The 288,358-nt window shown below is 39.7% G+C and overlaps 6 protein-coding genes across 14 annotated transcripts; 2 read left to right on the forward strand and 4 right to left on the reverse strand.

The window, feature by feature from the left end:
* The first annotated feature begins 1,673 nt into the window (after nucleotides 1-1,673).
* On the forward strand, nucleotides 1,674-65,608 carry SCOC (short coiled-coil protein). Of its 3 annotated transcripts, none has more exons than XM_033134549.1 (5): nucleotides 1,674-2,077; nucleotides 33,274-33,372; nucleotides 61,871-61,942; nucleotides 62,306-62,389; nucleotides 63,830-65,608. In XM_033134549.1, exons 2-5 carry the CDS (start codon nucleotides 33,303-33,305, stop codon nucleotides 63,970-63,972), a joined length of 369 nt encoding a protein of 122 aa, XP_032990440.1. In that variant the 5' UTR covers nucleotides 1,674-2,077; nucleotides 33,274-33,302; the 3' UTR covers nucleotides 63,973-65,608. The 3 variants fall into 3 exon arrangements, with proteins under 3 accessions (XP_032990440.1, XP_032990441.1, XP_032990439.1); XM_033134550.1 differs by lacking the exon at nucleotides 1,674-2,077 and adding an exon at nucleotides 33,121-33,137; XM_033134548.1 differs by lacking the exons at nucleotides 1,674-2,077; nucleotides 33,274-33,372 and adding an exon at nucleotides 59,909-60,089.
* Nucleotides 65,609-65,730: 122 nt separating this feature from the next.
* On the reverse strand, nucleotides 65,731-110,913 carry CLGN (calmegin). Of its 3 annotated transcripts, none has more exons than XM_033134547.1 (15): nucleotides 110,781-110,913; nucleotides 99,577-99,729; nucleotides 91,597-91,670; nucleotides 90,865-90,923; nucleotides 87,263-87,404; nucleotides 83,793-83,874; nucleotides 82,128-82,320; nucleotides 79,022-79,211; nucleotides 74,983-75,096; nucleotides 74,708-74,858; nucleotides 73,233-73,448; nucleotides 72,346-72,471; nucleotides 71,974-72,133; nucleotides 70,928-71,022; nucleotides 65,731-68,264 (listed from the first exon to the last, which is right to left on the reverse strand). In XM_033134547.1, the coding sequence occupies exons 2-15, from the start codon at nucleotides 99,718-99,720 to the stop codon at nucleotides 68,184-68,186; spliced, it is 1,827 nt and encodes a 608-aa protein (XP_032990438.1). In that variant the 5' UTR covers nucleotides 99,721-99,729; nucleotides 110,781-110,913; the 3' UTR covers nucleotides 65,731-68,183. The 3 variants fall into 3 exon arrangements, with proteins under 3 accessions (XP_032990438.1, XP_032990437.1, XP_032990436.1); XM_033134546.1 differs by lacking the exon at nucleotides 110,781-110,913 and adding an exon at nucleotides 110,632-110,748 and having other exon boundaries at nucleotides 70,928-71,025; XM_033134545.1 differs by having other exon boundaries at nucleotides 67,751-68,264; nucleotides 70,928-71,025.
* Nucleotides 110,914-114,397: 3,484 nt separating this feature from the next.
* Nucleotides 114,398-153,957, reverse strand: MGAT4D (MGAT4 family member D). The gene is made up of 12 exons (XM_033134592.1): nucleotides 153,819-153,957; nucleotides 137,875-138,033; nucleotides 135,298-135,435; nucleotides 130,981-131,114; nucleotides 128,044-128,090; nucleotides 127,032-127,145; nucleotides 125,196-125,271; nucleotides 123,744-123,858; nucleotides 120,720-120,850; nucleotides 118,789-118,896; nucleotides 117,892-118,034; nucleotides 114,398-115,058 (listed from the first exon to the last, which is right to left on the reverse strand). Exons 2-11 carry the CDS (start codon nucleotides 137,936-137,938, stop codon nucleotides 117,960-117,962), a joined length of 1,002 nt encoding a protein of 333 aa, XP_032990483.1. The 5' UTR covers nucleotides 137,939-138,033; nucleotides 153,819-153,957; the 3' UTR covers nucleotides 114,398-115,058; nucleotides 117,892-117,959.
* Nucleotides 153,958-154,110: 153 nt separating this feature from the next.
* ELMOD2 (ELMO domain containing 2) lies at nucleotides 154,111-173,804 on the forward strand. Of its 4 annotated transcripts, XR_004425638.1 has the most exons (11): nucleotides 154,111-154,238; nucleotides 155,364-155,511; nucleotides 157,427-157,455; nucleotides 159,711-159,805; nucleotides 161,151-161,280; nucleotides 162,520-162,653; nucleotides 165,795-165,863; nucleotides 166,674-166,807; nucleotides 170,243-171,864; nucleotides 172,214-172,271; nucleotides 173,181-173,804. XR_004425638.1 is itself a non-coding variant. In XM_033134885.1 (9 exons), exons 2-9 carry the CDS (start codon nucleotides 155,370-155,372, stop codon nucleotides 170,386-170,388), a joined length of 879 nt encoding a protein of 292 aa, XP_032990776.1. In that variant the 5' UTR covers nucleotides 154,173-154,304; nucleotides 155,364-155,369. The 4 variants fall into 4 exon arrangements, 2 of the variants coding, with proteins under 2 accessions (XP_032990777.1, XP_032990776.1); XR_004425637.1 differs by having other exon boundaries at nucleotides 170,243-172,271; XM_033134885.1 differs by lacking the exons at nucleotides 172,214-172,271; nucleotides 173,181-173,804 and having other exon boundaries at nucleotides 154,173-154,304; nucleotides 170,243-170,388.
* A 702-nt stretch (nucleotides 173,805-174,506) lies between these two features.
* Nucleotides 174,507-180,165, reverse strand: UCP1 (uncoupling protein 1). The gene is made up of 6 exons (XM_033134538.1): nucleotides 179,784-180,165; nucleotides 178,938-179,136; nucleotides 178,309-178,503; nucleotides 178,108-178,209; nucleotides 177,227-177,407; nucleotides 174,507-175,112 (listed from the first exon to the last, which is right to left on the reverse strand). The coding sequence occupies exons 1-6, from the start codon at nucleotides 179,910-179,912 to the stop codon at nucleotides 174,998-175,000; spliced, it is 921 nt and encodes a 306-aa protein (XP_032990429.1). The 5' UTR covers nucleotides 179,913-180,165; the 3' UTR covers nucleotides 174,507-174,997.
* Nucleotides 180,166-191,771: 11,606 nt separating this feature from the next.
* TBC1D9 (TBC1 domain family member 9) lies at nucleotides 191,772-277,277 on the reverse strand. 2 transcript variants are annotated; one of them, XM_033134448.1, is made up of 21 exons: nucleotides 275,382-277,275; nucleotides 239,275-239,385; nucleotides 229,210-229,328; nucleotides 224,546-224,774; nucleotides 223,845-224,106; nucleotides 221,872-222,079; nucleotides 216,872-217,078; nucleotides 215,812-215,982; nucleotides 215,071-215,221; nucleotides 211,979-212,193; nucleotides 209,975-210,092; nucleotides 208,461-208,746; nucleotides 208,047-208,176; nucleotides 203,839-203,937; nucleotides 203,595-203,663; nucleotides 199,627-199,867; nucleotides 197,244-197,309; nucleotides 196,355-196,441; nucleotides 194,217-194,291; nucleotides 194,022-194,125; nucleotides 191,772-193,137 (listed from the first exon to the last, which is right to left on the reverse strand). In XM_033134448.1, exons 1-21 carry the CDS (start codon nucleotides 275,509-275,511, stop codon nucleotides 192,415-192,417), a joined length of 3,801 nt encoding a protein of 1,266 aa, XP_032990339.1. In that variant the 5' UTR covers nucleotides 275,512-277,275; the 3' UTR covers nucleotides 191,772-192,414. The 2 variants fall into 2 exon arrangements, with proteins under 2 accessions (XP_032990339.1, XP_032990340.1); XM_033134449.1 differs by lacking the exon at nucleotides 216,872-217,078 and having other exon boundaries at nucleotides 275,382-277,277.
* Nucleotides 277,278-288,358: the final 11,081 nt, after the last annotated feature.

The following is a 288,358-nucleotide window of genomic DNA, read 5'->3' on the forward strand; positions in this document are numbered from 1 at the left end:
GCACAGTTAGGAAGCATATCTGCTGTCAAGAAACTGTGCAATTAATTTCAAAGTAAAAAAATAATTGGATTATCTGTATCATGGCTTTCTTCATTAGTGCAGATAATTGGGAGATTTTAGTAGTATATTTCCTTCCTTCTTGAAGAAAATGCTTATAATGAAATAATGACAATCCCTCCCCTTTAGGTTTACACTGGGTGGGAGCTTGTAGGAGCTTATAGAAATCTGGTACCTTCGGTTGGCAGGTAAAGGGTAAAGTACTAGGACAAAGTAATCTTGGTGGCCTGGACCATGGCAAAATAAAAATTACAAAAGCCCTAACTATCACCGCACACAACCACCCCATGTGAATATGACATCTGCCACATACTGCCACACCGGGGTTGAAGCCACACAGACACACGCTCTCCAGAAGGAGTCAGTGGTCAGAGGCAGGCTGGCCAAGTGGGATCTGGCAATGGAGTAACGGAATAAATCCAGGCAGGAAGGGTCCTCAGGGCAAGGGCTGAGAGTCAGCATGAACAGTGGGGAGAGAAGGGGACACCCAGGAGGGGGAGACACTGCTCTGTCCTCATGTCATGCAGCCCGCTGGCTGGGCTTGGCTCAAAGTGCGCGCACAAGACCACCTGCAGGAAAATCACCTGAGGTGCTTATAAGATGCACATTCCTGGCTCCCCGCCACAGACCTATTTAATCAGCATCTTTGGGATCCAGGCCCAGGAATATGGATTTTTAACAAGCTCCCCAGGTGATTCTTATACAATGAAAATTTCAGACTCACTGCTCGGTGTACATTTTGCAAACTCAGGAGTTCCACCTGCCTTGGTGTGAATCAGTATCTGACTATGGCAGGCCCATCACGGGGCGGGGTGGAGGGCTGGGGGGGGCAGTGGTCTTCACAACCCCCACTGGCATCCATAGTCACCAGGATCAAATCCAAAATGGGTTTAATAAGCATGTTCTTTTTGAGAAATACTGTTCAGAGCTCCCAAACCAGCAATGGACAATCTCTTAAGGCAAAAAGGCTGAAAATAAGCAACAATTTATTTTCTCAGAACTGGAAAGGGTGGAGTGACTGTCTTTTCTAGCTGGATGTACTGAATTAGAACCATGCAAAACAAATACAGTTCCCCTGGGGCCTCGTGCAGGATTTATTTCCAGATTTAATGAATGGCCACGTGCTTGGGTTAGTGGAAAATAACCCAGAGACTGGCTCATCCCCGAAGTGCAGTGGAAAAGCCTCTCTCGCCGACGCTGCAGAAGGACGCTGACCCATTTCCACGTCCCAATCTCCAGGCAAAGCAGGTGACATGGTGGGTGGAATGCAGGTCGCCTGCTGTGCATCTGAGAACAGTTCCTCGCCATCCTATGAAATGTCTATTGATCTGAGCATGTAACTTATGTCAGCCCTGACTGTCTGAAGGGAGGCTGCTCCATATCACAAGGTCATGATGAAAAGAAAACCCCAATAATTCACTATCCTTGCACACAAAGGACTGAGCATTGTTTTTCTTCCTTCTTAATAATGTCTTTCTGTGGCTCTCTCCCTGTCACTGGCCTAGCTGTGGGACTTAGGTCTTATATTTGCTTTCGTTTACCTGTTTCTCCCCGGCTTAACTTTTCAGATTCATGTCACAGCAAACACCTGCTTTATATGCTGTCTCTGCTGCAGCCTCATCGATGGTGCAAAAGGCTGATTTAACTCCTCGAGAAAAAGCCACTGCTCCCCAAGCCCTGGGACTTTTCTGAATCCTCTTTGCTGCCTGTCAGGATCACCACCTCTGTACTGAAGAACTGTTTATCGGTGCTTAATTGATTTAATGGGCACCTGCCTTGCACGGGGTCCTGTTGGGCTTAATGAATCCCCAAGTTTGTCAGGTTCTGTGGACGCACAGAGGGAAGGAGGTGTGGTGACGGTACATGGCCGCTGCTGTCAGGAGCCGCCGTTGTGACGACGACGCAGCACTTAGAGATGAAACACACAACGTGCAGACACCGTGAGGAGAAGCAGGGGAGCTGTGGAGACCACGGAGCTGGCTCTGTCCTCACGGCTGATGCTCTTACCCCAAACTACCAGGTAGGCAAAGCTTGTGTGCAGAGGTACCCCTCTCCTCTCTTTCGCATTATTTTGTCCCTTGATTCATTCCTTCTCTGCTGTCCTCCCACGCCCTCCTTTCTCTCCATCCCTCACTCTGGTTCTCCCTCCTCCTCTTATCTAGGAAACATTCCTGGCTTGTACCCTGCTGTCAGAAAAGCAAAGGACAAACTGGTTCACTTTAAGGAATAAGTGACTAATAAGGTTAACATCCCTCAATAGCATGTGTATTTTAAGAGGAAAATCTTAAATCATGGGGAAAAAAGCATTACAATGGTGGAAATTCACACAGTAGCACAGAAAGGAGGAGAAAGAGGGGTTTTCATTGTTCCTGAAATTTTATTTACATACTATTGCCTTTTATTTAAAGTCAATAAAACCCCTGTTTCTTGCATCGCATATAAGACGTATCACTTCCTTTCCACATATTCAGGTACATCTGAAATATACCTCTTTGTCTTTTTCCTTTTTAAGCCTTCATTCCTCTGGGGTTGCAGAAATTTAATTTCGATTAATTTAACTTCGCCCCTCCCACCTTTCCGCGGGTTGCACCTACATTTTGGAGGCTTACACGGTGCCAGGTATTGGGAAGGGACATCTGGTCCTCAGGATCATTCGCCATCCATGCTGGCCTCCCCCGAGGTGGCCACCGTGCCATCTGGTCTTCAGTTATTGGTGCCCCAGGTGGCTGCTGACTCACCCTTGTTCCTGACCACGAGACACATCCAGCTCTCCCTCACCTACTTCCAGGACTTCCTGGCCATATAGATATTAACTGTTTCTGCCACACAGTCTGAGCCTCGGAAAGCTCCCAGAGGCTGTCCACAATCTCCCCCCATTCCTTGGCCGCTCACATGACGCCCACACCATGTTGGGGCATGAGAAAAACAGCATTATTTTGTGGGATCGTGTTGCTTCCTGGGCTCTAGCTGGGAATCTGGATGCGCGCCCCTTCCATCTCTCGGCAGGGCCAACCAAGGCGAGTAAGGAGGGCATCTGCCTTTCCTCCCCAATCCAGCACCCAGCTGACCTGAAAGGGGGTGCAGGAATGTTTCTTATGGACCCACCAGCCTCTGAGTTCTGGGGGCTTTCTTCCACCTCCCTTCCTCCCAAGGCTAGCCAGTCACTCCTCTTTTTTCTAATTTCTGGGGTTATCCTTTCCTTGAGGCCACAAATGCAAAATGACTGAATAGCGGGATGATCCAAGAGATTCAAGAAAAGGGTGGACAAAGATTGATTTGATTTTAAATTATCCATCAAACTGTAAAATACTGTGCTAGCCATTGTGAGAGTTATAAAGTATTGTAAAGCATAGGCCTCATCTGCAAGAAACTTACACACATAAAGGTAATGCTAAATACCAACTCAGGAGTCATATGAATTTATAAGAAAAAAAGAAGTCAGTTCATAATGGCCCCCAAAGATTTTTTTTCTTTTTTCATTTTTCCCTTTCAAGGAATTAGGACTCTTCAGCTACCAGTAATTTCTTAAAGTTGGAAGCTAAATGGCATACTGGTCATACTCTATATCAACAAATATTACTATAGCTCAAATGCATGATTAAACAAAAAATATCAAAGCTTTGCCATGGAATTTACTTACTTTGAGCAGTATTGGAAACAAGTGAATTCTAAGGCTAAAGGATTTGAACACCCCTGCCCCCCTTAGAACTGTAATGTCATTTGCCTTTTTTAGATCTACAAGGTTGGAGACTATTTCTACTTAAAAAAAAAAAAAAAGAGAGAGAGAGTAGCAACCACACTGTATTGGGACTTGTGTGGGAGGAGATGGTTGTATTAGTCAGGCTAAGTAAAGCCAGCTGCTACAACAACCCCAGAGTCTCCATGCCTTAACACAACGAAGGTTATTTTTCACTCACTTCACCGTCCGTTGCTCCTCATGGTCATCTGGGGACCTCGCCTCTGCCATTAATGTACGGCTCCCCCGGCCACCCTGGGTGACACTGAGCCCACTCACGGGGGCGAGAGAGCATGTAGGGTCGTTTATGGACCTGCCTTGGAGGCACATCACTTCTTGTCATCTTTCACTGTCCAGAACTCAGTCACATGGCTCCATCTAATTGAAGAGGCTGGGAAATGTCATCTAGCAGTGGGTCCAGGAGAAAAAGGCAACGCATTTGGTGAGCACATCACAGCTTCACTGCCGTATTTGTGAGCAACGTTTTCTGACGGCATAAAGCACCCAGTGACTAAAGCTTTTAACAAAGACCCAGAGTTGTTTCAGACACAAAGAGCGCTGGAATGTCAGAGAGACACGATCCTCCCGTCTGACTTCCCTTCCTTCCTCCTGCCCCCTCCTTCCTCATCTCAGTGTGCTCTCCTTGGGAGGATGGATAGGCACAGCCTGTATCTGCATACTCGCTGGCACCATACCGGTTTCTTTAGAAAGCAGAGGCAATAGCAGTGAGAGCCGGGCTCCTCCTCCAGGTGCTCACAGCGCCCAGGCCCAGCTCCGAAAGCGTAGCACTTGAGTATCAGCACTAATGAATGCCAGCTTCACCACTGGATGTTGGCAGAGGCTCAGAGCAGCGCTGGAGAGAAAGCCGGGTAGCTCTGATGGGTATATGGGCTGGGCGAGGAACAAAGACGTGCTGAGCGTGTGGATGGAGGACTGTCTGTGCCGGGAGGGCTCTAATGGAAGGTATTTTGGTCTCTCTCGTGCTGTTCAAACCACGTCCAGGCCCCTGTAAAGCACTTACTTTGTTGATTGAAAGGGAATCGTTTTGAGGCAGAAAATGTCAACAGTGCTAGTGGGAATTCTGCTTTTGCTCTTTAGCGTCTAAATGGCTTTAAGGAAATGGATTCACTTGGTGTTTTCAGATGAAATAGCCTTCACTTCCTGTCCTCGAACAGCTCGTGTGTACAGGCAAGGCAGCCTTCTTCTGGAACAAGCCACCACCTCAGGGCAGAGGGCTGGCACCTCCTTAATGGTGCTGACATTTTTATCAATGGCTCAAGCTTAAGGAGCTGGTTGGTTTAGGCAGACATCTTCTTCCATTACACATGCCTCAAAAAGCTGAGGCCTGAGGAAGGGACATTAGTACAATAAGCCAAGATCACAGAAAAGCAGCAACGATACTTCTGTTATGGTCCAGGGAGAAAGGCAGTTGTCACCCAAGAGTGACATTGGGGACGGAGAATGATGGAGAACTAATCTGGGCTTTTCAGATGGGGGCGTAGGTGAAACTATAGATGAGGAGGAATGTATCTGGTCAGGGATGTACAGTAGAAAGAACCCTGTTGTTCTTTTCTTTTCACTTCTAGTAAGTTCTAAGATAGGAAGGTATTGAATTTTCCTTCCTAGGGCCTTCCAGCTAAAAATTAATCCATCTTCCGTTCATCTCTGTGGATTCAGGGGTGGGGGGTGGAGTGTATAAAATTCGAAAGTATCTTCCCTCTGACATTTCTATACACATAGGCTTCACAAATATTCAAACCAACCAACTCTTTAGTCCTACCTACAGTCTCATAACTCTTTTAATTATCAGAGAGGATCAAGCTGTTATCACAGATTTCCTCAGAGATGGCAGTTGTGCCAGATGTTGGTTTCAGAGAGACTCTCTCTCTGTGCCTCCTAGAACTCTGTCACCATTTTCTGCTGGTCGAAGTTTGGAGTCCTGAGATCTTTCTTCTGGTAAGATCTTTGCCCAATCCTGCCTAGCTTAGAAAATCAAATGAGAGCCTGGGTCTCAGTTGTGAAGTTACAGTTATAGTTGAATTTACACACACACACACACACACACACACACACACACACAAGCACACACTTTCCCATACACTGTCAACCTGCAGGGAATGACATAATCACTCTTTTTCTGAGGATTTATATTTCTAAAAAGAAGCCTAATTGCTAAAAGCACACAGAACATGCTTTTGATTTCTCAAGTAAGTGGTTTAGATCAGCTATTTTTTTAGATTACAGAACTATGAGACATGGGCATTGCATTTCCTGCCCGCAGAGGGTCAGTGGGGTCTTCATCATTTCATTTTTTTTCCATTTTTTTCATATACTCATCAATAATGTATTTTGAAGACTACTATGGACCAGGGGATAAGTTATACAGGAAAGGAGAATCTTGTTGCCAAAAAGTATTGAAGAGATACACTGCTTTGGGTTTCTTGTCTTTAAAGAATAGAAGGAATTGAAAGACTAGTAAATTTGATGTTTGGCATGGCACTGAACCAATGTCAGACCATGAAGAGTTAGTTGCCTATCCAAAGGCTTTCATTTTCCCATTCATATGTCAAATGCACTAAAAATAAGCCAGATACTATTTCTAGCTCTGAAGTCATCCTAACAGTGTCTCCAGAATGGATAGTCCTCAATGACAATCAGGGGATCTGCTAAGATTAGCAGGGGAAATAAATCAGCTAAGTGATGCTTATGTCATTCACAAGAGACCCAAGTGAATATCTAGAGACGTTATCCAGGTAGGTGTTCCCATCTATGTTGGAAGTCAGTAATGAAAGTAGATTGCAGACGCGGTTACCCAGTAGAACATTTAAATGTGTCCTTATTTGACTGCAATCACACAGCCAAATATATTCAAGGGCGGTTTCCTTTATAAGAAAAAAGTGAATGAAATGCTCAAAGATGACATTAGCTCAATTTTATGTTTGAAAACTTAATTGCACCTAAGTGAGAAAACACAAAATTAAAGTTCTCAATGCAACAATGCCTAGTGACAGGGGGAGAGTTTGCCACCCATGTTGGAACTCACTGTGATGTGGGTACTGAAACCTAGACTAGGAAAGTGCCTGCAAATCCACTCCTGCCGCTTCCTAGACCTTTCCTTAGAGATTAGGCAAAGAGCCCTTATCTTGAAAGTTACACCAGGAATGCATTTTGGATTGCACCCGTTGAAGACCTTGGCAGAAAAGAAATGACCATTTACTGAATGTCCAACCACTGGCTTGGTACTTGTACAAATTTTAGGGAGAAATAACTTTGTCCTCTACGCCTTGTCTACCAAGATCACCCCATGGATTCGGAAAGCTGAAACAAAGCCTGTGTGTGCGTGGGAGTGAGACCTCAAGTCCTGTGGCCCTGCCACCAACCTTGCTGGGTTATTAGAGCACATGAATGACTAGAGAAGCCACTGGCTGACTGGTGACTCTCCGTACTTTTCAGGGCTTGTGGTTGTGATGACGAGCTGTTTCTTTCCTTTAGAAACTTCTGGAGCTTTGGGAATGTGTAGTATACTTTATCCACACCCAAACCAGCCCAGAAGAGCCCAGATTCCTCTCTTCTTTCTATTGGATTGCCTCCTGAGTTCCTGAATTCAGAGCTATGGGAATAATACCAGGAGCTCTTACTGTCTTTGTGAAATACCTAGGAGAATCAGGAAAGGGGAAACTTGGTCCAGTAAAACAATCTGGAGACCTTTCACCTAGAATTTCTCTGATGGGGCGTAATCCCTTCCCACTCTTCTCTGCAGCACACATTAGGAGTATATTCGATAAAGAAAAACATTGCCTGTGCCACGTCCACAGCCTGCTTGTAGACCTATTCATTCCATCATTTATTCAACAAATTCTAATTGTCAGTCTACCATAGTGTTGTATTAGTCTCTTTGGGACATTCAAAGATGATTAAGACATGGCCCATCCCTGAAAGGAACTAATTGCGTAGTTTGTAAAATGACACCTGTACCAAACCCATAACATCAGCTATGCTGATGAGTGCTGTGAGAAAACCCAAGTTCCATGGCGGAGAGGAAGTCTAAGAAAGGCGGTGACATGTGAGCTGGGCTTTGTAAGGGAAGAGTATGGCACTGCAGCATGGCAAACCACAGGATGTTGGATGACAGTAGAAAAAGAGGGAAAACGGGGATTTTTCTGTGTGTGTGTGTGTGTGTGTGTGTGTGTGTGTGTGTGTGTGTGTGTGTTGGAGGGAAAGGGCAATGAGGCTGCAGGTAAGAGGTAGGGGAAAGTTATGGAGATAACACCCCTGATTCTGGATGTGTTGAATTTGAAATTCCAGTTGGAGATCCCAGTGGAGCTTTCCAGCAGGCAAAAGAGAGCAGAGTCCTGAGAAAGTTTAAACTTGGGATCATATGTCTGCACAGAGGCCTGTTGAGAGATTGGAGGTTGCCTAGGAACTGGAGCTAAGTGTTACAGTGAAACAATTAGCACTCTAAGCAACAGATACTAATGTCTTCATTACTTGCAGGCCCGTCATATACCAACACACAGGGAGAAATTCAGTGTGTTCCCTGCAGAGCTTCTGGGAAAACTCAGAAACATAGGGCACTCTTGGATAGATTAGAGCAGTAGGGTTGGTCTTCGGTAAATGAATAATATTGGGAGCATTTTGGCATTTCTCCATGAATAAAAGCTGATCTGTCCCTTTAAGTTAAAAAAAAAAAATGCTGTACTTTCCTCCTCACCCGGAATCATTTTGAGGTTGGTGTCAAGAGTAACCCTTTTGTGTTCTTGCATCTGGTGGGCCCCGTCTTCTCAGAATGATGTAGACACGCGTTCTACCCTTCTGTGCTCTGTCCTCGCTGTACTATTATAAGCATTATTGATCACACAATCCATTAGGGCACCATTCACCATAAATAATTTATCTCTTCAGGCATGAGCTTGTCTCTGCCACAGATGCCATCAGCAAGAACCCCCTTCAGGAGGTTTGGGCTGGAAGACAAACAACTGCATTGCGAATGTAGTTTAAACACACAAGGCCCAAGGAGACATAAAAATAATGACTGAGCAAACCTCACGCCTGGAGACCGCGTTCTCCTGGGGAGGGTCTTTTACACCCAGAACAGATCTGAAGTGTGTCAGACCAGCCTTGCTCCCACAGAAAGCATGCTGTCCTGACAAACAGATATAAGCCTATCTTCTTAGCTGAGGGAATTTGTTTAGGCAGCATATCAATATTTGTTGAACACACTAGAGCAATGCTAAATGTTATAATAGCAGGGGTGGGGGCTGGAGCTGAGGGAAGGGTAGGAACAGGCGGCAAAAGAAATAGTGGACATGGTCTCACACCTCTATCGACTCGAAACTTCTGTTGGTCAAATAGGAAAGCACATGTAATGAAAACTATAGGCTCTCTGGCAAAAAGAAACAGAAGAGAGCAAGAGCATGAAAGCTCAGGTTGCATCTATCACTTGCTGAAGGACAGACATGTGACAGTACAGAGCACTCAGATTTCAGGCTCTAAGCAGGAGGGCAAAGGAGGAAGAGTCATCTAGACAGAGAGGTGAGCAGGAGAGCTGCTGTTCCAGGGGAGGCAAGTGATACGTGCAAGTCTGCAGTCGGGAGCTTGTGCATCATGGGTGCCAACAAAGATTTCAGCTGGTATAAAGCCTGAGAGGCACAAGTCAGGATGGCAGCAGGTAGCTGCGGGGCTATGGCTTTCCCACACCACACTAGAGTCAGAGGGGTCTTTTGTAGGGTAGACAAGACCAGGGGGAAAATTCCTCACCTTTTCTTCCCCTTGAGTCCTTTTTTCTTGAACTCTCTAGAACTTCCTTGCTAGGGTAGGTCTTGCAGGGGGAAAAAATCATTCATCTCTCTTACGATATGTTTATATGCTAACCTGAATAAGTCAGGGTGGAGATAAGGAACAGAGCCTAAGTCAGGTAGTTCACTAAGGAGAATTCTTAGAGGAACTCACTACAAAGAGGTCGGAAGCGCTGAAGCACCAACAGGAGACGCGGAGGCAGAGATTCATAACAGCTAGAGCAGGAGACACTACGGGACAAGAGCCTGGACCCTGGGAGGACACCGACGCCATGGCTGAGCTGCCTGGCAGGGCTGGGACCACAGAGACAACACGGGCACAGTAAGAGATGTCACGAGACTGAGAGGGGTGGAAATACGCCCCCTCCTCCCCTTCCCCTGCCCTCTGGCTTCCTGCTAGGGCCTCCCCGTGGCCTAACCTAACTGGAAGCTAGTCGGTAAGGAAACCTAAGAAATGTTTGTACATTGTAGGTATCAGGAGAGGAAGGGTGGGGAATGGTCGCCATTTCCTTGTATCGTATTCGCAGATGACTCTCAAAGAAAAGCAAAGCCTGTCTCTTGTAAATTGATTTATAATGGAATTAGGCATCAAGTAAGGCAATATTTGGAGGCACGATTTTCGTAGTGACTGCAATTAACACTACTCAGTCCACTGCCTGTCCTACTGTCAAGTGGCTGACATCAGAATTGTGGCGTAGGTGGGGAGCTGCCTGGTCTCTCTTGAGGAGTCTGAGATTCCTTCCACCATAATGCCTAAGGTTAGCTCTGGAGAAGAAGCAGCAACCACCTGTCTGACTCAGGAATGAAGGTGCTGCAGGCTCAGTGAAAGCTGAGCAGGAGCTGATCAAAGCCCACAGTTTCTGCTTCTCTGACTCAATCCCAGAGGCAAAGCCCTCTGCTGTTGTTTCGGGGCCCCTCTTGATCTTCAGGGAGCTCGCAAACCCCAAAGGAGAATTCTAGACCTGTCTGAGTCTCTTAGGCCTGATCGGAGTAACACATTAAACCAAGGGGACCCATGCCAAAGCATCCAAGGCCTGCTGGATACCTGACACTGGGTCTCCCACAGACATCCTGTCCCCAAGGAGATGCTACTTGGTAACCGTTTGGGGTTATATGCCTTTCCGTTAAATAGTTCAAAACTATTTCAAATGACAGTCATGACTAGGGACGCTAATAAGAGGAAAGAAGACTGTTTTTTTATCCCAGGAAGTTACTATTGATGTGTACCACATTGACTTAATATAATATAGTTCACTTAATCAGGATTGATCGACCTCAGGGCAGGTGGCCTTATAGAGACATGGTCCCTGACCTTATGCCAATTTAGGCAGGGTCAAGAAGAAGGTGTCTGATATTTGCTGGTGGCAGGGGATTACTACAAGCCCAGGACTGCGTCAGCAGAGCATTGATTTTAGAGAGTGGGATATGATCACTCTGTCTGGTGCTATTGCTGCAATTTGCTGGTTCTTAAACAGACCTTGACAAAATAGGCTTGTTGTTCAGCCAGGCTGCTAATTGTGCTGGTAATTAAAAATTGGCAGTACTGAGCTTGGCGCATGTTCCCTACCTTGAAACCTTCCAAATCAGCGTTTGCGTTCACAATGAGCAAAACACCTGCTCTGTTTCCCCTACTCCTTTTCTAGGACTTTCAAATGCCACTTAGCTGATGCTTTCACAGAGCCTGGAAGGATTTCTGGTATTTCATTCAGAAAGATCGCATGTGCCCTGCAGTAAGCAGGGCTATATATAGCCAGGGCCGACCAGAGGGCGACCTCTGAGAAAGCTCCAAGGAGCCCAGGGTGTGACTGCACTCACAGCCTCATCTCGCTCTCCTGCCAGGCTTCTCTGATGACACCACATTCTGTTCAGATTTTCTGGCTCTGGGAACCTCAGTGTTAATTCCTGGAGGCTGAGGGCCACGTGGCAGTCTACAGCTTGCAGGCTTGTTTGTGCGTACACGCTCATGCATGCACATCCACTCAGAGTTAATGCGTCATCCTTCTATATTTATCCAGCTGCTGTTTCAGTCGCTCTGAGAAGTGTCTGTAGAAAAACAAAGCTGCCTCTTCCTGCTATGCAAGCTGTCTGAGCTCAAGAGACAAGCTCTACTGTCTCAGCCTGTGTGTAAACGTGTAGGGGCCATGGTTCCCAGAGTGCTTGGGTCACTGAGGAGACACCCGCTCCTGCCCCCACTTAGCACACAGCTTCAGGCTGAGGAGCATGCAGCTTTCCTGCTCTGGCTGCGGCTCCACTGTCCTTGCTCACTCCCACTTAGGTCTGATTGCAAGGGGCACGATATGAGTGGGGTGAACATCTGGGTGTGAAAGGGGAGCTGGCCAGATCTCTGCGGCAGGACAAACTGGCACCAATAGCTGCAGTGTGGAATGAGGACCTGGAAAGGTGTCACAGGTTGTTAGAGCTAAAAGGGATCATTGATGGCATCTTCCCAAGACTGTTGTTTTACAGGTGAGGAAACTAAAGAACATACATCCTTCAGGAACCTCTGCCCCACGTGCAGCAGCTCTGTGTCCCTGTTACATAAGGAAGAACTCATCGCCGAAGAAGCTACCAGGAGCTCCGAGCATTCGAGATTGCAGACAGTGTCTAGCATTTGAGGGTGTCTTCCTTCTCCCTCCCTTCTGGAGTTCCAGCCGTGAACTATATGATAGGAACTTTCACCCTTTTAAAAGCACTGGGCAGTAGCCGCAGCCCGTTTCTCCCCATGTCTGCTCTGCCCGCAGGGCCACGCAGTCCCTTCTGTGCTTGGTGGAGTTGGAAGGACTGAGCGTGAGAAACTCAGCCTTTCCCCCTCTTTCTTTTTGGATCCCCCTGTCTGAGGATGGGGAGAGGTGTTGTGCTCACCTCCTGCCTCTGGGGTGGCAATCACAAGGGGGTCAGAGGTCATCTGCTGTAGGGCCAGGTCTGAAGAACTAGCTCTCACTTTGTTCCAGTGAAGGGACGCAGTAGGTACAGTGCATGCAGCTGTGTTGCTCAGTATGTACAGCATATGTGTGTGTACATGTATGTATGTCTGCAGAGCCCGCCTTCCCTTAGGTGAGGTGTACAAAGTGTAGATGTAGGGAGAAGCCACAGAGAGTCTGGCTGTGGCCACAATGAAGCCTTACTCTTCAATCCAGCTTTGTCATCAATAAAACACGTTTTACAAATCTCCATTTGTCTGATTTCTGAGACTATTTCTCAGTAGCACTTGTGCAACTATAATATCGGCATTCAATTCAATTAAACTACCTATTCTATAAATACCCGGAGGGAGGGAGCAAGTTAACTCATTCCCATATGAGTAAGTGAATCTATATCACGCAATTAACATTTCTCAACCATCCACCACGAGCGGGTTGAAAGCCAAGAGAAACAGTAGGGCCAATATATCATGGGTGAGGCTGGAGACCCCACGCTCCATGATCCAATTTACAGCGGATTTTATCTCAGCACTGGACAGACTATGAAACTTCCCCTCTCCTCCCAGTGAACCTGGGCCCGTGTTGTAGGCAGCACAGTGGGTGAAGGGGTAACTCAGGGTTGGGGTGTGAGTTCCGCCTTTCTCCAGCCTAACCATAGGACAGTGGGCTGCTCTTTTTTCCTTAGATTCCTTGTCAGGAAATTGGGACAATATCTCTCATCACTGTGGGAATGAGGGAATTGTGTAAAGATCTTAGAAAATGTCTGGCTAATAGTAATCCCTCAATAAATGTTAGTGATTATTATTGGTAGTAATAAAATATTTTTCTGTCACCAAAAGTATCCCATGAGGATGGATCTTTAGAATATGTCAATGAGAAAATGTGCTTTGCTTTTAAAATAATTTTGTTTGGCAAATATTTTAGGAGGAATACTGTAAGTGAGAAACAGCTATATAGCTTTCTAGCACATATGAATTGGAATTTACTTGTTAAAAAATAGAAATGCCATTTTTATTGCTTTCCACGCCCACACCATCTCAAAGAACATTTCTTAGCTGCTTTTGCCCAAAGACATATGTCATACCTACAATCTAGTGACAACTGACTCCTGAAAGTCTTGATGTGGATTCCTAAGTGGGGGCATTTCTAATTTTGAAATGAACTGTGTGGTTCAAAAGCTCCATGCTTTCCAACAAGTAGATGATTGATGAGACTTTCTCGTTCACTGATCAAGCTTGGTAAAAAGGAAAAACAAGAACTAAAAATACCCTTTATGTTTGAACTAGGGGCACTGCAAGGAAAGGGAGATCAGATTTACATATGTGATTCACATAATTATATATTTAATTGGTAGTTTGGAGTAAAATTATCCTTAAATCTAGGGATTTTTATTGTCTCATCTCATAAGTTTGCAGTTATTTCTACAAAGAGCAGAATGCTTCCTTGATTTTTTTTTTTTTTTAAATTCAAGGTACCATCTAGTAGTTTTGCAACCTGTAGAACTACCAAGAAAGCAACTCATTTGAAGGTCACATCAGCTTGCACGTGAATTTTCTGTAAAGTTGAGGTGACGTTTTGTATGTTAACTACAAGTACAGGTGACATAATAAATGATGGTCATTTGCGTAGTGTTCCTATCCTCCAGTTGGAATGTCCAGGTGAAGGGTTCCTTAGAATACCTCTCACCAAGTCAGTCCTCCATCTTTTCATGCCAGAGGGTCTTCATGTCATTTTATAATATACATTTGTCCTCAATTGTTCCATTTCCATTTGAACAAATAAACTAACAGCCACTAACTCAAAGTTTATCTTGGAAGCAAAAAGTTATCAAACTGGAAATGTAAAATTTAAACTTAGGAGATGAGCAAGTGTGGAGAGTAATAAGAACAGAAAATTCATCTCTTTTATTGCAAATCTTCCATCTGCACCTAAGAGATAAGAGTCTCAGATCCAAGGATCTAAGCTACTATCCTGGGGCAGGCGGCCATTAAATTCAAGACTCTCTTAACTAATTTACAAAGCAAAGCCCAGGATAAAGGCAGTAAGTCATCATTTCATAAAGGAGTTGGGTCCCATTCTTTCTGTCCTTTTGGGATTCCAGCACTTCCCATGAGTGAGGAGAACTCAGCCCCATAACAGGAGCTCTACACACTGGAGAACAAAGTATCCCCGAGTGATTCTCCCTTACGTATGAATTTCAAGGAGATAGAGAAGAAGAGCAGAGGATGCAGAAGTTGACAGAGAAGCTGGCCAGGTGTTTGGTGGAGATACTAGTGTCCAGAGCAATGAAAGGTTGGTCTCGGAGGGCCATGAGATGACCAGGGCGATAGAGCTGCCCCTCCAATTCTCTAGGAGCCATGGCTCTGCGGCTGCTGTGATGGTTCCCTGCCATTTTTTTCCTTTCTGTCTATTCTTACAATAACTCACTACTGCCAAATGGGTCTGAGTCCCTTGAACCCAAGAGAATCAAACAAAGGATCATACTTTCTATCTAGAATGAGAGGGCTAGATGGCAATTCAGTGTCCCCATAATGTTAGGACTCTTATGTAAAGAACCTAGTTCTTTGACCCCAACCAATCCTCTGAAAAGAATGTCATATTCTCTCTTCTCCATGAGTGAAATAATAAAATTGCAAATCTCTATTCTTCCACAGATGTCAACAGACGTAACTTTCCTGGGGGGAAATGACTTTTGAGTCATGGTACAAAGTAGTAGACCGTAGCTTAAACATTTAAAAGGGAAGAGTACAGCTAACAATATCTCGCACTAGTTGTGTAGCTGCACAGGTTCTGCACTCCGTTCCCTAGTCTAATCCTCACAGCAGCCCTTCGAGATGGGTGTTATCTTAGCCCCTTTTTAAATATTTTAGTGACTAACCAGAAGCCACACAACTACTAAGTGGGACTCAAACTCAGTTTTAACTCCAGAGCTCGAGCTCCTAAGCAGTGTATTATAATAGGAGCAAATTCTTAAAACACACGTCACGCAGTCTCTGGATGGGACATTTTCTGTTCCCAGACATGTCTTCCATTAGCAGGTCCAAGCAGCAGCCCACCTACAGCCTCTTTGGGCAGCAACAGGCCCCCTCAGTGAGTCACCGGTGACACTCACACTGCCCGGAGGGACCACAGTGTTTCCTGGGCTCCAATAAATCACCAAGGATAAAGGTTATCCTCTCTGAGCTCTTTGAACACATCAACCTAGACTTTTTACAAGTCTCTACCTGGTTCTTACTTTTTGCTTCAATTTCCAAGAGATTTCTGGCTTCGGGCCTTTTTCCCCCAGGGGAGAGAAGAAATGCTATAACATGATTTTATTAGATAAGAGAAATAGGTTTAACATGCACAGCAGCTTTAAGATATCAGGTTGCTGTGAACTTATGTGGTGGTGAGACATTTACAAAGATAACAATAAAAGTTCCACAACCAGGTCTCTAACTGTGTTCCCACAATGGCATTGGACAGATGCTCTGGAAAATGCCATTCAAGATGTGTCATCCCCCCAATGCTTATTCCCCGTCAGTTCAGTTGCAGTCTCATTGTCAGAAACACAAACACCACACAGGTCGGCTATGTAATGTCAGGGACCTCTCATCAATACACCAGCACCAGGGCCTCAGCCGAAAGAACTGAATGGGAGCACTGTGGTAACTCTCTCGGTTGTTCACTTTGGGGACATTTTCATTCAGATGCATATGTGTGTTTCACAGGATCCTTCTTACAACATCAGGGGGAGGCCGTGTCAGAAGGACAGCTTCCCAAGTCAGTAACCACTCCCAAGGAGGAAATCCAGGATTGTTTTTTTTCTCTCCTAGCTTCAGATTCACAAATACACTTATTCTTTAGTTGTTTGTAATGCAAATAACAGTAATCATTTCAGAGTGTCCCAACAAAAACCTAGCACATAGACCAGGAGAGGAGAACAGGGGTTCTCAGGGAAGGGGTGGGCAGAGGGAGCTAGTGTGGGGGAGGCAGTTTTCAGAATCACCTAGATGACTCATTCAAAGTGTTGTTCCCCTGCTGTCTCTCCCACTCCACCCCAGGAGGAATCATTACCATTGCGAGCACACTGAACCCCTTAGACGCATCGGAGGGAGAAGAAATCTGGAGTCACCTGAATCCAAAACATTTTCGACAAAGCAGAATGATAACTACTGGGTCCCTGGGAAGGGGATCCTTTAGTAGCAGGTATGATTCTCAGCCCACAAATTAAGGTGTGCAAGCAATATTACATCTCTATTTTCTAGAAATCTACTATGTTGGCCTCCGTGTCCCAATCTCTCGAGGCTCCCGAGAAAATATAACCTCTGTCATTGTTGGGGCCTCCCTTCTCTCCCTCAAACTCATGTCAGGTGCCCCGTATATTCTGCAGTGTGAAGGCCCCTGTAAATGGGAAGAACTCTGGTATTTGTCATCTGTCCCACAGGTTTCCACTAACACTTCCATTGTCCTTGGTCCTAAGGGCTTTTCAGGACTGATGACACTTTATGTTTCCAAGTCACACCTAAGATGGGAATCGTTTGTATGGTGGCTTCGGGATCCTCTGCCTGGCTAGTGCACGCAGCACTTCCTCTATGGTTCCTGCGGTTTCCTTTTTGCTCTATTCCTAAAAGCTTCCCTTAAGAGTTTAGTCCTGGTGCAGGGACTTTTTTCTACTCTGGGAAAGGCTCTTTTTCCTTCTATAATCCTGTTTACTTCTTATAAACCCTTATGCTTTGCTTTCTCTGCAAACCTTCTAAGTTTCTCTATGGGCTCAGGCTTCTGGACACAAAACCCAGAAATTCTTGGAAGTTACTTCTTTCTATCCTACCACATACCTCTCTTCCTTGAGGCTATGAAACACAGAATCAGCTCCAAGTCTGAACAAGAGAAATATACAGAAGATAGATAGATAGGTAGATAGATAGATAGATAGATAGATAGATAGATAGATAGATAGATAGATGATAGATAAATTAATGACCCAAAATACTATGCCATCACATTTTTATACCTTCTTCATTGGTGATTCCCAGGTCTCATTTTCAAATATACCTAGAAAGATGTTTATGGACTGCTGCAAAAGTCCTCCAAAACTTTCAAAATCAAGTTAACGCTGATGAAATTTAAATTTTAAAACATAAATAATAGTTGTGGTTAAAGGTCAGAGAATTAAGAGCTGATAAAAGCGTTGTCCCCACCCTCACCATAAGAAACAAAGCTGGATAAACTTCAAATTATCAACTTTTCTTGAACCTGCCAGAGAACTAATATTGCAGGCAAACAACTAACCTTAAACCAAGAGAAAGACAAAGGCCTGCAGGGAGAAACAGATTCCAGCATTTGCTTACCTGAGACAGATGGTGTTGAATCCCATAAAAGCTGGTACGAAGATTAAACTAAAAATGTTTAAAGAATTGCTAAAGGACAAGTGTGGGCTAGCATGAGAGCGTGAAGTCCCGGGGGGCCTGCAGACAGAGGGGGGTTCACGCCCGCTGGTAGGTTTTTCTTCTGAGCTCCTCACTGGGTGCTCACTGGGGCAGGAGAATTGCAGCCACTGCCTACTCATCCTGATACATCTCCTTTATCTCTCCTAGCCAACGAAGCCTAAGTCTACCGAGGGAAGGGGACCAAAACTACCCTGAGGGAGCGGGTGGAAACCCACTGCTCTCTGAGAGACGAATGGGGTGGGGTGGGGAGCGCTCCCACAAAAATACTTGCCAGGTCCAGCACTACAGCTGGAGAAAGGGCAGGAACACTTGAGACCCAGGTTTCCAGTGTCTAAGGCCGAGGCTTCATGAGGAAAAAGAGATCAACCCTCCTCCATCCTCTACCACCATGCTGACAGGATTGCAGTGGAATACAGCTGAGAGAAACAAGATACAGACTCTCTCTCATAAGACCCAAATGAAGACCCCAAACCAAGAGGGGAGACAAAAACAAGTGTCACTAGAGGAATTGGAAGCCGCTGGAGCACTGAGGGTAACCATAGCAACAACAAACTCCCAGTCCAATTCCTGACTAGATTAACACAAACTCTCACATTAAAGACCTACAGAAGGAAAGGGATACTCATCTCTAAGTATAAAAAATACTCACTTAGCATCTATTATCCTGTACAATATGTTCACATTTCAATAACAACAAAATTACATGACATACAAAAAGGCAAGAAAAAACAGTCTAGAAAAACAAAGCAATCTTCAAAACTAGATTCAGATATATGTTGGATTTATCACACAGGGAACTTAAAATTACTATGATTAGCATGTGAAAAGATCTAATGGAAAAAGTAGGGAAAATGCAAAATCAGATAATTTCAGTAGAGAAATAGAAACAGTAAGAGAATCAAATGAAAATACTAGAAATCCAAAACTCAGAAAAGATATGAGGAATTATCTTTGACAGAATCATCAGTAAACTTGAAGAGTCAAGGAAAGAATCAATGAAGTTGAATAGAGGTCTAAAAAATTTACCCAAACTGAAACACAAGGAGAAAAAAGGAGTGAGAAAGAAATAGAATGAAGTGTCCAAGAGCTGTGGGACAATATCAAAAAGTCTAACACATACACAATTTAGACTCTCAGGGAAAAAAAAAGAGAAGAAATATACAGGAAATAATGGCTGAGAATTTTTTAAATTAGTGGCAAAGACCAAACCATAGATCCAAGAAGCACAGAGAACACCAAGAAGAATTGAAAAACAAAAATAAAACAAAAAGTAAAACACCAAGACATGCCAAAGACAAAGAGGAAATCTTGAAGGAAACCAGAGGAGAAAACACACTACCTACAGAGGAACAAGGATAAGAATTACAGCAGATTTCTTGTGAGAAACTGTAAAATAGAATGATATTGTCAAAGTGCTAAAAGGGGAAAATGTCAGTCCTGAACTCTACATCCAGAAAAATGTCCTTCTAAAGTATAGAAACAATAAACACTCTCTCAGACAAACAAAAATCTAGGGATCTCCCTACAAGCAGGTATACCTTTTAAGAAATGTTAAAGGAAGTTCTTCAAGGTAGAAGAATATGATATGTGCTAGAAAATTGGATCTACACCAAGAAATGAAGAGTGTCAGAAATGAAATAAATGAATGGCTTATAAAGTCATTTTTGTCTTATTTTAAATTGCTTTAAAAAATAACTTTAAAGCAACAATATTAACGTATTGTGTGTTCATAGTATATATAAAAGTGAAATGTATGAGAACTACGGCACATGAGAGGGAGAGAAGAATGGGAATATAATGTTATAAGGTTCTTGAATTATATGCATACTACTATATTTGAAAGTAGATTCAGATTTTTTTTAAAATGCATATTGTAAACCCTAGGGCAACCATTAAAAAAGTTTTTAAAATATTGAATTAAACCCAGAGAAGGCAGAAAAGGAGGTAAAAAGAAATAAGTAACAATGAAAACAAATTAAAAACAGCTAGTAAAACGGTAGATTTTAATCCAACTATATCAATAATGATCTTTAATGTGAACGGTCTAAATACATCAGTTAAAAGACAAAGGATCAGAATTGACTTTAAAAAAAAAAAAGGAAAGGACTCAAGTGTATTCAATCTATGAGAAACGCACTTTAAATATAAAGGCATATTTAGGTTAAAAATAAAATGATGGAGAAAGATATATCATGTATACTCTAACAAAGTATTTACGTTAATTTTAGACAAAGTAGACTTCAAAACAGGAAGTATTAGCAGAGATAAAGAGGATATTATGTTATGAAGAAAAACCAATTCTCCAAGAAAATACAACAATCTTAAATGTGTATGTACCCAACAACAAGCTTCAAAATACACGAGGCAAAAACTGGTAGTTACAGGCGAAATTGACAAACCTACAATTTTAGACGAAGACTTCAACGCTCCTCTCTCAGAAACTGAAGAACAAGGAGCAGAAGACTCAGTAAGGACGGAGATGACCAGAACAACTCCATCGACCACTTGTCCCATCTGACATTTCTAGAGCACTGACTCTAACAGCTGCAAAACACCCATTCTTCTCAAGTGCATAGGGAACATTCTCAGCCATAAAAAACCTTAAGGAAGAATAGAAAATATGCGAATATTTTCTCAAACCATATGGAATTCAACTAGAAACAAATCACAGAAAGATATTTATTTGATAAATATCCAAATATGTGGAAATTAAGCAAGACGCGTCTAAATCCATAAGTCAAAAAAATCCAGGGAAAAATATTTTGAACTAAATGAAAATAAAAATACAACATATTAAAAATGCATAGGAAGCAGCTCAAGCATCTTTAGATGGAAATTTGTAGCCTTAAATTCTTTATTAGAAAAGAGCTATAGAAAGACCTGAATTTAGTAACCTATTTTTCCACCTTAAGTAATTAAAGGGGAGTAAGTTAAGTCTAAAGCAAGCAGATGAAAGGAAATAATATAGAACAGAAATCAATGAAATTGAAAAAAAATACATTAAATCAATTAAACCAAAAGCTGATTCTTTGACTAAGTCTTAAAATTGATAAGCCTCTGGTCAGGCTGATCAAGAAAAAGAGAAAGACACAACTTTACCAATATCAGGAATGAAAGAGGGAATATCATGGCTAACCTCATTAAAGCATAATAAGGGGACACGATAAACAACTCTATGTTCATAAAGTCATCAACTTAGATACAATGGACCAATTCTCTGAAAAGCTCAAACCACTAAAACTTACTCAAGAAGAAATGCTCAACTTGAATAGTCCTATATCTATAAAAGAAATTAAAATTGTATTCTGAAAACTTCCAAAGAGAAAATCCAGATGGTTTCATTAGTGAATTCCACAAAATGTGTAAGGAAGAGATAACATCAATTATACACAATATCTTCCAGAATATAGAAGAGAAGGGAATATTTCCCAATTCATTTTCTGAAATCAGTATTACCCTTAAGCCCAAACCAGACTATATACTGCAAAGAAAAGATAACTGTAGACCAAGATACCACATAAATACCCTGTTTCCCCGAAAATGAGACCTAGCCGGACAATCAGCTCTAATGCATCTTTTGGAGCAAAAATTAATATAAGACCCCGTATTATATTATATTATATTATACCCGGTATTATATTATATTATATTATATCATATTACATTATATTGTATTATATTATATAAGACCCGGTCTTATATTATAATAAAATAAGACCGGGTCTTATATTAATTTTTGCTCCAAAAGATGCATTGGAGCTGATGGTCCAGCTGCTGATGGTCCAGCTAGGTCTTATTTTCGGAGAAACATGGTATAAAAACAAAAATTCTCAACAAATATTAGCAAATTGAATCTAGCAATATATAAAAAGGAAACTACATGGCCATGAATAAATAAATGAATGAATATGGGACTAAATAAATAAAATAAATACATGACCATAAATAAATTGGTATTTATCCTAGTAATTCGAGGCTGATTCAAATTTTTTTAAATCAAACAATTTAATTCCCCATATTAACCGCCTGAAAAAGAAAAGTTACTCAAATTGGATTATAAACCTAAATGTAAAATGTACAACTATAAAACGTCTAAAAGAAAACATAGCAGAAAGTATGCGTACCCTTGGGTTGGGTAATGAGTTTTTAGATACCACATCAATCCATAAAAGAAAAAAATTGATGATCTTGGATTTTATTAAAACTTAAATCTTTTCTCTGCCGAAGATATAGTTAAGGAAATGAAAAGACAAGGCACAGTCTAGGAAAAAATATTTACAAACAACATATCTGACAAAAACTTGTATCCAGAATTGGTAACATCTTAAAAATGAACAATCAGAAAAGAAACAACCCAATTCTTAAAATGGGAAAAAGATCTAGACAGATATTTCACCAAAGAAGATATCAGTGGCAAATAAACATATAAGAGATGCTCCACATCATTTGTTACCAGGAAGATGCAAATGAAAACCATAATATGATAGCACTGCACATTTACTCGAATTGCTAAAATTAAAAAAAAACTGACAGCACCAAATTCTGGTGAGGATGAAGAGCAAACAGGAACTTTAATTCATTGTGGTTGCGAGCACAAAATAGTACAACCACGTTGAAAGACAGGTGGGTCATTTCTTATAAAGTTAAATATATGCTTACAACATGACCCAGAAATCACACCCCCAGGTATTTCAACTGAAAACGAGTTGAAGCTTATGTTTACACAAAAACTTACATAAGAATATGTGTAACAATTTTATGCGTAGTCATCCCAAATCGGAAACAACCAGGATGTCCTTTCCTTCAACAGAGTAATGGATAAATGAACTTGACATATCCATACAATGGACTCTTATTCAGCAATAAACATGAATGAGCTATTGATTCACACACAATAACACAGATGAATCTTAAATGAATTTTATAAATGGAAAAAGTCAGACCAAAAAGGCTACATATTGCATAATTCCATCTTTATAAAATTATTGAAAAGGCACATCAGTAGGGATAGAAAACAGGTAAGTGGTCGCCAGGGGTTGGGGAAGAGGAGAGGTTTTCTACATAGGGGCTGCACTGGGTAATTTTTTAGGGTGACGGAATGTTCTATATGGTACTGGGGTGGCGAATACATGACTCTCTACATTTGTTACACTCCGTAAAACTGTGCACTACAAAGAATGCCCTTTATTGTACGCACATTGAAAAAAATATTAACCAGGATGCCGGGGAGATCCCAATAGGAAATGCAGAATAAAACGATTTGCTAAGTAGCAAGTTTGAAAGAGTGTCAAAGAGTGGAGAAAATAAACAGCAATAGTTGTAATGTCATGATTTCAAAAAAGTTGATGTATAACTTCTTTGTTCACTGTGACACATGAATGCTGTGTTAATGTGAGCTCCTGCAGAGCATGGCCTGTGTTTGTCTCCCTCTGTAGGCCTGAGGGTTATAGTACAATGTTTCTCAATGTTTCCCCCTTTTAAGGAGGAAAATTTCTTATGGGCTGTCAACTCACAATGTTGGTATTTTTAATCATCTTGTTTTAAGAGTATGTATAAACTTATACTATATGTACTTTTATGCTGACAGTTCTTGACAGCTATGAAGCCATAACAAAATGAACAAGTAGCAAGGAGACTAGAACCCCAGTAAAGCTCTATGTAATACCATTCAATTGATGGAAGCAAAGCACCTCTCACAATGTGGTTGGGTCTTTTGAGGTGGGCATGTCTGACTGCTCTTGGAACTAAGTGTCCCTGCCATTATTGTCTCTTCAAACAATTGCACAAACGTCACTTTTACAGCATACCGTGGTGTCACAGAAGATGGCCTGCAGAGAATGGCAATCACTTCCCACAGTCACACCATCCTAACGACTACTAGACCCTATATAATGATCCCAGGGCCATCGGCACCCAGCCGGTGATAAGTCACATTTAAGTTAAACTTGGTCGTTGTCCTCTGAGGAGCGTAAGGGTGAAGACATCACAATGCTGCAGACGGGCAGAATTCATCTTGAGAGGAGGCTTTGCTATGTTTGTCCCAAATCCGCCTGCTTTAGAAAATTCTGACAAGCGGAAGAGGCAAACGCCACCCTCACGTGGGATTTCAAAATCTTGCACCATTACACTGATCTGTTTTGAACTTCTTGAAACTCCCTGAGGTTACAGTAATGCTTTCTACTGTGATTCCAAGACTGAAAAAAAAAATCACTTATAGGTAGGTAGCACCCATAACTCATTAAATAGAAATTTTTAAATACATTGTTTGACACTTGATCCTGTTGATTACCTGTGATTTGGAGAAATTTGTGCCATAACAATGAATAGTCAAGCGCTAATTCTGGAGTAATGCTTGCTGTTTTACAATGGTGCAGCCAGTTTTTGCTTGAGTCTGTAAGACAGCAAGTTGGGGGCTGGACTCAAGCTGTATCAGAAGAAGATGCTGCTTTGCATATTTTTCTGTAGTGCCTAGTGTGGCTTCTGGTTGGGCAGCTCAACAGACAAGACAGTCACAGATCTCCCTGCACTGCACCTCCAATGCCAGCGCCTCGCTTGAGAAACAGTGGTGAGGAAGTGGGTACATATGTGGGTGGAGCCAAATCCTGGCAGCCACAGTCACCAGCTATTTTGTCCTTGGGCAAATCACCAGTGTCTCTGTGCTTTCATTTCCTCACCAGTAAAGGAAGGTAACAGTGACGAGGGTCAAATGAGGACATGCAGGGAACATCCTAACAGAAATACTAGCACATGCTCTGTAAATGTTAACTGTTATTATTGGCACACTTAACACACAGGATTGGAATCACCCATTTCCCCTCTTTCCTTTAAACACAACTGGCCTATGAGTTTTTGGAGGGCAGGGAAGATCAGTTCTTCTCCTCTGTACCCATAGTCCTGAGCATGCAACATTCAGTCAAGGTGCTTTGAACTGAAGAGAGGGAATAGAATTGGAAAATTGTTCAAGAGAGGGCAAAGAGATTGCACCCAAGCAAAAGGACGAAAATGAGTTATTTTCACTTGGGAGGGGAGGAAAGTTCATATCCGTGTGCCACCTTAGAGTCAGCCCCTGTAACCAACATATTTTCATCTCAGTGCAAGAAACCAATCATCTCTCATAGTTACTTTGAGTGACTGCTGGTGGCGATTCTGTAACTACAGGTTGTTTTCTCTGTTGCAAAATAAACCTGAATGCTAATAAGCAGACCAATTTTTAAAAAGCCTTACCTAAGGTAGATACTGGAAATGTTTTTGCTCTGGGTTTTGGATATATATCATACATCGATAAACTTACAACGTGCACACTCTATAGTGTGATACCTCAAAACAATAGCGATTCAATCTGACGCCTGTTCACAGGATGACCACTGCTGCTACCTTGACAGTGCTTTCCTTGGTACTATCCAACGTACTGCTCCCAAAGGCGTCTCGGGACACTTCCTGCTATTCACTTTGAATAGGCAAAGTCCTCAAGACTTCAAAATACTGAAGCTTCTTGTTCAAGAGCACCCAAAATTAATGTTCACACAATTTGTCCACCAGAGGGAGCCAACACAGCCAGAATAATCGGAATAGACTGACCTTAGCAAGCCACCAGTCAAGCTTTTCAGACAGGGAGGCAGACGTTCCACACAAGCAGCTATCAGTTTCTTGCTTCCTAGGAGAACATGTGAAAATATAGCAAAGGCATGTTTAATTCATGACTTTATTCTTCTCTTCCACAGTAGACATGTTTTCATAATAAGAGGCCACTGACTTTGGGGGCATTAACACTAGAGTAAGGACATGGGCATACAAAAAAAGCTAGTTCACCTCTGAAAACCACTTCACAGATTAGGAAGAATTTTCAGGTGGAGAAGCGAGTGCTGGCAATTTTTCTCCTTAATGCAAGAATTTAATTTATAAATACAGTTTATTGGAGAAGAAGAAAATAGTTTCCACTGGACTGAGGCAGCGCCACCATTCCCATGTACGCAAATTAGAAAAAGGCACACCTGTCTGTCAGGTCTGGGGCATGGCTTGGCGTGCATAGCATGGGATGGATTTCAGGCCCCTCTTCCCCCTACCAGGCAGCTCTGTGCAGGGACAACCACACATCTCTATGTGGCAGCCCCCAGTCCGGGCAGAGGTGGCTCCCAAGGGATGCTCGGAGGTGTTTGTAATCCTCCCTCTCCCCCGTTCTCTGATAAAGACAATCATATTTTCTTAATCCAAGACAAGTTGCCCGCCTGCCCCCTTCCAATCAGAATCCAATCAGACCTTAAGTTTCTCCCATAGCAAAATTCTGGGTCCACCACCGAGCTGTGGAAAGGAGCATTTTCCATCCTGTTCTCTGCTTCCAATCTACCCAGCTGGAAAGGCCTTGCTCATATTTTCCAAGGTCCCGATTTTCTTTATAATTTCCATTTCCTGATCACTCCCCAGCTCCTGATTTTTGTAACCATGAGTGTTTCTCATTGGCTAAAAATTTTTGCAGTGGGAAATGGTAACCAGATATTTATTTAAACGTCTTATATATGACTCTTTCTCAGTCCTTACCTTATTTGACGACACCAGCACTTAACCCTTTTGATCACTTGGTCTTGGAAACAGTTTCTTCATTTGGCTTCTAGGACTGCTCCTTATCAGTCTCCTGAATTGATTCCTCCTTATGTTCCTGATTTCTAAGTGTGGACATTCAAGAGCCACCCTCTCCTGTGCTCTGTCTACACCCTTGCGTAGGTGTTTTCACCTGCCCATGGCTTTTACACGGTATCATAGACAACTCTCAAGTTTCATTGTTATAAAAATGCCTAGTCATAGCAAGTGTTCAATAAATAATTGTTGAATGAATGTTGAACGAATCTATGCAGTTCATATACTGACTAAAAGTTAAACATACATAAAATAAAACAGGTTAAAATTTGCCTTCAATATTCCCGTGTTGCCCAAGCAGAACTGGGCATCTTGAAAGGCATGTAAAGAAATACAGTATTTACCCTTGAAGCACAATGAAATCACGTAATATGTGATGAATATTGGCGTATAATCTGCCATCTTTGTGCTCAGCGAGCAGAGTGACTCAAGGTAATTGGGCAAAACAGGAGCTACTAACTAATCTTACTTCACTCCCACTGGCCTTGGGTTAAACCACAGAACATTATGTTTACTACATGCTTGTTTGTTTTTACCATTCTTATCATATTCTATTACTAATCGGCCTTTGTATACATGTTACATGCCCATTTAAATGAGTATATTCTGAATGACATGGGTCACTACTGTACATGCTGATTAATTCAAGCTGATGTCTTACGAAGGAATATCCATCAGTGAAGAGCTGTGTTTCTTTTGATCACCCTGTTGCCAAAGCTAATTGTTTATGTAGAGACTCCTTGATGTGAGCTGTTAGCATGTCAAAGTATATTTACTGAAATTGAATACGTGACTTAAATGACATCTAATTTAACTATACTTCTGAAAACCAAAAGATAAATTCGTGTAAAATGGTATAATTAAGAAAAAATGTTTACTTAAAAAAACCACACAACTAGCTAACCTGGTTAGTAGCCTAAAGAGCACAAATCTAAAATTTCCTAATAGTTCATTTCTTACATAGTTTACTATTTGATCTCTACCTTTAAAATGAACACATAAAAGTAAAAATATAGCCGGCCCAGTGGCTCAGGAGGCTGGAGCTCCGTGCTCCTAACTCCGAAGGCTGCCAGTTTGATTCCCACACGGGCCAGTGGGCTCTCAACCACAAGGTTGCCAGTTCAACTCCTCGAGTCCCGCAAGGGATGGTGGGCTCTGCCCCCTGCAACTAAGATTGAACACGGCACTTGAGCTGAGCTGCCGCTGAGCTCCCGGATGGCTCAGTCGGTTGGAGCGCATCCTCTCAACCACAAGGTTGCCGGTTGGACTCCCGTAAGGGATGGTGGGCTGTGCCCCCTGCAACTAGCAACGGCAACTGGACCTGGACCTGGAGCTGAGCTGCGCCCTCCACAACTAAGACTGAAAGGACAACAACTTGATTAGAAAAAAAAAAAGTCCTGGAAGTACACACTGTTCCCCAATAAAGTCCTGTTCCCCTTCCCCAATAAAATCTTTAAAAAAAAAAAAGTAAAAACACAATATTAATGAGCCTCTGTATTACAGAGGCCATGCCTCAGGGCGGTTAGAAGGTGGGCTTTGGGCCTAGACTGCTGATATGAATCCTGGATCTGCCACCTCCTGGCTGTAGGTGTTGGGAAAGCTATTTTGTCCACATATTTCTGTTTCTTTATAGGATTGTTGTGAGGAATAATGAGATGGTTATAGCTAAGACACTTAGAATAGTGCTGAGCATAGAATAATAACTCAGTAAGTACTAGCTATTACTATTAGCTACATACAATGAAAATAAAGTACTGCTATCACACCGCATCCCCTTTTGTTGCTAACAGGCTGGATTAATCCAATTTGCACAAATTTGTCAACAATATCCAAATAGTTTCATGTAAAATTACTCCTAAAGAAAGAGAACCTATTATACAGCAGAGGAATGCTTAGCACCTTCTTTAGAGACACTCGTTTCTCTCCAGGAATCTACTGATTACATAAACTTCAGATGTCATAACTGGTACTCAGAGCCCTTAGAGATGTTTCCTGGGTTATTGCTTAAAAAGAGCTCTGAGGGAGCCCACAGCAAACACTGGCTCCAAAGTGTTTCATTATTAATATTGATATTTTGAGAACATGACAAAGGAATTATGAGAAAATCCTGATTAGTTCACTAATTCTCTGCATTTTATACTTTCTTCGGCTCCATAACCGCCAACACTCATTAGTACGCTCACATGTGTGCGCACACACACGTTTATAACTCACATTACCCATTTAAAAAAAATGAGATGGCTTCTTATATAAATATATTAACCTTAGTGTTCATGTTTTGAATCCTGTTTTAGGAAAGATTATATTATAATAAAGATTGGTATCCTTACCTTAACCTCATTTCTAGACTTATTAATTGTATGAGATACAGTAGGTATGATACAAGGTCCATTCCAGCCTTATTAATTCTATGATACATGGTAGACTAGCCTTATGTTGAATTTGAAATTGTAGAATATGTTAAGATTTAGGGTACTTAATTCAATTCATTCACTTACATTACGGAAAGACGGGCAAACCATGGATAATTTTTTTTTCCTAGGTGGATTTTCTTAATCTTTTTTTTTAATTGAAGTGAAATTCATATAACATTCAACGAACCATTATAAAGTATACAATTCAGTGGCATTTAGTATAATCCCAATGTGGTTAAACCACCACCTCTCTCTAGGTTAAAACTTTTCATCATCCCAGAAAAACACCCGATACACTCTTAGTAATCACTCCACATTCCGTCCTCCTCCAACCCCGTTTTCTGCCTCTCTGCTCCTGTCTATTCTGGATTTATCACATAAAAGGGTCATATAAAATGTGCCTTTCGTGTCTAGTTTCTTTTACTTAAGGAAGTTTTCAAGCTTCATCTAAGTTGTCGCACGTATCAGTACTTTGTTCCTGTTTATTGTTGAACAATATCCCATTATATTTATATTTTTATTAAACAATCTGTTTATTCATTCAGCTATTGAAGCATTTGGGCTGTTTCCACCTTTTGGATTTTATGAACGATGGTGCTATACCCATTCGTAAACAAGTTTCTGTGTGGGCATATGTTTTCACTTCTCTTGGGTATATACCTAGAAGTGGAATTGCTGGGTCATATAGTAACTTTATGTTTAACTTGAGGAACTGCCAAAATGTTTTCCACAGTGGCTGCATCATTGTACAGTGCCACCAGCAATGGACAAAGGTTCCTATTTCTCCACATCCTTGCCAACACTGGTTTTACATTTTTGTTGTTATCGGTATTAAAGCCAGCATTGTGGTATCTCAATGTGGTTTTGATTTGCATTTTCTTAATGATCAGTGATACTGAATGTCTTTTCATGTGCTTTTTGGCCACTTGTGTATCTTCTTTGGAGAAATGTCTCTTCACATTCTTTGCCCATTTAAAGAATTGGGTTATTTGTCTTTTTGTTGCTGAATTGTAGGAGTTCTTTATATATTTTTATCAGATATGTGATTTGCAAATATTTTCTCCCATTCTGTACGTTGCCCTTTCTCATTCTTATAATGTCCTTTGATGCACAAATGGTTTTAAATTTTATAAAGTCCAATTTATCTATTCTTTCTTTTGTTGCGCATGCTTTTGGTGTTAAATCTAAGAATCCATCGCCAAATTCATGCCAATCCTCAAATTCACATGGAATTGCAAGGGACCCCAAATAGTCAAAACATTGTTTAAAAAAGACAAAGTTGGAGTACTCACACTTCCTGATTTCAAAAATTATCACAAAGCTATAGTAATCAAAACAGTGTGATACTGACATAAGGACAGACATATAGAAAAATGGAATAGAACTGATTCTAGAAATAAACCCGACATCTATGTTTTTCATGAGGATGCTAAGACCATTCAATGAGGGAAATAATTTTCTCTTCAACAAATGGTGTTGGGACAACTGGATATCGAAATGCAAAAGAATGGAGCCACAGCCCTACCTCACTCCATATACAAAATGAACTCAAAATGAATCAACAATCTAAATACACGACCTAAAACAATAAAACTATTAGAAGAAAACATAGGTGGAAATATTCACCATGGATAATTTAAACCCACAGAGAATTCTCCACTCCAGTGCAAAGTGGACATCTTTGTCCATCGTAACTTTTGCCCAAGGCTCGGGATGGTAGCAGTGCTGATTGACTTGAGTTTTATCTTTCATTCCCCTATCCGTTAGGATAGATACTTCATGAGCATTGTCCTGAAGGTCATCAGAAAGAAGGCAGAGAATCAAGAGCCTAGGCTAATCCTAACAAAAAATACAATTGGCCGTGAGAAATAAAAGGAAAACCCAAGCATACAATTTAAACTTAAACCAAAGGCACCATTTGGTTTCTAAATTCTTTTTCCAGGTTGATTAGTTCTTCTCTTCCACCCCCTCCATTACCCAATAATTTTTTTACGAGTAGTTAATATAGTGGTTAAGGGCACAGACCCTGGCTCCAGAGGGCCTGGATTCCAACCCGATAGTAAGCTTGACCACTGACTTAGCTGCTTGTGTTTGACTGAATCTCTCTCTATGCCTCAGCTCCCTCATATCCTGCATGAGAATATCAGTGCCTACCTCATGGGGTTGTTGCCTAGCACATAGTAAGGACTTCTTAAGTGTGTGCTATTGTTGCTAGGACAGATGGATTAGGCCAGAGGAGTACTTCTATGCCTCCTGAAGTACTGGTGCATGATTATTGAGCTGCTAGAAAAAGCTCATATGGTGGCCGTGATCATGAGTCTCGTAGGCCTCCGACTACGGGGAGTGCAATTGATCAAGGGCCCCAGCTGCTGTGCTCTGACGTCCATCACCCCATTTGCAGATGCCGCACTTCCCACCAGCGGCTCCCAGCCAGTAGCCAAGTGTTGCAGGGATCTAAGGGAGGCCATTCCCGGGAGGCACAGGACTCCTCTATGGTCAACTTCCGCTCCGCACTCTTTGACGACCTTGCCGAAACTTCCTCGGTCTGAAGGACAAGCTAGACCTTCCAGCCTGCTGTGTCTTTGCTCTGGGCCAGTCTTGCATCATGGTCTGATGGCTCTATCAGCTTTCCCTGGCTCCCTCCGTTTTCTCTCACCCTTCTAATCCCTTCTTGGTACTTGAATCTCAGTGGACTTGAAACAACACAGTCTGTCATTCAAAGCTTTCTCAGATATGGCCTTAACCTATATTCTACCTTATTTCCTACCTCATTTACATCTATCTTCCACTCTTAATAACCCTTTACCGACAACTGTTGAGCTGGCACTAACGCTGTATCCTGTCTAGATGCCAAACCTTGCCCTCAGTGTAATGACAAATGTGCCTAATGCTTTCCCAACTCTGAGCCTTTGTCCATGCCCCCTCACTGAGAAAGCACTCACCACCTGGCCATTTATACCTATTGGATTCCATTTGTCATTGATCATGCATCTCAAATGTCACCTTCTCTAAGCCTTTCAAGACCTGCCATCCAAGTATACTCTTTCCCTTCTATAAACCTCCAGGACTTTTGCCTTTGAGCTTTTTTATAACCTTATTAACTATTTCTTATAACCTATTACCTTTTATAACCTTATTAACTATTTCTTATATAACCTTATTAATTATTTCTTGTAACCTATTACCAGTAACTATTTCTTACCTTGAACCCTCCAAAGTCCCCAGCTTGTATAAACTAGGCACCCCAAATTTGTAGAATGTAATTAAAAAATTAGAGGAATTCTATTCTAGTGAATTTTTTAACTTTCAGGATTTCCAACAGCTCACATCCACTTGACTTGATATAGCAGCAGTGAACTCAAATCCATAAAAAAAAAAAAAAAATCCCTATGTATCAAAACACTTAGGGCAGAAGACAGCATGTAGTAACTCAATTTTAGCATCTGCTTAAAACTCTTCATCAAATGTGGCTGATTTTTTTCCCCAAAAGATGACATGAAATTCTCCAATGGTTTTGGGTTTGTTTATTATATATGAATGTAGACTAGGGGACTAAGAAAAAAGAGTTGTAAAAGAATATAGCCCTTGCCCCAAAGTCTGGCAAGGTCAACATTCCTCCCCTTGGGCTCCTCCAGAAATAGAGAAGGGAGGTCCTGTTATTTAGTGAACTTTCACAGGGTAAGGACTATAGACGGTAACGTGAGAGGGGACTGATGAGCTCAACACATAGAGGATCTTATTTCCTCACATATGCCTACTCACCTGTGGTCATTACTGAGGTTGACATGTATCAAGTGCGTATTATTCACTTTTAATCCTTACACAGACCTATTCTTGTATAGGACAGGACATTGAGGCTCTGTAAACAAGTCATGTTGTTAGGTCTCTGGCCAAAATCCTTGAAAAGTTTATTGTAGATGTCTAAACGATACTCTAATCGTATACAATTCAATTTCTACCCCCAACCTTACCCCAGTGCTTTTTTGGCAAAGTTCTTGGAAAATCCAGCCCAAGAAAATTGTCATTACATTGAAGGCAAGGTTTGGCATCTAGCCAGGATACAGCATTAGTGCCAGCTCAACAGCTGTAGGTAAAGGGTTACGACTCCTTCACTCCGGTCTCTAACCACTTCTGGTTAAGAACATAACACTCAGGTAAGAACTTCTCAGGTGGAAAGCAGGAAGAGGATGGCTAGTGCAAGGATCAGATAGCACCTCCTTGGACGCTCATCTATTAATGATTTAACAAGGGCGATCACATGGGACAACTGTCATTTTTCTCTGCCCTCAGTTTTCTAACAGACCTGAAAAGTGAACAAGATGGACGGGTCCAGCAAAGAGGAAGAGGAGGACAGCACGTTCACCAACATTTCTCTTGCAGATGACACAGGTAAGGGAGAACCTGATGAATTCCAAAACATGCAATTCAGCAACTGCAGTTTTTAAAGCAGCTTTTAAAAACTATTAATATAACTTTCATTATTTTTCTTCTGATGGTAAAACACACTCATTGTAGAAATCTTGAAAAACTATAGCTACAAAAGTAAGACAAAAAGTTGTTATTTAAGAGCTATTTTTCTCTTTCCTTTTCAACTAAGTGGTTATTTTAAAAGTGCCTGTGGTTGTGTTACATGCACTCTCAAAAATACATCGACAAATAAAAATATAAAATGTCCATTTCCTAAAAGCTCAGGAAACATGACTTCAAAGTTGTTACTAAAACAACTTGTGATATTTTGTTCAACCATATTCTGTTCAATTGTAGTCAACTTCTCTATTTTGTAAAATAATTTTATCTTTTCTGAAAAATGAACTAGAGTATGTTGCAATTCACTTTAAGAATTATTTCAGAAAAATGTCTGGTTGTACCATGCTGACCAAAGGATAACTACCCTGGAGAAAACAACAATGCTAAATTTGTACAATGTTAACTAGAAACACTTCAAAACTATAAGCACCCATGTCTTGGGCTGTGTGTGTGTGTGGTTGGTGTTTTTGTATCCAAGTTCCTTTTGCACAATCCTAATAAGAAGCCAGCAAGACTGCAGCTAAGCAATGGGGTTACTGATTTTGATTAACAGAGAGCAGAGCATGAATATTTAACATCAACAGCTCTTTCATTCAGCCACGCTTCTCCGCTTTCTCCCTAAATGCTCAGATTCAAAAAGCCTCTTTCTAAAGTGTGGGCAGACAATTAGCACAAACTGCCAGCCAGCCGGAGCTAAGCTTCCTCTCCTGGCACCGCATAAACAGGCTGGAGGCTTTGGAAATGAAAGAGGAAGGAGCATTTTCAGCCTTTTTGAAGAAGGAAAGGTCCAAGGTTCTGGGGCTAAGGTTGGAGCTATGGCACACAGTTGGCCTTAACATGCTCCCACCAGGGTGTTTTAGAAAATGACAGAGTTGCAGAAGGCAGCGAAGGAAGGAAACAAAGACGAAGGGAAACCTGTTTCTTAGCATCTAAGAGGCACGATGAGCGGGGTGCGTGGGGAGCCCTGGGTGCTGTGGGCCGGTGCAGTTCACACGGAATGTTTGCTTGCTCCGAATTCTCCCCAGCCCAGGATTCTTTCTCCATTGCAACGTGGGCTGGGTCCGAAACCCGGCCCATCGGTGGTGAGGCTGGGCAAGGAGCCTTTCTGAAATCACTCTCTCCTCCTGCCCTTGGGTGCTGCCTCCTCCCTGCCGTCTATCTTGTCTACCCTGCCGTCTACCCTGCCGTATGTCTCATCTTCTGCCACCCTCACACTTCCAGTGCAGACAAAAGAGGAGGGCAGCGGACTTGAAGTCAGGTGTCCAGTCCACTGCGGGCAGTGGTTTTGAGAGGGGCTCCATCGGAGATGCTTGCTAACGGAGACAGAGGTGGTGGGCAGGAGGACTGGGTAATGGGGAAGGAGGTCCTCCCCGGGTTGGTGGTGAGCCTGGTGGCAGCCGAGGGAGGGCTCCAGGTCTGCTCCCACTCTCCAATCCTCGTCCTTGGTGAGACGAGGCACAGAATCTTAGGGCACAAAAGGCCTTCCTGGGACAATCAGGCATGGTGGCAGCGGTGGGGGGATGGGCTGGTCCTAATGTGTGCTGTGTCAGTATTCCGAGATGGCGACTAGAAACTGTTCATACGCTGGTAACAAAAAGGAACAGCAACATCCTGGCTTTGGGCTTTCGGAGACAACTGTAGCAATTTGATGCAAGTGGTTCTTGGTTTTTGATAAATTAAAATAGGAAAACAAATTATTAGGATATAAAGGCAGCTTGTTTAGCAGACATCGTGGAGTCTATGCAAGAGTAAAGCATTAAAGGGTATGACTTATATTATTAAAAAGTTTAGTCCAATTTCTTACTTTTCTTTTTATAATATATAATGTACTTGTATATAATATATTACTATATAATGTATATTTTTTATATATATCATATATAAATATACACGTATATGAAAAGGAGGCTCAGAGAGGTTAAGTGACTTATACAAGTCACGTATATAAGTCACTTGTATGCACAGGCTAGCTGCGTGTTGTACTGGAAACTGCTACATATGGAGGCCATAGGAAAGGAGATGTTATTTTTCCTGCTGGGTGGACTGTCGAGCCTCAATCAGTCTGGTGCCGATTCCCAGCGTGGCTGCTCCAGACGGCCACTCTCTCCTCCCACTGCCACCGCCACCCACCATCACGACAGGGTTTCTTCACTCGTTCAGAGGATGGCATGAGAAAGGAGAAACTATTTGCTCACTCTGGAAAAAAGGTTTGATGGGGAAGAAGACTGAAGGCATCCGTTAAACTTTGGTTTATCTTTGGGTTTAATTTCTTGAGGTAACCTTACTTCCTGTTAGTGTGGCGGCGCGAGAACTGGCAGTGACAGCAGTTACTCAAATCACAAACCAGTCGTGCTCCCTAAAATCATTTGTAGGTTAGTTGTATGAATTTCAGACCACACATCTCCATAGACACAAGGTTATAAGTGACAGGATTCTAGACCAGACTTGAGGCCATGGTTCCCAAACTGTGTGCCAAGGGGCCCCAGGGAACGGCCGCCAACCCCCGGGGCCCCATGGTGTGTGTCCACCTCAATCAGACACTGTGAGAACAACCAGCCAGAAGTTGTGCACAATTTCACGTTAGCCTGAGTGACATTTCTTGAAGTGACATCTCTTTCGATGCTGGCTTTTCTGTGGTTGCTGTGATAAAAGCAAGTTCTGTGTAAAAATCAACGTAGGACAGACGGACAGGTAAAGAGGGTGTCAGTTTGAGAAGGCTGGAGACGTTGTGAACTGCCCAAGAGGAGCACATAGCCCATAAGTAAGTGTGTTTATTTAAGAATGAAATAAAAAAGAAACGGAAATTTCCTTCAGTTTACGTGTATTTTTTCAAACGGTTACTAAGTTTTAAGGCTATAACTTATTATGATATTTGGACCTGGATACTTATTTCAGAGACCTGTTTGGTATTCCTCTTGGCCTAGGAGTGCTGTGAAAAAATTACTTAGGATTTAAGGGTCCTGTGAAACAAGGTCATTGGGAACCTCGGGTCTAAGCCATGCTGTCACCGGACTGGCCTCCCTTCGGGGTGGGAGACATACAGGGCAGAACACACACTTGATAATATTGATCGCGCCTTCCTTCCTGTGTTTCTGCTCCCCTGGCGTAGATGCTACCTCACTTCTCAGGGCCTCCTTTAACCTGCCTCTCATCACTCTCAGACTCTTTGGGGAACCCCTTTCAAGTGTTTCCCTAAGATTCTGCCCTTGGCCTACTTTTCTTCTCTCTCTAGGCACTCTCTGGATGAACTCATCCAGTCCTAGTTGCATTCTCACTGTCCTTGCTATTAACCAGGGAGTAAAGCAGAGGCTGCAAATTCAAACACCTTTAGGGCCAGGCTATGCATTTTGTGGGATGGAGGCCATGGTATATCATTTCCTTCGATTTCCAAAATAAACTATTGAAATTTCCATTCTTTTCTCAGCTTATTGGGTTTTTATCATGCATCTTTTTTTTTCAGTTTTCTTAAAAATTTTTCTTTTAATGTGGTAAGAACACTTAACATGAGATCTACCCTCTTCACAGATTTTAAGTGTACAATACACTGTTGGTAACTACAGTCACAGTGTTAGCCATCCGATCTCTGGATCTCACTCATTTCACATACCTGACATTGTATACCTGTTGATTAGCCACTCCCCCTTCCTCTCCCTCCCCCCAGCCTTTGCAACCATCATTCACTCTTTGCTTCTGTGAGTCTGAGTATTTTAGATACCGCCTATAAGTGGAATCACACAATATTTGTCCTCTGGGGCTGGCTTATTTCACTTAGTCTAATGTCCTCAAGGATCATCCATGTTGTGGCGTCTTGCAGGATATCTTTCTTTTTTAAAGCTGAATAATATTCTGTTGTGTGTATATACCACATTTTTGTTTATCCATTTATGTATCGATAGGCATTTAGGTTGTGTTCACATCTTAGCTATTGTGAATAGTGCAGTGATGAACATGAGAACGCGAATATCTCTTTAAGATCTTGATTTCAATTCTTTTGGATAAATATCCAGAAGTGGGACTGTGGAATCATTGGGTAGTTCTATTTGTAACTTTTTGAGGAACCGCTATACTAGTTTCCATAGCAGCTAGACCATTTTACACTCCCACCAATAGTGTAAAAGCGTTCCAATTTCTCCACATCCTCACTAGCACATGTTGTCTTTGTTTTTTGATAGCCATCCTAACAGGTGTTAGGTGACATCTTAGTATGGTTTTGATTTGCATTTCTCTGATGATTAGTTACCATTGAGCATCTTTTCATATATCTGTTGGCTATTTGTATGTCTTCTTTACAGAAATGTTTATTCAAGTCTTTGCCCATTTTTAATTGGGCTTTTGGTGCTTTTGTTATTGAGTTGTAGGAGTTCCCTATATGGTTTGGAAATTAATTCCTTGTCAGATATATGATTTGCAAATAATTTCTCCCATTCTGTGGGTTGCCTTTTTGCTATATTGATTGCTTGTTTTAATATGAAGAAGCTTTTTAGTTTGATGTAGTCTCACTTGCTTATTTTTGCTTTTGTTGCCTGTGCTTTGGTGTTGTATCCATAAAATTATTGCCAACACCAATGTCATGAAGCTTTTCCTCTATATTTTCTTCTAGGAGTTTTACAACTTCTGGTCTTATATTTAAGTCTTTAATCCATTTTGAGGTGTTTTGTGTGTGTGTGTGTGTGTGTGTGTGTGTGTGGTATAAGATAAGTGTCCAATCTTATTCTTTTGCATGTGGACATTCAGTTTTCCCAGCACTGTTTATTGAAGAAACTATCCTTTCCCAACTGTATATTCTTGTCTCCCTTGTTGAAGATCAGTTGACCATATACGTGGGGATTTCTTTCTGGGCTCTCTATTCTGTTCCATTGGTGTATATGTCTGTCTTTAAGCCAGTACCACACTGTTTTACCATATTTTCCTGAAAATAAGACCTAGTCGGGCCATCAGCTCTATTGCATCTTTTGGAGCAAAAATTAATATAAGACCCAGTCTTATTTTAATATAAATGTAATATATTCTATTATATTGTAAAGACCTGGTTTTACATTAAAATAAGACCTGGTCTTTAATATAGTATAATATAATACTGGGTCTTATACTAATGTTTGCTCCAAAAGACGCATTAGAGCTGATGGTCCAGCTATGTCTTATTTTCGGGGAAACATGGTAATTACTCTAGCTTTGTAACATATTTTTATTACACTGAACTCAGGAAGTGTGATGCTTCTAGCTTTGGTCTTCATTTTCCTCTCAAGATTGTTTTGGCTATTTGGAGTCTTTTGTAGTTTCATATGAATTTTAAAATTGTTTTCTATTTCTGTAAAAAATGGGATTCTGATAGGATTGCACTGAATCTATAGATTGCTTTAGGTAGTATGGACATTTCAACAATATTAAACACTTGCACACTGAAAGCTACACAACATTGATGAAAGAAATTAAAGAAGATACATACAAGTGGAAAGTCATCACGCATCCTTTAGATATACCAGAAATTGCTCTTAGTATGGTTTATTTCACAATGGTGTCTCAAGTTTAATTCTTTCAACAAGGATATGCTTTGTTTGCATATCAAATATATGGGAACTTCTTTCATTTCTCATGACCAGACCATTTTCCTTGAAACACACAGTCCTTTGCACTTGATTTCATTTTCTAATTTTGATTGAGATAAGGGAACAAGAAAAGGTTACTTTTCTCTTAACTCTACTGTAAGAAAAGCAATAGAGCAATTGTTATGGCAACAGTGCCGAGCCTCGGGGCCAGGGGTCTGGCCAGGTGAGGACTCAGGTTCCCTGGAGAGCACGTGCCCTCCTCAGAGAGCAGAGCTGCTTCCCACTTGTAGCTGACTATTGCCATGGAAGACTGGAAATGCAAATTAGCAGAATTTTCAAGAGACATTAGAAATACAGAATTAAAGAAAAAAAAAAGAAATACAGAATTTTTTGGTGCAACTTCCTGACTTTTCCATGTTTTTCACCTAATTCTATTTTAAAAACAGTATCACAAGATACTGTTTTTAAGGTCCAAACAAAACACACCTGCAGGACAGATATGACTGCAGAAGAAGCTATTTTCAGACTTCTGTTCTTTAATCGTTATCACTTGTATTTATCTCCCTTCTGAGTTTCTGATTCGTAATCCAGCTGCTAGACATCTAGATATGTCCCAAGTGTCAAATGAACGCATCTTCCTCACTCCTACCCCCAAATCTGCTCCCACTCCGGATTCATGATTTTAATGAATGGTCCCGCCATCCACCCTGTTCCTTAAGCTAGAAATTCATATGCACGTCATTGTCCCATTCTCATCTCCCACAATCCAATCAATCAATCACTGATTTCTGTTGACTTGACCTTGAAAAACATTTCTCATCCAGATAAACCTAGCCTTCTCTATCCCTCCCACCACTTCCCTGATTAAGGCCCTCATTATCTCCCACATAAACCATGGCATCCACCGCCCAACTGTCTTCCTATTTCAAGTCTCATCCTTTCACATCTCTTTTCCACACTGACCATATCACTCCCTCTTTGCAGAGAAAAATCAATGCCTCTCATCCCCTGCTGGATAAAGTCCAAGACACTTAGCATGACATGTATTTAAAGTCTCCCTCTTCCTGGCTCTATGTATCTCTTTAGTGTCATTTCCTGCCACACAGTTTGGGCTTAGCTGGAAACACTGAATGCTCCATGCACATGCTGTCTATTTCATGCCTCTGATTTTATTCATGCCGCTCTCTTTGCCTGGAATAATACCACTCACCCTTCTCTTGCCTGGCTAATTCCTACTCTACTTTCAAGAAGTCACTCAGGCATCACCTCCTCCAGGAAGCCTTCCTTGACCTTCGTGATTTCCTTTCTCCTTCCAGAAAACCCCAAGCTTATTTCTACCTATGTTTTTCTCACAGCATATTGTGCTTGATGGGTATGTTTCCCACCCACCAGACTGTGAGCTGCTATTGGACAAAGCCCAAGTTTTACAGTGCCTGTTACATCTAGCACAGTGTCTGGCACATAACAGACACTCAATACATTTTTGCCAGACAGTTCTGACTGAGTTTATGTGTATATTGGGGTGAGAGCCAGATAGGCAGACCATCCCCTAACTGAGAATTGACTCCTATGGTCAGCTGTCCTAAATTATTTCTACATTTAAGAGTTTCTTTCCTATCGCCACTTCTTGTTCAGTTTACTTGTGCTTTCAGAAAACATTTTTTGAGCACCTAGTATCACATGCCAGGTAGTAGACTGGACTCAGCCATTTGAAGACTTGACAGCATACTGTGGCAGGAAGGGCTTGAACTTTGGAAGCAGAAATGTCTGATTTTGAGCCTGTTAGACTTTGAGCAAGTTATTTAACATCCTTAAGCTTAAGTTTCCTCAGTTGCAAAATGATCTAAAACTATGTCTCAGAATTGTTTGGAAGATTAAATGAAATAACAAAGGAAACTTCTTCAACTCTCCTGGCATACAGTACGTGTTCAGTACATTTTAGTTCCTCCTCGCCCACTTCTAGGAGCTGACACACAAGTTGCTTTAAAGGCTCCAACATTAGTTCACATCAGTTGTAGCAACGGTGTCCTGCGGACACTCGCTGCTCTGTGAGGCAGGACTGCTGGTGGGTCCTCCTGATGGGGGCGCTTGCGGGAAAGTGAGGTGATGTGAAGAAACGCTTTACACAAGAGCATGACTCTTTTCTGATAAAAATAATACAACTCCACTTTTTCCTCTTCATCTCGGCCCTCACCCCTTCCCCACCGATGTTCTTCCCGTTGCTGTTCTCCTTGATGCCTCAGCCTCCTTCCTGACTCTACTCTCTAAAACCTCTCCTGAATAATATTCAAAGCTACTTCTGCAACTGCTTTTGGCCTCAGCCAATTGGCCCTCATTGTAAGGTTGCCATAAGCTTCCCAGAGAAGTGGCACAATTGTCATGTGCTTTTATTTGGTTCTGCTTCCTACCACTATACAGAAAACGTGACAATACCCCCTCACGCCCTGCTGTAAGAAGCCTGAGTTTGAAAAGCTTTCAGAAGGGCCATCTGCCATCCCCTCAGCCAAGCAGAAGATCAGACAGGAGGCCTTGCATTAGTTAGCACTCCAAGTAAAAGGTATCAAGGGTCTGTATTCCCTTTCATCTCACCCTCCATTATAATCCAGCTAAAGAAGGAAATAGACTTGTGGCTACCCAGCTGGGAGACACACGGAGCCTTAGCATGAGTCTCAGCCGCAAAAAGGGAGTAGGCCTCTCTCTCTGACGGTGAGTGGAGCCAGTGTTTGCAGCCAGCACCCAGCTCCCTAGTGTCCGCTGCACTGCTGTGAATGGCTTTGCCAGGTGACACTGGACCTCTTGCGAGGATGCTGTGCAGAGGCGTGTCCCCGAGTGGAGGCATTCGTAACTAAGTTACAAGGAAGAGGCAAGTGTCTGCCTGGTGTGCTGGTCCAGAGTGGTGAAGCTCTCCCTCCGTCATCTCAGTTTACGCCCTCCAATGAATGTGGCCATGAATATTGATTTAAGAGTATTCAAACATCCTTTCAGATGTCAAAAAAAGATCACCTCAAGTATGGTAGAAATTTCTTTCTTAGTGGATTTGAACAAGTACAGTCATTGCGCCAACAATGGCAGAAAGTTTCAGCAAATCTGAATTGGCATTTGGGATTCACATAAGTACAGATAATGACCTCGGCTGGGTGAAATATCTGTCCTGTAAGCAGAAGACAGTATAAGCAGTGGCATTAAGAATACCTCTCTTGGCCCAGCCAAATGCCTGAGAGATTTAACGTAAGAGATTCAATATGAAAAAAGGAGATGAACTCTGCTTCTCGGTAGTTTCTGAGAGTGGGATGGCTCTAGGGTCACCAATGTATTACTAGAAATTATAAGTGTTCTTTCTGTGAGAAAAAAAATCTTCAATCAGAGGAAATCCACTTAACTGAAATAAATGATCTAGCATAATGCAAAAACTAGTTTTAATAAACAAGCTTAAGAAATGGAGTGGTAGGGCAGTATCTAAATGTTTTTAGTAATTTAGAGTGTTCTCTAATTTTCTCATCAAAGGATAAGTATTAATATTTTGACTCTTCCTTTAAAAGACAAACCATCTATCAGTTGCCGTATATCAGCAATGTGTTTATGTGTTTTTTCTTCTTTGTTAGATTAGTCCTCCCCCCCACAAAACAGTGAGTGAGAATTTTCTATGTTAAATGTATTATATAAAATCATCATAATTGTGCTAATTTCTTACTCAGGAGAAAAATCCAGAGGAGATCAAAAAATCAGGGGTGAATTTTATTTTCTGGAGCTCACGAGCCAAGGAGATACTGGCCTTCCCCGGTCCTATTGAGAAGGGAGTCAGGTGGCTATTTTCCAACACGGGATCTTCATTTTACAAAGGCCCCCACTGGCTCGGGTCAGCGTTGGACACATCTCCCCTCACAGACCTCCTGCCTGCCTGACTCGTTGGGAATTTGAGAGTTAGAGCCTTTCCTTAGAAACCCTTAGGGTTCCCTTGAGGACCCCTTTAAAGTTTCTCTTTGAGCCTTCAAAGAGAATCTGGAGTGGAGAAGAAGGAGGAGAGCGCTAAAAGAACAGGACAGACTGGATGAACCAGCTTCAGCTGTGCTCATCAATGGTAGGAACAAAAACCGAAAATGATCCAAAAGCTACGAGTGACCCTACTGGAAATGCTACGTGCTCCAATCATAGAACTGGAGTTACTGCAAAAACTGTTTCAAATAGACATGTTTTGCTTTCACAGATACTTGAGCGTTCATTTTCAATCCTCAGCATTGGAAATGGAAGGGACTCAGCGACAGTCTACATGCATGGTCCCGAAGAACAGCGTCTTTCTTGCCACTTTTCTGTTAGAGTGACCTGGGTCTCCCCTCCACCAGCCTTCCCAGGATGCACACAGCCAAGAGCCGCCTCCTTTCAGCCCTTACCGGCTTTCTTCCCCCATTTAATCAGTGTTCCCTTGTTTCTCCTCACACAAGTTTCATTGTCAGCTTAATGACTTTGGCTCAGAGTATGTAGCTATGCGCAGATGTGGTTCTCTCGTTGCTGGTAGCAGGACGTTAGTAAAAGCTGTTGGAAAAAGCTTGCATTTGAAAACACATTCTTCTTTTCTTATCCCTCAGAAACTTCACTACCTTTTTCCAGCAGACAAAAGACTATTATTATTTGTTCACGCATGTGACTATTTTGCTTTCATTTTCATTCTTGGTGGCAAGGTTAGTGCATTTTTCTAAGGTCACAATAACTATTTAGAAAACTTCATTTATAAAAATATTTAGAAGACTTTCTTCAACAATGTTTCTTATCCTTTTTTAAAATTTAAAAGTTTAAAATGGCTTCAGTTTTATGATATTACGAGGTCAATTAAGTTCACAAACTCATCCTAGAAAAAGTACTACATACCTCACTGCTGAATATCACTATGGTCACCTTCAAAGTACTCCCCTTGGGAAGTTATGCACTGACGCCAGCGCCTAGTCCACCCTTCAAAGCAATTTTGGAACTCTTTTTCTGGAATGGGCATCAGAGCTGTTGTTGTATTACCCTGATGACCTGAGGGTCATCAAAATGTCTTCCTTTCAATATTTCCTTTATATTCGGGTAAAGAAAGAAGTCATTGGGGGCCAGATCAGGTGAGTAGTGAGGGTGTTCCAAGACAGTTATTTGTTTACCGGCTAAAAACTCCCTCACAGACAGTGCTGTGTGAGCTGGTACAGTGTCGTGATGCAAGAACCATGAATTGTTGGCAAAAAGTTCAGGTTGTCTAACTTTTTCATGCAGCCTTTTCAGCACTTCCAAATAGTCAACTTGGTTAACTGTTTGTCCAATTGGTACAAATTCATAATGAATAACCCCCCTAATATCAAAAACGGTTAGCAACATCATTGCAACAAGTTTGTGAATTTAATTGTCAGACCTTGTAAATGTTCACGGTGGATTCCTGTCCCTTCTGCTTTAAAATAGTATAACAACAGAATTTCTTGTTAGTGAGATGTAATTGATGTATGATCCGAGAGACCCAGGCACAACTGACAGTGACTCTTCGCCCCGAAACACCAAATTTCTCAGGCAATGCCTCTCTCTGAAATATTTAGTGATCGTCGAGCACATAATTGCCCAGGCAGAGCCTATATTGCAAGGAATTTCTTAAAGAACAGGTTTTGGGGAATGTTTTTACTAACACAAACAGTAAGTCCTTTATTGGTCCATTTTGTAAATTGGGACATTACCCTTTTTCCACAATATGTAATTATTTGACTGTGAAAGGCATTGGCAAATTCATAGCTCACTGATCACTTTTTAAAATCAAATTCATAGCAAACTGATCACTTTTTAATTTTTTAAAAGCAAACTGTGTGTGTAATATGTCTTTCATGTTCTAATGATTACATCTTCAAGCGTTTGGGGTTTTTTTTAAAACATTTTTTTGGAAGGCAGAGAAACTAAAGCAAGTGTTGGAGAAAGATAATCAGCTGCCACTCTAGTTTTCCTGTAGGTTTTCAACTCTGGTGATGATTAGAAAATCAGTTGGTTTCTTTAGAAATCCTAATGAACTCTTGGGATACTTGATACTATCTAAAACATAACCCATCACTCATCACAAAACTAAGAGAATCACAAAATTAAATATTTGGGGTAAGCCCACATTTTACTAACTAGCCATGCGTCTCTTAGATGAACAATGAAAACAACAAACATTGATTGAGAACTTATTACATAGCAGGCACCATGCGGAGAGCTTCACATACATTATCTCATTTGATCCTCACAAGTATCATGTGATAAATATTATCCCTGTTTTTCAGATTGAAAATGGGGGCTCAGAAAGAGTTAGTTACTTGTACAAAGCAGAGCTGGGTTTCCAGCCCAGGTCTCAGGGACGTCAAAGCCTTTGTCAAATGACAATGCATCAGGGTAGAAATTACTAGATAGATAGCAGAACTGCATTACACTGACAAGGTACAAGCAATAAGGTGCCTGCATTGCAGGTATTGAATAATGAAATATGGTCCCCTAGTTATGTTATGAGGTCAGTGTTTCAAAAATGTAATCATAGAATCAGAGGGCAAGGAAAGCCCCAGAGGCTCCCTGACAGTATTGGAATATGTTCAGACAAGAAAGGTAGAATATAAAGTTGTATCTCTGATGTGATTACAACCATGTGAAAGTTATTTATGTATATGGACTAGGATGGGAAGAGAACTTGGAAATGCCTTAGTTAATTAATAAATTACTTTTAGTGTGAAGGGATAACAGATTATTACATTTTCATGTTATATTAGTACTATAATTGTTTTCTTAAAAAATAAGATTAACATTAAAGTTTTTCTAAGATGTAGAAGTAAGCTATTAATCCTGACACCAGTGCTGGTTTCGAGAGGCATGTGAAAATTCCGGTGCTAGCATTAGGGACATCTATCAAAACATCACTACTGCCCTTTGCAGTTTCAGTGATGCATGCAAAAAATTGTCTTGGAAAAATGAAACGTAGAAAGTGGCAAATTTAGTTATAAAACACACAGGCTCAGAGGGTGGGCAGCGAGGGACATGGGACATAAATTGTAGAGGCCACACTTCAGCACAGTCACGTCTTATTTGCTTTACTTTTGTTTTTATTTCAAAACAATCTCAACTACCCCCAATCGGCCAGTCTGCCAAGCAGGATTGTTTTTTCCCTGAGCAATTGGAGAGTAAGTTGTCAAACCAATACCTCATCACCCGGGGACCTCAGTGCCTATTTCCTGCAAACAAGGACTTTCTCCCTCACAATCGCATGGAACCAACAAAACCAGGACAGTGACAGCCATACATGACTCCCGCCTAGTCTTCCAAGTGCACGGACGTTTCACCGGTTGCCTTGACAATGTCCATGACAGCAAAAGCATCCGGTTTGAAGCCACACACTGCATTTACCCATCATGTCGCTTTAGCCTCTTTTGATCCAGAATAATTCCTTAATTGACGCTTATGACCTTGATACTCTAAAGATTATAGGGTAGTTATTTTGTAAAATGTTTCTTAATATTAATAAGTTGACAAGACGATCGCAGAAATGATGCTGTGTTCTCACTGCACCCTGCCAGTGTGGTATGTAGTTTCTACTTACCCCTTCTGAGAGAGATTAACTTTTGGTGCCTTGATTATGGGGGTGTCTTACTCCATTTTCTCTTAATAAATAGCAAGCATTTGGGGGGAGAGATATTTTAAGACTATGTAAATATTCCATCTCAATGCTACCTAAGGAAAAAGCACACTCCATAAGTGAATAATAAACAAAGGAAATACTAGCCTTAGCAGCAATATTTGTATATGAACAGTTCATAAGACTTGTCAGCAATGATTTTTAACTATCCAGTAATATTCAAGTTATAAGTGCTTCAACCTGAACTTATCTGAGCCAAAGACTTCCTTTCCATGTACTTAAAATAATGAGACTAAAACTTTTCCAAAAAAATATTCAACTCAGGTGAGTGACATTAATACTTTCTCTCTAAACTCATAAGACGACAATACAATAGGCAGAGTAGGCGGTGGCTGGAGCAGAGAAGCAAAAAGTGCAAAGGTCCGGCCATGAGATCAAGAGAGAAGAAAAGGGGGGCCGGGGGCAACACCCATGTGAGAGAGGAGGTGGGGGGGTGGAGGGGAGGGAGGAGGGAGGCACAGCAGGGAGAAAGAAGCCACAGAAGGCCATCAAGAGAGGAGGAAAGGGCCGGCCCAGTGGCTCAGGCGGTTAGAGCTCTGTACTCCTAACTCCGAAGGCTGCCGGTTCGATTCCCACATGGGCCAGTGGGCTCTCAACCACAAGGTTGCCAGTTCAATTCCGAGTCTCGCAAGGGATGGTGGGCAGCGCCCCCTGTAACTAGCAACAGCAACTGGATCTGGAGCTGAGCTGCACCCTCCACAACTAAGACTGAAAGGACAACATCTTGACTTGGAAAAACAGGCCTGGAAGTACACACTGTTCCCCAATAAAGTCCTGTTCCCCTTCCCCAATAAAATCTTAAAAAAAAAAAAAAAAGAGAGAGAGAGGAGGAAAGACATGGGAAAGACAAAACAGAATGGTCCAAACGATTTGTGGAGGAAATGGGGGAAAAGGGAGAGAACGCAATGGCGTCCCGCACAGTGAATTAAAGCTGCTCCTACGACTCTACCTCTCGAGAATGTTGAACATGAGACCCAACGGGCTGGTGTCTTACTTTAAACGAGGAGGAAGCGTGATGAGAAACAGTACAGAAATGCCAAGAACAGCTCTGTTCTGTACCCCATCTTGTCAAGCTGTCATCGCTGATACGTAGACGTTCCCGTCCTATTCCTAATGTGAGCCCTGAGTTTGAGAGCTCTGGGAAAACACCAACGTCCGGTGTAGTAACAGCCCCGTCTTCTGAGAGAAATGAGAGGTCCAACCTTGGCAAGGCCCGCTAGGTGGTCACAGGAGCACATGCCGTCTGCACCGGCCTTCCGCGAGCATCCGGCGGGCCTCCACTGCCAGCGGAGCCCCGCTTCCAGCGCCAAGCAGACAGGCCGGCCTTACAGCCTGAACCAAGCGCCTGGTACACAGCAGGCTTTCATGAAATATGTGTTACATATTTGAACGAGTCAAGGAATATGTTTCCTTGTTGGCCATCCTTCCCTATCTCACTTGTGGAGAGTAATTTACAAGTGAAGTCAGTGTAAGTGAGAATTTTAATGACACAAGGCAGTAGAAATAGAATCTCTACACACTTGATTAAAATACTACATAGAAAAGATTTTGTGATCCTATGTGACTCTTCCTCTTCTCCTTCTCTAAGGATATAAAGAAGATTATAACCCACTCAATAAATTAGGAAACCATGAGTCTATTCTGAAATAAACAAAGTTTAATGTGAAATAGAATATTTACAATCTCAAAACATCTCCCCACCCAAAGACCTGCTAATTAAGAGAAAATGGAGTAAGACACCCCCATAATCAAGGCACCAAAGTTAACCTCACTTGGAAGGGATAAGTAGAAACTACATACCACTGGCAGGATGCAATGAGAAGAACACAGCATCACTTCTGTGACAGTCTTGTCAACTTCCTAATATTAAGAAACATCGTACAAAATAGCTATCCTATAATCTTTAAAGTATCAAGGTCGTAAACGTCAAGTAAGGATTGAGGAATTGTTCAGGATCGAAGGAGGCTAAAGCGACATGATGGGTAAATGCAGTGTGTGGCTCCAAACCGGATGCTTTTGCTGTCATGGACATTGTCAAGGCGACCGGTGAAACGTCCGTGCACTTGGAAGACTAGGCGGGAGTCATGTATGGCTGTCACTGTCCTGGTTTTGTTGGTTCCATGCGATTGTGAGGGAGAAAGTCCTTGTTTGCAGGAAATAGGCACTGAGGTCCCCGGGGTGATGAGGCATTGCTTTGACAACTTACTCTCCAATTGCTCAGGGAAAAAACAATCCTGCTTGGCAGACTGGCCGATTGGGGGTAGTTGAGATTGTTTTGAAATAAAAACAAAAGTAAAGCAAATAAGACGTGACTGTGCTGAAGTGTGGCCTCTACAATTTATGTCCCATGTCCCTTGCTCTCCACCCTCGGAGCCTGTGTGTTTTATAACTAAATTTGCTACTTTCTACATTTCATTTTTCCAAGACAATTTTTTGCATGCATCACTGAAACTGCAAAGGGCAGTAGTGATGTTTTGATAGATGTCCCTAATCCTAGCACCGGAATTTTCGCATGCCTCTCGAAACCAGCACTGGTGTCAGGATTAATAGCTTACTTCCACATATTAGAAAACTTATTTTGAATCAATTTCCCCACTAGAGGTCACCAGTGTACCATCTCAGAGAGAAAACATAAATATTATGGTCACCAGCAGTTCCCTAACTATGGCCCTTAAATGGCATTCAGGGTGTCTGTTAATTGATTCTGAATATCTTCTGACAGTTGTCGGAGACATATGTTATGATGGGGTGACATCAGTCGTCACTCTAGGTGATGTGCTATGTGTGTCTAATGCTCTGTAAGTGTGAAGAGCCACGACTGAAACCGTAAGGAAAATTACTTCTCACAGAGATGTGATGAGGGGCCATAAGATAATTTGATAGAAAGTAATGTGAGCTCTGAAGTGACGGTAGCACAGACATGTCTGCTTTTTATGAGACAGAAAAAGTCAGGCCCCCGAGCAGAACATTTCCTTCATTCAACCAATATTTATGGACACACATGTGCTTGGCAAGGAGGCTACATTATGGAAGATCAGTCGGTGCCTTCAGGGACAGGAGGTCTCCATTCAGATACGATCAGTGCTTACAGACCACCATGCCAGGCAACTTTCCCTCAGATTTTCTTCTGTCACCTTCCCAACACACATTTAGGACAAGCAGCATCAGTCCCGTATTTGTAGATAGTCACTTGCAACCCAGCAAGGGCCAGTGCTTTTTGAGTTGATGACAATTTTCTGAGGTGACGTTAAGAGTAGACTGTATACCTTTTACATCAAATCCCAAACTGAAGCATAGAGGTGCTTGCACAAAAATGTTAAAATGCCGAGCTGGGTTGTGGCCAAATGATGCTTGCTAGAAAAAAATGTTAAAATTTATTTGAACGTAAAAGCCTTGGATGGGAGAAACAATGTTCTCAGTGCAATTAATGTCCTGAAACGTGAAGAGCCACAGAGCGCTCCTCTGAAGAAACTTGTGTGGATGAGAAGGGTGGACTGCACAATACCTCTGAAGGCCGTTACCAATTTTCTCCCCAAATGAAGGCTGCATGATATTTTCTTATAATTTGCTTCACGTAGCAGAGAAAGAAAACCTGCTTCAAACTCCAGAACTCACAATTCCACCATCAAGGACGAGCAGCAAGAGTTCTAGGCTTCTACCGTAACTCGAGGAGCTATTTCTTCTGCAGCTTTAAGGGGGCTTGAACTGATTTCAATGGGTGTTGTCAGCCTTTAGACCAGACACGCAGGCCGTTTGTGAGCAGGACACAGGCAGAGCCCCAACCCCTTAGGAGCAAGGCTTTCTCTTATTTTCTGGTGTCACTAGAGAAGAAAGGGAGCCCAGCCAAGTCTCTGCTTCAAGCTGGGGAAGCCTTTATCTGCTTTTGCTGGGATGAGGGTGTCTAACTATCTTGGCAAGGATTAATTGTAACCATTTGTTTTCCAACAAGCCACAAACAGGTGTGTGCTTCTTTCTGATCTTTGCAAAGTTTGGTGAAATAGTGAAAAAGAAAGGGTAGGGGAGAGCTACAAAATATGACTTGATTTATTTTAAAAATACTATTATTATCGTGCTATTGACTTCCGATGCTTCTTCTATTACCAACTACTGTAGTCAGTCCTCTTCCTTTTTTATTTATAGGCATCCCAACACTTTATGAGACATTTTGCAGTATTTCCCTTGAGATGATTGTATAAGGAAAGAGGAAGAAAACTAGGACTTTGTCACATAACTAAAGAGTATTGGAGTTAGAGGTTTTGAGGCGAGGCCATCCGCCCTGGGCCCTGAGTGTCGCTGGATGCTTTTGCTGCCATGCCAAGAGCACAAGGCCCTCTCTGACCTTTACCTGGGCCATTTCTCAGGGTGTGTTTGCAGAGAGCCACCCCAAAGCATGAGGGATTGCCTCCCCCTGGCTGAACATAGAACTTGCTTCCACTTGCTGTAAAAGTTTCCCTGAGCTCAGCGTCCCTCTCCTGTTCCATAACCCACTGCGTGTGCAGGCACCTATCTGGGGCGCTGGCTCTCTACCATGGGACTTGGGGAACAGAAGCAAAGCCACATAAAGTAATGTTGCTGGTAAGCAGTGAGTAACAGAGTCCTTAGAATGACCAGGAATCTCTTCCTCTTCCGGCATCCATGAAATGGCAGCAGGCTAACTTATTAGCTTGTATGTCATGCGAAATCTCAGATCCTGGCACAGCCTGACAGAACTCCCTCAAGTTGATTATTTTTAGTGTAAACGGTTACCTGAGAAACAGAAAACTAGGAGGATTATGCTTGTGTATTGAAAGTAAGAAAATCTATTAGCAGCCTAGCATTTTAGAGCCTTGCTAGCAACTCATGTGTATTCTTTTATAAAACACTAGTTATCACTGTAGCTCTGACTCCTATGCCCTTCAAAGAATCACTTTGTCTTATTAAAACAGAATCCCCTTTATGCTTCCAGAGCCCAATGATTAATCTTGATTTTAAAGCAGATTATTTTATAATAATTTAGTGGAACATGTACCCCGCTGAAATGATTGATAATGGTAGGTTCATGTACAGAGAATCACAGAAACCTCAAATCATAAAAAGCTAGAATAGAGTGGTTCTAAGATACCAGGAAAGCTTTCAGAACCTATGGCAGGTACGTTGCTAAGGATACAACGGTCAGACACAACCAAAGCATCAAAGGTTCACTTCTAAATATGGGGAACAATCCACTATCACTCACTGGTAGTGTTATTTGATTAATCCCTCAATGTTATTTTATTCAGTATTAGAAAAGCAGAATTAACTCTATTCTAATGCCTCATTTGAGGAAACGTGTCTATAGTAAAGTTACCTCCTCCACAGGCTTATGGTCAATTTCAAACATTTGGAAATTCTGTAGTATCTACAGCTCATAATAAACACTAAAATAAACTTTCTAACTAATAAATATATGAAGAATTGAATGAGCAAATATTGGTTGAGCCAGAACTGGAACGCAGGTTTGCTCTTCTTCAAACCAATGCCTGTTGCACTTTTGATAGATCAGGGTTTTCCAAAACAGTCATTTGCATACCAGCATTACAGTTTTGGCATAGTAAATTAATCATTTAATTAACATCATTTTTGAACTTGGCTTTGTTCTAGGCAACCACATCTGCAAAGTGAGGCTTGGTTGTATTATTCATATTTTTCAATTACAATACAATAGGTAACTATTTTAAAAAGCTCATCTTATACAACCAGGGGCATAAGAACCAATCTTAGGGAAACACTGATAAGACTTTGTCTACAGGAAAAATAAGCATCAAGACTGCATAATCATTCCTAATTATTTTCTTTTTTTTCATAAAGTTCAAAGCTTGATTCCATGGAGACCCCAATGTCCTTCTAAATCTCATTTGAGAAACTCTAAAAATATACCAGTAATTTCTTTTTCTCTATTGAAAAAATGAAAGAAAATAACTCTGATCAAATTAGCTAACTATCGGTTATTATCAGGAAATTATACTCTTGAGAAAAGTATACATGAACAATTTCATTTACCAAATAGTATGGTATACTATTAAGTCTAGTTTTGAAACCAAGTTTCAGCAAGTAGAAAATATTCTTTACTCACCAAATTTGGGACAACACTCATTCTCCAACGAATTCAGTAACCTTTCAAGGGAAAAAAATAAGTAAAAAGGAAAATGAGAGTTCTTATTTAGGAATGAGATGAAACACATTTTGCAAATCAATGAGCTTAAAGTATCAGAGAACACACCTGGTTACACTTGAAATTTATCAAAATGCCTCCATTTAGCATATTTCACATTAAAATATCTACCGTATGTTTAGAACCCTTTAATTACTTAAGACAAATGAGAAGTTTTCATGTGCATGATGAGAGTATGTCAGACTGGAACATCAAAATGATCTTAGAAGTTCTCTATTTTATTATTTATCATTTCTTCCTCACATACTTCATAGCCTTGTAACAATAGTTTTCAATTTGGAGTTTCCCATTCTCTATGAAGAATATTTTAACTTTATGCCATTATTAAGATGGTTTATGATATTAATATGTGCATATCCCAGATCACATGAATGTTCATTTTATAATCAAATATTTCTATTCAATTTCAGTAGTTTCTATTTGTACTTGCATATTTTCCGTATTCAGAGGAAAACTTGTGGCTACTTTTAAACCATTTTTTAACTGAAAAATATAATGCAAATATGGAATGCTGTATAAAGTAAATAGATAGTTTAAAGAATGTTCACTTCATGACTGGTTGGCCAAAATTTCAGCTCCCTTTTTAAATTCACTTGGGTGTACTTATATTTTTTGGTCACATTTTTGTTATTTCAATGATTATTTTTTCTATTCAAGGGCACATCTTAATTATCAGCAACTGTTTTATCCATTTTGCAACATTTTGTGAATGTTATATTGCTCTCTAACATGATTGTCATTTTCTATGTTATCTTTTTTTGGACAGTTTGTCTTAGACTTCCTTCAAAGTTTAAATTATCTAGCAAGATACATGTTTGGTTCTGGGATTTTTAAAAATCCCAGAATATTATGAAATAACCATATTCTACTTTATGGCAATCATTTTCTTCCATCTTTTAGATGGTTTTATCATCCAAAATAAGCCATAGGATTTTTATCTGTTTTTCTTTCCATTCTTTTTTCCCCTAGTGCAAATTATTTTCTTTTTGTTAAAGGGACTTTGTGCGTGTGTGTGTTTGACTTTGTTTGTTTGTTTGTTGTTTTGTTCCATAGCCAGATTCTGCTACTTTAATCCAGGAGGTAGATTTAACATATATCTCTGTCCTCTGTATTTTGTGTTACACTGCTACTTTTAGGGCTTGATCAGATCATGTTGCAATTTTCTTTCTTGCCTTTTTTTTTTTTTTTTGGCAAGACATTTCAAAGGTGGTGGTGCATTCTTCCATCAGAAAATAAACACAGTCTGGCAGGTTCCCTTTGTGATAGTAGTAATGTCGGTGCTCAGTGTTTCCATCAGCTTCTCAAAAAGTCTTTCCCATGATACCTCACTCCCAGAGCCTTTTAGACATTATTTTCCTAATCATCCCCTCCCCTTATGTTATCTTTTCCCAAACTTGGAAAGCCATTATTTCTTCAAATATATAGCAGTACCATGCAATCTTTCCTTTGGGGAGTCTGATGACACAAATGCTACATCTTTTTGTTATCTCTCAGTCCTGAGCTTTTGGGGTTGTTGTTTTTTTTCCTCAACCATTTCTTCTGCTGTTGATCAGACTGGATGATTTCTACTGAGGTATCTTCACGTTTGCTCTTTCCTCTTTAATCGGCAACCTGCCATTGAGTCTTTGAAGACAGTTTTTAATTTCAATTATTTTATTTTGCAGACATAAAATTTCCATTTGGTTTTATTTATAGATTCTATTATTGCTTATACTTTCAATTATAACTTCGATTTCAGGATTTTTTTGTGATTGCTTTTTCAAGTATTTTTAAATAGCTGCTTAAAAATCTTTTGCTGATAATTTCAACATTTGTGCCATCTTAGTGTTGGTGTCTGTTGATTGTTATTCTCATGTGAATTGAGATTTTTTATGGTTCTTCATAAACTGAATAATTGTGGATTGGATCCCAGACATTTTGACTATTACACTATGAGCCCCTGGGTCTTATTTAAGTCATACGGAGAATGCTGATATTTTTGTCTTAGTAGGAACTTGAATTGGTTAGGTTGAGGCTTCCAGTTCCAACCCATCTTCTTTCAGCTGTGGTTCCAAAGTCATTTCAATTTGGAAAGTCTTTGCAGCCCTTTATTTTTACTTAATTCTAACAATCCTAATAACAATTCAGTACAGTAGGCATTATGATACTCATTTTACAAATAAAAAGATAGGTTTCAATTCAGCCTATCACTATTGGACAAGGCACTCTTTGAACCTTGATTTCCTCATCTGTAAAATGGGATTAATACCTAGATGATTGGGTTGTTTCATGACTGAGTAAAATAACACATGTAACATACCTAGCATATTTCAAACCCTAAAGAAATCCTGGATAATCTTCTCATTAAAATAATCGGTTTTATTGAAGAAAAGTAATATATAATGCAATACACACATTGTAAGTTACAGGAGATGACTTTTGACAATTGTATACACTGTGTAACTACCACTCCAATTAAGCTATTATAGAACACTAGAAAGTTCCCTCATACCTGTACAGTCAACCCCTCCACTTGTCTCCAACCCCAGGCAATCACTGACCTAACTTCCATTACCTAACTTCCTATCTTCCAAAATAGATAAGTTTTGTTTGCTCTAGAACTTTAAACTAATAAAATCATAAAGTCTATACATTTTCTGTCTGGCTAGTTTCATTCAGCATAATTCAGATTCACCCACATCAGCAGTTTGTTCCCTTTTATTGCCGACTAATATTCCATTATTTTACTGGGATGTTTTTCTGTTATTGACTGAAAGAGTTCTGAGATATCCTTAATTCAAGTCCTTTATCAGATGATGTATTGTGACTATTTTCCCCCAGTCTATAAATTATATTTTCATTTTCTCAATGGTTTCTTTCAAAGAGCAGAAATTTTTAATTTTTATAAAGTTTAAGTAATCATTTTTTCTTTTACAGTATTGCTTGTTTGTGACCTTTCTCAAAAAATTTTGCAGTCTCCAAGAGGACAATGATTTCCTTCTCTGTCTTCTAGAAGATTTATAGTTTTAGCTTTTATGTTTCAGTCTATGATCCATTTTGAATTAATACTTTTGTGTATGCTATAAGGTAGGTGTTGAATTTCATGTTCCCCTTACTGATTTCCAGTTGTTCCAGCCCCTTTCTCATAGAATTACCTTGGTACCACTGTGAAAGTCAATTGATCATAGGTATTATGTGTGGGTTTATTCCTAGATTCTATTCTGTTTCATTTATCTGTGTGTCTATCTTTTTACTGATGCTCCATTTATTTTATTGCTTTAGTTTTATAATAAAACTTGAAATAATGTAGTATAAGTCCTCTAACTTTGTGCTTCTTTTACAAAATTGTTTTGGTTATTCTAGGTCATTTGTTTTTCCACATGAATTTTAGAATCAGCTTTAGACCATAATTACTAAGAGAAGTGAAACTCATGGGACCAGAACCACAATTGTCGAGGCTCTCTGTTGAGAGGCAATTTTTATATTGTATTGTATCCTAATAATTTGTTAAGGACTTCTGGGTCTATGTTCAATTTTACATCTTCTAAAGCTTTGTCTGATTTTTGCATAAAGGTAATGCTGTTCTCATAAAATGAGTTGGAGAGTGTTCTTTCCTATTTTACTTTCTGGAAGAGTTTGTATTGAATTGGTATAATTTCTCAAAATATTTGGAAGAATTTACCAGTAAATTCACTGGTATCTGGAGTATTCTTTGTGGGAAGGTTAACTTAATGACATTAAAAATATAGATACAGAGCTATTCATATCATGTTATTCTTGAGTGAGCTTTAGTATTTTTTCCTTTCAAGAGATTTGTCCATTTCATCTAAATTATCAAATTTATTGGCATAAGATTGTTCATAATATTCCCTTATTAGCTTTGTAATGTTTATAAGTTCTATAGTGATAGATCATTCTTGCTATCTGTAATTTATGTGTCTCCTCCCCTTGTTTTCTAGATAAGACTGCCTAGAGCTTTTACTTTTACTGTTCCTTTAAAAGAATCACTTTTTGGTTTCATTGTTTTCTATTTTATAGTTTTTCAATATGGTTGGGTTTTGCTCTATATCATTTTCTTCCCTCGCCTTGCTTTGAGTTTAATTTACTCTTCTTTTTCTCAATTTTTAAAGTGAACACTTAGAGTCTTGATTTGAAACTTTCCTTGTTTTCTCATATAAACATTTTATGGTAAAAAAAAAATTCTCTAAGCACTGCTTTAGTTGCATCTCACAAACTTTGACATGTTTACATTTTAATTTAAAAGTATTTTCTAATTTCTCTTATGACTTCCCCTGTGACCCATAGTTTCTTTAGAAGTGCATAGTTTAGTTTCCAATTTTTTCACACATATCTGTTATTGGTTTCTAGTTTAATACCTTTGTGAGCAAATATTTTATATGACTTTAATCATTTTAAATTTGTTGAGGATTGTTTTATGATACATTTTGGTCCATTTTGTTGAATATTTCTTGTGCATCTGAAAAGGTGTGTTCTCTAGTTATTGGGTGAAATGTTTTATAAATGTCAATTAGGACAAATTAGTTGATGAGATTGTTCAGGTCTTTTTTATCAATAGTTCCCAAATTTGCCTGCACTCTGTTGAAATGACCTTCATATCTTCCAAAAATGTTAACACCTGTAGCCCAACCCGAGGGGTTGTGATTTAATAAGCCTGGGGTGTAGCCTGTTCTTTGGAATTAAGAGATTCCCAGGTGATTCTAAGGCGAAGCCAAGTTTGGGACCTGGGTTCTGTATCCTTACTGATTTTATGTATACTTGTTTTACAAATTACAGAGAAGGGGTTGATGAACTCTCCAACTACAGCTGTGGGATAGTTTCTTTTGCAGTTCTATCAGTTTGTGTTTTTTTTTTAATTAGGATTTTGTATCTTCTGAATCAACTGACCTTTTTATCTTGTTTTAGTATGAATTTCCCTGATTACTAGGCAAGGTAAACATTAGTAAAAATCTTTCTGGCATTCAGTTTTCCTCTCCTGTCAGTTGCCTATTTGTATTATTTGAATATTTTTTAATCTCAAATTGTCAGAATTCTTTATATTTTCAGAGCTTTACTATATTCTCCCAGACTGTGGCTTGTCTTTAACTCGATTAAAATGTCTTCTTTTCTGTTTTCAAAATTTTTAGCTCTGCTGATTATAAAACAATCAAAATTTAAAATATTTTCCTTAACGAACAGCGCTGTTTAGTCTGGTTTAAAAAACTCTTCTGTATGGTGATGTCATAAAGATAATTGTTTTCTAAAAGTTTAGAGTGTTGTTTTCACATTTTACATTTACTTCACTTGGAATTTACTTTTATTTGTAGTGTGGCTGGATCTAATTTCACATTTTTTATACAAATAGCCAGTTTAACTAGAACCACCATAATGTTTCTTTTTCATTGCCAATTAACAAAGATATTGTACCATTTACACTCCCAACAGTAAAGGTCTTTCCCATAACCTCACCAACACCTGTTTCTTATCAGACACCTTTATTCTATACAACTTCCAGGTACAGGGACTCCACTAATTTTCTTTTTGTCTATTCTTATGTCAATACCACCTTTTAAAAAATTGCTTTTAAAACAATTACCATATGATCCAATAATTTCACTTCTGGATATATACCCCAAAGAATTGAAGGCAGGCTCTCAAAGAGATATTTGCACACACCATGTTCATAGCAGTATTTATAGCAGTTAAAAGGTGGAAGGAACCCAAGTGTGCACCGATGGATAAATGGATAAACAAAATATAATGAAATATTGTTCAGGTTTAAAAAGGAAAGAAATTTTGATACATGCTATAACATGGATGAACCTTGAAGATGTTATGCTCAGTGAAATAAGTGAGTCACAAAGAGACAAACACTGTTTGATTCCACTTACATGAGGAACCTAAAACAGTCATATTCATAGAAACAAAAGAATGGCAGTTGCCAGGTGCTGGGGGGACAGCTAAATGAGGAATTGTTGTTTACTGGGTATAGAGTTTATGTTTTGCAAGATGAAAAGAATGCTGGCGATTGGTTGAAGAACAATAAACATACTTAACACGACCGAAATGTACACTTTTTAACATATTTTATATAGTCCTTAAAAGGATTAAGTCCACATGTCAGCAAACTGTGCCAGAAGTAAAAAGTCAAGAAACAGGTTGACATAAGACTCACCTCTACAACTCAGAAAAATGTGCCAAAGCCAAAACAGTGAGGTATTTACTACCATGTACTCAACATATATTAAAAACAAGCAGGATCTGCTTTATGTCAAGTGCTGGATATCTACGAACGGTATCAAGCCAAAATTACATCACATCGTAAAGGCTGGCACATAATAGCATTTCACATTGCGTGTTATGATCTTTGTTTACTCTTAAACTTCAGTTTCTGTGTGTTGCTGTGAAGATCAACATGGAATAAGGTGAGAGAAAGCGCTATAAACCAACGTACTAAGGTATCAAGGCATTTTCTCAACTCTAAAATATTATGAAGTGGCCAGGTGCATTATATATTTTATAATAGTTTGGGGAGGATGCAGAGAGGAACGATTGACTAATCCACTAGAGATACACTTATGAGCTTTCCGACTTGGGGAATTTAAAATATTTTTATTTGCAAGTAAATATATATATATGCAAGTCTGCTTTTACAATTGAGGAACCACGGTATTGCATTGGTTTTCTTTATCTGTTATAGCCACAAACGCCCTTTCCTTAAATGTCAATGATTTCTCTCTCGCCCAGTGTTTGTTTTTACCAACCTTCTTTCTGACAGCGGTCAGAAATTTCCATACTGGATTTCTGACCTCAACTTTCAGGCTCCTACCGAGCGAGACTGAAGAGATGCTTAACTTTGACTGACTTTCTCACTCTTAACTTCGCTTTTGTGCTGTCATTGGCTGTTACTCTTTCCGGACCCGCCCACAACTACCTCAATCCTGATTGGATGCCAATGTCCTTTTGTGGCAAAAGGTGGATCCCGGAGCTTTGAGAAAGGATGATTGGGGCGTTGGGCAGCTAATGCGCAGGCGTGCCTTCTTGAGTGGGGATTGGCGGGCGATGGGGCAGGACGAGGCGGGACTCCCGTGTGGGCGCACGCTCTGTGAGCGGAGAGGGAGGAGCTGCCGATGTCAGTTGGGCCAAGTGTTTGGGCGTGAGGCTTCTTCCTCATCCTTCCTCCTCCCGGCGTCTCCAACTGCAGGTGAGGGCAGTCGTGGGCAGCGGAGTTCCCGGGCGACTAGAATTGCTGCCTCGGTACCGCCGGGAGCCTCCCCCGAGGGCGGGGCGGGCTGGACGCGCGGCTCGGCGCCCCGGGGCCCCGGGGACAGCATCCTCGGGCGTGGGCGTTTGGTGGGCGCCTGAGGCCTGGCTCCCTGCAGGGCCCCTGCGCAACCTCTTTTTCTCATCTTCTCTCGTTTTGGGCCCAGAGATTCCTTTGGGGCGGGGCGGCCCGCCGTTCCTGACGCCGACATCCTGCTGCCTTCTCCCCGCCGCTCCTGAGTCGTAGGTTGTTGTCCAGACCCCCTCCGTCCCCCGCCCGCCCTGAGATGGGCCTGCGGGAGAGGCGTTTGGGTGCGATGGGGCCTGGCACGCCTACACCTGGCCGTGGCTGCTCTGCCGAGAGCCGGGGAGGTGGGGGGAAAGGACGCCGAGGCGGGGAGGGTGGCGAGGGAGCGGTAAGGTCAGGGCTGGCGACATCTTTCCAGGCGCTTAGAGCAGCTCCCGGGTTAGTTTCTTCAGGGGCTTCTCTCAAGGGTCCTACTGAACAAGTTGTGGGGTTAGGATTGGAAAGGAGAAAGAGGATCCATTCCTGAAAGGCAGGACCTGTGTTGTACAGTGTACCGATTCCAGTACTATGACGTAATAATATTAAAAGACATACTATGTTATGTACCCAACACCGTGTCTGCCTGGGGATCCACAGCTCCGCCAGTATATTCTGTGCGGGTACTCGTCGATGAGGCTCAGTATAGCTAGCTAGTTAACTCCCGTTCAGATCCTCGTTTGGCTAACCAGTGACTTAATTTGTGCATTTATGTAACCAGAAGTCAACACTTGAACGGACGCGAACAGTTGATGCAGCTTGAAGAGAATGAAATTTATCTTCAGTTGTTTAGTTAGAAGAAATATCAAAGGAATTTGACATCGAGTTGTAAGATGTTTGGCAAACTTAGGTGAGGGCCATATTAAAGTTTCTTCCGTTGCATAATGAAAAAAGGACTTTATAGTTAGACCTAAGGTACAGGATTTGATAGGTAGACCTAAGTTAGACCTTGGTACGGACATTGGCTGTGAAATGTAAGGCAAGATACATGGCCTTTCTCAGCTAATAGTGTTCACATCTGTAAATTGCAATGTCCTTCTGTTGATTTGATAAACTAATATGTAAAGCATTTAGTATATTAATATACAATGAGATTATTTTAGTTTTCCATAACTTTGCTAGCATTGATCTTCTAAAAAATAATTTAATAAACATGCAGTGGTATTTCATTATGTATTTCTTTGATTACCAAGAAATTCAACATTTTCTCTTGTTCACTTAAAACTTCTCTTTGTAAACTATTTGTACATATCCTTTGCTTACTTACCCGTTGTTTATTTTATCTTTAGAAATAGGGTTTTCAGGCAGGAATTCCCGCCCGTTCTCAGGAATTTTCATCTCTTTCCCTTTCCCGAATCCCGAGATACAAACTGTTTTCTGTTCTCTACGATGAATCGTTTCCACAAAGTGATGGCCGATACTACCAACCATCTGGGTTCAAGGAGCCGATTTTCCTGATTTCCCAACCAACTTTTCTCGGGATTCAGGAACAGAAAAGCGAAAAAATTTCCTGAGAACAGGTGGGAATTCCGCCTGGAAACGCTAGAAACAGTAATGTGTATGAAAGGGCACTACTGGATCACATCACTTTCTTTTGAAAAAACAAGCTTATGTTTTATTTGTGTGTGTGTCTGTGTTTCTACCTTTTTCTTATGCAGATCAGTCATCAAGGATTTTGTATCCAAGATCCCAAAGTTTGCTATCCAAGATGATGAATGCTGATATGGATGGTATGTCCTTTATTTTCCTTTTTTTGTATGTTCCTTGTTTTGTGGATGCTTTTGCTTTATTAAGTAATGGAAAGAACAGCCTATTTAGAGGCTGGGATTTGGCTAATTACTTATTTATGTCCCTTCTAGTTCTGAAAAGGATTTAAGGCAGCTTCTGTTCCTTAACTGTGAGATGTTGGCAAAACACTTTATCTTCATCTTGGTGCCCTTATCTGCAATGTGGGGATAAAACTTTTTACTTCACAGGGCTCTTTTATAAGTCAAGTAAGATAATGAATATAAAACATTTTGCAGATCTTTAAGTGCTACACTACACTAATGGTACCTAATGTTAATAAATAAATTTGAACCTTTTTATTACAGCAGTTGATGCTGAAAATCAGGTGGAACTGGAGGAAAAAACACGACTTATTAATCAAGTGTTGGAGCTCCAACACACACTTGAAGGTTAGCTTGCATTTTGTAGTTTACTTGAATAACATCAATTAATTGAAATTGTAATCCTTTGTGTTGCTAAATTTTGTTAGTGTGCACAATTTAAAAAAGTATAAATTTCAAATCCATTTCAATAATTTTTTTCCCCCTCCTGCCTGTAGCTATGGCTGGTGATTTTAAAGAAGAGATGTGCTTCAATAAGAAAGTCCAATAGTGTTCTTAAGCTTTCCTCCTTAAGGTCTAATATAATGCTAGTTAGTACATGAGAGCCCATTTTAAGCCCCCACATTGTGTTAAGTCTACTTAAACTAAAAACAATGAATTAGCCTCAGAGATTTAAAGGGAATTGATATTTTTTTCATTTTCTAAATGTCTTGCAGAAAATTCATACTAACACTGAAACATCTTTCGGTTTTTAATGAAATTAAGGTGTTTTTTTTGTTTTTCAAACCAGAAGGAGCAAATCATGTCACTCCAGTGGCTTCCCATTTCACGGTTAATAGAAGCCAGGTTACTCTCTGGAAATGGACTCCCTTTTGCCTTTCAGAGCCACACCTGTGCCTCCTCCATTCTCCTTCAGATGCGCTGACCCCCTTACTGCTCTTTCAGCAGGCTTCTGCACAGGGTCTTAGCTGCTGTTTCCCTGTGCTTGAATCTTTTTCCCTTAGTTATTTGCATATCTGTATGCTCTTTCCCTCACTTCCGCTAGGTTTCTGGTCAGATTCCCTTTATCAAAATATCCCTGACTATATAAAAGGGCAACTACCCTTTTGCTTCCTATGACCCCTACCCTTCTTTCTTTTTCTCCCGACCCCCACTTGGAGCCTTCTAAATGCACATGTGGCCACATGCACAATAGCATTTAAGTTCTGTGGGGGCAGGAACCTTTTTGTTTTGTTCCTATTGCCTCTAGAATAGTGCCTGGCTCTAGAAGGCACCCAGTACATAGTTGTTAAATGAATGAGTAATGTTTTATTTGATATCAAGAATTGCATCTTTTGAATTTCTTGCTAATGTAAAAATACAAAATGTCCAATTGCTTGGAAACCGACTTTCTATATCCAGTATGTGGATTCAGTTATGTTCACTTACCACATTTTCTTAAACATTTTTGGTGAAGACATTATGGTTTTATGTTGATAAACATGAACCCAAATTTACATTTCAAAAATAAAGTCCATAGTGTGTTAAATAACCGTTTAAAAACTTACTCCATATAAATGCTGTTTATAAAGAATACCATTTAGTCTAATGTGAAATCTCTTTTTAGGAATTTTGGCTATTGATTTGCACTGAGTTTACTTTGTTTACCTTAATTTCTAAAGTAATCTAAATTTAAAAATAAAAAAAAAATTAAGGATTGTCCTCTCAAGAATGAATCTTAAGCATTTTATAATGTGGAATCATTGCCATCATTGTATTGATAATGGGCTTTTTTAATTTTTAATATAGATCTCTCTGCAAGAGTAGATGCAGTTAAGGAAGAAAATCTGAAGCTAAAATCAGAAAATCAAGTTCTTGGACAATATATAGAAAACCTCATGTCAGCTTCTAGTGTTTTTCAAACAACTGACACAAAAAGCAAAAGAAAGTAAGGGGTTGATATCCCTTCTGTTTTATGGAATTGCTGCTGATCTTTTTTGTTTAAAACTTGGATAGATTCCAGAAGTTATAGTACTTTTATTTGTGGCTTCATTGAATATTTATGAAGATAATGTCAGATCTAGGCAAAATTAAGAGCATAACAGAAGACGTCCATGAGTTTGTGTATTATGTTAGCCTATAAAAATGTGAAAATGTATTGTAGAGACTTTATAATTAGAAATGCATATATTTATGAAACTTGATAATGTTTTATCAAATTTGCTTTGATTTATAAGTTTAGCACTGTCTTTTATTATCGGCATAGTAGGAGATACAAGAAAATAACCACCATGTTGTGAAAAAGTGACCAAAATCATGTACTGAATCCCCAGTTTTGTGTGTCCTCTTGTCTGCCATCTTGTGCCTCTTCACCATTTGCTTCTTTCCCATTTTCCTGCCCCTGAAGGAGAAAACTGGTTTCACATGTGTAATAGCAATTTCAGTAGTTAATCATCTGTGAGAGTAACCTGAACTCTAATTGTTCAAACTTAACCAAAAGAAGATACTTTCTCGGTTAGGACTTATTTGCTATACAGTTATGCACCCACATAGTGACGTCTCAGTCAACGCCAGATTGCAGATACGACGGGTGGTAGCTGGTATGGCCTCGGTGTGCAGTAAACTGTACCACTAGGTTTGGGAAGTGCACTCTGTGATGTTAGCAGAACAGATGCCCCATGACCTTTCTCAGAATGTATTCCTGCCGTTACGTGGTGCCTAACTGTATTTAGTAATAAGATAGGATTGTTGGTTTCTCTTGAATCAATTGAAAACAGAGGCTATAAAAATAAAGACTCTTTCCTTGAAACTGAATCGTCAAATTGGAAAAATTTGTTGAAAACTTTCTTTTACGTAAAATAACTTGGTATCTGAAAAGACCTCTGGTTTTGTGGATGTTTGACAGAGAACATTTTGAGGAAAAGTAGAATTAGGATGTAAGAAGTACTTGGTAAACACTAGTAACCAACTGGGGACGTTTTGACTCCAGATCTGTGTCATCTCTGGCACAGAATTGATCTTTGGAAAACATATGAAAGTGGATTAAGTTTAACCTCACATAAACCATATCTAGAAGAGAAAAGTTACAAAGACTTTGGTCTTAAAGTATATTTATAGTACCCAGAAGATCAATTTTTGCAAAATCCCTTGTGTATTAGTATCAGAATCATGAATAAAATGGGAGAGTTTTACATGTATACTAATTGATAATATTCTCAGTATTTTATCTTACTTCTCCCAGAATTTTCTATTAACCTACTTGATTTGCAGAGTTTTAGTCATTCTTCAAGCTTTTAAAAATTTAGTTTGTAGATTCCATTTGCTAAGGAAATTGTCAAAAGTGATGTTAAAATGTTAAATAGAAAAAGAGTCACTATATAGCTTACAGTTACTAGATTAGGCCTCCTTTTAATCATGGAATAATCTGATGTTTGTATTGGTGTACGATTCAATGAATGACTTTAACTGTATGAGTATATAATAGTCATACTGCAAAACATTTTGCATCCTTTTTGTGACCTAATTTACAAACATTTAAAATTGTGTTGCAGTTTTGCTTTGCTGTTTAATAAAAAGCTGTTTCAGAGACTGTGTCGTGCCTAATTGCCTAAGTAATCAGTATATAGTAGTACAGTGGTATATCCAGGGTTGTTCAAAGCCACAAGAGAAGTAGCACAACTTATTTAAGTACCAGTTACTGGATGTTTAGGGGAATAATGTTTTTATTAAAAGAAATGTTACAGGATATTATCCATTAATTTGAAAAATAAAAGCAAGGAATTCAAAGAAGGATCCACGATCGCCAGGGTGCTTGTATTTTTTAGGTTTGGCTAATCTCCTGTAACAAGAGGTGGTGAAGAGTGATCAGTGGTAGGAAATGATATAGAAGTTTCTCTCCCAACTAACTGGGAGCACTGCAGGGTAGCCGACTGTGTCCCACATAATCACTCAGAAACTTGAAGATGGTATTTTCAGCCACAGCTTCCAAGTCACACTAATTATCACCTTTCTAATTTGCAGAAAAAGTGTAGAGGACACAGATGCAAAGTTTTCAAAAAAGCTACTAATTCTAGTAATATGTCTTCCTAGAGAAATAATCAATGGAAGCAAAGCTATATAAAAAAATATTCAAAACAAAGGAAGCTACCTTAGCCTGGTCAAGTTAAAAAAGTCTAAAAAGGCCAACTGAAAAAGCAAAATGCATTTATTTTTCTCCTTTATTAAAGGATAAAATTACAGTCATTAAAAAAAACAAAGTCAGATTAAGGTGGTAAAAGGAAAAAGCCATCTTGTTATTAAGGAAGACTGTTTTGTCTGCTGCGTGGATCTAGTATACGTATTAGGAGTTTAAGTTCTGGTTAAACCTATCGGCCACGATGCGTCCACAGAGGGCACACTCACAGGAAGCAGCAGTAGCTGAGGAAACTGGTTGCTCAGATCTTAACACTGCAAGCTCCTGGAGTTTAACCAAACATTAAAGTTAAAATGAATCTGCAACCGAGAAAGTAAAAAAAGCTGTAATCTTTGGAAAAATGTTCACATACAAGCTACCTATCAGGCAAGTTTTCCATAAAATTAAAGGATATACTCTTGAAATAGTTTACTTTCAGAAACATTCTCATCTAGAATAATTTAAAAAATGGTAATAATTCAATATGTCTGGTTCAATTAGACATCCCAAATACAAAGCAAGAAAGGGAGTCCTTGCAAGATGTGTTAGGTTCAGTTAGTATTAAATAAATACAAAGATGGTTAACTAGTAAGATTGGCACCACCAATTTATGAAAGTTCAGACCACCACCACAATGGAATAAAGACCTTATTTTCATCTTTAATTCACTCTCTGAAATAAGGAGTGAACAGTATTACTGGCTATGTTTGGCTTCCTTTAGTAAGAGGAGAAGCTAGAGGCTATTTTCCTCACAGGTACACTCTGCATGCACTATGGAGGAGGGGCTGTATGGGAACTTCGCTGGCGCCTGCCCAAAGGGGGCTGTATATATTCATGAAAGAATCCAAAATATTACCCAACTAGTATAAAGTTCTCTAGATAGTATTAGTTTTGTGGTCTCAAAGATTTAGGTCACCTTCCAAAGGATGACCTGTTATCCAAACATAAAAACTTAAAATATTTTAAATGGAACAACACAGCTCCATTATAATGTCCTGTGATTTTTGGTAACGACTACACTTTAAAAATAGGAGCAATCGTAATAGTTGCTGCTATCTACCTTACAGGCAGCTTGGAAGCTAGATGGGAGAATAGACTTAGAACAGATTTGAATTTGTCAGGAAAAGAAGACAAAAATACAAAGCATGATGATTGGTATCTATCAGCCATTAGAATCTCTTAATGATCAGATAAAATAGTTTAAAGCCCTCCCCAACAATAATTTACTTATTAAAGAGGGTATAAATTAAAGAAAAATATTTATATTTTCAAGAGCAATGTATACATAAGCAATGTGACTATGGGAAAGCATTCTGGCATAAAACAACTAAAAAATCTTGTTTTGATGCACCTATTTTTATTCAAATGTAATATATGCTGCACTAGTACCCAGTGATTCTGTGAATGACCTCATAGACGTTTCTGTTGTGTTGACTTGTGTGTCAACAAGCACCTCTTTTAAAGGATTCTGTAATTTAAGTGAACCGACCAGAATAATAATTTGACACAAACTAGGTAAATGTGGGTCATATACAACACTTTCAATTGTTGATACAGTTAAACAACCATACAGAAGCTTTATTGCATTTAGCTCTGTACAACAGAAAACACTCATCATAGAACTACCAATTATGTTGTAGTTTAGCTGTTTAAGAGGAAATTTCAATAACTGATGTTTCCAATGGCAAGGAAGCTGCTGCTTATTATTTTGCTCTGTACAAACCAAAACTATCTCCAAACTAGTAAAACTGTAACTTCTAATGATATTAATCTCTTAAATCTGATATGTAATGTGCCACTTTTATTCTAAATTCAAAGACCAGGTAACTTCCAAGTTTTTTCTTTCCTGAAAAGACTAAAATAGATGTCTGAAGAATAACATTGCTAAGATACTAGAAACAGGATGTGCAGACTGATTCCAGTTCAGTTCTGGCACACTGATTGTAGAATGCCAAATTTCTCTCTTGGGAATTAAAAATACTTAAATATAGGTTACTCCTTCCGTACTCGTCTTTTGCGTACTGACTTCACTGGCCCATCTCCAGATCCTGTGCTCTCATCTGCTTCCTTCATCTGGTAAAAAGAATTATGAAAATGTTTATTTTCACACAATGTGTAAACTAGTAGATAGTAATAATATATTTCTTATTCTCTAAAATACATGTTCTAACAATCAAATGCTATCTTCTATATGTTCCTTTACTTCATGCAGCTGATTAAAAACGTATTTAAATTGATGTGTTTTAATTTGTTCACCTTTTAGCATGATTACAATTTTTAGAATACTTATCAACATGCATCTGACAAGGAATACTGCTAACAATTCACGATTTTATTTTATGATTTAGAACTTTATCTCAATGTCATAGTTAATGAAAGGTAATACGGCATTTTCATTGTGGGATATTAAGCACTATTCATCACAATATTTCTGTAAGTAATGAATTGCTGTGCTGGTTTTACAGAGGCTTTTTCAGAATTTCTGCACATAGTACTTTGAGAAAAATTAGGAGAGAGCAAAGGGAACATCAAATTTATCGTCTGGGTTTTTTCTTTAATTTTTATCCTTCCAGAATAAACATTTATGCATAAATTAAACTTGTGTAACAATATAAAATAGTGAAGGTATTATACAAGAGTTATAATTATTTCTCAAGGTTATACTATACAAAAATTGGTTTATTTTAGCTCACTGACAAACATGTAAGTAAACTAAAAGACTGGAAGCTGGAAATAAGATATTTTTAAAGGTACACAAAATATTTTGTGAAGCAAAATGTAACTAGAATATATATTCAAATGAGTGACTGCAAGTACTATTATTTAGGGAATGACAGCTGAAACAATGACAGTTTAAAATGCTGTTCTGGAAGAAATTATCTTTACCCAGCTCCCTCAAAATACGAATATTCATACGAGATAATGATTCCCCCAAAACCCTTTAAAAACTCGCAAGGCAGTTAAGACCGGTAATCAGGTATACGTATTGAATAAGCTTTAGAAAACAAACAATAAAACAAGTTCATTTGGGAGATTTCTTCAAATAGAAAAATTAGAAAGTTTATTTCCTCACATAGAAACCGGCCAGGCAAAACTACTGTTACTCAATCTAACACTACAAGGTGTGATCAAACAATGTGGTAAATGTTTAAAAAAATATTTGTTACAGTAAAAGACACATTGCCATTAATCCCCCTCAAAATACGCCCCCCCTTGCTTCGAACACACTTATCCCCCCATTCTTGCCACTTTCTGAAGCAGTTCTGTAAGTCTTTTGTGTTTTTAGTTGTGCTGTCGTGGCTGCGTAGATGTCTTGAGTCATTTTGACTTTGGGGAAGAGCCAGAAGTCACACGGTGCCAGATCCAGTGAATAAGGTGGATGAGGATACATCATAATGTTTTTATTTGACAGAAATAGCCGCATACCAGAAGTGATGTGTGACGCGGAATGTATCATGATAGAGGATGATTTATGGCACACTTTAAAACACACCTTTGCTCAACTGTAACTCATACCCGACTGACTGCACCAAACAAGTTGAAACTTGTCACACACTGTTACTAAGGTTCCACATGCCACTTCCTGTATTGAAGATCCCTGCCTTTCCGTTGGATGGCACTCGACAGCAGCATTCACCGTATTTTGTGATCACAAAGGCTCCATGTTACACATCATTTCTGGTATATGGCAATTTCTATCAAATAAAAACATTATGGTGTGTTCTCATCCACCTTATTCGTTGGATCTGGTACCGTGTGACTTCTGGCTCTTCCCCAAAGTCAAAATGACCATGAAAGGTAAATGTTTGACTCGATTCCGGACATCCAGGCAGCCACGACAGCACAACTAAAGACAATCATGAAAGAGGACTTCCAGGACTGCTTCAGAAAGTGGAAAGAACAATGCGATAAATGTGTTTGAAGCGAGGGGGAGTATTTTGAGGGGGATTAATGGCAATGTGTCGTTTACTGTAATAATTTTTTTATTTAAATGTTCAGTATTTTTTTATCACACCTCATAGTAATGAGAATGGTGACTCTGGAGTAAGAATGTGCAGATCTTCAAAGGCTAGAGAAGAATTAGAGAAAACAGGGTTGGTATATGCTGGATTAAAAAAAGAAAAAGTTCTGGTTCTGATTTACACCCCAGATGGTTTCTGGTTCCATAATAACTGACTAAAAGAAGGCATTGTGGGAAGTTCTATTACACAGCAGGATGTAAAAAGAGGTAGACTATCAAGTTAATGGGAAAACTAGTTTATTAACGATTTGAGAAAAAACACTGTATCATGCACCAACTACCAAGTGAGTGAAACATTTCATATGTGGGACGTAAATTATTGAGACAATGAGTTTGTTTTTACAGTGGCTATAAAGAAAATCATCTTGTAATAAACAGAATTACCTTTTAAATATTCAAATGGTCTGTTTATTATACCTTCCAATATAATACTTTAATGGTAATGTCAATTTTTTATAGATGCACCTCTCTATATTTTGTAAACCATGGGCTTACTTTATACTGCTTTTATTAGGCATTAAGATGATATAAATTATAGTATTTTCCTGCCTTTTTCATAGGTACATTTTAAAACAATAGAGAGGCTCTTCTAAAAGCTGAGAGAACTATGGCAAAAATCCTTTATAAAACAGATTACTGTTATTACTGAAATAATGTTTTATGGATAATGATTATATATAGAAACTAGTTTATTTTCTGTTAAAGAGTTGCTTACCTCATCCTCTGATCCAGACTTATTTGATTTATTACCTTCTTCCTGTCCTTCTATGATTTCAATTTCTTCTTCACTCTTTTCCTGAGATTCACCTTCTTCTAGAACACAGATTTTATTAAAGGCAAAGACTTGATGAATTAGAATTTTGTTACTGAAAAGTATTAAATACAATAGGAGGATGTTTTTAAATTGCAATATTTAAAAGCAATTTCTTCCATTAGAAAAATTTTAAAAATTCCAAAAATGCTCATTATTTTACTGCATTTTATAAATAAATCAACATATTCGAGGAAAAGGACAGGTTTAAAGAATTCTTAAGCATTCAGTCTGTATGTAATATGAGAACCAAAGAACATATATGTGTGTGTGTTTTTTTTGAGATTATGGTTTTTAAGTCAACTGTTTCATTAACTACTAAGTTAAAAACAGTTCTCAAGACATAATTTACGTTGTACAGGACTCAGTCTGGAACTTGGCTTGGGATAACTGGCAAATTCAGTAGTTTCATTTCTACCTTGATGTGTATAACGTCTCAATGGTTCTTTAGTTCTGACATCTTTAGGAGTTTAGTGCAGGGTAGGAAGGGTTCATGTGATTCAGCAATCCTTTAAGGAGATTAAATTATTTGATATAATAAACTATCTGATAAGCAATAGCCATTGGAAGAGTGTGTATTGATTTTCTTGCTGTAGTCACCTGCCTTACACCTATTACTCATGCAGAGGCCATGGTCTAGACCTCCCATCTCATCTGCATTCTCGGAGGCAAGAAAAGTCCTTATGAAAAGCTACAGCATATGGGGTTCATAGATGCTAGGTCTTAAGCAACTGAACAATATTTAAATCTTTTTCTTCCTAGAAGACAAAAACTGAATCGGATGATGGCTGCTCAGGCAGGGACGACTACTCTGCCAAAGTCACACATTCTTGGGGATTCAGGTGGTATAAACTGGATAATAAGTGCAACAGGTAGTGCTCACCAGACAATCCTCTTTTTTTATGAGCTTTGCCCAGGGTCCCCATTATAAATCACTATCACTGTCTTACCTTTTTCAAGAATTTCACCATCACTTTGCTGTTTTTCCTCTACCAAGTCCAGTGGTTTCTCCAGGGCTGCTTTCTCTTCTTTCACTTCTTGTTCTAGTGCTCCCTTTGTTTGTGGTTTACATATGTCCATTTCTTTATAATCTGCATGTTCATATTTTTTCTGTGGTAGTTTAACATAAACTATTTTACTAAAAGCAAAGCACGGTTTTTAAAAAATTTTTTTTTTTTGCAATAACTGACATCATACACAATCAGTAAAAAAATTATACAAAATTTAGTTTATTACTTTTAAGAACTACTTGGTCAATTCATAGAACTCTTAAACATTTACAGTATTTTTTTTTTAAGTTGAAGGAAATTCATTTTCTTTACCTTTACTTTTCTTGGCCAACAAAATGAAATAATTAATGCTATTGGAAGCCCCGCTGTCAAAAGATAAATGAACCAAAGCCATGGGCGCTCTTCAGCAGTTGTTATTAACTGTTTAAATATACCAAGCTATAGAAAAAACAAGCATAAAAATATAATTCAGATTTTAAAAAACTTCATTAGGAAATACAGCCTACCAAAAAAAGAAAAACAACAACAAAAAAAAACAACCTTATTTTACCTACACATTTGATATTACAGTGATGAACTTGTTAAGTAAAAAAATATTTTATTTTCCTATCTTATACTTTGCAAAGTTTAAAGTTTTTAATTATTAGCATGTTTCACTGTTGGAGACTTTGTAGTGGAAGATTTATTACTACATAGGTGGAAACCGCTAACCTACCAACAAAATGATAATTTTCTGTTTTGGTAATTTCAGGATAGAATTACTCTTTATCGTTGTATTATCTGGCTTATTTATCAGTATACCCTCTTATAACTCATTCTGTACTTTTAAAAGACTTATTAATAAAATCAACCTGAAAATTTAGGCCTTGAATTGACACAGTGACACAGACCTGTAGACAAAGACTACAAATATAAATATTAAGTAGTCTCATTTCTATAAACAGCAAATAGGCATTAAATTCCATTAAGACTATCCTAATTTAATTAATGAAATAAGACATACATATATATAGTTCATTATATAGTTTATAATGAAGTTTACCGTAATATAGTAAAGCTAAATATTCTGTCTACATACATTTATTTAAGTACATTTCTTTAGCATTTAGTAATTATTGCATATTTATTTACCTTTTAGAGGACAATGCATACCTGTAACCAGGACCAAGTCCTATTACTACTGTATGGCCAGTGCCTACCTCATTAGCATTTGCGATCATTATTTTCACTCCCCAACCATCTGTAGCCCAGCGATCTGCTACTTCCTTTTCCGAACAGATAATAAAATTATCAAAGTAGATATCAGAGGTCATAGACCAAAGCTCTAAACCAAGAGCACGGAAAGAAGTCAAAAGAAATGGATGATCATCTTCAAAATAATATGGATTAGGAATTTTTCGAGGACTCCAAATTCCCTGGAAGAAAAATAATTTGAAGACATTTTCAAATAAAATAATTTCATTATAAATGTTACTGAAGAAGTAGTTCTGTTGAAAGAAATTAGCTATACTAACTGGAGAAAAAAGACAGCTTTAACTGATACCAATTCATTAGTAATTCACTGGAAATAAAATCTTGTTTCTTCTTATTCTGTACACAATGTTCCTACGAATAATACTGACTTTAAACTTCACCAAAAAAAGGCAAAATGAAAAACCAACGCGCAGAGAGTCCTAGTAATTAGATTTCATAAGTGGTACTATTTTAGACAAGTTTTTTACATGTAGCCAAGTTACTTAAGGCAAGATGTTATTAAAATTGCCCAAAACAGAGAGCTCACTGTCACTGTAGACAATCGTGAGGCGCTCCTTTTTACATACACCCATGACAAGCATCACTCATCAATCATGGTTGAACCTCAGAACAATCATTCAACATAAAAATCTGAAATGATTAAACTCAATCAAATAAATTCAACAGTATGGTCACTCACTGACTCACTCTGCCATCATATATACCTATTCTGTGCCAGGCACTAAGCCAGGTGCTATGGATACAGTGACAGACATGGTTCCTGTATTACGGAGTTTAAAGTCTAAATAAAGAGACAGACATTAAAGAAAAAAGTTACCAAAATAAACATTTTGTGATAAATGCTATGAAGAAAAACTACAGTGAGCAATTAGAATGTGTAACTGTGTATATATAATAAATCAGGAAATGTCAATGAATAATTAGAAAGATAAAACTGTGGAGTTAAATGCATAACAGGGACTTCTGCAAAAAGCTAGGTACCCTCAAGGGATACCTGATTCATATGAGGAAAAAAAATCCAAATTTCAATAACACCAGAAAGTAAGCAGCACATTAATTAAACACAAGCACTCATTACTAAAATGTACAATGTGAGTCCTCTTGATCAGAACTTGTTTTTATATATAATTCTAAAATAGAACTTTCTTCTTAAGTGATCAGCAATTGATTATTAGGGAAAGATATAGTATGAAGTGACTGATCTCCAGTTCTTAAATTTATTTCCCCAGAAAATTAAAGAATGCTTTACTTTTTAAATATATATTAGTTGGAGTCTATCTTCTTTGACTTCTTACGATAGCTGAGGCACACTGTTACAAGCCAATTTTCTAAAGTTAACATAACATTATCAGTAACTAGATATGTAACAAATAGCACAACATTTTTGACTCTACAATGGGATTGGAACAGTGGTTATTACCTGGTAATTAGGATTATCTATCATTGGAGGTCTCCACACTCCCTTGTATTTTGGGTTATTTATCATGGGAGGCTTCCACTCACCACACCCTATCCGACATGCTGGATTAGAAATACGAGGTGCCTCCCATTCTCCATCCATGTCTTCATTCCTTAGGATATCAGAACAAAACAAACACAATAACCTCAAGTCTCTCCTGTCACTCATATACACTAGTAACAAAAAAGCAAGTAAGAAACATATGAAATTGACACCTGAAGATGGAGAATGCTTACCAGTCATCAGGTTTCTCAGCATTAGGATCTGGAATAAATTTTGGTTCAGCATCAAGCCAGCCATCAGGTTTAACAGCACTTAAATCTTCTATTTGGGCAGGTTCACTTTCATCCCTGTAAACACAGTATTTTGTTAATTATTAATTATTCAAAAAGTTTAAAAATGCACGTTACAAAATTCAGAAGGTACCAAAAGGTATTTCCTACCCTTGTCTTTGAGCCCACCACCTCCCCATCTTTCATCCACCTACATCTTTTACTAATTTGCCATTTTTTTTTGCATATAGTCCTGTTGTCCTCTGTGCATACATGCACGTATGTATATATTCTTTTTTACACAAATGATAGCATTCTATACATAGTATGTTAAATGTTGCTTTTGTTACTTAAAAACTCATTCATTCATCAACAAATACATATTGGATGTTAACTATGTATCAAGACTGTTCTAAGAGCAGACTTTTATATACATATGTATCTGCTTCATTCTTCTTAACAGTTGCATAGTTTTCTATTTTGTGGATAATAATTTATTTAGCCTATCTTCTCTTGAGAAACATTTGGTGTTTCCAAGAAATTACTGTTACAAATAATGTTGCAATGAATATCCTGGAATACAGTATAAACTAATAAGAAATTGGCCTTCTGTCAGCTATATAAATTTAAAATATTTTTCTAGTTTCTCATGTATTCTTATTTTAGTTTATGGTGGGTTTTTTGTTTTTGTTTTTGCCACATACAAATCATTTATTTTCATGCAGTTAAAATTTGTTAATATTTTTTTTTATGATTTTTCAACTTTCTGTCATATTTGGAAAGGTTGTCCCTACTCTTTTAAATTTTAACTCTTTATTTAATTTTAGTAATTTTTATTTTCATTTAGAAAATAACACAGTAAATTCTAAAGTACATAAACAATCATAGTATGTACTGAATAGAATTACTAATATAATTTTTATCTTTATAGACAAGTAGAAATTTTAAACAAGAGGCTATGCTATGACTTTCCAAACAAAACTTAAGTAACAAAATAAACTGAAACAATCAACTCTCTCTATATAAAGACTTGTACTTGCCTGATATCAATGCTATCTTGAGTCTCTGAGGGCTCAGAGTAACCAGAATTTAAAATTTAAGTGAGCGTTTTGTTTAGCAATTTATATAACAAATTCTGACACACACAACCAATCAGAATGAGGTTTCTATATGCAGTTTCTTCTATTTAAGGGCAAACTTTTTTCCCAGCCTTACTCTTGATGGGTAAACAAATGTGAAGCAATGTTAGAAAACCCACATGGAGGGATAGAGTCCTACTTTTCTCTGATAGTACAAATTCATACAGAAATGCACTAATAAGTGATTTTTTTATTGTTTCAAAAACCATACTATTCTTCCTACTTGTACAAGTTACTTCCCTATTATACTATATGCCTAAAAACAAAGACATTTTCATTATTAATCAGTTTCTGTCTTTATAAGAGAGTTAACAAGTTAACACTTTTGGTTCCAGGAGCAACACTGTATGTTCTGAATAGGCAGTAACCCCAATGTTTACAAATAAACAAGAACTTGAAGAAACAGGAATAGACACTTTCCAAAATGAAGCACAGAGAGAAAAGTTGGTTCAAAAAAAATGAACAGCTTTTCAGTGACTGTGGGACAATATAAAGCAGTCTAACATATAGTAAGTGGTGCTCCCAAAAAAGAGACGGGGAGGCACATATAAATATTAAAAGAAATAATGGCCTAACGTTACCCAAATTTGATACAAACTATAAACCCACATTCCCAAAACCTCAGAGAACCCAAAGCAAGGTAAACACACAAATAAAAACTACCCTCAGGCACAACAATATCAAACTGTTGGAAACTGGTTATAATAAAACAAATCTTAATACCAAACAGAAAAAAAATGACATGTTAGGTAAAGAAGAACAAGGATGCGAATAGGAAATAACAACTGACTTCTCATCAGAAACAATGCAAGCCCCAAAATAACTACCAACCTTAATCCAATACAAAAATATCCTTCAAAAATGAAAGCAAATTAAGAAATCTGCAGACAAATAAAAGTTGAGAGAGTTCAATGAAAGCAGATTACGCACTACAATATGTTAAGAGAAGTTTCTTAGGCAGAAGGAAAACAACAGAAAGTTGTGTCTACACTAAAGACGAATACCAGAAACGGTAAATATGTGAGTAAATAAATGGACTTCTCCCCTCAAAATTGACTGCTGAAAAGACACTGACTGAAAAATATGTGTGGCCTTCACAGTATATATAAAAGTAAATGTATGATAAAACCACAAAAGATGGAAGGGGCAAAATGTTAACTTACACATGAAGTGGTATAATATTATTTGAAAGCAGGCTGAAATAAGTTAAAGATGCATACTGTAAACCCTCGAGCAGCCACTAAAATAAACCACAGTGGAAGCTAATAAGCCAACAGAGAAGAAAAAAATAGAAGACTAAATTAAAATAAAATAACTCAATCCAAAAGAGGTCAGAAAAAATGTTTTCATAAAGGACCACAGAATGTATGGGACAAACAGAAAACAACAGTAACATGGTGGGTTTACATCTAACCATATCAACAATGACAATCTCAAAAAGCGTTATTCTAAGTGAAAAAAAGCCAGAAACAAAAGCTAGATACTGTATGATTCCATTTTATATGACATTCTAAAAAAGACAAAATCAGTTGAGTAGTGCCAGGGATTTAGGGTGATTACAAAAGGATATGAGGGACCTTTTTGGATGATGTAAATATTCTATATCATGATTGTGATGATGGTTACATCATTAGATGTAACAGTTATAAAACTGTACATGTAAAATAAATGAATTTAACTGTATGAAATTATACTTCAATACATCGGACAGAAAAAAATGAAATTATAATCCAGCAAACATACAAGGACAATACTTGTTGACCAAGTAGATTAAGTCTAAGTAAGGTTAACCAAGTAAGGTTAAGTCCAACATTAGAAAATCAATCAATACAATTCATCATACTATGAAAATAAAGGAGAAAGGAGAAAACCGATATGGTCATCTCAATAGATGCACAAAAAGCATTTTACAAAATCCAACGCCCAATCATGAAAATAAAAGACTCTTAGTAAACTAAGAATAGAACTTCTTAAACTCGTACTTAGTCTTCACACCATTCAGCTAGCTGCTCCCAGATCCCCAACTCTCAGGCACTGGATGACTTAATGTTTCTTGTCTTCAGCTGCTAAATTTTTAGGTAATTTGTTATACATCAATAAATAACTAATACAATGGGTTAAATACAAAAAGACAGATAATCTACTTAGCGAAACCATAATTGTTACCCCATCAGCAGGGAAAAAAATAAGGTTCTTAGGAATGAAGATAACAAGATCTTTACGGGGAACTTACAAAACATACTGGAGGGACAAAGAATACCTCTGTAAATGGAGAGACATACAGGTATCTCTCAACATATGAACTCAAGCTATGGGAACTCAGGAAGAGAATACATTTCTTTTAGGAAAAGTATTCATAATCCTGTAGAATGAAAATGACACAAATACTCAGCTAGCAAAACATTCATGGTTAAGTAAACTGCTATGAGTGAATCCTACATAGTTTTAATGAGATGTGAAGATATTCCTATTTTAAGGCCAACTGGTCATTTACAGAAAAGACCGCAACATTATAAAATATACACACACATACACAATAAAGGTCAAACTAAGAATTCAAATTAAAGCGTTGGTGTTTTAGAATCATGGAATTCACCCCTCAGCAACAGCACTGAAAGCATAAAAAACAAAAATACATTGCAAAGACAACAAAAGTAAAATATCAAATTAAAATGAAAATTAAGATAATTAAAAGGCAGAGAAGTGCAAAATCCAGTTTAGAAAAGTATTTCACCCAAAATAATCAAAATAAGTAGTTTTGATATTCAAAGAATACGCTTCATTAGCTGTGAATTTCACTTATACGTTATGTGTCATTACTTAATGATGCCAAGTAATGCTTTACTACTGAATTCTTTGCCTACCAGTCTTCTGGTTTGATGGCAGAAGGATCAGGGATCTTTGCTCTCTCATCCCAGTCGTCAGGCTTCTCATCAGTGGGATCTTCAATTTCTTTGAGGGGATTGATTGGAGGAACCACATCCTCTAGTAGGCTTCCTTTGTTTACAACTATTTGATCAATTAGTACTTCAAATGTGTCATCTGGATTCATCACTAAAGACCAAGTTAAATATATTAGACTTATCATATTGATAAGACTTTAAAAAAATAATCCTCTAAATAATAAAACTACCCTAAATTTAATGGGTAAAATTTTCTCTCAACTACAAATACAGCAGTTGCTAATGTAATAAATCAAAATATGCTGAAATCACTAGATTTATTGCTTTCTAAAATCAAAGATAAAATTTTGTTTTAATTAATAATTTAATAAAATGCTCCATTACATCTCAAATAAAAATTGCACAATAGCTAGCTCACTTTAGGACTCACACAACCAGTCAGCTTCACTCCTTTATAGTTGCAAACTACAACCCAATCTTTTTCAGTATTTTTAAATAATTTTTTGAAATGACCTCAAACTTAAAAAGCTGCAAGTACACTACAGAAACGCTTTATTTTTTCCTGAATCATTGAGAGTAAGTTACTGACCTCATAGACATCATCTCTGAATGTTTTAATGTATATTTCCTATAAACAAGGACATTTTCCTGCGTAACCCCAATCTAGGCACCCAGATCAGGAAATTAACATCAATATATTACTATCATTTCCTAGAAATCCTTCAAGTTCATTGGCATTTCAAATTCAATGATTCATACATACACTATGTGAAATATCTTAAGGACAACTAAAATTATTCAAGTTATACTTATTAGTATTTCTGAGGTAAATTCTACCTCTCTAAAAGTCCCCATGCCAAAAATTTCATAAAGGACTATCTTATCCTTTGTAATGACAAGACAGAAGCTCTCTCCTCCTCCTGTAAACATGGGAGGTGGTCACTGGGTAAAATCTGTATCTTTGGAAAGAATGATAGATGCAAATAGCTGCCTAACATTTGTTTTCAATAAGCTATAGAAGTAGGAGCTGCCAACAAATGTCAGAATCATTCTGACACATCTCGTTAAGCAGACTACCACTTGGTAAAGAAATAGTTCCAAACTAATAAAAATCCCAGAGGTTTCAGTCACAACAAGCCAAATTATATCAAAATCAAATACTGCAATTTATATACAAACTCACATAATTAATTCAATATTTTCTCCCTTCTCTTTTTTCTCTAGAATCTTTTTTACTATTAACAGCTGGGATTATAACACAATATTATAGCAACAAAGGAAAAAAGTCAAGCTTGAAGCAGAACTAAGAGTAAGACTTGAAATGCAAAAAAGTAGTAGATCCTTTTTAATTCAAAAATATGTGTTTATCAAGAAAAATCTTGAAAAGTATGTTTTCTGAATAAATTTTGCAACTGAAATTGATTTTTTAAAATTACAGTTAAAACAAAAAGTACATGACAAATATGCATATGTGAAAAACATCTTTGTCCAAAATTTTGGGACAAAGAAATTTCCATTTAGAAAACGTATTAAGTATTTTAAATGAATCTACAAAAAAAGGCATTGATACTTACTTTGTAAGGTTCTTAGAACTAGAATAATGTTATAAAAATATAACAGTATCAAAGTTTTTTTAAAAAGAAAAAAAGTCAATAATCTTAGCACCACAAAGTTTTTATGTATAGGAGTAAGAAAAGCAAATGTTTAAGAGTCAGACTTGAATTTCAATTCTAGTCCTATCAGTTACTATTGCTTCCTAGAGCAACTTACTCTACTTATGGCAAAATAGGGAGACACTGCTCACGTGCCTAGCATACAACACATTACATATCAGATGATTAGTGAAAATTTGGTCTTTCTTTCTGTGCTTGCATAACTTGCCTAAATGGCCATCATGATGTGCCTCCAATTTCAATCTCGTTTTCTTTCCCCATTTTAATATTATAAGCATTTCTTCTGCGTTGCTAAATATTTCATAGGTATCATTTTGTATTGTATAGAAAACTCCTACTATCACATTTGGGCTGCTTCCAATTTACAGTATGTTTTCACACACAGGTCCTTTTCTTTGGAAAAATTTCTGAAAGTGGAATTGTGGTTTCAAAGAACGATTTTTAATACATTGGTAACTCCTCTATTTATGGCCTTTAATATATACTACCAAATTGCTTCTGACCAGGTTTGTACAGCCTGATTAATTTGTTCTGTTCTAATTATAATTTCTCATTATTTCTACAGTTTATGTTATCCAAAACGTCCAGTACTATTTTCCAATTTCACATAAGGCCTTTGATATCAATGCTGACATTACAAATAAAATTGGTCATTGTCTTGGCAGACAAAATGAGTATTTCTGCAACTGCAGTCTTTGGAAAGAAAACTGAAATACTTTAGTCTTGGATGGAGCTGTCCTGTTAGGTGCTGACATGCTGTGATTTTATGTAATCCTGGAAAGAGCACCGCTCTACAACCATATGTGCTTGGGAAGAGAAACAATCCCTGACAAGGTTCCTCCCCCTCAAATTCTATGCAAACCTGTGTACATAAAGTAAAGCTACGTGTGTTAATGGAGGATCAATGCTTTCCCTTTCCAAGTTTAAATACGGGCCACAACCACAAGGTAGGCCCTCACGACAAGAACAACTGCCCAGAAAGCTTCAGCGTGTTAGCTTGGCTTCACTGACTTCCTCCTCTTTAACCTTCTTTCCAGTTTTCTGTTCTTACAGCCCCACTAATGTCACACTGCCTAAAATGTCCTTCCCCCTCTCCTATCTTCCACATTCTATCCCCACTTCAAGACTAGCTCAAATATAAGCTCCTTCACTAGGTTTTCTGAGTCTCCAAACTGGAAATGATACTGCTTTTGAACTCTTAACTGTACCTCGTCTTTACCTCTCAAATGGCACTTTACTTTCTGCCTGCACTAGAATTTTGTCTGTCTTATTTTCCTAAAAAGATAAGCTCCTTAAGGATAGTATCCATGTTTGTTTCTCCCAAAGCACTTACCATGAAAACGACAGTGGTCAGCAAATATTTTGGAATGAATGAATGAATGAAAAGGACATACCAAGGGTATAAAGGTGAGTCTTCCTGTCTGTAAAGAACGGTTTAAGGTCTACATCTGGAGGTTTGGCGTGTTTCTCTTCAAAAACTCCAGTTTTGGGATGTTTATGTCTGATGATGAAGTGAAGCTTATAATCTTCTCCACATTTATCTGGTCCAAACATAATGGTATAGGATGTTTTATCATGAAAGTTTTCCTTCAAAGAAAGATGAGTTTTGGGATCAGTCCATTTAAGTATTTAATGAATTTCTCTCTTCTATCCAATTGGGTAGAATCTACAAACGTGTATTAAATGCTAATTCCTCAAAGAATTATTTGACATAATTGACAATAAAGGATGTGGAAAAATGACAAGTTTTATTTCAAAATCTATTATTTTTAAAAAGCACACAGTAATTCTTACTTGAAGATGTAGGAGGGAAGTGTAAACCACCCTAGCAACATCATAATAAGCTTTTTAATTATGTGAATCTGTATTATTAATATTTTATTAAGAAAATTGAGCATAGAGAAAAGCACACTTATGACCTTAAGACTATAATGAGTATTCATTACTGTTATTCAGGAATATACTAGAAAATGACCCTCCTGAGCACAGAGTAAAGAGAGATTCGGACACAAAAACAGACACAGAGACTGTTTTTACTACTTTTTTACTCCCAGCAATTTCTCTTTATTTGGCATGGCCTACTGGGTAAGGGTACAGGATCTGGAGTCAGATACTGGGGTTCAAATCCTACCACTGCCTACCACTTATATTATCTGTATGTGTCCCTGAGCAAATTTATTAACCTCTCTGTAGTTTTGTTTCATCACCTCTGAGTATAGAGATAATAATAGTACCTACCTTATAAGGTTTCTCTGAGGATTAACAGAGTTAATCAGATAAAGCGCTTAGAAAAATACTTGGCATTACATTTTATTATTGTCCTTTATCTTCAGGTGATCATCACCTTATCATACCTAAAACAAGGGCTTCCAAATATACAAATAGCCTCCCCTTTACCTGATTTTAACAATGGTACATGAATGGTACTTTAATCCACATTTCACAGCCTATGCACAGCCATGTATTCTGACAAGTATCTCACTGATGTCTCATTTATCTTACTTCTGTCGTACTTGTATGCAAAAACCCTGACATAGCCTTCCTCCTGTAGGAGAATGCTCTAAGAAATGTCTCCAACCTTTAAATGGTCCTAACACAACCTGCTTCATTATGAAAACATTTTTAGTTATTTTTGTGGGCCGCCAACTCCTGAACTGGCACACCTTTTTTAAATTTGGTTCTTTGGCCATTTCATTTTACTGCTTTGCACTGTTATGTTGTTTCTCTGAACAAATTTATGTTATGACTCTTATTTTGTAAAGAAAATAACTCTAAGCTGATCTTTCAATGACATTTATAAGCACGATGTTATTTTTTGTTTATAGACATCGGGAAATTTATTACGTTGCTGAAGATTACAAAGCTGGATGCCGTCAAGTAACACAGTTGTATATGAAACTTGAAGGCACACTGTAAAAGTCACATGAACTCATATTGGATAAAGATTTTCAAAGTTCTTTTCGATTTCAGTTGAAAAATAAAATTTTCAGTTTTATCAACTACTCCTTAGAATACTTATTAACTTTAATAAGGTTTTCTTAAACATTAAAATATCATACCAGATCCAAATCATCAGTGTCTGCTAGGAGTTTAATGTATGCACCTCCACAATCAATACCATCTTGAAAATTTACTTCATATCTAAATGAAGGGAAAAAGAATCATACTGCTGATAAATAAAAATTACTAATTGCTCTTTAAAATCTAATGTATTATTCTCATTCATTTAAACATAAATGTTTTACATTGCCAGAAATCCCATATTAAGCATATCTACAACCTATAGGAAATAAACAGAAATGCTTTTTCTATGCACATCCTTAAAATACTAAAAGTAGAATGATTATCATCAACTATAAAAAAGCCAACTAATTTTTGAAATAATATTTTTCCATCAGAACTGGTGAAATAAGTATAAAATACTTTGACTAAAAATATAATAGGAAACTTAAAATTCAGATAAGGTATATAGACTATACATATTTCTTTATATACTAAAAAACAGACTATGAGGCCCATAGCTACAGCAATAGGCTAATGATCTCAAAAATTGCTAATGATCTCAGAAATCCAGATCACTACTAATTTGTCTTTTAGTTCAACTATACCTAATCATGTTAAATAAATTGTACATTTAACACTTTCAGCAAAGAGACTTTATAATCTCAATCAAGAGTCTGGAGTATTTCAGACCTTAACAGCCAGGAGATATGGGAAATATAACAGCTAAAAGAGTAATCTGACTTTAGAGTCTTTTCATGGATTTACAACACTGAGTAATTCTCAGGGGGGGGAAAAACAACTTTTTTAAGGAAATAGTCTTGTGTAGGCAATAATATACAGATTTACCAGACAGTATTTAGAAGAGATTTTTGGTGAATTGATGAATTACACATGACAAAGATCAATGAGGAAATGACTATCAGTGAAGAAGAGTGGAAACCAAAAACTTTACCATTTGGTTTAATGAATTAAAAGATGAAAACTAGAGAAGCAATAAGAACTAGTGATCATTTTAATGAAGAAGTATTGTTTAAAATGTTTCTGAAAAACTTTGTAAAGTAAAAACTTTGTAAAGTGATAAGTAAAAAACAAAAAAGCATACAATACTTCAACAGTTTGAACCCAATTAGCGTATATATTTTGTATGAAAAGAACAAGAAATATAGTAAAATTCTAAGTGATAATCTCTGAGTTGCCAAATTATGTTGCGTCCTCCATTACTTCTTACTCTGCTTTATTTCTCAAGATCTCTACAATAGTGGTGACAAACATGTACTTTGGAGTCAGAAAGACCTGAGATTTATTCTTGATTCTGCCACTCTAACAACACCAAGGGTAAAGGCAAGTTATTTAAGCTCTAAGTCTCTATTTGCTTATCTATTATATGGGGACACTGCCCCTACCTACACCTCCAAGGATCGTTCTGATGATTAAAGGATATCATGTACAGTGATGGGCAAATAAATGCTCAAAAACGTTTTGAAAGATTTTGTATTGTTTTCATTTTTTAAATAAAGAACAGTTTATTTTCCCTAAAGCCTTATAAATAAATGGTGTACAAAGTGAATTACAGGTACATATTCACAATGTTAGGTAAAATAAAATAAAAAGAGATAGCTTTGTTATAGGTCATCTAAGGACAAAGGGTTCTATGAAAAGTTAAGAAAAGAGCAATTTGTAAATTGTCTGTATAACTAAACATAGCTTTGTTGTCCTATTATGTCTGGACTCAATCACTGCGTATATTTCTTACACAGAAATCTTTCAGTTTTCAAATCATTAACTTGTGCCTAGTATAAATAATTCACAATGACTCAAAGATCAGTGAAATGTGTATCATATAGCTTGCCTGCTGCTAATCTTTAGTCTCAGAAAAAATGACAATGTATGCAGAGTATATGTTAACACTATTTTCTTTCGAGTATCATTTCCCAAACTGTTCCATGACATAGTAATTGCTCTTGGGGAAAAAAATTCTGTGGTCAAATATTTTTAGGAAACACAGTATTAAAGCTACAAACCAATTTTTATATGTAGAACTTCTCAAAGTCTTTAATGGGCAGATAAGTTTCCTTATCTCTCAGGTTAGGATGGATATTCTTAATTTCTAAAACTTATATAACCACATAATGCATACTAACATGTATACAATCTGGGAAAAGCAGCTTTAGAGAAACGTTATGTCATAAATCCATAGTATTGATAGTAGTTAATATAATTCTTCATTTTACTTATCCCATTTCATTTCATAATTAAGACAAACATTCACTCTCCTTTTTCACTTTGCTTCTAATTTTGCAAGCTATCTTTTGCTTACTTGCTTAGCAATAATTTATACTTTCTTAAAATACTAAATTTTATTCATTTTACTCTGGAGAAGTTAAACTTTATATTATTTTACTTTATCCTTTCATTTATGCCACAAAGGGTCAAAATAGCAAGTGATATTATATTCACTTAAGTTTCAACAGAATAAGTTACTTTCAAATTTTCAAGACAAAAGAAAAACCAAATCCTCAATCGTGATAATATCAAGTTCAAGTATTAGTCTCAAAAAGTACTTGTAACAATATTTTTGTTTAAACAGTTGTATACTCTTTGATAATATAATATTTTAAGTTTATTCAAATGACAATGGAACTAAATCAAAGCATCACAACTGCAAAATTAGGCCAATTAACACCAAATGCCATTATTTTTAAAAATTTCTAAAATGCAAAAGGGCATTTTAGTTATATACCACATTGGAATATGTTTAACATGTTAACAAAACACTGAAGTAGTTCTAAAGTGATATAGTTCATAATTAATATTTCCTTATGTTGTAATTAACTTTGGACAGCCAAATATTCTGACATAAGGTAGAAAGTAACATTTATATATTTCCTTTTCTTTGTTTCTAACTTCAATTTTATTGGTTTTTGTAATTGTAGTTCCATAAATCTATTTTGGTTTTCTACCAGTAGAGGTGAAAAAGCTTGAGGAATTTATACCTGATTTTATGACAGTAAACATACATACAAGCATCGTAAGATTAGCTTAGGTCACATTGCAGGGGAGGGGAGGGTTATCTGTGAAAACACATGTCCTTTCAAAGGGCCCACGCTTGATGAAGGCACTGATCTATATATGCATTTCCTTTTAAAAATAAATTTGCTGCCTTTGCATCTTATCATTGGTTTAATAGCAATACTTATGGTTCCATTATGAATATACTGAAGTTAATATCTTAATAGCAAGTAATTTTAAGAAAAGACTTAAAAGTGGTCATTTTAGATGCATTATATAGTTTATGGTGGCAAACTTTTACATATTACAGCATATATTATATTTAAATTAACCTGCTTTTCACTCAAAACCTTTGGGTGTTTGTGTGCATACACGCATTGTGTGGTTAAGTGAAACTGAGAAGGAAACACTGGATTTCTATGTCAATATTTTACCCACTATAGCTATATTCAGAAGCCAATTTATATAAAACTAATGTAAATTTCAGAATATATTCAAAAAACACAATAAAACTTACTGAACTATCAAAGGTCTGTCAGCAAAAATGAAGGGTTTTGCTAACACGGTAGATATTGCATGATGCTTTGCTCTAGATTTCAATACAAGTCCTCTGTCACCAGGCGCTCGGTTTTCTTTCAATTCTTCTATTTCCCATCTTCCTAAAATATAAAGCAAAGCAAATTAAACTACAACCAAAACACTGACTAAAGAACTATTTATCAGCAGTAGTGACCAAAAAGATATTTCCATGAAGGCTGATTTGGGAAAAATAAAAGTTTAAATCAGGAAATGAAATCTGCAACTGTATATACGCCTGCTCTTTTTTCTCTTACCAGAGAGTGGTTTCATTTTCTTAGCAAAAATTGTGGAAACTAATAAAATAACAAACACTACAATCTGATTAAAGCACTTCTAAAGCTGGCTTAGTTTGGATTTCTCTAACTTTTTAATCAATGAAATCACAATATATGCTCGTCTCTAGGGTCTATCAACATTTTATTTTTAAAATGAGATATTGTTAAATTACCTATGAGACAAAGAGCACCCTTAACACAAAATGTGCAGTTTGCAGTTTGTTTTCAAATACCTGGTATTCATTAGCTATTTTGCAGGATTACTGTGGGGATTTAACTTTAAAACTTGTGAGGGGAGCAGGGCTCTAGAAGACGGCAAATGGGGTCTAATATATGGTGATGGAAAGAGAACTGACTCTGGGTGGTGAACACACAATGTGAGATATGGATGATGTATTACAGAATTGTACACCTGAAATCTATGTAACTTTACTAACAATTGTCACCCCGATAAACTTTGATTTAAAGGAAAAAAGAGAAAAAGAAAATCGTGTGCCCCATGAACATAAACTGCACTCACCCTTCCCAAGTAAAGCCAATCAGTTCCCAGAACTGTCCGCCAAGAGTAGCAAGCTTGGGAGAGGCAGGAGGCCGTAACAGGGCGAAACGGAGTCAGGCCCTTTCTGGGGTGGAATTTCCCATGTTTTGGATCAGGAAGCCCCTGAAATTAGACCATGATCTGCATACAATGCATGTGGGCTACCTATAGCCTAAAAGTTCTGCATTGGTTTTTTTCTTCCTTTCCTCTTATTTGGAATAGAAAATAAGCAATTTTATATTAATTTGTATAAAATGTTCTAGTTTTGAAAACTATAGGTATTGCCTGTTCCAAAAAACTCAATTTAGCAAAAATTGGCTATTTTCAAGTATTGTGCCAATGTAAAATATTAACAAGCACTTTTGAATCACTAATGTTTTTTATAACTTTTTTTCTTTCTAAAAAAATAAAAGTGCAAGAACCTTAACAGTCTTATAAATCAGAGGGGTATTTTTTGGTCTATCATTGTGCAGACTTTATTGGGCTTTTAAAAATGCATTTTTAAAAGTTTTCAGGTTTCTTTTTCCTTTTCCCCTTCTAATTTCATTATGCTATACTTTTCTAAAAAAGATGAGTTTATTTGATGTTTCTCTCTCACACTGATGATAAATTGCATTATTATCATTATTAACCTGTGGTTTGACCAAACAAAAAAGGTCTTTTTTTAAGAAGTAACAACTTCATCTTTAGGATTTTCAGGACATTTATAGTAAAGAATTTTTAAAACTATGTTGCCTTGTTTGTAATTTTGCAATACATATCAGCTATGAAAAAAGTACCACCTAGCACTTTAATTTTAGAAAATTTGTGACACGGTAATTATTCCTCAAGGACAAGAGGTTTTTCCCAACTTCAATAACTTCCTATTAACTGATCATTTACCCAAATTTGGGCAATACCAGGTAACATAAATTCCGATGTAAATAAAATTTCAAAAAACAATTTATATGATCTAATAAGACATCCTGAAAGTCGGTCACTTAAAGAACTGATATTAATAAAACATATTAGTGCTTTTATTAATAACTTACACTGAAAAATTTAGGTAAGTTACTCCCAATGCAAACCCTGTACCCCAGCACATAACGATTCATGCAGATTTGCTTAGTCCTGAAAAGATGGGAATGAGTCTTACTGAAATGACGTCTGACAGAAGCCGCCATTAACTACTGTCAATACTAAATATTCCTGCATAGAGATCTGGTCCTGGTCTCAACTCCCACCATGTAAACCACACTGCCAATGCTAGGACATCCAGGAGCTGGAACTTGAAGGAACTTTCTGCTTTTCAAATTTGCTTCCAAAAAACTGTAAAAAGCCAGCCAGAAACAACACTAAATCGAATATGCCAGAATATTATATTCGTGAATATTTGTTTAATAAGACTACAGACTAAACCTGGGTGCTAAGAAGTTTGTTTTTTGCTTGCTTGTTTGAGTTTTAATTTTAAGCTGAAGAAAAAACTCACTTAAACACTGAAAGGCATTTTTGTCCAGCAACAAATAGAAACTTGAACTCACTCATAAGATAGACCACATTTTAATTTTAGGGAAACTCCATCAACACATTCTTTTAACATGCAAATGTGAAGCAAATATCTACCCAATGTTCTTAAAAAAAATGTAAAGTAACCTAAACATAAACGTTTTAAGCCCAGCGTGCTGTGTGATAATGTGTATTTCTGAGGGTATATTTACAGCAGCACCATATCCCTGCAGACTTGCAGTTGCTTTGGGGAAATGACTCTTTTCTCTAATGGATTTAGAGTGAATACAGTCCTGCTTGTTCTGTGCATATGGCAGAGTTCTTTTTGGATTATATGAATACATATACAAGAACACAGGATTTGCTGAGATGGAGAAGAGGACACTGCAAAGGAAGACACGCAGGTGTAACCTGTATCTCACACTAAAACAAACTACGAAAAGGAAGTAGACGGCTGACATCCTACACATACTGTTATCTGTTCTGTTGCTGTTCTCATGTAACTGCCTGTTGGGGTCTGAGTGTGAGGTCCCAGCTTTATGGGTATGAGGTCATCTGAGAGAGGAAATTCCCACTATCGGTCACTTTGAGAAGAGGCTGATCTTGCTTTAGAATATAACAATTGACGAAGCTGGTTTTAGACTAGAAGGAAGAAGAAATTCTTTTGTCATACTCCAGGAAAGTCCTGTTGGAGAAGAAATGACGACTCTGGCATATAGGACATTTCTTTCTACAGCTAAGCCTGGATATAATTCTGTCAGAGATCCTATGATAATGAAGACATATTTTGTAGCCCTTATAAATTATCCTGTTTTGTACTTGCTAGGAGAATATTGCCATAAGCTATAACTTGATCTAGGTGTGCCAATGCTTGAGATGAAACAGCAGAGACAAGCATAGGCTGGGAAATACTGCTTTGGGAAATGCAACAACTAACTGCAGTGGAGTGAAAATTCAACTCTTGACAGTTAGAAAACTGGATGATGGCTTAAGAATGGATTACTCAGGGACTTCCAGAAATAGACAAGATAAAAGACTGAACATTCCACTGTAAGGCAGGATGGGGCCTCAAGCCGTGTGTGTGTGTGTGTGTGTGTGTGTGTGTGTGTGTGTGTACTTACACACACACATATATATATACACATAGTATATACATACATATGTTTAATAGAAATATCATCGCAAAAGCTAGTGAACTTTGGGTCATATTGGTTATATTGAATATTTAAATAAATATTTTACCATCATATATAGAAATCTCCACGTTTGTATCATCTTTCTTTGCTTTTGATAAGACCCACCTATAAAGGTGAAAGCAAATGTATATTATTAAAAATAAAACCAGCAATTTATAGATATAATGCATATTAGAAACAACAACAAAAAAAGATTACCCAATAGCCACTTCACATTAAAAAATAAATACTAAATAAGGACACCTATACATAATTCTGTAAGGCTATACAGTTAAATCCAATTTGGAATCTGCAATTTAGTAGCTATATGATCATAGGTAAAATACACTAAGCCTCAGTTTCCTCACCTATAAAATGAGGTAAAGATAGTATTAATACTTCCCTGATAGGTAGATTACTTAGGATAGTGTCTGGCATATAACAATCAATAAGTAATAACTTTTATTGTTTTACCATTATTTAGAATGGAACACTACCTTGAATTTGTCATGTGAAATTAGATTATTAACATCTGTCCTAAGGGATGAAGAAATGTTATAAATTTCACTTTGCATTCATACTTAATTTGTTTATTTTCTTTATAAAAATGCATAACTATTCAAATTAATCATTTCTATCAGCAACAAAAATGTGTTAAGGTACTAGTTTACACTGTCAAATAAAGCACTTTAACAGTTTTTACAGTTCCACAGTAGAGGCAATTTTTACAGGCCAATAACCAATAACTTCAAAAAAGCTAATCAAATCAAGAGAAACATTCTCTTGAATGAATACTCACCCAGCCAACTTTCCACTATCAAAAGTTTCTGTAAAATATACTTCTCCTACAGGTTGAGGTGTCTTATATTTAATCTAGAAGATAATTTTAAAAAATCTAAAGTTATTCATCTTCACAAATATTTTAATTAAATAATCCCACTAGCTAAGAACTGAATATGTATGTAATGGATATATAGGTAATATAGATATAAGGTAATATGGTCTCTGACCTCAAAACTTTGTATCCTAGCGGTGATAAGATACAAGAGAATATAAGAAGATAATGGAAAAAATATACTGTATGTGCAAACAGAAGATACACTGATTCCTTTTAACACAGAAGGAATGGAAAGAAGTCATTAGAGACCTAATGATTCAGTTAACATGGCCTTAAAAGGATTATAACAGGTGACAATATTTGGGGATAAAAAAAATCATTAGAAGCAAAAGAAATAGCATGATCAAAACATATAAGATGAAAAACTAAGTGAGCATGTAGGCTAGTTCAAAATGAATGATGAATGATTAAATTTTGCCTAAGGTAACAGATCAATATGGGACCTTTCTGAACCAGCCTTTGTGATTTTATTTGTATGATTAATTATGAGATTTCTTCCCTCAGCCTTTAGAGAAAAGGATGCAGAAGTACTTCTGCTATTTTCACTGTCCCTACTGTGGGGAGCCATGATTTCTTGATGCTTTGGAACTTTGAGAACTGGCTCAGTTTATGATTAACTTGTTTCTGCTCCTGAGGCATTGTCTTGCCTGCACCTGGAGGGTGCTTGCACACTGCTGAGGTATGTAGTGGGAACGGCCAGTTTCTCGGACACAGATCACTGATGGCTATCAGGATAATGGATAGACTCTGTCATGGGATAATTGCTTTTGGGGAGTTCTTTAGTGATTTTGTAAGTTTCTGGGTAGAAGTTAAAAATTTACTTTCTGTGAGGTAATGCACACTCGTGATTGTTAAACTGCACGTACTCAAAGGGTATATAAACGGTGGTAGTAAATAAAGACGGTGCTTCAGGATCACTGAAGACCGGCCGCATCATCATTTGTGTGAGTGTCTCTTTTTCATGCCCACTCCCCTTGTCAGGTACTGATCGATTTGTGACGGCTGGCTCGTCACACTTGGCGCCCGAACAGGGACCTGAATATAGGGGTAACAGTGAGGAACACCGCGTGGCTAGGGCCCGGCTCATACTGAGGAGCTTATTTCATTGGATGCGCGGTGAGTGAGACACGGTCCCCTCGGTCGAATGAGTGTGTGAGTGAATGGTAGCTCCACGACTTCGTGTTACGGAGCTTGTTTGGGCCCTAATCTGAGGTTCCGGTTCTGTCATATGGCATAACAGCGATTGGGATTCGTCCCACCAGTTCGGGGGTTTATACCGAAACACCTTTTGTTAAGACAGATTTGGTCCGGAGAGGGGCACGGCCAGACGGGCATCTGATTGATTTCTTTGTGTGAAAGAAGGGCCGAGTTTGGGAAAAGGAAATGGGTCACGCTAGCAGCAAGGACCTATATGTCAGAGGACTTAAGAGATTACTCGCCGCCCGTGGCAGCAGGGTGAGCAGAGAACAATTAGATAAATTTTTAGAATTTGTGAGAGAAGTTTGCCCGTGGTTTCCAGATGAAGGTACTGTCAGCCTGGAAACCTGGGAAAAGGTTGGGGAAAGACTACAAGATTATTATACTGTCCATGGACCGCAGCGGGTCCCGGTGGAAACATTTGGATTGTGGACATTAATCAGAGATTGTTTAGATCTCAAAAGGGAAGGATGTAAGCTCGAAAAAGTAAAACAGGCAGGGAATGAAGAAATGCTTCCTTTCGCCGCTTCACTGGAAGAGCTAGGAGAAAGGGAGGGGGCTGATTACGCCCAGAAAACTCTTTTATCTGCCGCCTCTCCGGAGGAGAAAGAGGAGGGGGAGAGAGTCAGATATGCAGAGGGACTTGCTAAGCATAATAAAGAGCCTGTTAGTCAGAAACCTCCAGATAAACACTGGGAAGATTTAAACCCTCAAGATCAGAAAGATTTAATAGTGGCTGCAGCTCCTAAAAGCAGGCGGTTTGTAAATCCTATATTTACACTTACAGACCAGATAAAGATGATTCAGGGACAATTAGTCGAGCTCAAAGTTGCTGTGGGTAAAAAAAATTGTCCTCTGGGTCCCCAGATTTTTTTAAGAGATCAGTGGGATCCTCGGGGTAAAGACCCCCCCGCCAGGATATGTTAAACCAGGATCAGACTCATTTGTACGCTCTCCTCTTCAATTAGCTTGTGAGGAGGCCCATAAGCAGGGGGAATCTACAGGACATTTTGGCGTATATCCTCTTTTTGAAAGAACTGATCAGGCAGGAAATCAAGTCAGGAAATGGAGACCTTTTCAGTGGAAACAAGTAAAAGAGTTGAAAGAAGCTTGCACACAGTACGGTCCTATTGCCCCTTTTACAATGGCAATTTTAGGTACTCTGACTAGTGAAGCATTGGTGGCTCAGTGGTAAAATTCTCGCCTGCCATGCGGGAGGCCTGGGTTTGATTCCCAGCCTTCCCGTTAACTTTTTAGTACAAAAACAGCTTGATAAAGGCCATATAATTGAATCTACTTCACCCTAGAATTCGCCCATTTTTGTAATTAAAAAAAAAAATCAAAAAGATTGTAAAAAAATTGCTTTTAGTGTTCTTAGTTCAAATTTCCAAGAGCCCTCAAGGCATGGCAAATAGCCCCACCTTGTGTCAGAAGTTTGTTAGTAAAGCAATTAATAACACCAAAAAACAGTTTCCTTCTGTTTACATCATTCATTATATGGATAACATTTTGTTGGCCTGTAAGAAGGAAGGGGGGGGGTGTTGTTAGCTTGCTTTGTAAATATGAAAGAGAACCCTCAGGCCTCGGGTCTTATTATTGCACCTGAAAAAGTACAGAGAAGTGAGCTTTATTCTTATTTGGGATTTCAGTTGTTTGCTCAATATTTTGCTCCACAAAAAATAGAGCTTAGAAATGATCATCTTAAATCTCTTAATGATTTTCAAAAACTGTTGGGAGACATTAAATTGGCTGCGCCCTTCTTTGGGTTTAACTACTGGAGATCTAAAACCACTGTTTGAGATTCTAAAAGGGGACTCTGATCCAACTTCCCCTAGGTCTCTTACTGAGCCTGCAAGAGAAGCTCTCTCTAAGGTTGAGAAAGCTATTCAGCAACAGCATGTCTCTTTCTTAGATTACTCTAAGCCTTTGCATGCCTATATTTTAGAGACCAAACACACACCTACAGCGGTGTTATGGCAAGAAGGGCCACTTAGATGGATACATCTTCATGTAACAGCTCAAAGGAATCTCACTCCATATCATGAATTTGTGGCCAGCTTAATTCAAGAAAGCCGTTTGGAAGCTCGAAAATATTATGGGAAAGAGCCAGATTTGATTGTTGTTCCTTTTACAAAAACACAGATTCAAGGCTTGATGCAGTTTACAGACAGTTTTCCCATCGCCTTGGCTCATTTTGCAGGAACTTTAGATAATCATTATCCTAAGCATAAATTGCTTCAGTTTTTCAACATCATGATCCAATTTTTCCTTCAATTGTGTCACATGCTCCTCTTCCTGCGGTACCAAATGTCTTTACTGATGGATCTAACAATGGTGTCGCTGTTTATGCACTCAATAAACAAATTAAAAAGATCCAGACACCTCCAGCTTCAGCTCAAATAGTTGAGCTTCGAGCAGTTCATATGGTGTTGCTTGATTTTGCTTCCCAGTCTTTTAATTTATTCTCTGACAGCCATTATGTGGTTCGTGCAGTCAAAAATTTAGAAACAGTACCGTTTATTAATACCAGTAATCCTGTTATTCAGGATTTATTTCTTCAGATACAACAAGCCATTCAGCTGCGCTGTAAAAAATTTTATATTGGCCATATTAGAGCTCACTCTAGTCTTCCAGGCCCTTTAGCAGCAGGCAATCAAATTGCAGATTCTGCCACGCAGCTTATTGCCTTAACTCAAATAGAAAAAGCACAAAAGGCTCATAGCCTCCACCATCAAAACAGCCAGAGCCTAAGATTACAGTATAAGATCCCCAGAGAAGCAGCACGCCAGATTGTAAAGCAATGTCCTGACTGTTCACATTTACAGCCTGTGCCTCATTATGGAGTTAACCCTCGGGGCTTGCGTCCCAATGATCTGTGGCAGACGGATGTGACTCATATACCTGAATTTGGGAAATTAAAATACGTCCATGTCTCTATAGACACGTTCTCTGGCTTTGTAATTACTTCTGGTCAATCAGGAGAAGCTACGTCTCATGTTATCAGACACTGTCTTGCTGCTTTTGCCATGATTGGCACTCCTAAAAAACTTAAAACAGATAATGGCTCCGGCTACACCAGCAAGAAATTTGCTTTATTTTGCCAGCAATTTTCAATTAATCATGTTACTGGCATTCCTTACAATCCCCAAGGACAAGGGATTGTTGAACGCACTCATGGCACATTAAAAGTCATTTTACAAAAAATAAAAAAGGGGGAGTTATAGCCCCTGACGCCCCATAATTACCTGTCTCATTCTCTCTTTATTCAACATTTTTTGACCTTGGATGCCCATGGTAAGAGTGCTGCAGAGCGCTTTTGGCATCCTTCTACTGCCACTCAGGCTTTGGTCAAATGGAAAGACTCACTTACAGGCTCTTGGCAAGGCCCAGATCCAGTCCTCATATGGGGCCGAGGGCATGTTTGTGTTTTTCCACAGGATGCAGAAGGCCCTCGGTGGCTGCCAGAACGATTGGTGCGACATGTGGACCCTCTATTTGCTGATGACATTGATGACCCTCAGCAATGCAGAAGAAGACCAGACGTATTGGTATGTACCTGATCCACCAATCCTCCACCCTGCTGTATGGGAAGGTCCTGAGATTCCAGTTTATGTCAATGATACTCACGCCCTAGAATTGCCTTCTGATGGACACATGAAACAACATTTGGAAAGTTTTGTAAATCAGGCACTCCCTGCAGTCAGGTGACTGATTTACAAGACGGAACTAGAGACTGGTCTAAAAAACTGTTAATGTATCTGCTTGTGTTCCTTCTCCTTATGCCTTGTTGATTGGAAATATTAATGTGTATTTTGTAGGAAATCAATTTCATGCATCTTGTAATAATTGTTCTTTAACAAATTGTATTTTGTGGGTGCCGTTAGGAACTCAAGTTATGGTACTTAAGCAACCTTCTTTTGTTATGCTTCCTGTTAATATCGCTGGACCCTGGTATGCAGAAAGAAGTTTACAGATTTTTAAAGAGATTGAGTATGCTTTGAGTAGACAAAAACGATTCATTGGGCTCTTAATAGCAGGAATTATGGCATTGGTTACTATCATTGCCACTGCTGCTACTGCAGCTGTAGCCCTATCTCAAACCATTCAAAATGCTCATTATGTTAATACTCTTACTAAAAATGTTACTTTGGCTTTAGGGACTCAAGAAGATATTGATGTAAAGTTGGAACAAAAGGTCAATGCCCTCTATGATACGGTTCAGTATATGGGAGATGTAATTCAAGGTATGAAAGTTAAATCTCATTTGGAGTGCCATCCGGAATATCATTGGATTTGTGTCACTTCTAAAAAGTATAATCAAAGTCAGTATGATTGGAATCGGGTCCGTTTGCATCTTCAAGGGATTTGGCATAATGCTAATGTATTTCTAGATATGCTCCGGCTTCATGAGGAGATCAAAAATATGAAGGAAGCTGAGCCCTTGAAATTTGATGCTGCCCAAACTGCTTCTGAATTTGTTGATGTTCTCAGAAATGTTATGCCTTCTGTGCCCGGTCTCCTTCATTCTGTTTTAGTATTTCTTACATTGGGCATCTGTGTCTGTGTGATTCTGTGCCTGCTCCCTATCCTCATTAGAGCCTTCATCAATAGAATGTTGGATTTGCGTGCTGACATTCATCACCTGGAACTTAAGACAAAGCCTTAAACCCTTCTCCCCCTTGAGCTTTGAAGGGACGGGTTAGCCAAAGACGGGTAAGTCCTGAGGAGCCTTTCAACACCTAAGACAGGGCTTGTATTATACAATACAGGCGCCAGAGACGGGCAAGTTGATAAGGACATCCTGTGACGCCTAAGACAGGCGCCGTCGCCTTGCTTTTTCTGCTGTTTAGATTTTGCTTCAATCAAATAAAAAAGGGGGAGATGTGGGGAGCCATGATTTCTTGATGCTTTGGAACTTTGAGAACTGGCTCAGTTTATGATTAACTTGTTTCTGCTCCTGAGGCATTGTCTTGCCTGCACCTGGAGGGTGCTTGCACACTGCTGAGGTATGTGGTGGGAACGGCCAGTTTCTCGGACACAGATCACTGATGGCTATCAGGATAATGGATAGACTCTGTCATGGGATAATTGCTTTTGGGGAGTTCTTTAGTGATTTTGTAAGTTTCTGGGTAGAAGTTAAAAATTTACTTTCTGTGAGATAATATACACTCGTGATTGTTAAACTGCACGTACTCAAAGGGTATATAAACGGTGGTAGTAAATAAAGACGGTGCTTCAGGATCACTGAAGACCGGCCGCATCATCATTTGTGTGAGTGTCTCTTTTTCATTCCCACTCCCCTTGTCAGGTACTGATCGATTTGTGACGGCTGGCTCGTCACACCCTACCCTGCCCTGATAGTACAACATTTCCTGTCTGTTAAAGGGAGGAAAATCAGTAATTAAACAAAATTTCATATAATTATTGACAGGGTCAAGATTCTCCTACTAAAATTGCCAATCTCCTATGAAGTTTACTGAATTATACCTTTACTGTTCTCTACATTTTTATGGATTGACAAAGTGGAAAATGGCATTAGTGTCACAAGAGGTTTCCGTCTTCTGTCCAATCACAATTTAAATCACCAGCAGTTTGTTTTGCCCTTTATTTATACTTTATCGTACTTTACCATATCCAGATTACTCATGCTCTAAAATCAAAAGGGTGAAAAATCAAAATTGTTCTTTCCTATTTCCTATATCATCTTTTGAAATGATCACCAAATTGAGTTGAGTGGTAGGTGTCTGCCAGGACATTTGAAACATTAACCTCCAAACATCCCTGTAGTACTTGTATCTAACTCAGTCATCAGCACTTTGGTCACTTACTTTCTGTGGTTCACAGAACCAGGCTTTAAAAGAATGTGCTTGTGGAGCTTAAATTTTAACAGGAGAATGAATATTAACCTTAAATAGCTGAACACTTGCATTTGCAAATAAAAAAAATCTCTAAAAGAAAGTGAGGCAAAGAATCCAAAACATCTATATATTATTCTCCTTGGCCGTTTAAGCAGTAGCTAGCACAATACAATTAATGCTTTCCCACCATCAACAATATTTCTGAAAAAAAATTCTGATTGTCCTAATTTTAAATAAGAGTATTCCACAGTAAGAACGCTTTTATGGATTATCAAGATGTACAAAACTCTCTGTAGTTTCTCAGACTCCTGTTAGTCACAACCTCATAACACATCTTAATGCTGAGACAGAAACAGAATTGAGCTTTTACTAACTGCCTACTTCATCAACATTTCCCTTCCTAATTCATCCTCCTACTTAGCACTGTCTTCCCTCAAAGAAATAGTTACTTTACTTCTAGGAGAACTGCAAATTATGCTACCTTTCCTTCTTTCTGAGGAGAGCTGGCAGTGTCAGAAATAAGACTGAAAACCCTTCTCTTAGCTAGAAGAACTTAGTCCTCTTCAGCCAGTGATGAACTCCTATTTTGACAGTAAAAACCTTCTCTGTATTTATTTGGTAATAAAGCCATGCTAAGTATCATGCACAAATTTCTGTAGTGCATGGGCATTCTAAAACACAAGTAACAACTGGTTGGCAAAAAGCAGTGCTTTTCTATTTACTTAGGAAATGAAGACTATTAGGACTGAAATAAATCTTAAGAGATGAGTCACTCCTATGTATCATGTAAAGGGATAATTTACAACCCATTTCTCAATAACCTTACCTCTGAGGAGAGTTCACCTTCATTAGTATCAATGTCTTCTGAATTTTCACCCAATTCTTCCACCTCAACACCATCATCCATAAATTCTGCATTAACTGAGACGAATAGAAGACCCAAACATAGCCAATAGCCTTGGAAATACATATTGATTATCTGTGAATTAAAAGTTATCAGTGAAAATAAAGTTGTGAAAAATGTGTAAGTATACTTACAAAGAAATAATTTCTCCTTAATACCTCCAGTATTCCAGGGTGGCTTTTAAAACAAATCATTAAGAAAATAAATTATGCTTTGAACAACTGAAAATACAAACTTTAAATCTCACAGGACAAAGAGCGATTGCACGAAAACTAAAGATACAGAAAACAGTGATTACAAAAATAATATGCAGACCCCATTAAAGGAAAGAAAAAAGGATGATTCCTAAATGTTTGCTTAAGTTACTTTTTTACTACAATGTTGCTTAAGTATATATAAACACGCAATTGGAAATTTTATAATTGTAAAATAAAAATGCACTTTACATAAACTTTAAAAAAAACTTTAAAAAATTTTATCAAAATTTAATGTAATAGTCTTTTGCTGAAATCAAATAACAGCTTAAAAACCAAACAAATATCAGGCTTACTGCAACCAGGTTGGCTGCTATGATAAAGTTCTTTTGCATTTATCATTCCTACAATACTGTGACAACTCAATTATCTAACCATTTCTCTATTCAAACACTGCAAAACAATGCTGTTCCTCACAGCATTAATTGAGAGGAGAAGCAGCCAAACACAATTTGGTTGAGTCTTGGTAGAAATACATGATTTATATAATTATGTCCTTCTTTATTCCCATTAGTATGTTAAAATTCAAGTTTTATTTCTTGGTGCCAATGGAACCAAGTAAATGTGGATACCAAAATAGTGTGGCAGTCTTCAGTTATAATGTGATCAGTCATCCAGATGAATCAGAATATAGTTCTATTACTTTTTTTTCAAAGTTACCATCAATATGAAATTTTTTAAAAAAGTAATTCTTAGAGGGTGGCAGGTTAGCTCAGTTGGTTAGAGCGCGGCACTCTTTTAATATTATTATTATTAATTATTATTATTATTAAAGTGCAGTGCTGTTAACAGCAAGGTTGCTAGTTTGATCCCCACATTGAAACTACTACTTGCCTTGGAGCTGATGGGTCCTGGAAAAACACACTTAAATAAAGTGTTTAAAAGAAAAAAAAGTAATTCTTAGAGAGAACTCTTAAATCCTCCAGAACATACCTATAGTTCTGCTTTAGAAACATGGGATTCACAAAATAGCATTCTACACTCACCAGAATGGCTCTAACCAAAAAGAAGACTACAACAAGTGTTGGGAGGGTGTGGAGAAATTGGAACCTTCATACACTGCTGGTGGGAACGTGAAACAACGCAACAGCTTTGGAAAATAGTATGGCAGTTCTTCAAAAGTTAAAACTAGTTACCATATGACCCAGCAATTCTACTACTTGGTGTCTACCCAAAAGAAATGAAAACAGATGTCCACACAAAAACGTGAATATAAATGAAAGAAATATTTTTCTCAATAACCAAAAGCCAACCCAAATGTCTATGAACTGATGCATGGATAAACAAGATGTAAAATACCCATACAATGCAGTATCACTTAGCAATACGGCAGAATGGAGGTACTGATACAGTGTTACCAGTTAGATGCATCGTCATAAACATGGCACTGAGGGAAACAAGCCAGTAATAAAGACCACATATTGTATGATCCCATTTAAAAGAAACAGGGAAAGCCATAGAAATGGAATAGATTAGTGATTGGTTAGGGAAAAGACTGGGAACAAAGGGGTTTTTTATGGGGGGGGTGATGAAAACGTTCTAAAATTGGAATATGGTAATGGCTGCATAATCTGTAAGTATATTAAAATTCACTGACATTAATTAGGTGAACTTGAAGGTGTGCAAATAATGCTGCAGTAAAGCTCTTTCTAAAAAAGAAACATCAGATTATAAAAATCTTTTCTCCCCCATGCAGTTAGCTCAACTGATTAGAACCTTTTTTAATGAGACCAAAACTTTACGTGATATGTGGGCCTTGGTTTCTTCAAAGTTCACCAGCTACAACTCTAAAGTTGAAAAGCATGAAAATGCATGTTTTTTGAAAATCAACGCCCATCTACATAATATGAACATTCTATATTAAGAGGTATGTTAATGCCACTATTTTTATGGACAAAGACAACACAAAAAAATGGCGCATGCTGTCATTTATTATAAGAGTTTGAGCTCTTTGAACCATAAAAAAGGTGTGGCTGGCACAGGAAATAACTAAAAGAGAGTACGGTGACTCAATACCAACAGGGAGAGTTTTGTTTTGTCTTTTTCCCTTATAGGCACAGGAATGAATACATCTGAAAATCGCTTATTGTTAATACCCTTAAGAAACTTCATTGTTCTAAAAATTTAAGAGCCTTCCATGATTAATGTAGTAAAAGGTGTTTTGCCTGACTATCAATAACATTTGTAAAATAGAAATGCATGAAATAGTAGTAGTAATAATGAACTCTAATAATGCACATCACTTTATAGACTCATATCTTCTCCTTCCAAATGAACACACACTTTAGTTTCTTAATTAAGCTGTTAAAAAAAATATGTTCTTAGTGCTTTGTTTGAGCTCTGGTGTACTGGGTGTCGGGGAAGAATTAAGGGGGAGCCAAGTAGGCAAGGCTCTCTGAACCCTACTCCAGGTAATGTAATCTTTGCAGCCCAGGAAATGAATACGATAGGTATTATTACTTCCAATCTACAAGCTGAAATCAGAAAGATTTACAAACTTGGTCAAATTCACATCATTAGAAATGTGAAACAAGATTAGAATCCAGAAACTTTACATCAATATACCATGCTACCTCGTATACTGATAAAGCAATGGAAAGAAATCACAAAATGGTAACAGCATATATTTTCAAACCTCTTGAAAATTTAGATTATTATAAACCTTTCCAAAATTTAGATTAGTAGTAGTATGACGCTCTGAAGATATTTACCCAGAAATGGCCATATCTACCTTACTATACAAATGACATGCTTAAAAATAAACTGCCAGGGGTCACAAATCATTCTGCAGACAATGCCGTTCTACAGGATAATAGTCACCATTAAGAAAAATGATATAGCCCAAGGTTATTGTTGCTATTTATTCCTTTTTTTAAAAAATTAGAAATATAGACCTAATGGTTTCTGCTTAAATCTTCAGTGTTCTATCATTATTCGATGAAGTACCAGCTAACAGTGCAGAATAACATCATGAAGTTCATAGTATTACTTGAAAGGTTATCACATTATGGTGCCAACATGTCATCAAACTACAAACAAAACTGTGAGGTTTCTCATACATCATTTCTTAAAGGAAGAAGGAAGGTACTACCTGGCCTGCACTAGAGCTTTGAAGTAACTAATTTGTGCAGTTTAAAAAATTGCTTTTAATTGTGGAAGGATACACATAACATAAAAGTTACCATTTAAACCTATTTTAACTATTCAGTTCAGCAGTGTTAAGTACATTCACACTGTTATACAACCATCTCCAGAACTCTTTCCATCTTGCAAAACTAAAATTATACTTATTAAACAACAACTCCCTCACTTCCACCTCTCAAAGCCCCTGGCAACCACCATTCCTTTTACTTATAACACGGTTTGGGGTCATTTTTGGTGGAATCTTTGGGTTTTTCTACATATAAGATGATGTTATCTGTGACTAGAGATCATTTTACTTCTTCCTTTTCAATTTGGATGTATTTTATTTCTTTTTCTTGCCTAATTGCTCTGGCTGGGACTTCCAGTTACAGGTACCCCCCACTTTCCAAAAGTGGGTGATACTCTTCGCTTTATGCCATTTTGACTTGCAAAAGTTTTCATGGGAACAATCTACTTTTGGATAGTGGGGAAGACCTCTATTATGTTGAACAGAAGTGACAAAAGCATGCACCCTTGTTTCCTTACCAGATCCTAGAGGAAAAGCTTTTAGTCTTTCACCATTGTGTATGGTGTTAGCTGTTGGCTTTTCATACATGGCCCTTATTATACTGAGACAGTTTCTATCGTGTCAAATGCTGTTTCTGCATCAACTGAGAAAATTGTGGGGTTTTTGCCTCCATTCTCGTAATGTGATGTGTTATACTGATTGATTTTTGTATGTTGAACCATCCTTGCATTCAAGGAATAAATCCCAATTGATCATGGGGTATAACCCTTTTAACTGTTAAGGATTTTTGCAACACTATTCATTACGGAGATTGGTCTGTAGTTTCCCTGTAGTGTTTTTGTCTGGCTTTTGTTTCAGGGTAATACTGCCTTCATAGAATGAGTTTGAAAGTATTCCCTCCTCCTTAAATTTTTGGAAGAGTTTGAGAAATATTGTTATTAATACTTCTTCGAATTAATTGGTATTAGTTTTTCCTTCTGCTCTTGTTAGGTGGAGTGCTCTATATACGTCTATTAGGTCAAAATGGTCTATAATATTGTTTCAAGTCCTCTCTTTCCATATTGATCTATATGGTTTTCCTAAGTTATGTAGTTTTAGTTCAGCAAGAATTGTTTATATGTTATAAGGTATAACATTTAGTGTTGATGCTGCCCCCTTCCCTCCTTACAAATCTATAAAAGATAGTAAGCCCAAGGTTCTGCGCTTTTTATGTATTCCTTACTCCATACAGGTTGCTGAAATCACCAAATATCATTTGTGCCTTCATGTTACATCCATTTGCATGTATCTCTGACCTCATGTATGGTCTCTGCACTGCTTCTGGGCTGATCTAATAACAAGTTGAAGTTTAAGTAACTTTGTCCAAGTATGAGATACCATTCTCCCCAACCTTTGAAACCAAGACCAAGCAGCCTGATTTACCTCAAAAAATTTCACCAACATCATTTAAAAGCCCTCCTGAATCACCACTGCCAGCCCCAAATCATAAATTATAAAGTGCACTTCATTTATTGGTATTGAAGTAAAGCTCAAGTCCACATCAAAGGTAGCTAGAGCACTAAAAGAAGGAAAAAACACAATCATAGGACACCCAATATTTATTGTAAAGTATGGGAGAGATTGCTAGCTGATCACCATGCTATTTTTTCGTTTTCCAGGGGACATAACTGATTATATTTTCCTTGGAGTTAGGTGTGACTCAGGTGAAGAGGAGTTAAGTAAGACCCAGGAAAGCTAACAATGCAGTTCTAGTCGGAGTCTGAAGGCCTGAGAGCCAGGAGAGCCAGTGGTATAAATTCCAGTCCGAAAGCCAGCAGGTTCAAGACCCAGGAAGAGCCAATGTTTGAGTTCGAGTCCAAAGGCAGAAAAAGACTGAAGTCCCAGCTAAACAGTCAGGCAGGAGGAGAACTCTCTTCCTCACTGGAGGATCAGACTTTTTGTTCTATTCAGGCCTTCAACTGATTGGATGAGACCCACCTACACTGGGGAGGGCAATCTGCTTTACTCAGTCTGCCAGTCAAATATTAATCTCATCCCCAAACACCCTCCCATAATACCGAGAATAATGTTTGACCAAACAGCTGGACACCCTGTGGTTCATTTGACACATACAATTAATTTCCCATCACAGCCCCCCACTCCTCAGGAGTACCAGCAACCAGAAACTACGGTAGGCCTCTGAGGGCTTTTCAATTTTCTATTTGAAAACTATCTTAACTAATGCATACTGGTGACTAAAGCTGGGTATCCTTTTCTAAATCAGAAGGACCTAAAAACTATGAAAATACCTCAAGAAACACAGCAAAAAACTTGAACCCTAACAGCAGAAATAATAATTGAAAATACAATATTCTGGCAATTTGGGCAACAAAGCACCACAAAGCATTCCGAGGAGCCTGAATCTAATCCTATAAAAGTGATAAACTACTGAAAGTCTGAGATTAATGAAATGATCAGAACTGAAATCCTGAATATGGGAATATGGGGAAAAATTATTGGGTTGTACTAATTACAGAAAGAATAAACCAAATCTAAACTGGGTTTTAAAACTATAGGTACACACTAATGTTAAAACTGACTAAATAGCATAATTTTCAAAATGTTTACATAAACATCATAATGATACATTTACTTATTTATTTAGAATTTATACTATCTCTACATGGTACCAAAATAATAGCATGGGGGCAACTTACAAAACAGAAAACAGACATAACTATAAGCTCACCAAGGGCTGGAATTCTCTGTCATTTATATATTCATAGTGCCCCAAAGAGTGCTAGTACATGATAAATAGGAACAGATATATGTTTACAAGATAAATGAATAAATGCATAAATGACAGGAAAAGATTACAGGGAGGAGGGAAATACATGTTACTAAGCAACCAACTAGGTAGCAGCATGGCAACAATAAATTTTGCAAAAGGGTTTCTAGGCAATTGGGGGAAAACCAGAAATAAAATGAAGGAGTATTCATTATCTATAAAAGTCGACAAGCTCCATGGAGAAAAAAAAATCCTTTTCTAGAATTTAACGCCTAGGAGAATTTATGGACTGAATCCCTACAGCATAGATGTCTTTAACTATGGTTTTATGAGAGAGAAATAGTTATGTCAATGCTTCTAACATTGGCCTTCCAAAGTTTGTTAGAACACTGTTAAAACAACACAGGAAAAGCATCTCTACAGAAAAATAAGATAATGATCTAGAAAGTTTGCAATTTTATCATCTAGTTTAATATGGGGAAATCAGTAATTTTTCAATTTTACTCTGCATCTATGAAAAAATATCTCTTATTGTGAGTTATTTCAGAATATTGTTATTAGCATGCTGCATTTGAACAACTCAACTCATAATTGCTTTACTAAAAAGATAGTAAACAGAAAAATTAAAAAAAAAAGTTTTGTGTGACTACAACACAAAAATAAAAGTGGACATATTTTTACCAAAATTAGAAGGTATTCTTGTAGTTATCTGCGTATATAGCACATAGAAAACTCGCTTTGAAGAATCACAAACGAAGTAGAGAGGCAGGTGACAGTGGCCTCGTAGGCAGGCAGCCTTCTTCTAAAGACGCTGCAAGACTCGATTTGAAATACAGCTGTTTTGTCACAGAAGAAACTAGCATGCTTCCGAATAAGCTGCATCAGGGGTTTATTCATTTCTGGATGGCTAGAAATTCAGGGGAGGCCAGCTAGTAAGTAATAAAACTCATCATTCACGCATTCATGTAACAAATATTTATGATTGTCGATTATGTGCCAGGCGTTATGTCAGACACTGAATTTACAGTAATTAGCAGAACATACTGGGCTCCTGATCTCAAAGAGCTTATAGTCTAGGATGGAAAGCAGAGGTTACAGAAATAACCCAGGTATAACATGTAACTATAATAACTGACGGAGAGGTAAAGAAGTTACTGAGTTGGTAACTGGGGAAGTGAATTTACACCGTGGGGGATGAATCAGAGAAAGCCCCCCTGAGAAAGTTACATTTAAAGTGAGATGCGTAGATTGAAAGGATTGATTTTCCTAGGCCAAGCAAAAGAAGCCGCATGTGATAAAGGAGCTAAAAGGGGAAAAGTAAAGCAAGAAGGAAGGGTAAGTGCTGTTTTGGGGTGCTTACTGTGTTTCAAGCATATTAATCCAATATTTACTGAACTACGGTGGAGGTATTAATATCCCATTATACATAAGGAAAGTTAGGCTCAGGGAGATTGATAAGTAACTTACCCAAGAATACAGAATGTTATTAAATAGAAGAAGACTCAAAGTTAGGTCTCACTACAAGCTCTGCATTCTTTTCAGTAAGGCTCTAAAGTTAAAAGGTTTAATAATTTAATCCTCACTATGTGGCATTAAAGTTCTAGGCTTATAAAATACAATACAAGGTTAAATTTTCTTATGTTCCATCTTTTAGACAGACATTCCAGTTTCTGTGGGTTTTATATTTTAAAACCCATTTTTTTTATGTGTATCCAAGTTATATTTTATGTGCATATATTTAGTTAGTTAAATGGCCTTTAAAATCTTTCCAGCTTAAGGCTACATAAAAATATAAAAATTAACAATTTCACGGTATTACTTTATATTTCTATGACACTAAAATTTTACAGTGTTGACACAAATTTCAGGATATTTAAGATACTTGCATTTCCTAACTAAAAAGCTTCAGGATAAACAGTAAGGCTTACTATTGGAACTATAATTATCACATGCTACATAATATAAATGTCTAGGTACTCCTTTCCTTAACAAAAACTTCTAGAAAGAATGTCATTAACTGTTAATACTTCTAACTTCCCACAGTGGACAGAACAATGATGTCCATACCCTAATCCTTGGGGCTTTGCAGATGGAATTAAGGTTGCTACTTAGCTGACTCTAAAATAGGGAGAGTAGCCTAGAGTATCCAGACTGGCCCAATATATTCACATGGGCCCTTAACAATAGAAGAGGGAGTCAATGAGTGATGGACAGAAGAAATTGGAAGAGAGGGACTCCATCCACCATAGGGACCTTGAAGATGGGTAAGGGGGTCATGAGCCAAGGAACGTGGGTGGTCTCTAGAAGCTGAAAACAGCCTTCAGCTGATAGTCAACAAGGAAACAGGAATTTCAGTCTACAACCACAAGAAACTGAATTCTGACACCAACCCGAATGAGCAAAGTGGAGTCTCCCCAGAGCTTCTAGTAAGAAATGATGCCCTGTTGACACCTTGATATTAGCTCAGTGTGACCTGTATCAGACTTCTGACCCATAAAACTGTGAGAAAATAAGTTTGTGGTCATTATAATGGCAGTAGTGAAAAACTAACACTTTTATTATTCCTGCATTCCTTACTCCTAGCTTCTCTGAAACTGCTCCTATTGACCGAGTCTGAATTAAGTGCACGAGCATTTTTCTGCCCTATTGCCTACAGCTGACTGCCTTGGAGTCCTCTTCTCCCTTGGTTTCTAGGGTACCATTTCTGATTCTTGATTCTCTTCCTTTTCTCTGTCTCCTTCATGGGCACTTTCTCTAATCTTCTGTAAATATTACTGTTCCTTAGGGTTCTGTTTCCAGGCTTTTCTTACATTACGTATACTCTTGGCTGCTATCTATAAAAGGACTCCCAAATCTTATTCACAGCTCAGAGATCACCTCACTTTTTAGTTTCAAATCACCATGCATCTTCAAGGATGTCCCAAAGCCTCCATTAATTTGAACTTGGTCTTTCCTTCCAAGCCTGTTTTTGTATCTCCGTAATTCCCTTCTCCCATTAACTGCACCTCCAGTCAACCATTATCTTAAGACTATTCTTTCTTACTGATCCCCTGTGTCATTTGGTAATTAAATGCATTTGGGTATTCCTTAAATGTCTCTTTCTATCCCCACGCCACACCCTTAATTTAGGGACCCATCCTTTCTGAAAAGGGTTTAGTAAACTCCCACTTTGCCTCTTCAATTCCAGTCTTGCCAATCTCCAAATCTGTCCTCCACCTTCTCTCTAGCATGAGTTTTGCAAAAAATACAAGTCTTACTTCACTACCTGTTTACAAAAATGTTTAATAGTTCTCTGTAACTCTCAGCATAAATTCTACCCCTTTAAGACTCATTTCTTTCACTCTCTTCAATAGTGATCTATTTCACACATTCATGCTTTTCTATATGCTATTTCTTATAACTGATATGCCTTTCTAATGGCTGACTGGGGACTACCCTTATGTCTCAAAAACTGTGTTTGAAAATTATTATTATTTAAAGTTTTAGTTGTCATGCAACTTCAGGAACTAAACTACAGAATGATATGGTAGAAAATACACAGAACTTGGCACTATGGCATCAAATTTCTAGTTCTATTTTTAAAAAGGTTTAAGGGGTTAAAACTACTCTTGGCCTGTTTCATCATTTGTCAAGTGAAAGGGTTAAACTAGATGATTTAATGGGCCACTAAAGTTGGCATTTCTAGCTTTCTATTTAAGAGCACTGAAACTTATTAGGCACTGAAAATAAGCAGTAAGGCTAATTTACAGCACTGTTCAATTTCTACCGATCCATCTATGTACATCACTCACACACTATAATTAACTTTATCTGCTAAAGAATATAGAATACCTTGTTCTAAGGATTTAGGAATGAGGTCTAAATGTGACTGGAAGATTGAACCAATTCCATGTGAAGGCAAAACTGTAAACTGAAAAGAGGTCAAACTTACAATCACCAAACCAGGGAGGACTACCCAGAATGATGCAACGACGTAGGGTGATGTAAAAATTTTAAAGCAAGCAAAAATCTTACGCTTAGATCGGGTTTTGATGGCTTTTTCGCATCAAAAAGTTGCAATAAAAATTAACTCTCTTCTGAGACCTCTCCCCATGGCCATTCGAGTTACCTTCCCTCCCCCGTTTCTCAGCTTTGTTGCCATTTGCTTTTAAATCCCAAACAAATGACTGTTGCTTGGGGAGATGCTATAAACAAAATCAGCTCCAGTGTCTGATCACAAACAGGCTTTCGGCGATAATGAGTCTTGAGTAATTAGGGCTTCGCTGGGATTTAACCCAACCCTCTCCCTCCGTCCCTAGGGGCGCATGCCGGGCTCCAGGCATCCCATGTGCAGAGTGGACATGAGTCACAGGTCACCACCGCTGTCAGGGTTGGGTCCCTTCGCCCTTACAGAGGCGGGGAATGTGTAAACAGCCTATTTGGTTTTGGGGAGACGTAGCTGGAGGGATGAGCGGCGTCGCGACGATGCACCCCCAACCCGCTCTACCCCGGTGCCTCCGGAGCGCGCACCGGGGCGCGAGCGTGGAACGGGGCAGAAATGGTAACCGCTGGATAACGGACTCGGCTCCCGCAGGCCTCTTACGCGCTCAGGGGCAGCCGGGGCTCGGGAGGGGACCTGGCCCTTCCGAGCCCCAGGGCGGCAGGTGGACACAGGTGGACACAGGTGTTCCGCAGGACCCAACGGACACGACGCGGCACCAACTCCCGCCGCGGAGGGCTGGCCTTCCTACTCCCGAGGTCGGGAGAGCCCCCCCAGAACTCGCCCGCGGAACCTCCATCCCCGAACTCAACATCCGCCCCCTCACCTGGCCCCAACCTGTTCAGCCTGGCGAGTCGCCAAAGAAAGGGGTGCGGCCCAGGGACCCCCGCCGTGGGGGAAGGCGCAATGACTCCCGATTCCTCACCCCAGGCCGAGCGCAAAGGGCAGCCGGAAAGTGGCCTACTGCCCACGCACCTGTCTGGCGGGCCTGTTTTCGGCAGTGGCAGCTCAGATGTCCCAGTCGCTGCCACTTAGTCCCCGCGTCTCCACCAGACCAATCCCGCCCGCGGCCGCCCAGCAGCGACTGCTCACTGCGCGTGCGCGTGCGGCCGGGGCGGGGAGGAGGCTGCGCCCGAGGCGCGAGCCGCGCGCACCTGCACCGAGGGGCTCAACGGCCGCGGGGGCGCGCGGCTCGGCGACCCGGCGGTGCAGCCGCTGGGCCCGCTTTGGCGCTCGCGCCGCGCCGTCGGTCGGCCCTGGTATAGTGGACCCGGCTCCAGGCTTGGCGGGGAGTCCTCGTTATTCGTCCTAGGGCTTTTCTTCCCGCCCAGCGCCAGCCCGCTCTGCAAACAGTGGGGTTCTGCCTCCTGTTGCACACACGGTACTGAATTTTATGTAAATCACGTTTTTGAAAAGCGTCCAGGCTTTTTCCTAGAGTTCTATGTGTTACTAAGAGAACTCTCAGCAGCGAAGTGAGCAGCGAAGTTTCCTGTTTCGTTGGGTGTGTGGGATGCAGATGTTTTCAATGTTAACGTAATAAATACTTTATTTCTTTCCAAAATGCTATTAAGAATTGCTAATATTTATTGTGCTCACTGTGTTCTTAGGGGTTTTGCAGTCATTATTTCATTTAACCACAACAGTCCAGGTAAAGAAACTGAAGATAATTACTTGCCAGAGACTTTGACTAGTAAATGTGGAAATAATAGGTTCAGATCCAAGCCTGTCTCTTTCAGCACCTGTAGTTTAAACCAACACACTAAAATTAAACATATAGCGTAAATGTACTATTGAATCACAAGCTTTTTTTTTAGATGTTAGATCATACAGATTTTACAACTTTTATGGCAAATCTTGACTTTGAATTTGGTATAATCACGATTCAATTTTATTGGAATAAAATATTTGACTTGTGATACTACCTATTACAGAGTCTCAGACTAAGATTGATGGTGATCCATGTACAACATATAATTATTGACTAGACGTCAAGATCACTGAACATTTTCCACACTACATCAGTAATAGGGCCACCATCTCTAGACTTTTGACGCTGTCACCATCTGGAATGTTCATTGGTTAAAAAAAGGACAAATTTTATCTGAGGTACTTTGTAACATTATGCTCTTCATTCTTTCTTCATTCCTTCCAACTTTTATTATTCCACATAATTCTGTGGCCCATAACCAATACACTTTGACTTGCTGGAAAGAATTTCTGAAGGATCCTTCCAAAGTTTGTAATGAAGCTGAAAACTAAAAATTCTTGCCTTGTTCCTGACCTAATGTAAATGCCTCTAGTGTGTTCCCATCAAATTAGAACCATTTTTAGGATTGAGGTATGTATGTTTTATCTATGATTGCCAGATCTAGCAAATTAAATCACAGGACACCCAATGAGATTCTAATTTCATGTAATTTTTTAGTACATACATTTTTCATATGTGTATTTTTCTGGCAATCTTAAGTTTGTCATGTTAAGGAATTATCCACTCATTGCAATTTTTAATGTTTTCATAGAAAATAGGTGTTGAATTTTTTTTCCAAAGGCTTTTTCAGCATCTGTGAAGGTAATCCTATGATTTTTTTTCCCTTAGACCTATTAGTATTGTATGTTCTATTAACAAATTTCCTAACAGAATCCTAACCTGATTCTTGCACCTCTGGCATAAAAACCAGGTTATGGTGTGTTTTTTTCTTACTGTGGCTTGGGAGTTTTACTAATATTGCATTTAGGATTTTTACATGAATCATCATAAATTGTATAGGTCTGTGGTTTTCTTTTTTGTGCTATCATTATCAGGATTAGGTATTCATGTTATACTTATACCATTATCAGAAATATTGGGACTACCTGGTTTCTAAAATTTAGCTGAATTTCCTTGTGCAATCATCTAGGCCTGGTGCCTCTATGTGCTTTATTTTTCAAAAACTTTATTTCTTCTATGAATATTGATTCGTTTAAGCTTTCTGTCTCTCACATCAATTTTGGTAAACTGTATTTTCCTAAGAAATCACTCATTTTATCTGGTTTTTAAAAAGAAAACAAATTTCAGCAAAACAAAAACCTATCAGCTCATATAAACTTCCTCATAATTCATTGCCTTTGACTGGCTATTAATATCAACACAGCATTTTAAAATGTATGCCAAGGTAATTAAAGAAAAAAAACCATAAGAAGATGGTTTCTATGGGAAAATGCCTGCCCAGATTTAGCTCCCCACTATTTGTTCATAATTGTTGTAATTTTGCCAGAGGGTGGATGGTCCATACAAGACTACACAACAAACCCCAAGACATTTTTACACACCTTTGTCACTAGAAGGTATCTCTTTCCCCACTACCCATGAGCGTAGCCCCATTTACTATTACTACTACTACTAATAGTATTACCAGATTACTATTTACTACAGTAGTAAATAGTGCAGATGTTGGTGGCTTATCTGAATACTTGAGAGACAGAGTTTTCACTTATTTCTTAATGTTTGCAGAGCTTCTATTCACTTGAAAAACAGACTTTAAGAAAAAAAGATTTCAGTAAATCTGGTTGGAATGTGGTTTTTACAAACTTACCTGCTGTATTGAGTCAGAGGCTTAAATACATCATTTGCCTTCATATGTATGTTTAAAGAAAAGTGAATTTTAATAAGCAAAATCTCAACATTTCAGTAACATTCAGTCGGACAGCGAGCGTCCTTTCATACTGTTCCAGTTTATGGTCCCAACCCTTCAGGTATTTGTTTGATTCTTGGATGGTGGGCTAAAAAAAGTCCAAGTAAGCACCTTTTCACGGAATGTTGCCATCTTATTGAAAAATGCTGTACCTGGACTTACTTTTAAGTTTTCATATTCGCCTGGAATTTACTCATATTAGACTTGAATGAGTAAATTTAATTTTAAAAGTTCAAAATTTAAGTCAAATTAAAAATGTTTGTAACATACATATAATGTCTTTTTTTCTTCTTACCCCCACTAGCTTTACTGGGATATATAATAGTTGACATATAGCTTCTTTTCCTCTAAAAGCAGGGAATAAAATGGAACACATGAATAGTTCACCTTTCATATACTCTTTATATAATATATTGGTATGTGATACAGTTCATACTGAGGTAAATGTGTGAATTTTTGGTACTCAAAGATTACACAGCAATAGGAATTAAGATTTTTCATCCTTGATAAAGGATAAGAAAGAGGAAATACCTCTTATTATTTCTCAAAATAAATAAACTAAAACTCAATAGAATAACTAACAAAAAGAAAGATCTTAATAGACTTCTATAAGAAACAAATGGATCAGGCAGATAAAAATCAGTAGTGATTTAAAAGACTTGAATGAGTAAATTTAAAAGCCTGATATAAGACAGCCCTGCACCCAATAAATAGGAATATTTTAAGGAGACATTTTTAAATCATAAAACTAACATTTATGAAAACAAAGGAATGTAATATATTTTAAGGGAAGAATACAGAGACTACATATTCTTTTCAAATTCACATGAAACATAAGAATTCATAACAATTCTCAGATTTTATTACACAAAGTTCTCTAACAAAAATGTAATTGAGCAATCAACAATAAAATATGGCAAAACTAATATATTAAAAAAAAAACAACAACCCAGACACACTACAAATAACCCATGAGTTAAGAAGGTAATAATGAGAGAAAGTACGAAATCTTTAGAACTGAATGACTATCAGAGCACACACACATCAAGATGTTTGGTAATCAGCTCAAATGGCATTTAAGGGTAAGGTTATAGTTTTAAATGCATTTATTTAAAAGACAAAAAGATATTATGGCACTGCCAGATGCAGGCTTTTTGAACTTGTGCTTTCTATTTCTTTAGATGTCTTAACAAAATGGATAAGTGCATACACTAATTCACAAATAACCTGTCCATGACAATATCAAGTTTCTGAACGTTTAGCTATTTATTGAGATTATACGATAACATCACTATCCAACTCAACAAAATAATTTCTCAATTTTTAAAAACTTCCCTATCTTTACTGCTTTTATATTAAATTATAGTAGCAAGGATACAAACATCATAAACAAACATTTTCTCTTGACATAAGTGGTATTTTAATGCTTTGAAGTCCACTAGTTTGTTCATTGTTTTCTCCTATTTATGTAACTATATATTTTCATTACTACAATTTCTGAAAGATGCCCGGTTATCTGAGTTTCCAAGGTTTCCTTGTTATGACCATTAGCTTCATATTTTCTAAAATAGAAATAATAAATCTGTAAAATATAGAAATAAAATATTAATTCATGAGGATGATATGATATGAAGATAACGTTATCGGCAAAAGATATAATTCTTAGGATGTATGAGACAATGTCAGTTTTAATATAATCATGGTGTAAAATTATTAAAAGTGGATTTCCACCACTGGGATGAAATCTGTATCATTGGATTGTCATTGCCAATAAACTTGTAGATAAGATACAAATATTTTTAAGCATTCATTTTATTTTATTTTTTATAATTTAAAATACAAGTACATAGAGGAAAGATTTAGGGTAACAACATGAAAACACAAAAATCTTTTAACAATTGTATATATATATATATATATATATATATATGAAAATTAAAGTCTAAATATAAAATAGAGACTAGAGAAATTATGCTGTGAATATAAGATAATATGGGTACTATATTTCATATAAAATTAGTTTTGAATTTTTTGTTAATCAAAGGGAGAAAACAAAAATACAACGGGCCAAGGGAATCATGACAATTCTTTGGCAAAATAATATTGTTTTCTGACTCCAAATTCTAAGAGAAAATTGTGACATATATCTTTACATAAAAGAGACATAAAACTTTAAATAACAGTTTTGAAGAAAATGCAAACATTCCGTATTATCACTCTTTAATAAAAGTTAAGGACATAAATAATTTTCAGTTAAAGCATTTTGATGGGAAGTAGCCTTCTCTTCCCTCCAATTAGGCTTATCATATTTAGGAGCAACAACAAAACAAATGGGTCACACACATAAGTAAAAGTCATTATTTAACTGTAATTCAAAGTTAATTGGGCGTCTTTTATTTTATCAGGCAACCTTAACTCCAACATATGGAAACACTCTGCACTATGCCCAGTGCACAGTAAACGGAAAATGACTTTTCATGTAGGATGAAGCATGAAAAAATTATACAAACACACACCATTTTCTTGCTTATGAACTAATGGAATTTCATTATATTTTGAGTTTCCAGAAATTATTAATACTGAAAATTTTATTGTTTCAAAAAGAATTTTTTTGTTTATTATAGACATAGAATATGAAATGACAAAGAACATTTAAATTGAAAACACAGGCAAACTTTTAAAATTTTAGAAACAGGAAATTTATCACTAAGATGAATTTTTGTTTTGTTAGTTATTTTTGCACTATAAGCTAGAGGAATAGAGATAAGCTAATTTTTTCCTACTTAATAAACTATAATTTATCTGACATTAAAAAAATTTTATGAGAACTGTTATAATTTAATTGGCTAAGGAACAAATTTTACATAGAGATTTTTTTAAAAAAGACTTAAAGGAATGAATATTAAGGAAAAGAGGATGACGGTAATCGGGTTAAAGAAAAGAAGATGACATTAATCTCTCTGGTGTCATAAATCTTACTTTACTTAATAAAATTAAAAGTTTAAAAAAATAGAAACAAAGCATCCAAACTCTTGTTTCAAGGTGGCGGACGGCTAGACCTCATTGAAATGACAGTAAATGAATAATAAAAACTCAAAACAATGTAAAGAATGGAGGCGGGCTGTCAGCCTAGGAGACATTTTTATGTGTGATACAGGCCTAATGGAAGAAGGGGGACTGACAGAGTGGAGCTGAGGAATCCGTGACGTGACCTAGACATGTGGGATGAGGGACTGCAATGGAGACGGCAGATTTTACGGAAAATGGGAGCTAAACTGGGACTAATCCTGGAGAAGGAAATAAGAGTCTGTGTCAGGAGCACCCCCAACCCACACCGGAGCAGCCACGACATTATGGCCCACGCAACACACACACAGTCTTCTCAAAGTAAAGCTGAATGAGCCATCTGGCTATACCTAGAGCATCCCAGTGCCCAGAACGAAGTTCTCCATTCTGCCATGCATATTGGTGCCCCTTCTCTCAAACCACTAGGGAAGAACACACACACACAAAGCACAAAACAATTGCAACCTAGCCACCCACATACTCTAAAACATAGTTTGCAAACCAAGAATTTCTATCCCTGTACCCAAACCTCCCAGGAAACCATCCTCATTCCTTACATTTTTATAAAGAAATAGGAGGGTAAGCACAGTGCCGGGGACAGGAGAGGGGAGAAAATGTACCCAGATCGCCACCACTCAAAATTGACCAACATTCGCATTTTGTATAAGCTCATTAAAATTCAACGGACAACCATGAATCACTAAATATTTAAGAAAGCACGTAACACGACAAAGATAAAAATAAACAAGCAGACATTGTTAAGAAAATGAAAGGGCCAGCCATAGCTGAGACCTGTGGCCAGGCTATATATAGGAATATCACAATTCAAATAAAAAAGGCAAACAATCCAATTTTTAAAGTGGACAAATATTTGAATTGACACGTTTCATAAACATATATACTTCATTATATTTATATATACATATATGTGTGTGAATATACACACACACGTCTGTGCTCAACATCATTGGTCATTAAAGAAATGCAAATTAAAATCATAATGAGATACCAGGATCTGCCTTTTCTAGAATTTAAAATGTCATACAAATAGAACCATACAGTATGTAGTCTTTTGCATTTGGCTTTTTTTCTTTATTATAATATGTTAGAGATTCATCAATATTATTATATCTATTGATAAGAATGAGGCTTCAAACTCAGATCTATTATCTCTAAATTCATTGTACATCTACAGCACATGATAAAAGGGAAATGGAAATACTGATTGATTCTTCTTAGACAGAAAGTTATATGTATAAAACTAAAAACTACACAGAACATAAGGATATAAAATAAGATTAACCAATATCTGATGATTTTCTATATATTTATATCAATTTTATACTTACCCCTTTATTGTTGAATGCTTAACTTTTAAAAAATATAATATCCACTATGAAGAAAGTTGAGAAATAATCTAATCCTTGTTATGCCATTTTTTTCCCAAAGAACGATTCTGATCATTTTTAAAGATTTTAGAATTATGAATATCCTGTTAGAAATTGTAAAAATAATTTAAATATAAATCACATTTGACATATCATTAGCTTGTTATTTATTTCTATTTTATGTGGTATGGAGTATATAAAGGAAAAAAGCTAAGATTATAACATCAAAAAATGAGTGGTTAGATGTATTTCTTATCTTTAGATGTTCTACTTAATCTGTTGTGAATTTACAAAGGTAAGGTTAAAATATCTTATCTGGCAAAAAATATATAATAGAAGAAAAGAATCCCATTAAAATAGCACCAACAAATAGAATGGTATAGGTCAATTTCTTTCTGCATCATCTGCAGGTGTTTCATGTATTTTGATGGTGTTACTTTTTGCGTAAAGACTTATAACAGTTAAATTTTCATTATTCCATACACTTGACTTGTTCACACTATGTTCCAGGCACTGTTCCAGAGAGTCAGTACAATAAATACACAGAAGTAGAGAAGAAAAATTGGAAAGAAGGCAGGTCATAAATAATGGGTGAAATGATAGGAGGATGCAGATGTGCATTTCTCTTATTTCAGTTGGCAAAGGATTAAAGCAGTTTATGTAGGTTTTTTCTAACAATGACATAACTTGGGTCTTGGAAAGATGATTAGTCTTCACAACATACAGTTCTGGCATAAGATGGACTGTGTTTAAACAACCATATCTTGCGGTCTCTCCCATGTTTCTACCACTCCTTTTCTAAATAATATAAGTTCATGAAACATTGCTTATTACTCAAATTACATTTCAAAATCTTACTTTGTAGTACTGTTCTGTTATCGGAAATGATGATTGTATATCCACATGCTGGAAAAGAGAAGGTTTATATTTAACACGAATTTGCTTATTTCGCTCTGCACACTTCTCCTGGGGAAAAAGTAAGAGAAACAACAATCTTCGGTTAAAACCCAAATGCTCTTTTTTATTGTATTTACTGAGCAAAAATTTTTTTTATCATGTTAGTCTTTGCCAGCGTTCTATATTAACATTTTCAAATTTAAACAAAACATTTAATCCTTAGCTTTTTCTTCATAATAATAATAGAACAAGAGTTGAGATACAAAATTACAGTAGTCCCCCTGTCTGCACGAGCTATGTTCCAAGACCCTCCATGGATGCCAAAAACAGTGGATGGTACTGAATCCTATACATACTATGTTTTTTTTTCCTATACATGCATACCTATGATAAAGTTGAATTCATAAAGTAGACACAGTAAGAGATTAACAACAATAACTATAATAGAACAATTACAATAATATACTGTAGTCAAAGTTATTTGAACGTGGCAGTATTAAGTAAAATAAGGATTACTTGAACACAAGCACTAGGCTAGTGACAGTTGGTCTGGTAACCAAGAGGGCTACTAAGTGACCAATGGGTGGGTAGCGTATACAGTGGGGAGATGCTGGACAAAGGGATGATTCACGTCCTTCATCCTGTCCTGGGTGGGATGAAGTCGCAAGACATGAGATTTCATCACACTACTCAGAATGGCGCATAACTTAAAACTTATGAATTGTTTATTTTTGGAATTTTCCATCTAATATGTTTACACTGCTGTTGATCTCTGATTACTGAAACCGGAAAAATCAAAACTACAGATAAGGGGGGACTACTGCATAATTTCCCTCTCCTTCCTCTCTATTCCAATAAAATAAATGAAGTTTTTATAGTATTTTCCCATTTATCCATTTCTCTCAGACACATTATTCCTTCTCTTTCCAAATTCATTAATTCCTATACTAAACTATACCCTCCTCAATTTCTTCTTATATAGTAAAAAGTACGTGATTAAAACAAAGAGCCAATATTATACTTAATGGAAAAAGATTTAGATAATCTCCTTAAAAATAAAGATAAGATGATCTATGACAAAACTCCTGTTAAAAACAAGCATTTGAAATTATATGATCACCATCTGAAAATTATTTTATAAACTGTATTCAAAGAAAATTCATTAAAATACATCTCAAATTTATATACGTAATTTTAAAAATAGCAGGCTAATTTAAATGCATTTCTACTTAGTACAGACATGTAGACTAACCTATTTCTCTTTTCAGTTCTGTCATCTTTTGCTTCATGTATTTTGAGGTTCTCTTGTTAGGTACGTACACTTTTAGGATTGTTATAGCATCTTGGTGATCTGACCTTTTATCAGTATATAGTATCTTTCTTGATTCTTGGTCAACTTTTTTTTTCTGCTCTTAAGTCTATTTTGATATTAATATAGCTACTACAGATTTCCTTTGATTAGTATCTGAATGGCATACCTTTTTCCATCTTTTACTTTTAACCTATCCATAGCAATATATTTGAACTGAATATAGGCAGCAAGTAATTGCATAGTGTTTTTTAATCCATTCTGATGAACTGTCTCTTAATTGGTGTTTTTTGGCCACTTATAGTTGATGTAAATACTGATATGTTTGGATTTGTATCTACCATTTTATTGTTTCTTATTTGTTTTTTTTCACTGATTTGTGCCCTATTGTTTCCAATTTTCCCTGAAACTTTGGCTTCTCATTACTTCATTTAGTAGGTTTAAGTGTCAGTAAAAATTTAGGATATGGGAAGTTTAAAAATTGATACACTCATCAGTTCGGTAAACAAATTGTAGGTAATTACATTGGACAGAGAGTATTTTCCTAAAATATTGGCTATTTACAAAGTAAAGAAATATTTACAAGAGTTTCTCCTGGGTTACACATCTTTACCCGAAAAAAGTCCTCCAAGAGCAAGTCTATGGGTTTATCTTTGTAGAACGTTAAAAAAAAACGTACGAAGTCAGTTAAGTCTTCAGATTTAAATAGCTTTCCTATGGAGAAAAAGTACACAAATCAAATAACTTTTGAGCATTTATACTATAAATCATAACATAAACCTTATATATATATATAGTTGTTCATTCCACTAGCATGAGAGAAGAGCCAAAAATTATTAAAAATTAAATATATCCTATTCTTTAGAAATAAAGTTTAAAGCATTCATGAAGTTGGAGGATAATAAAGCAAAACAAAATATCTGCTTAAGTATTAATGATTATCACTTCTGGCGGGGGTTGAGTATGAAGCAGGTTTAAAATAGTGAATACTCTCAGGAAATCAATGTTGATAACTAATAAGAATCAATTACCTAAATCAAGTGAAAGATATGTAAATAAAAAGGAAACTATAGGAGCTATTAGGTTGGTGCAAAAGTAATTGCGATTTTTGCAATTATTTTTAATTATTTTTAAACAGCAATTACTTTTGTACCAACCTAATATAATATTTTACTTAATTTTCCAGAAACTGTGATTTGTAACCTGACTTTTGTAGAACTTTATAAATCTATATTGGGTATTTAATTTCGATTAAAATACAGTATTATTTCAATATTTGAGCATTATTTTATTAGAATGTTATTCTTTTATATTTCTGATTCTTAAAGATTTGCTATATTTTAAAGTATAACTTTATTACATCTAATTATTTTTTGTTAATATATTGCATCTTTAGTTTTAAAATGAAGTTGAAAATATAAGATTCAGGTATTCACTTTAAAATAGTGTAAAATACATCTAACCATTTAATAAGAATGATAGTAGGATGTAAGCATGCTTCATTTTTTTCAGTAGCACCTGAGTCTAAATGGGTCACTTAATACAATGTATAATTGCATTTGAATTCTTTGGCACCCATTTATATAGTAAGCAATTCAACGATAGAAATAGTTGATTTAACATTTATGGTTTCCTTATCTGCTGTCTGCGTGATGTAAAATTCTACTTAAAAAGTTCATATTTAAAAGAAAGAAAGAAAGAGCTCATATTTTTGGTAAATATTGAATAACACAACTGTTATTATGTTCAATATACACTATGGTCAGACTGTGAAAATTCTCTTATCCTTCTTGTACCTGACTTTGCCAAGAAAGATAAAAATAATTTAAAATTCTCAAAGTAATATAACAACAAAATTATTTCCTCTCCAAGCTTCTCATCAGGTGTTACTATTATATTACCTCTAATTTTTCTTCTTATTTCAACCAAAGCTGAACAAATAACTTCAGCGCCTTAAAAATGGATTCCACACCACTTTACAGAAAGTTTGGGAAAGAAAGTAGTCAAGTAAGTACATAAAAAATACATGTATTTTACTAGCAACCAGAAAAATGCTTTACATTCCTTCCAATGGCAAAAACAAAAGACAAAAAAAAAGACAAAAAAAAACTTAATGGATAAAACCAAATGTTAACAGGCATACAGGGAAGCAGGAACTCACACACAGTGCTTATGGGAGTATAAACAGCACAGCCGTCCCGCAGCAGAAACTGTACAGCCATTCTGCAGCAGACACCCAGCTATATTTGCCCTCAGAGATCCTGCTCTAGGGGACACATATATCACCTCATGTTTTTGTGGCGGCAGTTTGTTGCAAGCCATCAAGGTCCACCACTCTGGGAATAAATGAGTCAAATGGATTGCTTCGTAGCGCTAAGAAACAATGAACTAAATGAACACAAAGCAACATGCTGACAGTTTTAAAATCTAGTTTAGAGGACAAAAATGTAAGGAACAGGAATAGGTTTATCACATCACCATTAATGTAACTTTTAAATAGATACAAACATAATAAGCACCAAATATTTTACATGGATATATGTGTATTTATATGTATATACTTTAAATGTATTAGAGTGAAAACCTATTGGGGGTGTGGGCAGGAAGTGGTAGTAGGCATTGGGCATAAAGCAAAAGAATAAAACAAGAGAGGGCATGAAACAAGGAGGACCTAAACTATGAAAAGAATGTGGTTAATTCAACTTGCTGCCTTGCGAATCAAATAAAAGAAAATAGGATAGAGGAAAGGGAGGAAAGAGTGGAACGGGAAAAAAGGAAAGTCTATAGAAGAATTATAAAAATAAAAATCTCACCACGAGCACAATTTTAGGAACTTTTCTGTGGTGGGTATAATTCATATATTTTTATATTCTTTTATAGTATGTCAGCTTTGGAATACTGGAAATGGCAGGAACTTCAGAGTACAATAGTCCTAAGTTAAAATTTTTTTCTCTACCACTATTTTCCTTTGAGTTTCAGTATTTTTCTATGTAAAATAGAAGTACATCTTAGTCACTGAGCTAACGTGTGGGCCAGACTCATAGCAAGTATTTAACAAGGGGTGGCTATGTTATGTTTTTACAACATATGTGTATATATGTTAGTCTGCTTATTTATATTGTCTGTCTAGAAAGAAAATTTGGTTTAAAAATACATTTTCTGCAATTCAGATCCTTGAGTCTGATTTTACTACTAAACAGTATCTTTATAGAAACCATAACGTATCTTTCAGTTTGTAACAAACTCTTTGGTAAGTTCTTAAGAATGTTAAAGATTACTGTGTTGGGCCAGCTCAGTGGCTCAGGCAGTTGGAGCTCCATGCTCCTAACTCCGAAGGCTGCTGGTTCTATTCCCACATGGGCCAGTGGGCTCTCAACCACAAGGTTGCCGGTTTGACTCCCGCAAGGGATGGTGCAACTAGCAATGGCAACTGGACCTGGAGATGAGCTGCGCCCTCCACAACTAAGACTGAAAGGACAACAACTTGACTGGAAAAAAATCCTGGAAGTACACACTGTTCCCCAATAAAGTCCTATTCCGTTCCGCCCCCCCAAAAAAGATTACTGTGTTAAAAAGCTTGACCACACAAAATAGATCCATTGCTTACCTATGAATCCAAGAATTGAAAATTCAATATAAAACCAATCATTTGAAGTGATATTATGTACAAAATCTGAGATTTTTGTAAAGTACATCTTTTTAGCTATGATATCATCTTGTAGCTGGGAAAAAACAACAACAACAACAAAAAAGCATCAATATCTTTTACGCTTCCACTGAGTAGGTTATATTAGCTTGAAAATTGAAAATACTTTCAATAGACTACACTGAAAAATGTTTTTATAATAAGTTCATTTTTAATTCAGTTCACTGAGGGTATTTACTGTTAGTCAATTTTCATTTTCTGATTCTAAGGACAGGGATTATGTTTCTTTCCTAAACATTAATATGTAACGTTCAAGCTAAATCCTGTTTGGAAGGGTCTATTTATCTGAATCCATTTTTTATCCTTGCAAATACGTCCGTTTCTAGTTTACGACTGACTGGCTCCTTGCTGAGATGATAGGTTCCATATTCTATCATAACATAATTAGTATTTAGGAAAAAAACATATATTGCGGGTGACAAAGAGATAACAAGAGAGGACTGGCACTCTCATCCACCACGAACTGGTGAGAATGATGGTGCCAGTGACTCCCCAAATAGTTCTCCATAACAGAGCGGGGAATGGGAACCTAGAATTTTCTTTTTCAGTTTAATATATATTGTGCATAACCTATAGACTAAGAAGGCCCCCTAAATGATTCGGAAGAATGGGGAAGTTCTCGGGCATATTACCAGACATAAAATAGAATTGCATTGTTTCAAGCTGGGAAGCGTACATTGGCTGGATCTCATGTTTCAATTACATCATCACCAGCTAGGAATCGAAAGGGATTTTATTTTTTTCCAGTAAAAGAAGACCTTGCTTCAAGCCTTTTTCTAACTTCCTCTCTCTATCTCCAACGATATTCTTCACTCTTCTCACAACTGCACATTGTCTTATGCAGTGAGATATATACTTACTATTGAGAAATACAACATTGTTATTTAACAATATCCAGGAATTTAGGGGTACAAACTATGTATAATTGATTTATTTCACAAATACAGTATTGGCACTGGAGAACTGTGCTACTCATAAAATGTGAAGTAATGAAGGGTAGCAGTAATGAGCATATACACTGCCGGACATATAATAAGTGCTCACATTATGTCTGCTTAACCTAATAAACTTATGGGCAGAGAAATGGAGGGAGCACAATTTCCTTTCTTTTTTTTTTTTTGATTTGAGAAGTTCCTTTCAGTTTACTTCAGGAAACCACAATTTCCTCTGTTAATAGTGACCCCGGCAAGAAAACTAATAATCAATTTTAAGCTTCCTTTTGGCGTTCTAATATAATGAGTACTTTCTGAGTTTGAAATAAGGTGGAGGAATACAATGAGGAAGGGAGGAATCAAAAGAGATCAGGAGAACACACTACCTCCACCTTAAATTATATTTATACCGAGGTCATACCTGTAAATAATACATGGCCTTGGGTTGGGCATACAGCATCAAAAAACAAAAATCCAATACTTGTTTGATTCGCCACCTAAAGATAAGTAATAAAACCTGTTAGTATTTGTCATTATTATTTAACTTTTATTTATAAGCACACTTCAGTAATTAAAAACATAAACCGTTTTTATATTTTGCTAATATAGAGTACTATCTACATTAAGTAAAATTGAAGATGTTACATTAAAAAGTTATACTCAAAAGCTTCCCATCTTTATTCAGTGGACAGTGTCTGAAGTTGCTAAACTAGGATAAGCATAATCTATTTATGTTACATTAGGGTTAGTTAAATTTTGATTTCTAGAATAAAGTTAATTTTCTTTCTTACCTTAGGTCTCGTTCAAACAAAAATATAAAGAAACATGATTCTCATTTAATACTAACTAGGCCAAGTCCTGAAGATACAAAGAGCAATACACAAAGCAGTTCTTGCCCTTCTGGGTCTCACAATCTAACATAAAAGATGCAAAAATAATAAAAATACAACAAGTAGGTAAATGCTATTTAAAGATATTGACAGTGGTGACCTACAGTGGGATGGGGAAGGTGTAGCAGAAGGGGGTAGGGCGTCCAGTGGAGAGGAACAGTGCTGCAAAGCCTGGAAGGAACGGGAGGAACGTGTGAAAGAGCAGCCACCTTAGATTTAGGGCAGAGACAGCTGATGGGAAAGAAGCGGATGATGGGAGAGCCCATCATCAGCCAACCATGAAGGCTGGCAGAGACCAGAACATAAAGGATCTTTTGTGACATGCGGGAAACTGGCTCTGATCTGATAGGATAGGATTCTTCTGCCCACAGTGTGGAGAATGAAGTGGAGGCGAGGCGAGGCTAGGCTAGGATTAGGGAAAGCAAATAGATCTGGAATGGCCTGAACCAAGTACAAGGCAGAGACATGGGGATGAGAGGGACGATGCGGAGAGATTAAAAAAGAGAAATGATAAAGACACAAAGGGCAGAACGAAAAACAAGGATCTAGAGTGACTCCCAGCGCTACGACTCTAAAAACTGGACACAATGTGGGTCATTAATTAAAAGCAAAACAAAACCCTTACACGGTTTCCAGATTTGGACATACCATGTATTATATTAAAACAAAACTGAGTTAATAAGTTTCCTGGGATAAGACCCTTTTCTAAATTCTGACATGACTTTTGCGCTATTAAATTTTGAGGAACCAAATTATTATATTTCTTGTAATACCTACCACATTTATAACCAAATAATAATCCTTCATATATGGAGAACTTTTAATTTTTCAAAATTCTGTCATAAATCCTATCATATTTCATTCTCACAATGACCTTTCCAGATATGTAATGTAGATTTTATTATATACCCTGGAAAGCTGAGGAAGCTAAGATAAAGAAGAAAAAAAAACAGCTAAACTACCTGCCTAGGATGATCAGGAAGTAGAAAACCTGGGACTAGAGTCCAGGTGTAATGGTTTATAACCCGAGGCTTTTTTCCCCTTTATTACGCTTTTGCTAATTATTGTCTGTAAACGTGAACGTAAATAATCAGGGGTGTGCTGGTGGTAAATGTTTAACAATTGTCTCTCTGTGGGGAAGAGAGGTTGAGCTCTGATTTGTAGCTTTGGTCCATTTCTCTGGTGTAAATGCTCCTGATTTCACGGTACTGACTGATGTCATTGAGCAGAGAGTTGGACAGTGATGCACACAGTCAGCCCTTGCAAGCCAACGGCAGCTGGCTGTGTTTGCAATAGAGTCTATTAGACGCCAACATTTCATCAAATAAAGCTAGTTATTTAAGGATACACTTCTCTAAATATCATACCTCTCTAATTTTTGTGAGTCCTCAGTTGATTGCTTGACATGTGACATGTCTGGATAAAAAAAGGCAGGTATTGAAATGACCTCTAAGGATCCAGAATTCAGTTGCCTTTTGAATCTATAAATAGAAGTCCATGGAGGTTTGCAATTGAATAGTTGATTTACCAAAATAACATACTTAAAAAAATTTCCTTATGCACGTCCATATAATGTTTTGGTTTTAATTATTTCACATGTGGATACATATCAACATCACAGAACGAATACTTTTTAGCCAAAGCATTTCTTTTACAAATCAGAGACAGACATATCAAAAAATTGAAATACACAAATGCCATATTCTGGGTTGTACTTATATTTCCAAAAGTTTAGCATGCTCCCTTTTTGGTCTTTCTGCCTTCTCAAGCAACTCTTCTTGCCAGGCATTCCCTTTTTCCTTTTGTCTGCCTGAAGAATGTCTATTTAAAAACACCTTGAGACTTAGCTCAGTTGTTACTTGCTCAAGGAAGTCCTTTTTGGTATCTTCAGGTAGAGTGAAATACTTCTTACTCTATATGTTCCAATATTTTGCCAGTTGTATCGCCCACTCGTACATAAAGATTTGGAAGGCTAGGTCCATTACACAGCATCTTGCTTGATGAATAACTTCCAATAAATATTTGTTCATCAGTATGTCCCACATACAGCAGGAAAGATTATAAGCAGAAGCAGTGAAAGTAACTTGAAACAGTAAGGGACAACAATATTTTAAAGATAAGCTAGTAGGCTTCTCACAGAGGCAATGGATTTCAGAGAATAGATATTGCAACAATAACATGAAAAATATGGATTTTAATAGGTAAATAACTTAAAAATTGGGGAAAATTATAAGCTAGACTTCATCACAGCTCAGAGAACACGGCAGGTACTTTCTGCACAGCTTTACATTAAAAAGCATATGATCACTAATAAAATAATTGGACAGAAAAAATAGAAAAATGAAATAGCCATTTAAAAATTTACCCAACAGTACTTACGTTTTTGTAATCATGTCAACAACAGATTTTAAATAATCTTCAGTATTCTAAAAAAGAGAAAAACATTTTACTAAGTATGCCTCATAGTTTTATTAATACATGTTTGCTATGTGTAAGTCTTTGATGTGTGGAATGTCATTACGTCCTATTCATCTCTAGTGTTTTTACTTTCTATAGAATTTAAAATAGCCCTCTGTCTAAAAGATCTGACCTGTATACTGAAAATGTTTCATTCTCCTTTTGTCACAAAATGAAATATCACTACACATTATTTATACTTAAAAATTAGTATTAAAAAACTATGCATCTAAAGTAGTTTTGCCTTAAAAATGGAATGGCTTATTTCTAAGAACTTCTCTTTATCTTCATTTTATGAGCATTATATGACAATAAGCTTACTTTGAAATTATTCCACATTTTTCCAGACAGTATCACTCAGCTTAATTCCCAAATTTTCTTCCACCAACAAGCTTTGTGTACCTACTCTTCATTGAACATTATGCTAGATTAGATGACAGACTCATTTGTAAATAGCTTTTGGTGGTTTATTCTCTCAGATGCTTTTGTTGTTGTTGTTTTTTACATAACCAATGGCATTTACAAGATGTAGCCTCAGGGTCCACAAATATTCCCAATATAAAATTCTCAAAATATTTTGAATAATGACAATTCTAGTGTCAAATCTGAGTATTCTGAAAGGCAGGTTGTTTGTTAAAAGTATGAGTAATGATGCAGATAAATCTATTAACAGTACTTAAGTTCTTAAGATAGCCATAAATTGAATCACCAGCTATTTGTTACACACTGAAACATATATTTTCAACATAGTAGTAAAGTTACACTTCTTAAGCATTCTATATTCTATTTTAAAATTTGTCCCCCAGTATTTTATTATTGGTCTATACATTTTAGGCAGATCTGCATTGTGTCAACAGAATAAAGAAATAAAGATTGAAATATGTAACACAGAAACAAGTGACAAAACATTTTGGAGATAATGTATATGCTTCCAATATTAGAAAGCAAATTTGGAGAGAAGGATTGTTAATCTTTTATTTATATTTTCCTATTAGTTCTCCTACTGCTTGTTTAGAGGGTTTTTTTTCCTGCATTCAAAGACATGTTATAGAAAATTCAAACAATTGAGAAGAGAATAAGAAAAGGACAACAAAGGTCCTTCTAACTCTCAACATCCAAGATCTATATTCTGGAGACTATCATTCCAAGGTTTGCTCATTCTCTTTTCTTCCCTATATGTTTCACCTGTCTGTACTATCCTTTTTTCCTCCTTCCTTCTTTTCTATCACATTTTATACAGCTAATATTATGTTAAACATGCTTTACAACTTTGTTCACTAAACAATATGATATGGACATTGTTTTATATCAGTGAATATGATATTCATTCTTTTAGTGGTTACAGATTGCTGCAATGCTGACATAAGTATTTAATCAGTCTCTTATTGATATTTTGGTTGTTTCAAATATTAGCTTTTATAGCACTGAAAATTCTTAAAATAATTACTTATTGAACATTTACTACGTCACACATCATTCTAAATACTTTAAATATATTAGGTAATATAATTGCCAAAATAACGCTATAATAAAAGTATTAGCATCATTGCTATTTTACAGATAAGTGAAGCATAGAGAAGAAACTTGTTCCAGTTCACAAGCCAGGAGGTGGATCGCCATTTGAACCTTGGCGATCTAGATCCAGGGTCTGTGTTCTCAACTACCTTACTATTCTGCCCTATTTTTATTATTTTGAAATTTTTGCCTCATTATCTCCTTAGGATAACTTCCCAGAACTGAGATTTCTGAGATAAAGAATATACGCGTACACATTTTAAATCTGACAAATGTTGCCAAATTCCCCTTTGCAAGGCCTTATGGTGTTGATATTTATACAGCATTTTATAGTTGTATATGGCACTAGAGGCAAGGCAGAAACTTTGGGGGCCATTAGAGAGACATAGGTTTGAATCTGATATATGAATTACTGGGCAAGTCCTTTCATTAAGCTCCAGTTTCTTCACCTGTAAAATCAGATATTATAGTACGGCCTACTTTACAGGATGTAATGCAGGTTATAAATAATGTACATAAAATTTGTCCACAGTCCTTCAGATACAGGAAGAAGTCCCCTCAATTAATAGTCCTTACTGTTACATAATGCAAATTACCTTTTTTTATTTTATAAAATTCACTGGGGTAACATTGGTTAATAAAATTATATAGGTTTCAAGTGTACAATTTTATAATACATCATCTGTATATTGTATTGTAAGTTCACCACAGTCAAATCTCCTTCTGTTATCATATATTTGACCCCCTTTACTTTTTTCTACGCCTCCCACCCTCTTTTCCCTCTGGTAACCACTATACTGTTGTCTGTGTCTATGAGTTTTTGTTTGTCTTGTTCATTTGCTGCTTTCCATTTTATATCCCACATATGACTGAAATCATCTGGTTCTCGACTTTTCCTGGCTGACTTATTTTGCTTAGCATGATGTCTCAAGATCCATTCATGTTGTCACAAATTATCTTGATTCATATACCAACCGTTTATTGGGTTGGGTGAGCGGGTTTTATTACTATAGCATTAATTTTAATGTCCTGTTTATAAATATAATTTCTGTACCATAGAGTATGCAGGGCTCCTCGCAACATATTTCACAATACAGTCTTATTTGCCCACATGGAACCATGATATTTAAACAAACCTTTTAGACTGATGTATTTAATTCCTTCCCAGTGGTGTTAAACAAGCATGAAATACATTGCTTCCTATCCAAAAAAAGGCATCTGTGAATTACTTTTGTAACTTAAGAGAAAAATTTCAAATGATACAGTGATTACCACAGAGGGAGGGTAGTTGGAGACTGCAGGCTGGGAGTAAGGAGAGCTATTCTCCTTATCGTTCATACGTACGTCTGCAATGGAGACAATCACCACAGCGTCCTTCACCTCCGAAGGAGTCATCCTGGAGACCAGAGAGGTCAGCGCGTGCTTCAGGTAACTATGATTTCCTCTCTTAACACTGGAAATACCCAGCGCAAAAGAAACTGCAGACACAGGAGCATGGAATAACCATTTCAAACCGTGGAGAAAAACATAACTGAGCATTCATGTCTACGCTTATTTCTATGTTCGGGTGAATTGCATGGTCATGAAAAGAGTGTTTGAAACTGTAGCACAGAAGTAATCCCAACTACTCTTCATTTTTATCCCGCATTTCATTTTCTGCTTGAGGCAGTGGCAACTTGCAGAGGATCATTAGAAAATGCATTAAATCGACACCAAGATGGTCTCAGGGTGGAGGATTTCAGTGTAGTGGAAAAGAAAACTAACTACTCTCCATTTATTATAGTGTTCATCTCACTGAGTATGCAACGTCACACATTGGCTGATTCTCTTCCTAAGGAGACGCTGGAACCCAAAATAGGAAATATACTATGAAATATTTTCATCTATGAACAAAATGCGTGAAGTAATTTCCAAATGATGTGATGGAATGAATCTATGTCCTTAAGTGACTTGTATGGCCAATGACGACGGAGGCACAGGGAGGACAGACCCCCCCGTCACCCTAAATAGGCATTAAGGTTCTGTCAGGGACGTCTGCCCAAAGTCAATGTTGATCACACCAGTACCTGCTTTTTGAGGTTGGGCAAGATACACGGCCTCTCCAGCCTCAATTTCCCCACCTTTAAGATGGGGATAAGGACTCCCAGAATGGCTAAGTGAGGGACTCGGAAAATCCTCTCCCTAAAGTGCAGTAGTAAGATTGTCAAAAACAATCAGGGCCCTGGTATACGACAGAGAAGCATTTATTGAAGAAAGCTTGAACTTCGATGAGAATAGTAAGAATCGGTGTTTCCCTGATTACTAGTGAGTTTGAACATATGTTCATGTTTATTGGCCTTTGGATATTCCTATTTAAGTTCTTGCCCATTTCTCTATTGAGTTGTCTGCATTTTTCTTGTGGATTTATTGATGCCCTTTATAGATTCTGAATATGAGCCCTTGGTCAGTTATGTGTGTTACAAATGTCATCTCCCACTCTGGGTTCCCTTTTCAGTGTTTTACCTCTTGAGGAACAGAAATTCTTAATTTTAATACAGCATCATTTATCAATCATTTCCTTTATAGTTTGTGCTTTTTGATTGCTGTTAAGAAATCTTTGCTTATCTTCAGGTCATAAAGATTGTCTCCTGAATATCTTCTAGATGGTTTATGTTTGCCTTTCGTATTTAAATCCATAATGCACCTGGAAGTGATTTTTATGGATGGGGTAAGGCAGGAATCAGGTTTTGAGCTGCAGGAGCCACCCTAAATGCAATCCCTGAGATGGCTTCCCATGTCTTAGGATAAGGGATACAGTTACAAACGGTTAGAAGGCTCTTAGGGTTAGGGACCAATCTGCCTCTTCTGTTTCAATGACCTTTTTTCGCAACCAGTCTTACTGAATGCCTTTCCGCTTCTCAGATTGATCAAAATAGCATGGTCCCATCTGCAGGCCTTTGCACATGCCATTCCTTTTTGCCTAAAACACTCTTCTCCTGGTTCCTTGTGCTAATTCTACTCATTCTTCCTAAATTAGGTTGGGTGCATAGCTCTGCATTCTTACCTCGTCTCTCATAGTACTTCTCCCCCTTGTTGTTACCCATTTGTCTTCCGAGCTAGAATATAAGCTTGGTGAGGGCAGACATTGCTTCTTGCGTGCTCACTATTATAAGACCAGCACGATATAGTGACTGGCACACAGCAGTGTCAATAAATTCAGGGTGAATAAATAAATGGCCAATCCCCTTTATTATTTGGCCTCTGCCCCATGTTTTATTGGCTATAGTCACAAGCCACACTTTTTCCCCAGGCCCTCTCATTAGACCTTTCACATTTCTTTTCCTCTACCTGGACGGCCACCTTCTACTTTTCCACTATCCACCACCTACCTTTCCCCTATTGAGCCTATTCCAATTCTTTTTACCCTTCACATCTCAGCTTAAATGTCACTTCCTGCAGAAAGTTTTCCCCAATTCCCTGAGTACGTGTTACTTGTCCCACCTGTGTTTCCCTATCACAGCACCGGTCACTTTGTGTTGCAACTGCTTTCTCATCTGTCTCTGTGAGGAAGAGGTCCCTGTCTTGTTTCCCACTGTATCACCGCGGCCTGGCCCACGATAGCAGCTCGTTAAATCAGAGGGCAGGGAAGACATCACAAAGAAGCTGTCAGCTAAGCTGAAAAGCCGTATTCGATGAGGCACTTACATGACAGGTTAATCGTGGGCTGACAGGAGGTGGTGTGTTCCTCACAAGCAGCGAACAGCACGCGCTGATCACTTTTCCTACTTGTGGGACCAGAAGTAGTTGGGGTTGCTGGGAAGGTGCGAAGGGGCAGAAATGGAGAGACTTGAAAGCGATGGCCTGTTGTGCATATACCCTGTCAAGGAGCCCACTTCCTCCTATTTGCAAGGAGGACCTGCCGAAGGACTCCAGGCAGGAGTTGAGCGGGATGAGCTATGCATTCTAGTAGGTACTGCTGAGCAAAGTGTGAAGAATGGACTGACTTTAGTAACATCAAAGCCATAGAAAAATTACAAGTCTATTTCAATAGACCGCGCAAGAAATGAGGGGCTCAATAAAAAATAGTTATGGCGGGGCTGTGGAGAGCAGATATTATTTAAGATGTAATCACAATATAAAGGAGACGGAGGACGGATTCCTCCATGGGCCACCCTCCCTACAGGCCTCAGTACTTTTACAAATGTTTTCTGTGTTAGATCTTTTTGTTACCAGGAACAAAATCTCCCTTTAAATCACCTCTGGTAATGAAGGTTTATAGGCAAACTGGTCCTCCCAAGAACCTAAGAAAAGCCATAAGAGGATCAATACATAACACAGCATGGTTGGAAATCAGGAAGTAGCTGGGGAATTGGAAGGTTATTCAGGTGGTAACGCAGCTCTGGTAACTGCGTTATCTCAACACCCCGTTCCCAACAGCTCTCCCCACTTCCTTTCATCCTACATCTCGGGTTTCTGCTTATCTTTGCTCTTGTTTATCCAAGGCTGTGCTTACTATAGTTGCTATGTATTGGGGCTTTTTCTGTGTCTTTCGACTCCTCCTCCAGCAGACGCTGGCTTTGTCTGCCATGCACTTTCTCACACATTCACACCCGTGTGTATGCATGTGTATGTGTGTATTTATATGCCACAATCAAAATACTCCCGAGGGAATCGGGCACGTTAAACATGTTTACAAGTGTGATCTCTGAAAGTTCCTTAATCTCTCTACACCCCAATTTTCTCAGGTGTAAAATAGAGACGGTCAGAGGCTCTGCTGCTCTGGGTTGCCAGGGGTAAATGAGTTCATGAAAGCAAACTTATAACACAGCGTATGAAACACGGTGAGAGCTCAGTTGATGCTAGTATCTTCTGGTACCCCAATCCCACACAACAGGCTGGTCAGAGGCATGACCACCGCCACTGATGCCCAAGGAATGGCCTAGAGCAGAGGTCGGCAACCTTTTTCTATACATGTCCAGACAGTAAACATTTTTGACTCTCAGGCCACATTGTGTCTGTTGCAACTACCCAACTCTGCATTGAAGTATGAAAGCAGCCACAGGCAGTAAGTAAGGATGAGCAACAAAACTGTAGTTAAAAACAGGCAGATTCAGCCTTGGGCTGGAGTTTGCTGACCCCTGGCCCAGAGGGACTCACTCATTGGAATGAAGAGGTTTGAGAGAAAGGCAAGCTTCTGCGAGATGGCCTAATATCCCTGCTTGTTACTCAAATGCTTTTTCTCTTCTATACCTGATGAGCTCGGACTCATTCTTTAAGTCTTATCTCAAATTTCAGTTCTTCTGTAAACCTTTTGCTGACCTCTGTCCCCAGAAAGATAGGGAAACAGGGAGATAACCAGGTGAGAATACATTTACCAAAACCAATGGAGGAAACAGTTACCACGTACTTAGCAGACCCTTAACATACGTTTGACTTACACGGACTTATTTTCAAAGCATCTGTATTAAAATTGAATTTGAATTCAAGCCTCCAAATAGTTACTGAACTATATTTTCTCACAGACAATATACTTATTTCTGGTAATCCAAATGAATGCCAGAGAGGCTGGTGGTCTAAATATCAAACCGAGTATCATATTTAATGGATTGCATTTTAAAACTTAAAAGTATGTCCCAAAGATCAAAATATCTGTATTTGATTTTCCAATTCTAATTTTCTTACCGCCTGTTTTCTCTTTGCCGATGATTACATCAGGATAAATTCTGCCTACATTCCTTAGATGAGGGAAAAAGAACTTTAAGACTTCAAATGTATTAGATACTGTTTCATTCTCATCCAACGTATTCACTTTCTTCTCAACTGATAGAGAAAAAAATAAGGCTTCTTAGTTCATGACTATAGGGATTTTTCTCCCTGCAATTTTTTTTAATGAGGGTTAATTTATTAATTCGTAGATTAATTTAGTATTTATATGTAAGAGTAATACTATTAAATGTAAATTATCAAAATCATAAGGCTATAAAATATAACTCAAAGATCATTGATTCATATTTATTTAAAAAGTAATACAGCAAGTCCTCAAATAACATCATTTCGTGCAACATCCTTTCGTGAACGTTGATGATATGCCATAGGAATTTAACTCTTGTTTCTATCAATTAGCAAAAGGTAGAATTGTTCTCCTTACATATCATTTTGCTTCAAGTTGCAGAACCTATCAATGATGTTAAGTGCGGACTTCCTGTATTGAAGTCTAGCACTATGAGCTACACAATCAGAGGGAAATAAAAGTCAGTTTCAAACAAAGGACGTATAACTGAAACATGCTGTAATTGATCTGATTTGCTACTTTAATTAATATGGCATCATTATAGTTTGTAGCCTTATGATTTTATTTTATAGCCTCCTCAATATGTAATGACTCCATTTGTACTATTCATTTGAATTTGCCTTTACAATTTCGGAAAAGCAGAACCAAGTTGGAGGACTCACACTACCCAATTTTAATTTGTAATACATAACATAGTAACCGAGATAGTGTGGTATTACGGAAAAAAAACAGATATATAGACCAATGAATGGAACAGAATAGAGAACCCAGAAATAGATCCACACAAATATGGTCAATTGATTTTTGAAAAGGGTGCAAAGGCAATTCAATGCAGAAAGGACAGCCTTTTTGAGAAATGGTGCAAGAACACTTGGACATCCACAGGAAAAAGATTGAACCTTGCTTTATACTTCACACCATTTATAAAAACCAAATCAAAAGTTTCATAGACCTAAAATGTAAAACATAAAACTATAAAATTAAAAAAAACACACACACATAAAAGAAAATCCTCATGACTTTGAGCTAAGAGTTCTTAGATAGAACATCAAAAGCAAAATACATAAAAAGAAAAATCGATAAATTGGACTTCATCAAAATTAAAAATGTTTGCTTTTGGAATGATACCATAAGGAGAATGAAAAGGCAAGCCACAGGCTGGGAGGAAATATTTCTAAATCACATATCCATCTGATATGCATCCAGGATATATACAGAACTCTCAAAACTCAACAAGAAAACAAACCATCCAATTAAAAAAATGTGCAAAAGATTTAAACAGACTTTCACAAAAAAGATCTACGGATGGCTAATAAGCACATAAAAATATCCAACACCATGACACTAGAGAAAAGCAACTTAAAACTATGGGATACCATAGCATTAGAACGGCTATAATAAGTGGGAATGACTGGAACTCTCATACAACTGCTGCAGGGAATGCAAAATGGTACAGCCACTCTGGAAAACAGTTTGGCAGTTTCCTATAAAGTCAAACATACACTTTCCATATACCCATCAATCTTAGATATTTCTCCTAAAGAAGTGAAAATTCTCTTCAAATGAAAAACCTGTACACAAGTGCTTATAGCAACAGGTATGTGTAATCAACAGAAAAACTGAAAACAATCCAGATGTCCCTCAACTGGTGAAACAAACTATCCATGGTACATCCACACAATGGAATGCTATTCAGCAATGAAAAGGCAACCGAAGACTGGCCCCAGGATCACTTGAATGAATCTATGCTATGTGAAAGAAGCCAATTTCACAGGGTTACACACTGTGTGATTCCATTTGTGTGGCATTCGGGAAAATGGAAAACTATCGGAGCTGAGAACTGATCAGGGTTACAAAGGGTTAAAAGGGGGGTAGAGTTTGATACAAAGGGGAAGCACGAGGCAGGACTTTTGATCCTGGAGAAAAGGAGAGGCACAGAAGGTTGGTATACAAGACAGTGTCGCCTTCACTTTGGCCACTGTGAGGATAGATGCGTGAGGACTGGAGAGAGAGAGAGAAAAGAGGGGTATGTTAGGGGTCAGTGAGATGACGCATGAAGGTAGCCTGACTAGGGCAGCAGAGACGGTGACGGAACAATATGGACAGCTTTGTGGGCGACATAGGATTGTGAGTCATCAGGATTGCTTACCGACTGACAGGGAAGTATGCAGGAGGGAGAGGTGGGAGTCAGAGATGGCCACACTCAGCTTTCTGGCTGTGTCTATTGATGGATTGTGGAGAGAGCTGCAATTTACAGAGAGAAAACACAGGAAGACCATTTTCCAGATAGAGGAGAGAGTAAGTGTATGTCTCTTACGTGATTTTTCCATGTCTTACAATAAAAGAACGAGTATTGACTTAGTTATACTTACGGGGGAGAAATTCCCTAAAACCAGAAAGCATAAAATCCAAATTTCCAAACATAAAACAAACAAACCACCATACACACAAACAAAAGCAACACAAACCTAAGTTTACTGATAGATGTTCTCTCTGTCTAATATCATTCTTCATTCTGTTCAAGGCTTTCATCAGCTCATGGCGATTTCTTACAGATTTGTTTTTTAAACGTAGAATATTTCCCTTAAACTCCAAAATATGGTTTCTACAATTGATTAATTGATTACCTGCAAAGAAAACATATATGTATATGTTTATACATGTAGCAATGGTATTACACAATCTTCTATTATAATAATAATGTAAAACATATGCTTCAATATTGCTATATATCTATGGATATATGGATATACAGTGCTATATACCTATGGTATATGTAGTGATTGATATATATACCAAAGACTGGAAAAAAGAACAAAATGTTAAATATAGTAATATCTGGAAGGTGGGATTATCAGTAGTTTTTGCTTTATTACTTTGTACTATTCTATGTTTTCAAAATTTTGTTTTATGCATGTCTTAGATTTGAAATTAGAGGAAGAAACAATTGAGCCAAAATGGAAGTGCCCAACAATGGAAATATGCTAAATAAATTACAGAATATCCTTCTGAGAGTTCTGGTCGCTCTGGTGTTAAATCACATATAACTGAAGCCCATGTTCGCCACTTAATACTTGTATGACTTGGGCAAGCTGTTTAATTTTTGTTAGCCTCTGTTCCTCCACATGTAAATGGATCTGTAAGAATCCCTGCCCCAGAGTTCTTGTGAAGATGTAATTCAATAAGGCATGCAAAGCACATAAAAAAATATTATGTATCAGTGGACTACTCTTTATTTATGTATCAATGGAATACTATACAGGTACAAAAACCACCTTGCAGAAGAGTATTTAATGTTGTAAACGCAATTGTTTTTTAAAAAACAAAATTATGTATAATTTCCTTTTTGCATATATATACATATATATATAGTAAAAAAGAGTAAGTTTATATTTTGTTACTATATAATCTTGGTTTGTTGGATCACTTTTTATTTCCTAGTTTTACAGGGTTTTTTGTTTTATTTCTAAAATCCACATTGCATTGCTTCTATAATCAGAAACACTAGCAAAGAAAAAAAGTAAACACCTTTTATTCGTCAAGTACTCTGGGTCAATGGAAATACAAAAATAAAAAAGATGTGGTTAGTTTTTGCCTCCGGGAAGTTTACAGGCTAATCAGTAGAACTAACTTAACTGATAATTTAAATCTATGTGATATTTCTGATGTTATAGTTTCCCTTTTTCTTGGCTTTTACCTAATGAAGCCCCCATATAGTAACACCAGCCCCAAACAGGGCCTCCCTGTCAATGTGGTCCGGAAGAGTCAGGTCTACCAAGCTCACCATTTGGGTTTCTCTCTCTGTCTTTTGAGAGACGTAATGAGCTACTGGGAGAAAGTCCCAGTGGTCACTTTAAAATACCCTTCCTAGGAAAGCGAATGAAAGCCCAGAAGAACAAGTTTTCAAGCCCTGGCATGTAATGATAATAGTAGCCACAGAGGACAGAATCTAAAGAGCTTGGGAGGGGAGAAGAGAGGAAATCAGAGAAGGATTCTGGAGGATGTGACGCCTAAATGTACTCGATGGAGTGCGAGTTATTAGGCTGTCAAGGGAAGCAAGGAAAGGCATTCTAGGTGGAGCACAGGGTGAGAAAGACAGAGGCACTCAACATGTGGGCTCTCCAGAACGAGAAGCTGTTCATTATTTCAGGGCCAGCATGGGGAAAATCCATAGTGAGGTTCAAAGAGGCACCTGTTTAAGCTCCCCTTTTGATAAGCTATGCTAAGGAGCTTGAACGTTTTTCTATAGACCAACCAGTGTTTCTTAAACCTTTCTTCTAAAACACCTCTAATGGCTGTGAATTTGAACAAAAGGGGTGCAGGTGGAGGCATACTTTGAAATAGCCCAACACACGGAATTTCTGTGAAGTTTCTTTAACAATGTATGCAAATTGTATAGCCCATTCCACAGTATATATTTGTTTTAATATAAAGATAATGGAGTCACACTCTCCTCCCAGCTCCACTTTTTTTTTCCAGGTCACTTTATATATCTTGGAAGACCCTTATAGACTATCATGGGAACAACTATTTCAATTGAGAACTAAAGCTGAAGACTATTAGGTGCAACACGTGTTTTAGAAAGATCGTTCTCATGGTCATATAGAAGGCGGTTTCAGGAAGGCAAAACTAAAGCCAGAGAAACCACCAGTTGGGAAACTATAGTGCTAACAGCTTCATGGGTGAGATGCTAAAGGAGTAAACCAGGGTAGAAAGGGATAGGAAATAGGGGCTGAAGATGAGAAATACCTGAGAGATTTTATCAGAAAGCCTTAGTAACTGAGTGAGAGAGCGGAGAAGAACCCCTGCTGGGTTTCCAACATCACTCCTAGATTCTTAGCCCAGGTACTCAGTCTGGATTGGGAAAAACGGAAAAAGGAGCAGAGCCAGAGGTCACTGTGGTGCTTAGGAGGCTTCCAAACACGAGGCAAACGTTTGGCCTTTTGAAGTTCAAGGGAGCGATTAGGGCTGCTATCGAGAGCAAAAGTCTTGAGATGCACTTACAAAATGGAGCAAGAAAATGTCGTGATAAAATAACTGTCCCAGCAGTTTACTTCATGCCTGCCGTGGCTCACACTAGCCTTAGCTTAGGGCAGAGGGTTCAGTCTTTGAAATCCACCAGGTAATTTTGATTAAATTGCCATCATTGAATGAATGGACTTGTCAGCATAGGAACTGAGTTGAGTGATTCTAAAACTGAGTCATGCTTAATCAAAAGAATTGCCACTAGCCCAGACAAATCCTGAATATGCTATCGTGGCTACTACTTGAGGATGCTCACAAATTTTACACGGGGATGTGGTTTAACCAGTACAACCTGATGTGACTGGGGTTCCCCAGGTAATACTCTCTTTGCAAAATGGATCGCGTGCTTGCAGTTGACGTGTCGTGGGTGATGCAACATATCTGGGCTTCCACAGTGTAAGTCAGTCCTTAAGGGATCAATTTGGTAAACGTGACAAGAAAGTGTTTTCTCTAGAGGAAGTCGTATTTGCAGAAACCACCGTACAGAAATGTTAAAGGACATGATCTCGAGTCTTAGATCTGATTCTTGTACATTCTTACTTGATAAATTCAATTCTTCGATATTCTACTTAAAATATTTACATTACTTGCAGATTCACTCAGGTATTTTGTGAGGATGAAATGTTATCAAATTATTATTATTTTTGTTTGTTTGTTTTTGTTTTTAATTTATTGGGGTGACAATTGTTAGTAAAATTACATAGATTTCAGGTGTACAATTCTGTATCACATCATCTATAAATTACATTGTGTGCTCACCACCCAGAGTCAGTTCTCCTTCCATCACCATATATATGATCCCCCTTTGTTATCAAATTATTTTGTGCAGGTTTCAAATAAACAATAATTTGATGTTTTGAGTCAATTGTAGTGAAATTGTGAAAACAAACATCAGTCCGTGTGTTCAATGGACCAATGTGACTTCCACCCATAAACAAGGGACCAGATGAGGTCCTGAGCACCAGAGACCTTTGCTGCTCACAGCCAGGGGCTGATGTACTGCCCTCCAGGAGAAATAAAATGCAATCCACGTTTGTAAACGTAAATCTTCTAGCAGCCACATTAAAAAAGGTAAAAAGAAATAAGTGAACGTAATGGCAAGTAATGTACTCGTATTTAATCCAAATATATCTAAAATATTTTTTCAACATGCAATCAACATAAAAAGTAATTAATAGAATAATTGACGTTCCTTGTTTTTGTACTATGTATTCCAAATTCTGTATGTATTTACAGTACATCTTAATTCAGATGCTAAATGTTAAAGGTTACAGTGAAATGTAGTCTTACCAAAACAATAAAATTTTACTTAATGGAGAAATATTTTGCACTGCCTTGTTTTTAAATGTAAATTATTTATGACTTACGATTAAATGAAAAATTCAGTTCGTTGGTTAGACTAACTACATTTCCAGTGCTCAGAGCCACCTGACCAGGGACGGCCACACCACAGGGACAGTGGACAGCGCAGGTCTGGCACGTGAGCTTGTTAGAAATGCACTGTGTCAGGCCTCACCCCGACCTATCCAGTCAGGATCTGCGTTTTAATAAGAGCCCAAGGTGATTAGCACACAAGTTAAAATTTGAGGAGCCTGTTAGACTCCTTGAATTGTTTTACCTTTCTTATTTTTAATTTTTATTAAATCTACTGGGGTTAGATTGGCTACTAAATGTCTATTGGTTAGACATTGGCTACTAAAATTATACAGGTTCCAAGTGTACAATTCTATCATACATCATCTGTATATCACATTGTGTGTTCATCACCCAGAGTCAGTTCCTGTTCTATCTTTCTTTTCATTGACTTTCCTGAGAGTTCAGGTCTTTACTGCCTCTAGCTGCATTATTATTATAATTGCTTCTTAATTGGTCTCTCACCAGCAATCTTCTGGAAACTGCTCAAAAACTGTACAATGTTCCCTGAATGCTTATTGAATAAAATCCAAACGACTTGCCTTAGTGTATAAGGTCCCATACGATACAGCCATGTCCTAAATTTTCCACCTTATTTCATTCACTAAACACCTCCAGTAAGGAGAAGCATGCTGACATAGTCATTCTTTCTCCCATTTCATACTCACCATGTGCCACTCACTCACTGTACTACGTGACAGGTAAACAAACATGGATGAAGTCAGGTTCCTGATTTAAATTAACTGACAATCAGGCTGCAAAGGATGGGAGAAAGGAACATATATTTAAACAACTAAGTATAATGGAATTGACAAAATGGAATTATCCTCAAAGTGACACAAGCAAAAGGAGGCAGGCATGATAACTAGTCCAATAGCCCTTGGGTCCTGGACTCTGCAGACTTAGAGCTACGCCTGGGAGCTGCTCTCCTCGCTGGTTGTGCTCCATGGTTTAGTCTAGGCATATTCCTGCAAGGTCGTATACCTTGGTGATTCTCTCCACCAAGGAAAGAAAGAGAGAACCAAAAAAATTCACTCATAAAGTGAGTGAATGAGCCCTCTTTCCGGAGCTGGGGAACATTTCTACCCTGAAAATTGCTGAAGTGCTGGACCTACAAAGCATCTCATGCTGCCAGATGAAAGGGGGCAGGAGAGAGGGAGAAAAATTGCTAAGCTAAAAGAAAATCTTCAAGGTAGCCTGCAGGCACGCAGGTAGGAGTGCAAAGATGCACGAGTTTGCTGTGGCTCAAATGAATAGTGTATAAATACCCAGAAGTGGAATTGCTGGAGCATATGGTAGTTCTATTTTTAAGTTTTCAAGGACCCTCCATACTGTTTTTCATAGTGGCTGCACAACTTACATTCCCACCAACAGTACACAAGGGTCTGGTCTTTTGGATAATAGCCATCTACCAGGTGTGAGGTGATAACCTCACTGTGGTTTTGATTTACATTTCCCTGATGATTAGTGATGTTGAGTATCTTTTCATGCAGATGGCTTCCTATCTCACTCAGAATGAAAATCGTAGTTCTTACTGTTGTCTCCATGCTCTCAGCCCTCTGCAACTCTCCTCCTTGTTTTCTATCTTTGGCCTCCTGGCTGTTCCTTAAACACGGCGAGCTGATTCCACCACAGGGCCTTTGCCCATGCTTTTGTCATTGCCAGGAAAACTCTTCCCCCAGATATCCACACAAAACGCTTTCTTACTTCACTCCGGAATCTGCTCAGACATGACCTTCTCAGAGAATTCTTCTCTGACAACCCTATCTAAAACGGTGCTTTCTCCTCCCTGCCCCTGCCAACACCTGACATCATACAGCAATTACGTCACTCATGTTTGTTGTTACTTTCCCCCAACCAGAATGTAAGCTCCATGAAAGTGAGAGCTTTTAAAAATTCTGTTCACCTAGCTTCTACAACATGAATGGGTACTTAGTAAATGCATTTGTTCACACATTCATTCACCCATTCATTCATTCAACAAATATTTAGCATATCTATTACATGCCAGGCATTTTTCCAGATGCTGGGGACAGAGCAGTGAACCAAATAGGCAAAAACAGGAAAAAAAAAAAAAAGTTCCTCTTCTCATGAAACTTACGTATTTGAATAAATTAATGAATTATCAATGCTATCAGCTTATAGAAAGGAACAAAATGGTTATCCACACATAAAACTCATTTTTAAAAGGAGAAATAATAAAGCACTAGGTGGTGTCTCTCTTTCTAAAAAATATTCCCAAATTTTCATTGATAAGAATTACAACCAAAAATCAAACATTTCAAATATTACAACTGTCTTTGGTGTTTTATAAAAATCACTACTTCCAAAACTAAATGAAGCCTCTGTCTTCTTTTGTTGATGTAAGAATATCTCATTATAGTACTGGGGGTTGATTTTCTAATTATTTTAGAGCTAAGTTCCATAGAAATACATACATAGAAAATGAAAAACCTGTTTTAAATGCTCTTTTCAGAGTAGTGCATTTTCAAGGACAATATCTCATTTTCTGAACTTGAACTTATGAATAATTGGAATGTAAACACTTTGAAGAACCAAATGTGTTTTTTTCTGGTCGTAACTAGAAAACACACCAAAAATGATTGTATGTATCTCAAAATCTACAGTTTTATTTTAAGAATATTAACTATTAAAATTCCTTCTGAGGTTCCCAATCTAAATTGCCTTCCAAAATTACTATTAAAAAGCTTACATTTTGCTTTCTAATTATGAGTAATGGCTTCTTTTTTTTTTGATTATGAAAGTGCTCATTGTTTATTGTTCTAAAGTAAATAAAAACATTTGGATGATGTTCTTTAGAGAAAATGAAGAGGGAAAGTGTATGTAATGATTAAAGATTAGTAGTCTAAATCAGGTAAATCAATATACATTTTTAATCTTTGAAACAAATGGGGTGTTGGTGTTGTGTGTATATGACAAAATTTAGTATTAATTAGAGGACTAAAGCATGACTTTAATATTAATTAGCGGACATAAACATTAATTAGAGGACTAAAGCCACTTCTAAATTTGATCCTCAATATGACTACCAAAATTATTCTGTGTGCACCCTGAGTCAAAAACGAGTTTAAGAACGAGAATGAAAATTTAACCTAAAACAACCTAAGGACAATCTTGGAAGCCTGGCTTAATATATTTATTGAATTCCTAAGTCTTAAGTTCAAAAGTCAACTATATGAACGCTAAAATGTTACACCATGAACTAGAGTTGAAAGATAAAATATAGGAAATCTATTTAAATTTGAATTACAGGTAGACAATTTTTTAGTATAAATATATCCCATGCAATTCTTATACTAAAAACTTATTCATTGTTGATTTGAAATTCAAATTTAACTGGGCAACCTCTATTTGCTAAATTGGCAACCCTCTAGACGGCAATAAATTAAAACCTCGGTGTGTTTCAAAGCGGTCACGCAAGCCACATGGTCCATTGTGAGCAAGTCCATATGCTAAGCCAGGACTCTCGGTTGTCGATTATGTCTCTCCATCATCTCATCCCTTTTTCAGCTTCGCAAAAAAAAAAAAAAAAAAAAAAAAAAAACCCACTTGCTTGTGGAACCCTGAAGCGTGGCTCGGTAATACAACGCAAAGAGAGACGCTGGCTGCGTGAGAGTTCTTGGACTCAGACATTCACGGTTCTGGAAACAACGGGGTGGAGGGTGGGGTGAGGGAAGCTGGGCACAGGTGGGCCCCTTGAACCTTTGGAGGGAAACGGCGCACGCAGAGGCCGGGTAGAGCCGGGAGGCCCCACAGGCCGACCCATTAGTGCGCGCACCTGGAGGGGTCAAGGCGGCCAGGTGGGTCAGGGCGCCCGTTACAGCTCAACCGCCAGCCGGACAAGGGGTGTGTGTGGGGGGGGGGGAGGGATACATCTGTAAAGCCCCTAATACGAGACCAGGCGACCAGCCAGGTTCCCACGTCGCCCCTCTTCTCTCTGACCCGGCCCCCCAGCAATCCCGGAGCCCCGAAACTGGGAAGGCCGGAAAGTCAGCAGAAGCAGCCCTCGCCGCTTACTGGTTTGAGTCATCCTGGAGATGCAGAAGCAGGAGAAACTGAAGAGCACGAAGGCGACAAGCGCGATCAGCAAGTTCACGGGTGTGGCCTTCATGGAGCAGGGCCAGGGGACAACCGGGGGCAGCTGGGCAGCACGGCGGGGGACGCGACCGGCAGCGCCCACGCCGCCCGTCGAGGATGAGCGCGCACAGCGCCTGTGCCGCAGGACACGTGCCCCCGGGGGCACACCCTTCCCACGGGGTCGCTGGGACCCCTGCACACCCACCTCTTGAGAGCTCCCTTCCCTGAGAGGACCTCTGAACCCTTTCCTCTTAGAGTGTATGGCTCAGCACTTAGAATCCAGCACAAAGACACCTCCAAAATCAGTATTTCATTGTTCTCTCACTTGAACTCCAGCTTCACATTTTCAGCTGCCTGTAAGAGTCAAAAAGCACTTTGCTCTTACATCTAAATGTTTCTGAAATCAGCATGTTTTCCAATCAATTTTTGCGTTTCATAGAAATATGTTAACTTCTTTTGTCTTTTTTCCAAAGAAAAGAAAAACCAAAAATCTGCTAGTCAGTCAGTGGTTGGTCTACACATACACATATCAGAACACATATTTATTGAGCACGTACTCTGTGCCAGTCACTGAACTAGGTGCTGGAGATACAAACAGTCACCTGCTAGTTCTTGGCTCCACCTTTTTATTCATGCTCAGACATGGACCGTGCCCCACACATACTCATATTCTTATTAAAAGTATCCAAGACTCAGCTGAAATGCCACTTCCCCCATGAAGCCTTCAGTGATCACCTATGTATAATCCCTTGTAACACTTAGGTCCTCTCTCAGGGCACTGAAGCTACATCATATTTAATTGTTATGCACATAGTTTATTTTCCTCTGCCATGTTATGAGAAGAGAAAGATCATGTCTTACATAATGTTTGTGTCATATTCCCCACTGTGCATTCCAGGGTGTGTTGCAGATCAAAGGTGTTGACTGAAACACATGCCTGGTACAACTGAGCTATAGCCACCACCAACCACCTGCAGTCAACACCTACTACCATTTAAGCCAACAGACAGCACTCCAGGAACTCCGGTAGATAAAGAATGCAGTAGCACTCACAAAGACCTTTAGACATCCCTTTTGTGATTTGTTTTTAAGTGTCACATTTAGATCATGGGAAGTAGAGATTGCAAGTCTAAAGATAAATCTTTGCTAAAATAATAGGAATAGGAAGAATAACCTCTGCGGGTATCAGCATTACAGCCCTCAAGGCTTCTTTAGTTACCCTCAGACTAAACACTGGTCTCACGACTATTAGCACAAAAAGTAAACAGTGGGGATATATATACACACACACACATATATATATATATATATATTTATTTCCCTGAAAGTGAAAATAATCTGAAAGATAATAATGACTCCTTATAAAATGTCAGTTGTCTTGTCCCCTATTTCTGTCCCAAGTTACTTAGAAATAAATCATGTGTACCCAGGGTGAATGCCATCTGTTCGGCTCGGTACTGCAATGGGCTTTTATGGACCATCTACGACAGCCGTTCTTAAACTTGAGCACGCACAAGAACCATCTGGAAACCTTGTTAGACCCAGATTGCTGGGCCCACCTCAGAGTTTCTGATTCTGTCGGTTAAGGTTGGGACCCCAGACTTTGAATTTCTCACACGTCCCAGATGATTCTCCACTTTGAGAATCACTACATAAGAGCGCTCCACAGACTCATAGGCTAGACTCAGAAATGCATAGGCTACCTAGCTCATTCTCTTTGCTCAAACCTTCCCAAGACACCTATTTAATAAAGATGCCACGTCCTCTTCCACCAGTTAGGGGGATTCCATTATGTCCCTTGGCCATTATATTCTAAAAGTTAACAATAGGTACAAAAATCTGTCTCTTACATCCTGGAATGTATCAAGACTAGCCTGATTAGCAGGAAAAGAGTTATCAAGCATTTGGGATTGTCCCTTGAGTTGAAAGGCCCAGCTGCAGAAAAAATGGAGAATGCCCCATCCAGCAATCCAACAATGAGCTAAACAGGAACAGGAACATGGTACAGACAAGTAGTGAGCATTAGAGAGTCCAGCATGGGTCAATAAGGACTGAGGTGGTCCCTTGTTGTTTTTGTCCTTCCCATGGTAATAGCACTTCAGTTTTCCTTAGGGAAACTGTGGTACTTAGCCAACAATTCTTTCACCTATGCCTGCTGCTCCTCACATGCAAAGTGGAGTCTGGGGGCCTGGCCCACCTTATAACTCGTTCTCATCATTCAACATTAGCAGAAAGACTGTTCTGGGAGTCCTGAACCAGGCTGTGAGAGGACTGGCAACGTTTGCCTTCTCCTTCTTGGAGCACAACAGGCATACTATAAGGAAGCTCAATCCAAATTACTGAATGCTTAGAAGCTACGTGGAGAGGAACACGAGGATGCGAGGCCATCTTGGACGGTCCCGCAATAGCCAAACTCCAGCTGAATGCAGCTGCATCGGGACCCCACACAAAACCAGAGAAACTGCTCAGCTGGAGCCAGCCAACCCACAGAATCACAAGTAACAAATTATGGTTTTAAGCCACAATCTCAGGAGTGATTTTTTTCCTTGCCCGCAACCAAAACCTTTTAAAAACTGTTCCCCCTTTATTGTGCCTCATGTTTGAACAGCCTTCTGTATCTTTACACTGTATTTGCAATAATGTTTCAATTACCAGTCCTAGTATCAATTAATTTGTAGATGGTATGGAATACAATAATATGTCCATGTCATGTCGGGATTTTTCTGAGCCTATTCCTGCACACTGGAGTGTAGAATGCATCTTTGGTCCAGAGAGATGTATGACAAAAAACCAAACAGCCCTTGGCAGGGTTTGGGCTTTAGCCCAAGAGAGAATACATTTCAAACTCACATGAATCCTCTAGGGCTGCAGATAGTAACCCAGTACAGTAGTTCCCTGGCTTATATGCTGGATTCCTGTGCCCAGATGTTTCCGAATGCCATTTTTAAATGGCTACTTTTTTGTTGCTAGCACCATTCAACAATCTCTTACCACATTAGTGGTTTAGGTAAGAGACGATAGTGGGCAGAATAATTACTTATTATTTATTGGCTTTGGCACATGGCTTTGGCACCACTGTACCCACTGAAATGACCCAGGTCGCTACTTCAAGGGAGTGACAGGGCATCAGCTGGACAGTCCATTCCCCTTCTTGAACCAACTCAATCCTCGCTGTGGGCATCTCTGTGACCCACTATGATCCCCCTCAACTGCATCCGCTACATGAGAGGGGTGTGTGTGTATCCTTAATGTTCACTCACCAAGATTCTCCTAGAAGTTACTGCCTACGACTCCTTAAATGTCCAAACATTGCCCTGAGGTAAAGAATTAAGTTCCTCCCCCACCATCACGTTTACTGCTCTCAACTCGGCTCGGGATGAACTTATCTTTGCATTATTTGATTGGGTTTTTACTTTCTGTAGAGCAAAGAGTAGCTGACTTTGATATTGGAGTTTCTTCTCTACAGGACCTCTCATGAATAAATCAATTTTAGTGGAAAGAGAGTCATGAGGTTTAGACCCTTCAGCGATTGAAGTGGATTGTGAATTAGTCCTAAAGCAGAGATGCTACCTGCTCAGGTGTGTGTTATAACACCTCAGACACCTTTCATGACATGAATTCCATTTTGAGAATTTTGTTGTGCAGCTTCTTCTCTATCACAATCTCATTCTAATATCGTCCCTATCGTATCATAGGTAGTTAGGATCTTAATATAACTTGCTGCTCTAAAATTACCACAATTGCTTTCTTGGAGCCAAACAGCCTGCAGGCAAACTGGGTCTCTAAGCACCATCAGGAACTTTGTGAGTCCCAAAATCCCAGTGGTCGCCACAAGATGGCAGTATTATGTTTCATTCTAAGCCTCGAATTTGCATGTATTCTGGTGTCAGAAACGTCTAAAATTCTGTGAATGTGTTTGAACCGTAGGGTCTTAGCAGCATACTTGGGCCACTGAGCATTATGTATTTTTCATTGTTTGCCAAACAGTCCTTCAAGGTGTTGCTGTGCCTCCCTTTTATTGGCATGGTCCTGGTGGAGAGTAACTTATTATTTACCATTTATAGAATACCTCTCGTGACCTGAAGTTATTTTAGAAATTTAATTGATTGCGCTAAGTTCTGAATCTTAGCTGGAGTCATTAACCATTCGGCTAGTCATATGTGCCACTTCAGCTCTCAAGTCTGAGTTTCTCCCTCCCAGGGAGCAATGATCACAGTGTCATCAATATAATGAATTAACTTAATTTTGATGGGGATCATATCTAAATCTGATCTCACCAAATTGTGAAAGTGAGTCGGAGAGGTCCGAGATCTCTTTGGGGAAGGACCACAAATGTATAATACATCCCTTCTCATGTACAAGCAAACTGTGCTTGGCTTCTCTCTGAGAGTGAGATCAAGAAGACAGCATTAGCCGAATCTGTCACACAAAATCATCCGAGTCACAGTTAGCTCGACTAACCTCTTACACACTTTTCACAATGTCTGGAACAACAGACACTTGTTTAAACCATGGAAACTACCTTGTTTAAAGCATGACCGTTAACAGCTCTTTCCAAGAGCCTTCTCTTTTTCTCCTGGGCCACAAAGAGTAACAGAAAGCACCGGTGGAGATCAGCACTCCTGCTCTCGTTTCCTAATGAAAGATGAGATTTCCTGTGTCCTGGCAGAACCTGACAGTGTCTCATATTTACTACAAAGGGAGGTTTGAATGACTCATTTTACATGTTCAATTAAAACTACATGAAGGGTGGACATCTCTGCTTCTTAAAGACGTTCGGCTTTAAGCTGGTAGTAACAAGGATCTTCGTCACATCCACTTTCATTACATATTCAGGTACAGGCAAGAACTAGATCTTTCTTTCTTATTTTTCCATGTTCAGCTTCATGGGGATTCTGGTGCAACCTACCATCACATTTTCATATGCCCCAAACTTTTATTTTGATACTTCAGTATTACCTATCATACCCCTGCTGGTATTATACCACATTTCACATCATCACTCAATAATCCCAAAAAGGTTTCCACCATCTTCTGCCACTCCACACTGACTGTATCACACAATCTTGGACCTCCTACCTGGAGTCAAAGGAAGATTTCATGACCCTCCAGTTGATCATCCTTTTCTCCCACAACATTAGTAGCTGAGTTAAATCCTTACCCTGTGCCTAACACACCTTATCTCCCTTCAGCATCGTCAGCTTTGAACTCATCCAGGCTGGGATGACTGGGACAGATCTGATAGGTGAACCTGGGTGAGGTGGATGCAGTGGCTAGAATAGGCTTCCCTCCTCTCAACTATAACGTGCCACCAAACCCTTTGCAGGAGTCCTGTCACGTTTCCTGCTTCTTTATTCCCCTTTAGCTCCTGTCTTTTAAAAAAAAAAAACACAACAAAACAATCATGTAAATAGTTCTACCTGATTCAGCATTTATTTCCTTTGCTCTGGTTACCACTTCCACCCCAGCCCACAGCTTAATTCTGAATAGCTTAAACTTCCTTTTCACTGGCAAAGCCCACTACTAGTAGCTGTGAGAACAAATCTACCTTGGCATTCTGTCTGTTTCCTTGTTCTCTTCATGTGGGGAGCCCATACAGGAGGGCTCCCCCCTAATCACAGTGTCTAACATAGTTTCAGGGAAGTGCAACACAACTAATCATGAAACCAATCAGGGTTGCCACTGTCCTTAACATTTTTAATGCTTCCGCAGAGGTAATCCATTTCACTGTGAGTGAAAGCTTTACTTCTCAGTCTAAATTCACTGCATTCCAGACTTCACTGCATTCCAGCAGTGTTATTTATCATGGGTCCTATATGGATCAACAGCTGAACACTGCAACAAGTTGTTACTTAAGACATAGCAAACAACTCTTTCCACTAAGCAGTTCTTAAAATCAACAGTGCCTCAGTTGTTTGCTCTGAGAATTCAAGAAAGCAGAGACCAAACTTCAAAGATATAACCAAACTTCATTATACTATATAGCCTTTGTTTGCCTTGTAGGTGTATTTGACAAGGCCACGTAAAATCAAACCACTTAGTTCAGACCTAAGTAGGTCTCACCCTCCCCTTGAAGCCAGAATTCTAATCTTAGGATTTAACCGCCATTTAGCCAGCTACGTGAAAGAAGAAAACCAGAGTATAAGACAGAAAGAAAGTCAATCTTCCCTGATGGACAGATGTGGTTTGATATACCAGGGGTGCCAAAAAATGTATACACATGACTTGTATTCATCTTTTGTTATCGGTATATATTGACTATTACAATTTTAATACAGTTTTCTCCTTTCTTAAAATGTGTGTACTTTTTTTTTTTGGTACCCTCTGTATTTGTCAGTTACATGAAAAGGATTAGTGGGAAAGAGAAGAGGCAGTCACAAGCACACGACATTTTGATGTACAGGGACCCTGTTTTCAATCAGTGCAGTTCAGTCCACTTGTCAGGTTCTGACCAAACAGGTTAGCATTCTCTTCTCTTGGAGAAAAACATGGATAGAAGTGGACCAACAGCATGGAGACAAGGAGAAGAGCTCCTCTCTGCACTCGCCACTCCCAGGATAGCACACTGAAAAGGGAAAAGGATTCTACCCCTGTATACAGGCTTATCTCACTTTCTATTTTATGAAGGTCTTGTGTAATAAACGCAGAAACCTCCTGAAATAGAAGTTAGTTTCTACTTCTTATTTTGCCAAAGTGGCTGTGTACTTCGGCTTTCTGAAACTTTTCATGTACCATAAAAATAGGCAATGAGATGATCTTTAAGTTCCTTTTAAGATGTAAGATTCTACGACTTTATTATTGTACATCCATATTTCATTACCAGGTTGATTCTCTGTTGCTTCTGTGAGGCAGGGATGATGGCTTATGCACCCTTCCCATGTCTGGCGTTTCACAATTAGTACCTTTTAAAAATAAACGTTGGTTGAAATGTGGGAAAGTGTGTATTGCAGTTTCAATTTGTGTTAACAAGGGGATGGAGGGAACACACACACACATACACTTACATAGAACATTCCTGAAGGTATAAACCAGAAACGAATGCTGGCTGTTTCCGGGCAAGGGGGCTGAGGGACCAGGATTCTGAGGGTGGTGAGGGGAAGTTGTTTTTCAGTGTAAGTTGTCCTTTGTATGTATATCCTGCTTTTCCCTTGCTCTTTCTCCGCCAGCCACACTGGCCTTGCTATTCCTCCAATTTACAAAGCACGCTCCTGATTCAAGGCCCTTGCCCTTGCCATTCCAGTGCCTGGAATACTCTTCCTCCACACAGATTTAACATTCACTCCCTTCCTTCATCTTGGACAATGCTTAAATGTCACCTTAACACAGGGGCTCCCCTGACTATGCTGTATGTAAAAACTCCCCCTCCCTATCTCTCTTTAGTACCACCTGGCGTACTAAATATTTGTTTGTTTACTGCCTGGTGCATAATAGACAATCAACAAATACTTCAATTAACGAATATACTGTTGGAGGTTCGAGTTTTAAAAAATTATGTACATAAATTACTTTTCCAAGAAAAACAACCAGTTAAGGAATAAATGTTTGGTAATTAACTGTTTGATGTTTATTATTATAGAACGAAGTCCAAACTTCTTTTTTCAACGTATAGCGCTTTCCTTATCTGCCACTTAGTAGCCACGAGCAAGTCATTACACTGAATTCCGTGTCCTCATCCATAAAGTGGAACTATTAATAATTACAGTTGACCCTTGAACAAGGCGGGGGTTAGGGGCCAACCCTCTCCCATTAGCAAAAACGCGTATAATTTATGTCGACTCTCCGCATGTGCCAATTCCCAACCACGAATGGAAAACACACAGAATTGAGACAAATGCAGGTGAAAGCTCTTTTGTAACCTTGGCGCTATGATAGTTACCAAAGTCACACTGCTTCTTCCGCGCTCACGTATAGAAGCAGTAAGTACACGGTTACCACTTGTCCAAGCGACCAGCGGGTGTACGGCGAGCGAAGTCTCCACAGCAGCGCCAGAAAAGACCAATCTTTGGCGCAGGGCGTGCCTCCAGTAGCCGTTGCCAGGGAAACCGCTGGGCGTCCCTAGAATCCGAGCACGCGCACCAAGGCAACTCGGCTCGACCTCCTTGCTGCGTTAGCAATTGGTGGAGCGCGGACCAATCGAAGGAGGCCGGAGGCGTTCCTGCGGGCTCACTCCCTCACTTCCGGGTCTCGGTGCTTGCTGGGAGCGCTCTACAAGTAGCGTAATTTCCGTTGCCGGCTGTTTGCAGTTGGGGAAACCGAGACGGACTCCAGCTCCCCATGGTTCTTCTGCTCCTGTCAGGTGGCTGCTGTTTCTTTTCCTCTCGCCCGGAGCTGCTTCCGTGCGGGTGCGCCGAGGACTCGCGGGGTGCGCGAACCCCGCAGTGCCCCTCGGCAAATCCACGGGGCGCCTGGGCCGGCGGGGCTTTGTGCAAGCCGTTCCCTCCCACTCGCGGCAGCGCGCGAGCTCGGCTCCGCTGGGCTTCGGAAGGGGGACTGACCGCAGCGACTCCCCGAGGTCTGGGGAGCACAGACGCTGCGAGGCTTGTGTTCCCTCCGCTTGGCAGTTCTTTTGTCATGAGCGCGGACTAGATGGGTTCATTTTAAAGTTACAGTTCAGCCCATGTCAGATGTATATGTTTTCTGCACTGACCTGCGGGGATTTCGAATTTGATAGTCCCTAAGGATCAAGTCTAGAGATGATGTCTCCGTGGGCCCGTTTCAGGGAGGAAGGAGAGGAGCATTTTGTTTGTTTTTAATTCCTCACTTGCGTTGCCCCCACCACGCTTCATTTTGGAGCTGAAGATTTTTCTTATGACATAAAGATTCAGTTTTATTGAGGATGTAGTTTATTGCTCTTAGTTTTTCTGTCCTTCACCTTTAGAATGGAAAATCAAAAATTAGCCAGGATGTGATCTACAGAGTGTTCAATTCGTATACTTCAGTTTGTAAGCCATATGTAGTGTTTCTATTTGATGGCATCACCTGACTGTGGAATAGATGTCACTGGAATTATTCATAGGGACTAAGAAGAGTTTATACCTTGTAATAATTCTTATATATGGTATATTAGATTTAATTGTTGCTTAGTTGGGTTCTTTTTGTTTGTGAACTGTTGAGTTCCAATTTTCAAAGAGTGAGAAATTAAAATAAGGAACTGAGAGCTTGAATCTAAGTAGTTATGATTTTTACAGTTATTTTTTTAAAAGTGATAAATTGACCATTTGACCAGACATCATTTAATTAATCTAAATGGTATATATTATACCGGTCATTGTTTTCTTACATTCCTAAACACTGCTACAAAATAGACACAGTGGGATAACATAAGACATATTAATTTGAGATTTGATGAGTTGGGTAAAGTAATTTTTTTTCCATCTTAATATCCACTTTAAGGTCATTAAACATATATTTCCTTCTCCAGGAAAAAATGTTCATTTCTTTGTGGGAGTTCTTCTATGGGCACTTTTTTCGATTTTGGATGAAATGGCTCTTACGGCAGATGACTGGAAAGTGTGAATTGCAGCGAATATTTGATACCTATGTAGGTGCACAAAGGACACACAGGATAGGTAATGTTATTCAAAAAAGAATATTAAAAACTAATAAAATTTTAATTGTGAATGAATATTTTTTCTCAATACGCATAGTGACAGATGCACTCATTGTGTATCCTGATCAACTCCCTTAAATTCATTTTCATCACGTCTGATATCTAGCTTTGAATCCTTCCAGCTCTAAAACTCTATGATTTTATAGAAAAAGGGATTATTATTTAGTTCCTCATTGTGCAAACAATGATCTTCTCTGGCTCCTGAAATTCATCAGTTTTCCCTTAGATTATACCTGCAATTTATATTCTAGAGAAGAATCTCTACTGTGAGCCCTTTGAAATTTTCACTCAAGTGATGGGATAGAGTGATTGGATCTAGATCCATTTTTATACTGAGCATCCTTCATCAATTTTTTAATCCCTTATGCAATTCATGAAAGGACAGCAATAGGTATCCAGTGCTCACTAGGAAAGAATATTAGACTCAAAATCTGCATTGTCCAATACTCTAGCCAGAAGCCACATGTGGCTATTGAGCACTTGAAAGGTGATTGGTATAAATTGAGATGTGAGGAAGTATAAAATATACACTGGGTTTCAAAGACTATATGAGCAAAGAGTGTAAAAAAAAATCTCATTAGCAATTGTTTGTATTCATTATATGTTCAAAAATATTTTGGATATATTGGGTTAAAATATTCAAATCAATTTTGTTTCTTTTAATATGGTTACTGGAAAATTTAAAGTACACGTGGCTCACATTTTGGCTTGCATTATATTTCTGTTGAATAATATTACTCTGCTACCTTCTGAAATTCATCAACTTCTAATACATAATTGAAAATATTGCTTTAAATTAGCATACAGATGAGTGAGAAATGTGGCAGAGGTCATTCTCTCTTTAGGGCCATGATTAGGAAGACCAGGGATCAGCTGCAGTATATGATCACTGTGTTAAATGGAAAATCATGACTTAATCAGACCCTCTTTTGTGTTGAACAAGTGTGCTTCAACTAAGAAATCTACCCCTGTGCGATTTGGGGAGTGGGTGTTGGTATCCAAGGCAACATGGGAAGGGTGATGGAATGAAAGAGCAAGCCTCAGGGCAGCTGGATGACTGAAGGTTAATTACTTCCTAGTTTTCTCACAACTTTGTGGCTGACTTAAATTATTGCCTACTCTTTTGATTTGCCCTTTTGACTGCTCTGAGAAGAACAAAGTATCTCTTGATAAGAAATCTTGGCAGTATTGGTTGGCAGTATTGGCAGTATTGGGTTTATAATGTCGGGGGAAGAACATACGTTTAAAGCCTTACTTTGTGACGAAAGCATTTTTCTCGAAATTTTCAAATTGCTGAGAAAAAGACTATAAGTAAATATACCAAATTTTTTTTTTTAAATAAACCAGTAAAAATGTTCTAGTCATTCTTGAAACAAGAAAAGACTGGAGAAGCTCTTTTGCTGTATGTCTGGTTAGAGGAAGGTTGGGCAAATAATCTAGTCTTTTCATTTTTGCCCCCGTGTTGTATGATGGCTAACAAATGAAAAATATGTAGTAGAGAACACTCTCACTGTAGTCTTAAGATGAGTTTCTGGGACCCGAGCTAGTCTGAGGCAGCCATGGGTGAATTTGCAGTGGTTGGTAGACACGTGGGGATCTGCACAGAAACAGGTGACTTTGGGGAAGTTAGGTGACTTCATCTCTTTGCTCTGGTATATTGTGTTGGGTTGAGGATTTTGGAATCACATCGAGTTCTCTGTACTGTAAGGATGAAATTTTAAGGTGTTTGCTATATTAGAGTCATATAGAAATTATATCTCCTAGAACTACTAAAGTAATTTATCACTGGCTTGATATTTATACTCTTTGTTTATGGAGTAATACACAAACAACATTTAAGTGATAACTTTCTTTTTTTTCTTTTTCCATTTCAGAACATTCCTTGACATACTCCAAGAGTAAGGTAAGTTCCTATCATGGTGATAATTCTAGAAAACTTAACGAGGAGGTACTTTTTCTTTAAAAGAATGCCTCAATTTTAGAATTAATTACTAATATCTTACTGGAAGAGTCTTTGCTGTAAAGAGTACTTACTGTAAAGAGTGAAATTTTCGCACTTTAGAAGTAATATTCCATTTTTAAAATATTTTATCTGTGTGTGTGCGTGCGCTACTCATGCTTAAAGAAGTATTTGAATACTTTGTTCTGTTCTGAGATTTTGCTTGTTTATTTTGCCTCAAGACTTGATAGCTTTGGAGAAAGCAGGGTCTTGGGGGAAAACCTTCTTTTAGACTGTGTCCTTAGCTAGGTTTTCATGTGAGAGGAAAGCAAGCAATTTTGGATAGTTATAGACTACCCTGGGTCATGTACCTTTTGATCCAAAGTAAGTTATAGCTCATACTATATTAGTGAGCTTTTGCTGTGTAACAAACTTGTAAAATCCCAGGGGCATATAACAGTATGTTATTTGTTGCTCATGTGTCTGTGGGCCGGCTGGAGAGACTTCTTCAAACTGGTGTCACTTTCAGGCCTGTTCCAATTGTCTTATTCTGGGATCCGCATTGGAACAGTAGTGAGTACCTGGGGAATGTTCTTGTCACAGTGGATCATTGAAGCCCTGACTACACAGATGTATTCTGTTTCCTGGTGACGTATCCATTACTATTCCATTGGCTGAAGTAAGTTATGTGGTCAAGCCCAAGTCAAGGTGGAGAAATACGGTGTAAGGCCATGGTAAACAGATGGGTATATAATTCTGTTACAGGGGAGTGAAAAATTGGGACCAATGATTCAGTCTACTGTGTTCTGTACTTCCCTAGTAGTTCAGATTTTTTCTATATTGATATGTGGAGTGGCATAGATAGACCATGGGTCATTTAGATCATTGTTTGAAATTCCATTGTAGGGCACAGCCAGCATTAAACAGAAATGACAAAAGGAATAGAAAATAATTAAAGAATATTGGTCATAATAAGGTTACATATTGTTTTATGACATTTTAATTTTAGTTATGTGTGTATGCGCATCTGTATATATTTTAGATATCCATATATATGTTATGTATGTATGTACTTGGTCATGATGGATAATGTGAGTCAAAAATATAGGATCAAAAAATGTTGTCTTGCTACTATCTAGTGTTATTGATATGAGTTACTGATTCATACCAAAAACAAAATGGACCTTGTTGAATATTGCAAGCATATCAGTTACGTTCTGGAGAATGACCTATTAAAAAAATGAAACATTCACACTGTGAATATACTAACACAAATGTATATATTTTTGTCAATTATCTCTTATGGGCAGGATGTGAAAATAGATACAAATAGAATCTGTCCTGAAAGAATTTTCCACTTAATATATAATAAAGTTGTAAGAGTCATAGAAAGATTACAGATAAACAATTATAGGGATTCCAAGAGAGGACATGTTACTTCAACTTGAATGGAACCAGGGAAAGCTTCCTGGACCTGGTATGTGAGCTAACTTAAAAATGGGAAGGACTGATAAATTTAGAGATTGAGGAAAGGAGCATTTCAGATGAAAGCGCACGATAAGCAGAGAAAGGATGGGAGCGTTTTGCCTGGAGTATAAGGGATACCAGAGTGGATTTTGATGGTACCTTACAGAGGGACAAGAGTTAAAGAAACTCGAAGGGTAAGGAAGACCTGAACTTGCTTGGTTGTTAAAAGGAAGGACCCAGTGGACATTTGTAGGCCAAATTATTTAGAAATCTGTTTCATATGCATGGAAAAAAGACTGGAAGATTATATGCTAATCTGTTACGAGTGGCTGTTACTGGAGGTGAGATTTCAAGATTGTTTAAGTTCTCCTTTGTGCTCATCTGCATTTAAAATTTGACTTGTACATAAAAATATTTGTACCTACATCTTTATTATGTAATTTTTGAATTTTATAAAAAGTGCTTGCTTCATAAGCACACTGTGCTCGTAGCGCCTTTGCCAAGAACTCATCAGCTGACAGCCTGTTGATTCTCAGTCAAGGAAACCTTTATTGGAAGCAGCATGCTGCTTCTCTTTTAATTAATTCAATAATTAACTGATTGAATTTAGCCCTAGTGGAAATTTGAAACAAATTTGGTTTCATTTTGCATTTTAATATCTGCATTGTAGAGTTGACTAAATACCTCAAAACGTACTATTCTTTTTCAGCTATAAAGGATTTTTCTCAATCAGCTTTTTGTCACATCAATAGGTTTTACAGAAAGCGACACTTGCTCAGAGTGAAGTGGACAAATGTGTAGAACATATAATGAAGGAAAAGAATATTAACCCTGAGAAGGATGTCAGGTACGCTGTTTTTCCAGCATTCTCTTTTGTTCTGCACCCACATCCTGTGAATTGTAGAGATCACACGCAGTTGTAAAACATCAGAGGTGAAGGCATTGTGGAGAGCATCTGTTCCCACCCTTTCACTTCAGTACGTGAGGAATTGCGGTCCCGAGAGGTGAATGATGGGAGCAGAACTAAAACCTGTCTCTCTTGGTTCCCAGTCCAGTACTATTGCCAGTTTGCCATGGGCCTTCTTTAAGGTAACTTACCATCACTTTCCCAAAGTTAAATAACTTCAGCTACTATGTCCTTGTCCTTCAAAATTGAGTTTCTCTGTCCTCCAGGAAGGTCCCCCTGGCTCCTCCAGTCTAAGTGAGGTGACCTTGCTCTGGCCTCTCACAGAGCTCTCTGTCATAGCATAACCCGTTGTGTTGTAATCATTGATGGACTCTTGCTTTTCCCCTAATAAATGCTAAGTTCCGTAAGAGAAGGACGAGTCTTATTCCATTTTTGTGTTCCCAGCACTAGTACATTGACTTAGTATTTAGCAATTTTTTTCTTTATTCAGCATTTTCTATGTACATATAGGGGAAGGGGCAATTTGTTTTGGCTGGGACAGGGAAGGGTCCAGGAGAGAACTGTGGGGCTGGTTCCACAGAAGAGGTGACATTTGAGCTGGACCTTTTTGAACGGGTAGGGGAGGACATGCCATGCAGAGGAAGAGTGCCAACAAGGCACAAAGTACCTGCGTGTCTGGGAATGAAAGGGAGGCCTTTGCAGCTGGGCGTTGAGAACCCGCAGAGCGGGGCTCGGAGAAGTGAGTGGAGATACACGCCGAGCGTGCATGCTGCACTGAGGGCTACAGCTGTCCTCTGGGTTCTTGTGTGTGGGGGCTTTTTTGTTTTTTGTTGTTTTTTTTTAGCAAACAAGATGTATTGTGGATGGAGAGAGGATGGTCGGAACTCGGAGGTTCGAGCTTGGGGAACAAATGATTAGTGATGTCATTAATTGATTTAGAGATTTACGTACTTGGAAAATGAGGTCTGTTGGCGATATCTGGCAATAAAGATTTGGGAATGTATGAAATTGCCTAGAAACAACATGAAGAGCAGGACAATTCCTTGCAATTACAAAGTTTGCTGTTCCTACCATGTCTCGTATTCTTTCTATGCCTTGTTTTATCGTATCCTACACGATACTTTGTACAATGTTTGGTGTTTAAGGAGGCTGTTGATGCCTAGTGTATTAAACTGAAAGCTAGGAAATGGTTTCTAAATAGACACATGAACCAAAAACCACGGAAGGCATTACTTTACTGTGATATGAAGGCATGACTTTTTAAAAATAATTTTATCATTTTTAGTTTTAAAATCTGCATGAAGGCATGCTTACTGCAGATATCTGGTTATAAACAGCTCTATTTGGATGTAGAAAGTGTGAGGAAAAGGCCATATGATTCTGATAACCTGCAACATGAACAGCTGCTTCTCAAGGTAAGTTTTGTTTTCTGCGTTTAGCGTTACTGAACATTGAAAAATAAATCAGACTTCTGCTGGTAACGTCCGTGTGCAAACCCTCGAGACTAATACAGCCCCCCAGTTTCTTTGCCCCTTAGAGAATTTTATTATGTTGGTGAAAGATTTTTAGTTAACTCTTTAATAATTTTCTGATAAGTGTAAATAACTCAATTTTATTTTAATGCTCTTAATTCCGAAATACATTATAAACGTATAAGGGAGATCTGTTAGTAATAAAAGAATGGACCAGGTAAAACCAGTCTAATTACTGGATTTAGCTTCAGGGCCAGAGTCCTGACCCTGTTTGAAAACAAGATCACAAGTCTTCACATTTTATTTTAGGTAACAGGATCCTCCTTTTATTAGGAGTCCTTTACTCCACAATGCCTGAAATGGTAGTGAAATGGGGAAAAAAAAATGCAGATATTCCTGTTTTGTAAATTTTTATAAACTTAGACCAGTTTTGTAAATCTGTTTTGCTTGATGACTTGTGTCCAATTTAGAAAATGATTAATTTTTTTAAACTTTATTTTGCATTGATTGATTTGTTGCTTGCTATCTAATACTTGATAGCTGTCTTACATTATCTTAGGATAGCTGTCTCTTGTTTGATCTCAGTCTTAAGGAATATAGTTACTTAAAACAAAGTCATCTTATTTTTTTATTTTAAAACTGAAAATTTGTAAAATGGTTATCATATGGGTTGGAATACTATCAGTATTATTTCTTCATGATCCCCTCCCTAACTCAGGCCTGTTTTCCTTCTGATTAGGGACTAATCATCCTTTCATAAAATAGAGCCTACTTAAGTATATATTGTCAGAGGCAAGGGCCAAGTGCGTGACAAGTTCTGAAGGAAGCACTTTGCCAATTACCGGTTCTGGTGTGTGCATACAGTATATATATATGTACATATACATATATACGCTCATATACATACATGGACACATGTAAATAAAGGCATCTCGTTATTTTAGATTTCTGTGTATTTGTTACCGTTTCAAAATGTATTCTTTGTATCAGTCTTCTAAATTGGAATAAGTATACGACTTCTTTTAGGGATCACTAAACAGAGTCTTTGTTGAACCTATGATTTGTCTACAAAAGTTAATTGAAAGCATTCAACTTACTAGTTACGTCAGCTATGAGAAGGAAAATGTGTTTGTAAATTAGGAACATCACTATTATTTGTAATATGGAAGCCTGTTTGTACAGCTTTGGGATCTTCTAATGCCCACAAGAAAGTTGAAGGCTAGAATCTCCAAGCAGTGGGCTGACATTGGTTTCCAGGGCGATGATCCTAAAACAGACTTCAGAGGCATGGGCATACTTGGATTAATCAACCTTGTGTAAGTGAAAATAAACTTTTTTCTCTAAATGAAATTACATGTACTCCCAATCTAATTTCATACTATTTCTGAATTTTAATAGCTGCAGTGCTAAAAGTATTTACTAATGTGTTGGCAACAATATAAAGACATTGGAAATATACCTGTTGTGTGTATGTGTGTGTGATTTCTTTACTTACCAATACTTTTCCTCTTTCTCTTCCTGGCCTCCCTTCTGATACCTCTTTGGAATTATTTGCACTCTTTTCTTATTCTTTTTTTCCTCTTGCCTCTTCTCTCTTGGCTCTCTGATTCCATTTTGGGAAATGTAACCAGATAAGATAATAATGAAGTCTCTTCACACTTTTTCTTTGCCATATGTGCAAGCAATCTCAATCCCTGACTTCAGAACCTGTCTGGACTCTCTCTCCTTTTTTTCTTTAATACTTATTCTTGGGCACATGTATGAAATTGCGAAATATGGAACTAAGATCAGAATTGAGAGCCTAAATTATTCTAGAAAATAAACTGGAAGATTACTTTCCTCCTATAAGCATAATCAAATGATGAATGACAGTCTAGTGTTTGGGTCTATGCTTGAATTGTGATTTATAGGCTACAGTCTATAAAATACCTGGGAAACCTAACCATTAAAAAAGTGTGGATAGTCACTGTGAAAAAGATCAGTCCTGAAATTGAACTAAATGATGTTAATATTGAGAAAAAAATATCTAAGTCAATATGGACAAAGCTATTTTGGGGGAAAATAGAAGACACGGGTTGTTTCAATATGTACAGTTTTTCTCCAGTTACCGAAATACTTAATTTTCTGTAATACCTACATTTAATGAATATGAAAGTTCCCTATAATTTTACCTCTCAGAGATAAGCAAACCACAGTAGTCTTAAAAATAATAATAAGCACAAAAAATGAAATTGCCAGTTCCCACTTTGATAAACAGAAATTTCTATTTGGAACTTAAGTAGAATATACTTTGTTTCCACTTGGAAAAATTATAAAATATTTTAAAATTTATTCATAACACATGATTTACTTGTTTCTATCCTTTAAAGACCATGTTTCTTTGGTACTTGTAAGCTACACAGATATTTGAACCGACTCACTCTCAATTAGATACACACTATTCTGGTGTTAACTTTTTCTGAATAACCTTGCTTCTGGTTCTTTTCCTCAGAAATCAAGCTTTTTCAGCATTTGCCAGAAGAGAATTTAATTTATCTTAAAATTTAAATGATTTAATAAGTTTGATTCAAGACTAGGGATTCTGATAGACCTTTAAATGATTTACAGATATTTTAGTCTATTTAGAGCTAGTATCTACTAATATGAAAAAAGATTCACATAGACATATTAATAATTATTTGATTGCCGATGATGTACTAGAAGTGATTAAAAACAAAATTAGCTCTAATTCCTCTATAATCATGTTTGTTGTCCTGTGTATGGAGCTATGACACTTCAGGATCAAAATAAACATACTCGCACAGTCAAGAAGCAGGCAAGCTGTTCAAATACCCTTATGTAATTTAAAAAACAATTTCTTGGACTTTGTCACTTAATCTCTTAAAATATTTTGTTGCTTTGAAGGATAGCTGACAGTTTGATAGATAATGTTTAGGTAAGTGAATGCCGAGGTAGGTACAGAAGAAGAAAGGATATTGTACAGAAAATAAATTTAGAGACTGAACAAATCTGAGTAGATGGGGAAATAGAAGCAGAAAAGTAGAATATACAAGTTAAGGCCAAAAATGTGTGTAGGAAGGGGGAGAGAGAAAGGAGGAAGGAAGGAACTCAAGGCAATATATTGTGAGGAATAGTTTTCCTTATTTGCATAGGTGTTACATTTCTTAGATACTGTTAAGATAGTTGACTAAATCAGGTCAGCAAGGAAATTAAAAGTTGTTCTGTGTTACAGATTGAATATTTTAAGAGTAGTTTGAAACACTAATTACAATTGAAACTGTGTTACATTATTGTAACACTAATGTAACACTAAATTATATTAGGAGTATTATGTTAAAAAATGAAATATAAATACTAAAGGCACGTTAGAACCAACTAAGGGATACATTAGAAAAATTAGAGTATTTAGGGAAAGCAGTGCATCAAAACAGGACTTTTTCCTATTTTGGGTTTTATAGATCTCTGAGAATCTGTTGAAAGCTTTGTATAGTCTCTCCCAGAAAATGTATACACATAAACATTTTGCATAATTTTTGGTGGTCAATGGATCCCCCTTCATTCATGGACTTCTAAGTTAACAACCCCTATTGTAATGGGTTGAATCAGAGCCAGTGAAGAAAAATGGAAGTCTATAGTGTGAATCTATAGAAGAAAAAATAGGTGAAGATTTGATTAGAAATTTGCGTGCTTTATGAAAATTTCAGTGATTGTGCCTTCTAAAATTTAAATAAGCCATGTAAATCCAGTTTTTATTCTATTTCTTATCCTCACATAAACATCGAGTCAGACATCATATATATATATATATATATACATGTATATATATGATTCCTAGTGCATTATGAGGTGACCCAACAGATTTGATCTCTTTCTTCAAGAACTCAAAGAGGTTGCATGAGTACAAGCCAGTAGAATGTATGAGCCTACAGATAGATAGCTTTATCATGTACTTCTGTATTAATGCCAGTATTTAGTTATACCACTGATCAAGGAGGGTTTTTTAGCGCAGAATGAAGGTTATTGACTTTCTTCTGATTGCCCTGAAAATGGCCTTAAACAACACACACTTAAGCTGTGATCGAAGGAATACGCCTAGGTGAAAGGAAGAGTATCCCAACAGGTACATATTGGCTATTGTACAGAAAGCTTAGAACAAACAAATAAACAGAAAGAACTCTAGATTACTTTTTTAAGGTAGGTAGAAAGTCTTGTTAAATCATTTATTTGTTGAAATACTTTGAAGTCTTGATAAGGGCTCCTGTGCTAGATAGGCTTGATAGCTCAGAATTAAATTTTGATCAGAAGCATTTCTGAGTCACTGAAACTATTTGTGTTGGAGATCAAGATTTACGTGGCAGTACTAGGAGTGTCATTTTGACAGGAGCTTTTAAAATCGCTCTGGATATCTTCAATTTGAATGACATGTTAATTTCATTATTTTTCTTAAACTTTTTAAGGTATTTCAGTGAAAATTATACCAGTGAAGCTCATCAGATTCTTTCCCGTTCAAATCATCCAAAATTAGGGTAAGCTGGATGTATGAAAGAAACTGTAAGCTCTTGAATTTAAGTTGATTAAATGATCTGCATTTGAAAGTATTTCAGGGTATTTTTAAAATGAGATTATTTTAATGAATAAGAGCTTATAAAGGATATTACATGATGCATTATTTTTAAGGCTAAACGATCATAAACCAATTTTGTATGTATTCCAGCGTATTTTTATTACAAGATATAGTTTATAAAATGGAGATAATAAGGACCTTTATAAAAATTTATTGAGAAACAGATTTGCAAATAGGAATAGGGAATAACTTTGAAATAGGAATAGGAAAATGAGAAATAGCTTTGAAAATTGTGAAGTGAAATGCAAATTGAGGTCATATTAGCTTTGTCATTATTATTTTATTTTTATATTCCAATGATACCTGTCTTTGAAAAAACATCATAGCTGTAATCTTAAAAGTAAATACCCTCAGAATGGAAGAGAAAAATGTTACATAGCCCAGTATTTTTTAGAAATCAATGAGAATGTATGCAGTACTCCTTTTAATTTTTTTGTAAGGATTTTGGTTTTAGGCGTTCATGTGCCCAGAGCTTTATTTTTATTTCCTAGATTTTATTTCTTAGATTATGTCCAGAAAATCAAATAGCTTCTAAAGAACAATTTTTTAAATCTATTCTGGTTTATTTTTTTTAATATGTAGAGATTATAATAAAATCAATACTGTGTTAAAAGTGGATCAAAGTAACTTTTTTCTAATTCTTTGCATAATTTTAAATTTATTTTATGAGCTATTCGGCTAGCTGATATAACTGATAATGTTTCTGACTTAGGTATTCTTATGCAATAGTTGGAATCAATCTGACAGAGATGGCTTACAGCTTGCTGAAGAGTGAAGCTTTGAAATTTCATCTCTACAACTTTGTTCCCGGTGTACCAACAATGGAACACTTTCATCAGTTTTATTGTAGGTATTAAAAGGAGATAAAACTAGATGTTTCTAAGAGAATTTTTAGATCACTAGGAAGGTGTTATATATAATACCTCTATCAAGCATATGACTTAGTGGTTATCATTTTATTATTTAGGATCTTAGGAAAAATGGAAGATAATGGAAGATAGGTTCCCAAGAGTATTTTGTACTTCAGTTTTTATGTTTGTATTTAAAGACTCAATGATGCAGTTTCTTCATATGTATACAAATTGAGTATTCATGCAGTTTTTCTGTAGGGATCCATTTTCCAGTCAACTATAAAATGAATTTTCCTTTTTGAGTACTAGATAATGAATGCTGTTGAGTCAAGGACAGATTATTTTGTTAACTCTTGTAAGGAAATTTAATTTCAAGGACCTTTTCACCCCTCGCTCATTTTAAGGCCAGGCTCTTTCTCGTCTTAGATTGGGGCTACTTACTAACTTTCTAAAGCAGCCATTACTACCACTGTTCCATGTGGTGTTATATTTGAACCCTGAAGGTTTAATTGAATGAGCCTATCTTCTGAAGATACTGCTCAGAAGTAAGAAATTCAAATCTAGCTTAGCTTTTATACTCTACTTTTCTTGATCTTTTGGTGTCTTTAGAATGTCATTTGCATGTTGGCAGGATACAAGAAACTATTTAGATAATAAATGGCCAAATCATAACTTCTTCAACTCCACGGTTGAAAGTGTCGTTAGGGTCTCTTTCCCACAACCTCCGATAATCATTCATTCCAGGTTTGCGTGCTTCCTAAATTTCTCCTGTATTTGTCTACTTTTTCCCATCCGCATTGTAACGTCACAGCCTCAGGCTTTTATTGCTAATTTACTGTAATCGCTTTTTTACCAGTCTTTTATGATAACCTTCTTCCAGTTCTTCCCTACACTGAGTGTATAGTTATTTAAAATGGAAACCTAGTCATCCTACTCCACTGCCTAAAATTCTTCAAAAGGTCCCACGACAAGGCCTTGTGTAATCCAGACCTTCACAACCTCTCTGGACTCACCTTTTGCCACACACCACCTCCCCACAGTGTAAACTTTAGGCACACTGGTCTTCTTTTAGTTGTGCCAGTATATCATGCTCTCTCGTGACTCTGGACCTTTCACCCAGCCTGGAGCACTGTTCCTGCCCGCTCCGTTCTCTCCAGGTGATGCCTACTCATCTTTCAAATCTCAGTTTAGACGTGACCTCTGGGAAGTCTTATCAGAGACCTTGTTCTTTCAGTTATCCAGTTTTCTCTCCATTATTCATCTGTCCTTCTCTACTGGAATATTCCTGTCAGACTACAAACGTGCTTCTCTGTCTCCCACTGCGTCATTCACTTGCTGTGTGGCAGCTGCTGTTGTAGGAACTGGGGATAAGTCTGCATTTAGGAAGCTTTTATTTTCAAAAACCAAACTTTACCTTAGTGTAGCGTCCACCTTCAGATACCACTATATTTATCTGCTCCCCTTCAGCATAAATCTTTTAAATGCTGTTTTCATTTTCTCACCTTCAGTTTTTTGGGTTTTTTTAAACTTGTTTCTCTCCTCACTACTCTGCTGAAACTGTTTTTTTAAAGACACCAACAGTCTTGTTTGTGGCTGAATGAGATTGTCACATTTTTTTCCTTGACGTTCCTTGATCCTTTTAGCAGCACTAGGCATAAATGGCCGTGCTTTTCTTCTTGAAACATTATCTGGGCCTTTCTGATGCCACACTATTTTTGGCTTTTCTCCTGTCCCCCTGGCTTTTCCATAGACTTTAGTGCTGACTGCTCATCTGCTACCTTACTAAATGTAGGGGCACCTCTGAGCCCAGCCCGGGGCCCTCTTCTCTCGTTAGCCTTCATCCTGTCCCTCCATCATCTGATCCAGTTTCCTGTTTGACATACCATCTGTGTACTAAGCATGCCAAAATGTGTACCTTCAGCCCACCCTCTCTCTAGCCTAGCGTCTGTATATTTAGATTATTTTTTTATAGATAAGGAAAAAGGAGCTTATGGCGATGGTTACACAAAGTAGGAGTCAGTGCCACATGTTTTTAGATGGAAGGCCGGGTTTTTCAGGTCCCTAGGGGTACAGTTGATTCTGGGTGGGCTGAAGATCCTAGCCGGTGTGAGATGCTGTCCGTTACCGTTCCCAGGTTGGCACTGGTGGTGTGCTTCATACCCTCCGGCCCTTCCTGACTTTCCTGGAGATTGTCTGCATGCCTTGTCTGCTCCTAGATACAAATAACAAAACTGGGTCAATATCGCCCCAGCCTGTCTATCCCTTAGTGTAGACCGTGAGACGGTGTGTTTGTACTGTGAGCGGACAAGGGCCCCTTGCCCTCACCCCGCCGGGGCTCCGACTCAGCCAGGCGCCTTTTGTAGGGGTTAGGCATTTCGAACAGATTGGCATCCAAATCTGCATCTTCCTCCTTCCACTTCTTTTCTTTCCTTTTGTTGCTGGGGAACTGTCCTACACACACGAGTCTTGCTTGATTTCCTCTCCTAACTCTCTCAGTGACTTTAAATGTAGGGCCTAAACTCCGGGAACTTTGCTACCTGCCTCTGATGTTTGCTTTCTCTGTGAAATTTGTGCTTGTTTAATGCTGCCCATTGAACATCAAACAAATATAAAAAGAAACAACCAAAAAACTCCCCCCAGTAAGCATTTCCTCATATTGAAATAAATCCAGGAGTGTGATCGGTAGGAAAGCAGTGCAGAATGACCTCTGGCCAGTATTTTCCCCTGGAGACTGGCGACGTGAGTGTCTCTGGCTGCTGTGGGCCTCACTGCCACAGGGCCAGCATCTTGGTGGCTCTTGTCTGGGAAGCTGAGGTGGGACAGGCGTGACCGGCTGAATCCAAATAGGATGTAGCAGTGATTTTACATTCGCATTTTCTGCTGGAAATATATCTGCTTTCATTAAATACTTTTAACATTTTCAGGGTTAATTTGGCTACTCTAATGAGGATATTGAAAAACAAAAATGTTAAGCCTATTTAGAGCTTATGTATTCTTTTTCAAAAGAGAAGGTGCTGATAGTTCATTGAAAAAAGTAGAAATATCTCTGAGAATTAGAAATCAATTAGGAAACAGCTTCCCTGTGCAACATTTTCTAGTTACTTTCATTATTGTGTTGCAGGGTCTCTGGGGATAACTTTTCCTGTTCTCAGGGTTATCTTTTGATAGTACTGTATCTCTTAAGTTCGAGGGATTTGTTTTTTGAGACAAATAGTAAATGTACACTGAATGTTTTTTTGAAATTGTGTTTATTTTGAACATACAAAAATATTTCTTATACAGTGCCTCGGGTTTCTAGTAGTTTAAGATGATTTTTGATTAGTGTACCCTAATATGGAATTTAAAGGATGGGTACATACTTTTAAAATGGGATGGTTTGGATGTGATATCATTATTGAGCACTATATGTTTTATTTTTCTTTAACTGCAGGTTATCTTGTCTATGAATTTGACAAGTTTTGGTTTGAAGAAAAACCAGAAAGCATTATGTATTTCAACATATATAGAGAGAAGTTTCATGAAAAGATCAAAGGACTCTTACTGGATTGTAATGTATCACTTACTTTAAAAATGTGAATCATCCCTAGTACCTTCTATTTCTACAACATTTTGCACACACAGCAGAATTTATATGTTGTAATAGAAATTTCTGATCAATTATACTGCTTATATATAATTTCCTACAAAAATATTTCAGAAATTCTATTTAAGAAAGCTAGTGGACAATCAGTGTATGTTTACAGTTATTTATACACTGTCCTCCAAAGGTAACTTATCCTTCCAAAGATCCCCCTGCGGAGTCATGTGAACTACAGTTCGGAAGTTGGGGCTTAGCCCAGTTAGTATAAAAGTACAAATCAGGTATTTGTATTAAATGGGTTGATTAAAATGTGTAAAAATCAGTTTTTACTTTTACGTGTTGTAGCTCTCAACTTGGTATCTTTGCAAAACTCTTAGGGTTTTTTGTTTTTGAGTCTGGAAATGATTGTTCTTTATTTCCTTTCCCTTATTTTATTTGTAGGTTAATTAACAGGGAGAGTAGTTCTTCACGGTTTTCTTTGTTTGCAATCACATGTCAGTGTTGCTTCATTAGTAGCAACGAGAGCATAGGTGTGTCAGACAGAATGGAGGATCGTGGCCTTTTTGATTTATCTGAATATTGAGCACAGATAATGAGAGGAGGACAGTAATGGAGACCTGCTTTTTGTGTTTTTAAATCCACACTTTAAAATATCACAGTGTTATTTTAAAGCTTAAAGGCATTTTCTTATGTTCAGTATTTGCTTTTTGTCACTTGTAGAAAAGAACCTTAGTTAGTGGTTGGTGTGAGAGCCTGTTAAGGGACTTCTCTCCCTGCATGTGTTTATGAAAAGAGATGTATTTGCTAAGAAAATCTTGATTGTATTCAAAGGACAGTTGCTGTTTCAATAAAGCTGTCTTTGAACATAAGCATGAGAAAAACTTAAAGTTTTTTAAAAATCTCAGTTAAGCATCGTTGGCTTATTTTACTTCCTGTTAACTCTTGGCTTCTCTTTGCTTTGACTCCATGGTGTTTCTAGATAATGATGTATGGATTTGGTAGGTGTTCTTTGAGTTAACAATCTGTGGGATCCTGAAGTAGCCCGAGGATGATGATTGTGCATTTTGTCTAGCTTTATTCTCCTAAGATCTCAGGAGGGCAGCAAGTGTGTCAAGGATTGCATAGTGATGCAACTCTAATGGGAACGATTTCTTCTTCGTGTGTTTTAGACACTTGTACTCAGCAAAACTAAGAGTTTGAAGATAGGTTCATCTGATGACTAAGTTCTTAAATCCTACAGAAACCAGCCTGTTAAAGACAAAATGTAATCTAAAACATGGTGGTAGCTGGTACATCTTGCAACATGGTATATATCAAGTGTTGAAGCACTGGCTCTTATATCAAGACCTGAGACTTTCAAGTATTTGTTCATTTCTATTGACAGAGCTCTCCAAACTTGCCAAAGAGAAGAGTGGTAAAAAATTTCCGATTGGAAAATACAGATGCAGTGTTGTACAGCACATACATGAAAGGTGCATGCATTAAAATTATGATTTTTCTCAATCAGATAAAACTATTTTTAAAATTGTGTTCATTTGATTATAATAGTAGTAGTTTAGCTATCCAGTGTTAGAGGAATTTCAAAATTGGTTTCTTGTAAGAGAGGTCTCAACCTTGGGAGTATCTTAACTTGATTTTTTAAATGTTTTCAGTGCTTTATCATCCAGCTAGTGTTCTATGAGATGTAGCAAAATACTGATAAGGATCAAGTGTTAACCATTAAGTTCATTTTATCAAGGTGTTTACTATTACATGGAAAGCAATTCTGTTAGTCTTTTCATTTTCATGCTGAAAATACTTTATATTTTAATCTTTCAACAGCTGAGATCTTGAACTGATTTAAACCTTTGTCCGTATGCTTAATAGAAGAATGATTCAGGTATGGAAGGGGAAACTTTTTAAGTAATTAACTCTTTCACTTTCTAGGGAGAAAAGAAACTTTTCAGTAATATTTTTAAAATATCATTAGAAAGTTTGCTCAATAATATGTTCTTTAAATCCACCTCTGTTTGTGCAATATAGATATTGCCTGTTTTTCTTTAAAATAATCAGTAACCATTTCAAATAGTTCTATAGTGAATTGGTCTAAAATCTATCAACAGATTCTAAGGTTTGATAGTCTGGTTTGATAGGTGTCACCGGTTGTAACTTAGAATGTAACATGAGCCTTCTGACTTTTATGTGATAGTGACATAGATGAAAAGAAAGATAGAATGATTGTGTCTGCCTTCCTACTTTTCCTTGCTTTCAACATATGTATGTTAGAATTTTATGTAGTCTTAAAATCCATATTTAGAATCTTACCTGTTTCTATAATAATTAATAAACTACCAAAGTAGTGATAGAACTGAAGTAGCAGGAAAATTATGTTTGTTTTAGCATCAACAAAGTGAATCAGTGTTGAAATGAATTTTTGTATGTATCAGGTTGAAGAGAGTGTGCCAGTGAAAAGAATAGTCTACAAATACAATGACAGTGGCCATAGTTCAAATATGTTCTGAAAGACACTTTCTAAAGAATGGGAGAAATCAGGAGATATCAGTGAACCTAGACCAACCTCTCTTTGTATATAAATATGGTGATAGCGTTAGATATAAAAATCAGTGTCTTACTGACACCATTTACAGTTTAGAAAACAGAATCTTTTCCTTGAAAATGCCCATCCTGATTTTTTTCTATTCTAAGAACTACTAGGATTTGTATGTATTTTTCTATGTGAAAACAAATGTACTCTTCATTCTTATTCCAGTGTTCATAGATTGTGTACTGTTTGTCCCCTTTTGTTTAGTGAGATAGAACTTGGTCAAAGATTTGCTCAAAGGAGAAGCATTGCATGAGCGTGAAAAGTGGGGTGCTCATGGCCAGAGCAGAAAAGGTTCCACGTTGTCATGGCACAGAAGAGAACAGGTTTGGTGTGGAGAGCAATAATGTTTATTATCCTTCTTGAATTAATGACGGGGGACCGACAGTTATTTCCTCAGGATAAACGGTCCACCCACCTTCTCTATGAACAAGTCTGGGCAGGCTTAATTCAGGCACTTCTCTGCATCAGCAGTTTTTTAATGAAAATTAATGGAATTGTTAAGAATCTGAGGGAAATCATGAGTGAGGTTTTTTCTTTTGTTTTGTTTTTCTGGCTTCAGCTTTTGACAAGAAAAATTTTAAATGCAATGCAGGTAAGACCCAACTACTACCTTACTATGATAGGGCGGGTCTGCTTCTGTTAAACAAAGTATTCAAAAAATACTTAAGCAGTAGCTTTCCCTGGGGGGAAAAGTGCTGGTTGGCAACCTAAAGAAATCGATTTTTGTCTACTTTGGATAAAGCAATTAACTTCTTATGTGAAAGCAATAGTTGAAATGTGATGTCATTTTGTTTGGAATGTTGTGAACAAATAAAAAACATGTTGAAAGTATTATAAGCCTTTGTGTTACTATTTCTCCCATCCTCTCCATCCCTTATTTAAGTCATTTATGTTTGTGAAACAGTGTTTCTAATATTTAATCCTTTAGTTATGTTTCTATATAATATACTAGATCAGACTACACAGAATTTGCATGTGTGTGACTTTAACTCATCCACTCATTACCTCTGTCAGTTGTAATTGGATAGAACCATTTGGACTTGCTGGCGCTTTTGCTTCCATTCCTTGTTTTTGGCTCGGACACTTCTTTTCCCGAGAAATCGGGAAATTCTTTCCCCCGATTTCTTCTGCATTGGTTTGTAGGAATGAAAAAGGTTACTACGGTGTTAATGACAAATTTGGCTTTGCTGGAAAGAGGCCCTGAAGATTCATTTTCACCTTAGTCTTTTTCTCTGTCTAAACCCAAGGTACCTTCTAGCTCTAAACTTCTGTGACTCCAGGATACATACACACTATGATTCTAAAAACAGCAATGCCCAAATGAACTTAGTATCTTACATTAGAACTTGTTATAGGAGCCATAAAATATAGACTGAAAATCTATACTAACCTAACAACATTTCAAGTAAGTTTATGCCTATTGATCCTAAAGACCCTCACTTGCTATTGGGCAATTTTGTACTCTAAGTGAACTTCAACTCTCAACATTCAATATAGATCCAAAATATAGATCAAAAACGACAAATTTGAAAAGGTATTAGTAGCACTTTATTGAATATATTAAGTGGCAATTGGGTTAGTAAACAAAAATAAAACAGTAATGTATTCTTTGAGAACTCATTTTTAAGTATAAAGTGCGTTTCACTCAGTTTTCCTTTTCTATCAGTCTGAATTATAATTAAGGCATGTTAAAGTTTTTCATATTCAATCATAAACCACCCCCCCAACCAAACACATGCTCAAAATGGTCAATCAAATGCAGTAAGTTATCTAGACATTTGCCAGAGTTTGCCCTGAATGTCTTGCTTTCTCCTCCTTGAAACACTGAGAATAAAAGTCACAAGAAATAGCAGGTATTAGTTTTCCTTTGAAGAAAAAAAGTCCAAAAATCTCTACTCTACCAGAATTCCTTTGTCTTTTTAGGCTGCAATAAAGTGGATAGGTTTTTTGTTGGATTTTTGTTTTCCATTTCCCAGTGAACAGACTCCCACCGGCAGGTTACAGCCTGTTCCTGAAGAGGATTACGTGGCACAGTCCACGGTCTGCCTCGACTTCATCAGTTCTCGTTTCAGCTGCTCAAAGCACACAAACATGATGACGTTCCAGGATCCGAGTCTCAAGAAGGAAGGCACTAATCTAGGAAAGTACATATCACCGTTCTATTAGTCTCCTTGAAATTCTTAAAGCCATTATGTATAATACAGGCAGTTTATGCTTTTCATTTTGCCACTCTTCTGTGAAGAGGCGTAAAAGTACCTGTTCATCTTTCCCTCCTCTGCCTAAAGTAGAGTTTCATTTGGATGTCCTATATTGCTTCAAAACAAAACCAGGTGATCCCAATCCCACCAAACCACAGTGTGTCTCCTTTTTCATAGCCTTTCCTTCTTTTTTGAGAGGAGGGGACATTTCTGTTTTGTTTGCTTTGCTTCGCTTTCTGAATGGAAAGTAGAAAACTACTGTGTTTTCCTGAAAATGAGACCGGGTCTTATATTAATTTTTCCTCCAAAAGACGCATTAGGCCTTATGTTCAGGGGATGTTATCCTGAAAAAAAACATGCTAGGACTTATTTTCTGGTTAGGTTTTATTTACGGGAGAACACAGTATTAAAAGAGGAAATAAAAGGAGAAAACAAAGAAGTGATGAATAGGTAGACCATTTTTCAGAGTCATGAAATTAGTGCTATCTGGATTTTGGTAGCTCTTGTCCTTAAAAAGACTGTCAGGAGTCTAAGTGTATTTTTGGTTTGCTTCTGTTTTTTGGTTACTGTTTTTTGGTTTCTGTTTTTGTTACTGTTTTTTGTTTGTTTTTTTAATTTTGCCAATCTATGCAAGCCAAATGATTGATTTTGAATGCCTGTTTGCAGGAGAAAAAGATGCCATCAGTTAAATCTGCCATGCATACATTTTTCTTAAGAGATCTGTCCTGTAAAAAATCATCCCCAAAGATTTTTTTTTGGTGGGGGAGGGAGGAAGGGGCCTCTTGACGTATATCTCCTGACTCCTGGTTGTGTGTGTTTTAATTAAGGTAAAATACACATAACATAAATTGACCATGTTAGCCATTTTAAGTGTGGAATTCAGTAGCATTAAATACATCGTGTGCAATCGCTCACCATTATCCATCTCCAGAACCTGTTTGTCATCCCAAACAGAAGCTGTGTACCCGTTAAAAAATAACTCCCTACTATACCCTCCCCTTAGCCCCTGGTAACCACCATTCCACTTTCTGTCTCTATGAATTTAACTACTATAGGTACCCCAGATAAGTAGAATCATGCAATATTTGTCTTTCTGTATCGGGCTCGTTTTATTTAGCATCATGTTTTCAGTGTTCATCCTTGTAGCACATACTCCCCCCCCTTTGAAATTTAAATTTCAAAGGTTTTAAATTTGAAAAAAAATTATTAAATGGCTAATGGTTAATAACTGATATATCCATTTTAATTTCACAATATATTTCATTTTTATTGTATCACAAATACAGATTATAGTAAATTGGAACCTTTTGTATAATGTGCATGGTGCATTTATGCTTTATAAGGTTTGAGGCATTGCCTTACAATTTTTAAGGCTTATGGAATTTTGTTACTTTACTGCCAGTGTAATCCTTATTGAGTATATGCATTAATTAGTTGATACTACATTTTTTTAGAAAGGTACTCCCCAATATAATATTGCTTTATAGGATAATGTTATCTATACAATACTAGTTTCTATACTATACAATGTGGATGTCTCAAATAAAATATAAGGAAGATTATACTTACAGTAGAAAAAAATGGCAAATAGTATCTGACATAGTAATAAACCACATCGTTTTCTGCACCACTTTTCTAGATCAAGGGCAATGATTTTGCTCTAGTTTTGCTTTCATGTAATCTAAAAAACTGAGTCCATTAAAATAGTAAAAATCATATCTTGTTTTCTTATAGTCCTCTAGTATGCTTTCCCTTCACTTTATAGTTCTCCTGCCCAGAGAAGGCAAAATACTACCTACATTTCTAATAGATTGGGACCAAGGGAAAAATCACTGGTTTCGAATGAGCCTCTTACCGAGACTGAGAAAATAGAATTTCCCTACACAGTGGAATTGGTGGATTGGAGAAATTGATGGCAAGGGAAAGGAAACACTAAGTGTCCTGCATGTACTGAGGCTGGCAAGCTGCATATCAGTTGTTTAGATGAGACGTGTCCCCAAGCACACAGCTACCCTGAGCACAGCATTCTAGATTCGGAAGGTCGTAGCTTACCCCTTGAAGAAAGCCGATGGTCCTTCCTTGGTGAACATTGTCATTGCGCAGTTGGGCACACTTGGGTACTGTCCTGGTGTAGAATTAACAAATCTGGTTTTCACCACATCCACTGGAGAGGACAGAACTGTTGTGCAAAATCCAGCGATAACAGCCGACACGACATGGCAGGGCACATCGTCTAAAACGGGTCAATGAAACCAGGCAACGTCAGACATTGGGAGGGGCTGCTAGTTTTCAGTTGTCCTTATACACCTGTTGATAACAGGAGGTCACCCTGGATGTCTTCTAAATAAATAAGATTATACTTCCACTAGAAAAGGATGGCAAATAGTTCCTGGCATGGTGGGCTGTGTTTTAGGAAAATGTCCCGTCAGTTTTCTCTGCACCCATAGGCTAAGGCATGATGCCTGATGTGTAGGCATCTCATACTTTTTTATTAAAGTCATTGTCCAGGGGAATTTCAGTGTCTCTAGAACCTGTTAAAATGTTGTTTTTAGTAACCTGCCTAATGGTGCTACATTTGGATAAAACCACTGATGAACTCATACAACTGTCTTGTCAGGATGGACTCACCTCCTGACTCCTGCTATATAAAGAATACCATGTTAACCAAGGTCTCATATATTAGTATTAAATGAGAATAATGCTGATGTAAGAATACAGTTGCATTTTATTTTAAAAAAAATATTACAGAACTTCTAAAACTTAGGGCTTTGGCCTTTTTCTGCTTCTCAGAAGTTATATCTAATGTTCAAAATACTTAATTTTTTTAAAAGAAAACTGTTACAATTAAGGGATTCAGAGTAACGTGGCTAGAAAAGCTCCAAGATGAAATTGTCAATATGCAGACCTGTTTGTTGTATAACATAGGAAGTTACCTGCTAGTATTTGGTTTTTCACAAGGGCCTCCTTCATTAGGTCGTATGTTACTAGCTCTGTACAATTGATGATGACATTTCTTGCCAGATTGGGAGTAGTCCCTGGGGGGGGAAAAATGTTTAATAACCCCATGATATGAAAAGGTGCTAATTGAATATATGTGTCTTAATGCCTTTTAAATCCACTGTGAAGTTAGTTACCTTTCCAAAGACCTGTCAAGCCTTCAGTTGTTGCTATAATTCTGTAAGCGTTGTAAGTCCCAGTGTAGCGAGGTTTGGGACCATATAGATGGCTCTGTGCTTGAAGTCTGACCTTCACGACCTCTGTGGGTTGCCCAATGAATACTGCCACACATCCAGTCGTTAGGCCAGCTGAGATCTTGTTTCCTAAGCTACCTGTTGCAATCCACAGAGGAAAAAAATATCAAGAAGAAAACAAATCAAGACCCAGAATGTATCTATATGTCTTTTTAATTTTAATGGTTAGTATTATTGTATCTTTATGCTTATATGTGTGTTGATCATGCACTAAATATGTGCTAAATCGTAGTAGAGCTGAAAGACTTCAAAGCTGACTAAACTTTTTAAAATATGAAGACTTTCAAGGACAAAGAAAACACAATGCCTATGAAAAACATGGCTTTCTTGTATTTAGCTTTTTCCCCCCTCCCAGCATTTCCCAACTGGGAGGAGGCACCAGTTCAGATATTGGTGTTTGCTTGCCAAGTTGTTATGAAGACCACTACCCTGTGTGTAACATTTTCTGAACAGAGCTGGGTCCAGGGCATGTCTCTGGTTGTCTGCCCCTCTCAGGAACCCTTCTTGCTTACTTTCTTTCCCTGTGGTGAAGTACTCCTGGACGGTGTCATAGAGCCCAATCCTAAGAGAGGCAGAGCTTATCTGTCTCTGGAAGCCGGCAGGCAGCCCGCTGTAGAGTTTCACTGGTCCTTCAGTTTTCACCAGAGTGGTGATGGTTCCCAGAACGCCTTTATACTTAGGGGCGGTGGAGGTCGGGCATTCACCTTGGATCTGGAAATGAGAAAAGCACAGGTCAGAGGGAAGTGAAAATTGAGTGAGTGGTCCTGCCTGGTGAGGAGGAAATAAAGACTGGTATCAGGCTGTCCTCTGTGGAAAAACATTAAGCCAAGATTTTTCCACTATGTTCCTATTTTCAGTTCCTTTTCCCTTCCAGCAACATCTATCTGCCTGTCTATCTATACATATATACGGAGAGAGAGAAGCTGCAACGCAAATGTTGAACACCGCCCCCCCTTGAACTCTCCAGAACCCCTAAGGCAGTAGGATGGGAAGGTATCCCTGCTTAATCAAAGAAGGAAGGAGAAGGAGCCTGGCTTGCGAAGTCCAGAGAGGCTGATACGCTTAGGTCGTAGAACACTTAGTGCGCCCAACTTGTGGCGGTTTGACTGACTAGTCATGGTCAACCCATCTTCCGTGGCCCTTGTGGTTCTTCAGTTACTCTCCAGTTGGAAAGTTCCAGTTTCCAACCCAAATGCATCCAGTCCTGTGACAAGGACAAACTGGCTTTTAAGGTGGCCACCTACCCTACGCATCTACCTGAGAAAGGGCGGTTAAACCAAGGCCAGGATCAAAGGGGCACACACATCATAGTCCCCCCTCTGCCCGGAGATGTCCCCCATCCCCTTCCCGCTCGCTACCTGTAGCCTGACTTTGGCTGTGTCCAGCGGGAAGGTGATGGCATCCGCCACACAGGCCGCCACTCCGGCTGAGATAATCTTGACCGCCATGGTCGGCGGCGGCACCTCCGAGGCTGTCGGGCCCGTCATCGTCACTCAGGTGGCGGAGCCGAGGCGCCGGCGCCGGGGAGAAGGGCTGCAGCCCGAGGGTGACCGTTCTCCCTGCCCCTTTGCTCCTGTCCGCAGGGGCAGCAAAGCGGAGCTCTCTGCCCTGTGGGAAGCCGTCCGCCGGCCGAGGGGCCAGGGAGAGCGCAGAAGGGGGGCTGAGTCGGGCAGCGCCTCCCTCCCCACCCTCGCACCAGGAGCACCCACTGCGCCCAAGTGGCAGCGCCTTGCTCTCTGCCTGCGGCGGGGGACTTATGTAGCCTGTCTCTCGGGGCTGAACCCCGCGCCAGGTCTCGGAAGACCCGGGCGTGGGACCTGCAGGGCGTGCCCCGGGGCTCCGGGTCCCTCCCACACGCATCCTCGCTCGCTCGCGCCTGGGGAGCCGCCCTTCACCCCGAAAGCACTCGTTTTGTACCTGGCGGTCTGCACCCTGCGCTCCGCGCGTCCTGCCCGCACGCCTGCCCGCAGGCTTCTGTCCCCCTCAGGCTGAGCGTCCTGGGCTGGGAGGGGAGCAGCTGGGGGGCTCCCCGAAACAAGCTGCATCTCAGTGATCCTGGTACAAGGTCCTGCCAAGCCAGCGCTCTCGGAGGCAAGAGTGGGGCGCTCCTCTCATTCCTCTGAATCCCCAGGAACCCTGCAGGCACCGTCCAGGCTTCCCTGTCCTCTCCTTTTCACTATTCTCCACACTCTGAACTTTTAAACGAAATAAAATGTTTCATTTCAGCACTTTTTGTAGGAGGGTGTCAAATGATATAATAGACATACTAGAAAGCAAACAGTAAATTGCTAAAAGTGCTGCAGAAAGTGAGATGTCACTTGCTCCGTTTAATTTTATTTCTTAGGGGGGTACAGTGGAAAGGTTCCAAGCGCACTTCTGCTGCTGACCTACTATGTGACCCTGGGCCCATCATCTGTAGTTTCACTTTTGCTTCCATTTTAGTAGAATGCGGTTCCAGAGCCATTTCAGGTGAGGAATCCTGCTGCTGACTTACCTGTAGCGATAAACATTGTAACGTGTGTTTGTTGTGGGAGGAGGAGCTTTTCCCTCTTCTGTCCTTCCGCACAGGTTTATTTTGAGTGTTCATTTATTCTTTTGGTCCAGGAGCAGGGAGAATAAAATCTGAAGTCCCTAGAGATTAATTTCCTAAATCCTCTCTAAGAACAAGTTGTGTGCCCTGTGCAAGAAACCAGTCCTGAGGGGCTTCCTAGGGAAGTCAGGCTGGAGGGGCGCTGAGGACGTCCAAGTCAAAGGGTCAAAGGTCAGATGGACCCTGATACACAGGAGGAGGAGCCTGTGGCTTTTCTCTGCAAGCACCTGTTGAAATAAAGAGCACTTCAGGCACGTAAGTAGCCTGCGGAAAGGCAGAGATGTTGGGGAAAGCAGTGTGAATAGATGGCGATGCATTCTGTTGGCCTGACGGGGACACTGGAGGGTGGGAAAGGAAGAGAGAGGCAGGGGAAGAAGCTGGTAAGAGACGAAGCTGCAGAAGCCCCGTGAGGCTCATTGAGAGCAGACCCTGAATGTCTATTCCGAATGTGGACTCATGTCACCACCTCATGCCTGCGCAGTACTTTACAGATCGTCAAGCGCTGTCACATAACTGTCACATTTCATCTGTAGACAGTACAGCTTTATGAATGGCTGGATATGAAGTCAATGATTTTTCAGAGATGACTCAGAACTTGGGCAGTGGGCTCAGTGCTGGTGTCAACTGATTGTCATGAGGCGGTTGGTAGGGGGAGGTGACTTTCGAAGCAAGGACATGAGAGTAGCTTTTGAAGTCTCGGAATTATTGCAGAGAAGGGAGTGTCTGATAGGTAGAGCGACCCCATAGGACGCTGCGTGTAGCATGTTAAGAGAGCAAGAAATCAGAGCTGGGTGGAATTTGGTGGACAACCATGTGGCAGTGATGAAAGAGGGCACACTTTACGTGGGAGTGACTACAAACAAGAAAAGGGGTCAAGAGCCAAGCCATAGAGGTACCCAAAGTTACGGTCTGGGAAGGATGGCCTTGTCAGGGGTAAAGTCAGGAAAAGGAACAGCATACACGGCCACAGAGCGATGGTGTTTGAGAACATCATTAAGAAAGGATTGACCCGTGTGAAGTTTGGAAAAAGTGTCAAAAGGGGACAAAAACAAAGAAAAGCCTTTTGGATTTGGCTCTTACATTGTTGGTGATCTTAGGGAGAGCAACAGTGGTGGAATTATTTTGTTGAGAGGCTGATGGCTGAGCAGAGACTGAGAATGTTCCATTTAGTCGGACTCAATGAACGAGAGGGGTCATCACTCCTTGTTAACTTTGGTGAGCTTCTGCTAGCAACTGGTTAACCCCCAAACCACAACCAAACCCTCCTTCACAGTGGTTCCCTCTGTAGTGGTTTTAAAGCATAATCCCAAATCCCTCCTACTGGAGGGGGTAGGTCCGTGTTTCACCCCCTTACATTTGGGCCGGCTTGTGTATACTTGGACCAATAGAATAAGACAGAACTGATGCTATTTGGTTTCTGAGGCTAGATCATTAAAGTCCTCTCAGCTTCTATTCCCTGGAACATGTGGAGCCCTGGGCCACCATGTAAGAAATCTAACTTCTCTGAAGGCCATCATGCTGGAGAGGCCCGATGTAGGTACTCCCAGACCTCCCATCAAGGCACCAGACACGAGAGTGCAGCTGTTTGGGGCTGTTTGCATAAACCCACCTGCCAGCTGACTACCACCAAGTAATCTCCGTCAATGTCAGTAGGACAGAAAAATCATCCAGCTGAGCCCTGCCCCAATTCCTGACCCATAAAATTGTGAGCTATAATGAAATGGTTGTTCTTTTAAGCTGGAACACCACCTTGACTTTTTGGAGAAGCTGGGAGTGGCAGGCACTCTCTTTGTCCTTCCTTCTACCATCTTCATAATGGAGTCAGAGCAGTGGGCGGGTGTAGGACTTTTGTATTTGGACTATAAAAAGACATCACACTACATTTTTGAAGACAGAGTTGTTGTTTTTCCATAGGCACATGTTTGCATGTTTTAAAAAGGCAAAGTGTGACAAATTAGAGGAGAGGGTGGAATGAAAGCTATTAGAAACTGAGGGGATATGAGAAAAAGATCTGTTAGAAATAGGAAAAGTTGTAGTCCAAAACCAATAAGGACAGGTAAGGAGAGGGGACCTGTAACAAGATGAAGAGGCAGATTTATTTGAGACCGGAAGGAGGAATGACAGCAAAAGCCTCTGGATAACTAACAGACGTGGTCAGTTAGAATCTTCTCTAGGAGATAGTGCAGGTCACTCGGGACCGAGCACCTGAGACTTGCTAGGCACAATGCCAGTTCTGGGGGTCCAAGAAGAAGCAGGAGTCAAAAGCTGCCTGTGAGTTCACAGGAGTTCAGGCTTCTGAAAATGGTTCTGATTCCAAGGAACAGGCTAGCTCACCCCTTCTGAGAAGTAGGAGAAAGTTTGCCCCAGGTTGGAGAGAACAGTAGGGGAGGGGGTAGAATCCCCAAAGGGTCAGACTTCTGCTCTTCTGGCACAAAGAAGTGAGGAGGTGAAGAATAGGTCAGTGTGGGTAGGGGTGAAGGACCTGGATGACGTAGCGAACGAGTGGCACCAAGTTCCTACTGCGCCCGATTTCTATTTTCCTCTTTTAAAATCTAGGACACCGTGTACAACTGTACATGCTCAAACTGTTGGAGTCACCGAAGAAAATGTCTCCATTGTAAATAGGAAAACAGTGCATGCATTTGGAGAATGTTCTACTCTTACCCATAATTCTCTCATTAACCACCAGTAGGGAAAAATCTTAGTGTAGTTGTATAGATAAATGTGCAAACGACACAAAGAGCATTTATAAAAGAAGAAATGCAAACTTTAAAATTAGGGGGGATAGATTTAATATCATTGACAAAGAAATGGACCTCTTTCATCTTGTAAATGAATACCTTGCCCCTACCAAAATTATAATTATTAGAATATTTACATATACGTTTTAAATTTAATACTATGAATAGAAATAATGACTGCTACAATTACAAATTATGAACATTAAAATGGAATTACAATATCAATGCTATACTAATGGTAGCATTGTAAATTTGCATGATTCTTTTAGAAAACAGTTTGGCGTTGAGCCAAGAAAAATGTCCATAGCCTTTGATCCAGTAATTCTATTTCTGGATATCTACCCTAAAATAATTAGTCAAAATGTGGAAAAGTCATATATAAGATGATGCTTATTACAGCTTAATATTTAAAACAGCAAGTTGGTGGGGGTACTAACCTCACTTGGGACTGAGACGTGCATGTCTGGGATTGTGTGTGTTAGTGGTACACAGATGTGTACAGAGGTGCCCTGATATGTCAGTGGGAAAGAAGACTGCCCTGAGGAATAGGGACAGAGTGAGGGCAGGACGGGATGGGGTTTTCTCCGTCCCACCCAGCCCAAACAGAGAGACTATCAAGCTGTGTTAAGGAGGAAATACCCCATTTCTGTCCTGATGAAGGGACTATAGCACAGTGATTAAGAAGCCAGCTGGGTGAGCACGGACAGATTACTTTACCTCTCTGAACCTGAAATTCTTCCCTTGTACGGTGACTATTCCTGCGTCATTAGATTCTTGTTATTGACAGATCACTCTTGGCGCTTAGCACCCACGTACATCATCCGCAGACCCCCATGGAAGATGTATCCACTTCATGCACGTGATACTTACATAGTATTTAACAAGTGCTAGACTCTGTTCGAAGCACTTTACACAGTTTCACACATTTTGTCCTCATTGCAGACCCCTGAGGTTTGTACTATTGTTACTTCATGGATGAGGAAACTCAGAGGCTCAGAAGAGTGAAGGAACTTCTGGGAATGGTGCTCTTCAGATCTGTCTGACCCCCAAACGCTCAGTCACTCTAGGATACCCAAATTGCCTTCCCTGTATATTTATGACACGATGCTCCCCTATGTTTTGAAGGTATATGATGGCTAGGTATACGCGTAGATTTTTTCTATAAGTCATACCAAAAAATCACATGAAATATATCCTTTACTTGGTTTGTTTGCATCACTAGGGGACTTACAAAGAAAAGAATAAACATTCTAAGACTTTTACTTTAAAAATCACTTTAATTCATCTTCAGTAGACCCTGGTAAAAAGAGGTGGGGAACATAATATCTGAGAGATAGAAAATGAGATTTGTAGAGCTCAAAGCCCAGTGGAGGGACCAGTGCATGAAGAGGAAAAGATACTGAGAACAGGCCATTCCTCTCCTCAGATACTTGGAAGCATATCCAGTGGAAAGGTTAGATTCGTTCTGCAGGTAGCTAAGGAAAGAATTAGTGCCGAGGAGTGGAAAGTGTAAGTGACAGATTTTAGATAAGGGTAAAAAATGTTCTACTGGTGAATGTGATCAGAGATGGGATGGGATGCTATTTTGGAATGAGTTCTTTCTTGCTGAAGGTATTTCAGGTACTTTGGTGGAATATTAATTCAGAGCAGATTTATTGTCAGAAGGACCTGGATTTGAATCTATCATTTGCTACCTATGTGACCTCAGGCGTCTTATTTAATCTCTTTACACTTCTGTTTCCCTGTGTGTAAAATGGGGAGGCAATCAGAATTATAGCAATGTTGTGAGGAGATAATTAAATAACACCATAGCTACGGAGTATTGGCACGATAGCTACAGAGTGGCACCTAAAAGGGCACAAGAAGTCATGGTTACAGTTACATTTTTCATTAATACAGTTTGGATGACCACTTTGCAGGTTGTTGTAGGGAACCAAAGGTTTTACTAAAGGTTCTACTAAAAGATGTGAAAGGTCTCTCACCCTCTGAGCTCCTGAGTCTCTGACTCCGTGACCCACCCTGGGATACAGTTGCTATGTAGGAGAAGCAGGACTGGGTCCCAGACCTCTTTATTGAGAGTGGGCAGAAGTACCATATGGGTAAAATGGGGACATTCCTGCTGAGAAAAAGCCTTGAGGCTCCTGGTACGTGTGTGGGGGTGGGGTGGGGTTAGGGTGAAGTGGGGTGGGGGCTCTGTTCAGATGAGGACGTGAGGACATCGTTGCCAGGTTAGAGGTCACAGCTCAGGTCCAGGACCCTCTCCTTCCATAACCCTCCGCTTCACAATCTCCCAGACATATGGAAATTTCAGAGTTGTGTGTCCTGCCTGGCAGAGAGGATTTGGCTAAAGGTCAAGGATTGCAGTCTGAGAGTGAATGTGACCCAGACAGTGGGGGAAGGAGCAAAGGCTAACTGAGGTTATGTTGGAAGTGTTCTTTGTGATGTCTGGGGCTATTGCTTCAAACACTGTTGGCCTATTTCCAACCGTTCGTGGAAGTCAGAGACGTGCCAAAAGGCCTTCTCAGCCTGTGCACGGACTGTGAAGACCCCCTGCAGCCCCTGTGCGGGGAGCTATTGGTACCGAGTGTCTGGGAAAGAGGAAGCCCTAACAATCGGAGTAAGATGGATTTTAGTTCAGCCACCTGCATGATGGAGCAGGGCAAAATAGACAAAATGGCATGATTGTAGCTTTTAAAAGAGCAGCTGAGGTTGGCTCCTTTGCAGAGAAAAATAAAAAGTACCCAATAGAATAAAGTGCCCTTGGAGAAGTAGATCTTTCTAAGGTTGAAGGGCGATCTGATTTGCATCATGCTTTGGGGCATGACTATGGAGGGAGTAGAGAAAACTGGCCTCCATCCACTGTCAAGAGCTTCTGACTGTCAGGGAGGCCACCAGGGAGTCACCTGTGTGCCGGCGGGAGCCCTGGTGGGAGGTGCCAGATGTGTGTGAGCTGTGGCGGATGGTGCTCTGAGCCCTGTGAGATGGGCTGGCACTGGCAGAAACAGGGCATTGGCAGGGCGGTGGAGGGAAATTTTGCCAGCTTAAGGACATGAACCTAAGGGAAATGACCTTTTCAGCAGAAGTAAAATCCTGTGGAAATATTTAATGTAAGGTAATGTTTCGTCATGAAGGACATCATCCAATCCATCTTCCAGTTATTCTTCCTTGGATCCTTCGGCTTCCCACATTTGTAATAGAATAAAGTGCAGTGTCTCTGCTGAGTGCTATCTGAAGCAGATGCTTCTGTCAAGCTCTTTATTTTAGTTACCCTTGAATTCAAAGCTCTGCCCTCCTTTTCTGCCCCAATTGTCTGGAGCATGATGGAGGAATGTATCCTTTTAGTATTGACTTCAAGAAGGAAATCTTTACCCAGAATGTATTGAATGGGGCGCTCAAATTCAGTCACAGGGAAGGTCTTCAGCTCAACACAGCCCCCTAGTGGGGTACAATAGAATCGATATTAATTGGAGTCTGGGATGCGACTGAACAGGTAGGTGTACGTGGAGGCTTTGCATCAGGTCTGCTCTGCGGCAAATACAAGTGGCTATGAAGAATATTATTTAAAAATACATCTTCCACTTGGGCCATTAGTCTTCAGTGAGGGTGGGAGCAATCCGTTATGCTTAATAACCTCCTTGTTCTCTTTCATTTTATTCTTTTATTTTTGCCATATTGGGTGGCATTTAACTAGAAAAACAAAAAATGGAAGCCATATATGAAAAGGTCTCATGAAAATTACACACTATGGTAGAACTAAAGTTAGAAGGCAAAGCAAAAGAAATCTAAAGGGTCAGTAAACATTTCAACAACAAAAAATTCAACCTCCCTACTACGAGAGAAATTCAAAGTAAAAGGAAGTCTCACCTTTCATCTGTCAGATTAGTAAAAATTGAAAGAGTGTTAACACGTTGGGGAAGGTGTGTAAGAAGAAAGCACTGGCTGTTGATGAGATTCGTGTGAACAGCAGCCCAGACGTGATGGAAGGAGGCAGATGTTTGCAATGATTCATGATTCGGGGATTAATGAGTGGCCACCACAGATGGCAGCCACACAAGATCAGGGGAAATGGAGTTGAGATTAATGGCGTTTAACGGAGAAAATGGAGTTGAGATTAACAGGGGACCAGAAGTACCATGAGCACATGTAGTGAGAGTGACAGAGCTGGGCAGTGAGGAGGTTCATATTTCTGAGGCACAGCAGGGGATGGAAAGTCACAGAAATCGAGGTCGGAGTGTTTGTTGGATTCTCCGTATAGATGCTGAGTTCCCTGAATGGTCGCAAACATTGAGGCAGAGAGGAAAGCTGTAAGGGGGATGCTAACTCTTTAGTGAGTATTGGAGAGGGCTCAGGAAAACCCAGAAGGCCGGTAGATGGGACAGAATAAAGGAGGACGCAAGTTCTTTGACCTGCATGTCACTGAGAGATACGGTCTAGCCCCCCTCCATTTGAGTCCGACCTGTCCTGTGTCTGCGTGGCCCATTAGGATACGGTGGATGAGTCCCTGGTCTAGGACCCGGCCTGAGGAGTGAGGATGGAGGAAAAGTCACGACCTTGAGTTACTGCAGTCACCTCCTAACTGGTCTGCCTGTTTCTATCCTTGTGCTTCTACCTGTAATGAGAATTAGAGGGGTCCGAATTATTTTCAAAAGCTAGGCCGGATCATGTCTCTCCCCTGCTGCGAACCCTTTAGTGGCTCTCCATCTCAGAGCTCTACGCCAGTCTTTTCATCAACCTCCTAAATCCTGTGTGATCTGGTTCCCTGTTCCCTCTCTCTTTAGTACCTTCCCTGGGCTCAGTCCTTCCTCAAACTTGCCAGGCACCCTCCCACCTCAGGGCATTTGTACCTGCGGCTCCTTTTATCTGAAAAGCTCTTCCCTCATATATCTATGTGGCTCACTCACTCCCTCAGCTTTTACTCAAAAGTCACCTCTGTGAGGTCTTCCCTCATCACCCGTGTTTCAAATCCTGCTTCCTGCTTCATCTTTTTATTGCACGCATCACCAACATAACATATATGATCTGCATCTTGCTTATAGTCTGTCTCCCTTACCGGAATGTAAACGTCTCTTAAGGACAGGGGTTTTTAATCTGTCATTTGCTGGTGTACCGCGAGTGCCTGAAACAGCATCTGGCACATAGTAGGTTGTGGATATTCAGTAAATAAGTGAATCACTAGATGACTTTTTTTTTTTGGTCTTATTTTTCACTAGACCTATTCTTGAGGTCACAATATCATCTCCAGCCCAGAGTTAGGGATGAAGCACCAGTCTAGCTGACATTTTGCCCTTGAGGTATTCTAAGAGCTACAGGATGTAGGTTTGCAGAGTTCTGGCCTCTCTGTGAAGGGTGAGGAGAGGAAGTAGTTGTGAATCCAGGAAGCCCTAATAATCTCCAGTGTGGCTCCCAGCTGCAGGCAGCCCGTCATATCCCCAAAGCACACACCCAGGAAGCTGGTCCTAACCCTCGCAGTCTATGCGCACTCTGTGCTTATCTATACATTCCTTTGTCTGGCTCCCTAAGCTTTCCTTTTAAAGAATTAGCTGTCAAGAATATGTTCAACAAAAGGCACAAGGCTCTAAACATTATGTAGATGAGTCATTTGAAAGCAGAAAATAGTGCGAAATGATTTGTACTCTCCGCATCAATTGCAATTCTTTACAGATTAGAAGTCGATGCTGTAACAAAAGAGCCGTCTTTCAGGATAGGTGCTGAAGACACAATCAGAGGAGCCCTTGGTTGGAGGCAGGAGAGATGAGGCAGCCGCCAGTACTCCCAGATTTCACTGTTAGATCCAACACCTAAAGGTGCTTTCAGCTTAGGCCCCCAGACAAAGCTTCAGTCGGGACCAGGCCCAGGCTACTCCCCTGAGACTGGGAGGCTGCTCAGTCTCTGGGACAGGAAGGGAGAAACGTAGCCACCCCCCTACTTGCCGTGACAGGAGCGTGCTGTGGGAGCTGCCCTCTGCCTGGCTGCCAGGTTCCCTGCCTACGGGTGGGGTTGAGGGATTGTGGGCATGAGCCGTCTCACTGCCCACGGCCACTCTGTGGCACTTCCACAGTTTACCCCCCTTCTACTCCCAACCACACTTGACACATGCTGGATGGAATGGCGTGGTTGGATCTCTTTTGCTGGCACACTCACTTCCCTAGCATCCAGGCTCTAAATGGTTTCTTCCTTTCCCCTAGCGGTAGCCTTCTCTTTTGAGTTGTCATATCTGAAAGCTCCACAGAGGCTGATGTCCACCCAGTGCTCTGGAGCGGGGAGCTCACGGGTTTGCCAGTTCAAGTATCTCAGGATAGAGACTTTGAGCCCGCCATCTGTGGTGGTGCAATGACTGTTAGCTCGGGAGGTGTATCATCACAGAGCTAAATCGAAAGGGACTGTTCAGAGAAGACGGTAAATCACCATACGTTGACATCGAAGAGAATAATCAATCCACGGAGATACTAAAAAGAGCTACTGCAACCATTAAAGACTAGACGGGAACTTTAATCTTTTATTTTCAGAAAATGCTCTTGGAAATGTACTGCCTGCCTCTGGAGGCTGAGGAGGAATGAGGCTGTCTGTCTCATAGCCTAAGCCGGAAATAATCAACTCAGAGACTCAGGGCTCCTCCACAGGCAGCCTTGGGATGCAATGCAGACTGAAACATGCCATTATGGAGTATATCGCTGCTGTGATGGAAGGCACTGTGACGTGCTTCAACAAATAAGGACAATATTACGACAGCATGAGGAGAGACATACGCTTTCAGAGTTAGAGTCCCTTTCTCCAGGACAGTGAAAAATTCTGGCTCCTCTAATTTATCTAGGGCTACGTATTTAAACACAGACTTATTCCAAACCCATCTTTGATTTTGGCAAGGTTGAGGTGGGTAAGAGTATCAGATTTTAACAGAATTATTTCTTGAAGCATCTTTTAAGTGACTTTAAAGAAGGAAACTCATGTTAAAATAATGTGTAACAATTTTAGAGTTAAGTCAAATTAATAACTAGTCACTCAATTAAATACATACCAAGTGGTATTACATATGGTATACCAGTAAGGATGAAATGGGGATTTTTACCCTTTAATCACTTATGTAGGGGAAGTTAAATACTTGCATAACTGATAAAAGTTCCCTTGTTTTAAATATATTCATACATACATCACTACATATTGTATTTTTTATCTCAAAAAACGGTTGCCTAATATAATTTCCCCCACAAAGGTGTCAAAAGAATCATGGTATTGCCTTAGGCAGGAACTGAAGCACTGAGATAAAAACCATATGAGTATCTGATGTATTTTATTTGTTCACATTTATCCTATTTGAGGTTAACACTACTTCATTTGACAGTTTAAAAATCATTCTGTAAACAAAATAAAAAACGGGAGCAACAGCTAAAAACACAAAAAGGACACAATGTATATAATACAGGAATGCATCGAAAGGAATATTCTGAAGAGGCAAAAGAAATGTGACCATGATTATGAATTCAACAATAAGAGAAAAAATCTCCCAACATCTGTACAAGACAAAATGATAACAGTAATAAAAAAGAAGCAGGACTCCAAAGTGCAGGTGTGCTAGTTCTCATTCCCACATCCATTCAGGAAATAGATAGAGCATACGATTCTTTTATATAAAGTGACAAGTTCTGCTTTAAAACATTCAGTTATGTTATCTAGCAGGGTTTTATTTTTTTCAGTTTACATTGTCTCTACATTACATTGCTTTAACCAGAAAGATGGTCGTATGGGATACATGGTATAATTTCTTGAATCTATGGAGAGTATGGAAATGGTAACGTTTATTTTTTGCTTTATTTGCAATGAGTAACAAGAAGCTGAAAATCCAGTATCAGAAGCATCAGTACTTTGATTCTCTCCTTCCCTTCCACCCCCCCAAAAAATCCTGAGCCTTCTGTCATCTTTGTTGCCACTTTCAGATTCTCTGTAACAAAAGGCTATTTATTCATTTTCACTGAATTCCCGCAGCTGACATAAATAATCAGAACCAGTTTCTAATGCGAATTGACCAAATAGAAGTGTTATTCTGGCATCACATAAAAATCACACTTTCATAATTGTTTAGAATCTCAAATGTTTTCTTTCCCCTTAGAGGAGAATATCTGTTGAATATGATTTTTGAATAAAGGACTTTTATGAAATATATTTCAAATCTTAAAAAATATTTTTAATGCTCCCCAAAGTGGTCTAGGATTTACCCCAGCTGACAACACCCATTCCATTTAAGAACATTTCCTTTTCCTTCCAGCTCTGATTTTTGTTTAAAAAGCCCAAATACACAAATGGCTGCTGCTTTATTTGGCATTAAAACAGCACTGTTTTCTGTTTGTTTGTTTTTTTAAACCATGTATACAGCAAGATCAAGAAGTCATAATACACACATATCACGGACAGGTTCATCTTTGTTGGAATTCACTGAATAAACTGTATTCTGGTAAACCCTCCCGTCCCCAAACAAGAGAGTGGACTGTACCTTCAGCGAGGTCTTGAAATATTTCTCCAGCAGTTTTCACTGTATTATATTATGAAAACACTAGGCTTCAAGCCAGGTACTAATAAATATTTAATTTAAAAGAAAGAAAGAAACCCCAACACAACATAAAAAAGCCCCCGTCCGCCGCCTGCCCCAGCCCCTTGAGGGCGCTGTCAGCCCGACATGGCGGAGATCTCGTAGTCACTGGCCGAGGGGAGGGCCTTGCCCATCATCCGGATGTTCTTCGCGCTGGTGATCCTGGCCATCATGCACACGGGCTTGTCAAAGTACTTGACCAGGGCGGGCTCCGTGAGGAGCGAGGCCAGGAACTGCTCGAAGGTGATGGTCCAGTCCCGGTCGAGGCTGGTGCTCCGAGGCAGCGACGCGGTGCCTTGGCCGCTGCGCACCAGGACGGTGTCCTCGCTGATGTCCTCGCACTGCAGCTTGTCCTCCTCGTGGGAGCCGGCACTCAGCACCGAGTAGGACGACATGGAGCTGTCGTCCTTGGTGTCGTCGTCGGAGATCAGCATGGAGGAGCAGGCCCCGTTGTCCCGCGGGGAGGAGTCCTCCAGCTTTATGTCCTCCATCTGCCCCCCCAGGGAGTGTTCCTCGCTGTCGCCCGCCAAGCTGGCCGGGTGGGGCTCCGCGGACTCCACCCCGTACGGCTGGCCGGGCCCTTTCTTGGGGAAGAGCACGCCCGGGATGCCCCGGTTGCAGGGCAGCCCGCTGCCCCCGCTGCCGCTGTCCTTCGCAGGCTGCGTGACGAACAGCTTGCCCACTTCCCCGATCTCCAGCAGGAGGCTGGTCACCGCGGCCGTGGCGTGGTACAGCTCCTGCTCGTTGGGGTCCTCGCTGAACATGTTATACATTGTCTTACACAGCTCAATAAACTGCCCCTGAAAAGTGATTGGGAAAAACACAAAGAATGTCACCATCTCCTGGGGAGCAAAGGCGGCACTGAGCGCAGAGACATTTCCTCTGAGGACGACTAAAGATCCGGGGAAAGCCCTACTAGATACAGCGTGGGCTGATGTGTTATTTGAAGTCTCCTTATGGATGGTTGCATTTTTTTTTTTTTTAATTTGAAATATTTCCAACATCCGTGAAAGTAGAAAGAATGAAATAAAGAACCTTCAGGTACCCATCCCCTAGAGGCAAGAATGACTGTTCCACAGTTGCTGCAGGAACGCTTTTATCCTTTGTTCAGTTACCTTAAGTAAATCCAGACCTCATCTCATTTAACATCTCCACACTTCAGTACGCAGCTCACCTTTTCCAAGGTTAGCTCAGAGCCCCTCTCCTGTGACACATCTGCTGGTGACCCTGGACAGAAGAAATGCCTTCTACGCCCACCCCCACGCCCACCCAGATGATTGATCAGTTTGCCATTAGGAAAGTCAGCATCTCCATCCTGTGTTATAATTATTTATGCTGTTTTATCTCCCTCATTACATTTCAGCTTTTTATGGAAAAATATGTCAGACGTTTTCATAGCTGAGCACAATGATTTGAAAACAGCGCAGTATCTGAGTATATGAGGATATTTTTAACGATTGGGATGAAATGTGTATACTCTAAACTGAATATTTCGTGATTCACCTCTTCTTTGAGGAGGTCATTTTCTCACAGCCAAGCATATTTTTGATGCACAAAATAGATGCAAACAGATACTAAATGCCCCAAGCTACCATTATCTTTGCGGGGTATTTATGCTACATTTATCTCTGACTAGAAGAAAACAGCTTCAAGGTTTGAAAGGAATGAACTCCTGGGCACTTACCTGATTCAGTTTGGGTAAATCCTTTGCATTCTTTGATTTTGACCTATTTTCTGGATTCCAGAGTCTCAGATAATTACGGTTTTCTTGAGAATTTGCCCTCTTCCCTAAAACCCAAATATTAAGAAATTAGTGTTCAAAGGTCAAGAAACCAGTGTCCAACCAGCAGGAAGGAAAACATAATAGAAGAATCTGTACCTCTGTCGGGCTTCAGACTCACGGTAACGAAGCCGTCATCTGAGCTGTGCTTGCTTCTGCTATCCAGTCCAACTACTACCAAGAAATATTCAGAAGAAAAAAGTAGAGTGTTATGGAATAAACCCATAGATTTAGCATTTGGTAGGGTTGCCTGATTTAGCAAAAAAAACAAAAAACAAGCAAAACCCCAGCACACTGAGTTAAATTTGAATTTAAGATCAACAACAAATCATTTTTTAGTATAAGTGTGTCCCAAATAGTGCATGGGACATACTTATGCTAAGCAAATTATTTTTTGCTTATTTGAAATCCAATTATACTGGCAGTCCCATATTTTATCTGACAAGCCTTTTTCTAGGTGAAGAAATAATTCCCCCCAGAATTCTTTGTCACAAGTGGGGTTTATTTAGTGTATAATCAGGAAATAAAGAGATGATGTCACATCATCTTCAGTACTTAAAAAAATAGTAGTGCTTGCACCAGTCAATGTTGATTTCCCTCCCCCTTTTTATATTGTCATCTTAACTTTGCATACATGAGATTGATTTTTCTGTCAGGCCCCACAAAAGATCAAAAACTCACTTTCTGAAAGGAAATTAAAATCTATGTTGATAAAAGAAAACGAATGTTACATGCTACAAAATTCCTTCAGAATTATAATCTGGCATTTCAAAAATATCTATATTTTTAAATTTTCAACACAAAGCAACAGAACTTATGGAATTAGAAAAAAAATTTTTAAAAAGCATATTTTAATGATTATTAAATGCTGTTGGCATTCCTGAAGCATTCTGAACAAGTGAATCCTTTGCTGAAATGAGTGGCCGCTAAGAAAGACACGGCTAACATTTTGCAGCTAAAATACGATTGCTAATGATGTTGAGAATATTGTAGGATGTGCTAAGGCACCATGCTAAGAGCCTTACTGCAGTATCTCATTAAATCCTTACTACACACAAAATGACAGCTATCATCTCCATTTCCCACAAAAGGAAACTGAAGGCCCAAAGACGCGGGAACCTGCCTGAGGTCACCTACGTAACAATACCCAGAGCTAAGATTCTGTCCCAAGCTCCGACCCTCAATTTGTTGCCAATAATGGTAAGACTGGGTCTGGCTCACTCCTCTCTACTCAGTCGCTTAGGTGCTCGCAGTTTAAAAGGAGGTCTAAGCTGTACGTGTTTGGGGGTGGCAAGAGTTAAGAGGCAAAAGGACCCAGGAGCAACCCATGTTTACTTCCAGACTTAGGTGAAGCCATGAAGCTGCCCTGACGATGGGTAGATAAGCCAGTGCAGTCACAAGCTGAGACGTTGCTTAGATCATACAGACACAAGAAAGCAGCACACCTAGAGATACACACAATATATACACCTGGATATACACACAATGAGTTGGATCACGTCTATGTAGACCTAACAACCACACAGAACAAGGGTGAGCAAACTCTTTCTGTGAAGGGCCAGAGAGTAAATATTTTAGGCTTTGCAGGCCATACAGTCTCTGTCTCAACCCCCAGTCCTACCACTGTAGCAGGAAAGCAGCCATACACAATGTACATCAACAAGTAACAGCTTGGCTGTGTTCCAATACAACTTTATTTATAAGCACTCAAGTTTTGATTTGATATAATTTTCCCCTGGCATGAAATATTATTTTACTTTTCATTTAAGAAATGATACTTAAAAATGTAAAAGCCATTCTGGGTGCACAGACTGTATAAACAGGCAGAGAGCGGGATTTGGCCGATGGGTGGAAGTTTGCTGCCCGCTGTTACAGAGCAGAGCCATGTAAGAGAATGCTCTCTGATACAAGTGCTGGAGCCGACTGTGGAGAGCAGCGTAACGACAGGATGACATTCTTAATGAGCCTGACCCTAGCAGGGAGAGGGCGGCCAAGTATATAGCTGGGCAGGATGTTTCTTTCTAAGCCAGTGGGACACGATAGCCGTGGTTCCTTCAGTTGGCAGAAGTACCTGCTCCCAGTAATTGCCGCCCAGCTTCAAAAATTTGTGAAGTAACATATTAGGCAACTGTATCCATATACTTCTTTGACCGACTAGCTATGGAGGCAACGTTTTCCAATAACGGGGGGCTCTGTGGAAAAGAAATATAGTACCTCTGGGGAGGAAAGTCACTTACCATGTGTGCATTCTGGGGTGATATCTTCAAAGAAGTACTGAGTTGCTTCAAAGGCAGAATCTGGCTCATCTTGATCAGAAGATGGCTCTAGAAAGGGGAGGAAAGAGAATTTGCGTATTGGCTGGGCCAGGACTCATGAAAGTATATTTTACTTGTTAAAGGAATGACAGGCGAAGATGAGAAGCTAAAGTTACAAATCCAATGCCTACTGCCTCAAAACCCTTACTGGGGGAGGGGCACACTCCATTTCTAATTCCACCCTCCTTCTTAATGACCCCGCACCAAAGTGTCACTTTACGTTTTCCTAAATCCGGTGGAATGATGCTTTATGAACCAAATTTTAGAAACTTGTACACTATAAAGATAATTCCCAAATCTATAGTGTTACCCTATCTCTATCCTAGTGCCAATCCCGTGTTTTTGTTTTGTTGTTGGGTGTTTTTTTTTTGTATTTGTTAGATATATCCCAGCTGGAAGCTAGCCTTATTTAAAACTTAACTTACATCCTCACCATTTCTCTTGTTTCTGGCAGTGGTAGAACTCCCCCCTAGACTCAGAATCTGAGAGTCTCCTATTCTCCTCTCTCTCTCACCATCCTGGAATCCCATGTGTCACCAAATGCTAGTTATTCTTTCTTTTGCAGAAGCCTGCTCTTTGCTTTTGACACAACTCATAGTTCAGACAGGTACACGACCATAGACTCAGGCACAGGCTGACTCAGGAACTCATGTAGAGTCATTATTCTGTTCATTATTAGCAACCAATGGGCAATTTTGTATGTCAAAAAGAGGCCATCAGGTCACACCAAAGAGAGAGAGAGAGACTGAGAGATTTCAAGCCAGGTCATGGTTACAGGAGCATGTGCCGCTGCTCTGGGCAGCTCACTTACCAGGCAAGACGTGCATTTTGTACAGGAGTTTGAGCTTCTCTGTGAGGTCCCCATGGCATGCGGCACCTAGAAGTCACAGAAGTACCAATGTGAAATGCATTGTGTGTGCTAGGAACCCATCCGGGCTTAGCATTCCCGAGAAGTCTACTTTTTACAAATTGAAACCAAGACACCAGGTGACAGAAGGCCTGGCCAGGGCATATGTGGGTTAAGAGCTCTGGATTCCTGGTTTCAAATCCTTCGTACTTAACTCTGTGACCATGGGAGAGTCGGCCTTGCTGTAACTCAATTTCCCCTATGTAAGGCAGGATGATAAGTGAAAGATTCTACCAGTGGTCTCAATATCAGGACCCATGACCTGTGAGAACTCAATGTGTTAATATGTATACGTCATGAGAATAGTGCCTGGCACATAATACACTGTTATTAATTAGAAAGATCATGTGAATAAACCTCAACGCCCCAAATAGCTGTTAGAGTTCAGAAATAATCTCAAAATATATTTGAGATTGCTTCAAATTACTCATTTTAGAAATCCTTTCGTTGTTTTGAGTTCTCCTAAATGTTTCTTCATTTTAACTTATTCTAACCTGCCATTATATCACCATAACTTCAATCAAAAGAATCATGTTCCTTTTTCCTTTAACGTCCGTATGTATATCAGGAATCAGAAAATCCTTTGTACGTATCTGTTCTCAGAGCACCTACTTGAAGATCAGTTAGATTTGGAAAAAGAAGAAAAAGAGGAATTATAGAATCTGAGCTGGTAGAGACATCGGGGATTATCTTGTCCAACCTCCCACTTAGCGTAGGGATCCCACACAGCCACACGGTAGGAATCTGCTCGAACATTGTCGGGGACACGGAGCTCATGACAACCAAAGGCATCTCATTCCACTGACATATTCTCTAAACACCGACAGTTCTTCTGTGATGTTTACTTTCATCTCAGGACCCTTAATCTGCAGACTCAGCTTTACAGACACCATAGAGTGTAAAACTTTTGTCTACATGCCTATGTCATTTTGGGGGAAGAAAATGTTCACAGTCCTTATGTGACCTCAAAGGGTTACTTAACTTTTCTGAGCTTCCATCCCTCTAACTGAAAACAGAGATAACAAACGCGAGCAGGTAAGTAATGAAGCAGAATAGTAATGACACAAACTGTGCCTCCAGGGGGGTCTGGGTTCAAACTATGGCTTTGTAGTTGTGTGCCTTTACGCGCATTAAATGCACAGAAAGCATTAGGGCCGTGCCTGGCACAGAGTAAATGATATAAATGATATAAACAGTATAAATGTTAGTTATCATTACTGTTGTTACCCCAACGGGCTGTCATTTGGATTAAGTGCAAATTCTAAGGCAGCAGAACAGTGCCTGCACTTAGCAAAAGCTAGTTCCTCTGCGTTCCCCCTTTGAAGCATATTTATGAGTACTTTATACAAGTAATTCTTCTTACCTAAGAGGACCCATCTACACCCCATTTGCTTTTTAAAAACCATTAGGCTCCTCTGGCCTTGAAGCCTTTTAGTCGTTATTCTTAAAGATTCTGGGCACTTTTTGGGGATCGTTACTGGCTCTGTCCTGACATCTTCATCTGTCCTTGGACATGTCATTTTGAAGTACATGGCCCAAGGTCACAGAGTGGCACAACTAGAATAAAAACATTTTTTTCCTTCTTATCACATTCCGGCAGCCTGACACAACGCCTGCGACGTGCACAACCTCGTATCAGTGGGCCAAGCTCAACTATGATACAGCGTGTGTTTTTTCCTCAATTATAGATGGAACAAGAGTCCAATAGAATAGAGGGCAGGGAACAGGTCCGACAGCAAGGCTGAGGGCGGGAACTGCTCGCTGCCGTGAGGTGTGGGTGTGCGCTCTCAGGGTGGACCGTCCTTCCTCCCAGCAAAGTAGAGCGGAAAGGCTTCCATCGAGACTGCCGAGCTGTGGTGGTGTTGTTCAGCCCTTTATTTCAAACATCACAAAATGTTTCTACGAAATTTTATGAAACGGATTATATATAATAGAAACATATATATTCTTTTTGCCAAAGAAAAGCAATCCACCCAAACATTTCTTTTTCTCCTGTAAAGTGACCACATATGTGGTTTCAGCGTTCAAGCTGGCATTTATTGTCTTGCGAATTCTCTGATAATGTATTTTTAACTCGTGCCGGAGACTATCTAATGTAGAAGGCGATGCTTTAATCATGTAATATATCCATGAACCAACGGAGTTTACAATCAGTTTGCAAACCATGGAATGCACTCCCGGGCCCTCTGACCCCAATCTGCTGAGGCCGTGCGCCTGGAGGCAGCACTGAACCACCGGGGTTATCCACCAGCCCCTCCCAATTCATGCAATCACATCACATCCTTACTTAGTCCAGAGACAAACTCTCGGAAGTTAATCAGAGAGTCTCCATTTTCATCCAGTAACTGGAATAAGCGGGAGGCCAGCACGTCAGAGTGAGTTCCACAGGCCCAGGGAAAGAGAAGAGCAAACATCCCCTTGAACTGCTCAAAGTCAATGCGATACTGTTCGAGGTAAGGCAGGCTGGGGTCGTGCCTGTCCAGGGCATTGCTGCTCCCGCCCCAGTAGCAGCTGGTTAGATGCTCTGCCTAAAAAAACAAACAAACAAACACACACCCAGGATGTTATTGAGGCCTCTATGTCACAGCAGACACCAGGAAGAAAAGACCCAATCGCAAATGTGGAAAAAGGCTTCTGGTCAACCCGGGTGCATCTCCGGGGGCCCTGCTCTGGTCTCAGCACCCCTCTGTCTTTTTGTTCTGCATCGATCTCCACTTGACTGTCCTCACCAGCTCCATGGCAACCATCTCTACAGTTAACATCGGGCATGCAAGATCCAGTTCAATTACTGGAGTAGGTGAAGAAAGAAAACAATCCTCCCCCTCCATTTTCTTCCTCCTAATACACGTACTCCCAAACGTGCTGAGAAATAACTGCCATACAGATAAACACTTTTTTATTTATTTAAAAGAAATAAAGAGAATGTTAACCTGAAAAGGATCTGTAATTTAGGCCACGAGAGCATCTTGTTCTCCAGGTGAAGTCCAGTGGTCAAGTGGCCCACACAGGTCATCCAACCCCTTAGCCAAAGCAGATCATGAGGAGATGGTGCGTTTCCTGATCCTACTTTAGTTTCCCATAAAACCCCTGCCTCTTGTTCACCAAAATCACATACATATCATCATAGCCTTACAGTATTCAAGCTATAAATGTGTGGTCCTCCTTTTATACACATCTGAAAATAGCTCTAGAAAAATTACGAGCAGCAGCCCCTATGGTGAGGGATCTGGAACCTGTTTCTGTCCTTGGAAACAAGGCAGCCTCTTTACTCATGAGGTCTTATTGATTCTGGTAGAAACAGCTGCCCATTCTAGGAAGACCACAAAGATGAAACATGTAAAAGGACTGGAAGGACCCTCCCCTCCACACACAGACATTTACAGCTAGCGCTGGATGGTAGGTGGGGGTGAGGAGAAGGTCATGAAAAGGGGGACTTTGATTTTACTTTATTCCCCATTGTACTGAGTATTTCATTACGAGCATGTATAAATATTGCAATAGAAAAACAGCACTTTCAGAAGAGATCTCTCCCCCTTCTCCAGAGGTTCTGAAAAGGGGACAGGGAGTCAGTTGAGAGAGCGTAGCATTTCCGTTTTGCTCTCACGTAGAAAGGAGCAGATAAGACCAATGTCTACCACAATGGTTTATGGGGAATTGTAGCTAATGACCTAAAAAAAGAGAGGACTGGGAGTAGGGAGGAGAGGAGGAAGGAAAGGTGGAGAACACAGCCAAAACCAGGTTTTCTGCAGCCTTGGAAGAATAAAGGAGGCCTGTCGAAGTTCACCAGGGTAGGGAAGCGACAGTGGGGAGGCCGGGGGGAGGGAGGCAGAAGCTGAGGTCCCAGGGGGTGCAAGGGTTGAGCTGTACCCTGAATTATCACCGGTGATGCCCAGCAACCCTCTCTGAGGGGCGTGTGTTGTTGACACATCCCTGGGAGGGGTCCACTTTACCTAAGTGACACCAGTCGAGAAAGGTTACCCAGAGCATTTCCTCTTAACTAAAGCACCCAAGTGATTCTGGAACCCTCCTGAATGTGATAAAGGCATGTTCATGGTGTCACAACCATCAGGAAAGACAAGCCATGCAGATCATCTGCCTGTTCCGTGATGAGACTCCATGCTCCATCATTGGGTGGGGGGGGGGGGCGGGGGGGCCCAGAGACTGAAAAAGGACCGAAGGGCTAATTTGGAAAGAGTTCAAAAGAAAGTAGGGCAAAGGGGCCCTGGACCACGTTTTCCACCAAATCTGCCTCAGGGTGGCAGCCTTTCATTTTTTCCAACAAGTTTTAACCCAAAGCCTTGGAAGACGACTGCATCTTTCCTTTGTATCTGCAGGAAAAGACCCAGAAATTGGCCTTTTAAAGGACCACAAGGTCTGGTAGGGTGTGTGTCTGACATATAGTAATGTCTCCATAAATATTTGTTTAAATGAATGAAAGCCAATTGAAGTATTCAAAAGACCCGAAAAAGAGTCCATAATTGAAGTTTTTATCTTGGTTCCACAGTACCAGAGACTCCTTCCCCATTCCTCACACCAATAAGGGTCTTGGGTTCTTTCTCAGGGTGCTCAGTAGACTTGGGGAACTAGTGTTTGTCAACAAACAGTTGAGGCAGGGTTTATGAGCATAGCTTGCTTTCTTCAGGCATATCCTCAGGGTACAAATGACACACCTGGTACCTGGAGGTGCACAGGCAAGAATGACATGATGCCCAGGTGAGAGGACATGGCTTCAGCGATCTCTGGATCAGGGACTTCTGCACAACCCACCCTGGCCCTTCTTTTCCTCGTACCCCCAAAAGCTGGCCTCTTCTTTCTAATGTCATAGCCTTTTCCACTATCCATCCGTGCTCTTGCTACTTCCAGCTGCTACGCCTGCTTCTGTTAGTTACTCTTGGCCCTACTTCCTCACCATCCTGTGAAGCAGATTTCTTCGGGTCCTCAGCATCCCTTTAAAATCCGATCTCAATTGGATCATTATTTTTTGCTCCAAGCTGGATCATTGTATTTTTCCTTTATGAAACAAAGAGGGACCCCTTCCCTATGGACAATCAACGTACACGGAGCAATTAGCTACAGGGCTTTAGATGTATGGATGAAACATGAGTGAAATGGTACACTATAGAGACTTCACCCTCCAGTGCTGAAAGGAGGCTGCTGGGGACATGGGTGTCCACGCTGTTGGTCATGCCACCGCGCTGACAAAGAACACCAACCAGCTCTGAAACCTCCGTGTCTCTGCGCCCAGTCAGAAGCATGCAGAGTGTACTAGATTGGTAATTGATCATGATTTACCTATGTACTCAACACATGTTTGGAACACCTGCTGGGTACAGACACTATACTAGTTACCAGGGAAACAAAAATACGTAAAACAGTGGTAGCTAACAGGCAAGTGGGAATATTAGCGATAACGTTCCCAGCTATCACCTTCACTGATTCTCAGATCTATTCGTGTTCAACTCGGATCTTTATGTTTGTGCCTTTATGGTTTTTCCCTGTATTATCCTTGCGGTCCTCGATGCAAACAAGTTTAGTGCTGGCAGTAAAAGACACTATACACAGGAGGCGACCCAATTCGAGATCATGATAAAATTGGTACCTGCCTAACGGGCATCCTTTAAAATTTGTTTCCTGTCAATTGCCACATTTTCACTTACGATGTTGATAATGAGGGTTATGAATAAAATATTTTTTCTAGAAGAAAAAAATTCTACATTGCTTTATTTACTAACATAATATTTTCTTATTTAGGAACAAGATTAGTATGGGCTGAATTACGAAATGGAAATTACAGAAATTTAATTAATTTGGCTTTGCCTTAGCCATTTGGACAGCTTTATTTGTATTTTAGCTAAATACCTCGTTTTAAGGACATTTTAATATAGATTAATATAGGAAATTACAATTTACAAGGCAGAATTTAAAATCAATTGCCATGTTCTAATGAGTACTAGAAAGTACTACTCTATTTGCTTAAAACTAAGGAAACAGCTAAAATATTATATGGAGTGGAAGAAAGCTAAAACATCAACTAAAGTGGGTTATAAGAATATGTTTATTTTTTCACATTAAGTAGAATGTGTTTATTTTTTCACATTAAGTATTCCATTTTTATATTCTCAGCTCTATCTTTCTATTTATGCACGTTGAGACTCATGTTATCCCTTGATGATTTAACAGAAAAATCTAGAACTGAATTATTAAAGTGAATTCTTTTATTCCCCTGAATGTACACGAATTTACTTGGAAACTCACCTTGAACAGAGCATAAAGTTCCTCTAACTCATCAATGGTAAAGGAAGTTTCTGTCACAATGGTTCGTACCTATAAAAAGAATAAACACCATGAATTTCAGAAACTCAAAAATGCCTTGTTGGGCAAATTCCTGATCATCTTCTTTTAAATCATCTTCAGTCTGTCAAGCCAGAATTTATGAGCTGGTAGGAGTGCGGGGAAGGAGGGAGGAAGAAGGCTACACGCCATTTCTCAAAGCACTTACCACATTCCGTTTCGTAGTATCTTCCAGTGTCTGGATCACCTTCAGTCTCTGTTTGAATCTCATCTGCTCAATCAGATCTGCCCGGATCGTTCCAAATTTCTGAAAAGAAGTAATATTGGTATTTCTGAGAAATCTGCTAAAGTACACATGCTGTGTCTGCAGGATTGATGGAGATACATATGAGATACATATGAGAAATTTCTGGTCACATAACAGGCATCCCAGACTTTATTTACCTTTATTTACTCTATTACCTTTATTCATTTTAAAGCCATTTAACAACCATAAATAAATAACAGGAAATTCTCATGCTTCTGAACCGCTGAACTAAATTTCAAAGCCAAATGAGTCTTCCTTAAATCAATAGTTCACGAGGGGAAGAGAAGGGATTAAATAAAGCTACAACGGCCATATATGCACAAAAAAATGCTTTAAAAGAAGACTTTTTTTTTTGACAAGGAGAAAGGAAATATCTAAAGCTAACTATTAGACTGGGAGGTTGGAAGAAACGTTGATGTCAGGCTCGCTGCCCATGATCTCTAGCTCAATACCATTTTTCCTGGTCCAGAAACCCACCGTGTTTGTTTCAGGATGGCAGACATGGTGAGCTTTTCAAACGCCAAAATACCCAGCATTGCCTGAATGTATGTTGAACTAAATTTTAGAAGCCAAATGAGTCTTCCAATTTGAAGGTATAAAGAGAATATGTAAGATGTTATGTGTCTTAGTTGTGCAAAAGAAAAACAAAGACACTCTGCTTAAAGTACGAAACTTAACCCATGGGAGCAATGGCTGCAATGGCTAAAGACACTTAAAGGATAAAGGAAAAACTGACAGACAATATCAAGTATTGGCAAGGATATGGTATAGCCAAAAGACTCATGTGCCACTCCTCAGAGTATCAATTGGTACAACCATTTTGGAAATCTGTCTGGTAGTAGCTAAATCTGAACACATATATTCCTATTACCCAGAAATTCCTCTCCTAAGTACACACCCAAAAAAAAAGTATATACATTTTTAGTAATAGACATGCAGACATGTACTAGAGTATTCGTAGTGCCACTAGTAGCCAAAAACAAGTAACCACTTAAATGCACACCAACAGCAGCCATGGATAAATAAATCGTAGGACTATTACACAACATGTTACTATGCGGCAATCATCATATTTGAAAATATGATGAAAATCATCAATTTGGATAAATCCAAATATGAAAATCATCAATTTGGATAAATCTCACAATCATAATGCTGAGCAAAATGAAACAGAACCACAAAGGAACAATTTTGTCTAATCCCATTTACATGAAGTTCAGAAACAAGCAAAACTAATCTATGACGTTAAAAGTCAGAAGAAGGAGTAACGTTGGTTGGATAGTGACAGGAAGGGGACACAGGGCACTTCTGGGGTGCTGGTGTTAATCTGGGTACCATTTACATGGTATGTTAAACAGGTTTAAAAAGAGTGCCTTTGTGCATTCATACTATGGAATACTACTCAGAAATTAGAAAACAAAACAACTATTGATGTATACAGTGACTTGGATAAACCTCAGAGAAATTGTGCTGGATGAAAAATGACAAATCTCAAAAGGACATGTATATTACATGATTTTATTTTTGTAATGATCATGAAATAATGTAATTATAGAGATGGAGAACAGATGAGTGATTGCCAGGGTTAGAATGGGGTGAGGGAGGCTGGTTGTGGCTACAAAGGGCATCACATGAAATAGTTTTCTGTGATGGTTCAGCCGAGTGTCTTGATCGTGTGGCGGTTACGCAAAGCGACGCACGTGATGCAACTGCTTAGAGCTGTCCTGGGCCTCACGCCAGAGATTCAGATTGAACTGATCTTGAACGGAGCCTGAGAATTTATATTTTTAAAAGACTGGCTTTAAAATGTTTTTGAGTGATTTTAGTGCACCGGCAGGATTGAGAACCACCAATTTAATGGTTAGGAGCGGGGGAAAATGATAGGCAAAAGTTTGTGGTGTTTCTCTTTAGGGTGACCTGTATGGCATTGATTGGAGAGCCATTGGAAATTTATGAGCAGGGCGGTGATACTAAGCAGAGAGGAGAAAACAGAAAAGCAATCACTGTGCATTGAAAGACCAGGCAATGTAAGTTCTGATATTAATAAAAGGGCTTGTTTTCCCAGGCAGAGGAAGGAAACTGCTGTGTCCTGCCATAGAATATTTGGCAGCCTAACGGCCACCATTAGGGATCAGCCAGACAGGATGTAAATTGAAACCAGCCCTTGGTCTCATCTTCATTCTCTGCTCTTTCCCATTAAAAATGGGCCAACTGCTGATTTCAGCATGATGTTAGCTTACCTGCTGTCAAGAATAAAGCTGAGTGTTCACATACTAAGCTGTATCGCTTTGGTCTAGAATTCTCTTAACAATAAAGGTTTCAGGAGATGTCTTTAGGAAAACAACCTACAGGTATAATAACTATTGCCTTTAATCACATGGACTCTTTTTCTGGATTTTTCTGGAAGAATCATCATCCAAAATTTCTGACAGGGTACTTTCCAAAAGTCCTGGGGCAATGATTTTTTTTTTTAAATGCCTTATCATAACGAGTTTTGGAGAGAGTAAAGTGAAACAGCCATTCTCTGTTAGTGGAAATATAAATTGGGACAATCTTTGTGAAAACTGGACAGTGTGTGCCAAGAGCTTGGAAATCATTCACATTTTTTGATCTATTGCTGTAAATCTATTCCTAAGAAACTAATCATAGATGTGATATTTGTGTACGAATTTATCATGTAATATATATCATATTATATATATCTAATAATACCATATAAGTTTGCCATATAATACCAAAAATTTGGAAGCAAGTAAAGTAAATGTCCAACAAAAGGGGACCAGCTAAATAAATGTTGGTACCTCATTAAAATGGAATACTAAGAATCAATTGAAACCATTCCTTTAAACAATATGTAATATCGTAGAGAATGCTTATATATATTTTAAATGAAAAGGAATGTTATAAAGCACTTTTTATAAGGAACTTATTTTTTAAGTGTTTACTACAAATATAAAAACATACTTGAGGGAAATATAAAATGCTCATAGTGTATATATTTTTTTCTTCATATTTTCCCACAGTTCCTACATTTTTAAATAACAAACATGCATTACTTTTATGATTCTAAAACATACTAAAATGCTTTGTTTTTTAATAAACCTGGTGTGTCAATGAAAAAAAATAAAATAATAAATTACCAGTCTTTCTCCCATGATGAGTTAAGGACAATCATTTCTGAAAAGATTTCTGGATCCATACCAATTTTTTTTAAAGCACCAGTTTCTTGACTCTAAGAAGGACTTTCTGACCTCAGCTTGTCCCTCACCATTTGTCCCTGACCCAGGTTGTTGGGAGTTGGAATGCTGACAGTCACCAGTGCTATAATCCTAAAACATCTGTAGAGGGCATAGTGTGCTCAGCAGAATATTCATGCCCTTTCTTAATGATCATTTCTGTAAAAGTCTGCAGAGCCAAGGTCAGCAAGTGAAGAAACCATGAGGAGCTACGGGCACAGAGTCCTTGGGGGCTCCACACACCATCAGATGCTATGAGGCACATGGCACCGTGGTTCATTCATCCCTAGAAGCTCTACTTTGGGATTCAAGGCCAGGTCCAGGGGCATGAAGGACCAGAAGGCCCCCTCCCCCGACCATGCGAGGCAATTCTGGAGGAATCCTTGGCCTGGCTCTTCTCTAGAATCGTGTCCGGTATTCTCCATGTCTTGGACTACAGAGGATTGGCTTATCTACGTCAGAGGAGACCTAAGTACTCGGCATGAGAACAAGAAGTGAGCTGATGTGTGCGGGTCAGCCTCCCCAGGCCTGCTCTGAGCCATCCTTCCTCACTCCACCCAGCGTTGAATCTGAACCGCTATTCGATTGGGATTCAGGGTGGGCATAGTAAAGAACGTCAGGACAACAGCTTGTCATGCCATTGGCTCCATGGCATTACACTCAGCAGAAGTCACGGGCCCCATTCAGTGTCCACCTCTGCGGCTCAAAGCTGTCAGCTGGCAGGTAGCTATTTGCTCCGGCAGCTATTCTCAGAAGGGAAGAGGAAGCAGGCACACCCATGGGTTATCAACGGCAGTGTGTGGCACCCCTCCAGCCGAGCCCCTCCTGGCAGGCCCAGAGCGCTGTGACACTCTGCCAGGAAACACGACCCACCTCGTAGGAAGTTCTGATGAGTCTGAAGATGTCCACCTCAGGGTACGGCTGCACGTCATCGCTGAGCAGGGAGTGCAGGTGGGGAATGGGAGGCAGGGTGCTGTCCTTATTGGTCACGCTGTCTAAATACCTGGCAGGAGAGGGACCAGAAGTTACGGGAGTCTCGTCTGCAATTCTCCCATTATGGTTCTCCACCCATTTTCTGCAAACTCTGCATTTGAAAATGAAAGACTGGAATTTCCTTACGAACAAAGTTAAATTCCCTTAACTTCTGAAGGCAAAGCATACGAAAATAAATCCTCCGCCACAGAGAGAAGTGGGCATAATGGTTACCATCAAGCCAATTAAGACTCGAGAAACCAAGAAGACAGACAGATGAGAGTACAGGGTTTTCGAGGAGCCTTAGTACACTACCTTCCCAAAACGGTCATGGCCTCCCCGTCGTCCTTGCAGTTCAACAGTTTGTCCACATTTGCGTCTAGCACAGCCAGCGCCAACTGGAATATCACCTTGATTCCTTCATAGAAGAAACAGTCAACAACCACAACTGCACTCTCAAAGGGCATCACGCTGAGAAAGAGTGTGAGGAACCAAGACAGGGAGATGGTGGAAATCACGCCCAGGTCCTGCATGCAGTCGTACAGCTGTGGGACGTAGTCTCGTGCCAGCTCCTCGAAGACACCCTGGTCCACCAGTGCACCTGCAGCAGTGGACACAAAGGGCCCTGGGTGAACCACCTACACGTTCTTATTAATGCACCCAATCACATGGCTCAACTAAAACAATCCAGTTCACAACTGCACTGAGACAGAACTCTGCTCCTTCTCTAACTGTTCTGCTGTTACTAGTTACTATGTTACTAGTTACTATGTTACTAGACCAAGGTGTCATCCCCGTAGGGTCATTAGATCAGTTCTGGCTGCAGGTTTCCTTCCTGGCATCTTCCTGCCCTGCTTTCCATGCCGTAAAAAGCAATAATGTAACAACTATGAAGGTTGTTAAGAAAGTCAATTTACAAAGACTGCATGACATACAATCAGTTATTTTGTTAGCAACATAATGTTTGATTAGGCAGAAATGTATATCTAACTAGCTCCATTTCTTGGCACATTCTTATTAAAAAAAATCAATTCATATGCATGGCCCCCACATATTGTTTTTTGAAATGGCCTTTTTAAGCTTCAAAGTATTCCAGCTGTATTCCACACATTCAAGATCAATTTACTGACATTTCTGGAGAATATTTTCAATGAATTAAATTAGGGCGCAAAAGTTTAGAAATAAAGACAGAACACAAGAGGGAAGCATAAAGCATGCCGGAAAAAAAAAGGTAACACAAAGCTAGTCCTGCTAAAATGAATGTCTACCAAACACTTGAGGGGAGAATAAGAAATAATAGCAATAATTTGTTTAAATGCTCATAATCGTTGTTTGCTTTTGCAATGAAACCAGTTCTGAAAAATCCCTTAGAAACTTAGTTCAGGATAAACCGTTATAGCTCTCTTGTCCACTCCAGATATCACCTCTCCCCCCTTTTTTATGAATACTTCTGCTTTCCACAGATTCCATTCTCTTCACAAAATAATTTTTTTTTGTCAGACCCTTTTCAGTTGATGGTTGGTGAGCTGGGTGCAGCTGTCACATGTCACAGAGTGACACCCTTATCAAATGTTTCCTAAATGAATTTCTGCAGCAGTGACACGATGTGTGTTCTCTTAACAGGCAACGTGTGTTCCATTTTCCACAGGGCTCCTGTGTGTACAATCCGTACCGACTGAAGCCCTCTCATTGCCACTTGGGAAAGCTGGAGTAGTCTGAAACTCTTTTGGCCAATGGTGACTGGAAGTGCTGTGCTAGCTGGTATCGTGGCTCTGGAAACATTTCGTTAACCAGATAGGGGTTCCAGTGTTCACTACGTCCCCACATACCGACAACTCTGGTGTTGTAGTAATCAGGAAGCATGCGCTCACACAAAGCTACCAGCAGCCAGAAAGCTTCCTCCTCCTTGGCATATAGCAGCAGCACTGAGGTGACAATATTCATGGCCTAGAGGAATCAAACGGATGCCATCACACACATGTTAACAAACAGGCAATTGGTTAGCCTAAAGAAATTACGGAGTTAGTCTCACAGGGGCCAACCACCTTTTTCTGTAAAAGGCCAGATAAAAAATATTTAAAGGTGCTGCAAGCTACACACGCCTTTTGTTTACAACCCTCTAAAAAGGTAAAAACCCTTGATCCTTGAGCCGGCCCCACTGCTAAGGGTCTTCAGGAACACCCATATCCACCAAGGACTGAGACAGGCACACCCTCACTCAAAAACTTTGCCCAAAGTTTATTTGACAAAGCCTTTGACCTGCTAAAATCTCAGTGTTTTAATCCCTAATTCAGTGATGTAAATCCTTTTTAATCTACCATAATGGCTTCTATAACCAAGTACACAAGACATGAGGCTCTCCTCAGAGAACAAGGAAGTCTTTTAAACTTAGAGCACTTTCCATTATTTCCACCTGGATAAGGAAGGCAGTGATAAGTACCAGGGACAAATTATAGAGTGACCTACTTTATTAAAAGATATTATCAGATAGCTCATAAGGATACTCAGGGATCAACTACTTTAATAGTCTTCGTAATTAAAAAGAGGAAGATCAAAAGATAAATGTGAACTCCATTATACCAGAAGTCAACTAACTCCTGTACTCTTTGATCTTCTAGAAACCAGTAATTGTTCATCAGACTTCTATATAAATGTCAAAAAAGGGATTTTCGTTTAACAGGCTCTTTCTTTTAAGTCTTACCCAGTATTTTTCCCAAGTGAAATCGTTACTGAAATTCCACTTGAGAATTAACCGGCCAATTCTAGCACACGACACGATTGTGTTCACGGTTAGTTCCTTCCTCATCCAGTCAAGATAAGTTTTTCTAAGAGTCTATTTTGTAATGGGCTCTGGACTAGGAATTGGGATGGGAAGTGGAGAACACAATGGTGACAAGTCTCAAAGGGCTTAAAGATTGGTGTCAAAGATAGAATGAAGATGTAAAGGTTAACTAATTAATTTTTTGGTATATTTAAGTGCTATCAAAAAGATAAAACAATGCGGTATAGGGAGAACTGGAGAGAGAGAGAGAGAGAGAAAGAGAGAGAGAGAGAGAGAGAGACAGAGAGAGAGAGAGAGAGAGAGACAGAGAGAGACAGAGAAGAGAGAAGGAACTTATCCTGCTTTAGCTTTTAGCTGGATGGACAGAGCAGGCCTCTCTGAATATGTGGCTTCTAAAACTAAAGCTCACATTGCTTGGAGCTTCCCCAGTCATGGTATATGTTCTAGTGCAAGAGATAACCTTAGTTGGTATGTGGGCAACACTTTTTTATAGTGAATTAAGCATTCATGTTAGTGTGTACTGCCATAACCATAGCATATAAAAGTTACATTGTCAAGGGCATTATTGCATAGAAGGATGCAAAGTAAAGGCCTGGGGCTCAGGCATGCACCCTGTTACCCCAGGAAGGGCGGGGGGTGGACCAGAGAGTGACCAGAAGGGACTTTCCGAGGTCACCCAGCAGGACAGTGGTGGGTCCAGAAAGGGCGCTCTCGGCCCTCAGCTCCTCTGCTCAGTGCACGGTTCTCATCCAGGGAGATTTGGCTCCACAGGGGAACTGTGGCATTTGTCTAGAGACATTCTGGTTGTCATGACTGGGAGGTTCTACTGGAACGTAGTGGGCAGATGCTATTAAACAGGGATGCTTTTAAGCATCCCCCAAAGCACAGGACAGCCCCACACAAAGAACTATCCAGTCCATTAAGTCCGCAGTGCTGACGTCAACAAGCCCTGGTGGAGTGATCGTTCTGTTACCCATAAAGCCTTTCTTCTTTCTATTTACTGGCGAATAATTTTCCTCATGTTTTAGTATAGACTACCTGTGACATTTACCTGGCAGTACCCGATGTTAGGATTTCGAAAAGCATAAGCTGTCAAGACTCTCCTCAGAGCGGCAATGCCCATCTCGTTCTGGAAGGCTGGGTGCTCCGGGAGGGAGCGGTGTAAGTCCCTCTCGATCTCCTCGGTGGCGAGGTTGTACTTCCCCATGGACTTCTCCACCAGGTCCTCGTAGTACCCAGGGTGCGTGGCCTTCTCGTTGATGGCACCTGGGAAACATACCCAACAGACACAACATCAAAAAGTGGAAGCCCTGTCCTTGGTCTGCAGCCTCAACTTACCCACCTGGACCACTTCACTTCCCGGACCACGCAAAGGACGATGAAATCCTACAGAGGATGTGCTGTGTTACAACCGCGGCTAGACGGGCACATTTACTTGTGGCCGCCTTCCCTCTCTCAGCTCCACAGTAAGCCGGCTATTTAAAAAAACCTCAGAAAGTGGAAGTTTGAACGCTGAAATCTGTGTTCCAAGCAACTTTTCACAGACCATCCTGAGGAGCTGCTTATGAGCTGAGGAGGGAGGTAAGCAAAGCAAGCCTAGCTCAGGCCTCAGCACTCCCTTCAAATCTAGCAGCTTTGTTTCATTTTATTGGGGGCAGGGGTCCTTAAGATTACACTTCAGAAAGGAGATTCTGCCCCTGAAACCAAGTTTGAAAACTGCTTGCTAAAGTGTAAGCTCTGAAGGGCTTAAATAGCTGTACTGAAGAGTATGAAGCCATCTGAGAAGGAGGTAATAGACTGTGTGGAAGGATTTTTAAAATTACAGGGGTGGGGAGGGGACTCCTAGCAGTGGTGAGCCTCTGCTACCCGTGGGAGCTCCTCAGGCGGTGGGCAGGTGGGCTGAGAATCACGGCTTGAAGAAAACTGCATTTTAGGGTTCTTGAAGACAGAAAAACCCTGCACACAAATATCTAAATCTAATTACATATAAGTTATACTTTCTTGTAAGTTATATAATATTTTATGTAAGTTAGGTATTTATATATAAATTATATGTAAGTATAAATTATATATGCACATATATACATATACTATAAAATACATATACATATAAAATATATACATACACATAGATGTGTGTGTGTGTGTGTGTATATATATGTATATATATATAAAATACCAGGGTACACACTCATATTTCACTGTTTAGAAATCAGAGTCCCTGTGCTGGTCCAGTCCTTCTCTCCGATGGTCACCCAGAGAGCCAGTCCTTACCACTCACGTGCCCAGGAAAAGGCAGTCTGGCTGACAGCCACTTATCATTGGTTTTTGTTCTGTTCTCCAGGGAGATTTGCAAGGATTCTTGCCATTTGGCCTGCATGTCCCTTCGGTGGGTACAGTGAGCCAAGTCCTGGGGCAGAGGCCCTCAGGGTCATGGGAAGCACGGCAGGATCCAGGCAGGGCTCCCCTACGAGGAGCTGGGCTCGCCCCATGAGCAGTCTGGCCTCCATATGAACCCCACCCCCCGTGAACTGTCTGGAAATAGAGGCTCAGGTACCTACCCCAGAGAGGCAGCATACAGACCACTTCGCCCTCTGGCTTCCCACAGCCCATCGTGGGCATAGAAAACATTGGATCTAATTCTAAATGTCTGCAATGGGGCTGTGTGCTGTTGTACACTGTTTCCTGGTGTTCGTTTTGAGTTTCATTTCTATCTAAAATGTGCTATAAATAACTTCTAATCTGAATAAGGAAGATGAAAATGGAATTTGTTGTTTACTCTGTGAGCAATCAGAATCAGGTTGTCAAGGTGACGAGTTCACCAAGCACAAGCAAGGCAGGAGACTGGACGGCAGGATTATACTGGGCTGGGTTTGTAATCAGAGATAAATTGACTCAATCTGGGTTTCTAAATGAGGAATTACGGCTGGTCGACTTAAGGAAAATGAAAAGCAAGGCATGCAAATCAGGATAGAACAAACTAGTTTTACATGAAACAGATAAAGCCAATTCCTTTTCAGGATTCTATCACCCTACTTCTGAGATGTTAATACACCTCATTACGGGCAATTAGCATTTATGTCTACTTTTAGAAAGAACTACGAGGTTTCTCGGTGTTTTTTTTTTGTTTGTTTTTTAGGCTTTTCTGTAACTCTGGAAACTCTTTAATTTTAACGTCATTGTTTTAATGTAAGGTTTTAATAACAGCACTAGAGGCAGGCCATCTTAGGTTTAAATAAAGATATTCACATACACATATTTCGAATGATTACATTTCAGGCCTCTCCCCAAGGAGAGAAAGTGATTTATATATGAAAGACTGGTGACACCTGAAGGCATGCCCTGATGTTTGCGACAGGCTGGGCTGGGAAGAAGGAGTGGGGGCCTGGCCTGCAGGACCGCTGGTTTCTGACTCAGGGCTCAAAGCTTTGACCTGACAGGGTGACGTTCGGGCATGAGCCGAGCTTGTGCACCAGTGAAGGTGGACACATCTTTCCCACAGGCCCATGACACGTCCCTTTCTACCCTTTCTGGCATCTCCAGGTTGGGGCCTAAGTATTGGGTTGGCACAAAAATAACTGCAGTTTAAAAGGTTAAATTGAAAAAACCGCAATTACTTCTGCACCAACCTAATATGATCCGGCTAGGCTTTTGGTCCCAGGGCAGACTGGTCTCTCCTCCATGTCTCCAGTGATAACCAGTGAATCCAGGTAGTGGCAAAAGTGAGGGACCAGGCTTTCTTGTTCCCCCCGCTTTCTCCTCTCCACCCCAATGACTGCTATGACCAAGTTCCAGCCACACTTCCACATTCTCAATGAAGTTGGCACCGCTGGGAAAGGAAAAAGGGACTCCAAACATCACAAAGAATTAAACTCTTTTCCCTCCGGTTCTCTTTTTCCCTAAATAGCATTTGTGAAAAAAACGCTATGAGGATGCGAAGGTGGTGGCTTTGATATTTCGGCCGCTGAATATGTCTCCTTTATTTTTATGGAGGGACTACAACGTTCTGGCGAGGAAAGGAGATGTAGCTCTGAATAGGGGTTTGGTATCTGAAAGAACCCCAAGGCATGATGTGGGGGTGGAGGGGAGCCCCAGGGTCCCGCCAGCTCCGGAACCAGCGCTCCCTCCCCAGCCCAGCCCTACCTGACAGCAGCAGCCACAGCTCGCCCCGCATGCTCTCCGGGATACCCTTCAACACAAGCTCCCGCGTCTTTTCGGTGCGGTACATGCAGATCCCTTGCCCGTACTCAGCAAAGTGAATCTTCCAGGCTTGCTCTTTCAAAAACTCTTTGGCCTGAAAGGAATAATGACACAAGACTGCATCCCAAAGTGTGCTGCTGATGGAGAGGAGAAGTCCCGTGGGAGGTCAGCACATTTGCCCCTGTGCACAGAGCGGAGAAGTTCTGGACAGAACTCAGAAGAACAAAGGACTCAGAGTTTCTGGAGTCTTCCCTAATCGGACCCATCCATCTATCACATCCTGTGGTTCTGTCATGAAGCTTTCTGGCCCCGACGCAGAATTCCACTTTCCCGAGACAGTTCAGCAGAATGCAAATGATATTCTTGGCTTTATGTCTGTAACTCCGAGTTAAAGTCGCTTCTGCTTTTTTTTTTTTTTTAATGTTGCCTGGGAAATGATGTACTGATTTGTTGGTTGACTTAATAGTTAAACCAAGTCCAAACAAGGCCACCCGTGTCCTCCCTAACGCTTGTCTCCTTCCATGAGAAGCCACTCTGAAACCTAATGACATATTTAGACAAGATCTGGTTTACTTATAAGAAAATAACTATTGACCTAGATATGAGTTTACCTTTATTAAGGAATGTTTCAAACAAGACTTTTCTAATATAGAAAGTTTTGGGGGAAGAGCAGGAGGCACCCACCAATTTCGGGTTGAATTCCTCAGGAGACCGCCGCCGGTACATGGTCATCAGGGTCTGCGTGGCTGTGGGGACGCTGTTGCCATTGAGGTTGAACGGGCGCTCTCCTTCGGCATCGGAGCTCGTGCTTCTCTGGGGGCTGGAGGAAACGAGGCTGCTGGGCCGAGAATACACCTGCCGATGCAGAGAGGAACAAGACATTGGAAGGGTTTGGGCAGCAGCCAGCCCTTCAGCGTCCTCTACAGACAGCACGAGCGCTGTCACGTTTCAAGATGTTTCTTGCTATGTAAAGAAACAGCAGGAGGGCAGCAAGCCAGCATTTTGGTGGGCTTAGACAGGTGCGTGGGTCATAGGCCACAGAGCTCAATCCTCAAAATAGGTTTTTGCCGTATTTTAGCTGCATTTTTGCAGCAAACTGGTTGGCCATTTGTCTCTCTCATTGGCATGCAGGCAAAGCATGCCATGGTTGAATCAGCTGCGTATGGGACCGTTTCCCTCACCTCTTGTCTAGTTTCTGGTGCCTCAAATGCTCATTTAAGCTCATATAAGGCAGGCAGACAGGGACAGGGATGTCACTCATGGGGCCATCATCTTTACAATATGCTTTAGCTTCCAGTGACTTGCTCTGTTACTTGAGCTAGTCACACATCTTCTGGGCTCCGGTTTCCCTGGATATTGGTCTAGGTGCAATCCAACAGGGACATAGTACTCATTTAGTCATAACAAAACCATCATGCTGATACTGTGTTTCAGGTCTGAGACTTTCATGAGCTCTATACCATTCCCATCAATGTCACTATATGGACCAGGGTCACTAGCCGAGTAACCAGGACAAATTACTTAATAATTCTTCAACTGTAAAATCAGAGGGTTGGATCGGATGATCCTATAAGGTTCTGTCTAACATGAGACTTAAATGAGATATTGCTCTGGGCATCAGGGTAGGTGGTTTATCTTAGCCCAGCTGCAAAGCTTGAAGGGCAAACAAAATGGGCAAGGAGGTGAACACTTCGGGCAGAGTAACAGGACCAACCAAAACACCCGCAGGTTGTCTTCCACCGACCTCATCGTCCGAACTGTTGTAGCTCCCTGCAAACTCTTTGTCCGAGTATATTTTGGAGGTCGTCTGTTGCAGGAAATCAGAGATCCTCTGCACTAGAAAGTCTCTGTCTTTCAAATTGGCAAACAGGAAGGTCATCCTGTTCCTGGTGCTGATGGATAAAGGACTGGGGAGTACGCTGGAGCTGTCTGCCTTTTCTACAATTGTCACCTGACAAGAAACACGAAACAAGGAGCCTTACTTTCTAAGCATTACCCACAGCAGTCGCTGAGCAGCACTAAAGAAAGGTCACAGCACTTTTATGTTCTGTAGGAAGCACTCCTATTTTATTGAGGCAAATTGAGATCCTTTGACTCTGTTGCAATCAAATAAAGCAGCTCATAACAAATCAAATTGGAGCACACACCAGAAGCTAGAATCATCTTGCTAGTTTTTCTAAATCACTAGTTATAAACTGGGAATGATTATGCCCCAAGAGACATCTGGCAGCATTTGGAGGTGTTTTTGGTTGTCAGGAGTGGAGGGTACCACTGGCATCTCGTAGATACAGGCCCGGGATGCTGCTAGCCATCCTACAGTGCACAGGACAGCCTGTCCCCAACAAAGCCGCCCAAGACGTCCATAGTGCCAAGGCTGAGAAGCCTTGTTTGTAAAGGAATGCTTTGATTTTCATTAAAATTTCACAGAGCCATAAAAGGGAGGACTCCTAGCTGCCACATTATCCATAAGAGACAGAAAACAGCCCTGATACTGGTTCCTTTAACCAAGTGTAATGTCGGGATGGTTTTTAAAACACCAGCAATCTTTCAAATGTTTCATTTGGACCCTAGGGCTTTGCATGTTCACCTCCTTCCATTTCAACATTTTAAAGGCTTGATCCTGAACAGACATAATGTAAATAGTTTAACTGCAACCCTCTCTGCACTGGCAAACTGTGTGTGTGTGTGTGTGTGTGTGTGTGTGTGTGTGTGTGGTGGGAGGTGAAGTAAGTCTACCACATTGGGAGAAAAGTACAAAAGGGAGACATCCATTTTAGCTTTGAACTAAAGACATATATTTGGTGGTTTGTAATAGGATTTTCATCAACTGGAAACTAGGATAAATGCATTGGAAATTTTTTCTTTAGTACATTAGGGAAAAAAACCCTCAAGGCAAGCCCTAGATAAATGGTTCCTTTGCAGTGGCTCTCACTACATAATTCAAGTTTCTTTTCCCCTCTTCATATCTACCTGTAAGCAGTCTAGACAGGCCCAACTTTAACCTCTTCCTCAGCATTTTCACGTGAAATGCATTTCCTTCAAAGCAGAACCTTAAAAACGTTCTCTCCCTCAAGGTTAAGAAACCTATTGAAGTTGCCTAAAAAGTTCACGGGCCCAAGTGCAAAGTGCTGTGACTGGGCCACAAATGGACAAACTGCAGGACCCGACTTCTGGTCTCAGATTTTATAAATACATATATTTAGATGTACTCTTTTAAAGGAATCCTCTGAGATACCTGGAGTTGCACAGAAAAGCTTTCTCTTTCCCTAATTAAAAAAACAAAAACAAAAACAAACAAAAAACTAGAGAAACAAGAAAACGACCCCTCCTTATCATGAAAAGAATTTTCTCGTAACACTTAAGAAATGTGTTAAACAATGCTTATTTTTAAAAGACTCATCAAAGCTCCCTTTCTTACCACAAATTTTTTTTCTTATTCTTTTGACCATCCATCAGGTGTCGGGACCAAATACCAGATGCCAAGGGAATTAAAGGTTCAAGCTCTGTGCCTAAAACCCAGATAGCCACCGTGGAGCTTAATAAAATCAAAGTGGAAAGTCCTTTATCTGGCTGGATCACGAATCCAGGAACAACCAGAAAGCTACCACATAAAACATACAAATGCTCACGTGGTTACCAAGTCTTTTTCACTAACAGATTTCTATCCCATAAGCTCTGTACCACCAGGAAAGGGTAAGAGCTACGTTCGAGTATTCTACAGTTTAATGAGACACGTTTTCATTACCACTTTGGGTTATAAAATAGACTGGAATTTAATTAAATCTTGGAGTTTAATATGGAACATTTACAAGGTAATTTATGATTGGAAAAAAAAAGCCTTCATCTGGAATCTCTAATGAGGAACCTGATTAGTTCATTTTACCCTCCTGCTTAGCTGCCTCAGTAATTTCTTTAAAATCTATAGCAACAAGATTCTGTGTAAACATTTAACATCTGTCAATTTGGTCTACCTTAACTTTATGTGTGAAATACATGTTAATAATCTCCAGTCAATATTTCAGTTTAATTTATAAAAAATTAAAACAATTCCTAATCTATCTAGTGCTAAAAATGGCCATTCCAAATAGGATTTAACATTCTCACGGAGGCCCCTGCTGATCAATCAGCTTAACTCAGTTCTGAAAGGTACCCAATCCACAGAGAGACCACTTTCTACTCAAACAGATTCCAGAAGGAGGGTGGTTGGCTTTTCTGTCATTATCGTTACCTAAAGGTAATAAAAATTCCATTAAGTCCTCTCCTTTTTCCATTAGTCGGGTGAGGGCACTACCATTAACATATTTCAGAGATTCCTCAGGTGAAGAGAAGGGCACTGTTGTCTCACTGAGCATTTCTTGAAAGCTGCATCCTCCAACCGAAACATGCTTTATTTCTAAATGCTGCCACCATATTGTCTCTGCTCTGATTCCCCCTGAAATAAGACTGTTATCTCTGCTCTACTCCCTGTTAGGGAAACTAGCAAGCAGAAGATGAGCTGAGAGTATCAGTCACCATTCTCTCCATCCCCTGGCTCTCACTATTGTATTGTAAATCGCACTAAAATGAGAACGGAGCTAGCTGGACCCAAAACCTTGGCAGGTGGCAACCAGGGGAGCAGATGTCCTGGAAGTGCTTCCAGCCCTTCTCTGCTCATTTTCCTCTGGATAAACAGAGTGAGGACTTGCTCAGATGCGCAAACACCACATGCACGGTACAATCTCTTCCCCAGAATGGGGTTCCTTAGCTGTTCCAGGTAACTTTGCTTTTACTACAGTTAGGTAGTACTTGACAAAGGAAACGTAGTTAGCAACCGTTTATGGCAAAGAAGCTACATTTGCTGGAAACGTTAGGAAACCCATTTCAGAGCTAAATGTAAGGATTGTTGAGTAATTACCCATCTCAGAATTCACCACCAACAAAATAGCCTGGTCTCAAAAAGTGTTATAATACCAGTTAGCTCATCCTATAGGAGGAGAACTAGATTGATCAATTGCCTGACATTCTGACAATTTCTTCTAGGAATTCATAATTTATAGTTAAAAGAAAATTATATATATGATTGGGAGAAAACTAAGAACAATGCAATGGTCCAACCATAGGTAACTGAATAAATACAGTCTATATATCCCTTAATGGAAAAATTTGCAGTCATTAAAAGTTACATTGGAAAAGAATACTTAATGATATGGGGGAAAGTTTAGAATATACTCACTGTTAAAGGAAATAAGCAAAAAATAAAAATTCCCTATGTCCTTTATCTAAATAATATCAGCGATTATATACAATGCAAATTATTGGAGTAGCCTGGTAAATGGTACCGCAGAATGTTAACAGTGGTTTTCTTTGAAATGGTGGGCCTAGGAGTGAATTTTGTTTTCTTTTTATTTGTCTGTACTCCTACTAATTTTCTGTGATAGTGATGCATTATTCTTTAAAAAAAAAAAAAAGAACAAAACAAAGAACATTTGCTTACATAAATGATTTTTTTTTTTTTTTTTTAAAGAAAGGCAGAGGGAAACTTGAATCCTTCACTACAGGGAATCTACCAAAGGGCCAATCTTAATAACCAAAGCTTCTAACCACCTTCATTCTCTTCTAGAAAAGGAGCAGGAGAGGTTGAAAGCTTCCAGGCTAGAACTGACAGCCCCTGATATCCTAACCTGGGGTTCCTTCTCAACCCCAAACCTCTTCACAGGGCAAGATCACTGTGAAGATCTGATAGAAACCGTGCCCCCCCATTACAATAGGAATGTTTCTTAGTCTTTATCATGCATGAGAATCATTCTGGACTTTATCAAAATACAGATTCCAAAATGCAGGGATTCAGACTCAGCAGATCTGGGGTGGGCTCTGGAATCTGCCAGCAGTCCCGGTGGTCCCAGGGCAGGAAGTCGGAGGACCAGATCTGAAAAACACTTGGCTTTCTGATTCACAACCTAGACCATCTCCTTTAAACCAAGCTGCTCTCAGGCTGTGAGCCAGGGGTAATGACTACATTTTCTAGTTTCCGTATTTGACGCTTTGACATCTCTGACCCTGGTAGGACCACCTGTCTAGAGTTAGCGAACTCCGAGAGATAGTAAAGGACTCCCCCAGGCAGCGGGCATTTCATATGCAAACCAACCCATCCAGAGCACCACCTCCTTATCCATCTCTCACACTCAAGGCCATTATTCACCTGCCATAATCACCCTAGGGCCAGATAACAGATAGCTAGGGACAGCCCTATTACCCGCCCCACCCCAGCCCCTTGAAATTATTCAAAGTAGCCAATATTAAGCCTGCTTACCCTGCCCCAGCAGTTCCTTCTCTGGGAAGCCACAATAAAGACTCTCACCACGACTTCCCTTGCCCTGTCTGCCTGCTGACTGACCCTGTTGCTTGCTCATGTGGCCCCCAGGACTCCTCCCAGTGGGATCTGCGAGCAGAACAATCTGTCTTTTCAATGGTAGTCATCTCCTGACCTGTTGGCCTCACCATGCCTGGATAATAATAAAATCTCCATTGTAAAACACTAGGCTGCCTGTGGAAGAGCTCTCACAGGTCCCACAGTCACTTAGACCAACGGCAACACACGAAAGGGTGGCAGGAGCCACCAAAGAGTTATGAACATCCATTTATGGTTAAAAGCCAGCCAACTGCTGGTAAAAAAAAAAAAAAAAAAAAAAAAAAAAAAATCCTGGTTTACAAAGAAAAGTGTTACAAATGAAACTCTTAAAATACTTGTTTTCACCTGGCTCTTACCTCCCGGAGTGGGATAATGAGGCTACACAAGTTCTCTTCCTTGCTGGTAAAGCAGATGTAATTGGTGGACACAAACATTTGCCCCAAAATGTGCATTTTGTTAAATGGAGTCCAGAGGGTGCAATCTGTGTGGCCGTCTAATTTTTCATCTTTGGGCAGCCGGAAAAGTGCGCGGTACCTCTCACTCTTTGCCCTGGCATCAAGATCGCTGGAAGGCAAGAATAGCAACTTACCTCATGCAAAAGAAATGTGCCAATACCTTCTAAATGATGCAGCAATGGAGGTTCCCCAGCCCATCTTTCCCCTCCTTGATCTTCCTAGACTTATCCCTACCTCCTTGGCTTCCTATTGGAGCTCATGCCAACCTGTGACCCAAAAGCATAAGGAAATTATTGTAATGTAGTTAGTTAGCTTGTGTAGTCATTGTATAATCAACATCTGCGAATGTTCATAAATCTTAGGGAAACTAGGCCTGGACAGGAAATTCATTCTTTTTCTAAAGGAATACAATAATTTCTAAAGTGATTATTACATTTACACTTATCCAGAGCCACTTTGGGGGATCGTATCTTTTAAGAAAGACCTAATGAGAATGAAAACGAGCCTCGTGAGTCTGCTAGCTATCGCTGTCCACCCGAAACAGACAAGAAATTACCTGAAATGCAGGAACAACCCACCTCTTAGATAACTGGTTTCCAACCTTAGTTGGGTCCTCTGTTGATACAATCTTTTCCTTAATGACTTCCTTTTCTCCTGTTCATCATATAGGTTGTTAAAACCTCTCCCCTCAAGCTCTACCTAACCCCTTGATGGTCTGGTTTCTGGCTTCCCAGAGCAGAGAGAGGATAAGCAGCAGGAGCTCCCTCCAATTCCCTCTCAATCTCCAAAATTACCTCCATCCTCACTACTCTTACTTCCTTTCTCTGCTTCAAAGGCAGAGATCTCAACACACATAAGCATCGTTTTCCATGACCTATCAGATGTCACATTTAAAATCATTTGTTTTCTTACAGCTTTATCTCTATGTTCTCTCCTGTCCCTCACCTACCTTCATCAACAAACTCTTCCCATCCTATCCTATGTTCAAATCTTCTCCATTCTAAAAGGAGCAATCCCCTTCTTTTACCATTGCATTTCTTGGGAAAGCAGTCAATACCTGCCTAATTCCCTTCCTTGCCTTTCATTTGCTATATCATCCACTGCAGTAGCCCATTCATCCTCCACCATTCCATTGAAACAAGTCTCAAATCACCAAACACATCTTCACTGTGGTTACCTGTTGTCAGGTTCCAACTACCACTTGTACACCAGCGATTTCCAATTCCGTGTGTGTTACTGATCTGATCTCCAACTAACTGCCCTGTACCCAACTCAGCTCGACATGGTCAAAACTGAGCTCTCACATCCTTGGACATGCTCGTCCCCCTCTCGCTCTCCATCTCAGTTGAGGGCAAGCCCCTGCACACAGTCACACGGTGGAGCATCCTGGTTCTCTCCCCCTCTCTGGCTCTACTCCCATCTTCCAGGCTTCTTGGCAGCCTCTCGCCACTTCGTGCCCCGTCACCTTCCAGATGTGTGATGGGTTTCCTTCCCTCTGTGCTTTCCCTTTGTGCTTCCCCCCTAAATGTTATTCCCTCTACCTGGAACAGCCATTCTGCTGACTCTGCAAGGGTAACTTCTATTAACACTACCTCTGAGAGTCCGGCTTCAAGCAGCCTCCACTGAGAGGCCTTTCCAACCCTCAGCCCCATCTCCCCACATGTGTGTCCGTGGCCCTCTGCTCACAGGCTCAGAAGGGTTCCCGTCACACTGTACGCCTCCCTTTCCTGTGCAGTGAATATCTCAGGCAGTCTTTTTCACCTTTGTATCTATACCCAGAACCTTTGAAGCTGTTCAGAAAATGTTAAATTTCATAAATGAATAGATGGGTTTCTCATCTCTAAAATCTGTAAAACTCAGCCTCTGTCACCTACCGTTTCAGAGCAGACACTTTTTTAGGCGACTTCTTCTTCAGTTTGGGCAGGGATCGATCTTGTTCAAATCCCTCATTGTCCAGGAGCTGCCTCATGGCTATGTTGGCCAGCTGCTCCATTAGCTTGAAGGTCTCGTTGATGTTGAGAAATACGGAGAAGAAATGTTCGCTGGACCGTGTGCTCACTTTGATCACGTCAGGCAGAAGCAGCGTGGCATTCTTCTCGAGCTGAGTGATGTCCACCCACCGGATTACCAGCTTGGCTGAGCACAGGGAACAAGGCTGGGTCAATACCTGGCTCCTTAAAATCCCTTCAAGATACTGCAATCACACACCCCAGCCCCCACTGGCGCGGAACTCCTCTGACTTGGTGTGTTCATATTTATTATAGTTTTGTTTGTTAGTTATGAGAGACAAATTCAGACCACATCAATCCTGACTTCATTAATTATTAGGGACTTAAGTCCGTGTCTACTAAATTAATGATACCTTTGGCGAATCTTTATTTCTTAATGACCAATTTTTTTTTTTACACAAATATTGAACTGAAAATAATCAAATTCACCTGTTAAACAGTTAAAAGACAGTGTTGACCCAGTTATAACTACAAATTTATTCTTGGTATTTTGATGCGGTTTATGAGTTCAGGGCAAACCTCAGTAGACGTCCCAAAGCTTCCCTCTGAGATTCTAGACAACTTACCTTCCCTTCCCATAAGAAAAGAATAAAAGCAAAGGTGATTAATACTGAGGTACATCCAACCCTGCCGGGGGACCTTGCCCTTCCAGTAGCTGCAAGAGTAATAGTTGACGAGTTTCTCTTCCTCGGGCATCCCAAACAGCCTGTGGAACTTAGCAATGGCTTCCTTAAACTTCTCTGTGTCATCATCTTCTTTCACATCGTTGATTTTGTTGTACTCTGCAATGACGCCCTAAGCAGGGATGAAACACAAAGCACACCATTGGTGTTACTACGACTAGAGCTGCTTTTGCTCTGCAGGCTACATCTATAGAAAGGACAAAATAATAATCTCTAAGGCTAGAATTTTTTAAAAAAAACAATGAATTCTTTTCACAGGCAACCCCCAAATTCTAAGCTACTTACCACATAGCATTTGTGTACAAAAAGATTTTTAAGTAACAATACAGATTTTATTATTGTCTATATATTGGTGCTAATCCTTTTATTAAATTCACTTAAAGCCCATCATTTTATTTTATAAATGAGGAAATGTAAAGATTTTTCTAGTTCTGCTTTTCCTAGCTTAGTATGATACAGTCATCCCAAAGGTCAATTTCTGCCTTTCTCAAAAATCAACAATCACGAATGGACAAGGAAGGAAAGACCAGAATGCATGTCACTGACACTTGGCCACAAACCCTGTCTCAAGGGCCGTGAGTAACATCAGGGAACCCAGAGAAAAGGAACAAGCAACCATTTGAACAGAAAAAGGGCAAATGTGAGAGCAAAAATTATATCAGACACACAATTTTTGGTCAGTTGGACAAAAAATGAAATATTTGTACAGCAAGTGACTAGCTTAATCTACTGTCTAATCATTTTAGTAGTGTGAGAGGCTGTTTCATTGTTATCCGATGCCTCCATAATCCCTGAACACTGGCTTCTCTTGATGGAAAGTGCTCCCTTGAATCCCACCTTTGACTTTGTAATCATCAAATCTCCCTCACCTCATCTTCATTTCTTCTGATCTCAAGGTAGCACTGGAATAGCATGAGCTTTCGAGCATGAAAATTTTGGCATCAGGTTCCAACCGTGTCACGGCATCGCTCTGCAAAGTTGGGCAACCTCTTAGGTTCTCTTTGATGTGACTGAACACTGCATACTCAAGGATAGAAAATTGCAACTGCCTCATCCCCAGAATTCCTGCCTTTGGGCAATTATGCTTCTAGTTTGTCCTGGATGCTTCCTATAAATTTATCTTCCGAAGACTAATTTTGACTATAAGACTCTTATTATGAGAAGCCTGAGTGGTTCTCTACTACTACCAGTATAAAATCCAAAATTCTAGACCATGTACTTTTTATATCCACTATAGTAGACTCTTACCTAACGTCAGAAGAAGGAGAATATTAGAAGAGAGCGGTGTATAACAAACCAAATGATACCCATAAGTTTTAAGTGGAAAAACATTAAGTTCAGACTATGCCATTTACAGATCTCCTAAACACCACATTCTAGAATGCTCCTTTAAAATTTAAAAAGAGAACATTTTTAAATATGAAAGGATTTATGAGGATATAGATCCATCACTCTGAAACAGTCTGGGGCCTAATACACTCATATCAACAGACCAAACCTTCCCAACTAGTTTCCACAGTAAGGATAATGTCCCTTTATAATAATCCCTCCCAACAAGCCCACACTTAAGGAAAAGAAGGGCTCAGAATATGGAATCTCTCCTTAGTTTGCTGTAACTTTCTTCTTAGTTTGCTGCAATTTTTTAGCCAGGTGAGCTGGATGACGGAACGAAGGGATGGAATACATCCTTTCTATATGTTCTACATGTTCCACATAAAATAGGTCACCTGGTTGTAGGCAACAGCTCCACCTAACTTTGGAAAAATTCCTACAATCCAAATATGCAAGGGACACTGACAGGTAATTCACAAAAACAGGAAAATGAACTTAGCAAACATGAAAAAACGTTCAACCTCACAATCAATCAGAGACAGAAAATTAAAACAGTAAGACATCAGCTTTGACCTGTTCAATTTGAAAAACCACTTAAACAACTATAATGCTGAAAGTAAGCAATGGCGTTCCAATACGATGACAATATCTATGGAGGTCCATTAAAACTGTTTAAACTTCCTAATCCATTAACCAACATCTTGTAATCTATCCCAAAGGGAAAAAGCAAAAAGTATAGGGAGTTATATGAACAAAAGTGTTCACTGTATTATTGTTTGTGCCTGACCCCCACTAGTCTAGAAACTAATGAGACATCTAGAGAGAGGAACGTTAAAGTCAATTATGAAATAGTATTCAGTTATTAAAATAATAACAAAATTATATAATACATAGGACACACTGGTCAAAGAAAAAAGACATGATACAAAATTATATGTACAGTAAGACTATGATGATAAAATACATATTAGACATCTAGAAAGAAATATACAAAATATTATCTATGGTGTTTGAATTATGGCTGCCGCTGTAGTTAATTATTACATTTATAATTTACAAAAGTCAATTAGATCTCAAAACAAATAAATTTATTGGTTCTCTTAATTATTGGACAATCCGTGAATGCTTAAACTATTCATTTGCACATGAATGACATTCACACATAATTGCATTAATAGCAATTCCTTCCTCATAACTGGTTTCAGGGGAATTTAATCTGACATTTTTGGTGTAATGAAAACGATGAAAAGAATGGCTATTTGACATAATTGGTCCTTGTTTTGTTTTCTTTTTTTTCCCTCCTGGCTGGTGTCACTTCTAAGCTTCAGTATCTTCCTACAGCTCTTTATTTGTACCTGTTTCCCTAAGACGTAACAGGAAAAGGTAACCGAGAACCTCAGTAGCGGCCCCTGGATAGAGGAGATGCTTCCTGTCTATGTTTCCCCACACCAATGGCCCTTCCACTCCGCCCCTCCGACATGATCAGACTAGGAATCCTGACTCACTACATCTACTTTACTTCCCAGAAATTCAGATACATGACTTAGAAACAAAATGAAGATGTTATAAAATCAGATTGGTTTTATCAACAAAACAACTCTCAATTATTCTAGAATAATGTGTGTGTGTGTGTGTGTGTGTGTGTGTGTGTGTGTGTGTGTCTGGGGGCTGCCATTTCCTCTTAGCTTCACACTGATTTTTGCCATGTCTCCCCCTCTCTCACTTTTATCCTCTTTACTACTCTTATAATCTCTTTATTAAGGATGGAGAAGAAATTTAAATGACCAATCTTGAAGCAGTGATACAATATTCATTTTGAGGGGTTAAGGGTGGCAGTAAGGAAGCACATTATTATAAGTGCTCCTGTTCTTCTCAGTCCTAACTAATTTTTGTGTGGTCCAGTTAAAATGCAACTCTCTCCTTCAAAAACATCAAACTCTAGAGAACAATGAGATTCCATTTGTATTTGTTCCCTTCTTTTTCTGAATATGAAATTACTACATGTTCATGTAAAGATTTAGTAAAGTAAAAATAAAATACAATAAAATAAAAATTGACCATTCTGTAGAATTTGAATGAGAAGCACGTCAGATCACTTCGTAGAATTCCTCCATCATGTAGGTATAAAGAAAGGCTTTCTCATTGTGACTAAAACTCCAGATGTTATAATAGAAAAAATTACTAATTTTGAATAAAAAATTTAAACTTTGCATGGCAAAAACTATCATGAGCAAAGTCAAAAGACAAATGACAAATGAGAGAAAATAACCACAACATGTAACATTGATAAAGGGATAATGACCTTTACATAAAAAGAACTTTTAAAAGTTAAAGAAAAATAAGACCAAAAGTCCCATAGGAAAATAGGTAAAAAGATAGGAGCTGACAGTCAACAGTGATATAAAAGTGGTCCTTGAACATATGAAAAGATGTTCAATTTCACTCATAACACTAAAGACAACACTAAAATATTTCTCTCCCACCAGATTGGCAAAAACCCAACAGTTTGATAACCACCTTGTTGGTGAAGAATAACGACACATGCATTTACCATTTGACCTGAAAATCCCACTTCTACCAGTTTATCATAAAGATACGTCCCCCCGAAATAGAAATATATTAGAAAATGCTTAACTGTCCAAGCATAGGAGAATGGCTGAATTACCTATGGTGCATACACACATAATATGCAGCTTAAAACAAATAAAGAACTAAATGCAACCTGGTGTCCTGGATTGGACCATGGAATAAAAAAAGACATGAAGTGCAAACACTGCTACAATCTAAATAAAGTCTGTAGTTTAGTTAACAATATCATGTCAATGACAGTTTCTTAGTACTGATAAATGTACCACGTTTATATAAGATGTTAACAATTAGGGAAGCTGAGTGTAGGGTCTACGAGAATTTTTTGCTCTGTCTTTGTAGTTCTTCTGTAAATCTAAAAATCATTTCAAAATGAAAAAACAGAACTATTAAAATGAAACAACAAGAACAACATGTGGACAATCTCAATGAACTGATATGGAGTGTTATCCAGGACTCACATGAAAAATGCACATGCAAAGAAGTATTATACCTGAGGCCTCATGTGGAAGAATTAAAGCGAAATCAGAAAAGTACACCTATCTGCCTAGTTTTACAAATTTTCTGTAAGTTTTACACTATTGCCAATTTAAAAGTTTAACAACAAAACAAAACAAGACAGCCTCTACCTGTATTTTTCCTCTCACAAACGTGGTGATATCGTTCTCATTTTCAAAGATGGAGAGTGTCTGCAATAGATTCTGCTCAAGCCATTCCCAGTGTTCAGTGATTTCTTTTCTGGAACCACCTGTACAAATGTAAAAATAAGAATAAAATAAATGTCAGCATTTAAAAGATACCTAAAAAACGAGGCACATGTCATCTGTATTCATGCCACTAAAGCAGACTATTGTTTCAACAGTGCTGCTGTTAAATGCTTTCTCTCCTCCAGAGGAGACACACAGAAGACACCTAAAGAAGTGGAAACCCAAGAACAAGGACAGGAAGTCCTCACTTAATGTCTTTGATGGGTTCTTGGCCTTCAAGCTAAATGACGTATAATGAAACCAGTTCTACCATAGGCTAATCGCCTATAGCACCTCATCGACTCATCGACGTTCATCGACGTTTTAACGAAACGATGTTATTCAAGGACCTGCTATACTGTGTGACAGTCAAGTCTGAGGAGGTGAATTCAGAAACTTTTAGGGCACTTTCAGACTAGAAGGCAGCAACATTTCTCCCGTTCACTTTTCTGGATTGGGAATTTAGCACTGCCCTTTTCTTTCCTCTCTTCTGAAACCTGCACCTCACAGGGTAACGTAGGTCTGGTTAGAATACTAGGTTACAGTTGTTAAGTTGCAACAATAGGAAAGCTTCGGTATGCCCCTGGAGATCTGATGTAACCACCTCTTATAATAGGCAAAGAAATGATCCTCACTCACTTCAATTATGAATGAGACGTGAAAATGGACTATCGCTCGGGAATAGCCGCCTGGCTCTCAGCACAGTTGCCTTGAAATGTAATGGGATGAGGTCATCCTCACAGCTGCCGACCAAATCACTCCACTTGGGCCAGTCAGAAAGTAGCACACACAGGTCAACTCACTTGGCAACCTCCAATGGAAACAACCCCAGCCTTGTAGCGTATGGAACCGGCACTGCTCCTACTCACAACCTCAGGGCATAACGGGGATGTGGTCAGATGAGGTGTCACAGACCCTGGAGTGAACTCCCTTCCCTTTTTGTCCTGCTCTGGGATTGTTAATGGCAGAAAAACAGTCTTATAAATCATCCCTATATGAGAGATATAAGTTGTATAGATATCACATATCATATCACAGATATGTATAACATATATATAAATTGTATGCACTACTCATTCCAGAGTTACAGAATGATTTTGTGATTTCACTGATTCACCCTTCAGGCCTCTCCTTAGATTTCCAAGTTATCTTTTCATTGATTTCTTTACGATGTCTTTTTTCTGTTCTTTGTCACCAGTAATTCAGTATGTTTCAGAATCTGACTCTGATTCCTGACAAAGAAAGGTGGGAGACAAATGTTTTTACAAATGACACTCACAACTGTGGGAGCAGAACTAAAATCTCTTAGAGAATGACAGTTATGCTTGAGGCGTTTTAGACCGTGTGAGGAGAGGCAAAACCAAACCAAACCCAAGTTTATTCTCTTTTACTTCAAGCCTGAACTCCAAAATTGCCTACATGGAATGCTTGTGTAGAGGATGAAAAGTAAATTTCTGAGTGGAGAGGCAGCCCTATGAAAATGCTAAAAAATAGTAGATGGTCTGTAGCATTTTCTGGGCATTTTTTATGGCTCCCTCACTTGGGGTCACAGCCACCTACACGTAAAAGCAATCGATGACTCTGTATACAGATAACTAGCCCCCCTCCCCCTCTGCTGCCAGCCAGTTGGGTGACTTTAGACAATTTGCTTCATCTTTCTGTCTCAAGTTCTTTACATGTAAAATGGAGACAAATGAAAAACAAAACAAAACCATTACCCATCTCAGAGCAATGTGGCAAAAATTACAAGGAATAATGTCTACAGATACCCTTTGGAAAGTAGAAAACACTTTTCAGATGCAAAGCACAATGCCATATTTAGGGAATGAGCCATTCTGGAGTTTGCCAGAGAGCTTTAAAACATTTTAGACTCAAAATTTTAAAATAATCATTGGAAAAATTTTGTTTACAGACAAGGAAGAGTGCTGTGTGTTTTTAAACTTTTTTGATGACTATTTTAAATGTAAACCGTTTTAGAAACATACTGCAGCCTTCCTTGTGTGTAAACAGGTCACCACCATCAACGGCTGTGACTGGCTGTGATGTACAGACAGAGCCCTGTCCAGAGTAAATGCCAGCCGTGCACCCTCCACCCCGCCACACTATCTGTGCTTCTTCACATGGATGAAGGCACTGTCACATGCATGCTCCTTAGGACAGAGGCCCTCCTGGGGACCCATGGGATGGCTGCACTTCTGCAGACCCATCGGGCACAATTCCCAGCCTCTGATTTTTGCCTCTCCTCCGCCCCTGCCTATGGTGACCACAGATGTGCCTTCCGGAGGCCGGTTTTCACATGAGCCCTTGGCTCAGCCAGGCATCTCACCCTGCTCTGCCCTTTACCAGGAAGTCACACTGCATACTTGACTTTAGAGTCCCTGTTCCACTTGTCATGGAATCCAACCACAGTTCAACCTCCCTGGACAGAAAAGCCCATCAGCTACAAGACCTGGGGTAGAGCTATGCCTTCAGCTGTGCACATGCTGCCTTCAGTTTTCTTTATGCACATATTCATATAAGTACACCCCCCACACACATACACACATCCAGGGTAGAAAGGGTATATATATGCATGCGAGCATTCATTCAACAAACATTTACCCATACCTTCAATTTTCATGGTATTAGAGGAAGGTTGACATGCGTGATCGCCATCTTCATGCAGCCATCTGAGCACTGTTACACTGAAGTTTAGGTTTGCTATCCACACTGTTTCCCCGCCTACTGCCTTCTCTGTGGCCCTAGGACCTCCTGCTCTCCACCCTGTCCTACTGTCCATCATTTCCATTAGCTCCACCTTCCCCCTCCCACTACCATTTGTACCACTGCTTCTCCTCCCTACTCGCTGCCTGGGAAGTAAGTCCCCCCATTTCTGTCTTCCATGACAGAAATCCATCACTGGTCTCCCCTCCTACTGCAGCTGTGTGTGCTGCTCCTCTTCTGTCCTCCATCTCCTGTTGCTTCTCCCACACCTGTCAGTGTCACATGAAAAGGCTGGCTTTTAGCATTATCACCAGCCACTCACTGCCCCCATGTGTAGGAGAGGAGCTGGGAGTGCAAATCTCAGTATCTTCAGATCTGCAACTCTTTCAGCTTACTCAGTGCTCTGGGCCTGCGACTGGGCTACCAAACAGGTTTTGGAGGTAGAACTCTTCTGGTTATATCCACACCTACGATTCCAAAGTTCCAGAAGGCTGGCTTCTAGACAAGGAGGAACTTTGTGTTCCATTCTATGCAACCATATACTATTTGAGGAAAGACACAAATGTCAGCAGCCAATGGCAGTTTTAGGCATTAACTATGGATTCCTATCTATATCCAACAGATAATTCCAGGGCGAGTAATGAAAAGTGCGTTTTACAATTATATTTACTGCACCAATGCACCATACTTTCTGCACACTTCCCTCAATGCACAAAGAGTAAATGAGGACATGCATTCATGGCTCCAGGCTCTGGGGTCTAAAAGTATGAGGATACCCATAAGGCATAGCTGGGCTCATCCCTCAGCAGATGAGACAAATTCCAAAGATGTCAATTTAGTAAAAACTACTTCTAAAAGCAGGTGTCCACTTCTGTCCACTTTTGACCCCGGAACAAACAAGCGGTCCAGGTTTTACCTCTCAGGGATCACAGAGCCAATGTCCCGCGAACAGTTTTAGAGCAACTGTCACTTTTGCCAGACCACGCTTTGGGGACCAGCGAAGACGCCAAAGGAAACATGTTGGAATCCTCGTTATTCCTTCTAAATGGCTCTTTCAGTTCTCAAGAAAATAAGTACAAGTGCTGCAACATCTAGGCTCTCAGAACTCTTCTTTTGTTACTGCTTCAAGTGAGATAACGCGAAGCTCCTTTGCCCTGACTCTGACCCACAGTTTGAGCAAAATGTGTTGGACGGTCAGAAGAGAAGGGAAGGGCTTGGCTGTCGACTTTCTGGAAAGGCCTCATTTACAGAGATGCAGTGGGAAACACAAGCTGACCCAACTGTGCAATCAGCTGGAACAGCAAAGAAAGCTGGTGTCACGTATGAGAATACTTCAGGAAGTCTAAGTGAAGGGCATCTGCTGCGGCCAAAACCAGACTAACCCTGGATGGGCTTAAGGTAGTTAGAAATTAATTTTGTAAAAAGAGAATCCAAATACCACTCAAAGTGGGTTTTTCTAAAAAGCCGTAGGCCCTGTGCTTTTATCTGGGCAATTTCAAGAATATCTATGATGATGAAAAATACTAAATCATCCTCGTCTAATTCGTCATCTAGTTTGAAATGTATCTTAAAGCACATGCAGTCTACTTGAAATAAAAAGGAAGAAGCATTGAGATGGACCCACAAATTGATTCCATCATAGCTGGCCTCTGAGGTTTAAGAACAAAGGCTTGAGTCCCCACTGATAGATAATCAGTGCATATTTCTTTGTGATACATGATTAAGAATTAAATTTGGTTCTGAGACTTCAGCACTAAATTCCAGGATAACTTAGATGGTAAATTCTCACTGATCAAGAATGTGTGTATGCACATGTGCAGGTATATATTTGTGTGTCTATTTGTGCGACTAGGAAACCATTCCTAGTGACACAGCAGGAAACAAAATAGAGCAAAGCCTACCCACTAAATCTCCTATGAATTAAAAAGCAACCAAGCTAGTATTTTCAGACACCAGGATAGGCTGGATCCCAGAGCTGATCCAGTTCTCAAATGAATAGCCTGAATGAACAGCCCTGGGAGCTACTTAAAAAGGGAACCAAATGAAGGAATCAGCTACTTTATGGCCTTATCCAAACAAAACTTTAGTCACAAAGGTGATAATTTTGAAACTTAAATACCAAATGAAGGCAAGCTTAATACCCAATACACTAGAGTAGCACCTGCTGTCCCTGTAGTATTTACAAAGCCACCATGTACTCTCTACTGCCAAGAAAACGACACACTTATATTTGGAGAGGGCAAGAGATAAAATCCCAAAATAATGTGGTGATTTAAAACATTCTTAGAAACAAAAGGGAGATTTGTGATTTAGAGATCTAAATATAATTTATTGAAATGTATTTAAAGCTATAATTAAAAACAGGTTAAAGGCAATGATAATGTTACCTATTACTTGTTTGTACTTATCAAGGCCAGATGCCATGCTTAACTTCAGATACTTTATCAAACGTAATCTCACAGCAATTGTCTGTGTAGTTCCAGCTATAAGCCTTTTATATATGAGGAAACTGAGGCTGTCACATTTCTGTAATATCAAATCCAGATTTTTCTAGTCTCCAAAACCTATACTCTCAATTGCTACACTTTACCACCTCCTGACATATTTTAGAAGTGGGGTAAATATGACTAGAGATTAGATTATCTGGAGTGATTAGGAGCCTGGTTATCAGGGAGATGGAGACGATCTTACACAATGACTCAGACCACAGACTTTATCAGAAAAATACACCTGGTTTCAAGTCCACCACGCCATATAATAGCTTTGTGACCGTGGGGAAGTCACTTGACCTCTCTGTGCTTCAGATTTCTTTTCGTAATACGGAGGAAACAACACCTACCGCACTGGTTTGTGCTGGGCATTAAAGAAGATAACACATGTAAAGTCTTTAGTACAGGTCTAGAACATGAACAGCACTAAGTAAACAGAAACTTTTGTTATCATCATCATCATAAGCAACGCAACACAAAGAGCTCTAGAAGATACTTCTAGAGGTCCCAACACTAAGATATCAGCTGTTCAACTGTTGCTTGACTAACACACACTCAGCAGAAATCTCTCTGGCCCTGGCATGACAGTGTTTGAACCTCAAAGTGTATGTGTTACTGAGAGAAGGCCTAGAACAACTCGTGTAACTATTCTAAGCTTCTTACATAACTCTGCTTATAATCTCTTACAGGTCATAACAATATGCCCATGGCTTTATAATCACTTTAAGACAAGAGAGGCTCAGCTAACTCATCCAACCTTGGCGTAGGAATCCGTGATTGATGTCCTTATTTTACGTAAGTGCCAAGGTCCTGTCCTACCCTGCTGGAGAGAATGCAAATGGCTATCTCTCTAGAGGGCAACTGGGAGAGAGACACTACAAGCTTTACCTATATGGATATGCTTTGACTCAGCATACCTACTTCTCTAAATGTGTCCTAAGGTGATAACTGAGGGATGTGATAAGATTTTGTTCACAGGCTATTCACTGAGATTGTTTAAAATGCAGTTAAGTTAGGGGGAAAACCCTAGATTTCCAACAATAGCCTATCAGTTAGTTAAATCATGTTATATACACAACAAAATATTATCTACCTTTTAAAATTGACATTATAGAAATACGTTTTATTGACATGGAAAGTCTATACATATATATGTGTAGTATAGACAGCATTATATATGTATATAAAGCCTGGAAGGTGATTTATGATGTATTACTGTTTTTTAATTTTTAAATTTTTTTTGCTTCGCTACATTTTCTAATTTTCTGCAATGAACATATATTGCTTAAAGAAAAAAAGCAAGTTGGTTTTTTTTTCTTAAGCTGCTCTGTTCCCAACGATCCAAGACTAGTTTGTGAGGTCCATAGACCAAGATAGGATTATGAAATAGCAACCAAATTCCACCTTCCGTGTATCTCATATGGAAGGCAACTAAATGACCCGACATTTTCTCTATCTACTTAGAGAAACAGCAGCAGAACCGATTAGCAATCTTTAATTAAAGTCTGGGCCTTACCAGCTGCTGACTGAAAGAACGTTTAATCCTACAAGCCCGCACAGTGCTCCTTATAAAATACCGGGCTGGGCGCGTGGGAGACCTGAGAACTTGGTCTCAGTTCGGCACTAACCGGCTATGATGAGAAATATGAACTTGGGCATTCACTCTGCCTCTGTATCCCGTTAAATTAATGGTGCTGGGCAAGACAGTGGCTGACAGCTTTCAGTGCTGAATACAAATGACCATTTAGGTCCAGAGGAGATTCTGGGCTGGTAAAGAAGAAGGAAACTAAGTCAACAGGCAGCTGACTCAAAGCAGTGTTCAGGACTGTGTCATCGGTGAGGTGGCCATCGGACACATACCCTCCACCCCATTTCCTTCATCAGGCCTGTCCCAAGGTCAGATGTATCCAGAGGAAGTGTCACCAGCTCCTCTTTCTGTTTGGAACTCTCCTCCCCAGCGGTCCCGAAGCTCCTCTTTAGACAATGTCTTTGGAATTACCTGCATTTCTGTGTCCATATTCTCACTGAGGCTGTATAACCCTTCTTACTGTTAGAACCTTCTAGTTCTTCTTACAGGGAGAGCCAAATGGGTTGCTTTCTACTTAAGTCCACGGAAGGCCAGGGGGGGCAAAGGACCAGGCTGTCTCCTGCCTTTAGGGGCACCAAGTCCAAGCACCAGAGGTTGGGGGAAGACCTGTAGAGATTTAGTACCTTGGTGAACCTAGAGTCCCAGGCACAAAACCATTGGTCCGTTGCCTAGTGGGGGAAGAGGCAGAATTGTCAGAATATATAACTAGCTCAACAAAGCTGGCTGGACAAATTCCTACAGTACAGCTTCCTTACGTTCTTAGAGATGGCAAAAAGTATCATTTACTGCACAAACTACGGAGCAAAATAAAATTCAGTGAGACTAGAGCTGATGGCACAATGGCTATCAATGAAAGAGAATGGTGGCTTCATTTTGGGTAGTAGTGAAAAGAAAGTAGAGTCATTACTTAGGAAGGTTGTTTTGGCTCCCCTTCCCAACTAAAGGTCTCACTGCCAAGAAAATGTAAAAAACAAAAACAAACAAAACAACAACAATTTCTTTAATCTGGATACACACTATTAGAAGATAATAAAAAGAAGCACATGAAAATAACGTTTAGCCAAATAACTTGCTTTGTTCCTTCATCCCCTTCCTGTATGGCTCCTACTGCCCAGGGCAGGTGATTATTACGTTGGCAGTAAATTAGACTCTGGATCCAAAAGACTCCGCCTCTGGCTAGTTCCATGTGGCTCAAGTAAGCCCAACCACATGAGTAGGATTTGCTCCTCTATAGAAAGTGGTCTATGTGAAGACACTGATTCTAGACACTCCCTTTAATTCACTTTACATGTAACGAAGATCCACAGGACTCGTGGCATAGAATAAGGTCTTGGAATCCCAGGTCTTCTACAGGGCACTGAGTTAGACTCACCCAATTTCCTGCTGAAGCTTCTCTTACAGCAATGATTCATGAAATTCAAGAAAATAAAGCTCCCAACATACTGTCCCACCAAACACTAAGTTTGTAGCTTACGAAGAAACAACATTAAAATCACAAACTGAAAGGTCAGCATATCAGAGAAACCGCTTTAAGGTAGCTGCTTCCGCTCTTAAAAATCTTCTCATGAAGGGAAGCCAGCAATTTGGAAATTTAAATGGAAATCAATGAGAAAGAACAACTAATGGGTGGATGGGACTTTCAGCATGATTGTCACTTCCGTGGAGTCTTCCACAAGGAAACTCTGGAGCTATCTCTATGGGTAATCAATAGAAACAAAAGCTAAAACTCAAACTGTTCTGGGTTTATTATAATGAGATCATACAGTTGTGACAGGCATTACTTACTGGAAAATGAAAGTGCTATAAATTACGCCACCAGCATTTATTGCCTAGTGTTCCTTAGCCTCGGCTCTGTAAAAAATCCAGGAATAATCCAGCTTTGTAACTCTGGGCTCTTTCCCACATGAGCATTCATAGGATCTGCTTCGTAGAAGGGCAAAGTCTCAGAAATAGGCCAAGCAGCCACGTCAGGCAACGGGGAGACAAAGGTTAGGGCTGAGGGGACAGAAAAAAGTGGCGTCACGGAGGCCCACACCTGTGGCTCATATCACTGTAAATGAGCACTGATCTGGGAGTGAGAGGAGCTGAGAGGGCCAGGGGACGTCCGAGGGCGCCAAGCTCCAGGGGATTTCAAAAGCCTCTGGCACAAGTGGTGGAACTGCTGGAAGGTGAGTGAGAACGTGTCCAAGTGTTCTTTCTACACCCTCATTAATTAGAAATCTGCCCGATTTCTAATTTCCTTCCTTTTTACTTCTTCACTTGCTGGCTACACTATTTTAACACTATTCTAGATTGTCGGCTAGCGAAATGGGACACTTTTCCAACCAACTATCTCAGGGCACTTCCCCTTCTACAGTAGCTAGTGAGTCTCTCCCTTTGCACTGAATGAACCACGTGGGGGGCTGGGTTGCTGTCTTACTCAGCCTGGGCTACCCTGTTAAGTCTGCCTTCTTTGGGGTCCCAGCTTCCCTCTGTCTCTCACTCCAATCCCCAACCTTCACTCCTGGGTGGTTTCCTCCAAGTCCTGAACCCCGATGTCAACCCTTCATCCCCCAGAATACACAAATGACTGATACTTTCCCTTGTTTCTCACGGGGCTGTTTGCATCTTAACCAGAATAACTTTAAAGGGATGCAACTACATGCAATGTTAGAATTTCAGGTACTATGAAATCCTCGATGGAGTATTACTAGGGCATGGAACCTGGAATCACACCCAGATAACTTGCCCACCTGTGTACAAGGCCAACCAAGATTCCTACATTCAGATGGGAGCCCCATAACCAACTGGCACTGGTGGTGCATGTTCACGCTGCACTCTAATAGCCTATTTACATGTGTTTGCAAGAGCAGAGCTGGGATCTGACTATCTTTCAATCTTCAGACTCCAGCACAACAGCACTTCCTACTAAGCAGAGAGCAATTTAAAAACGGTCCAAGAGGGTGTCACTACAGAGAGAGGAGGCCACAGGATCCCAACAAGACTTCACCAGAGTGAGAAAGAAACCTTTATTGTGCTAAGCCATCGGGGTTTGGGGTGCACCTATTGAAATGGCTATGGTCACCCTAAATACCAAGTGATTGCATTCTACAATTAAATGTTCCTTCTCTTCCAATAAACTGCTGTTCATCATAACATTTATTCATATTTCCAAATCCTGCTACTTACCACAGGCGATGGTCCAGTAGACCAAAGAGTCCGGAGTCTGGTAGAGAATTCGATAAGGAGCGACCCGGGCACTGGAGTCCAACACCACATCGAGGGTACCCACCAGCAGGCCTGAGGGCAGGAAAGAGGGAGAAATGCATAAGGGTTTCCTCAGTGCTTTCTCATTCCCAGGCAGTGGGGAATGTTACCCTGACTTACTTAGGTTGCATGCTTACTAAGGATGGCTTTGGGATGGAACTGATGGTGGTTGAGGTTGGAAGGTGGAAGCTAAAGTCCCCCAGCCTGTCTTGCTCTGCCACTGTGGAAAATAAACAGCACACAGGAAAGCTCCAAGCTCAGTGCCTGCCCCCAGCAGGCTTTTCATGAAGTTCTGCTGAATCTGAACCACAAGATCTGAAAGTGTCACCACCAGTAGCTCTTGATGTGTCTGTCGTCTCATAATAACGGCTGGAGGTTTTTAATAATGGCTAAACATACCAACTAAGACCTCAGTATACACAGTTCCACTGCAATTCACTTCCTCCTTGTCTGGCAGGCTGGGGTCATGGAAAGAGCCATGCATGCGTCGACTAGAGTTCAGAAGAGCTCGGTTACGGCTCTGACTCCATTATACCCAGCTCTGCGGTGGGGACAGACCACTTAATTTCTCACTGCTTTGACTGCCTCAGTTGTAAAGTGACTGTAACAGCATCTGCCTTCCTGAACCAGGGTTATTAATCAAGAAGCCTAAAGGAGGTTAACATGGGAAGTCCTGCAGTTGTCCTTGGTCTTTGTCCAAGGACAGGAATCCATTTAGGTTCATTCCAAACCACAGTGACCATTAGCTGACCTGAAGACACCAGGAAAAACAAACTTTCGCTCAAGTGGAAACTAATTCATTGGTTTGCTCTGGACTGTATGAAGTACATTAAAAATAAAAATCCTTAGAGCCTGCAGAGTTTTCCAAGAGTTAGATTTCCACATAATGTCACACACGTGTGCATTTTTGTTTACTGTGACTCAGATTTGCTGCAAAGACCTCCAATTACTTTTGAATTATCTGCAGACGGAAAAGTACGTTAACGGGAAAAGCAGAAGAGTGCCAGCTAAGCTGGATCCCCTTTGACTGGAAATAAAAAGGCATCACCCATGATAACTGAACGTTTATAATACTTCCCTCTTCTTGAATCTAAAGAAGAAATAAAATGACTTAAATACTGGAAGCGTCACATATGTTGGTTGTAAGGCACACGAATGTCAGTCTGCGGTTAGGGAGTTGGAATCAAGGATTGGAACCTCTAAACGAGAGAGTATCACAGGAGATAAAGATCTTCTTCCAAGGGCGAGTGTAGCTCTCTGGGCAGAGCAGCCAATAGAGGCTGTTCTGGTTCTGGAATTCTTCACTTCTGGCTCTGCCACTTCCCAACTTTCAGACCCCGCCTCCCTGAGCCTCAGTTTCTCCATCCTTAATGTCTCACTAGACTTCTGTACTCTGTAACACCCAGGAAGGAAGACCTCTGAAAAGATCCAGTCAATCCATACATCTCGATCACTACAAATGTCCCCAACTAAAAGCCATCTCCGACATCCATTATTCTCATTAACGAAAGCTCTGGTGTCACCCAGAGATGAAGAAAACCGAGTTGCTTAAAGTAGACCCCTCCTGGAGTGAGGGCTTCTGATTGGATGCCAGCTCACCCACTCTGAGTGCGCATTCACAATGGGTGTCACCAACTTCTGCTAAGATTTAAATGGAAACTAACAGGTACCTACCAGGGGGGTCCATGGTAAAATATTTTCAAGTTAGAAACAGTATAATAACACAACACTCACATGAGGTGCACATAAAATTAGAAAATTTCTATGACCATTCTTCAAACAGTGGATAGCCAAACAGAAACTAATTACCATTTCCCCGAAAATAAGGCCTAACTGGACAATCAGCTCTAATGCGTCTTTTGGAGGAAAAATTAATATAAGACCCGGTATTATATTATATTAATATTATATTCATGATATTATGTTATATTATATAAGACCCAGCCTTATATTATAGTAAAATAAGACCTTATATTAATTTTTACTCCAAAGGACGCATTAGAGCTGACTGTCCGGCTAGGTGTTATTTTCGGGGAAACACGGTACTGTGACTTGCGGTATGCAGCTGGCCATTCAAACCAATAAACACACACTTCCACATTAATCCAGAAGTGGCCTCTCCCCTGGTAACACTGACCCATGTTTTCCCCCCATTTGGAATGTTGTGCTTGTCCATCAACTCTCACTTCCCACGGCCTCAGATGACAAACTCCTGAGTACCTCACGCCACCTCTTTCTAACCCTGATCTCCCTCCAAGTTGGGCTTCTGTCACACCTGCTGCATTTATTTAAAATGACTTGCATGTTTTGCTTTGTTCCATTTCTTCTCCTCTCTCCACACTAGTTGCTTCTTGAGGACAGAAGCTAATTGCATCTGACAGATCCCGGGGCCCTGCACTTTGCTGGCACAGTAAGCTCTGAACACGTGTTAGATGAATGGACAAGTTAGGTATTTTTAGAAAAACTAAATAATAAGTTATCGCCCTACTGCCTAACCTCTACAGATACAAGAAGTCGAGACTTTGGGAAAGAGAAACTTGCTCCTATATCCTCTGTGCATACAGAACAGTAGAAGATGGTAAATCTGGTCTAGAGCACGCCCCCAAAAGAAAAGCAGCAATTAGGATTTTCTTAGAAGTCTTATTACTCATACCTCTGAAATGGCTGTCAAAATACTGAACCTTTCATCGTTTCCCACACAAAGTGTTGTTCTAGTCAAGCTATTTCTGGTAGTCAACAATCTTTGATCGCCTGAGATAACTACATCAAATTATGGTCCTCAAAATAACTTCTCTGCCTCTACCTGTTACATTAGTTTAGGGGCATCTGGTAACATAAAAGCACTGTTTTCAAGGAGATTCAGAAAACACTCTGCAAAATTAGGCTTCCCACCTGGCTGTGGGCACTAAAGGGTGTGTGACACATACAGTTACGTCTCCATGCCTGGGCAGCCCCCACTTCTTGGGCGGAGGTGTGTCGGGACAGCGCTGGACACACAGCAATGTGCCCATGATAATGGCCTGTCCACCTACTGGGGATCTCGGAACAATGTATGCGAAAGTGGACAGAATCCTAAAGGTCATTCAGCCTCTCTGTGTTCCCTCAGCCTCACAGCCAGGTGGAGATAAGGCCGAGATCGAACAAGACCAGGCCAGAGTGGTCCGGGGAGTGGGCGCCGTCTTGGGCTGGGTCCTGACATGGAAATAATAATAGCACCCACTTAGAGAGTGCCGGGTGTGTACTAAGCTTAATAAAATCTTTAAAAACTACAAAAAAGTATAGGCAATTACAAAATACATGGACCACCACTCTGATTTTAACATTTAGCCTTACCTCCTTCAGAGCTGTGTTTTTGCTTTTGTTTTGTTTTTGTTTTTAAAGAAAGAAAACATAACACACACAGACAGCAAAGGTCCTTTTGTGCCTCCTCAACCCATTTCCCTCCCTCTACCCACCACTCTCAAGCTACGTAGTATTCTGCTTATATAGGTCCTTAACCTTCTACTGCCCCATATGTCAGCACACGAATATAGATATAACAATGACGAGTGTGTTACAATTTACATCAATGATAAAGAGCCAATATTGTTCTGTAACCTGTTTTTCTTACCCAAGAACATGTTTCAGAAATGTACCCAGGTTATACTCGTAAATCGATTCATTCACTTTAAATGCTGCGTAATAGTCCACTGTATAAACATACTGTAATTTATCAATTTTACTGATAAAGGACATTTGGGTTTATCTCCAGTTTTTTGCTATAATAGACACTGCGATCATTTTCTTTACACATGATCCTTAAGGATGTGAGCCCACTGTTTTAGAATGGAATGGTTGGGTCACAGGGTAAGTGCATCTGTAAACCTTGTTAGATATTACACAGTTGCTCCCCAAAGTGGTTGTGCCAATTTATACTCTCACCAGGCAAGTGAGAGCGTCTCTATTTCTCCATATCTCCAATACTCAGTATTATCAATTTTTTCCCCCAATCTCAAGGGTGAGAAATGGTATCTACTTGTTGTTTAAATTTGCATGGATCTCATTATTCACGAGTTTAAGTATCTATTTCCTGTTTATTGAGCATTCCAGTTTCCTGTTCTGTGACTTATTTGTCTCTCCTGTTAGGCTGACATTTGCTGAGAGACCCAGGCCAGAAATTCAGAGTTTACCATGAAGAGGCTTCCACTAATCTATACACTGGATTTCGATCTGGTTACAGCGACTATACATTGATCTTTCTTAAAGCCAAGACGCAGTACACTTGAATTTTCTTCTTTATAATCTTCTATGTATATATAACGCAAACATTTTGGATCACCTGTTTCTACCTCGTCCTTCGGCTAGATGGAAATGGTGCATGCTCTGTGAGTCTTAGCACTTACATGGGCTGCATGATATGGGGCAGAAAGCAATTAAACAATAGCATCCAGAAGCAGCTGCTGACAGATGTACAAACTCCAGGCACATCATAATTTTACACCTCTCTTAATAAAACTGTTTTCTTGTTTGTTTTTAAAGCCTTCAAGGCTTTACACAAGTCGTTTTATTTGCTTGGCAATGTCCTTTCTTTTATCTATTTCCGGAAAATGTCTATTTCTCTCAATGTCCAGGTAGAGGTCACCTAACACATTTGTTCTGCTTTCTTCCAACACATTCCCCATCCTTCTGAACACTCAGCCCTCCAGTCTCTGGCAATTAACCGTTCTCTTTTCTATCATCTGCCAACCACCTAGCACTTCACGTTACTAAGGTAATTATCACATTGTTTCCTACTGGAAAAAAAGTACGGTTTCCTCCCACCAGTCTACGAGCTCCTTGAGAGCAGGCTCAGCCTTATTCAACTTAGAATTCCCGAAGCCGACAGTCAGGGCCAGTACCTTATGCTGAATGTTTATAAAAAGGGCCACAACGTTTTCAACTTGATGGATATCGGGAGAAACTGAGAATTGTTTACAGAGCTTATTCATCTTTATACCAACTACCCAACATAGTAAGTGTTAGCAAATTAGCCTTAAATAATTAAAATTGTCTGAGAATCTTACGGTGAAAGGAGATGAAAAATAACACTAGAAAAAGGCTGGAAGAGAGTGTGAGGTAATGCCGATCAAACTCACACCTGAAACTTTGTACCTTGGGAAACCAATTCTCTAATTTCAGAAGTAATTTGTCACTTTTTAATGAATATTGAGATCTGTCTGGAATTAAGTTGGTTCACAACAGATATTTAGGGAAAGCACAAGTCTTTGTATTCTCCTACTTTTGGAAAGTCTAGTGATTAGCAGTTGTCAACAAACAAGAAAACCTAAAGATTTAATTAACCAACTTAAACTCCTGCGTCCAAAGCACAGATGGGTAAACACTAGTTTGCACACCATTCTAGCCAGAGGACCAGGTGAGATTAGAGAAACCGTGTTGTATGCACAGCCATGAAGGGGAATGCTGGAGTTGCCAGGTGAGGGTCAGCCCCGTGCCTATAAATGCACCTGAGTTCTAGTATCACCGTAACAATGTGAAGGTACCTATGGGCTATTGTAGGCCAGCCACAGTATGTATGAGAGAGGAATACGGGCAATGGCTGTGTCGTGCGGGGTGGCCTGCAGGGTCTCAGCTCCCACTCCCCACATAAGAACACAGGATGTGGCTAGGCCAAAAAGGAACACCCATGGAGCCATAGGTAGGGGAGTCATACCACCACAGTCTCACTGGAGGCTGGATTCACACGACATGCGACCTGCTGTCCGCTTTTCTGCCAACCAACCGACTCTCTGACTTCCCTTAACTCTCCTCCCGACTCCACTCCCCAACACAGCCGCGGCAGTTATATTAGTGGCCAATGGCTCACTGGCTACAGCTGACGGCCAACTAATCACAACCGATGGCCATCTACTACCCGAGTCAGCACCCCGCCACATGAGGCCGAGAGCCTGGAAACTGCTCTCTGGGGCTCTGTCCCCACAGGCTGTTCTCTGCATAAGGAGTTGAGGACCTGGGAAATTTGTTGGGAGAGGTGGCTAGGGCTGGAGATGGGGGCAATGTGTTTTTCTCAAGTTTCATAATCTCAAAGAGTGTAACAGCCTTTCTCCAGTATGGGTACTAGTGGCTTCCAATAGTGGGATTCCACCTTCAGGGAAGAATAGACTGGGAGCGTTTTTATTTTCCTAAGTATTGCATATTCATTGACCTCTCTAAAATATCTTGGTAAAAATGTTTTCTCAACTATTATTCAAACCACTGTTGTTGGTTTGAACAGACCAACAACACTTTCCTCTCAACTTCAATAGCTGCCTCTCATGATATTATTCCAGGCAGAAGTATATCAGTATCTCATGGCTGCCTTAAAATGTGACAAGTTACCTGAGGGGAGGGAGCCAGCCTTACACACACACACACACACACACACACACACACACACACACACGCTTGTCACTCTTTGTGGAAAGATGAATGAGAAGTCTAGTAGGATAGAAAATACGTTGCCGACTCTGTCCATCAGGACGGTACTTCTCAAACTATTTGTGGTTAAGAATCAGTTTCTGTTTGTTTTTTAATCTTCAATCTGTTGCAGACTGCTTTTGTAAAATATGGTGCATGTGAAATACTAAAAAAAATCTATAAGATGTGAAAAAGGACAAAGAAAATGCAAGCCTCCGATGTTTTTATCATTTAATTCCGCAACTTGCTCTTTCTGATTTAGGTTTCTAAATGTTTAATCTCAATTTCTGCTCTTTAGCTCAAGGCTGGAACAACCAGGTGGCAAGCTGACACTTTAAATAGCACTAAATTAGGGAAGGGGACGCCGAGGGCAGTAATTTACCAGGGACTGCGTTTATTAGAATCATATGTATAGTTTTAAAGGGAAGATTCAAGTCTGTAACATAAGTTTTTATTTGGAAAGTGAAAAAAGATATTGTTTTCCCATTACAAACTAAAATAAGACTCAACAAAATCATTTCTCAGTCGAAGGCAGGAAGACATGACTAGGGGAGGCATGAGGTTTTTCTTGGATATTTATCCCGAGGGGCAATGGTGTCATGTGTAGAGAAGCTGAACTAGCACATTAGGTGGTCCCTGCGAGACCCCTGACTCCTTTCTTACCAAGAGGGAGCCAGCTCAAGGGGCCAGAATGACAAAGCTCATTCTCAATTTCTGTAGCATTTCAAACTAATTCTGAATTGCAGGGTCTTTGAAAGTTATGCTTCTAAAAGACCCAGAAAATTAAGGCTCAAAGGAGAGAAAGAAGCCATGACTTTCATATTTTCTACTACAAAAGATAAAGCACAGGCTGGTTTGTTACTCAGCAGACAGGGCAGATGACTGAAATCTGAAGAGCATTTTGTGTGCAGAGCCTTTGTCATGCAGCCAATTAGTAAGTGCTAAATCTTCGCAGCCACCTAGAAGGCCAGGCTTCCATGAGCTGCTCCAGTTCACCCTGCAGGCCAGTCTCTTAAAGTCACAGGCACCTTCTCCTGCAAAAGGGGAGGCCAGCTGGAATGGATTTTTCCTTCTCTTTGGGGTGTTGTCTGAGAAGGAAGCATCCAAATATTTTCTTTCTACCTAACTTTATACCCCAGTTAGGACCAGCTACATGATTTGCAAGGCCCCACGCAAAACGCAAATGCCAGGTCCTCTTACTCAAGAGTTTTTAAGAATTTCCAGAGAGCCATAGAACATCTAAGTCTGGGGCCCTTTTAGGAAGTGCAGGTCTTCAAGCAACAGCATAGGCTACTTACTCAGGAGGCCAATCCTGACCCCTGCGGTGCGGTGGTGACTTTGTCCCCACAGACCAGTTTGTCGCTCTCAGACCTTTGGCAGAGATTCACGTCTGCTCTGATAGAGACCAATGAGGACAATGAACCAAATGTATTCAAAACTCTTCGGGCACCTGTGCGATCCAAGTCCTCAAATGAGCCCTCCCCAGTAAGAGGATGGTAGATGCGTTCTTGTTACAGTTACCCATGCTTCCATTTATGCAACAGGAAGGTGCATGATTCTAATCTTGTCTCTAGAGACAGGTCTGAAAACCTGAAACTGACAGGGCTGGCCAAGGTCAGCCTTGAAAGCAAGAATGGAGGAGCCCTTCCGGTTCTGGTGGGAATGCTTCATCACTGCAAAGCCCACCCTAAGTGTGGTTTCTAAGAGTGAAGCCACACCCACCACCCAGAGAAACCCAGACACACAGACAGGATGGCCCTCCAACCCCTTCCCTCAGGTAGAATTTGCAGGAGCCACTTACTGCCCACAGCTGACTGCCAATCCTTCTAAATCATGATAACTGCTCCACAATGAAATAACATTATGAAATAGAAACAATTATGAACCTAAAATTACATTTAGGAAATGACCTAGAATATCTAAATAAATGTCAGTATATCTCTATGACGATATGTAGACATTTAAGATTTTAAATGTCCTCAAACCATGATTTAATGACATGGCAAAATGCATCTAGTACGTTATGTGAAAAAAAGAAGCACAAAACTGTAATTTTTGTTCTATATGACTCCAATTTGTCAAAATATATCTGTAAGTTATAACATAAGCATTATTCTTAAAGATTACAAAAATTAACATATTGGTGTGTCCAAAATGAGACCTGGTATATCCCAAAATCCAAAATGATACTTTTACTTTCTTTTGTGTTCTTCTGTGTTTTCAAAAATTTCTCAAATATATATTCAATACTTTTATGATGTATTAATAAGAAAATTTTTTTTTTCTCAATAACTTCCAACATTCTACTCTGGGCTTCCTTTACTCAGAAAGAGATCATGCCATCACGAAAATAGATGGCTACTGTGTTTACAATAAAGCTGCTACTTCATTTCAGATACCCATAGGTTAGTAATCTTTTGCTAGGACACAATATGCCAGCGAGGGGTCAAAATGAAAATGAGTGGTACCCTCAAAAGCACATTTTAATGGAGAAGGACCTGGCCTTTGCCTTTTAGAAAATTTTTTAAGTTCATTGTTTTTTCCTCTAGTATAGGAAGTGCATCAATGCTATAAATTGATACATATTCATATACACAGCACCTTACTGCTTACCCCATGTGACGGGACAGGGTGCTCAAACTATCTTATCTTGAGTCAGGAAGTTGATAGTCCTCAAATAAAAAGTACAAAAATTAAATGAATGAAATCATTCGCTGAGTGTTCATTTTATTTGTAAGTACCCACGGTGTTGCCTTTGGCTATGTATAAGCAAAGGAAAAGGATATACATGTGCTTATATGCGTGTAGGTACTGTCTGGAAGGATGTCCATGACACTATTAGTAGTGGTTAGCTCTAAGGAATCACACCAATACGGGAGAAACGCCAGAGCGAAATCAGAGACTCTTTTGACTATGAGAGCTATATTTTTAAAAGTCATTGTTATGCTCTTGAAAGTACACTTTATAAAACTTTGTACTCACAATTATTTATGATGCATATACACTATAATAAAGTAATAATAAAAAACTAACAAAGGAAAAACAAATATCACAATGAAGATCTTGCTATAAGATTTTATAAAAGAGGCAACTATGTAACCAATCAACTGCTACTTCTTATAACGGGCACTGGCTACAATAAGAATTGGTCACCGTCAGCACGCTGTGTTTGGGAGTGGTGAGGAGGGATGTCACGTTGTACAAACTAAAGCTGCCTTTCACCAGGGACTGTGGTCAGGACAAACACACAGGGCTCAAATGTGGCCTAGAGTGAAAGACGAGTCAGATCGAACACACCCTTTCAGGGGAATGTGAGCTGAGAAATGCTAAAAGTCAAAAAGCTATAAAGGCAGAAGCTGAAAGGATTCCATGAAAAGGGACGTTGCAATCAAGCCAGATTACGTGGAAGCAGAAACACTGAGGTAAAGATATAAAGCAGAGGCTGTGAAAGCCAGTTACCAGCAAGATGAGACGGAAGCAGAAATGTAGAGGGTGGATAAGCAACCACGCGCTTCTCAAGGGCTGAGAGGGGAGGAGAGTGGCTCCATCCCTGCAGCTGTCTTGCTTCCTTCCCGTCAGCCTTTTGGGCCTGGTTCCATTTCCCATGTATCCTGATCATAAAACCAGGTACTTAAAGTAACTTGAGTCTCTGTTCCTTGCAACCAAAAGTGCCCAGCTAATATGCTAACTAACCCCCTGTTGCATCCATCTAAAATGGATTCTGAAAGAACAGCCCCTTCTGTAGGGCAGTGAGACAAGTGTTACATAACAAAGTATCAAGGCATTAACAACAACTTAATAATATGCTTTCTAGCTGTGCATCCAAATATTCCAGAACAGATAAAAAATGGCAGTACATAACTGTAATTAAAACAATCATGCTGGTTACAGGGGACATAGGAGCTGGATTAGTCTGACCTTATACCATTTTGTCTCACCTTATATCACTTTGAGGGCATGAAACTCCACTTGCATTCCCTATCCAGAAGAATTCCAGTTCTAGCTTAGCCTTAAGTCACCTGGCTCAGACTAAGAGATATGTCACAGAGACATTTCAGTTTGTAATAGATCAAGTGAGAGCAGATAAGGTCCAGATAAAGCCTTTAAAATGAAAAGTGAGCTGGGAGGACCTGAAAATAAAGAGAAATCATGGCATCAACAAGTGGGAGACATCAAACAGGAAGCCAAAGATGGTTTGACCTCAAAGCTAGGTGTACCATAACAAGTAAGGCCCTTATTTTGTCAAATTGTCTATTGTAACATTATGTATTTTTCAATAACTGTAAACAACCTGCAAATGTAGATGAGCCCTTTATGGAATACATTAGCTCCAACTGAGATTTCCTAAGAAATAGTTCAGGTTTGGACTAGAAATAGCTTCTAAACTATTCTGAAAAGTATCAATAATGGATGGAAGAAAAGGGTGACTGGCAGTAACAAAAGCAGTGTACTGGGGTAGAGGCCATTTCTTTGCAAAGTGATATCAAAGTCATTTCCAAGAAACTGTTCTGTTTTCATACTCTAAACGATGTTGTGACAGAAGGCACGGAGCAGTATGGCGACCAACAATCTGACAGCATATGTCACTGACTTATAGAACTTCAATTAGAGACAGATGCACAAAGATGAAAGGTGGGGGAAATTATTTTTTCATTATTATTTTATTAACAAATGGGAAAATTAAAGTAATGAAGGTCTTGTTATGTTTCTTACACCCTGAATTACATTTTCTATACCTAGCTCCTTAATCTCTAAGCTAAATAACACATGCACACATACAAGTATATACACACATATGTAGTGTGTGTGTGCGTGTGTGTATATATATATATATACACATATATATAAATGCATATACAATATGCTCACTTAAAACATGCTCATTTAAACTGAGTGTAGAGTAGTATTGGCTCTAAAAACCCTCATATTTTGGTTTCTATCTTTGGATTTAATGAAATACAATGATGCAACCAAAAAATAAGATTATATAAAAATAAATATCTTAAAGCTTTTTAAAAAGACAATCACATGCAAAAATTCCTTTTATGCCAATGTTTCTGATCCAATACACTCCTTGAATAAACATAAAAGTTTCACCCTTTCCCTCAGATTCTGTTATGCCACACTAAACATCACAATTCTGTAGAGAATCAGCACAAGTTCTCTGAATTGAGAAGACAGAGACAAGCTTTTTGTACCAATTTTCCTTTCTGACATTTGTATTGGGGGAAGGGAGAGGGAGAGAGAGACACACACAGAGAAACAGATAAAGAGAGCGAGCGAGAAATAGAGAGGGAAATAGAAAACGCCTAAGTTTTTGGTTATTGTTTTTTTTAAATTTTCCAGTTGTAAACTAACAATATTTACGGGAGCATTTGAGCTCTTGCTCCCTGGCAGTAAGTCATCAGTGTGGCTCAGATAAACTTTTATAAAAATTCTCCACAGGTTTATACATTTCTTATGGCACCACCCTGATTGGTGGAAGGCAAAAGCAACAAGAAAAATCAATATTTAAGATGCTTCTTCAAACTGCACAGGCATTCTTGTTCGACAGCTTTGACATAAAGGATTCAAGAAAGCCAGTGATTTTTTTTTCTTTAATGGTTAATTCACCGTCCTTCATCCTGTCAGACATGACTCCACTTTTCCTGGTGTGACAGCATCAGTCACGGCTATCAAACCAATTTCCCAACAGCATGTCAGCTATCACCACTGTGGGAAGGAAGATACTGGGTACCAGACGCCGGGGCAGCTTCTCCGCTTAGGACAGGCTTGGGCAGCGCGAGGCATCTCATCCTAGCACTTCCTAGCTTCAGAATTTTTCCTTTGCTGGCCAAGGGCCAGGGCCTCTGTGAAATCTAGAACACAGATCAGGAAAGCAGATTCCTTCCACAGCTCAACACAGCGGGCCTGAAGATTATGCAACGGGGAGAGGTGTGTGCTACAGACACTTGTGGCTTCCACAGTGTGCAACTGGCCAGTCTATGAGAGAGACAGGCAAGCTGGGCTCCAGGGGTTCCCAGGCGTCCACCCCATAATTCTCTGTTAGGCCATGGCTTTTGAGTGGTATACTAGGAGAGGGTGACAAGTGTGGCAGAAGATTCCTCAGCCCTGGTGGGGCCTTACCCCGTGGGTCCTGCAAATACTACCATTTTCAAAGTGTGCAATAAGTAAAAATAGGTGGAAAGCTCTGTATTATACTAAACAAAGCACAAAGAGCCTTTCAAATAATAATAGCACGTTACAAACTTTCTATACATTTAATTTCACTGCACATTGACACCCTTCAATTGAATTGAAGGATGTCAGTTTACCTATCGAGTTACACTAGATATGCTTTACTTTATTTAAATGAATTATACACATTTTTAATAAGAAAAAATACATCTAAATATGTGCCTTGGGTGGTGAATCATGTGACATTTATCTGACCTTTGCTTCTCTTTGTGCTAGTTCTTGGAAATTTTTCTAGAGGCTAACACAAGCTCCTCTTTATAAAAGTTTTAGGATCTCTGATCCTTGTTCCTCGCTCCCCTAAACGACAAGAGAGTCAGGACTACGCAACACATAATCCACGCCCAGGGTCCCAAGCCCCCCGGCCCTCCCATAGTCCAATGAATACACAATCACAAGAACCAAGCCCTTTCACAATGAGCAAGCCCAGTGATGAGGGAATTACCAACACGCTGATTTCAAATCATTTCCAAAAAGATCATTGGGGAAACCCCTAGAAAAACTCAGCTCTTCTACCTTATATTTGGGAGAGTACCCAGCAATCCAAGCGAAACACAGATGTTTGCACTGGTCTAGTTCCTTGATGGAAATAGGCACATTTCTGACAGGCAGGGTTATGCAAAGTAATCAGAGGCGGTGGATTCAAGTTCCCACTTCCCCACTTCAGACAAGTCCCTTAGCCTCCCTGAGGCAAAACTTCCTGCTACTAAGTCAGGGATAATCTATCGTCTCTGCTGGTTTCCCAGGGTTGTTGGGAAAATTAGATGACACACTGTGTATGGAAGTGTTACATAATCTGTAGAATATCTCACCCATGTAACCTATCTAGTTTTTTAATTTAAAAAGAGTATTTTTTAATAATGCTTCATGTTAGAGCGAGGGTGCTGCAGGTCAGACACTGCCATCTCCTTGTGTTGCAGAGAAGGACACCAAACGTGAGATGAAAACAGTGCTGGCTAAGGTGATGTTTTGGATCTTCTAAGTGGTCACTATGGTTATTAGTGTCTAGATGATGTGAAGGAATAAAGACGGTCTCGGTGCTGAAGGCACACACTTTGATCCTTATAATCATGAAGGGGACACTCTGCTGGGCATTGGAAATATAATCCATCTCTGCTGTCGTGGAGGAGAACAGCGCTGGCTGGGAAGGCAGACACCACACACACAGGCCGCACCCATTAAAAAGACCCTCAGCTCAGTTAGCTCACGGGTACATACAATGGATGCTGCTTAACTGTTCAAGCGAGTTCACCCGGCTGCCTACATACAAGGTGACAGGGACTGTGGTCTGCCAGGTGCAGCACGGGAAATCGAATACCACTGAATTACTTGGGCAGTAACACTGGCCCTGCCAGGGAGGTGACAAATTCTCTGCTGTTTTTATTTATGGGAAGCCTTAACCTGCTCTTTCCTGGGGGACTAAGCTTTGAAGAACTAGTTTTGAGGTGACCCAGAAACTTCTAACAACTGTGACAAGTTCCAGCCTCAGCAAGTTTAGTATTTTCTGTTTATTCTTCAGACAGGAATGACCCTAGTCACTGGGACCACACACCAGCTCCGTGTGTGCACCCAGAGGGAGCTGCTGAGGCCCAATCAACAAACGCAACTCTATTCCTCACTTCTAGAAGGTGCTCTCCTTCCGAGATACATGCTCTCACTATAGTTCAGCCAGCCTTCAAAGGAAGTTTCCAGAATTACCCTGGCACCTAACTAGCAGCAGATGTGTACGCCCAAAGGGTGGGGCAGACTCTAGAGATCCTAAGGGTCTTGGGAACAGTCTCCACATTTCCACTAGAAGCCTGTGTACACTCTGGCTGGAGAAACGAAATGAAATGTGTTATAAATGCCTAGCCTACATATATTATTCCACTTGACCCTTAAAACAACCAAATATCACTAACCATGGCTAACCGCAGTGACCAAATGCCAGCGGCTAGCCTAATCACTTTGTATGCATTTTCTAATGTAATCCTCACACCCACCTATGACACACAGACCTATGACCCCTGTGGGTGGATGAGAACCCTGGGGCTCAGAGAAGTGAAGTAACTTGTCCCCATGAGCATGCAGCTACTTAAGTGGCAGCTTTGGGCCTAGGGCAGCAGGACCCCAAAGCCTGGGGTAGTTTCTCTGCATCAGCTTCTAGAATAATGTCTTTAAGAGTGTTTTTGTTGAGGATACTTGGAGGGAAATGGTATAAATGAAAAAAGAGTAGTAATGAGGACTTTCTCTAGCTTCCAGAAAATTCAATCTTATTTCAGTCCTTATCTACTTTGGCTCCCACAGCATAAATTATCCTTCCCATTTTATTCATTTATTGATTTACTAACAATCTATAAAAGTTGCATTCTCCTTAACCCCCACTTGTGTAACTGTTAAAAACTTTTCAAAAATAAAGCCGTTTCACAGCTAAGATGAATTACTCACATTAGGCATTGCCTTGGAAACTGTAAGATGTCTGGGCGTCCTGCTTAGCCTGTTTCTGACCCTGAGTTAGACACCCAAGCCTTGAGCCTGCTGTGGTCCCAATTAACTCCTTCAGCCCCTCTCTTTCTTTATCTTCCTACATCCCAGAGTAAGGGAACATGACATACTGGGCTACAGGCTCTGTTTTGTGACAAAGCATGTGAGCAACCTCCATCTTTTCTGCGGGTCTTATTAATAATGGGATCATTTTGACCCAGGATTTAGAATTACTCTGCAGTGGCTGAAGCCGGTCTCGGTTCCTTGCCCAACATTCTAATTCCCTTAGCACCCCGTCTTCCTTCTTGCTAACACCCACTCATCTCGGCCTGGGCCTCACCCGACTGCCTTCGGCTGAGACTTTCTCAGACAACATGCCTAGCCTCCGTGGCTCTAAGTTCCTACCTCCAATCTCCCAGGGCTGGCCTGTCCCATCACCAACCCAGCGCTGACCCCCTGTCCTCTGTCTTGGATTCCCCCAGGCCTGGAGCCTGTTTGTCAATCAATGGAAGTAATAACTGATGCCCAATCCATAACAGCAGGAGACGTTTGGTGGATGAGAGAAGGCGTACTCAGGCCAACCTTCAATAATCAGAATAGCTCCAATGGCACGAAAGCAAGAAAAGGGACATAATGTCACATGGGCAAATGAACCAATTATTGTTCTATTAAAGTGACTGCCACCAATGCCATGACTAAAAAAAAGGTGTTTCGTCATTTGAGAAGTTCCACAGATCACTGATCATTTTTCAACGCATTGGTTCATTCCCCAGCAACAGAAAAAAAGCTCAGAAATATGGAAGGAACAGTGACTGTAAACTGAATCCAAGTGTGGTTGTTGAAACCCTTTTTGTTAACCTTTCCATCTGGTTCTTCAGATAGTTAAGTCACGGTCATAATAAAGCTAGGACCATAAATATCTTTACTTAGTCTGAACTTAGGTCAGAGATCTAAATATGCCTCAAATAGATCATTTATCATTCATCCATTCATTCATTCATCCAGCAAACATTCACATAGTGACTTCTTATATATCTGGTGTTGAGCTAGGTCATGGCAATGCTATTTGGATCTAAAGAAACCCTTGGTTGGGTGGGGCATCATAGTCTGGGAAATAACATCTGAGAGATAAGACTATGATTCCGGCCCAATGAGAATTCTTAAAAACGATACCATCCTAAAACTTTTACTTTTCAACTATTATTAAAACAGCATTATTTTCCATTCCATGCTGCTATTTGTTTATTTTCATTTACTTTGAAAAGACTCTCTTCACCATTTTGTCTGAAATGTCACTCTTGTCCCTTCCTGGGTGAACCTCTGATTCCCTCCCCGCCCCCCTTTCTTTCTCAGAACATGGGATTCTGCCAATAATTATCCTCCCTTTTCATTGAGTCATGGCTAATTACTCTTCGGTATTTCTCTCTCATTCCCTCTCTTCCTCCTCCCTCCCGCCTTTCCTCCCTCTTCTTTATTTCTTTCAACTTCCTTTGGGAGTGGATGAGCTTTTCATTTTTTCTTAGACTATCAAGTTACATCGTGTGATGGAAATCACATCTACCTACTATGAGAGTCCCTTCACATGAGAAAGGCCTTACTGTGTCTGAGTGATTGTGACATCTTGAATTACAAACTCTAATAACTCCTAGTAATTACACCTTATGTGCTGTGCATTCTCAGCTTCTCTTCTGAAGACCCTGGGTGGCTGACATAAATAAAAAGGATGTCACAGACCACAACTTTATCATTATGGCCTTCCTTGAAGGGTGAAATACGAGAGACATCGGCAACAGACCTGGCCTCAAACTAACTGATTTACGTCATTATTTCCCAGAGTTGGACAGCTTCCTTCTAATCGAGAGAGGCCCTTAGAATTACTGAAATGAGAAAATATTAATATAGGCTCCATAAAAATGTCAAGCTCAAGGATCAAAGTGCTCCTTTTCAATTATAAAAAGCATTCCTTTTTGAGTAAATTTAAGATGATAAAAGTCACGAAAATAACAAGTGGTGAGATATTTGTGAAATGGCCTGATTATTACAAGGTCACTGCATAGTTTCCAGGGTTGGCTGGTCATTTCTGCTTTATCCTTCTCTCTTATCAACCTCTCAGTAAGTGCCAAGAAAAAGAAACAGGATACAGGTGAAGGACAAGAGTTGGTCTATTACCGGTTCAATAGGCAATGGAAAATATCCCCATCCAGCTTTGCTCCCTGAAGCTATGCTATAGACAAGAACGATGGAGGATGAACTATCGTAAGTTCCCCTATCCCATGACTATGATATAGCCCAGAAGAGCAACCTACTCAGCGATGGTGAATAAATGTTTTTGAAAGCCTTTTTCAAAATTCCCCTTGAATCTGAGAGTAGGAAGGCTTTCTAACTATGATTCACAATCCAGAAACCATTTATTAAAAAAAAAGATATACTCTTCCAAATAAAACCCACCAACTTTCTACATGCAAAAATGCCATAAGTTAACTCAAAAGACAAACTAAGAAAAAAAGATGTACCTCAGATCACAGATAAGGGCACAGGCCTTATCTGATATATAATTAGTTCCTAAATATTGGTAAGAAAAAGAACAGCCACTTAAAAAAAGTGGGCAAAGAACAATATCAGACAGTTTACAGAAGAGTAAGTATAAATAGCGAGTAAACATCTGAAAAATGTCCAACATCACCTCTAAGAGAAATACAGATTAAAAATACAAAGATTCCATTTTCACTTATCAGAATGGCAAGAATCCAAAGTTTGGTAACACATTCTCTTTAACAAGGCTGGGAAAACAGGCCCTCCTCACATACTCCTTGGGAGAGTGTAACTTGCTAAAACCCTGAGGGAGGGTGATTTGGCAATACCTTTTAAAATTCCAAAGGCATGTACCCAATGGCCCTGCAATTTCACTCCTCGGTATTTATTATACAGACATGTTTCACTTGGCGACTAAAGGACATGTACAAGGTTATTTATTGCAGCACCAGATTTATAGTAAATGTTTCAACATAACATAAATGTCTGTTAATAGGGGGATGGTTAAATATATGGCATTGACAATATATTTGAGATAATATATTGGGATAATAGCAGCTATAAAAAAGAAAAAGAATGACGACATTCTATGTCCTGATACAGAAAGATATACTATTCACGGAAAAGAGTATGGTGCAGAAAAACCTTTCTGTATAAAGGGTTAGGGGAAGGCTGGGATAAAGCCATGTACCGGTATTTGCTTGTATATGTAAAAGGATCTGGGGAAGATACACAAAGAACGAAGATGGTAGTTACCAAGAGTGGGTAACAGAGCTGAGAGATTTTCCCACTGTATACCTTTTCATTTCATTGGATCTCTGAACCACATAAATGTATTATTATTCAAAACTTATTTAAATTTAAAAAAGTGTCTTTGTAACTGTGCCAATGTTCTTTGCTGAGTACATTAATACATAAATCATTAACCTCAAGAATTAGGGAGCTTTGAGGGAGACCTGCTAAGGGTCTCTTTTGTAGTCTGGTCTCGCTTGCAGTTTCCTAACTGTGAACGATGGACCTTAAAAGTAGAAACCTCCCAACTACCTTTCCTTACACTGGTATTACTTATAGACATACAAGCATAAATCCAAGTATAAACTTCTAATGCTTAAAGTTCCTTTACAATTAGAAAACCAAAATGTATTTTCAAATAAGATACAGAAAGATTATAAAACGAATAAAAGTATGAAAACAACTCATTCACTTATTGTGAAAGGTACGGTTGTTTTGTTGACACTAAATTGTCACTTGGGCCGGGAACACGGTACAGATTCTCTGGAATTCAGCAGATGTGGCATGTTACCTTTGGTTATGCAATGTGGTGACTCTACGGCCATTTTTCTCTATTCAAATTCAGGAAACCGTTGTGTAGTGTGTTGTAAAATTAAGTGACCTTTTGGCCAAATGCCTCTTTAGTGTATTCCAGCTGCCTCTGCCATGTTCTCAAGGGCTCAAAAACAACTGATAGGGAGCCATCACAGTCCTAAACGCAAGGGCTGGCTTGTGCACAAACACTGGGTGTCAGCCAGAGGGTGGTGGTCATTCCGATGGCCCAGAGTAACTTGCGTGAAGATGATTTTTTCCTATTACTCATTATTAACATAATAGAAATGAAGTACCGGACTTAAAAATTATGGAGAACTCAGGCTGAGCGTGTCCACATACCTCCAGCAGTTACAGAGCCTAGTATTCAAAACACAGCTGCAAGGAGTTAATACACTTGAGAAGCCTCTATTCAATGCCCCCGTTGAAAACTGTCTTGAATCCGGTTTTTAAGTCTCTGAGGGGGTCTGACTCGGTGGACCGTGAGTCTGCCTTCACCTTCAATTCACTCTTTGTGTCACTGCCCACATCTGGGGGTGGGGGGACAGCCTGGCCCCACTTCCAGGCTCTCAAACTAGTCTCAGACCACCTACAGCCTAGGATGAGAATGCGGAAAATCTGTGAGGACATAATCCACATTTAGCACAGATAACAATTCTCCATAACGGCACATACATTTCAGTCTGCATGTCAGAGCCTCTCTCATTAAGCCTCAACAAAAACCAAGAAACTAATTTCAGTCCTAAATGTCTGTGCAGATTCTTGCTGAGTTCACTCTCTCAAACATAGGGATGATGTCATATATTTTTGCATCTTCAATTAAAAAAACCAACATGTGGCAAGCAGCTAATATCTATTTGATGGATGAATGAATAAGTGAGTGAATGGATGAATAAATGAACGGAAGGGAGATGAATTAGCCAGGGCGTCAAAATAGGGGAAAGACAAAGAAAGAGGAGACTACACCTGAGACATCAGCTGGCCTCCTTTGCGTCTCTGACACCTCTCTTTGATTACACAGAAGCAGTATTACCCTTTCTCATTAAAATTCTTCTCCACATATAACGTTCTTTAAAAAAACCAGAATCTACCAGAAAATTTAATGAAGTTCTCACATGCATGTATTTCTAAAGCATTTGCAGGTACAGAGTGGGGAGCCATTCTGCTATCTGGCCTGTTGCCAAGGCTGAAGCTAAAAACTAGATTCTACTGCTCTTAATAAAGAATGTAACGTAGGAAACACTTTCCCACCAAATGTGGACAGTGATTATAAAGGTCAGGGCTGCAGACATCAGGCACATTCTTTCCATACCATGTTTAACATCACTCAGGAATGTTGGCCACCGCCCAACTTAAGGGGAAAAGGAAACTTCTCTCAAGTTTAAGCAGTTTCTGAGTTACATGAAGGTTTTTCTGTTTTTGTTTTTAATACTTTAAATGGTAGAAAAGTAACAGTTCTGCCAAAGCTTTCAATTAATTTGTTAGCCATTTTAGAAGAGGTGGAAATCTTCCTCTGATGAAAATGCAGGCATATGTAATGCAAATAAATGGAAGCATCTAGTGCCATTGTGGGGTCCATGCCAGAACCCTCCGGCATTGCTCTGTTCTTCTTAGTATCCTTACTTCTTACTCTTTCTCCTTTTTGGATTTTCTCTATGTCACACTGTCCTAATTCACCACAGCTATGAAATAGCCATTAACTGGTTTCTCTCTCTCTCTCTCTCTCTCTCTCTCTCTCTCTCTCTCTCTCTCTCTCCATTTTAGGTTTCATGTATCAACACAGTGAAACCACCTAAATGGATCTCAGAATGTGAAGGTCTCATAAAGTAATGACGGTCAAAGTGTACCTTAGCTATTTTGTTTCTTTTAAGATGTTCAAGATATACATGATTTGAACAAATCCCCACAGTTTTAATGAGATGTAACTAATGCTAGAAGATTCTGAGGATGTGGAAATGAGACTGCATTCAATTACATTCCCCAAGTTCAGCTTGTCCATCCCAACAGCAAATTGCCCACTGCAGGCACTTAGAGAGACGATGACTTCAATTCCATAGAACAGGCTGTACTCTCCTTCCGCCTGGTTTTCAAAATAGAATAAAAAATAATGATGCAACAGGGTTTTTTCCCTTACATGTTCCTTTGTAAAAATCCCCCTTTGAGTAATTATTTCATTCAAATCTGAGCAAGCACTCTTATTTTTGAGGGAGATTGCCACCAACTTGCCCAGACGTTTTGTTGTGGCTTCTATGGGGTCAAAAGCTCAGTGTTGGTGAGTGGCAGGAATTTTATCTTACTAGGATCACTAATTATTGTGAAGAGCCTCACTTCCCAAATCCAGACATTTTCTTCTAAGCCATGAAAAAAAGAAAACTTTTGAAACCACCAAAATGACTGATTCACAAAAGCGTCACCCTACGCAACCTCAAACAAAGTAAAGCTAAACTAAACATCTGCTAGTAGCGTTGCAGTGCACCCGGATTCATTATTCAGTTGCTCTTAGAAAAAAATCCTTGAGGGGCGGTTATTTTTCTCATCTTATTCCTATATGAAAAAACTGAAATTGGTAGAGTTGGGACTCAAAGCCAGGGCTTCTTATTCCAAATCCTCTTCTCTTTCCATCACACCATGAAATGACAATGTTTCTTAACTGGTGCTTTGGACCTCACAGCTGAAGCCAGTAAGAAGCCTGTCTATTTCGATCAGATAATGGAAACTATCCTTTAATATGAATGGAGCCGAGGGCCATCGATTGGAACTTCCTACTCTCACCCCTTACGCTGTGACTCCTCATGATAATGGCCACGACTTCTCGAGCTCTTGCTAGGCGCGGACTGCTGTTCTCAACACTTTTCATTTATAAATGTAAACCCCTCTAGTATCCAGGCACGAGTTTTACCCTCATTTTAAAGATGAGGAGACTCAGGCAGGCAAATGCAATTTGCCCCAAATCACACCAGCTTGGAAGTGAGAAGTGGATTTCAAACTGAAGTGGAGAGCTATTCTAGATCTCTGAGCAGTGTGTGCATTGCAGAAAGGTACCTGGACAAACAGGACGGGTGATGCTGAAATCCAGTCCCAGATCTGCCTGGGGGGCTGTGCCTTCCCCAGCACAGCTCAGAAGGGACACTGTTTTCTAAGTGCACAGTGCCCTGGATAGGACCTGCTCAGGTGGCGGCTCCAAAGCCATGCTCTTAACCACCAGTCTACACTCTTAAACACTAGACTGCTGTCCCTAGAGGTAGTACCAGTTGAAAATATAAACTCAAAAGACTATTGATGAATGTATGAATAATGTATAATATGTAATGGGTTCTAAGTTATGAAAGGGGAATGGGGCTTAGCAGTATGGGGTAGATTATACCAGAACCTTCTCCAGCTGACTTCCAGAACAGCAAATCTCCATGGACGTGACAGTTGCTTGTCTTTGTCAGATACCTGTCATGAGTCTTGTTTAGAAAGAAAACCATACACTAACAGATATCTTTGTACAGTGGCAAATATATTCAAACACGCAAGTGCATTCTGCCTTAGTAGCTAGACGCTAATGTTAAGATCTCTCAAGTACAAGTACGAGAAGGCTTTTGGGAAATCAGCACTCCTTTCCCCAATTAGGACACTGTTATTGTTTACTTGCCCATGTTTTCAAGCTCTAAATAAAATACTACTCAGTTCTCCTCTCATCCCATTAAGTGCTTATTTAACTAATTAAAATGAAATCTGGTCTTGGTCAGGGAACGTCAGCGACACCATCACCAGGTATTACCAGTTTGAATGTGGAACTCAAGTCTTTCCAGAGCCATTTACACCATGGGCCACAACACTCCACCCAGAATTCTCTTCCTGTTCTGAGGAAACCAGGTTTTCTGTGGAAAGTGTGATTACTTGAATCAGTAACACTTTGGGGCTAATTTCAAAGACGTTGAATGGATGTCAGGGAACGACCATTCCTATTGCTACAATCCAGCCAACAGCATCTATTTGCAAATTGTAACACTATGCATCATGGTGACACACTACAATACAATTGCCAATGCAAATAATAGCTATTTCTATAGTGCGTGAACTCCCCAATTTGCCCTGGTCCCCTCACTCCTCACTGTCTCCCTGACACTGGGGCTGAGTGCCAGTTTCCATTTATCACCTTGTCCTCTTAGAAAACTCTAACTGTTGTTCATAGTAACGGAATGTATCTCTATAACCACAAACTGCAGCTCTATCAAAGCTGGAAAAGCAAAAGACAGACTGAGAGGACATGTTTAAAAATATCTGAGAAAAGATTTTTCTTTGTGCAAGAAAGACTATTCCAAAGTGTTTAACATTTTAAAAACTTGACCTTTATAATATAGGCAATATCCCTTTTCCCTCCATTCCCGCCTTCCCTTCTCCCATTCAAAAATAATCATTTAAGTTTAAAATGCCAGGAGTTATTAAATACCCAGGTACTAATCCCTGCTTTATTCAGCTAGTGTCAGGACCAGACTTGCCTGGGAAAACAAGAAAAAATTTTTCCAGAGAAATTTCTCTTTCTGAGAGATATTTTTAGATCCTTCAGGGTATTTTTAGGACTGTAAGTCCAATACTTTTTAATGCTTGCATCTTCATTTTCCCTGTTAATCACAACAAACAACCCTATAACTTTAAATTAAACAACATTCAATTCTTATTATGTGCATTCACACACTCATTTCCATAAACCTAGATTCTTCCTGATTATACCTAGGCAACCTGGACAAAAGGCCCCCCAAGAACAGTTAAGAAGGCTTTCTCTCCACTTCCAACTTTGGATTGTCCCAGAATGAAATCGTAACACAGCACACAGAATGTAAAGGTACATGAAATATCAAGGTACGTGGCACTGTTTAATTCTGTGTGTGATGTAAAAACAATGCATTATTCTACTTCCAAAGAAATATGGAATAATCAGTCACTTTCACCTAAATTTAAAAAAACAAATGATGGCCTGACAATTTACTATCCCAGTTACTAAAACCAAACATTTTTCTTTTCCTTCCTTTTCTCTTCTGTTTCTTTTTCTTCTTTTTTCCTTCTTCCTTCCCTGCCTCCTTCCTTCCCTTCCTTCTTTCTAATGAATATCTGCTCCTTGTGGGTGAGGTTGTTTTATCTTCACATTATTTTTACTTGGTTCATGCCGCGGTGATGTCGGCTCAGCAGATTTTCGATACTGCCACTGCAGTCAATCCCGATTTTGTTGAGTAGATGAAAGACACTTTGTTAAGAGAGGAATTTGGAAACAGCATTTTAATTCCATATTAAACCTGGCTGATGCTTTGGCTTTCAAAGGACTTGCAGTATCTCATTTGACCCTCACAATAAATGTGAGGTGTGTCGGGGGAACCATCCCCATTTTCAGATGAAAAACAGTCTCAAAGAAGTTAAGTACCACGGTCACACATTTAGGAGACAACATTGCTGTGTCTCTTTCCATTCCAGAAAGTCCTTCAAGATAGCAACCACCAAAAATGTTTAAACTCCTTCACCACAAATATAATTTACAATGAAAGATAGAGAATTGCTTTCTATCAAACTCTTTCTGTCTGCCATAAACAGTTTCAAATAAAAACAGATATTCTCTTTGACATTTACATTTTATTGGAAGGAGATTTCCACGACCTTTTCAAAGATGATTATCCCCATTTACTAAGCTTTCTGAAAATACTCTCTCCCATTCTGTATGAGCATTACAGATCCTCTAAGACAAAGATGGAGCTGGCGAGTGATAGCAAGGAAAAAAAAGTATTCCTCTCAGGACTTTATAATATCCCTGTGCTCACCTAAACCTTAAAAAAAAGTGGGTTATAAGCACAACAGAAATAGAACACAACAGAAATCTGTCAGTGGCCTTCAAAAGCACACGTGCTAACATTTAGTGTAGCTATAACATCCAGTTGTACACAGTCTCTGTGAAAAACTGAGATGTCCCCAAAAAACAAAAGAGGAAGAAGTTACCTCTACTAGCCAAAGTTTTTATTGGCACTAAGAAAAGGGGAGCAGTCACACATAACTCATTATAGATATTTCTATCAAGAGTACAACCTAAATGACTTAAGTTGTGAAAAAGTCACGGGGTGCTTCCTTAGTCAAACATACCCCAAAATTGGCATCAGACGGCCAAGATTAGCAGGGCTCTGAAAAAGCAGCCCACAAATTGATGAAGCTTTTCAAAAACAAAACTACATGATGCCTTTATGCTGACTCCTTGGAATTTGCCATGAAAACGGGGAGAACTAGCTTTTATGGGGAGACAGTGAGGGGGGAGGGGACAGTAGGCTCAGAGGAGCAGGTGAGGGGCGTATGGCACCCTCTTCCTAACACTCATGCAGAGTCATATTTGAAAGGCTAGAGGCGGTCCAGGTGTAAAACACAACAGGAAGAAAGAGGGGTTTGCCATTCCTATCCTGAGAGTTAACTGAAGCAGTTGACTGAGGTCTGTCATGATCAGTTGTGCCCTCTGGTCAGAAATGCACCGCGATGAGGCTGATAGCTGAATTCTAGACTGGGGAAGGCAAATGCCAACTCACTGTTCTGTATTCAGACCCCGACTTGCTCTCCATTTGCCTGTAGACAAGGAGCATTAACAAGGGAGAACCAGGGGAGTCACCTGTCAAGAGCTGCATGATCTCTATTGTGGGGGGCGCTGGGAGGGTTGGGGGTGCTCCCTGAAAGGACCATCTGCAGGGAAGGGAGCAGCCAGAACAACACCAGTCTTCAGACCCTCCACCGGCTTACTCCACGTCCTCTGCTCCTTCCCTCACCACACACTCCCTCCTCCCCACCACACACACACACACACACACACACACACACACACACACACACACACACACACACACTATCTGCCCCTCAATGAGAAACAGAACTGTAGTTGAACGGTCCCGCATATGGGTATCAGGATAAAAGCAAGAAAGAAGCACTAACATTTTTACCATTGTGCTTAAAGACAGTGATATATTCCCACTGTTTAAACACTATATAGTGAACTACATATTTAACTGGTCGAAGGCTAACAGAAATGGTATAAGACTTCCTACGATTTATAGTGACCCTGCTGCATGTAACAATAATGAATTCCTGAAATTTGGTGGAAAATTCAGGGTTGAGGAAGGTAAGACTTCAGGGTACTGGCTCTTCACGTGTTTGAGTCACAATCCACATTAAGGAGCTGATGAAAGTGGCAGGGCCTCAGTGCCAGAAAAATACACACTCCTAATTAATTCCAGAAATCTTATATGTGATTTCACGTCAGTCAATGACCTCCTGAAATTCTCCCTCATTTAAGTATCTCTAAAAGAAAAAATAGTTTGGAGAGCCAAACTATTGTAACGTTCCTATAAAAAGATCAATCTTTTTATACCTACAAAGAGAAAAGAATCAGGTACTAAATAGTCTTTATGATGTTTCACACAACTTACATCAATAACGATCAATATTGTACGTCAAATTTACATTTTTTCCTCCTTTCGTAGCCAGAAACTTTTAAAGATTGACCTCCTCCACAACAAACATGGATTTTTATTTGTTGTTATTAATTGTGTGTGGGGCGGGGAAGGGAGTAGGGAGTGGAAACCCACACAAACAGGCTTTACCCTCCACACAAAGGTTTAGTCTTTGTAATTGTAACCTGGAATGGTTCCATATAGTGGCCTCAAAGACAGTTTAACTAGAAGGCTGAAAACGGGGAAAGTCTGGAAATCTTTTTTTAGGAAAATCCAAATTCACTTTCAGATTTCCTCCCTGGCAGACAGAGTCACGTGACTGTAACTCATGACAACACTAGCCAATCGTTTCACAACAATGACATCACAACATGGGACAGGGGACCGAGCTGCTCTGCCCACGCCCTTCACTTTCACTCTCAGGACTACATTTCTAAGACCGAGATTCACTTTCCCTCAATTTCCTTTAGACTTCCGAAGGATGCATTCCAATTTCACCTTCCATCTTTTTATCTTGCCTTTTACCCTTCTCTTTCCAAATTCAGTCCCCCTTAAGTACAAATCCAAGCTCTGCGTGTTACTAGCGGGGTCTCCTTAAGGTAGACACAACTTCTCCAAGCACTCGGCTGCCTCACCTACAATAGAGGGAAGAGTGTCTAACTTACGGAGTTGGTATGAAAATCGAATCAGTGCTGTATGAAAAGTTCTCAGCAGAATGCCTGAACCACAGAGGGAGTTCAGCACAGGTTAGCTCCTGGGTCTGTCTGGTCTCTCTGGGCTAATTGTAAATCAATAAAAAACATATAATCAAGCATTAATAAACTAAGAGGACCACAATAACAAAGACTTTTTTGAAATTTAGCTTTAGACCCCATAGATTTGAAAATTTATTACAAAGATGCTTTTAGAAATAATGCAGTTTACATTCTTCATTATAGTAATAGATGTGTGAATGTTATAAAAAGCCAGTGGCGTGAAAGACAGTGAATGAATTAGTGACTTCTTTTTATGCTTTGATTAAAGAGTTCAAATTGTCAATTTATTAAGTCCTGCCTAATTTTACTAGAGTCTACCTTGGTTCCCAGGCTAACACAAAGATTTTAGAAATGTATTTGGACTTCTGAAATGTAAATCGTTTTCCTTATTAAGGAGTATTAAACGCAATCTAGAAAAAAACTGAATCAGATAAACAGAGTTCACTTTTTTTGTTTAGAGTGTAAACAGAGCTCAAGCCCTCAGTGTTCTTCTACTTGACCTTCCCTGTAGCAAATCCTTGCCCAGCAAGCCTCGGAACAGAACACTGGAGCTGAAAGGGTAGGAGTGCATTTCACAGGCCTCACCTCAAGGGCTAGACAGCTATTCACCCAGCTTTGTGCAACCTGGACCCAAACATAAAGAAGAGTTGATTCATTCAAATGAAAATTGCTAATCCTGATCTCCCATGGAAAGTTAGAAGGAAACCTGACTCGGATCTCTGGAATGGATCCCACAGCTAGGAAACTTAGTTCCCTGAAAGGATGTGGAAACGACCTAACAGCAAAACTGTGAAATACCATTTGAAGCCACCCAGACGCCAGCGGCAATTTCAGAACACCTTAAAACACGACTAGCCTATCCTCTGAGCTCTCTAGAACAAAGGAAAGGGAAAGAAAGAGATGGGGAAAGTGGGTTAATGACCTTTTCAGAGTTCTCTGGTTTAACTACAGCCATCCCTCCTTACCCATAGGGGACACGTCGAAGACCCCCAGGAGATGCCTAAAATCATGAATAGTACCGAACCCTATATATTCTGTTTCTTCCTATACATACACACCTGTGATCAAGTTTAATTTATAAATCTGGCATAGTAAGAGATTAACAACACTAACTAATAATAAAATAGAACAATTATAACAATACACAGTAATAAAAGGGATGCGAATGGCTTTGGGGCCATTAGTAAGTAAAATAAAGGTTACCTGAACACAAGCACTGTGATACGCAACAGTCAATCTGATAACTGAGACGGATGTTAAGTGACTATCGGGTGGGGAGCACATATAGCATGGAGACAGCTTAGACACGTGGAGACGCTGCACAAAGGGATGACTCATGTCGCAAGTGGGACAGAGTAGGATAGCGTTGGACTTTATCATGCTACTCAGAACAGTGTGCAGTTTAAAACTCAGGAAATGTTTATTTCTGGAATTTTCCATGTAATATTTTTGGACCATGGTTGACCCTAGTTAACTAAAACCACGGAAAGCAAAACCATGCGTAGGGAGGACTACTGTGCCAGAACCACTCTTTCTAAGCTACAAATTCCATTGACTAATTAACTATCTATTTATATCTATATATCTAAATCTATCTGTATCTAAAAATTAAGGAAAAAGGTGGCTCCTCCCCTGCCTTCTACCCAGGTCCTCTCCCTGGTAGTCCTATTTGCCACTGACACAGACAGTCATTTGTGTAAGGAGAGAGAGAAGAGGAGGAGAGAGAAGAGAGAGAAGGAGAGAAGAGAAGAGAGAAGAGAGAGAGTACAGACGGCTCCTGACTGATGATATTTCAACCTATGATATTTCGACATTACAACAGCACAAAAGTAATATGCATAACACATTACATGAGATATTCCACACTTAGTTATAAAATAGTCTTTGCGATATGGTTAGCACGCTTAGCCCTGCTAGGGAAGTTGAGAGTCCTGTGTAGAACACATGTCCACAGTTATCCCACACTAAAGGGTGCCAGCAGGGTCGATTATGGGTCATGGCTGCCCCTGGGGGACGTTAATTCCCCAGCACAGCCAGCCTGACATCTGGATGGACAGCCCCTGCCCTCCCAACATACATACATACGTACATACGAGTACAGACATACATACCAGTACATACACACATAAAATAGGCTTTGTGTTAGATGATTTTGCTCACTGTAGGCTACTGTAAGTGCTCTGGGCACGTGTAAGGTAGACTAGGCTTAGCTATGATGTTCAGCAGGTTAAGGGTATTCAATGCATTTTCGACTTTTGGTATTTCCAATTGACGATGGCTTTATTGGAGGTAAGCCCCTGGAAGAAAAGGAGCAGCTGTACTGCTTACAGGCAGAGTTTTCCAAATGTGCATATCCAGGAAGGGAAAGAGGGAGGGACGAAGGAAGGGAGGAAAAACGGTTGGTATGGAGAAACAATCTAATGGTGCTGACCAAAAATTACCCGCTCCAAAAAGTTTGAGTATTTGACTTAACTTTTTAAACCTGGATAAATGTCAAATATCCATGTGCTTGAACAGCACCCTTAAAAGATGCAATGTCTCTGTAAACCGCAGAGCTCTGAGTTGCTCACACATCGGTGTGAATTAATCAGAGCCAGTCCCCTCCTAACACCTACATGACATCATCAGCAACGGGAGAAAAATGGTGCGATGGCATCTATGAATGGCTCTTTATGTTTCCTGTATTTCACATAAGTTGTCTCACAGAATCCTCACAATGGTTACTAAGAGGTTACTAAAGCATCATATATAAATATAGATAGATAGATACAGATAGATAGATATATCTCAGAAAGGAAGAGAAATTTCCCAAATTACATCTGTTGGTAACAGGCTGGGGTTTAAATCCAGTTGTCTGCTTACTAAGGGATGGAATGACAAAGACCAGAGCCCTGTGAGGGGTAGAGAACACAAAGTTGTGCAAACAGCAGCCCTAGTGACTTCCCAATTTGTTTGTGGCACTGTCTGCCACTGAGCCATGAAGCACACATGGGCCCCTGACCTCAAGGTGGTACTGACCTCAGCTATTAGCATTACAAACTGTCTAGTCCCAAATTACAAATGACTGATTTGTGCACTATGAGACAGCATTTTGTGTGCAGGCCTGGGAACACAGTTTAGAATCTGATCTCTTCAGAAAATGGGTCCTCTCTGTACACGATGACAGCAAAGCAGAAAGCGTATGCAATGTCCCTAGAACAGGAAGTCAGCCTCAATCCCTCCGACTTCTAAAAGGGGACTTGGAGTAAATTTTCTCTTCCCTACTTTTCTGAGAGACCAGTTTATGAACACCTAGAAGATGTTAAAAGCTATCTTAAATCCTCCACAAATTCTGCATCTTCATTTTTACAGCTTCTTTGTAGAATAAGGTAAAGTCTCAGGACAAAATGGGATGGGTAACTGTGAGAAAGAAAAACTACTCATTTATACCAGTCCTACTCATTTATAAGGATGCAAAAATTCTAAATATTCACAAGTGATACATAAACATATAAAAACAATAATGTATCATAACCAAGTTGGATTATTTTATATATGTAAGTTTGGTTAAGCACTTGAAAAATCAGTTAATATGGGTCACCACACTAACAGCATAAAAGAGAAATATCATACAATTACATCGATAGACATAAAGAAAGGCATTTGAAAAAATTCAGCATTCATATATAATTAAAAACTTTTGGTACATTAGGAATAAGAACTCCTTAAAATAAAAAACTTAAAAAACATTATCTGCAAATCACTACAAGTAATGAACAAAGGTTGAAAGTCTTTCTTTTGATACCTAGAAAGGGACAAGGATATGTACAATCAGCACATTTATTAAACATTATACAATTTGCTTGTGCAAATAAGCAAAAAAAAAATTTTAAGCATAAAGATCAGAAGAGAAGAAATGAAACTGTCAATATTCTCAGATGACTATTGTGTATGTAGAAAATACCAAAGAATCTACAGACAAATTACTAGAATTCATTTCACAAGTTAGCTGTTATGGATATAAGGTCAATATTAAAAAAAAGAACACACAACTGAAAAAACAACAACTATATTTCTACAGGTCAGCAAAAAAACAGAATTAGAAAATGAAAATTTAAAAAGACACACTATGTAGTAGAATGAAAAAATATGAAATATCTAGGAATAAATCTAATAAAAGACGTGTAAGACCTCTACACAAAAAGTTGTGAAACATCATTGAGAGAAATTTTAAAAGATCTAAATAGAGGAATATACCATGTTCATGGACCAGAATACTCAATATTATAAAGATACTAATTTTGCCCAACTTTATTTATAGACTTTAATCTCAATCAATGTTCCAACAGTTTACACGTTTTTGTTCCTGCTGTTGTTTTATTTTAGTGGGACTTAATAAGTGAAGTCTAAAATGTTGTGTAAATGTAAAAGACGAAGAATGCCAAGAAACTCTTAAAGAACAAAGAACAAGAAGCTTGATCTAATGAATGTAAACTCTTACTACAAAGCTACAGTGTGGTAATGATGCAAAAATATTCTAATGGACAAAAAGAATAGACTAGGGGTCCCAGCAAATCAACAAACATTTAGGCACTTGATTTATGACCAAGGTAGCCCTGCAGAAAAGAATAGATTTACCATTAAATCATGCTGGAGCAACTGGCTGTCTATACATTTTTTTTTTTTAAATAAAACTTGACCCCTATCTCACATAATATGCAAAAATTAATTCCCAGTTAATTGTAAATATAAACCTGGGGGGATAAAACTGAAAAGATTCTATAATAGAAAAATAATATAGAGGAATACCTTTACAACTTCAGAGGAGGAAAAGACTTGTTGAACAGGATACAATAGAACACTAACCGCAATGGAAATAGAATCTACAAAGGACTTAGACGTTAAAATTAAGAAGCTCTGTTCATCCTTAAGAGAGCGCACACGCAAGAAACAGAATGAATATTTTGCCACACATATAGTCAGCAATGAACTCATATCCAGAATATATTAGCAATGCCTACACCAGAATACTACCAGAATACTCAATATTATAAAGATACTAAAAAGACAAACAGCTCAATTGAAAAGTGGACAAAGACTTGAACAACCATGTCACAAAATACTTCAAATGGCCAATACACATGAAAAGGTGCTCAACCTCATCAGTCAGGAATACGGAAATTAACTCCACAATGTGCTATTAGTAAAAACCCCCAGAATGGTTAAAATTACAACGACTGACAATGCTGGCAAGGATATGAAGCAAGGGACATCCCCATATGCTGCTGGAGAGAGTACACTGGTACCTGTACTTTGGAAGACAGTTTGGTATTATCTGCTGAAGTTGATGAGACACATAACCTGTGAGCTAGCAATTGCTCTCCTGGGTATACACCAAAACAGAAATGCATGCCCATAGGCAAAGAAACAAGAAAGAAGAATGATCGATCATAGCTACCTTATCCATAACGCCCCTAAATGGATCATCCAAATGTCCACCAGCAATGCAGCGGATAAACACGGATACATGACTGGGGTATACTCTGATAATAGTTTACTGTACAGCACAGGCAAATGAATATACAGCCACACGCAACAACATTCAAAAATGTCACAAACAATACTGAGCGAAGAATCCCAACATATGAATGCATATTCTGTGATTCCATTCATCCTTGCTCAAAAAAACCGGCAAAGCCAAATAGTGTGTTTAGAGATTTGTTTTGTCTGAAAATCTATAAAGAAAGGCATAAAACATCAGGATACTTTTTCATTTGTTCATTCGTTTTCACCTTTAGGAAAAGGTCACGGGGGGGGGTGACCTTTTGTCATTGGCGTTGCTCTATCTTTTATCCTGCTGTTGACTGCAAGGTGTCACTGTGATAAATCATTGCACTCTGCATCGTTATTTTGTGCACTTTTCTCTATGTGTATGAAATTTTAGTTAAAGGGGGTAAAATAATAAATCAAAGGCATCTATAATAAAAGACATTATTTTGTCATACCTGTCATTGCCTGGAATCAGGAAGAGAGTAACTTTAATTCTTTTTAAAAAGGCAAGAGTCCATATTGTGGCCCATTATTTTTTACAGCTTTTGCACTAACATGTTCCCAAGCACCACGGACCACTAAGCACTCCTGGCCTCATTCCCACTCATCTAGCATCCACTGATGAGTGGACCATGGTGCATTAGTCCAATTGATGTACACTATATATATAAAGCTCCTGAGATCGTCCTGAAAATCTCCAACAATTAATACCCAACACTTGAGCTTCCCTCCACTCCTCACAAGCTGATCTTTTCTTTCATTCTTGGTTCAAGTGTCACTTCTTCAGGGAATCTTCCCTTGTCCTCAGCCACACCCCCATCCTGATGGTGTAACCAACATTACGGTCCTCTCCTTTGGATGTTAGTGCTGGTCGTTTTCATTTTGACCCACCTCCTAGATCCCTCTTTGGAGGCCGATCCTAGGGACTAGATTCCCAGGACACCCCGTCCACCTGGCTTCTGTTGGATTCCACTGATGAGACGCAGTGGCAGAAGCTGAGAAGGTGAGAGAAGAGAAGCACGTCCTCCCCTTTCCCTTTTTGCTGTGGTCTTTTTCTAGGGGTAGCTGCTTCTCCAGAGGTCTAGCTCACATGGTCTCCAGTGCCATCATTCCTGCTGCCTAGGGTAGTGACAGTTCCCCACTGCTGTGCCTTTCACTGGCTCTGGTAACACTGCTTCCATCTTTCTAAGTTGTCCTTTCATTAAACTCCCTTCATTTGAACTAGGTTGGATTCTACTAGGTTGGTGCAAAAGTTATTGCAGTTTAAAAGGTTAAAAATAATTGCAAAAACCACAATTACTTTTGCAACAACCTAATATTTTCTGCTGAGACCCTGACGAGTGGCAATTTTATATTAATTTATTTATATGATTATTTTATCAACATCTGTCTTCTCCCACTAGGCTGTAAGCTTCACGACACTAGCACTTCAAAAGTTGCCAACAAGTTATTTGTTAAATGATTTAGTGAATTAATGAACACATGAATGAACTCATATTAGAATCAGAATATACTATACATAGTAACGAGGATTCCTAAAATGTTCCTGCTACATTTGATGTGGCACCAATCTGTCAGAGCAAACATTTTTTTCTCTGTTGGCTGAAAATAGCCTTTGTTGGAACACTTTCACTCATGACAATAATTTCAATTAGTCTGGCAATAAGTATAATAGCTGTGATTTCTCAATTAAAAAGATATAACTTTATCTATCTGAAATGTCATCAATGATGAGATTCCGAGTGGACTGTAGTCATAGCTCTAAGAGTCAGTAGGAATATAATAAAAATGTTAACTAGAAAAAGAAGACTCTGCATCTCTAAATTTTTCATAACCTGTTGTAATTCACTCTAGAAAATAAATATGTAGTAGTTACATGATGCAGGAGGGTTAACTGCAGGCAGGAAATGTTCCTTGTTAATACAATAAACTATTTACTCCATATTGTTGTTTTGGACTTCAAAGACAATCCAGGCTGATCCCAATATCAGACATGCAAGTTACATATCGATGCATATAGTTAGGCAACTTCTACAAAATGAACTGGAAAATTCTGACTCTAGGCCACTAATCAGAATTTCTAGAACCAGGTCTGCAGCTCTGCAGTTTCCCTTCTCTTTTATGGTAGAAAAAGTGCAGAAAAATCAGATTACTTACAGGTGATCTGACACACTACCAAGATCTTTCAAACAAGTATATGCCATACAATGTGACACTTGGATTTTAATCTAGAGAAAACTAGTTTATATAAATTATAATCACAATTAAATACATACTACATCAAGAATGTTTTGTCCATAGCAGTGCTTTTTGAAAGCAACAATTCACCTAGCATGCAAGCTCTGGAGGGTGATATATTCTGAACTCTGGAGAGGTCAAGGGTCATGTTTTTTCTGCAGTCTCTTTCCTGGTTGAACCTCTCCTGTTTCTTCTGCTAACTTTTTCATTGTAAAAAGTATCTGTTCATTCTAACCAACAGGGAGAGGGGAAGGTCCAATATGTCTAATATGGTAGGCGTTCAAGATTATTTGTAACCTCTCACCAGGCAAACTGATTAGTTAATAAATGAAGATCTTTTTAATATGGCAAGACTTGGGCTATGGGTGTGATTTTATAATCCTGAATGATAAGGCATGGTTTCAGTAATAGTTACAATATTAATCATACCTCGTGCGGGGGTTCTGGGAGGATGTGATTGAGTTAAAATAGTTAAAATTCAGTTATACTGCTAATTCTTTTACAACCGGATAACTTGCTTTGCTATGTCTAATTCAGTGCAACAGAAAAATTCCTTTTTCCTTATTCATTCTCTTCGGTCGTAACTACTGTAGGAAATGACCACACCAGCTCCTTACTAATTGCTTCCCTTAAAACAAAAGAGCATTTTATACCTGATCCTGCCATTACCAATAAAGAGAATGAAGTAAAAATTAACCATCCCCCACCTATCTTGCCCATATGTAAAGCGATATTGTTTTTAAAAAGGGGGGAGGAAGTACCGCATTCAATTCACAAGGGCTGAGACTCTCTGCACTCGACTCGCTCATCTCCAGTCCTTTCGCCATCACCCACTTATGGGGTGCCCAGTCCACTAAGGGCCCCACAGCCTGACAGGTCAGAAAAGAAGCATCTCTTTCACAGTCTGAAAATCACGACTCCGGATGCGTTCCCAGCACCACTGTGGGGAAGGTGGCTCAGCCCGGAGAGCGGGCGGCGTCTCGGGTGGCCACAGCCCAGGGCCGCGGGAGGCGCCGCAGAGCTCCGGCCCCCACCCCTCCCGCAGGGACCGGCCGCGGGTCCTTACCCACCAGTCCGCCGCCACCGCCTCCGTCGCCCGCGTGCCCCTTCCTCCGCTGCAGGATGAAGTAGGGGTTGGCCCTTTCGGTGACCCACAGTGCGTTGGCCAGCAGCACCTCTTCTGGGTTCACCCACATGTTCCCCGGCACCGCGGGCGGACGCACAAAGGGGCGGCGGGTCGGCTCCTGCACACACTGGCGCGCACGGGCGCGCACCCCCGGGCACACGCGCGCCCGCCCGCCCGCTGGGTGCGGCGGCGGAAAGCGACTTCACCAGCGGGCGGCCCGCGGCGCCGGGACCACAACAAAGCCCCCGCGGGTGGCCCGGGACGACGGCGAGGACGCGGGCACCGCGAGCAGCATCCTCTCCACGGCGCCGCCGCCTCCCGCGAGCCCGCGGCCGCTGAAGCCCAGGCCCTTGGCTCAACAGCGCGGCCACAGCCCACGGCGGCGGGAGGAGGGGAGCGGGAGGAGGAGGAAGTGCTGTGGCTCAGGCTGGGGATCCGGCTCGGGGGCGTGCAGGGCTGCGGGCTACGCGAGTAGCTCCGGCCCCGCGGGGAGGGCTGAGCGGGGCGGGGGCGCGGCTGCTCCCGCAGCGCCGACCGACGCTCCGGGCCACCTCCGTCTCTTGCCGCTCAGAGCCCTTGAGATCACCGCGCGTTAACACTCCCCGTCGGGGCCACTTGCACTCGCAGCAAAGCCCAGCTCCTCGCTGGAAGGACGCTCCGGACACTGCGAATGAATGACGACAGCGCGGCTCACTCGGAGCGAGCCCGGGTGACAACAGTTTTCACGGGCGCGGGTCCTCCGTGGGCTCTGCCTGTCGCGATCTGCCGCTGCGGCTGGCTTTGGGGGGACCTTCTGAGGACCTTGTGGCAAGCACTCGGCCCCACGCCCATCCCAGCTGGGAGGACGCTGCCAGCCTCCGTAGGGGGAGGTGTGTGTGTGCAGTGAGTGTTTATGGTTGACGCTCTGTGAGCTAGCGCCACCCCTCTTCCCAGGAAATGTGTGTTTCAAGATTCCAGACTTGGAGCAAGATACTGTAGTCGGAAGTGGACTCAGCCAATGGCTGTGGATGTTTTTGTTTCCTGCATCCCTAGGACAAGTCATGTGCTAAATTTGTCACTGCCCGTAACCCCTCCCCCCTCTCCATTGTAATTAAAGTGGCCCAGCTAAGTGCATTACGTCACTTCTTTCCTTGACCTGTGGGGCGTGAGCAATAGCGAAGTTGGAAGCTGCCCAAAAGCTTAGACCAACTAACTCACACCACAGCTGTTCCTATGTCAGGCATTTGGTGCTTCGAGGACCAGGCATGGCAGAATTCTGGGGTTTATCCATACTTAATAGATGGATTAAATTTTTTTAAAAAGCATTGCAATTAGAGACACACAAACCAAAGGAGCTTTATCCCTAGATAGTTTTGCTTTCTCCCCTAACACTTCGAGTCTCTTGTGGGGATCACAAGCCTTCTACCTACCTATCTGATGACATTTTTCACCTCCTTTTACATCCAAGAGATCTGCAGGCAGATAACAGCACAAAGGGGCTCCTCTTTCCAGATGGGAATTTACCAAGCTCTGCTTTGTCGCGGAAGTTGGACGACCCTGTGGACTTTTCCTTTTCCCAAAGAGCAAAGCAGTCAAGAAATGAGACTTTCTTGGGTGAACTTCTAATTTTCTACTTACGCAGTTCTCACTTGGATTCCTTCAAATGGCCGGGTGAGCATGTCCCAGCCATTTTTATGAGGCTACCCCTGCACCTGTTGGTGTCCTACTCGGAGGGTTCACCAGGAATGAAAGTTTCCCTTTCCTTTATCACACTGACTGATCTTCTGCCTCTTTAGAAAACATTTAAGACCTCCAGGCATTTATGCAAACTTCATATATTTAACACAGACTCAAAAATGTCATTTGGCACAGAACCTTCAATAACAAAATCTATTGCAAATAAAAATCAATAAACAATAAGATTGCAAATCATACATATGTAAAATTTGTATTAATATATTTATATAACAACATTTTTAAGTGTTTCCATGAATATTCTTTCATTTTATATAATTAGCATTTTTTTTTACAAACTCTACTAAAGGGTTTACTATCTTTTAGCAAGTAAACCCTTACTATCTTTTGGAGTGTCCTTATCATACTGCTCCATGCTGGGCTTGACACTTCTTCTCTAGCCCTAAAATGTGAGATTAGATTAGCATTATGAAATCCATTAGTGCTAAAATGCTGCTTATTTATATAATTCATGCATGCATTGATTCAACCTGTAATTATTGAATGCCTGCTACACTTAAGACCCTGGGACTAACAAGTGAACAAAGCATTCAAAATCACTGCCTTCAGGGAGATTAAAATGTAGAATAGATAATAAAAACTAAAACAAATCTACAAAAACTTGTTTTGGGAACAAGATTGGACACCAAGAGGAAAGAGAAATTAAAATAAATGTCTAAATAGATGAAAGAAAGAGAGAAAGAGAGAGAGAGAGAGAGAGAGAGAGAGAGAGAGAGAGAGAGAAAAGGAAAGAGAAAATGTCCAGACCTTCACTGTCTAGTAGAATATTCAGAATGTCTAGTGTCCAGTGCTGTAGAAGAAGAGTGGCAATTGGGACAGGCAAGAGTAACATTGTTTTAAAGATCCAAGACTTTGCAGTAGCTTTGATATCTGATACAGAGACCTTCACAGTGGATCTGAGTTGCTAATCCTGCAGGAAAAACTAGATCAACCAGTCACCACAATGTCTACTCTGCAAGTAATAGAACTGATGATACAGATGCCACAGTTTGCTACTTTCAGTTTAAGTGGCTGAAGAGATCTGCAGCCAGGATCATCCTTATGTACCGTGTGATTTGGGGGGAAAGATCCCCCAAGTCGTTCTGACCTATAGTAGTATTACCGTGCATCTGTTTGGTGAATCACTCTACCTTTTGAATTCTGACATGCCCTGGAAATCAAAATGAACAAAACATTATTTCTATCTGTGTTGGAGAAACTGTGGCCACATGACCTGTGTCAAATGCATCTGTGTTCCTGGAATGAAGGAAAGAAGACAGTAACCTCTGCAGAGGGAAAAAAATGAAGCAAGGTATTAGCAGAGATTTGTTTCCTGATTAACTGTTTGTCATAAAAGTGGGCAAATTTCAAGAGCTTAGACCATAGGGAAGAGTAGGGGGAGACCCTTTGCCTATTTCAAAATCTCCACTGCAAGCTCCCTGAAGGCCAAGACCAAGAGAAGTTCCCATTAAAACTCCAAGCTTCGTACCAGGCGTCTGTACATGCCCAACAAGGAGCTGCTTACGTGACTGTTTAGAATTTCTTCTATACTTAAGAAAGGCTTAGAGATTTAGGAAGGAAAGGGCCCTGATAGACCCTGATTATAGTTAACTGAGCTCCTCATTTTATACACAAGGAAACTAAAGCTCAGAAAAGGGAAGTGACTCGACCCAGTCACTTGGGTCATTAATAGCAGACTGGGAAGTTGCTCTTATTATTTAGGAGACTATTATGGCCCCAAGTCTTCGTTGCAACTTTTCCTTCTTTCTCCACACATTATATGTCACGTTATGCTGGAGAACTAAGAGTCCATGTTTATCACCATGGTCTGCGTGTTAGGACCCACTGATTGGCGAGACCCTAGTCCCATCCCCGCCCTAGAGAGGTGGTGACAGAAGGCAGGGTGATGGGCACGGGGTAGTTCCCAAAGAAAAATCAGGGAACTGTTATCAGAATAAGGTGACAAGGTTGTGGGCAAGCCTGCACAACAGTCTGCTAGACAACCTACTTTTGACAATTTGTTTTTAATGACTATATTCTCTTGATTGCAATTTTATATTAAATAATATACTTAGTTTTGTTTAGTGCTAACAAACCTGGTGGTTTGATTCTTTTGATAATTAGGGTGAGAGGTCACTTAAGTTACCTTTTTTGAAAAAAGAGGTTATTGTAAGGCTCACATAGACCAAACTAGGACAGAAACCTTCCGGAAGCTCTGGGACTAGTCTGTTTCTGTCTGTCTGTCTGTCTCTTTCTCTCTCTCTCTCTCTCTCTCTCTCTCTCTCTGAATCTCTGCTTCTCTCTGTAAATTTGTTCTAGTGTCTTTTCTCCATTGACTCACCTTGTTTCCTTATGCATAGTTTCTATTCCTCATCACTTACGCATGCACATGACTCATGTGAGCCTTTCTGGTTCCATCTTTCTAGCATTGCTTTCAAGCTGTAGCTCCTACCATTAAATACTACTTTACCTAGGTATTTCTTAGGTAGGGAAATTGATTGGCTCACTTTAGTTTTTTGTGCAAGGACCAAGTTGTGTTATTGCCCAGCCTATGACTGGCTGCCATTTGGTCAGCTCATCAAGACATGGCAGCTGTGTACGGCATGCATATGTTGTGCAACTGATACTTCAAAAATTCTAAGTAAAAGTTCATTTTTATTATAAAATTAGTCATTCTGAGAGTTGACCCATTACTTGGACTTTAAATACTTTACTAGTTGGGAAATGTCTGAAGTCTCCCCTTCTTTACATAGGTCACTCAGACAATAAGGCAAGAGCTCTTTGATGTGGTGTATAGCTGTGGGCTTTGACAATTGTAACATAGTCTCCTCATTCCTCTGAGGGATGAACTTTTTTCCCACAGTCATGTTGTTGTTTTGCCAGTGACTCATTTGTCCATTTTCCTCTCTCATTAAAAACACAAACAAATTTTGGTCAAAATGGTGGAGTAGGTAAATGTGGTGCTCACCTTCTCTCAGGACTACATCAATTACAACTAAACCACAAAACAACCATTATTGAGAATCACCTGAAGTCTAGCTGAACCGAAGCCCTGCAACTACAGACATACTGAAGAAGCCACCTCGAGACTGGTAGGAGGGGCAAAGGCACAAAACGAGGTGGTCCCACACCCCCGTGAGGCCATTAAAAATAGGGAAGGATATCTTGGTTGTGGAGGTCCCCCACGGAGGAACAAGGGGTCCCAACCCCACACCAGGCTCCCCAGTCCAGGGTTTCAGTGCCAGGGACAAAAGTCCCTATAATTTCTGGCTCTGAAAACCATCAGAGATTGTGGCTGAGTGAGACAGAGGGTGGCTTCAGTCCCAGACTACCCTCTTAAAAGTCCCACGCACAGACTTACTCTACTCACTGACGATTTACTCGCTCTGAGGTCCAGTGCTGGGGCAGCAGCTCAAAAGGTGCCAGGGACATACAGGGAGGAACTGAGTTGTCCAGCTTCAAGTGAGGGCTGGTGGGGCAGCTTTCTCCCAGACGGAGGAGCTGGCAGAATCCATTATTTCACTGTTAAGCCCTCCCCTTCCCTGCGTGCAGATACCATATCTGAATCTCCATCCAACTGGCTATCACCTTTTGTCTACCCTGCCTTAATGATTCCCTGAGACCACACCCCACCCAACTTTTGGACACACCCAAGCCACTTCCAGTGGCTTTCCCATATAAATGGCCTGCCTTGGTTCATGCTGTAGAATTTCCTAAAATCTCTCATAAGTTCACAAAACCCAAACAAACAGCATCTGGCTTCACCATGTCCCATATTCCTAGCTCAGCAGCCCTAAGCCCAGCACAAGTGACAGCTAGCCTTGGTTTGCAGCTGGGCCTCTGAAGACAGCTCCAAGCACAGTGCAGGTGATGATCATCTCTGGATTGCTTTGTGATTCATGCCAGGTGGCCCTGGGCAGGGCACAGACTGTAGTTGAAGTTGGCCTGCAGCAGATCCCCTCCCAGGAAGCTCCAGAGGTAACAGGCCCAATGGAGCTTCAGACTGGGCCAAAGCATCACCCGGCTGCCTCCAAGGATGACACACCCAAAGAGAAGACTGGGCAGGCACTAGAGCTCCGCTAAAGTGAACCCTGCTCTGTAGGGTCAGTCCTTCACCCCAGCTCCTTCACTGTAGCCTTGGCCAGTCCTCACAACCAATGAGTCTGATGGTCAATCCCTCCCATTGACATGCAAATGGAAACCAAGGCTCAGCTACAAAGGAGGGCACACACAAGGGACATACCTGGAGCACCCAGCTATGGTGACCAGGGACACTATACCACTGGGTCCCACAGCACACCTACTACAAAAGTCCACTCTATTAAGACTGGGAGACATAGCAGCCCTACCTAGTAATACATAGAAACAAACACAGAAAGGCAGCCAAAATTGGGAGGAAAAGAAACATGTCCCAAATGAAAGAATAGAACAAAGCTCCAGAAAAAGAACTAAACAAAAACTTGCTTTTGTTTCAAAACAATATTGTGAACACATCCCCAGATTTTAAAACATGTACGTTTATATCATTACTTGTATTGACTGCTTGTTATTTAATGATATGATGTACCTTAATTTATTTAACTCATCTTCCATAATTACTGGCGTCTTGAAAATATTATAAACAAATCTCTGATGAACATGTTTCATTATATACCTTTGCACATTTATCTAATTATTTTGTTTGTATAGACTCCTAAAAGTCAAATTTCTGGGCCATCTAGGATGGTCCTTTTTAATGCTCTCGATGCCCATTAACAAATTACTCCCCAGAATGATCATATCCAATCCTTTCCCCCATCTCCACGGAACAGGGCCTATTCTTCCACAACCTCCCCTAATATGTTTGTATAAAAGTATCTTTCACTGGTTTTTATCTTGGGAGGAACATAGTAACGTGACTGCATTTTACTGCAATTTTCATTACATTGTAAGGCTTTCAACAAATACAGTAACATTTTTTCTCAAGATTAAAATAGTTCCATTTTTTAGATTATAAAAATAATAAATGTCTATTATAAACACATCATTTATATATCATAGAACTTCTTTTAACAGTTCAAAATATAAGCATTTAATGCCAGTTTGATAGTTTTTCCCCTAACTTATTTGTTATGATAGGTTTTTCTTGTCAAATGTAATTTTGCCAACTAAGGTACTTTTATGGGAATTACTGTACATGACATTGAATTTTTTAAATGAATTTTTTCCACCTTGGGTTCTTGTGGGATTAAGTCAATTGTGTGTGTGTGTGTGTGTGTGTAGGTGTACGTGTTTTAAAATTTTTATTAAAATATAGCTAACATACAACATTATATTAGTTTCAGGTGTACACCATAGTTATTCAACATTTGTATACCTAAAGCAGTGATCACTGTGATAAGCCCAGCAACAATCTGACACTATACCACGCAATCACAATATTATTGACTATATTCCCCATGCTACACATTACATCCATGTGACTTACTGGTTTTATACCTGGCAATTTGAACCTCTTATTCCCCTTCGCCTTTCCCCCCCTTTTTAGTTTTTCAATTACAGTTGATATTCAAGATTATTTTATATTAATTAGGTGTACAGCATAGTGGTTAGACATTTGTATAATTTAAGAAATGAGCCTCCTAACTAGTCTAGTAGTCACCTGGCACTATACATAGTTATTACCGTATCATTGAGTATATTCCCTATGCTTTACTTTACGTCCCCGTGACTATTTTGTAACTATCAGTTTGTACTTCTTACTCACTTCATCTTTTACACCCTGCCTCCAACTCCCTCCCATCTATCACACCAACAAATTTAGTACCCATCTGACACTATACATAGTTATTACAATATTATTGACCAAATTGCTTATCCTATATCCGACATCCCCATGATTACTGTGTAGCAACCAATTTGTACTTCTTAATCTCTTCCCCTTTTTCACTCATCCCCACTCTCCTCCCGTCTGGCAACCATCATTATGTTCTCCGTATCTATGAGTTTCTTCCTGTTTTGTTTGTTTATTTTGTTCTTTAGATTCCACATATAAGTTAAATCTCATTGTGTCTGTCTTTCTTGTTTGACACTCCACTCAGCACAAGTCACTCCAGCTCCATTCATGCAGATGGTAAGCAGCAATTTCCTTCCGTGGCCGGGCAATATTCCATTGTACACATGTACCCCCTCCTCTTTATCCATTCTTGCATCGACAGACACCCAGGCTGCCTCCACATCTTGGTCATTGTAAACAACGCTGCAGTGAACATATGGATGCACATGTCACCTTAATAGTATTTGAGTTTCTTCAGATAAAGACCCTGAGATGGGTTTACTGGGTCCTTCTTTGTCTCTTGTTATAGCCTTTGTTTTAAAGTCTGTTTTGTCTAGTATAAGTTTTCCTACTCCAGCTTTTTGTGTGCTTGTTTTAACTTCCATTTTCATGGAATATGTTTCTCCACCCCTTCACTTTCCATCTGTGTGTGTCTTTCCACCTGAGATGAGTCTCCTATGGGCAGCATATGTGTGGGTCTTGTTTTCTGATTCTTTCAGCCTTCCTTTGTCTTTTTTTTTTAATTTATTGGGGTGACAATTGTTAGTAAAATTACATAGATTTCAGGTGTACAATTCTGTATCACATCATCTATAAATTACATTGTGTGTTCACCACCCAGAGCCAGTTCTCCTTCCATCACCATATATTTGATCCCCCTTACCCTCTGGTAACCACTAAACTATTGTCTGTCTTGTCTATGAGGTTTTTTTTTGTTTGTTTGTTTGTTTGTTTTTTCTTAGACGTTTATCATTTATATCCCTCACACTGTGGACCCCCCTCCCCCATCCACTATCTCTCTGACATCGCACCGAGCCATCCCATTTCCACTGTCTCCACTCCCAATGCTGTACTCTGCCTCTTGTAAATGTACACATACCTATATATACATACATATATATATATATAATATTATAGTTGGCATTCATTATTGTTCAGCTTCAGGTGTACGGTGCATTGATCAGGCATCTACATCTTCCCTGAGATGGTCTCCGAAATGAGACACGTGTCTATCGGATACCCTACAAAATCTTTACAACATTATTGATTACGTTCCCCAGATTAATTTTCAAAACCCCGTGGCCATCTTGTGGTTACTGATTGTTTTCTTCCTTTGTCTTTTGAATGGAGCATTTAATCCATTTACTTTGAAAGTAATTGTTGATAGATATGTGGCTATTGCCGTTTTATTATTCATAATTTTGATCTTTTCTTTCATTTTTCCATCTTAAAGATGTCCCTCTAAAATTCCTTGTAATACTGGTTTGGTGATGATAAACTCCTTTAGCTTTTTCTTCTCTGGGAAGCTCTCTATCTGTCCTTCAATTCTAAATGATAGCTTTGCTGTAGATAATTTTGGTTGTAGGTACTTGCTTTTCATCACATTGAATGTTTTGTGCCAATTCCTTCTGGTCTGCAAATTTTCTATGGAGAAATCAGCTGACAATCTTATGGGAGGTCCCTTATACACTACTAGTTGCCTTTCTCTTGCTACTTTTAGGATTCTTTGTATTTAATCTTTGCCATTTTAATTATAATGTGTCTAGGGGTGGGCAGGCCTCTTTGGGTTCATCTTGTTTGGGACTCTCTGTGCTACTTGGACTTGTATGTCTGTTTCCTTCACCAGGTTAGGAAAGTTTTCAGTCATTATATCTTCAAATAGATTCTCAATTCCTTACTTTCTCTCTTCTTCTGATACCCCTATGATGCGAATGTTGTTACGCTTCATGTTGTCCCAGAGGTCTCTTAAACTCTCCTAATTTTTTTGTATTCTGTTTTCTTTTTGCTGTTTTGATTGGGTGTTTTCTGCCATGTTGTCTTCCAAATCTCTGATTCAGTCCTCTGCTTCATCTAGTCTGCTGGTGATTACTTCTAGTGCATTCTTCATTTCAGTTATTGTATTCTTCACTTCTGACTGGTTCTTTTTTATGGTTTCTATGTCCTTTTTTAATGCTTGCTATCTCCTTGTTGAAGTTCTCACTAAGTTCCTTGAGCATCCTTATAACCATTGTTTTGAACTCTGTCTCTGGTAGGTTGCTTGCTACCATTTCATTTAGTTCTTTTTTTCTTTTTTTGAGTTTTCTCCTGCTCTTTTATTTGGGACGTATTTCTTTGTTTCCTCATTTTGGCTGCATCCCTGTGTTTGTTTCTATGTATGAGGTGGTTCTGCTATGTCTCTTAGTCTTAGCCAGGTGGCCTTATGTAGGAGGTGCCCTATAGGGCCCTGGTACAGTCTCCCTGGTCACCTGCTTTGGTTGCTCCAGGAGAGTGAGTCCCTTGTGTGAGTTGTGTGCACTCTCCTGTTATAGTTGAGCTCTGATGTGCTATTGGCACATCAATGGGTGGGATTGATCCTCAAGCTGACTGGCTATGGGGTTTGGCCCCATCCACAGCTTACAGGCTGCTGTGCGGGGGGCTTACCCCACTGAGTGGGATTTGCCTCAGTCGGCTCTGGTGCCTATTGAGACCACCCTCTGGGTGTGCTGCTTGTGGGGCTAATTGGGCGGTGATCTGCTGTGGTCTGACGCTAATCTCCAGGTATGTTTGCTCTAGAGCCTCTTGGGAGGGGCTCCAGTGCAGGCCCAGGTCACCCATTGCCTGTGACCAGCCAGGGACTACCTGGTAGGAGCTAAAAAGTGATCTGCGTTTTTTTGCAGCCTGTACTAAACCTGGAGGCATGTGGGAAAGGCCATGCTGTGAACTGAGGACGGCTGTCACAAGTACCGGGCCTGAAGTAGCTCAGCAAAACAAAGGCACCCTAAGTCCTGCTGCCACCTATCGACCCCCTTAAACTTCAGCTGCTGATAAAGCCTCTTGTGGTATGGGTATGCAAGTTGGGTGACGCAGGGTCTCAGAGAGTCACTACAGTGGGAAGTGTTGTATTCACAAGGTTAATGTAGACTCTGGTTTGGTGCCAGTGCTGAGCCTGGAGCGACTTAGTAAAAGTCTCAGAGCACACCGAGGCCAGTCGTCTCCCACCTGGGGCCCATGGGCTCCATTCTAAGAAGAAATGCAATGTGAGCAGGGCTAGCTGCTCATGGAGAAAGTGCCTCCAGTGTTGGGGGAGTTGGGTGGGGCAGGGTCCCAGTGAGTCAGCAGGGTGGGGCTCACCTGACCAATCAGATTCAGATTTGGCCATAAGATTACGTAGGCAAGGGGAGGGCTTAACCCATTTAAGATGGCTGCTGCCTACTGGCTGCACAGGAGAAGGACTCTTCACAGGGAAAGTGGGACTGTCCTCAAAGCCATACACCTCAGCCGGCTCCCCGTGTTCCTCTGATGTCCCGGAGTCACCGCCCCTCAGCTGGAGCCTAAGGTTAGTGCCTGCGAACGAGTGAGTCTGTGCGCGGGCTGTTTAAGATGTCTGGCTTTCCTGCGGCTTTCCCCTGGATGGTTGGAATCCCTGTTGTTTTTCAGAGTCAGATTTTGTGGTAGCTCCTTTTCCCAGCACCCGTACTCTGGTCTGGAGAGGCTGGTGTGGGGCTAGGGTCCCTTGCTCCTCCATGAGGAACCCCCTTTGCTGAGGTATCCCTCCTGGTTCTCAACTGCCGCTCGGAGGTTTGGAGTTAGCTAGTTCCACATCTCCGTCCCTCCTACAGGCTCGTCGTGACTTCTTTATATCCTTAGTTATAAAAGTTCTGTTCAGCCAGATTGCAGACGGTTCTCCAGGTTGATTGTTCTATAACTCAGTTGTAGTTTTAATTTGTTCAAGGAAGGAAGCAGGCACAGTGTTTATCTACTCCGCCATCTTGGATCTATGTCTGTTTGGATTAAGTCAGTTAAGCACAAAGTTTGACTATATTGGTGGAGCCCTTAAGCATCTTCCGCGTGACTGCCCTTGCTTTTATCAGTTTTGTAGCCTGTGAACCATAATACACTGAAAGTGACCTTGTGATAACATACAAAGTGTTTGGGGAAGAAAACTTGATTGTCTAAGCTGGCCACGTTTTTGCTTCCAGTGATTTCCAAAGCATGGTAAGGACAGCCAGCATCCATGAGAAATACAGGGAGGCAAAGGATGAGGGAAAACAGGTCAAAGTAGAGTCAGAGGTCATGTGACAACTCAGATGGGTGCAATTGGTTCGCCTTCTCATCCTGTAGTGGTTTGCCACAGCTTTACAAATAAAGTCTCAGCCTTGTCTATAAAGGCTTCCTCCCAATCTATGCTCTAGCAATACAGAGCTGCTCTGATTACTGACGTCCTCCCACTTCATACTGACTCCAGGTTCTTTGCTTCTATTCAAGCTGTACCCCAGCCTGAAATTTCCTTTCCACATGTCTTTGCTTGAATAGAGTTATCTAAGCAAAGACATCAACATTCAGTGTAAGAGTCATCACCTCCAGGAAGCCTCTTTTAAGGCCAGAGGCTAAATACCTCCTTTCTGTGCTTCCTCAACTCTCAGAGCACACCACCCCCACCCCCCAACTTACTTTTGCATCCGAACCAGCTGTTATTAAAAAAAAGAACACATTTTGAATTGAACAGTTTAAATTTAATAATTGATCTCATGTACCTGGTATCTGTTCACAGCAATCAGAACTTTCCCCTAGTTAAACTAGTGATGGGAGAAAACTAGAATTGGGACTAGTGGTGGACTTTCTACATACGATATTAATACTCATTAGGAGTTCAGTGCACAGTGGTGCCCTTGCTTACCTGTCTGGTGGCTTGCTTTCTGGAAATAAAACTTGAGAAATGCTTCTTCACAATATGAGCAGTAAGAGAGTAGTTGGAAAGCCAAGAGCTTTTTACCCTGGGAGCTGGGTAACACTCATTCATTCACTTATTGCAACCTTACCTTAAAGCAGGCCTGGTCTACCTGCAGGAGACAAGGTACAGACTCTGCCTCCTTAAATTCACAATCTTGTTTGGCTGATGGATGTGTAAACAAACCCAGCTGCTCCTTCTCCTCAAGCATTTAAAATTTACTGTTTTGACCTGAAGGCACATGATAAGTAGTGATTTGTCTTTCTGCTGAGGCCTGAGTCTCAGAGAAAATTAACTCTTAGCCAGAAAGTGAGCTGAACCAACAACCCAACATCTAAGCCTATATTGGCTGTACCCTTCTTTATTATTGTCTTCGAAAATTGAGGTTGTTACAGCTTAATATGTTCCTGAGGGTAGTAAATTAAAATTTTCACTGTACTGCATTTTATAAGAAAAATACGT

Source organism: Rhinolophus ferrumequinum, chromosome 18 (genome assembly GCF_004115265.2).
Source record: "Rhinolophus ferrumequinum isolate MPI-CBG mRhiFer1 chromosome 18, mRhiFer1_v1.p, whole genome shotgun sequence".
NCBI classification, from domain to species: Eukaryota; Metazoa; Chordata; class Mammalia; order Chiroptera; family Rhinolophidae; genus Rhinolophus; species Rhinolophus ferrumequinum.

What these genes read in the sequence shown, in the direction of transcription:
- SCOC (XM_033134548.1), top strand. Translation starts at nt 59,909, where the DNA reads ATGCGCAGGCGTGCCTTCTTGAGTGGGGATTGGCGGGCGATGGGGCAG. An exon ending in GATGAATGCTGATATGGATG is followed by an intron (nt 61,943 to 62,305) that starts GTATGTCCTTTA and finishes TTTTTATTACAG; the next exon opens with CAGTTGATGCTGAAAATCAG. An exon ending in GCTCCAACACACACTTGAAG is followed by an intron (nt 62,390 to 63,829) that starts GTTAGCTTGCAT and finishes TTTTTAATATAG; the next exon opens with ATCTCTCTGCAAGAGTAGAT.
- MGAT4D (XM_033134592.1), bottom strand. Translation starts at nt 137,938, where the DNA reads ATGAAAGCCTTGAACAGAATGAAGAATGATATTAGACAGAGAGAACAT. An exon ending in TGATTGTCTCCATTGCAGAC is followed by an intron (nt 128,091 to 130,980) that starts GTACGTATGAAC and finishes TCTCTTTTTTAG; the next exon opens with AATACTGAAGATTATTTAAA. An exon ending in GTTGACATGATTACAAAAAC is followed by an intron (nt 127,146 to 128,043) that starts GTAAGTACTGTT and finishes TTCTATTTATAG; the next exon opens with ATTCAAAAGGCAACTGAATT.
- TBC1D9 (XM_033134448.1), bottom strand. Translation starts at nt 275,511, where the DNA reads ATGTGGGTGAACCCAGAAGAGGTGCTGCTGGCCAACGCACTGTGGGTC. An exon ending in AGGAATTCAACCCGAAATTG is followed by an intron (nt 215,222 to 215,811) that starts GTGGGTGCCTCC and finishes TATTCCTTTCAG; the next exon opens with GCCAAAGAGTTTTTGAAAGA. An exon ending in CACCCCAGAATGCACACATG is followed by an intron (nt 194,292 to 196,354) that starts GTAAGTGACTTT and finishes ATTTCTTGGTAG; the next exon opens with TAGTTGGACTGGATAGCAGA.
- UCP1 (XM_033134538.1), bottom strand. Translation starts at nt 179,912, where the DNA reads ATGACGGGCCCGACAGCCTCGGAGGTGCCGCCGCCGACCATGGCGGTC. An exon ending in CAGCCAAAGTCAGGCTACAG is followed by an intron (nt 179,137 to 179,783) that starts GTAGCGAGCGGG and finishes TCTCATTTCCAG; the next exon opens with ATCCAAGGTGAATGCCCGAC. An exon ending in GAAAAACCAAATACTAGCAG is followed by an intron (nt 177,408 to 178,107) that starts GTAACTTCCTAT and finishes GACCCGTTTTAG; the next exon opens with ACGATGTGCCCTGCCATGTC.
- ELMOD2 (XM_033134885.1), top strand. Translation starts at nt 155,370, where the DNA reads ATGTTCATTTCTTTGTGGGAGTTCTTCTATGGGCACTTTTTTCGATTT. An exon ending in ACAAAGGACACACAGGATAG is followed by an intron (nt 155,512 to 157,426) that starts GTAATGTTATTC and finishes TTTCCATTTCAG; the next exon opens with AACATTCCTTGACATACTCC. An exon ending in TGACATACTCCAAGAGTAAG is followed by an intron (nt 157,456 to 159,710) that starts GTAAGTTCCTAT and finishes TCACATCAATAG; the next exon opens with GTTTTACAGAAAGCGACACT.
- CLGN (XM_033134546.1), bottom strand. Translation starts at nt 99,720, where the DNA reads ATGTATTTCCAAGGCTATTGGCTATGTTTGGGTCTTCTATTCGTCTCA. An exon ending in GACAGACCTTTGATAGTTCA is followed by an intron (nt 83,875 to 87,262) that starts GTAAGTTTTATT and finishes CCCTTCATTTAG; the next exon opens with ATATGAAGTAAATTTTCAAG. An exon ending in GACTCACCTTTATACCCTTG is followed by an intron (nt 79,212 to 82,127) that starts GTATGTCCTTTT and finishes CTTGGTCTTTAG; the next exon opens with TGATGAATCCAGATGACACA.